This window comes from Parasteatoda tepidariorum, chromosome 1 (genome assembly GCF_982258835.1).
Source record: "Parasteatoda tepidariorum strain Cologne lab strain chromosome 1, Ptep-v5.0, whole genome shotgun sequence".
Lineage (NCBI taxonomy): Eukaryota > Metazoa > Arthropoda > Arachnida > Araneae > Theridiidae > Parasteatoda > Parasteatoda tepidariorum.
Genome location: NC_141755.1, coordinates 103,790,052 through 104,078,409, shown reverse-complemented (window position 1 = coordinate 104,078,409; position 288,358 = coordinate 103,790,052). Strand labels below are relative to the sequence as shown.

The 288,358-nt window shown below is 29.4% G+C and overlaps 7 protein-coding genes across 28 annotated transcripts; 2 read left to right on the top strand and 5 right to left on the bottom strand.

The window, feature by feature from the left end:
- Positions 1-26,688: 26,688 nt before the first annotated feature.
- On the bottom strand, positions 26,689-75,393 carry LOC147816663 (coronin-2A-like). 10 transcript variants are annotated; one of them, XM_087149937.1, is made up of 7 exons: positions 69,495-74,464; positions 68,329-68,441; positions 59,399-59,519; positions 53,586-53,795; positions 51,683-51,792; positions 36,656-36,780; positions 26,870-30,238 (listed from the first exon to the last, which is right to left on the bottom strand). In XM_087149937.1, exons 5-7 carry the CDS (start codon positions 51,715-51,717, stop codon positions 30,108-30,110), a joined length of 291 nt encoding a protein of 96 aa, XP_087006063.1. In that variant the 5' UTR covers positions 51,718-51,792; positions 53,586-53,795; positions 59,399-59,519; positions 68,329-68,441; positions 69,495-74,464; the 3' UTR covers positions 26,870-30,107. The 10 variants fall into 10 exon arrangements, 6 of the variants coding, with proteins under 6 accessions (XP_087006076.1, XP_087006086.1, XP_087006063.1 ...); XM_087149938.1 differs by having other exon boundaries at positions 70,522-70,540; XR_015428662.1 differs by lacking the exon at positions 26,870-30,238 and adding an exon at positions 26,689-26,854 and having other exon boundaries at positions 51,675-51,792; positions 68,329-74,464.
- Positions 75,394-75,576: 183 nt separating this feature from the next.
- On the top strand, positions 75,577-76,209 carry MagR (Iron-sulfur cluster assembly 1 homolog MagR). Its single transcript, XM_087149932.1, has one exon. The coding sequence runs from the start codon at positions 75,737-75,739 to the stop codon at positions 76,124-76,126; it is 390 nt and encodes a 129-aa protein (XP_087006058.1). The 5' UTR covers positions 75,577-75,736; the 3' UTR covers positions 76,127-76,209.
- Positions 76,210-85,179: 8,970 nt separating this feature from the next.
- On the bottom strand, positions 85,180-117,722 carry LOC107450367 (DDB1- and CUL4-associated factor 11). Of its 2 annotated transcripts, XM_087149920.1 has the most exons (17): positions 117,420-117,722; positions 112,785-112,879; positions 110,816-110,847; positions 110,552-110,653; positions 109,598-109,662; positions 108,245-108,345; positions 104,554-104,656; positions 103,640-103,683; positions 97,648-97,771; positions 96,535-96,592; positions 94,669-94,761; positions 92,722-92,814; positions 91,806-91,895; positions 90,912-90,975; positions 88,153-88,308; positions 86,722-86,828; positions 85,180-85,437 (listed from the first exon to the last, which is right to left on the bottom strand). In XM_087149920.1, the coding sequence occupies exons 1-17, from the start codon at positions 117,542-117,544 to the stop codon at positions 85,255-85,257; spliced, it is 1,635 nt and encodes a 544-aa protein (XP_087006046.1). In that variant the 5' UTR covers positions 117,545-117,722; the 3' UTR covers positions 85,180-85,254. The 2 variants fall into 2 exon arrangements, with proteins under 2 accessions (XP_087006046.1, XP_087006051.1); XM_087149925.1 differs by lacking the exon at positions 88,153-88,308 and having other exon boundaries at positions 117,420-117,692.
- Positions 117,723-117,865: 143 nt separating this feature from the next.
- On the top strand, positions 117,866-127,168 carry LOC107450368 (large ribosomal subunit protein eL22). The gene is made up of 4 exons (XM_016066132.3): positions 117,866-117,950; positions 122,066-122,194; positions 122,866-122,987; positions 126,995-127,168. The coding sequence occupies exons 1-4, from the start codon at positions 117,942-117,944 to the stop codon at positions 127,140-127,142; spliced, it is 408 nt and encodes a 135-aa protein (XP_015921618.1). The 5' UTR covers positions 117,866-117,941; the 3' UTR covers positions 127,143-127,168.
- Positions 127,169-150,554: 23,386 nt separating this feature from the next.
- Positions 150,555-160,747, bottom strand: LOC107450371 (bifunctional FAD diphosphatase/FAD synthase). 4 transcript variants are annotated; one of them, XM_016066141.4, is made up of 4 exons: positions 160,607-160,747; positions 158,056-159,101; positions 156,114-156,377; positions 150,555-153,224 (listed from the first exon to the last, which is right to left on the bottom strand). In XM_016066141.4, the coding sequence occupies exons 2-4, from the start codon at positions 159,084-159,086 to the stop codon at positions 153,068-153,070; spliced, it is 1,452 nt and encodes a 483-aa protein (XP_015921627.3). In that variant the 5' UTR covers positions 159,087-159,101; positions 160,607-160,747; the 3' UTR covers positions 150,555-153,067. The 4 variants fall into 4 exon arrangements, with proteins under 4 accessions (XP_015921627.3, XP_015921630.3, XP_015921628.3 ...); XM_016066144.4 differs by having other exon boundaries at positions 160,612-160,745; XM_016066142.4 differs by having other exon boundaries at positions 160,562-160,648.
- Positions 160,748-166,369: 5,622 nt separating this feature from the next.
- LOC107450369 (condensin-2 complex subunit G2) lies at positions 166,370-237,670 on the bottom strand. 7 transcript variants are annotated; one of them, XM_016066136.5, is made up of 29 exons: positions 237,553-237,670; positions 225,176-225,257; positions 223,857-224,009; positions 223,096-223,210; positions 219,539-219,699; positions 215,324-215,395; positions 210,724-210,861; positions 209,864-209,958; positions 208,099-208,180; positions 207,930-208,013; positions 206,821-206,913; positions 206,608-206,733; positions 204,032-204,127; positions 202,211-202,294; positions 196,337-196,489; positions 193,813-194,032; positions 193,406-193,632; positions 190,616-190,693; positions 185,607-185,852; positions 184,472-184,639; positions 184,285-184,392; positions 182,055-182,216; positions 181,186-181,282; positions 177,601-177,776; positions 174,619-174,774; positions 172,041-172,126; positions 171,176-171,279; positions 169,714-169,858; positions 166,370-166,716 (listed from the first exon to the last, which is right to left on the bottom strand). In XM_016066136.5, exons 2-29 carry the CDS (start codon positions 225,254-225,256, stop codon positions 166,653-166,655), a joined length of 3,570 nt encoding a protein of 1,189 aa, XP_015921622.3. In that variant the 5' UTR covers position 225,257; positions 237,553-237,670; the 3' UTR covers positions 166,370-166,652. The 7 variants fall into 7 exon arrangements, with proteins under 7 accessions (XP_015921622.3, XP_015921621.3, XP_015921620.3 ...); XM_016066135.5 differs by having other exon boundaries at positions 237,351-237,585; XM_016066134.5 differs by having other exon boundaries at positions 237,355-237,571.
- A 9,178-nt stretch (positions 237,671-246,848) lies between these two features.
- LOC107450370 (condensin-2 complex subunit G2) lies at positions 246,849-287,795 on the bottom strand. 3 transcript variants are annotated; one of them, XM_071179385.1, is made up of 24 exons: positions 287,552-287,795; positions 285,375-285,459; positions 280,993-281,139; positions 279,610-279,724; positions 276,741-276,901; positions 275,732-275,872; positions 272,844-272,938; positions 270,083-270,164; positions 269,923-270,006; positions 269,740-269,832; positions 269,528-269,653; positions 268,651-268,746; positions 268,486-268,569; positions 266,164-266,316; positions 261,776-261,995; positions 258,621-258,952; positions 256,039-256,116; positions 254,534-254,782; positions 252,876-253,019; positions 252,687-252,794; positions 251,150-251,311; positions 250,304-250,397; positions 248,515-248,693; positions 246,849-247,749 (listed from the first exon to the last, which is right to left on the bottom strand). In XM_071179385.1, the coding sequence occupies exons 2-24, from the start codon at positions 285,456-285,458 to the stop codon at positions 247,342-247,344; spliced, it is 3,435 nt and encodes a 1,144-aa protein (XP_071035486.1). In that variant the 5' UTR covers position 285,459; positions 287,552-287,795; the 3' UTR covers positions 246,849-247,341. The 3 variants fall into 3 exon arrangements, with proteins under 3 accessions (XP_071035486.1, XP_015921624.1, XP_087006014.1); XM_016066138.3 differs by having other exon boundaries at positions 287,012-287,754; XM_087149888.1 differs by having other exon boundaries at positions 286,988-287,739.
- Positions 287,796-288,358: the final 563 nt, after the last annotated feature.

The following is a 288,358-nucleotide window of genomic DNA, read 5'->3' as shown; positions in this document are numbered from 1 at the left end:
TTAAATTGGGAAAACTTCAAATAATGGGTGAAAACTGGAAAAATACTGGAAAAATTGGTTTTTTCCATTGTTTTAAATTATTTTTATAATAAACTTGAAAGTTTATCCTGCGAAAGGTGTTCTATGATTAAAATCCTGAATCTTTCTTTGTTAAACAACACATAATAGAATAATAACTAAAAAAGTAAAAAATGAAATAAAAAGATGGGGTGCGGTTCGAATTCCGAAGCCGTGTAACTCCTTTTAATATTAAGATATAATTTTCAAACTCTAACCCTAAGTAGGGGTCCATCGTCCAAACAATACTCTAGGAGGAAATTTTTATAGGTGAATTAGGGGGAGCAGGGGGTGTCCCCAAAGGACAATTTCATAGCTGACCGTGAGAGGGCTTTTGAAATGAAATTGTGGCCGGCTTCCCGTGTTGAAGTTTTCTGGTGGTCAAGACACCGGAAAAGTAACTCACGGCTGGGATGAGAGGTCGCAGGTTCGAAACCCTGCTGCGGCAACTTTTTAAAAGTTTTCTTTTTTTTTTCTTTTGCTTATTTTGCATTATATTATTTTTTCATTGTGTTTTTCAGTTCTTTAGGGGGTCCTATATGAAAGAAATAATATTTTTTAATTGGGAAAACTTCAAATAATGGGTGAAATTTGGAAAAATACTGGAAAAATCGGTGTTTTCCAATGTTTTAAATTATTTTTATAATATACTTAAAAGTTTATCCTGCGTAAGGTGTTCTATGATTAAAATCCTGCATCTTTCTATGTTAAACAACACATAATGGAATAATAACTAAAGAAGTAAAAAAAGAAATAAAAAGATGGGGTGCGGTTCGAATTCCGAAGCCGTGTAACTCCTTCTAATATTAAGTTATAATTTTCAAACTCTAACCCTAAGTAGGGGTCCATCGTCCAAACAATACTCTAGAAGGAAATTTTTATAGGTGAATTAGGGGGAGCAGGGGGTTCCTTAAAGGGCAATTTCATAGCTGACCGTGAGAGGGCTTTAGAAGTGAAATTGTGGCCGGCTTCCCGTGTTCAAGTGGTCTGGTGGTCAAGACACCGGAATAGTAACTCACGGCTGGGGTGAGAGGTCGCAGGTTCGAATCCCTGCTGCGGCAACTTTAAAAAATTTTCTTTTTTTTTCTTTTGCTTATTTTGCATTATATTATTTTTTTATTGTGTTTTTCAATTCTTTAGGGGGTCCTATATGTAAGAAATAATTTTTTTAAATTGGGAAAACTTCAAATAATGGGTGAAATTTGAAAAATACTTTGAAAATTGGTGTTTTCCAATGTTTTAAATTATTTTTACAATATACTTAAAAGTTTATCCTGCGTAAGGTGTTCTATGATTAAAATCCTGCATCTTTCTATGTTAAACAGCACATAATGGAATAATAACTAAAAAAGTAAAAAATGAAAAAAAAGATGGGGTGCGGTTCGAATTCCGAAGCCGTGTAACTCCTTTTAATATTAAGTTATAATTTTCAAACTCTAACCCTAAGTAGGGGGTCCATGGTCCAAGCAATACTCTAGGAGGAAATTATTATAGGTGAATTAAGGGGAGCAGGGGGGTCCCCAAAGGGCAATTTCATAGCTGACCGTGAGAGGGCTTTTGAAGTGAAATTGTGGCCAGCTTCCCGTGTTCAAGTGGTCTGGTGGTCAAGACACCGGAATAGTAACTCACGGCAGGGTCGAGAGGTCGCAGGTTCGAATCCCTGCTGCGGCAACTTTTCAAAAATTTTCTTTTTTTTTTCTTTTGCTTATTTTGCATTATATTATTTTTTTACTGTGTTTTTCAGTTTTTTAGGGGGTCCTATATGTAAGAAATAATTTTTTTAAATTGGGAAAACTTCAAATAATGGGTGAAGTTTGGAAAAATACTGGAAAAATCGGTGTTTTCCAATGTTTTAAATTATTTTTATAATATACTTAAAAGTTTATCCTGCGTAAGGTGTTCTATGATTAAAATCCTGCATCTTTCTATGTTAAACAACACATAATGGAATAATTACTAAAAAAGTAAAAAATGAAATAAAAAGATGGGGAGCGGTTCGAATTCCGAAGCCGTTTAACTCCTTTGAATATTAGGTTATAATTTTCAAACTCTAACCCTAAGTAGGGGTCCATGGTCCAAGCAATACTCTAGGAGGAAATTTTTATGGGTGAATTAGGGGGAGCAGGGGGGTCCCCAAAGGGCAATTTCATAGCTGACCGAGAGAGGGCTTTTGAAGTGAAATTGTGGCCGGCTTCCCGTGTTCAAGTGGTCTGGTGGACAAGACACCGGAAAAGTAACTCACGGCCGGGATGAGAGCTCGCAGGTTCGAAACCCTGCTGCGGCAACTTTTCAAAAATTTTCTTTTTTTTTTCTTTTGCTTATTTTGCATTATATTATTTTTTTACTGTGTTTTTCAGTTTTTTAGGGGGTCCTATATGTAAGAAATAATTTTTTTAAATTGGGAAAACTTCAAATAATGGGTGAAATTTGGAAAAATACTGGAAAAATAGGTGTTTTCCAATGTTGTAAATTGTTTTTATAATATACTTAAAAGTTTATCCTGCGTAAGGTGTTCTATGATTAAAATCCTGCATCTTTCTATGTTAAACAACACATAATGGAATAATAACTAAAAAAGTAAAAAATGAAATAAAAATATGGGGTGCAGTTCGAATTCCGAAGCCGTGTAACTCCTTTTAATATTAAGTTATAATTTTCAAACTCTATCCCTAAGTAGGGGTCCATCGTCCAAACAATACTCTAGGAGGAAATTTTTATGGGTGAATTAAGGGGAGCAGGGGGGTCCCCAAAGGGCAATTTCATAGCTGACCGTGAGAGGGCTTTTGAAGTGAAATTGTGGCCGGCTTCCCGTGTTCAAGTGGTCTGGTGGACAAGACACCGGAAAAGTAACTCACGGCCGGGATGAGAGCTCGCAGGTTCGAAACCCTGCTGCGGCAACTTTTCAAAAATTTTCTTTTTTTTTTCTTTTGCTTATTTTGCATTATATTATTTTTTTACTGTGTTTTTCAGTTTTTTAGGGGGTCCTATATGTAAGAAATAATTTTTTTAAATTGGGAAAACTTCAAATAATGGGTGAAATTTGAAAAATACTTTGAAAATTGGTGTTTTCCAATGTTTTAAATTATTTTTACAATATACTTAAAAGTTTATCCTGCGTAAGGTGTTCTATGATTAAAATCCTGCATCTTTCTATGTTAAACAGCACATAATGGAATAATAACTAAAAAAGTAAAAAATGAAAAAAAAGATGGGGTGCGGTTCGAATTCCGAAGCCGTGTAACTCCTTTTAATATTAAGTTATAATTTTCAAACTCTAACCCTAAGTAGGGGGTCCATGGTCCAAGCAATACTCTAGGAGGAAATTATTATGGGTGAATTAAGGGGAGCAGGGGGGTCCCCAAAGGGCAATTTCATAGCTGACCGTGAGAGGGCTTTTGAAGTGAAATTGTGGCCGGCTTCCCGTGTTCAAGTGGTCTGGTGGTCAAGACACCGGAATAGTAACTCACGGCAGGGTCGAGAGGTCGCAGGTTCGAATCCCTGCTGCGGCAACTTTTCAAAAATTTTCTTTTTTTTTTCTTTTGCTTATTTTGCATTATATTATTTTTTTACTGTGTTTTTCAGTTTCTTAGGGGGTCCTATATGTAAGAAATAATTTTTTTAGATTGGGAAAACTTCAAATAATGGGTGAAGTTTGGAAAAATACTGGAAAAATCGGTGTTTTCCAATGTTTTAAATTATTTTTATAATATACTTAAAAGTTTATCCTGCGTAAGGTGTTCTATGATTAAAATCCTGCATCTTTCTATGTTAAACAACACATAATGGAATAATTACTAAAAAAGTAAAAAATGAAATAAAAAGATGGGGAGCGGTTCGAATTCCGAAGCCGTGTAACTCCTTTGAATATTAGGTTATAATTTTCAAACTCTAACCCTAAGTAGGGGTCCATGGTCCAAGCAATACTCTAGGAGGAAATTTTTATGGGTGAATTAGGGGGAGCAGGGGGGTCCCCAAAGGGCAATTTCATAGCTGACCGAGAGAGGGCTTTTGAAGTGAAATTGTGGCCGGCTTCCCGTGTTCAAGTGGTCTGGTGGACAAGACACCGGAAAAGTAACTCACGGCCGGGATGAGAGCTCGCAGGTTCGAAACCCTGCTGCGGCAACTTTTCAAAAATTTTCTTTTTTTTTTCTTTTGCTTATTTTGCATTATATTATTTTTTTACTGTGTTTTTCAGTTTTTTAGGGGGTCCTATATGTAAGAAATAATTTTTTTAAATTGGGAAAACTTCAAATAATGGGTGAAATTTGGAAAAATACTGGAAAAATAGGTGTTTTCCAATGTTGTAAATTGTTTTTATAATATACTTAAAAGTTTATCCTGCGTAAGGTGTTCTATGATTAAAATCCTGCATCTTTCTATGTTAAACAACACATAATGGAATAATAACTAAAAAAGTAAAAAATGAAATAAAAATATGGGGTGCAGTTCGAATTCCGAAGCCGTGTAACTCCTTTTAATATTAAGTTATAATTTTCAAACTCTATCCCTAAGTAGGGGTCCATCGTCCAAACAATACTCTAGGAGGAAATTTTTATGGGTGAATTAAGGGGAGCAGGGGGGTCCCCAAAGGGCAATTTCATAGCTGACCGTGAGAGGGCTTTTGAAGTGAAATTGTGGCCGGCTTCCCGTGTTCAAGTGGTGTGGTGGACAAGACACCGGAAAAGTAACTCACGGCCGGGATGAGAGCTCGCAGGTTCGAAACCCTGCTGCGGCAACTTTTCAAAAATTTTCTTTTTTTTTTCTTTTGCTTATTTTGCATTATATTATTTTTTTACTGTGTTTTTCAGTTTTTTAGGGGGTCCTATATGTAAGAAATAATTTTTTTAAATTGGGAAAACTTCAAATAATGGGTGAAATTTGGAAAAATACTGGAAAAATAGGTGTTTTCCAATGTTGTAAATTGTTTTTATAATATACTTAAAAGTTTATCCTGCGTAAGGTGTTCTATGATTAAAATCCTGCATCTTTCTATGTTAAACAACACATAATGGAATAATAACTAAAAAAGTAAAAAATGAAATAAAAATATGGGGTGCAGTTCGAATTCCGAAGCCGTGTAACTCCTTTTAATATTAAGTTATAATTTTCAAACTCTATCCCTAAGTAGGGGTCCATCGTCCAAACAATACTCTAGGAGGAAATTTTTATGGGTGAATTAAGGGGAGCAGGGGGGTCCCCAAAGGGCAATTTCATAGCTGACCGTGAGAGGGCTTTTGAAGTGAAATTGTGGCCGGCTTCCCGTGTTCAAGTGGTCTGGTGGACAAGACACCGGAAAAGTAACTCACGGCCGGGATGAGAGCTCGCAGGTTCGAAACCCTGCTGCGGGAACTTTTCAAAAATTTTCTTTTTTTTTTTCTTTTGCTTATTTTGCATTATATTATTTTTTTACTGTGTTTTTCAGTTTTTTAGGGGGTCCTATATGTAAGAAATAATTTTTTTAAATTGGGAAAACTTCAAATAATGGGTGAAATTTGGAAAAATACTGGGAAAATAGGTGTTTTCCAATGTTGTAAATTGTTTTTATAATATACTTAAAAGTTTATCCTGCGTAAGGTGTTCTATGATTAAAATCCTGCATCTTTCTATGTTAAACAACACATAATGGAATAATAACTAAAAAAGTAAAAAATGAAATAAAAATATGGGGTGCAGTTCGAATTCCGAAGCCGTGTAACTCCTTTTAATATTAAGTTATAATTTTCAAACTCTATCCCTAAGTAGGGGTCCATCGTCCAAACAATACTCTAGGAGGAAATTTTTATAGGTGAATTAGGGGGAGCAGGGGGGTCCCCAAAGGGCAATTTCATAGCTGACCGTGAGAGGGCTTTTGAAGTGAAATTGTGGCCGGCTTTCCGTGTTCAAGTTGTCTGGTGGTCAAGACACCGGAATAGTAACTCACGGCAGGGGTGAGAGGTCGCAGGTTCGAATCCCTGCTGCGGCAACTTTTAAAAATTTTCTTTTTTTTTTTCTCTTGCTTATTTTTCATTATATTATTTTTTTATTGTGTTTTTCAGTTTTTTAGGGGGTCCTATATGTAAGAAATAATTTTTTTAAATTGGGAAAACTTCAAATAATGGGTGAAATTTGGAAAAATATTGGAAAAATTGGTGTTTTCCAATGTTTTAAATTATTTTTACAATAAACTTAAAAGTTTATCCTGCGTAAGGTGTTCTATGATTAAAATCCTTCATCTTTCTTTGTTAAACAACACATAATGGAATAATAAGTAAAAAAATAAAAAATGAAATAAAAACATGGGGAGCGGTTCGAATTCCGAAGCCGTTTAACTCCTTTGAATATTAGGTTATAATTTTCAAACTCTAACCCTAAGTAGGGGTCCATGGTCCAAACAATACTCTAGGAGGAAATTTTTATAGGTGAATTAGGGAGAGCAGGGGGGGTCCCCAAAGGGCAATTTCATAGCTGACCGTGAGAGGGCTTTTGAAGTGAAATTGTGGCCGGCTTCCCGTGTTCAAGTGGTCTGGAGGACAAGACACCGGAATAGTAACTCACCGCTGAGATGAGAGGTCGCAGGTTCGAAACCCTGCTGCGGCAACTTTTAAAAAGTTTTCTTTTTTTTTTCTTTTGATAATTTTGCATTATATTATTTTTTCATTGTGTTTTTCAGTTCCTTAGGGGGTCCTATATGAAAGAAATAATATTTTTTAATTGGGAAAACTTCAAATATTGGGTGAAAACTTGAAAAATACTGGAAAAATTGGTTTTTTCCATAGTTTTAAATTATTTTTATATTATACTTGAAAGTTTATCCTGCGAAAGGTGTTCTATGATTAAAATCCTGAATCTTTCTTTGTTAAACAACACATAATGGAATAATAAGTAAAAAAATAAAAAATGAAATAAAAACATGGGGAGTGGTTCGAATTCCGAAGCCGTTTAACTCCTTTGAATATTAGGTTATACTTTTCAAACTCTAACCCTAAGTAGGGGTCCATGGTCCAAGCAATACTCTAGGAGGAAATTTTTATAGGTGAACTAGGGGGAGCAGGGGGGTCTCCCAAGGGCAATTTCATAGCTGACCGTGAGAGGGCTTTTGAAGTGAAATTGTGGCCGGCTTCCCGTGTTCAAGTGGTCTGGTGGTCAAGACACCGGAATAGTAACTCACGGCAGGGGTGAGAGGTCGCAGGTTCGAATCCCTGCTGCGGCAACTTTTCAAAAATTTTCTTTTTTTTTCTTTTGCTTATTTTGCATTATATTATTTTTTTACTGTGTTTTTCAGTTTTTTAAGGGGTCCTATATGTAAGAAATAATTTTTTTAAATTGGGAAAACTTCGAATAATGGGTGAAATTTGGAAAAATACTGGAAAAATCGGTGTTTTCCAATGTTTTAAATTATTTTTATAATATACTTAAAAGTTTATCCTGCGTAAGGTGTTCTATGATTAAAATCTTGCATCTTTCTATGTTAAACAACACATAATGGAATAATAACTAAAAATGTAAAAAAAGAAATAAAAAGATGGGGTGCGGTTCGAATTCCGAAGCCGTGTAACTCCTTTTAAAATTAAGTTATAATTTTCATACTCTAACCCTAAGTAGGAGTCCATCGTCCAAACAATACTCTAGGAGGAAATTTTTATAGGTGAATTAGGGGGAGCAGGGGGTTCCTTAAAGGGCAATTTCATAGCTGACCGTGAGAGGGCTTTAGAAGTGAAATTGTGGCCGGCTTCCCGTGTTCAAGTGGTCTGGTGGTCAAGAAACCGGAATAGTAACTCACGGCTGGGATGAGAGGTCGCAGGTTCGAATCCCTGCTGCGGCAACTTTAAAAAATTTTCTTTTTTTTTTCTTTTGCTTATTTTGCATTATATTATTTTTTTATTGTGTTTTTCAGTTCTTTAGGGGGTCCTATATGTAAGAAATAATTTTTTTAAATTGGGAAAACCTCAAATAATGGGTGAAATTTGAAAAATACTGGGAAAATTGGTGTTTTCCAATGTTTTAAATTATTTTTACAATATACTTAAAAGTTTATCCTGCGTAAGGTGTTCTATGATTAAAATCCTGCATCTTTCTATGTTTAACAACACATAATGGAATAATAACTAAAAAAGTAAAAAATGAAATAAAAAGATGGGGTGCGGTTCGAATTCCGAAGCCGTGTAACTCCTTTGAATATTAGGTTATAATTTTCAAACTCTAACCCTAAGTAGGGGTCCATGGTCCAAGCAATACTCTAGGAGGAAATTTTTATGGGTGAATTAGGGGGAGCAGGGGGGTCCCCAAAGGGCAATTTCATAGCTGACCGTGAGAGGGCTTTTGAAGTGAAATTGTGGCCGGCTTCCCGTGTTCAAGTGGTCTGGTGGACAAGTCACCGGAAAAGTAACTCACGGCCGGGATGAGAGCTCGCAGGTTCGAAACACTGCTGCGGCAACTTTTCAAAAATTTTCTTTTTTTTTTCTTTTGCTTATTTTGCATTATATTATTTTTTTACTGTGTTTTTCAGTTTTTTAGGGGGTCCTATATGTAAGAAATAATTTTTTTAAATTGGGAAAACTTCAAATAATGGGTGAAATTTGGAAAAATACTGGAAAAATAGGTGTTTTCCAATGTTGTAAATTGTTTTTATAATATACTTAAAAGTTTATCCTGCGTAAGGTGTTCTATGATTAAAATCCTGCATCTTTCTATGTTAAACAACACATAATGGAATAATAACTAAAAAAGTAAAAAATGAAATAAAAATATGGGGTGCAGTTCCAATTCCGAAGCCGTGTAACTCCTTTTAATATTAAGTTATAATTTTCAAACTCTATCCCTAAGTAGGGGTCCATCGTCCAAACAATACTCTAGGAGGAAATTTTTATATGTGAATTAGGGGGAGCAGGGGGGGTCCCCAAAGGGCAATTTCATAGCTGACCGTGAGAGGGCTTTTGAAGTGAAATTGTGGCCGGCTTTCCGTGTTCAAGTGGTCTGGTGGTCAAGACACCGGAATAGTAACTCACGGCAGGGGTGAGAGGTCGCAGGTTCGAATCCCTACTGCGGCAACTTTTCAAAAATTTTCTTTTTTTTTCTTTTGCTTATTTTGCATTATATTATTTTTTCATTGTGTTTTTCAGTTTTTTAGGGGGTTCTATAAGTAAGAAATAATTTATTTAAATTGGGAAAACTTCAAATAATGGGTGAAATTTGGAAAAATACTGGAAAAATTGGTGTTTTCCAATGTTCTAAATTATTTTTGCAATATACTTAAAAGTTTATCCCGCGTAAGGCGTTCTATGATTACAATCCTGCATCTTTCTATGTTAAACAACACATAATGGAATAATAACTAAAATTAAAAAATGAAATAAAAAGATGGGGTGCGGTTCGAATTCCGAAGCCGTGTAACTCCTTTTAATATTAAGTTATAATTTTCAAACTCTAACCCTAAGTAGGGGTCCATCGTCCAAACAATACTCTAGGAGGAAATTTTTATACGTGAATTAGGGGGAGCAGGCGGGGTCCCCAAAAGGCAATTCCATAGCTGACCGTCAGAGGGCTTTTGAAGTGAAATTGTGGCCGGCTTCCCGTGTTCAAGTGGTCTGGTGGTCAAGACACCGGAATAGTAACTCACGGCTGGGGTGAGAGGTCGCAGGTTCGAATCCCTGCTGCGGCAACTTTTAAAAATTTTCTTTTTTTTTTCTCTTGCTTATTTTTCATTATATTATTTTTTTATTGCGTTTTTCAGTTTTTTAGGGGGTCCTATATGTAAGAAATAATTTTTTTAAATTGGGAAAGCTTCAAATAATGGGTGAAATTTGGAAAAATACTGGAAAAATTGGTGTTTTCCAATGTTTTAAATTATTTTTACAATATACTTAAAAGTTTATCCTGCGTAAGGTGTTCTATGATTAAAATCCTTCATCTTTCTTTGTTAAACAACACATAATGGAATAATAAGTAAAAAAATAAAAAATGAAATAAAAACATGGGGAGCGGTTCGAATTCCGAAGCCGTGTAACTCCTTTTAATATTAAGTTATAATTTTCAAACTCTAACCCTAAGTAGGGGGTCCATGGTCAAGCAATACTCTAGGAGGAAATTTTCATAGGTGAATTAGGGAGAGCAGGGGGGGTCCCCAAAGGGCAATTTCATAGCTGACCGTGAGAGGACTTTTGAAGTGAAATTGTGGCCGGCTTCCCGTGTTCAAGTGGTCTGGTGTTCAAGACACCGGAATAGTAACTCACGGCTGGGATGAGAGGTCGCAGGTTCGAATCCCTGCTGCGGCAACTTTAAAAAATTTTCTTTTTTTTTTCTTTTGCTTATTTTGCATTATATTATTTTTTTATTGTGTTTTTCAGTTCTTTAGGGGGTCCTATATGTAAGAAATAATTTTTTTAAATTGGGAAAACTTCAAATAATCTGTGAAATTTGAAAAATACTGGGAAAATTGGTGTTTTCCAATGTTTTAAATTATTTTTACAATATACTTAAAAGTTTATCCTGCGTAAGGTGTTCTATGATTAAAATCCTGCATCTTTCTATGTTTAACAACACATAATGGAATAATAACTAAAAAAGTAAAAAATGAAATAAAAAGATGGGGTGCGGTTCGAATTCCGAAGCCGTGTAACTCCTTTTAATATTAAGTTATAATTTTCAAACTCTAACCCTAAGTAGGGGGTCCATGGTCCAAGCAATACTCTAGGAGGAAATTTTCATAGGTGAATTAGGGAGAGCAGGGGGGGTCCCCAAAGGGCAATTTCATAGCTGACCGTGAGAGGGCTTTTGAAGTGAAATTGTGGCCGGCTTCCCGTGTTCAAGTGGTCTGGTGTTCAAGACACCGGAATAGTAACACACGGCTGTGGTGAGAGGTCGCAGGTTCGAATCCCTGCTGTGACAACTTTTAAAAATTTTCTTTTTTTTTCTTTTGCTTATTTTGCATTATATTATTTTTTTATTGTGTTTTTCAGTTTTTTAGGGGGTCCTATATGTAAGAAATAATTTTTTTAAATTGGGAAAACTTCAAATAATGGGTGAAATTTGGAAAAATACTGGAAAAATTGGTGTTTTCCAATGTTTTAAATTATTTTTACAATATACTTAAAAGTTTATCCTGCGTAAGGTGTTCTATGATTAAAATCCTTCATCTTTCTTTGTTAAACAACACATAATGGAATAATAAGTAAAAAAATAAAAAATGAAATAAAAACATGGGGAGCGGTTCGAATTCCGAAGCCGTTTAACTCCTTTGAATATTAGGTTATAATTTTCAAACTCTAACCCTAAGTAGGGGTCCATGGTCCAAGCAATACTCTAGGAGGAAATTTTTATGGGTGAATTAGGGGGAGCAGGGGGGTCCCCAAAGGGCAATTTCATAGCTGACCGTGAGAGGGCTTTTGAAGTGAAATTGTGGCCGGCTTCCCGTGTTCAAGTGGTCTGGTGGACAAGTCACCGGAAAAGTAACTCACGGCCGGGATGAGAGCTCGCAGGTTCGAAACACTGCTGCGGCAACTTTTCAAAAATTTTCTTTTTTTTTTCTTTTGCTTATTTTGCATTATATTATTTTTTTACTGTGTTTTTCAGTTTTTTAGGGGGTCCTATATGTAAGAAATAATTTTTTTAAATTGGGAAAACTTCAAATAATGGGTGAAATTTGGAAAAATACTGGAAAAATAGGTGTTTTCCAATGTTGTAAATTGTTTTTATAATATACTTAAAAGTTTATCCTGCGTAAGGTGTTCTATGATTAAAATCCTGCATCTTTCTATGTTAAACAACACATAATGGAATAATAACTAAAAAAGTAAAAAATGAAATAAAAATATGGGGTGCAGTTCCAATTCCGAAGCCGTGTAACTCCTTTTAATATTAAGTTATAATTTTCAAACTCTATCCCTAAGTAGGGGTCCATCGTCCAAACAATACTCTAGGAGGAAATTTTTATATGTGAATTAGGGGGAGCAGGGGGGGTCCCCAAAGGGCAATTTCATAGCTGACCGTGAGAGGGCTTTTGAAGTGAAATTGTGGCCGGCTTTCCGTGTTCAAGTGGTCTGGTGGTCAAGACACCGGAATAGTAACTCACGGCAGGGGTGAGAGGTCGCAGGTTCGAATCCCTGCTGCGGCAACTTTTAAAAATTTTCTTTTTTTTTTCTCTTGCTTATTTTTCATTATATTATTTTTTTATTGCGTTTTTCAGTTTTTTAGGGGGTCCTATATGTAAGAAATAATTTTTTTAAATTGGGAAAGCTTCAAATAATGGGTGAAATTTGGAAAAATACTGGAAAAATTGGTGTTTTCCAATGTTTTAAATTATTTTTACAATATACTTAAAAGTTTATCCTGCGTAAGGTGTTCTATGATTAAAATCCTGCATCTTTCTATGTTTAACAACACATAATGGAATAATAACTAAAAAAGTAAAAAATGAAATAAAAAGATGGGGTGCGGTTCGAATTCCGAAGCCGTGTAACTCCTTTTAATATTAAGTTATAATTTTCAAACTCTAACCCTAAGTAGGTGGTCCATGGTCCAAGCAATACTCTAGGAGGAAATTTTCATAGGTGAATTAGGGAGAGCAGGGGGGGTCCCCAAAGGGCAATTTCATAGCTGACCGTGAGAGGGCTTTTGAAGTGAAATTGTGGCCGGCTTCCCGTGTTCAAGTGGTCTGGTGTTCAAGACACCGGAATAGTAACTCACGGCTGTGGTGAGAGGTCGCAGGTTCGAATCCCTGCTGTGACAACTTTTAAAAATTTTCTTTTTTTTTCTTTTGCTTATTTTGCATTATATTATTTTTTTATTGTGTTTTTCAGTTTTTTAGGGGGTCCTATATGTAAGAAATAATTTTTTTAAATTGGGAAAACTTCAAATAATGGGTGAAATTTGGAAAAATACTGGAAAAATTGGTGTTTTCCAATGTTTTAAATTATTTTTACAATATACTTAAAAGTTTATCCTGCGTAAGGTGTTCTATGATTAAAATCCTTCATCTTTCTTTGTTAAACAACACATAATGGAATAATAAGTAAAAAAATAAAAAATGAAATAAAAACATGGGGAGCGGTTCGAATTCCGAAGCCGATTAACTCCTTTGAATATTAGGTTATAATTTTCAAACTCTAACCCTAAGTAGGGGTCCATGGTCCAAGCAATACTCTAGGAGGAAATTTTTATGGGTGAATTAGGGGGAGCAGGGGGGTCCCCAAAGGGCAATTTCATAGCTGACCGTGAGAGGGCTTTTGAAGTGAAATTGTGGCCGGCTTCCCGTGTTCAAGTGGTCTGGTGGACAAGTCACCGGAAAAGTAACTCACGGCCGGGATGAGAGCTCGCAGGTTCGAAACACTGCTGCGGCAACTTTTCAAAAATTTTCTTTTTTTTTTCTTTTGCTTATTTTGCATTATATTATTTTTTTACTGTGTTTTTCAGTTTTTTAGGGGGTCCTATATGTAAGAAATAATTTTTTTAAATTGGGAAAACTTCAAATAATGGGTGAAATTTGGAAAAATACTGGAAAAATAGGTGTTTTCCAATGTTGTAAATTGTTTTTATAATATACTTAAAAGTTTATCCTGCGTAAGGTGTTCTATGATTAAAATCCTGCATCTTTCTATGTTAAACAACACATAATGGAATAATAACTAAAAAAGTAAAAAATGAAATAAAAATATGGGGTGCAGTTCCAATTCCGAAGCCGTGTAACTCCTTTTAATATTAAGTTATAATTTTCAAACTCTATCCCTAAGTAGGGGTCCATCGTCCAAACAATACTCTAGGAGGAAATTTTTATATGTGAATTAGGGGGAGCAGGGGGGGTCCCCAAAGGGCAATTTCATAGCTGACCGTGAGAGGGCTTTTGAAGTGAAATTGTGGCCGGCTTTCCGTGTTCAAGTGGTCTGGTGGTCAAGACACCGGAATAGTAACTCACGGCAGGGGTGAGAGGTCGCAGGTTCGAATCCCTACTGCGGCAACTTTTCAAAAATTTTCTTTTTTTTTCTTTTGCTTTTTTTGCATTATATTATTTCTTCATTGTGTTTTTCAGTTTTTTAGGGGGTTCTATAAGTAAGAAATAATTTATTTAAATTGGGAAAACTTCAAATAATGGGTGAAATTTGGAAAAATACTGGAAAAATTGGTGTTTTCCAATGTTCTAAATTATTTTTGCAATATACTTAAAAGTTTATCCCGCGTAAGGCGTTCTATGATTACAATCCTGCATCTTTCTATGTTAAACAACACATAATGGAATAATAACTAAAAAAGTAAAAAATGAAATAAAAAGATGGGGTGCGGTTCGAATTCCGAAGCCGTGTAACTCCTTTTAATATTAAGTTATAATTTTCAAACTCTAACCCTAAGTAGGGGTCTATGGTCCAAGCAATACTCTAGGAGGAAATTTTTATAGGTGAATTAGGGGGAGCAGGGGGGTCCCCAAAGGGCAATTTCATAGCTGACCGTGAGAGGGCTTTTGAAGTGAAATTGTGGCCGGCTTCCCGTGTTCAAGTGGTCTGGTGGTCAAGACACCTTAAAAGTAACTCACGGCTGGGATGAGAGCTCGCAGGTTCGAAACCCTGCTGCGGCAACTTTTCAAAAATTTTCTTTTTTTTTTCTTTTGCTTATTTTGCATTATATTATTTTTTTACTGTGTTTTTCAGTTTTTTAGGGGGTCCTATATGTAAGAAATAATTTTTTTAAATTGGGAAAGCTTCAAATAATGGGTGAAATTTGGAAAAATACTGGAAAAATTGGTGTTTTCCAATGTTTTAAATTATTTTTACAATATACTTAAAAGTTTATCCTGCGTAAGGTGTTCTATAATTAAAATCCTTCATCTTTCTATGTTAAACAACACATAATGGAATAATAAGTAAAAAAATAAAAAATGAAATAAAAACATGGGGAGCGGTTCGAATTCCGAAGCCGTGTAACTCCTTTTAATATTAAGTTATAATTTTCAAACTCTAACCCTAAGTAGGGGGTCCATCGTCCAAACAATACTCTAGGAGGAAATTTTTATATGTGAATTAGGGGGAGCAGGGGGGGTCCCCAAAGGGCAATTTCATAGCTGACCGTGAGAGGGCTTTTGAAGTGAAATTGTGGCCGGCTTTCCGTGTTCAAGTGGTCTGGTGGTCAAGACACCGGAATAGTAACTCACGGCAGGGGTGAGAGGTCGCAGGTTCGAATCCCTACTGCGGCAACTTTTCAAAAATTTTCTTTTTTTTTCTTTTGCTTTTTTTGCATTATATTATTTCTTCATTGTGTTTTTCAGTTTTTTAGGGGGTTCTATAAGTAAGAAATAATTTATTTAAATTGGGAAAACTTCAAATAATGGGTGAAATTTGGAAAAATACTGGAAAAATTGGTGTTTTCCAATGTTCTAAATTATTTTTGCAATATACTTAAAAGTTTATCCCGCGTAAGGCGTTCTATGATTACAATCCTGCATCTTTCTATGTTAAACAACACATAATGGAATAATAACTAAAAAAGTAAAAAATGAAATAAAAAGATGGGGTGCGGTTCGAATTCCGAAGCCGTGTAACTCCTTTTAATATTAAGTTATAATTTTCAAACTCTAACCCTAAGTAGGGGTCTATGGTCCAAGCAATACTCTAGGAGGAAATTTTTATAGGTGAATTAGGGGGAGCAGGGGGGTCCCCAAAGGGCAATTTCATAGCTGACCGTGAGAGGGCTTTTGAAGTGAAATTGTGGCCGGCTTCCCGTGTTCAAGTGGTCTGGTGGTCAAGACACCTTAAAAGTAACTCACGGCTGGGATGAGAGCTCGCAGGTTCGAAACCCTGCTGCGGCAACTTTTCAAAAATTTTCTTTTTTTTTTCTTTTGCTTATTTTGCATTATATTATTTTTTTACTGTGTTTTTCAGTTTTTTAGGGGGTCCTATATGTAAGAAATAATTTTTTTAAATTGGGAAAGCTTCAAATAATGGGTGAAATTTGGAAAAATACTGGAAAAATTGGTGTTTTCCAATGTTTTAAATTATTTTTACAATATACTTAAAAGTTTATCCTGCGTAAGGTGTTCTATAATTAAAATCCTTCATCTTTCTATGTTAAACAACACATAATGGAATAATAAGTAAAAAAATAAAAAATGAAATAAAAACATGGGGAGCGGTTCGAATTCCGAAGCCGTGTAACTCCTTTTAATATTAAGTTATAATTTTCAAACTCTAACCCTAAGTAGGGGGTCCATGGTCCAAGCAATACTCTAGGAGGAAATTTTCATAGGTGAATTAGGGAGAGCAGGGGGGGTCCCCAAAGGGCAATTTCATAGCTGACCGTGAGAGGGCTTTTGAAGTGAAATTGTGGCCGGCTTCCCGTGTTCAAGTGGTCTGGTGGACAAGACACCGGAATAGTAACTCACGGCTGGGATGAGAGGTCGCAGGTTCGAATCCCTGCTGCGGCAACTTTAAAAAATTTTCTTTTTTTTTTCTTTTGCTTATTTTGCATTATATTATTTTTTTATTGTGTTTTTCAGTTCTTTAGGGGGTCCTATATGTAAGAAATAATTTTTTTAAATTGGGAAAACTTCAAATAATCTGTGAAATTTGAAAAATACTGGGAAAATAGGTGTTTTCCAATGTTTTAAATTATTTTTACAATATACTTAAAAGTTTATCCTGCGTAAGGTGTTCTATGATTAAAATCCTGCATCTTTCTATGTTTAACAACACATAATGGAATAATAACTAAAAAAGTAAAAAATGAAATAAAAAGATGGGGTGCGGTTCGAATTCCGAAGCCGTGTAACTCCTTTTAATATTAAGTGATAATTTTCAAACTCTAACCCTAAGTAGGGGGTCCATGGTCCAAGCAATACTCTAGGAGGAAATTTTCATAGGTGAATTAGGGAGAGCAGGGGGGGTCCCCAAAGGGCAATTTCATAGCTGACCGTGAGAGGGCTTTTGAAGTGAAATTGTGGCCGGCTTCCCGTGTTCAAGTGGTCTGGTGTTCAAGACACCGGAATAGTAACTCACGGCTGTGGTGAGAGGTCGCAGGTTCGAATCCCTGCTGTGACAACTTTTAAAAATTTTCTTTTTTTTTCTTTTGCTTATTTTGCATTATATTATTTTTTTATTGTGTTTTTCAGTTTTTTAGGGGGTCCTATATGTAAGAAATAATTTTTTTAAATTGGGAAAACTTCAAATAATGGGTGAAATTTGGAAAAATACTGGAAAAATTGGTGTTTTCCAATGTTTTAAATTATTTTTACAATATACTTAAAAGTTTATCCTGCGTAAGGTGTTCTATGATTAAAATCCTTCATCTTTCTTTGTTAAACAACACATAATGGAATAATAAGTAAAAAAATAAAAAATGAAATAAAAACATGGGGAGCGGTTCGAATTCCGAAGCCGTTTAACTCCTTTGAATATTAGGTTATAATTTTCAAACTCTAACCCTAAGTAGGGGTCCATGGTCCAAGCAATACTCTAGGAGGAAATTTTTATGGGTGAATTAGGGGGAGCAGGGGGGTCCCCAAAGGGCAATTTCATAGCTGACCGTGAGAGGGCTTTTGAAGTGAAATTGTGGCCGGCTTCCCGTGTTCAAGTGGTCTGGTGGACAAGTCACCGGAAAAGTAACTCACGGCCGGGATGAGAGCTCGCAGGTTCGAAACACTGCTGCGGCAACTTTTCAAAAATTTTCTTTTTTTTTTCTTTTGCTTATTTTGCATTATATTATTTTTTTACTGTGTTTTTCAGTTTTTTAGGGGGTCCTATATGTAAGAAATAATTTTTTTAAATTGGGAAAACTTCAAATAATGGGTGAAATTTGGAAAAATACTGGAAAAATAGGTGTTTTCCAATGTTGTAAATTGTTTTTATAATATACTTAAAAGTTTATCCTGCGTAAGGTGTTCTATGATTAAAATCCTGCATCTTTCTATGTTAAACAACACATAATGGAATAATAACTAAAAAAGTAAAAAATGAAATAAAAATATGGGGTGCAGTTCCAATTCCGAAGCCGTGTAACTCCTTTTAATATTAAGTTATAATTTTCAAACTCTATCCCTAAGTAGGGGTCCATCGTCCAAACAATACTCTAGGAGGAAATTTTTATATGTGAATTAGGGGGAGCAGGGGGGGTCCCCAAAGGGCAATTTCATAGCTGACCGTGAGAGGGCTTTTGAAGTGAAATTGTGGCCGGCTTTCCGTGTTCAAGTGGTCTGGTGGTCAAGACACCTTAAAAGTAACTCACGGCTGGGATGAGAGCTCGCAGGTTCGAAACCCTGCTGCGGCAACTTTTCAAAAATTTTCTTTTTTTTTTCTTTTGCTTATTTTGCATTATATTATTTTTTTACTGTGTTTTTCAGTTTTTTAGGGGGTCCTATATGTAAGAAATAATTTTTTTAAATTGGGAAAACTTCAAATAATGGGTGAAAACTGGAAAAATACTGGAAAAATTGGTTTTTTTCCATTGTTTTAAATTATTCTTATAATATACTTGAAAGTTTATCCTGCGAAAGGTGTTCAATGATTAATATCCTGCTTCTTTCTTTGTTAAACAACACATAATATAATAATAACTAAAAAAATAAAAAATGAAATATAAAGATGGGGTGCGGTTCGAATTCCGAAGCCGTTTAACTCCTTTTAATATTAAGTTATAATTTTCAAACTCTAAACCTAAGTAGGGGTCCATGGTCCAAGCAATACTCTAGGCGGAAATTTTTATAGGTGAATTAGGGGGAGCAGGGGGGGGGTCCCCAAAGGGCAATTTCATAGCTGACCGTGAGAGGGCTTTTGAAGTGAAATTGTATCCGGCTTCCCGTGTTCAAGTGGTCTGGTGGTCTAGACACCGGAAAAGTAACTCACGGCCGGGATGAGAGCTCGCAGGTTTGAAACCCTGCTGCGGCAACTTTTCAAAAATTTTCTTTTTTTTTTCTTTTGCTTATTTTGCATTATATTATTTTTTTACTGTGTTTTTCAGTTTTTTAGGGGGTCCTATATGTAAGAAATAATTTTTTTAAATTGGGAAAACTTCAAATAATGGGTGAAATTTGGAAAAATACTGGAAAAATAGGTGTTTTCCAATGTTGTAAATTGTTTTTATAATATACTTAAAAGTTTATCCTGCGTAAGGTGTTCTATGATTAAAATCCTGCATCTTTCTATGTTAAACAACACATAATGGAATAATAACTAAAAAAGTAAAAAATGAAATAAAAATATGGGGTGCAGTTCGAATTCCGAAGCCGTGTAACTCCTTTTAATATTAAGTTATAATTTTCAAACTCTATCCCTAAGTAGGGGTCCATCGTCCAAACAATACTCTAGGAGGAAATTTTTATAGGTGAATTAGGGGGAGCAGGGGGGGTCCCCAAAGGGCAATTTCATAGCTGACCAAGAGAGGGCTTTTGAAGTGAAATTGCGGCCGGCTTCCCGTGTTCAAGTGGTCTGGTGGTCAACCCACCGGAATAGTAACTCACGGCTGGGGTGAGAGGTCACAGGTTCGAATCCCTGCTGCGGCAACTTTTCAAAAATTTTCTTTTTTTTTCTTTTGCTTATTTTGCATTATATTATTTTTTCATTGTGTTTTTCAGTTTTTTAGGGGGTTCTATAAGTAAGAAATATTTTTTTTAAATTGGGAAAACTTCAAATAATGGGTGAAATTTGGAAAAATACTGGAAAAATTGGTGTTTTCCAATGTTTTAAATTATTTTTACAATATACTTAAAAGTTTATCCTGCGTAAGGTGTTCTATGATTAAAATCCTTCATCTTTCTTTGTTAAACAACACATAATGGAATAATAAGTAAAAAAATAAAAAATGAAATAAAAACATGGGGAGCGGTTCGAATTCCGAAGCCGTTTAACTCCTTTGAATATTAGGTTATAATTTTCAAACTCTAACCCTAAGTAGGGGTCCATGGTCCAAGCAATGCTCTAGGAGGAAATTTTTATAGGTGAATTAGGGGGAGCAGGGGGGGTCCCCAAAGGGCAATTTCATAGCTGACCGTGAGAGGGCTTTTGAAGTGAAATTGTGGCCGGCTTCCCGTGTTCAAGTGGTCTGGTGGTCAAGACTCCGGAAAAGTAACTCACGGCTGGTATGAGAGGTCGCAGGTTCGAAACCCTGCTGCGGCAACTTTTCAAAAAATTTCTTTTTTTTTTCTTCTGCTTATTTTGCATTATATTATTTTTTTATTGTGTTTTTCAGTTCCTTTATGTAAGAAATAATTTTTTTAAATTGGGAAAACTTCAAATAATGACTGAAAACTGGAAAAATACTGGAAAAATTGGTTTTTTTCCATTGTTTTAAATTATTCTTATAATATACTTGAAAGTTTATCCTGCGAAAGGTGTTCAATGATTAATATCCTGCTTCTTTCTTTGTTAAACAACACATAATATAATAATAACTAAAAAAATAAAAAATGAAATATAAAGATGGGGTGCGGTTCGAATTCCGAAGCCGTTTAACTCCTTTTAATATTGAGTTATAATTTTCAAACTCTAAACCTAAGTAGGGGTCCATGGTCCAAACAATACTCTAGGAGGAAATTTTTATAGGTGAATTAGAGGGAGCAGGGGGGGTTCCCAAAGGGCAATTCCATAGCTGACCGTCAGAGGTCTTTAGAAGTGAAATTTCGGCCGGCTTCCCGTGTTCAAGTAGTCTGGTGGTCAAGACACCGGAAAAGTAACTCACGGCTGGGGAGAGAGGTCGCTGGTTCGAATCCCTGCTGCGGCAACTTTTCAAAAATTTTCTTTCGTTTTTTTCTTTTGCTTATTTTGCATTACATTATTTTTTATTGTGTTTTTTCAGTTCTTTAGGGGGTCCTATATGTAAGAAATAGTTTTTTTAAATTGAGAAAACTTCAAATAATGGAGGAAAACTGGAAAAATCCTGGAAAAATTGGTTTTTTCCACTGTTTTAAATTATTTTTATAATATACTTGAAAGTTTATCCCGCGTAAGGTGTTCTATGATTAAAATCCTGCATCTTTCTTTGTTAAACATCACATATCACATAATGGAATAATAATAAAAAAATAAAAAATGAAATAAAAACATGGGGAGCGGTTCGATTTCCGAAGCCGTTTAACTCCTTTGAATATTAGGTTATAATTTTCAAACTCTAACCCTAAGTAGGGGTCCATGGTCCAAACAAGTTTTATAGATGAATTAGGGGGAGCAGGTGGGGCAATTTCATAGCAGACCGTGAGAGGGCTTTTGAAGTGAAATTGTGGCGGGCTTCCCGTGTTCAAGTGGTCTGGTGGTCAAGACACCGGAATAGTAACTCACGGCTGGGGTGAGAGGTCGCAGGTTCGAATCCCTGCTGCCGCAACTTTTCAAAAATTTTCGTTTTTTTTTTTCTTTTGCTTATTTTGCATTATATTATTCTTTAACTGTGTTTTTCAGTTCTTTAGGGGGTCCTTTAAGTAAGAAATAATTTTTTTAAATTGGGAAAACTTCAAATAATTGTGTAAATTCGGAAAAATACTGGGAAAATTGGTTTTTTCCACTGTTTTAAATTATTTTTATAATATACTTGAAAGTTTATCCTGTGAAAGGTGTTCAATGATTAATATCCTGCTTCTTTCTTTGTTAAACAACACATAATATAATAATAACTAAAAAAATAAAAAATGAAATAAAAAGATGGGGTGCTGTTCGAATTCCGAAGCCGTTTAACTCCTTTTAATATTAAGTTATAATTTTCAAACTCTAACCCTAAATAGGGGTCCATGGTCCAAACAATACTCTAGGAAGAAATTTTTATAGGTGAATTAGAGGGAGCAGGGGGGGTCCCAAAGAGCAATTCCATAGCTGACCGTCAGAGGGCTTTTGAAGTGAAATTTCGGCCGGCTTCCCGTGTTCAAGTAGTCTGGTGGTCAAGACACCGGAAAAGTAACTCACGGCTGGGGAGAGAGGTCGCTTGTTCGAATCCCTGCTGCGGTAACTTTTCAAAAATTTTCTTTCGTTTTTTTCTTTTGCTTATTTTGCATTACATTATTTTTTATTGTGTTTTTTCAGTTCTTTAGGGGGTCCTATATGTAAGAAATAGTTTTTTTAAATTGAGAAAACTTCAAATAATGGAGGAAAACTGGAAAAATCCTGGAAAAATTGGTTTTTTCCACTGTTTTAAATTATTTTTATAATATACTTGAAAGTTTATCCCGCGTAAGGTGTTCTATGATTAAAATCCTGCATCTTTCTTTGTTAAACATCACATATCACATAATGGAATAATAATAAAAAAATAAAAAATGAAATAAAAACATGGGGAGCGGTTCGATTTCCGAAGCCGTTTAACTCCTTTGAATATTAGGTTATAATTTTCAAACTCTAACCCTAAGTAGGGGTCCATGGTCCAAACAAGTTTTATAGATGAATTAGGGGGAGCAGGTGGGGCAATTTCATAGCAGACCGTGAGAGGGCTTTTGAAGTGAAATTGTGGCGGGCTTCCCGTGTTCAAGTGGTCTGGTGGTCAAGACACCGGAATAGTAACTCACGGCTGGGGTGAGAGGTCGCAGGTTCGAATCCCTGCTGCCGCAACTTTTCAAAAATTTTCGTTTTTTTTTTTTCTTTTGCTTATTTTGCATTATATTATTCTTTAACTGTGTTTTTCAGTTCTTTAGGGGGTCCTATAAGTAAGAAATAATTTTTTTAAATTGGGAAAACTTCAAATAATTGTGTAAATTCGGAAAAATACTGGGAAAATTGGTTTTTTCCACTGTTTTAAATTATTTTTATAATATACTTGAAAGTTTATCCTGTGAAAGGTGTTCAATGATTAATATCCTGCTTCTTTCTTTGTTAAACAACACATAATATAATAATAACTAAAAAAATAAAAAATGAAATAAAAAGATGGGGTGCTGTTCGAATTCCGAAGCCGTTTAACTCCTTTTAATATTAAGTTATAATTTTCAAACTCTAACCCTAAATAGGGGTCCACGGTCCAAACAATACTCTAGGAAGAAATTTTTATAGGTGAATTAGAGGGAGCAGGGGGGGTCCCAAAGAGCAATTCCATAGCTGACCGTCAGAGGGCTTTTGAAGTGAAATTGTGGCCGGCTTCCCGTGTTCAAGTGGTCTGGTGGTCAAGACACCGGAATAGTAACTCACGGCTGGGGTGAGAGGTCGCAGGTTCGAATCCCTGCTGCGGCAACTTTTCAAAAATTTCCTTTTTTTTTTCTTTTGCTTATTTTGCATTATATTATTTTTTTATTGTGTTTTTCAGTTGTTTAGGGGGTCCTATATCTAAGAAATAATTTTTTTAAGTTGGGAAAACTTCAAATAATGGATGAAAACTGGAAAAATTGGTTTTTTCCATTGTTTTAAATTATTTTTATAATATACTTGAAAGTTTATCCTGCGTAAGGTGTTCTATGATTAAAATCCTGCATCTTTCTTTGTTAAACAACACATAATGGACTAATAATAAAAAAATAAAAAAAGAAATAAAAAGATGGGGTGCGGTTCGAATTCCGAAGCAGTTTAACTCCTTTTAATATTAAGTTATAATTTTCAAACTCTAACTCTAAGTAGGGGTTCATGGTCCTAACAATACTCTAGGAGGAAATTTGTATAGGTGAATTAGGGGGAGCAGGGGGGGGGTCCCCAAAGGTCAATTGCACAGCTGACCGTGAGAGGGCTTTTGAAGCCAAATTGTGGCAGGTTTCACGTGTTTGGGTGCTGTGGTGGTCAAGACACCGGACCAGTAACTCACGGCTGGGGTGAGAGGTCGCAGGTTCAAATCCCTGCTGCGGCAACTTCTCAGAAGAAGAAAATTTTTCTTTCGCTTATTTTGCATTATATTATTTTTTTATTGTATTTTTCTGTATTTTAGGGGGTCCTACATGTAGGAAATAATTTTTTTAAATTGGAAAAATTTCAAATAATCGGTAAAAACTGGAAAAATCCAAGAAAATTGGGTTTTTTCCATTGTTTTTAATTATTTTTACAATATATTTGAAAGTTTGTCATGCGTAATGTGTTTTCTGTGTGTGAAATCTAGCAAAGAAAGCGTAATGGAATAATAAAAAAAAAAAAGAATAAAAAAATAGAATGTCTCGTGAAAGGCTCAAATTTCAAGACCCCCTAGCTCCCTTTAATATCAACGTATATTTTTCAATCTCGCACCCTAAGTAAGGGACTATATTCCAAACAAGGCTGCTGAAAAGAATTTTTATAGGCCAATTAGGGGGGTCACAGTGGGCCCCTAAAGGTACATTGCGAAGAAGAGAGGAGAGAGCTTTTGAAGGGAAGCTGTGGTAGGCTTCACGTATCACCGTGGACTGGAAGGTAGGCCACCAGACAAGCAAGTTCGCTGGTGGAGGGAGGGGTCCTGGGTTCAAATCCCAGGGACGGGAAAGTTTTCAAAAAAATTTCTTTCTTTTTTTTTGTTTATTTTAAATTATATTATTTTTATATGTGTTTTTCGATTTTCTTGAGGGTCATGCATGTAGGAAATAATTTTTTTTATTGGGAAAATGGGAAAAAACTGGAAAAATCCTGGAAAATCTGCTTATTTGCTCTTTTTCGACTTCTTTTGTAACATTTTGTATATTCTAGCATGCATGGGGTGTTTTCTGTGTGTGAAAACCAGCAAAGAAAGCGTAATGGAATAATAAAAAAAAGAATAAAAAAATAAAATGGCTCGAGAAAGGTTCAAATTTCAAGACCCCTTAATATCAAGATATAATTTTAAAACTCGGACTCTAAGTAGTCCAAATAAGGCTGCCGAAGAGAATCTTTATATGCCAGTTAGGGGGGTCACAGTGGGCCCCTAAATGTGTATTGCGAAGATGAGAGGAGAGAGCTTTTGAAGCGAAACTGTGGTAGGCTTCACGTATCACCGTGGACTGGAAGGTAGGTCACCAGACAAGCAAGTTCGCTGCTGGAGGGAGGGGTCCTGGGTTCGAATCCCAAGGACCGACAAATTTTCAACAAAAAAAAATTTTTTTTTAATTTTAAATTATATTATTTTTTTATGTGTTTTTCGATATTCTGGAGGGTCCTGTAAGTAGGAAATGATTTTTTTTACTGGGAAAAACTGGAAAAATCCAGGAAAATCAGTTTATTTGCTCTTTTTCGACTCCTTTTGCAGCATTTTGGATATTCTAGCATGTGTGAGATGCTCTGTGTGTGAAATCCAGCAAAGAAAGCGTAATGGAATAATAAAAAAAAGAATAAAAAAAAGAATAAAATGGCACGAGTAAGATTCAAATTTCGAGACCCCCTGACTCCCTTTACTATCAAGGTATAATTTTCTAAGTTGGACCCTAAGTAGTTCACTATTACCCGGTAATGTAATACGTGTTCCAATTAAAATATTATGGGTCAATATTAAGTTTGATATCGGGCCTTGTGTTAATATTGAAAAATGACTTCGAATTTTTAAAGCTCTTTACAAGACGAATTTCCTCATTTTAAAGCTTTTCAGAAGACTATTTTAGATATACATACATAGTAAACTACAGGGCCACATTGTGTACCTGATACAAAGTCTATTATTATTTCCTCTGGTGGGGTACACTATTACCCGGTAATATAATATGTGGTCCAATTTGAATATAATAGGTTAATATTAGAGGGAGGTATAGGACCATATTTTTATACAGATTAAATGTAGGCAACACATACTTTTTTTTACCTCGTCTCATATCATAAATGCAACATTATTTTAGTGACACCTGTTTCAACTACCTATTATTATATGGACAAAATATAAATGTTCAATAATTATTAAACATATGTATCTGTTTTTGAAAATTTTGGCACCGGTTCTTTGACTCGGAATTAATATCAAAGAAGTTCCCTTGTGAACCAAAAATTAATTAAAAATCATTAATGTATCTATCAAATGATCCCCTCAAATGCAGCAATTAATAAAAATTAGAAACAAAAGAGAACAATGCCAATAACCGAAATAGACTAAGTCGACATTAAATGAAGGGTACAGATTTTTTTTTAAACCCGCGTCATATCTTACTTGCATCATCATTGATTTTAGCAATACCAGTATCTAGGGTGAAATGGACAAAATAAGAAAATGTTTAATAAATATTTTTTATGTTTTTGAAAATTTTGACAGATATCCTTGGATTTGGTATTAATATCAATCTCTTTTGATCCAAAAATTATAAAGAAATTAGTGTTCGACCCCTCAAAGGCAGCTGTTAATAATAATTAGTTGTCGCACTAGAGCTTATCGTTAAGACACGGTTCCCAGTAGATCATCGGCATCACTGGCTTCAGTGTGCGGGAGGGTAACCATCTTGGCTCAGTCTGCGAAGGGTTGTGAGACAATAATAATTTGAAAATAAAGGAGCTTATAACTGAAATAATTTAGATATAAATAGATTAGATATGAATCCTCATTCGATATCTTAAGGACAAACCCGAACCCTCGATCCACTTAATAATGAGGGTGTCGAGCTTGATTAAAAGCAAATATGTATAACAACCTTATTCAGTGATTAGTTTGTATTAATTGCATATTAATTTTAACCACTTTAAGTTAGAAACAGTAGCTCTTTAGTTACATTGTTATTAATTAATTATTATTAAGTAAATAATATAACTTTTATCTGAGCTTTGATTTAATAAATGTGAAAGAAATAAAACTAGATTTAAAAAATATGTTTTTTTTTCCTTCAAATAATTTCTGACAACCTTGTTTTCGGAAGTAAAGGAGAAACACGCATTGAATTATATTTTTATTACATACAGAGCCATTAAAATATTTAGAAAATAAGTACAATATATTCTGCAATAGGTGAAAAAAAATAACATTAATATAATTATTTCTTGTATCTTTTCTCAGAAGACGTTTCAGACTTAGCTTCTTTACAGGACTCTCGATACATAAACTGCAATAAAAAATACCTTTTTATAACATAGATATAGAATGATAATGAAGTTTTACAGCCATAAAAGAAACTTTTATATACAGGGTATCTGCTACATTTCAGATTTTCAAATACATGACTTACCATGAATAATTTCAAGAAATTTTTATGAAGAAATTTTCACTTACTGAAGTTACCAATTTTTTTACAAATTTTTTTTTAAAAGTGTAAAATAAAAGTAATAAATAAATTAAAAAAAATTGAAATCACTGAAGTTTAAAAGATAATTCCCTCTAGAAATGATGTTCTTTCTTTCATTTTTTGAAAGAACATCATAATTTAATAAAGAACAGGGGGAAAAAAACATTTTATATTTTAATGAAATATGACTGTGAGTGGGGATTTTGTTACTAATTCAAATATTCTGAATTTTCAGTTTCAAAAAATAAGATTTTTTTTGGCGACCTAAATCCGTGACTTTCCATGATTTTCAGGTGCACAGATACCTCTTTTATAAATTGACATAGAACAAGTCTAGAATGACAGAACACAAGATATCAGGGCAGTACTATGAAAACTTTTAACTGAGTACAAATGCTTTAGGATCTCAGCTCAAGTTGTCCGTAACCAAAATTGTTCACAGTTAACCATTTGAAATAAATAAATAAATAAAATAAAAAAACGAATATTTTCTTGTACACCGATGGCTATTATGAATTAAGGTGAGATATTATAACTTTGTTTCTATTCACGATGTAAGTTATTTTAATTAATTAATATTATTTTATAACGTAATTATGGCTCATTCTTAATGATACAATTCATGGATTCAGTTAGCTGGATTTCAATGAAAATATCTTGAAATACATTAAAAATAGTTTGCGAATTTAACTATATATACGTGGATCACACTCTAGAACAATGGTTCCCAAATGACATTCCGTGGAACTCTACGGCTCTGTGGAAGAGTTAAAATAGCTCCAACAGTTGAAACTTTTTAAAACGCTTTTCTTTTAAAAAAACATTTTTTGAAATCTGTAATTATATTTAAAATAATATGTCAAAAAATGAGAAATGAAATTTTTTAAAAAAATATATAATTTTTCTAACAACAATTTAAAAAAAGTATGAAAAAAATATGCATTTATAAGAATTTGCAATAGTATTTTACATTGTGCTTTTCAAATCAAAATAAAATAACTGAATTTTTTAATAAAGAAAAATTTTTTCCTAATAATTATTTTCAATATTTAAAACAGTTTCTAATAGCAATATAAAAACAAATTTTCAACTAGACTAGATTCATCCCTAAGACAGTGTATTCAACTGTTGAACATAAAACCTAAATTAAAATTATTAAATACAAAAAAATGAAAATTTTCTATTTCTTTTTAAATATTAAAAGTTTAAAATAAAAATAAAATATTTTATTTTAATTACAGAGCTACATACTACCTTCCTTTAATCAGGATAAATATAAATACTAAAAGGTCTTTCATGCTCTATCCATTCTTTAAATAAAAATTAAAATGGATCATGAAAAAAAAAACTATGATTACCACATATATTAAAAATTTAAAACTAAGTTGTTTCTTTATGTTTCACTGCATTTTAAAAATATTTTTGCACTAAGTTTGACTTCCCAGCATTTTACATCTTTACCATTCAACAGTTTCATGGCCACTAGTAACTCAAATAACATTTATTCTTAGTAGCAGCTGATTTAGAATGAAAAAAGAATATTTGTATGGAAATATTTAGCAATCTTACTTAAGTATATTGAATAATAAAGTAAGTTGAACCATTTTTATTGCTGTCATTAACATCCTTACCCTTTATGAGTTGATTTTAATATTATTGTAAATTTTTGTTTTTTATTAGTTTATACTAGATAAGTCTTTGTACAAAATATATAAAAGTTTTTACAAAAGTAACAATATTTGGTTTCCGGCAGAATATACTAAATATTTTACAGATAGGGAATTTTAGGGATTTTTATTGTCCCCAAAATACGAAACCTTTATTACACTAATATACATAAATGGTCTGCAATATTTTTCATTTGTGATTGACATTATATGAATTCGAAACTTTCAGTTTCATGTTAACTCATAATTTTAAATAGCAGTAGAGAAGTAAATAATCATTGATAATTAAAAGATTTTATAATTTAAGAAGGGTGTTCTGAATAAAAAGAAACTGAAATTTTTAGAACAAAGAAAAAGAAAGATAGGAAAGCTTTAAACTGATTACTCTAAGTGAGACCCACTTCATTATGTATTCATAATACTTATCTAAATATTCAAGCGAGACATAAAATGTATAAAAATTCCATTCTAATATGGATTTTTTTTTTACTAGAAAACTCCCTCAATTATAGAGAATTTTCAAAAATGTACAAAAACGAGGAAAATTTTTATTACATCCAGAAAAAAATGTCAAAATCCAGTAGAGTTGGTAGCTATGGTGTAGGACAAATTCCATACATCTTAAACTATATCATTACCATACATCTTAAAATTTGTATAAAAATGGTAATGACAGTTTGAGAAATTTAATGACAGAAATCAAAATAGAATAATACAATGTAATTTTTATTTATTTTACAACCTTAATTTAAATTTAGTACATTGAATTGTATACATAATTTTACATGCTAAAATTTTGGCCATTTTTTGTATAATAATTTTGAATTTTAATATTTTATTTAATGTTAAATGGAAACTCATTAAAAATGCTGATAAGTATTTTTAATAATTTTGCATTTTGTTTGATTTCATTTTTTATCATTTAAAATCGCTACATTATTTTTTTTATTCATCTCAAAGAGTCATTGACCATAGGAATAAGTTATAGGATATTTTTTAAAGACTCGGTCATCAAATGAAATAAAGCTCCTTTTTTGTGTGAATAATAAGCTATTTTTATAACTGCTCTGTGTTTTCAACAACTGTTGGGTCGTCCTAGATGCCACTCAATTTCAGAAAAAAATTCCATGATTTTTCCAGGTATATCAGATAAATTTCAATGGAAATTCATATCATATTTAATTAATACCAATACCATGCAATTTTTTATCAGTAAACTTTGATTTCTTTTATTCGTTATGTCAAAAATTAGATTTTGTGATCAAAACCATATAATTGAATGAGAATGGATACATAGAAAAGTTTCACTTAAAAGTAGAATTTTATAAAATAATTGTAATAAACATTAGAATTACTTAACTTGAATCTCAATCACTGATTACTATTATTGAAAATTCTGGGAATGATTATTTTCTAGGTATGATGCAGGAATTTTCCAAGTATTTTATAAAAAACTGTTTTCCCTGTCCTCTATAACACATGAAAGCCCCACTCATGTTTGACCTTTCTTCAGCCAATATTATTATCCATGCTAATTCTGAAAACGAAGTAAAGCATCAATATGAAGAAAAGTCACTTTTGGGAAACTGGTTTTACATTTTAATACTTGAACAATTATTCCAATGCTACATTATCTGGGCTAAGAATAAGGCTTCGATTTAAATAATTTTTATTAAGAAAAATTTCTCTAAGTTGACAGTTTTAAAAAAGCTGAATAACTTTTAAAATATTTAAATATTTTGCTCATTGTATAGTCAGGATAATTCACTAAGGCAAGATAGTGTTGATGCCACAATGGACATTACATATTTTCTAGCTTTTAAAATTTCTTTAATTTCTTAAACTTGTTTTTTTACACATTCTTAATCAAATTATAATTAAATTAAATCAATTAGTTAATTTTTATAAATAGCGAATATAAAATATTTTATTCTTTTCTCATTGATCAATGTAATGGCTAACTTTTTATTTCAATACTAATGCAGACTCATTAATTCACTGTTGCGCTTCATAGAATTTTTTTATTTTATTTATAACTCTTTATTCTTAAAATTCTTACCCCAAATATGTTTCAGTTACACGGTTATAGTAATTCTCACAGTCCTGCTGGCGATTTGTCATTGCCAAGGTATTTCTCAAACCTAATATTGATTATGGGGGACTGGCTTTATTTTCGGCTATGTTATTTTTCGATAAATCACTAACCTTGGATCTCTTCTCATGATTCTAACTGTCTGTGGGGAAAAATTCAATTACTTTTTAATTTAGCTTTTGATTAAGTAGGTCGTGGGAGATTTAACTCCTATGGCCTGTCCTTATTAACATTATTATGCAAAATTTATTTAGCTTAAAGTCTTAATGATAAAATGTGATTTTTGTATCTTGAGCTCTACAAATACTACTAAATAAAAGTTTTATTATAATTTATGATTTAGTTTTCATCTTCAACTTTCATTTTTCATTATCCTGTTTTTCATCACTATCTTCAATTAGTCAATTATACCATGCAACTTCCAACCACACCTGAATTTCGTCTTCACAAGTGCATATAATTGTAAATTATATGCACTTAGAGTGTAATGCTGTGGTCAACTTTATAATCTTCTTTGTGAAAGAGCTTTAAAAAACACTGTTAATGTAACAAAACTAAATTCCTTGCCTTGGACTAACAAAAAAAAAGCATGTCAAGAGGTATTTTAACTGTTACACATGTTTTTATTTTACAAAGCATTACTTGATCAAATTCAAAATGAAAGAAAATAAAACAATTAAAATTTTCATTCATAAAATTTGCAAATAAAAAAAACATTACTGATTAATAAAGTTAACAAGAGCAATGACTTTTAGATCCAAGAAGAATGATTCAGTGCCAAATTACTTAAGAGAGTTACTTTATCATATACTTCCATGGAAAAAAAATTTTATATATATATATATATATATATATATATATATATTTGTAAGAAAGATCATAAAAAATTTACATTGACCCACGAAAAAAGAGATTATAAAATGCAAAGTAAGGGGGGGGAAGGAATACCTAGCAGATTGGGTAAAAACTTCACATAGGAAATTAATTTTTAATGGTTTGCTCTGTGCATCATAGACAACAACAACAATACCGAGCAAATACTTTCAAGTTTTTTAAGCAAAATGTATCAGTAAAAGATTTGTAAAAAAACATGCACATTTCAACATTAAACTTAAAACACATTCTGGCATTTTTTGTCCTTTATTCCTTAGTATATTTAAGATGTTAGATTTCAAATATGAATCCATCATTACAGTTTTTCCGCAATAATTATCATCCATGATACTAAATTGTTTGCTTTCAAACTATTTATGTTTGAATTTTTTATTTTAAGTTTTTTAAATGCCAAATTTTAACAGAATTTTATGAAATAAACATTATTTGGGCATTAAGACTTTCAAATACTAAGTAAAAATAAAATAATATGTATTCAAATCTGAAAAGTGATATAAATTCAGACTTTGTTTACATTTACAGGAAAAAAACTTACAACATTTTATTTTTTCTTGATACTTTTAGAGATTTTAAAACAACTCACAAAAACTGAATTTTTCGAATTTATTCATGATTTATGACAAAGAATGATAAGAACAGTTTTTAACAAATTTCTAAAATTAGACTTTGTTAGCCTTAAAACAAATGTAATCTTTTATGAGCATTTGTAGTTCCCCAAATATATATATCTTGCCTTTATAAGAAATGAAAAACTGTACCTGCAGTAAAAATTTAGGAATGAAAAATCACACATTAGAATATGTATGCTAGTTGTATAACCACTTTCGTACAAAGCGAATGAAAAGAAAATATTCAATGAATTAATACTGAATAAATTCGATATTTTTCGGAAATAAAAAAACTTTTTTTATTCTTTATTATTTTATGACACAGTTTCAGTTCATTTTTACATTAAAGATTTTAAGAAAGTTGCCTTAAGTATAGTGGACAAAATAAAAAAGAGCCACCCTGAATAGCTTTTGATTTAATGTGATCGGATTTTCACCTTCTAGGACTCAATCTTAATGGCTCGAGGGGGTGACCTCATTTATGCTGATTAATTAATGTAGACAATATTTTAAATCACGTACAGAAACATACTTTCTCTGAATAACTATCATGAGTATATCTCTGAATAACTACATTTTGACTATCATGAGTTATTTCCCGCACAAAAATCTTAATAAGAACACACTTGAAACATTTTTGCTTAATATAAATGAGTGATTTGAGTAAAATCAGCAGCTTATGGCATAGATAGTATATACCAGATGGAGACAAATATATAAAAAAATTATAAAATTATTTTTTACTTAAGTAATAGTAACAATATCATTAAAAATCTTATTAGTTTAGAATCGAGGGTGCTGAACCTAGCTCATTTTTAAAAAAATCACAAAGTCTGATAAAATCGCAAAGTCAATAAAAGCAAATTTTGGTCTCAGTTTATTCATAATTGAAAGAGGTTATTGCTCTGCATCACCTTGAAAGCAATATTAGTATTATGATTAGTAATCTTTTATGAATATTTGTAGTTCCCCAAATATATATATCTTGCCTTTATAAGAAATGAAAAACTGTACCTGCAGTAAAAATTTAGGAATGAAAAATCACACATTAGAATATGTATGCATTACACATATGTACACATTACAAAGAATAAAAAAAGCTTTTTTATTTCCGAAAAATATCGAATTTATTCAGTATTAATTCATTGAATATTTTCTTTTCATTCGCTTTGTATGAAAGTGGTTATACAACTAGCATACACATTACATATTCTAATGTGTGCATATGTCTGTGTCATACACATTAGTAATGTAAAATTATGATTATGATTATCACCTCATGATTAGTATTTTTTCACTTTTGTAAAAAAGCCGAACATTGAAACAGCGACTCTTAAATTTGTAAGAATTTATTTATTTATTTTTTAAAATTAAATAATTATAAATTACTGCTACTGACTGAACTTTATGCATAAATAAAGCTCTTCATCACAATGTTCGAAGGTTTCATGTTGAGTGAAGCAAGAAATAAGAAATTTTAAATTTATTAAATAAGTCTCATAATGTTCATTTTGAACGAAAAGTAAGAAAGACAATTTTAATAAATTTACTGGCATTTTGTATAATCAGGTAATCAAATCAAATAAACAACGAATGAAAATGCTTTCTTAAGAGTTTAAAAAATAAAAATAATTAATCAATGAGGTGAATTTTACATTTATTTATAGGTCTTTGAAGTTCCTTCTTAATTCTGAGAAAATATAAACTATCAGTCAAGTTTTTCGGTTATACAAATTAACAACATTATTACTTAAAACTTTTCTGTATTAGTAACTTTTAGCAAACAGATAATTAACTTACTTATACAGCAACAACAAAAAAAAGAAAAAGAAATAAAAATTAATTTTAAAAAAACCTGTAACTAAATGCTTTTGGTTTTAGTAGTCCAGAGCGAAACGTTTTATCAATATTAAAATCATGTTTTGTTTAAAAAAATACAGATTTAACATTGGAATTTTTTTTATTTCAATCAAATTTTTTTTAAAACTCCCTTCACGTTTTAAGATCAAAATTTTAATAAAATGTATAAATATTAACTATCATTTAAGAATAAAACTGCGACCAAAATTCTTAATACCAGTAATAATAAAAAAGTTAATATTATTTATTGAATTTATTGAATGCAGAGCCTAAATGAATCTGACTATTTTACTATTATATATAAATGTTAAAATTGATTAAAACTTCCAAAAAAAAAATAACTTTAATTTTAAATTAACAAAATTATTAGTTAAGGTCATTCTGTCAAAGTAGTTTTAGCAAACAAACAATTTACTAGCATTGCAAAAAACTATACCAGGCAATTTCGTGTTTAGGGTTGTGGTGGCCCGAGCGAAACATTCGAGAATTTCAGCAGGGTTCATCAAAATCATATTTGTTAAAAAGAGATATATATTAAATATTAAAAACTTTCTTTCAATCAGATTTTTTTTAAAAAGTTCTTTTCACATTTAAAGACCTAAACTCTAAAACATATAAATAATATTTAATATTACTTAACAATACTACAGTTAAAATTCTTAATACCACTAAAAAAACTAATTAATAAACAAATTAAATCAATTATTTTTTGTTATCAAACTCAAAATCTAGATGAATTATAAAGACGGAGTACCACTTTTATCAAATGAAAAGCAAATAATTTGGATCAGAAATCATTTTGAAAAACATGTTATGATTAATTATAAATTTGAAAAAAAAAGTTTATCCCTTGACAACATTCACAACACAGAAACATACATCAAACTTGCAAGTTTTCAGGCCAAGGCAGAATTTTTACAAAACTATTTTTAAAAAAATACATATGATAAAAAAAATTATTGTTCCAATTGTTTAGTCAGGGAAGCCTTGAAAAGTTGCAAAGGCTCATGTTTTATAACTCTTTTTACGAATTTTGCAAAAACTCAGGAATTTTTTTTTAAAATAAAGTTTCAGAGAATGTTCAGCTCCTTCACTTTATTTTAATTAACGCAAATATGTTGAATATGTACGTAAAATAATAAATGGACTACCTTGAATAACTTTTGATCTAATGATCGGATCTTCATGTTCTAAGATCTTAATGGTTCGTGCGGGTGACATAAAATATGTTAAGTAAATAAGGCAGACGATATTTTAAGTTAAGAAATTACAAACTTTCTCTGAATAAACATATCTTTGATTCGACGGATTCGGATTTCTGACACCTAAAATATAGGAGTAGCGGAAGTTTGGGAAATATTGTCTAAATAGTTTGGACCCTTTAATCTTAACTTTACTTTTAACATATTTTACCATATGTCAAGAAATTTTAAGCAGATTGAAGAATTTTACACACAATACACCCAATTGTTAACATAATTTAGCGAAAGATAATTTCATGCAAAAATTACTTTTAGTGAGAATTTATTGTTTATTATTTTAGTTAATAATAGTAAAAAAAAAAATTGAATTTTAAAGGATATAATTTTGATATCATTCTAAAAACTGTATTTTTGAATGGAAAAATAAAAAATTACAGCATACTCGGTTGAATAGTTCCTGAGAAATCAAATTTTGAAAATATTTCAAAATTCGATTTCTCAGAGACTATCCAACCCATTTTGCTCTAATTTTGTATTTTAAAAATTTAAAGTTGAATTCTTTAAAATGATCTAAAATATTATATACCTTAGAATCCAATACTTTTTTTGACTATTTTTAAATTAAATAATAAAAAATAATAGATATATACTAAAAGTTCTAGTTGGCATGTCTATCTTTAGATTAAAAAAATTTATAATTATATGCAAAAATTCAATTTGCTTAAAAAGTCCTACTTATGGTTAAATGAGTAAAAAGCAAAATTAACATTAGGAGGTTCAAACATTAGACCGCTCTCTTGACCAGCCTACTGGGACCATATTTTCCAGTATACAGCTATACTCTATATTCTGGGGGTAAGAAATTCGAGTACATCGAAATAAAGGTATGTTTATTAAGAGAAAGTACGTTTATGTATGTGACTTAAAATATCGTCTACATTAATTAATCAACATATTTGAGGTTAACCATCAAGATTGAGTCCTAGAATGTGAAGATCCGATCACATTAAATCAAAAGCTATTCAGGGTGGTTCTTTTTTTTTATTTTGTCCATTATACATAAGGCAACTTTGTTAAAATCTTTAATGTAAAAATTAACTGAAAATGTGTCATAAAACAATAAAGAATATAAAAAGTTTGTTACTTCAAAAAGAAAGTGCTTGCTTTTCCTCGCTATTAAAATTAATGATTAATATCTTATAGAATGCATGAATTAATCAATTAAAAACAATTTTTTTAAAAATTAGGATGAGAAAAGGCCTTTAGAATAAAATAAAACAGACAAATAAATAGCTTACTTCTGAGTCTGGCTGAAGCTGTGGATATAGAGGAAGAAGTTGACTTACAGGATGAACTGGTAGAAGACAGAAGAGAAGATGAAGGGTTGGGATTCAAATCCTGGAAGCGAATCAGTGCCGTTATCCTGCCGAGAAACATAAGATAATGAATGACAGATACATAAAAATACAAATTTAATCAAAAATATAAATATAACCTTCAGAAGTTAAAAAACTTTTTAATAAAATATATTTCTCAAGAATCCCACTACCTTATGTTTTTTTAATTTTATTACCAGCTTCTTCCATTCTTCTAGCCTTTATCCATCTTCTTTTATTTCCATTCTTCTAGCGTCTGGCAAGACTAATTTTTTATAAAAATTTTAACCATTTGCCGGCCTTTTATAAGCCACCAAAGCTTTATCCAATGATTCCCACAGCACTCAAACCGAGAAAGAACTGTTCACAGGCCTTGGAGATAAAATTTTATGTGAACTTTGTATTTAAAAAAATGTAGTGTTTTTTCTACCTTATGAAAAGAAACTTAACTAATATCAAGAAAGAAGAATAAAATTGGAATAGTTATCAAGTTGTAAAATAAAAAATAGATAAAATGCTACCATTAATGTTCATTGAATTTATCTGACATAGCAATTAAAAAAATAGTTAAATATTAATGTACTAGCAATAAACTTTCCTTTTTTTTTTAACAATTAGACCTATAAGCTAAAAACTATCACTACTGATGTCATCTTTAAAATATTTGAAAAATTTTATTAAATTTAAAACAATGGGTAATGCTTAACCAATCAGAAAATTCTATTTAATTTTTTTGCTCATTCTGCTTGAACAGTTTGCCATAGATTGCTTGAATAATGACAGTGACCTTCTTCATGCTCCTAATTCAGATGGCTGATTTATGAATCTTTAAAAGACACATAGACATTCATTTATATATAGAGAGAATTTCTTTTTCTAATGATATTAATTATAAGGATCAGACCATAGCTAATGAAATTTGAAATAACTTTTATGTTTGGAAAAATTAGTACTTACATAATATTAACTCGTTTAATCACAAAACTAGGGAACAAAGCTAGGGATCTAGGAACATTCTTTCAAAATAGAAGAACATGAAAATATTTAGAGGAAACCAGTTCATTGTTACAAAAGTCGTATTTTAAAGCAAAATGCAGATATTTTAAGTTTACAGAAGTCAGAGTGGTGCAAAACTTAAATTTTGCTATCTAGACAAAGGAGTTGTTGTTTCTGATGTATTCGTTCATGTTAAATTGAAAAAAAGAAATCAAATCCCAATCGATAGAACTAAAAGTTTAGAAGTTAATGTGATTTATTGAAAAAATAATGCAAATTTAGACTTATAAATATTTAAGCACCTGACATTGCTGCCTGAGCAAGTGAGGTATTATCTGGTATGTAACATTTATTCTAAATAGAACATGATCAAAAGAAAATAAATAATTAAAAGAATTGTTCTAAATCCAAACCAAGTTGCTAGAGTTAGACCAAAATTTGAAGATATTCAAAAAGTCAATGATGAAATTAAAAAAATAAAAAAATTCTCAAAAGAAATTTAAACAGTCCAAAATGTGTTCAGCAGAAGACAAGAGTTTTAAAAGCTTTATGTTTTAATTTACACTTTTTATTGCATAGCGGTCTAGGGAAGTGGTTTGGAAAAGCAAAAAAGACAATACCCAAAATATAGGTTTTATAATTTAGAATGAAAAACATAATTTCACCAATTTATGAGTTAAAAATCGCAATTTAAACACGTGAGATATAATATTCTGCATATTGTTTTATTCTGAATGTGATTTTAAAAAAAAGAGCCAAGAATACAAAACTAGAAGCTTTACCTGTAAAAACTCTTAAATTACTATTTAAATAAAAAAAAATTAATTAATATACATCAGGCATTGCTATCAAATATGCTGTTGAATTCTGAATGCTTCATAGTTTGGAAGTTAAAAGGGTTTTTATGTAGAAATAGGTTTAACTCATTATTTAAACCTTTTATGCATGATAACCCTTATAACTACTAAATTGTTTATCCTATTCATTTAGGTTTTGATTTAATTCGATTTGGCATAAAAAAGAAAAGCCATACTTAATTTGCTAGATAATGTTTAAGTTCCCTCCACACCTTCCAGCTTACATATTATGCAACTTTTTATGACTTATTAAGAAAATATTTCTTCATAATAATTTTTTTTTTAATTTTTTTTTTTTTATATGTTTGGTTTTTACTACATTTTTTTCAGCAATCCTTGCAGTACTATGATCATTTTAAGTACTCAAGGAGCTTTTCTTTTGTGTTCTTTCAAATGCAAAATTTTTCAAAATGATTATTATCATCATCATTACTTTTTCCCATATCTTGTACCACTGTCAAGATAGGAACACAAATCTCCAGTTGGCATTTTAAGTAATATAATCATGTAGTACATAGCTATTTTACAATACATAGGCAATCTAACAGCTGCAGACACCTTTAAATAGCTGCAGCTGTTTGAAAACTAAAGTTAAAAGAGTGCACAGGCACTTGAACTTTACTGAGAACCATGTATTTATACTGTATTAAGTTATTGCTTTTTATAGAAACTCCCCTGATTTTGATACACTTCAATTAAAAAAATAAACATATGTAAGATACATGAAAAAATAAAAATAACCTATCATTTAAATGGTTTTATAATATCTGGCATAAATCATTATGTAATAAAAAATATCCACTTAAGTTAGTGTTTGAATATGGATATTTAAGTTTAGAAGTCTGACAAAAAGTTTTTCTAATAAAAATAAAGGGTTAGTCAATGTTCAAAAAAACTTTAAGAGAGGGAAGAAAAAAAGAAGAAAACTCTGCTCACAAACTCCCATTATTGCACCACATTCTTTTCTTTTGAAGATTGATCTTTTTGCAAAATAAGCTTATTTAACGAGTAAAATACACAGTTATTATAATTTTATATTGGAACATTTTCTTAATATTTTACTTATAATGATATGAACGATTATCCTGACTTGAAAATAACACACTACACCCAAGAAAAAATAAATTTAAACAAAGGAAAACAGAATATGTGATACAATAAAGGCTTTGTAGTGGGTCAAGGTCAAATTAAAGAAAAAATAAGGAGATTTTCTGGAACAGCAGACATATGCCAGACTAATTTTAAAAGAGATATACCATAAACTAAAAAACGTATAATTTGCTCTACCAGGGTGACCACTCAAATCAGATTTCAAATTTCCCTGATTTTCCAGATAATAATCTTAAAATTTCTAGGTTTTAGTTTCTTTATTCTAATAAAGTGTAGGATGTGGGTACAAGAAAAGTGTTTATATTATAAAATATTTTATTTAAAATGTTATTTTTTTAACATATCTTGAAAAAAATAATTTATTTTGATAATTTGGCAAGATTTTTTATTCATTTTTTAATGTTTTGGTACAAAATTTTGAATCAAAAATCAATTATTGACTAACAAAAGAGTAAAATTAAATATTAGTATATAGTTAGTACTTTAAAAAAAGTTTTTTTTAAATTAAAATACGTTATAAAAGGTTAAAATGAAATAGAAAAAAGTAGCATTAATGCAACAATTGTAACAATTTGTCGATAAACATTGCTGTTAAAAAAAATGTGTGATTGGTTGGTTTGCTGAGAAAAAATAATTCACAGGTTTCTTTTAAAGGGAATACAAAAGCTTTCAGAAAAAGAGTGCAATATAAAATCTATTATTGTTATTAAATTATAACCAACTAATTTTTGGAGAATTTTATAAAGTTAAAAATACAAAAACATTTTGTCAATGAAGTAATTATTTGAATAGTGGCTGAAACCTGAGCAGAACATTGGGGGGAGGGGGGCAACCTAAAAGGTATAGTTAAAACAAATTGATTCCACATTTTCATAAATTTAAGTTTTAATCTTGTGTTTTTCCAAAGCAAATTACATAAGACTATTAAACAAAAGCTTACAAAATGTGATGATGCAAATTTTAATTAAATAAATGGTTTTCATGAATTAAATTTTTTTTTTATATGTATGATATACATTTTGTAGGATGGATAATAAGGAAAGAAAGTTATTTTGATATTTGAGGCATTACTTAGTTACTATATTAAAGTTAACTAATTTTATTTGTAATTAAGGCATTTCAATTCTTTTTCTTGTACCAAGAAATTTAGGATATCAAACTTGTACTATGTTAAAAGAAATTAAGCAGAATTTGAAATTAAGATTCTACTTAGTCCATTTTTCAAGTACCGAGAGAATATTACTTAAGATTTTAGGAGACAAATAAAATTTTAATTCCTTAGCTTTAATCACAATTTCTTCAATACAGATTTAAGCACGTTTCATTTAACCACTGTTCACATACTTCAAGAGGGACAGCTTTAGCTTCTCCATGAAGAGTGCGAAAGACATTGTGTCTGTGTTGCAAAGGAAGGGGCAAGATATCAGCTCCTAAGTTTTTCTTTTTGCTTTAAAAGATCCAAAAAAAATTGAGTTAAAGGAGTAGAATTCGAGTAATCGAGAATAATTAACATGAAATTGAAGATAAAAGGGTTGGGACCTCATAAAAAAATCGAGTTATAGTAATATTCGAGTTATCGTACTTCGAGTTATAGCGAATTGACTGTATATATATATATATATATATATATACACTGGTTATCATAAATTAAGGAAAAATCACAAAAATAGCGATAACTCTTTCAAAAGTAAGCCAAACCGTGCAAAATTTGCATATGTTGTCCACTAAGAGTAGCTGAGTAAAATTGCAATATACAAATTAGTGGCGCTGCACTCGGCTTACGTCATCTGCCTGGAGCATAAAAGTCCAAGTTTGAGAGAAAGCACACAAATTTTACTGTGATTGCGACATTGAAAATCTGAGATAGCCAATTCGTAATAATGACCTCTAGGCATCATTTGCCTGAAGAACTACGATGGAGAGCCATCGGGAGACTAGAGGCAGGGCAGAGTCAATCAGAAGTGGCCAGATGGCTAAATGTGAGTCCATCTGTGGTTCATAGACTTTGGAGGCAATTTCAAACCACAGATTCGGCATCTAGGAGGTTCAGTCAAGGACGGCCAACTGTTACGACCAGTGCCGATGACCGATATTTGACATTAAGTGCACGCAGGAATAGAACCGCTACTCCGACACATCTTAGATCCTCTCTTGCTGCAGCCACCGGAAGGTTGGTGTCAACGTCAACTGTGCGCAGAAGGCTCCACGAAGGTGGTCTGTATGCTAGACGACCAGCCATTTGCGTGCCGCTCACATCACGCCATAGGAGAGACCGTTTGCAGTGGGCCCGACAACATGTCCACTGGACGTCAGATCAATGGAGGCCTGTTCTCTTTACGGATGAGTCCAGGTTTAGTCTAGAAAGTGACAGTAGACGTTATTTGATATGGAGAGAACCTGGGACCCGTTATCATCCATCAAACATCCGTGAAAGAGATGCATACGGAAGAGGCAGTGTCTGTGTTTGGGGAGGCATATCCTTAGGAGGGCGCACATACCTCCATGTCTTTCCAAGGGGAACCGTGAATGCTCAGGTTTATCGAGACAACATCCTTGATGCTTATGTGCGCCCATATGCCGGGGCAATTGGTGATTGCTTCCTGTTACAGGACGATAATGCAAGACCACACAGAGCTCGCATTGTTGATGATTATCTTCAACAGGAAACAATTACTCGCATGGAGTGGCCAGCTCGATCCCCGGACTTGAATCCTATCGAGCACGTTTGGGATGCTCTAGGGAGGCGTGTATCTGCCATCAATCCGCCCCCTCAGACCCTTGCCACGCTTGCAACTGCTTTACAAGAGCAATGGCTCTCACTTCCTATTGAACTGATAGACCGCATAATTGAAAGCATCACACATCGCTGTTTGTGCTGTATTGCTTCTAGAGGCAATCATATTCCATATTAAAGGTACTTTTTCTATTGCAAACCGATACTTCCAATCTGTTTATTTTATACATGTGCTAATTTCTATACTACTATTAATGTCTGATAATTTCTTTTTATGTTGTTTAATACCTTACTATGTGTTGTATATTGTGGGTAAGTTTCATAAAATTCCATGTGTAATTTCTTGAGTTATCGCGATTTTTGTGAATTTTCCTTAATTTATGATAACCAGTGTATATATATAATGTGCATTAGAAGACTTTTTCTTTCTTAAAGTGGAAGATGATTTTGGCTGGTAATTTCTTACACACATTTATTTTATAAACATAAAGGTTAAGGCTATAGGAATTAAATAAGGTGAATTGATATTAATTTTTCACTTTTTTTGTATTGATAAAGCTTTTTTCACAATAATTGAATGCTAGACATTTTTAACTCCTTATAAATATATAATTCTTGTAATTTTAATATTACTATTTTGACGATGACTTAAAAATTGTCGTAATGGCAGATTTCTCTTTATGTGCCATACTCTTTAAAGCTTTTACTGTATTCATAATTCTATATTTAAAAAAAAAGAACCTTTGTTTCTGGAATTTACTTTCTGGAACTTTGTTATATGGAATTCACTCAAAAGTTTGAAAAATATCTGTTATAAAGCAAGATTTTATACAATTGAATATATACATCCCACTCTCATTATAAAAACTGAATTAATAATTTTTGTGATTCAAATAATTAGAGTACAAAATAAATTATTTCTGCATGAGATATGCCCATATTTCTCAAGTAACTTGATTAATTTTCTTCAGTATTTTATGAAATGGTCTAAAAAACTGCTTAAAAACTCTGTAATTTTTCATTTTTCTTAAAAATATATTCTTGAACCCTCATATAGTTTTTTGCAAATTCAAGAAGGCATTTTATTATAAGGATATATATATATATATTGTCTAATTTAAATATGTTTAGATTTTGGCTGTTTTATTTTTTAAGTATTTCTATTATGTCTTAATACATTTGGATAAATAATTTACTGCTACTATTTGCATAACTTTTTTTTTTGTTTTCTTTTATTATGTAGAACTTTTTTTTTAAATTTCTTACGGTTTGTGTAAATAAAAGCTTTCAATTTTAGTTTGAAAATTCATTTATTCTGCAGATGTTGAAAATTTTTATTTTATATTGTAAGTAAACTTATTTATTTGATTCTTGTACACTTCCATTGTTTTGCAATAATTCGTTTATAAAAAATCTTTCAATCAAGTAAAATATTTTTTGTTTCTAACTTGTTCCTAAAATTATTTACAAGAGTTAACTTAGAAGCTGGAATTACTGACATGTGTTTTGAATACTTTTATTTATCCTTAGCGTTTTGAAGTGATTAATTTAATATTTCTTAATTTAAATGTTAATATATTCTTCTTAATATGGGTTTTAAAAAATTATATAGTATTTGGAGGATTATCAAAGGAGAAAGTTCATATATTCTTCCTAATCTAGTTTTTAAAAAATGATATACTAATTAATATAGAACTGTAATTTTTTATATAAGTAATTTTATCAAGATTCTTAAAATAAGAACATTACGGAATCAATCTCTAATAATGTTTTTAGATTTGCTATTCATTTTTCTCTTCACTAAGAATGTTCTTTTTATATTGACAACACTTCAATATTTGATGTAAAAAAATTCCTATACAGCTGTAGTTTTACATTTATTTTAAGGGTCTTATTTTCTATGTTTACAGTAAATTTTACTTAAATTTTAAATAACTGATAGATTTTTAGACTGTTATTCAATGAAAAATTTAAAAAAGTTTTTTTTTATTATTTCTCTTAAATACATTTTAGAGAGGAATGGAATATTTTAGGAGATTTGTAATTAATAAGCATTAATTAAATAATCCGACAATATTTTGAAAGTCCAAAGCCGAAACTGACGGTAAGTCGAACTTCCGATATGTCGAAGTTTTTCGTCAGTCGCCGAGTTATCGCAAATTCACTGTATATATATATATATATATATATATATACATAAATAAATACAAGAAAACACTAAGAAAGTTAAGAAAAACAATAAGTTTCATTTATTGCGCTTAAGCTGCAAGTAAACAGAACTCATTAGATAAGTTCAAAATGAAGAATAAAACAAAGAAAAATTATAGACATATGAAAAAAAGGGGGTGGGAAATAATAAGTATTAAAAAGAAGAAAAAAAATGAAATGTTAATTAAAAAAGCCGGAAAAAAATATAATCTTTTCTTCAGCCCACACGATTATATCCGCAAAACAGAGTGCTTTCTGATATTGTATCAATAAAGCCAAAGCAAAATATATTAATACAATAGTGTGAGGAGCACTCAAAAAATTTTTTTAAAAAATAACTACATAAAAATAGATCATAAAAAGTACAAATAACATGTAGAAACAGATCATAAAATAAAATAAAAACATTAAAAAGGGGGGACTATAAAGCGAGTAGCAAAATCATAACAACTTACTTGGACGGATATTTTTCAAGAATGATTTAAAAATGTTTTCGCAGAAAGATTGCCAGATTACAAAATATGAAAACAAAAGCGCAAATAGAGTGTAACAAGAGGGTTTTAAAGTGTCGTTCTTACTGCACTGCTGAAGTGATTTGTTATTTTGAGTTTTGATTTGTTAGTTACCAAGGATGGGCCCAAAATGGATGTGCGCAAGGTAATATTATACTGGATAATTTTAAAAAATTGATCATAAATAGTTTTAGAAGATAGATGTTTATTTAAGAAAAAATATAAAATAGAAAAGAGAAACATAAATTGCCTGCTTTGCAAATAATTTTAGCCGCGGATTTGCACGATATGGATTAGCACATAGAAAAATTATTTAAATTATCAAAGAAAAAATTTTAATATAGGGGTGCACAACCTGCGGCCCGCGGGCCAAATGCGGCCCTTCGACTAATGAAGTGCGGCCCGCGAAAGCTTCTAAACACAATAAAAAAAATTTTAAAAATGGCAATTTTTAATCGCATTTTTAAATCATCACGTTTTGACACAATCAATTTTAACAGATTCTTTAGTAAATGTACGTTTAATGCGCTTTCTTTAAGCCGATTTTATCGTAAATATAAATGATTTTTTTTAAACAGTTATTTCCGCTTTTCTACGTGATTTCGAAAATCCCGAATTTTTATTACAACGCGAGTTTCAGATCGCATAATCACTTTTTGTGCACTTTATTTATGCCGATTTCATCTTAAATCTAAGTGATTTTTTATCTTTTTTTTTGCAATTCTTTCTTTTTTTTTCAACATTTTTTTCGGCAGTTATTGCTATGCGTTCCCACGTATTATAAAAATTCCAATTATTCTATTACGACATGCAAATTTTAAATCATGCATTTAACACGCTTTATTCGTGCTGAGTTCAGCATAAATATATTTTTTCCCAATTATTTCTATACTTTTCCACATGATTTGGACGATCCCGTTATTTAACTATGTAAGTATTACGACACGTGATTGTTAATCGCGCAATTAAATAATCACTTTTTGATACGTTATTTCGGTACAGTTTTATCATAAATCCTAGTTATTTTTCCTTCACTTTTATTTCCGCAACGAATATGATTTGGTCGAATGTGGTAATGAATTGTGATTTGATCAGAAACCAAGTATTCGGCAAAAAAAAGAAGAAAAAATCGACTGAACGCCGTACACTTGGGGCCAAATAGCAAAATCTTTTAGCAGCATAGCAACACTGAAACTAAAATTTCAATGCTCAGAATAATATTTCTTGGAAAAACGTATTCATAAATTAACTCTAAAAAATAAGGCCAATCAAGAACGTTTTTGAAAATGTCGAAAAGCGAAACAGAGAACATAAAAATCAATCTTAATTTTTGAAAAAATCTTTTAAAGCTGAACATCTCAGTTTTTCAATTACCAGAAAAAGCCAAGGAAAAAGAATTGAGTCAACAGAAATGCTATTAAAAATTACTATGTTATAATGAAAACATCTAAAAAAAGTTTTTTTTTTTTATTTAAAGAAAATAAAAAGATAGAAAAAAAGGTTCTTAATTTTTTAAATGAAAATCTTATGCCGAAAATCTCAATTTAAATTTTTCTCATTGCCATAATTTTAGAAGAAAAAAAACTGCTCTAAAATAAATTTTATTAGTAACTTTATTTTTAAAAAAAATGCTGAGTCTTAATAAAAATGCCTAAAAAAAGAAAAACAGAAAAAACAAATATTTCTTAGTTCCTGAAACAAAACTTTGATACTGAAAATCACACTTTTCTATGTTACTGGTTATTTATATTACAGTACAAGGAAAGAGTGATAATAAATTAATAGTATGAAACATTCTGTTAAAATGCTGGGTTATAATAAAAACAGCAAGAAATGGAAAAAAATCCTTCTCAATTCTCAAAGTATCGAAAAAATGACGAAATTGACTTTTCTGATTATAATTTTTTTTTAAAATAATATCTATAAAAATTCAGAAATAAAAAAAACTTAGAAAAATACATTTCTAAAAAATATTCTGCCGAATATTTGACTGATCATTCAACCAACTGAATTTTTCACAGAAGGGCCAAGTACTCGTTACATCCCTCCCTAATTTAAATGCAATGTTATTGCAACTTGAGAAATTCATAAAATGGCGGAAAACGTGAATTTTTAAACTGCTCACTGTTTGTAGTTTAGATTTATATTTTTTGTTGCTTAAGTGATCTTTCTCGATAAAAAAAAAGGAAAATGTTTACGATATAAAAAAATCTAATAATTAATAAAACAAAATAATAAAGTACATTACAAAATAAGCATTGAATTTTATTTTTAACTATCACAGTTTTGTTTTTATTTTAGGGTTTTGTTTAAAACCTATAAATTTTCTTCCATTAAAATATTTAATTTAAATTTATATTACTTAATTATGACTAAACTTTTTCCTACTTTCATTCTGTGGGGATTGCAGTTTTTTTTTTTATTTATTAGAATTTAATTCTAAAATAAATTTTTGTATTGCATATGATAGAAAAAAACATTTCTTTTCTTCAATGTTTATTTATTTTGATAAATCTATTGTTCATATGATAAAAATAGCAAGTTTTTTTTTTTTGTAAAAAAAAAGTTTAAGTTTTTTTATTTTTGAATGAATTCTAATAATGGAACACTACTAAGTTATTGATATGACTAAGTTTATTGAGAAAAAAAATGGAACGCTAATGTTTAAATAAACATTGCTACATTTGTCATTAACATCTCCAAATACATGTGCAGCCCTTCGTTAGCCAACCTGCTGTGCAAGTGGCCCTTCACTCAAAAAGGTTGTGCACCCCTATTTTAATAGATAATTTTAACACGGATTTGCCCGAAATGGATTTGCACATGGAAAGATTAACAAAGAAAAAAAATTTTAGTACATAATTTTAGCCACAGATTTGCCCGAAATGGATTTGCACATGAAAAATTGTATAAATTAATAAAGAAATTTTTAGCAAACAATTTTATCCACGGATTTGCCCGAAATGTATTTGCACATAAACTGTATAGATTAACAAAGGAAATTATTTAGTAAAGGAATTTTTGGTAAATAATTCTAACCACGGATTTGCCCGAAATGGATTTGCACATGGAAAAATTATATAAATTAACAAAGAAATTATTTAGTAAATAATTTTGGCAATGAATTTTGGCCTGAAATGGATTTGCACATGGGAAAATCATAAAAATTAACAAAAAAAATTTTTAGAAAATATATCCACCAAAATATACGATTAATTCAATGATTTTATATAAAATTTTATTACATTAGTTGGGTATCCATTGCTTTTTATCAGATTTTGAAAGAGTTTATCGATTTGTTTTTTGGATAAATAAATATTACTACATATTCTTTTAATTCTGTTCATTTCATTAAAAGTGGTATTTAAATAGATGCTCCTAGAAACATTAGAATTCCAAGTAACTAGTTTATTAATATTAAAATCATTTCTTTTATCGTATAAATCAACAAAGCAGATATTTTCAACTTTCATAATACCCAAATCCAAAAAATTGAAACTAATATTATCATCATGATTACGAAGTAAGATTAATTCCTCAGGGTATATATCACTCAATAAAACAGTAAAATCTTGGAAATTAAAGATAATTAAGTCATCAATATATCTAAAAACAAATTTAATACTCAGAGTATAATTTTTTTCATAATAATGCAAAAATAAGTTAGCTAAGAGAGATGAATAATTAGATCCCTGTGGTATTCCATTAATTTGAAGAAAGATATCCCTTCCATTGTAAAGATAATTACTAAAAAGACAAAAATTAATCAGAATTTCCCAATAATCAAAATCGCAACAAAGGATATTTTTAAAATCATGGTAATAATTCAAAAGGACATCTTTTAGTTTAGAAAGGGGAATGCTATTGAAAAGATCCTGGAAATCAAAAGTCGCAATAGAATTAATTTTATTATGTTTAATGAAATCTAAAATCGGTTGATTATTAGTGATTATCCAAGAGAAACCTTCTTTAGTAATATAGTTAACAATCTTATTTAAGTAGTTAGAGAAAATGGTGCCAGGTTTAGTTAAATAAGTATTAGACCCACATGTGATAGTTCTAAATTTTACTGGAATTTTATGAAATTTAGGACTGATAATTAAGTAAGGAAATTGTATATTGCTAATTTTAATTTTTAATCTCTTGTAAAAAGCTAAAATTTTTTTAATGGCAATATTATTATTGAAATTACTAAGTTCAAAATTTTTACTATTTTTTAATTCCGTATTTAAAAGTTCAGCATAGAATTTTTTACAGAATATAGCATAATTATTGTTAGCTTTGTCTATGGGAGTAATTACAAAATTTTTTTGAAGTTGCTTAATTGATTGAACAATCCAGGTTATAAACTACTGGTTAATTGGTTCTGGCTCCAGCCCCAGTCTATAATATTTCAAAACATAAAACACAATTCAATTTAAAAACAAAACAATAATATTTCAAAACATAATACACAATTCAATTTAAAAACAAAACAATAATATTTCAAAACATAAAACACAATTCAATTTAAAAACAAAACAATAATATTTCAAAACATAAAACACAATTCAATTTAAAAACAAAACAATAATATTTCAAAACATAAAACACAATTCAATTTAAAAACAAAACAAAATTATTTCTAAGTTCTTCATTTACATGCTACGGTTAGAATTATTGAAATGAAAACTAAGAATGAAAAAAGAGACAATGATTAACTTAAAAATTAAACTTAACAAATTTATTGAAGAAAGAAAATAAGCATAACAGCGACATCAATAGCACAGAGTTGTCTATATGCAGCGTTGCAGATCAAAGACTGACTGAAATAGATAGTTCTACAGAAGAAATAGACAGTTAATAAAGAATTTTCAGACTTTTCCCTTAATATGTTAGATATCAAAAATGTACGCTTACATGTTTTACCCTTATCACAGCCCCCACCCCAATTTGCATCGCTGTCAGAGAATCAAACGTATTTCAAGTTCAACTTTGGAAGTTCTCTCATGAACTACTTTTCATTGTTTACTGTGATTGCAGCAGCGCCAATAATTTTCTTCATGTATATAGTTTATTTATTTTATTAATTTTTATTTAATAAAAGTATAATAAAAACGAAACAGTCTGATTCATATTATATGCAACACACATAATTTTTAACTTAATTTGCTAACAGGAATGAAATGGAGATTATCGGCTAGAAAGTAAAATTGGAAGGTTTGGTACCATTAAAGCTCACTTAGTATCAGAAACTCTAGGACAACTGGTTTGAAGGCAATTCAAACAATCACACAATTAACTTATTATTTTAACTGTGTCAACATTGGAATGGATAAAACAAAACTGAATGAGTTTCTTATATACATAACTTTTTTTTATAATTTTCATTAATTTAAAAATTTATTTCTTTTTTAGAACATATTTTATTATGTTTAATCAATTTTTTCATTAATAAATATTTTTGATAAAAATATTTTTTTTTTAAAAAATAGTAAAAAATAGTAACTTTTTAAATAATGTATAAATTTTCACACTTAAAATAATACAAAATGCAGCAAGAATATTTCTTTACACATGCTTTTAATCCATAATTAATAAAAAGAGAGAAATCAACATGCTATTTACATGGATGTGTTTTTTTTAAAGTTAATTAATTGTATTCCAGAAAAGTTCATTAGTTTTCTTTTTTTAATTATATTATCATTGAAAAAGGGACTGAGTACTTTGAAACATTTCGAAAATGCATTTTTGAAATTACAAAACATTTACAATTATGAATTTAGATATTTTTTTTTGCCAATAGTGATATCTCTAAATATCTTCAATGATATTGAAGATATATAGAGATTATGATATATAGATTTGTTTAAAAATGTTTCTCGTGTTTTGAAAAGTCAATTTATACTTTTTCACACAAAATACCTATATATAAGTATAATTTAAGGAGTTTATTTCTGCAGGTTTTATCACTTTTTTTACAAAATTGAAAGAAAAAAAATATTTTTCATAGGGCACAATAAATGAAATAAAAGGAAACATTTTGGAGTAACTAGGAGCTTTTCCTTGTTATTTCAAAGTAAACCAAAAATGAGTTTAAAATTCAGACAACATTAAAATTCTAACAGCTTTAAGATTTTATATACACTACATACATGCAGACAATTTTCTCCTTGATAGAAGAAACAAAAAATTTGCTCAGTCTAATAAAGAGGTATTTTAAATCTGTTGCTTCAAAAATATATCTGAATGCTTGATAAAATAAAAATCACATTTAAAACATTTACTAAAACTCAACTGAATGAAAATGTTACATAGAATTTGAAGTAATATTTAAAATTAAAAAAAATTCAAACATTTTTTGATATTGTTAAAAAAAATAATTCAAAAGTTTGTAATACTTGAACATTTTCTATGAGCATAAAAGATTTCCCCAAAGGTTAGGAATCTTCCAATGTTTTCATAAAAGCTGGCAGCTATGCAGTTTAATTTTTTTTTTTTTTTACCTAGAGTTATTACGAAACATACAATGACTATTACAATACCTACATACATGGATATCAGAATAGGATTTCTGTTTTTTTCCATTCAGCCATTCTTTAGCTGTAAGTGATGGAGTAGGTGCAGCAGTGTCAGGAACAAATCTTCTTGAAATTGATCAGACTTATTAAAAATAAGTTTTGTATATAATTTATAAGTAAATATATAAAACCAGTTACAAAACCAGTTTTCATACTTAATGAATAAAATCAAGAAATACCATCAAGACAAGCGACAATTACTATAAGACATCATGACATGAATACATTGCCAGGCAAAAGGTAAAACAGTAACTAAAATCAAAAAAGGAATTCTCTGTTCTAAAGTAGAACTTAAGAGAATTTCCAAGGGTAGTTACGAAGTTAGTTATAAATATGTTGATGACAATATCTTTTATTCTTTTGTGTTTATCATTTCCCACATGAACGAAAAAGGTAAAAATATTTTTTTTCATATGAAAAAAAAAAGGAAGTACTGTCAAACCTCATTAATGCAAATCACTAAGGGTGAAACATCGCTTTTCATGAAATATATGTTTGGTCCCGGGAGTCAGCAATAAATTATTATTGTGTTTTACATAATATTTAACATGAAAATTTCTTGCTGATTATCGCTTTACATGAAAGGTCACAACACAGATAAGAAGCATGTTCATAATGTGCCACTTATTCATTTTGAGGAATGCTATTTCTATTATCCACGTTTGTTAGGAGTAGCAGATGGGTAAATAAATAAAATAGTTAAATAAAGTTATTAAAATTTTTAAGCTTACTTTAATTTGCTTGGTACACAAGCATAGTATATGATATGTATTAACAGTACGTAATAAATTGTGTTCATAATATATCTAATAAGATGAAATCTGGTTAACATAAATAATTATGATAGTCCCGCAAATGTCGTGTTAACGAGGTTTGAAAGGAAATTTCGAGGAAGGAAATTCAAATTCAGAGGAGGAAAGTTTTTTCGATACCAGTTTTTAAAATTATTAAATGTTTTCTTTTAAGAAACAAAAGCATCCTTAGTAATTAATGTGATATTTTACTAAAGGTATTTCAGCACTTCTAACGTCTAAGCACTACAGCCTGTTGTACATCAATCCTTCATTTTCTTCACCTGACATTAATTGAACACTAAGAATCTCCATCTGTTTTAAATCTGGCTATCCTGTGGGTAACCTTTGTTTCTTTTCACTGTTTTCCTTGCTAAGTAGTTGGGGAAATTTGTTTTAGTAAAGTGATCGACCTTGTGCTAAACCCCCAAAGTTATCTTTGTACAGTATCTTCCCTCTGACCTGGGTTACTCTGCCTAAGCTACCCTAAGATAACGTCTCAGTAACCCCCAAACATTTCATAGTGAAATTAAGGCCGAGAGACATGCAAAATTTCATTGATTTTATAATATGCGATAAATTAGACATCATATGCATATTTTTTAGTACAAATCTATTTTTAGATTTATGAATATTCTTTTCTGAAAAGTGTAATAAAATGCCCTTTCGTTAAAATCTGTAAATAAATTTTTCTATTTATTTTCATTTACATATTTTTAGCCCAAATCATATTATGTACTAGTTAGAGAGATAAAAATAAAATATAAAGTAATAGATAGGAACATATCAATATATCAGCCCTTCCCAATTAACATCCTGGCTACTCAAAAATTCGTATAAACATCTGTAGAACTATTCTTTTCAGGTAGAAAGTTTTTCAATATATTCAAGAAAGTTTAATTTCCAGATAGTTAAGTTCTCAATAATAACTCAATAGTTATAAAGCAGACTATCCATAAAAGTTATTAGATTTTCAAGCTTCTTATAATTTTGAAATTTATATACTTTTATATGAATTTTATAAGGATATTGTATCATAAATAAAAATAAATAATTTACTTAATATGACTTATTAACAACTTACTTTTCTCGGCACAATCATATAAATCGTTTCACAGAGTGGTTTGACAGCATGCAGTTTGTAGAAACAAAATATTTCACATCGCAAAACATCCAGACCTTTTTCGGGCATGATTCAGAGGCCCCGCAGCGGGAAGCCTGTCAAAACTTTATATAAATAATGACACCAGGGTGGTTCGTTAACTATTTCGTAGTAACGTATGTTTCTGTCACCCTAAAATAATTAAAAAGAAAGACTTTGTTACGCAATTGAAAAACAATCAATTTAAAAGTTATTTGTAACAAATTTATGTAAACAGATAAAATTCCATTTCATGCATAAAAATAATTAATGTATTGCTGAACTTATGCGAAATCAAATTTATACAACGCGCTTTCTTCTCATACATAATGTGTTATGAATATTCGTTTTAGATTTAATTTAAATTAATAGCTTCATAGTGCATTATTGTTATTACAGAAAACCAAACTTTTCTTCTTTTTTAAAATAAATGTTAAATGCCTTTATTTTCCTTTTTTTTTCTCCTTCAAGAAATGAGCTATTTTTTAAATACTTAAAATAAAAATAATTTAAATATTGTGTCAATATTTGTGGCATTCAATATTCTTCTAATTTACTTATAAAATGTAATTTTCAGTAATCTAAAGTTAGCTCGTAAGAAGTAAATAAATAAAAAAAAAATTTAAAAAAATAGCAAATAAAATTTTCTGTTTTTTAACTAAGAAATTTTAAAATAAAAAGGGAATTATTAATAGAAAATTTGAGAAATTTTACAATAAAAAGGAAATTTTAGAATTTTTTTTTCCAATTCTTTAACAATTGCAGCAGGCTTTAAAGTTTATCAAAATATTATGAACAAAACAGTAATTTAAGCACAGTTGCTAGAGAAAATAATTTTAACAAAATAATTTTACAAATCATAAATGAATTCGTATTTCTAAAATATACTTAAAGACATAGTTAATTATATTATTTTAACTAAACACTTTTCATAAATTAAATATTTTTAATTTATAATTGATAATTAATGAAGCTTTTTTAATGGTTCAATATACCATATGACAAATATTAGGCACAGTCATTAAATGCAGCAACAGCTAGATTATCCACTGTCGTAAAGGCATTATAAATTTCAATGGTATATGGTCCATTTTTGGCCCATAACATATTATAGCTAAAATAAAGATTTTGATGGCATTTGCATTTTTGGATACTTATGCAATATTAGAGAAAGTCTTTTGATTAATGGAGCAGATTATTAGTTTTTGGGATGCAATTTTCTTTTTAGAGCAAATGTATATAGATATAATCTTTAAGTTTAGGGTTCTTTTTTTCTTCTTTAATTTTTGAAAGTACTACTCTCACTTTTACACCTTCCACAGAATTTAACTCCAGTAGACTATTCCAGTTATAAATAACTTCAAAGAGCTTAAGTTAATTTACAGCTGATACAAAAGTACAGTCTATTTAAATAAAAATCTAAGCCCTCTAAATCTAGCCTTTTGTGGAAGTTGATTTATGAACTATGTTTGACGTTGCACACGTATCAAAACAAGTTTTCTTTCTTTAATCTTTTGTTATTTCAGATCTGCATATTAATTTCAAAGTTTAATGCAAATTACATCGAATTTTTTCAATTGTTTAAATACAATTGTATGTTATATGAAATTTCAGGAAAGAATACATGTCTCAGATTAAAATTTTTATTTAATTACAAAGGATTTATTAATTTTTTTATTTCATTTTAAGAGCATTTAAGGTTTGCTTTTCATGAGCATTTTTTATTAGAGAATTACTTCTAGAAATAACAGAAATAATTTGGTCGTTTTTCAGAACATTTAAAGGAAGTATGACACTGGATCGAAAAAAAAAAATATTTGAAACAAATCATGCTAGTATCAAACCATGAAATGAGTCAAAATCAAGCTAAGAAAAATTCAAGAAATTTTCTTTAACAAAATCATAACTCTTTACATCCTAAGTTCAGATCTTAACAATTTTCTGTTAATCAGAAATTCTGTTATCATTATAATAAAAAATTATTATTTATAAACTGCTTATATACATTCCATACTTTCCCCCAAAAAAATGTTTACTATCTCAAGCGAAAAGGGAGTGGGAGTGAAAGACTATGCGAGGACTTACAATAACTGAGAAATATATACCAGAATCAAAGTCATATCCAAACAAGGGCTAGGGGTAGGGCGATTTCATAACGTTAAAAACTTTGAGTGAGGACAGCAAAATAAAAAGGAGGGAAATATTGATGAAGATATTGAAGATTTTTTTCACCTCCCTGTTTGACATGTTTCAAAGGTTACATTTTCTACAAAATTTTGAAACATTCCTTGTGGATGATTATAACCAAATGCGACAATTTAGTGTGATTGCCACAGATCTCTTATATCATACAATAAATTATAAATTTTATTAAACTACGAATTAATACCATTATTGTTAACATTTTTAAATGATTTTACACGTTTAAAAATTTACACATTTTTTAATGTTTTAGAATGAATGATTTTAAAAATTACATGTGATTAAAAATGTATGCAAAGTTTCAAAAACCATTTTCCTGGCATGTCACTAGTGATCTTTTCAATAATTGCTGATTTTCAATACTGCATACATGTCTGTCTGATTTTTTATTTCTTAACTGCAAAAGATCTTTCTGAACATGGAATGATTGCCAAAATAATTTTTAAAAATAAGTTTTTCAGACAATTATTTGTCTACCAATAAAAAACTCTTGCCCTGCAAGATTAAGAGTGTTTTTGGAAACTCTTTTACAAAGAAAAAGAAGAAGAAAAGCTATAGCCTGGGTGCCTCAAACATGAAAGTTAAAATTTTAAATACCATAAAATTTAAAAATCCATAGAAAAATTACCTAATCTGCATTGCGCAAATCAATCAACAAAGCACCCTGAATAATATTTGATCTAATGATCGGATTTTCACGTTCTAGGACTCAATCTTAATGGTTTGGGTGGGTGACCTCAAATATGGTAATTAATTTGTGCAGATGATATTTTGAGTTAAGAAATCAGACACAAAAACGTACTTTCTCTGAACAAACCCCACCCTTTTCCTGATGAATTTGAATTACTGACCGCCAATATGATGGGGAAATATGATGATAAAAGCTTGGATCCTTGGAAAATTTTGGTAAATGTTAATTTTACTTTTTGCATATTTCTCCATATGACCAGAAATTTTTGTGCAAATTAAAGAAATTCTTCGACCCAATTATAAAATCGGCTTAGACACAGATAATTCCATGCAAAAAATAAATTTTAGTGAGTATTTATTATTTTTTATTGTTTTACTTAATAGTAAAAAAACTCTTGTGTAAGGTATATAGTTATTTACATTATTTTAAAGAATGTAATCTTAAAGGGCAAAGTACAAAAATTGAGTGATATCAGTCCAATGGTTTCGGAGAAATCATCTTTTGAAAAATTTGTATATTTAAAATTCGATTTCTCAGGAGCCATTGGACCAATTTCGCTCAAATGTTGTAATTTGTAATGCAAAAATGCATTCTTAAAAACGATGTAAAAAATTATATGTCTTATTGTTAAAAAATTTTTCGTTTATCATTAAATTAAATAATAAAAACTAATAAATACTCACTAAGTATTATTATTTAAATGGACTTATCTATTGCTAAAATCGTGAACTAACAGTTGTTCCGTCCATGTGATAGCCAAAGAAAAGAATTCAGAACATTTATTTTGTAAAGTATTCATATACCAGACTATTTTTAAAAAGAAATTTTTTTTTCTTTATTTAAGTACATTAAAAGTGAATTTTATCGCAAAAGAATTACAAAATATACTATTTTTAGTTTTAAAACTTTGCTTAGTCAGATAGTTTTAACAGTATCCAGATTCTGTAATTCAGAGGTAACTTCAGAGTGATTTCCAGAACTTACAAAAACAAGTGCTGCCTAGTTCTATAGACTGAAAGATTTGTATCTTATTACCATTTAATTTTTATAAAATAAAGTTTCAGGGATTGTTAGGCTACTTCATTTTATTTAATAATTACAAAAATGATGAATATATACAGTGCATAAAAAATAAATGGACCACCTTGAATAATTTTTGATTTAATAATCAGTTCCTGAACTAAACTTAATGGTTTGAGTGGGTGACATCAAATATTGCTAATTAATTAGTGTCAATGACATTTTAAGTTACGAAATCAGATATAAAAACAAACTTTCTCTAAATAAACTTTTGGAAAGATTTAAAATTCTGACACTTAAAATATAGGAGTAGCAGCAGTCTGGGAAATATGGCCTCAAAAGTTTGAACCCTTTAATGTTAATTTTACTTTTAGCGTATTTCGCCATATCTCGAAAAATGTTTAAGCGAATTGAAGAATTTTACTTATAATTATTAACTTAGTTTAGCCAAAAATAATTCCATGCAACAAATTTTTTTGTGAGTACTTACTATTTCTTATTATTTTATTTAGTAGTAAAAAAATGAATTGTATGGTATACAATTTTAACATTATTTTAAAGATTGTATTTTTGCCTGGAAAATTAAACAATTTGAGCAAAATTGATCAAATTATTTCTAGAGAAATTAAATTTTAAAAATAAATCTACCTCAAAATTTGATTTTTTAGAAACTATTCGAATGATTTTGCTAAAATTTACATTTAGAAATTTACAACTGCATTCTGTAAAATGATCTAAAAACTTATATATCTTACAATCCAATAGTTTGTTGATTATCACTATTAAATAAATAAAATAATATATGCAAACTAAAAGTTATATTTTGCATGGAATCTTCATAAAAAAAATTTATAATTATAAGCAAAAACTTTTCAATTCGCTTAAAAGGTTCTCAGACTGAAGGTGAAATACAGAAAAGGTAAAAATAACATTAAGGGGTTCAAAATTTGGACGTGTCTCTTGACCAGACTATTGGGACTATATTTTCCAGAATGCCGCTAGATCCTATATTCTAGGGTTCTGAAATTCAAAATCCTAAAAAAAAAGTATGTTTATTCAGAGAAAATACATTTACGTGTGTGACTTAAAATATCGTCTGCACTAATTAATCCGCATATTTGAGGTCACCCTCTTGAACCATTAAGATTGAGTGCTAAAAGGTGAAGATCCGATCATATTAAATCAAAGGCTACTCAGGGTTGTCCTTTTATTTTGCGCACTATACATAAAGAAATTTAGTTAAAATCTTTCATGTAAAAATTAACTAAAATGAGTCATAAAATAAGGAAGAACATAAAAAGTTTGCTACTACTTCAAAAAGAAAGAGTTTGCTTTTCATCTCTACAAAAGTTAATGATTAATATCTTATAAAATGTATAAATTAATTTAGTGTAAATAATTTAGCTGAAGTCTGAATAGATAATTGTTGGCTGACCACCAAAAATTCAAGAAATTAATTGTTTAAGCTCACTCAGTGGCACAACAGCCCATAGAGGGCCAAGGCCAACTGTTCCCATCTCAGTTTTCTTGACCTTGGGTCTGGGGTGCAGGAGTAGATGTTCCGGTCAGGTGGTCAGCCGAACGCGGAACCCCCAGTGTTTAGTTCCCAAGCATGTTTGGTACTCATTTATCAACACACTGAAGGATCGAGCCCAGGACCTGTGGCGTGGGAGCGCAAAGCGCTACCACTCAGTCACCGGGCATCGTTACAATAAAATAAAAAAATCCTAATTAAAATTTAAATTACAATAAAAAAATACTATGAAAACTATTTTTTTCTAAATTGGAATGAGAAAAAGTCTTTAGAATTAAATTTAAAAAAATAGACAAATAAATAACTTACTTCTGACTCTGGCTGGAGTTATGGATACAGAAGAAGACGTTGACCTACAAGAGGAACTGGTAGAAGAAGGAGGGCTGGGATTCAAATGCTGATCCGTTAGAAGAGAATCAGTGTAGCTCACCTGTTGAGAAACATAAAATGCTTTCAAGCAATAAATGTCAGATGCATAAAAATACAATTTGAACAAAAATATAATCTTCAGAACAAGAATACTTTTAAATAAAAAGCATTTTTGGAGAATCACACTATCTTATATTCTTTGGATTTTATTATTAGTCAGTCAAAGATTTATAAATGTAACTTTTCCTGTGTCTTACAAGAGAAATTAATTATGAAATTTGCCACCCTTATATCAGCCACCAAAGCTTCATCCAATGCTTGCCACAGCACATATACTCATAAAGAACAGTTATTTATAGACTTCAGAGATAAAATTTAACATGAAATTAATTTTTAAATGTAATATAGTGTTTTTCTTTCTTTAAAAAAAGAATAACTTCATAAAACAAGAAAAAAACTGAAATAATTATCAGGTTGTAAAATAAATAAAATACTACCATAACAATTAAAAAAATAATTCAATGTACTAGCAGTAAGCTTCTTTCTTTTTTCTTTTACAAATAGATCTCTAAGCTAACAAATATCACTACTGATGTCGTAACGTCATATTAAAAATATTTGAAAAATTGAATTGTCAAAAGTTAAATTCAAAACAATGGGTAATGCTTAACTAGTCAAAAATTCTATTTTGCTGTTTGCTTATCCCGCTTGAACAGTTCATAATAGAATGCTATAACAGTTGACTTTCTTGGTGTTTGAATTATAAATATGACAAATTTCATTGCTGTTGGTACGCAGACTTAACACAAAGACATTCATTCATTATATATATACACAGAGCTCATTCTAGGCACGGTAAACAGGGCGCAGCACCCTGCTGCCCTTTTAGTCAAAAGAATCCATCCTGTTGTCCCTGACGTAATAGTACCCTTTTTGCCCTTTCTTTCCTTAACCCTTCTTTATTTTCAACTCTTTTTATTTAGTTTGTCATTGCTGTCAATACATAGATTTATATGGGAAAGGAAAAATAGCCATCACACCCCCTTGTTGCATTTGTCTTTGAAAGTTTGCAGTTTACTTCACTATCATTAAATCATAATTATTATTAATAATTTTAATTACTAAATCATAACTACAGATGCTTAAAAACATACATTTATTATTTTATTAATATATGCATGCATTTTAAATAAATTACTAAGCTAATTAGCTCATTAACTCGATATATATATACAAATATATATATAAATATATATATAAATATATATATAAATATATATATAAATATATATATAAATATATATATAAATATATATATAAATATATATATAAATATATATATAAATATATATATAAATATATATACATGTTAATTTATTAAAAAAAATTGGTAATTAATATGATTGTTTTGGTACTATTAGTAAAGTTAAAAAAAATGACAATGTTTTTTAATAGAACATGTAAAGCCCATAGAAAGAAATTATTGCCCTTTTAGAACAATAATGCCCGTTTTTTTAAACTTTTGCACCTTGCCCTCTTTTCTGTCTAGAATGAGCTCTGATATACATATATCTTTAATTACAAATATGTAATCACAATGCTAAGGAGCTAGTAAAACTAGGAGCCTTTATTACTTAGAATTAGAAAAAAAAAATTCTAGAAGCATTCTATTAAAATAAGTGAACATGAAAATATTTAGAGTAAAGCTGTTAATTGTTTCAAAAGTTATAGTTAATAAAGTTATAGAAAAATGTAGATATTTTAAGCTCAATGTGAGCTTTTGCAGCTATCTTGAATTTACAGAAGAGGTCAGAGTGGTACAAAACTTAAACTATGCTATCTAGACAGGGAGGTGTTGCTTCTGATGAATTTGTTCATGTCAATAGAACCAAAAGTTTAATACTTAATGTGATTTAATGGAAGAAAAAAAAACAATACAAATTTAGACCAATAAATATTTAAGCATCTGACACTACTGCTTGGGCAAGAGAGGTAATGTTTTGTAAGTTTCCTTTATTCTAAATTGAATACGACCAAAAGAAAATAAATAACTAAAAATGTTGTTTTTAAATCTGAACCAAGTTGTTGGCGCCAAAACAGAATTTGAAGACATTCAGATAGTCAATGATGAAATAATAATTTCTCTCAAAAGACAAGAATTTTAAAAGCTTTATATTTTTATTTACACTTTTCAACCCATAGCTGTCAAGCAAAGTTATGTATTTTTTCATCTGCTTTTCTTTTAAGTAATATCAAAAAAGGCAAAACCCAAAAAGCTAGATTTTAAAATTTAGAAGTAATTAGAAAATAAGAGAGACAAGAAATAAGAGTGTAAAAAAATACAATTTTAAGCATTTGTGTGTTTAAAATTGCTATTAAATAGGTCCTGCATATTGTTTTGTTCTGAATATGATTTTAAAAAAGCCAAGAATATAAAATTGAAAGTTTTCGTATAAAAACTTTTAAATTACTATTTATTTACAAAAAATTAATTAATATGCATCAGATATAAAAACAAGTAAAGGTATTGAAGTTTGAACGTTTCATAGTTTGGAAGTTATAAGGGTTTTTATATGCAAATAGGTTTAACTGAACATATTTACTTTTAATGCTCAAGTTTGGATTCAGAAATTTTTATTGTACTATGATCAATTTAAGTACTCAACGAACTTTTCCAGGGTGTGTAGCCAAAATAAGTGAAAAAAGTACTTTTTAAGTACTCCAGAAATATTTCTAAGCACTTTATACATTTACAAAATGTGAAATAATTTTCAAAAACCCTACATGATCCTGATAAAATAACTAGTTTCTAACAAAGAACTCAAAATTTCAAAATTATTATCATCATCATTACTTTTCCCCATATCTGATAAGGATAGATCCCACATCTTGTCAAGATAGGAACACAAATCCCCAACTTTCTTCCAGTAGGCATTCTAAGTAATATAATCATACAGTACCTAGCTATTTTACAATACCTAGACGCTTTAATAGCTGCAGACATTTTAAAATAGCTGCAGCTGTTTGGAAGTTAATAGGGTGCATAGATACTTTGACTTCACTGAGCACTATGCATACATACTTTATTAGTTTATTTCTTTATAGAGAAGCTCCCCTGATTTTGATGTACTTTAATTTAGGACAAAATAAACATATGCCAAACATTTAAATGGTTTAACTAAATAAAAGTTATCCATTTTAAATTATACATTTAGTTAGTATTTGAATACGGACTTATAAGTTTAGAAGTCTAACAAAAAGTTTTTATAATAAAAATTTAGGGTTAGTCAATTTTCAAATAAACTTTTCTTTTGAAGGTCGATAGTTTTTGCAAAATAAGCTTATTTTACTAGTAAAATACATGGTTATTATAATTTTATGTTGGAATATTCTCTTACTATTTTATTTATAATGATATGAACGATTATATTGACTTGAAAAATAATAAACTGCACTTGAAAAAAAATAAATTAAAACATAAGAAAACAGAATATGTCATACAATACAGGTTTTATAGTGAGCTAAGGAAAAATTAAAGAAAAAATAAGGACATTTTTTAGAACAGCAGACATATGCCAGACTACTTTCAAAAAAGACAAAGGGCAAACTAAAAAAACATATAATTTGTTCTACTGAAATATATAAAAAAATAATTTATTGATTTGTTAAACAATTAATTTAATTTTCTGTGTTTTATGCTTGCTTCAAAATAGAAAGTTTTTCCTGATATTTCAAAATCAATAAAACTCAGAGTTAATGCCTCATATCAAACAGGTAAAATTCAAACATATATAGCTAACAATTCAGATTATTCTCATCAAGAACCATATAACAGTATCAGTAGAATAAATAGAAATAATCATTTAAATGGTAACAAAAAACCAAACACAAATTTTTAAAAAAACTGAAAGGCAAAGTTAAAAAAAATCAATTCAGCATCTTCAATCTCATGTTTTTCCCAAACAAAACTATTTAAAACAATAAAACAAAAGCTTACAAGAAAGCAATGATGCTAATCAAGTTTGTTACGGGGATTGATGGACTGAAAGAAAATATTAGTCAGGAAACTATGTTTTGTGCCTCTTATGGAAATCAAGGCATTTGAGTTTGGATAAGCATTTATACAACAGTATCGGAAAAGTGCATGAAGCTAGCGCGTATGGAATTGCATGAGAACAAATTAAGATGATCTTATTTTCCAACTAGTCTCACATCATACATTAAAATATTTTAAGATCTTTCTTAACACAAAATTCAAAATTACAATACCACCGTAGTCAGTTATTACCTATTTCCCAGATCTTACCCAAATTTATGGATATTAAAGAAAACACTAAACGAAGTTGCTCTAATAAAAAAAGTTGAGCTAGTGAAAAGCAATAGGAGCAGGGTTCGTCTAGTGGGCCCACTTTGAAAAAACTTGCCGGGGTTTTATTGGGTGGGCCCACCTTGAAAAAACCCACTTGGTGGGTTTTTTCACAAATTGTTTTTTTAAAATTTGGTTGAAAAAGAATTATCTCCTGACACTATCATTGGACACAGCTTGGAAGTTAACAAATATTTTAGAAATGTGCATCAAGCACATGGATGGGCAAATGAAAAAAACTGCTTGATGCTCCTTTTACCAAATGATACTAGGTGGGGTTCATATTGTGACTGCGTAAAAACTTTTCCTTAAAAAATTTTATGGAAAATTTAGATAATAGACTTGATTTAGAAAAGATTTACATTGGTAGTCTTAAAACTCTTTTTCCATATGGATTAAACAGTAAATTTAATGGGGAAGGTAATGTTAATACTGAAGATTATTGTATTTATGATAAATTAAAAGTTTTTAATTTTCCTGTTTTTTTTTATTTAAAATATAGAAATAAAAGAGGAGGTGGAAAAGGTAAAGGTATTGAGTTTGATGAATTTTCGAATTTTTGTAACTTACCTGTTAATTTGAATAATATTTTCATTATTAGGAAATATATTTTTGGTTTTAAAAATAAAGTTCTTAAAAATTTCTTTATCAATTTTGGTTCTAAAATTAAATTTGATACTGAACTTATTAAATTTATTGTTTTGGATTTAATTAAATCAAAAATTGGTGTTGATAAAACTGATATGCTCTTTAATAAGGTTTCTAAAGTTGAAAGGGTTTTTTGTACGATTAATTTTCATGATAAGAAATTTGAATTTGCTAAGTTACCACAGATTATTCATGGTCTTTCTAATTTTTTTCCTTTAGAGCAAATTAGGGTTTCTGCTGCTTTTAAATATTCTTCTACGCTTAGAAAAAAGGTGTGTAATTATAATTTTTTAAGTCGAAATCTTAATTGTATTTCTAAATTCGATTGTTATTGCAATGAGAAGATTTTTCAAAATTTATTGATAATGATTATGGACATGTTATTACGGAAATTTGGAGATTGTGGGTGATCAAGATTTAATCAGTATTTTAAGTAAAGGTTCAAAATTTAGGACCAGAGTTAAAATGAAAAAAGAAGATTTTATTTTATCTATTAAAAAGGATCTTGATTTTTTTATTGCAAACATTTCCAGAAAATATCATTGGCCCACTGAGGGTTTTTCAGAGTGGAAAGCTAAAATTATTGAAAGGGTTAAATTTAATTTATTTAATAACAGTTTTAGTTCATTTCCTAGCGGTACTTATATAGTTTATGATTTATCTAGGAAAATTAAAAACCTTAAGGATAAATTTATTGTTACTGTTGTGGATAAAGCTTCAAATAATTTTTTTATTATGTGTAAATATTTTCTTTAAAAATTGATTATTGGAGAATATAATGCAAATAATACTTATTTAAAATTAAAAGAAGATAAAAAAGGTATTGAAAAACGAATTATTGCATTTAGTAAAAAATTAAAATTTAGGTTAAATAGGATTACATTTCCATACTTATTTCCAATTGTCAAATTTCATAAAAATCCGATTAAATTTAGATTTATAGCGTGTGGTACTGATAGTTATAATTCTGATATTAGTAAAAGGTTTCTTAGTTTTCTAAAAATTATTTTGCTTAAAATTAAAAATGAGAAAAATATTGTTATAAATAGTAATGTTGAAGTTTTGGATTTTATTAATAATAATGATATTTCCAGCATTAATACTTTTGATTTCGAAAATTTGTATACAAGTATACCACATGGAAGGATTATTGAGATTTGTGACGGCATTTATGATAGGTATTTATTTAATGAGAAAATTGATAAATCTAATTGGTTGGATTTATGTAAGTTTAATCTTTTTGAGAATGTTCTTTTTAATGGTTTAGATTTTTATAAACAAATTATTGGAATTCCACAAGGTAATTCCTTTTTTGGGGCTTTTTCCAATATTTTTTTGCATTTTTTTAATCTAAATTTCTTGAGCATAATGAATTTAAAGCTTTTAAATATATTGATGATTTGACTTTGCTTAATTGTGATAATTATAATTTTATTTATAGTATTTAACCTGGAGATTTGGTCTTGAAGAAAACTAATGAGAATTGTTTTAATGTTGAATATTTAGATTTTAAAATTGATATTGTTAACAGTTTTATTAAAATTGGTGTCTTTGATAAAAGAAAAGCTTTTAAATTTAAAGTTATTCCTCTCTGCAACTTTAAAACTAATTCGTGTAATAAAATATTTAAAAATTTAGTTTTTTCACAATTGGCTAGGATCAAAAATATTTGCAATAAAGTTGAAAGTTTTCGGGAAGCTGTGAATATTTTTTTAAATAATTTGAGTAATAATGATTTTCCTTTTAATTTTTGTAATGTTAATTTTTTAATTAAGAAAATGATTGTAGAATTCTAGGTTTTTATATTTTTTTCTTTTAACAGGGCGCAATTCAAGTCTTAACTGAGCAGCCCCAGTTAAGCATTCTATTAATTTGTTACGTATTTCTTTCTCTTGACTTCTTTCATTTTATTCTCCATCTGCGCATTGTAGTAGAGGGCATTGTTTTCTTCCGTTTTTAGTGCTTCCTTTTCATTCGGCTTGCTTGTGAAATCGATGTTTGACCTGGTTAAGTGAGTTTTTATTTTTCTGATGATTTTGTTTGAGTTTCTTTTCTAAATTTATTATTTGTATTTCATGTTTTTTCCTGGACTTCTATACGAAACCATCGGGGTACTGAGGGAGTTAATTTAGGCATTTGCTTCTCCCTCAATTAGAAATAGTTTTGTTTTATGGCTACCGGGGCTGGTACCCCCTGAAGACGTCGGCTTTGGTAGTCATATTTTTATTTCCTTCGTTTTCTTTATTGCTACTTTTTTTGAAATTTCTGCTGCCTTTTAGCGCGTTTTTTTCAAAGAAGTTTTATCTTTTTAGAATTAAAAATATTTGTGTTTTCTTTTAGTAATGTAAAAATAAAATTAAAATTATTTAAAATTATATAATTTTTTTTTACATAAGAAATCTATTACACAATAATACTCAAAAATAAAATAAAAACAAATATAAAATTTTTGTATCGAAATAAATTTCATTCTATGACTTTATAATTGAAATAGTTATTTGATTCAAAATAAAATTTTTACCAATACACAAATTTTATTTCAATTTGTTTTATCAATTTGCCTTATTATTATTATTTTAAAGAATATGTAAAACATTTAGTACATAAAATTTTAGTCGCCAAAGTAGATTATTAGATTTGTTCAAGATAATTGTTGTTTTAATAAATAACAGTTGGTTTAATAATTTTTAAATTGTACAGCTGAGCATTCATTTTTTCACAGTTAAAATATATTAAAAATCCCTTAAGAACAACAATGCAGCACGGAAGACTATATATGTACTAGTTGTGTATAGAAGTTGATTTATTGCGACAAATTAACTTCCAAGATACTATCAAAGACTTTGCGACAAAAAATAGTAGGAAAAACTATTTAGACATACATAGTGTAAACCAAAATAAATATTTTACCTGACACTTTTACAATTTTTAACGAAATATTTTTTCTAACGTTAGATAATGCCATGCATAATCTCGATATTGTTTCATTAGATCTTTTTCAAATAAGTATTAGTATTAATTTATGACTTCAAAACATATTTCCCCACTTTATTTTATACAAAGAATTTCGGAATATATATCAATAGTTAGCTATTATAGAACACACTGTGTAAATCTAAATAGTTTTAAGTGCCAGTGAAACTTAAATAAAAAAAAATTTGCTTATTTTTTAAAAATTTTCTTAATTTCATTTCAAATGGAAAATGCTTTCACAAAACTTGTAATTAGCAATTATGAATAATTTTTTTACATTATTTTAAATTTTTTTGTTTTAATTTAAATAAATATTTCCTTTTATAAAATCTTGTTTTTATATTTTGAATTAACTTGCAATTTAATAGTGGTCATATTTTTAATTGCAAGATGGGGGCACCAAATTATTTTTAGTGCTTAGGGCCTCAAGAGGTCTTAATCGGGCCCTGAAAATAAGCAAAGCTGAATTCTCAATGAAGTATAAAATTCAAAATAGTACCTATAATTAAAATAAAATGTAACAAGAAGAAGAAAAAACATTTTGGAAGTTATACTAAGATGGAATTTTCAGTCAAGTCAAAAAACATAATTTATCCATTATGTTCAAATTGAACAATTAATTATGAATTTAAGAAATTATGAACCTAAAAGAGATTTATGAATGAACAATCAGTCTCAATTATAAGTGAATTAAAGTTAAAGCAATAAGTTCCAACTTAACTGAATGAATCAATTCAATTTGATGCATTTTGCAGTAATTGTCAATATTTAATATGCTTACAAAAACCGAAAAAATACTAATTACAATAAACACATTAATGAAAAAAGTAACATTCAGCAAAAGTAAACATTTATTATTAATTCCATTTATTTTTCAGCTTACCTCTAATAGTAAAGGATATCCTCCAACCTTTATATTATATCCAAATTCAACAAAGAAGACATCAATGTGGCCAGTGAGATTTTTTTATCATTAGCAGTACTTGGATTAGAGACCTGAAAGTCAAAAATTATTTAATTAAAAATAAGACATGAAATAAAATGAAGAGAACAAGACTGACACAAATGCCAAAAAAACAATTTCTTAAATGTTACAAAACACCAAATACACATGCATGATTCAAATTGATTAAAGAAGCAAAACCTATAGATTAAATTTTTAAAAATATCTAAAATATTATAAAAATGTGCATTTTTAAAAAGAATCAATAAAAATAATAAATTAAATATATAAGAAAATATATTTTTTATCACTTATTTTTATGCAAATATTCAATAGAAATGAGGTTACGAAAAATACTAGCTTAATTCTTTCGCTTAAACAATGAATGTTTCAATACAGAATTCATTGAAAATCTAAATTTTCAAAATTTACTCAATTTCAAAATTTACCACCCTCAAATTCACTCCCATTCAATTTTCAAAATAAATAAAAAAAATAATAATCCTGTTAGGATTTTTTAATGACTTTGAAGGACCTACTCAGTAACAGTCAGTATGCTGAAATACATGTCAACAAGATTTTATAACATTGAAGCATATATTAATTGTATCAATTTCACATTGTTTAATAGTTCTAGCAATTTTTTAATTTCTGTTGTTCACATCTACCAACACAAATGATTTGACAGTTGCATTGTGGTTTAATTAAGTTTGAAGATTAGCAAAAATTCTCTAATTGACATTAGCATACACGCAAACTTTTAAAGACTGGAACCAGTAGGACTTTTCATTAAAAATTTATGAAGCATATTAGAATTTGAAAACTAATATTAAGCATGTCTGTTTTAATTTTAAAAACACAATACCTCAGAATATCAGTAAAGTATTTTGGACATAATAAATTTCTTTGTAGTACAATATTTTGACAGATAACAACTTAAGATTTACAAAACTATAGTTTCCTTATAATAGATAAATTTCAAAACGTGATTGCTTAAATTTTTACAGTACAATAATTCACTATGCCTGGTTTCTTAAAACAGGCATATATAAATTGTGATATGTTGCCTGTAAATAAAATGACATGAAACATAAAGCAAGTCTTACAGATCACGTAAATTATGTACAACATATGATTTGCAAATTAAAATGCAACGTATGTTCCGTAAATTGAAGCATACAGGGTGCATTCTGAAAGTAATGCGCATTTTCTGGGAAAAATAGATTTATTGATCCTATGGGTACAAATGGTTAAAATTCTTCAAAATAGTTCCCTTGTGCATCAATACACTCGCGGAGACGATTCTGCCACGTCTGGAAGGCACCCTCAAACTCATCGACAGAAATGCCTCTCAGGAACCTTGTAACATGAGCTTGGATGTTCTCCACCGACTCCCAGTGTTTTCCCTTCAGTCGGGGGAGCAAAAAAAAAAGCCACACAGCGCCAAGTAGGGAGGCTGGGGCACCAACTCAATTCCAGCAATTCTCGAACTGCGCAAAACTCGAACTTCTTTTTGCTCCTCCGTCAACACCTTTGGCACAAGCTACGCACAGACCTTTTGCATTTGCAAATCCTCCATCACAATCCCATGTACCACACATTTTGACTAGTTCAGGGCGTTAGCGATTGCCTGAATGCTTAACCGACTATCTGACTTCAAAACTTCACGCACACAATGGACGTTTTCATTAGGTCAGGCTGATGTTGAACGTCCAGAACAAGGCTCGTCGGTGACATTCTCCAGACCTCCTTCCACACTGAGATCTCGAAATGCATTCCTCCTTAAAGTTGTCTTGAAGCATGTGATGAGTTTCCATTGCATTCTTCCCAAGTCGCACACAAAACTTTATCGCGTACCGCTGTTCCAGCGAACACTCCATCACGCTGTGACACGATCGAAAAAAAGACTTTGCGCGAAGACACATCCTACCTCTCCTACTGCTTGGAGTGACCTGAGACCAGGCTTGTTTGGAAGGACAAATCCCCCACCACAATATTGGCTCTGTTTTTTCGTTGATTAAATGTTAAACATTAACAGATATTTGTCTTTTAAAACATTTCATTCTATAATAAGATAATTATTCTACAATTGTAATTATCTAAAACTAATTGCTAATTGATATAAAGCTTTACTGTGTTCCATTGATACGTTTGTGGCGGCACTAACTTTGAACTTTTGTTATCTGGCAACTAAACAAAAAGATTCAGTTTAGTTTTCTGTCACAAAGAGATCGAGTTTGGCTTTTGTGTTCTACTGAAAATAACGTCAGCGATCTTTGTCTATAGTTGTGTTCTAATATTTTCACGAATGTTATTTTACTTGTTAAATGTTATATTAAAGTTGTTAAGTTTTTACTGTTCTTATTTCATTTACTGAAAGCATTAGTTTCAATTACATAGACTTATATATCTGCTAAACTGGTGACCCGGACGTGATGGATGGCGAAAATGGAAACAGTTCTAAAACGGAGCCAGCAATGCCAGAACTTTCGCGTGTAGCTGTTAAAATTCCCCAATTTTGGAAAGAAAATCCTGCAATATGGTTTTCACAGGTGGAATCTCAGTTTATCACTGCAGGAATTACTCAAGATAGCACAAAATATCATACGATCGTCGCTTCAATCGAGACGGACATTTTATCGCAGGTCAGTGACATTATCACTTCACCTCCAAGTACAAACATGTATGATACTTTAAGGCAAAGATTAATTGAAATATTCAGTATTTCTGAAGAACGTCGTTTAAAAAAACTCTTGCAAGATATCGCATTAGGTGATAGGCGACCGTCAGCATTGCTGCGACAAATACAAGATTTGGCTGGTGATCGTGTTGGCGACGCATTGCTAAAATCATTATGGCTTCAAAGACTTCCCACTCAAATGCAAGCTATTTTAAGTACTTCATCAGATCCTCTTAATAAATTAGCTGTAATGGCGGATAAGATTGCTGATGTTACCTTTTCAAATGAAATATTCTCTGCTAGTTCAGAAACGAAACAAAAAGTGCCAAACGATGGCGATAATTCAAATACTATCGAATCGCTGCACGCTCAAGTGTGTGAATTAAATAAAAAACTTGATAAAGTGTTGCGTTTCCGAGGTCGAAGCCCTGGTAAAAATATAAATAAATACCGTAATCGATCCACAAGCAAAAATAGATTTTGCTGGTACCATTACCGTTTTCGTGAAAGAGCTAACAAATGTATCCAACCATGCAGTTTCAAGCAGGAAAACTAGACGGCCATGCGTTACTGGCGGCGAACGCCAACGGCCATGCAAATTGTCGCCTTATAGTTATTGATAGGACATTAGGTCTTAAATTATTAGTAGACACTGGCGCTGATATTTCTGTTTTGCCACCGTCTCAGAATGAACGCAATAAGACTCCGTCCATCTTGAAACTCGTTGCTGCTAATGGTTCTCAAATTCCGGTTTACGGAACACGAAAATTGGATCTTGATATTGGACTGCGTCGCATCTTTCCCTGGACGTTTACAATTGCTGATGTATCACGACCCATTCTTGGAGCTGATTTTTTATCACATTATGACATTTTAGTGGATCTAAAATCCAAGTCGTTAATTGATAAGCTAACTAATGTTACATTTCGCGGAAAAATTTCTTATGAATCAACGCCTAAAATAACTGTGTTGAAAACGTCTGCGGAATTTCATTCTTTAATTAGTGAATACCAAGACATTTTCGAGGAGAGAAAACCAGAAAAAAAGACTATACCTCACAATGTCAGTCATGTCATCGAAACAAAGGGTCGACCAGTGGTTTCAAAAGCGAGAAGACTATCTGTTGATAAAATGGAAGCGGCAAAAGCAGAATTTAATTACTTAGTACACCAAGGAATATGTAGCCCATCCAAAAGTTGCTGGTCAAGCCCATTGCACATGGTTAAAAAATCGGATGGTTCTTGGCGACCATGTGGAGACTACCGTGCGTTAAACGCCAATACACTTCCTGACAAGTATCCCATTCGTCATTTACACGATTTTTCTACCAATTTACATGGAAAAACTGTCTTCACAACGCTTGATCTTCGCCGAGCTTATCATCAAGTGCCCATGCGCAAGGAAGACATCAACAAAACTGCCATCATCACCCCATTTGGACTTTTTGAATTTAATTTCATGACTTTTGGGTTGAGAAATGCTGCACAAATGATGCAGCGTTTTGTTGACCAGGTTCTGCAAGGGTTAAACTTCTGTTATGTCTACATTGACGATATTTTGATTGCCTCGTCTACAATCCAAGAACATCTCCTTCATGTTAAGGAAGTTTTCAAACGTTTGAAACAATATGGACTCATCGTTAACCTTTCAAAATGCACCTTTGCTGCTGAAAAGGTCAAATTCTTAGGTCATATAGTTGATGAACATGGTATTATGCCATTACCAGACAAAGTTGAAGCGATTTCCACTTATCCTAAGCCAACAACAGTAAGCGAACTCAGACGATTTTTAGGAATTCTAAACTTCTATCGTAAATTCTTGCCACATGCTGCTCAAAAGCAATTACCATTACATCAAATGCTTGGACGTTGCAAGAAAAATGACAAAACTCCTCTCTCTTGGACAACTGAAGCTGAAGACTCATTCCAATCTTGCAGAGCAGAATTAAAAGAAATCTCTTACTTGGCTCATCCAAATTCATCTGCAGTACTGGCTTTGATGACAGATGCTTCAGATACTGCTGTTGGTGCATGTGTACATCAGAAAAGTCATCAAGATTCAGAGTGGCAGCCTTTAGGTTTCTTTTCTCGTAAATTGAGTGCTGCGGAGAAAAAGTATAGTGCCTATGATCGTGAACTCCTTGCAATTTTTACATCCATTAAATACTTTCGTTACATGTTGGAAGGAACTAATTTTATAGTGTCACTGATCATAAACCTTTAACGCATGCATTAACCCAAAAATATGACAAGCTTTCACCACGACAAATTCATCAACTAAATTTCATCAGCGAATTCACCAATGACATCCGGCACATCAGCGGCTTAAACAACACAGTTGCTGATGCCTTTTCCAGAATTCAACAGATTGCAGTTCCAAGAAACTTAAATTATGCTGATATTGCTCAAGAACAAATAAATGATCCAGAATTAGAAGCCTTACTTAACAGTGAAACTGGTCTGCAGTTGAAAAAGATTAGCATTTCTGATCCGAATACTTTCCTATATTGTGATACCTCTACTGGGATGATCCGGCCATATATTCCAAAATCACATCGCACTGCAGTTTTCCATTGCTTGCACGACCTGGCTCACCCTGGAATAAAAGCAACCGTCAAACTTATAAGTGAGAGATTCATTTGGCCAAACATTAAAGAAGATGTCTCCCTCTTGACAAAGAGTTGTGTATCATGCCAACGTTCCAAGATCACGAGACATGTGCATTCTCCTCTTTCTAGATTTACGGTTCCCAACAAGCGATTCAATCATGTAAACATTGATTTGGTAGGTCCTCTGCCGTCTTCGCAAGGATTTACATATTGTTTAACTTGCATAGACAGATTTACTCGTTGGCCTGAAGCAATACCATTAACAGATATAAAAGCTGAAACTGTTGCTCAGGGATTTTACAGTGGATGGATCGCACGTTTTGGAGTACCTCAAAGAGTGACAACCGATAGAGGAACCCAATTTACTAGTGAACTTTTTAAATGCTTTGCAAATACATTTGGCATACATCTGTCACGGACTACATCATATCATCCACAGGCTAATGGCCTGATTGAAAGATGGCACCGTGTTCTTAAAGCATCAATTATGTGTCACACATCAGTAAATTGGACTCTTGCCCTACCTTTAGTTCTACTGGGACTGAGAACTGTTTTTCGAGAAGACCTACAATCTTCCACGGCGGAAATGGTCTATGGAGAAAATCTTCATCTTCCAGGTCAATTTTTTTCTGATGAAGAGTTGGATGTGACAGAACCTGATTTTATCAAGAAATTAAAGAAACACGTTCAACAGTTAAAACCAAAGCAAACAGCTTACCATTCTTCTCCATGTACATTCGTTTTCCGAGACCTAGATACATGCTCTCATGTCTTTTTACGTGTTGATGCTATGAGACCTTCATTAGCAACGCCTTATACAGGTCCTTATAAAGTAATTTCTCGAAATGACAAAAATTTCACAATTCTCTTAAACAATAAAGGGAGTACTGTAAGCATCGACAGACTTAAACCTGCTCATCTACTACCTGATCAAGATACTTACAATCCTCTATCAACACAACCAGAACCTACACCTAAAGAAACATCTCAGCCACAAAAGCAAATTGTAAAAGAAACTCCTCCAGATCAGAACATTCCAATTTGGACTCGCTCTGGAAGACGAGTTCACTTCCCTGCCAAATATGCACAGTTTTCTACATAAAATTTTGTCTAAAATTTTTTTGCAGGAAGGGGGATGGTGTGGCGGCACTAACTTTGAACTTTTGTTATCTGGCAACTAAACAAAAAGATTCAGTTTAGTTTTCTGTCACAAAGAGATCGAGTTTGGCTTTTGTGTTCTACTGAAAATAACGTCAGCGATCTTTGTCTATAGTTGTGTTCTAATATTTTCACGAATGTTATTTTACTTGTTAAATGTTATATTAAAGTTGTTAAGTTTTTACTGTTCTTATTTCATTTACTGAAAGCATTAGTTTCAATTACATAGACTTATATATCTGCTAAACGTTGAATGCTCGTTTTGGCTGGATGCCCAGGACAGTTGCTCTTTCACATCCTAGCCACTATACACCATAATGAGCAGAGCTTAGTACTTTAAACCCGTATGGCATTTATTCTCTCTAATATTTAATAGATCCCTTAATAAATCCTTAAAAATATAAGCCAAAAAATTTACATTAATAATCACAATTTTTTTTCTTGCACTAAAATTTAGCAAATGCATTTAAAATAATTAAAAAGAAAGCAAAAATACTGAAGAAATATTTTTATTTCATATAAACATCTAAAGACATTTAACCTCTCTGAAATTTAATATCTTACAGTATATCATAAGCTTACAGCTTACTTTGTTAATAAATTTTTATGTTTATGTGTACAATAAGCTTACAGCTTACTTTGTTGAAGCAGAAGGTGTGGTGTTGCCAAAAGCTTTTTATTTCTTTCTCTCGGGAATCTACTTCCCAGCCCTTTCGAATGCTTTGCAAAAGCAAGGCCCTATAACGGGCAGAAGTAAGCACTAATAATCAAAACAAACAGTTAATGCTAAATTCGTAGTTTCGTCGACCATTGTAAAAATGTTCTCTCTTGAAGAACTGATTTTTTCCTAAAATTGAAATTTTCTGGTGAATGTGATTATTTATTATACGTTATCTATCAAAATGTCTCGAATAGCTGGTGCCGCTACTGTGCGAATGGTTGAGAGAACTCGTCGGATGCCTACAAAACAAGCTCTGATTTTAACCTCTTCGGCTGTCAATCGCATTAAATGTCTGTTAAAGAAAGAACCTAACGCACTGGGTTTGAAAATAAGTGTAGCTCAACGAGGATGCAATGGATACAGCTATACACTTAACTATGCTGAGGAAAAAGGAAAATTCGACGAAGAGGTGCAGCAAGATGGAGTACGAATTTTTGTAGATCGAAAAGCTCAGTTAACTTTGCTGGGAACTGAAATGGATTACCAAGAGAATGCTTTGGCCAGTGAATTCGTCTTTAACAATCCTAACATAAAAGGAACTTGTGGCTGTGGTGAAAGCTTTAGTATTTAGTAGATGATGACTGACTTAATTTAAAAATTAATATATTCATTCACTGTTACTTGTACTTTATGTGATTAAAATATTTAAAATTACTTGATAGTGATAATTCTTTTTAGCATAGTTTAAAATATAGAATAAAAGGTACTTTTTGATTAGATGGTTGCTAGCGAAAGTTGCTAAATAATTTAAACCCTGTTCGAATATTACATAAATAAACAACTGCCATTTATTAAACATGTATATATTACATAAATATATATATATATTATATATGCATGAAGGATATTTTAATTTATGCATTTGGGGAGCAATCCCTTAAAAACTTTGTTTCTTATTTCTAGTTTTCGCAAAGTCAAGGCCTTAGGTAAACTCTAATAAAATAAGCATTTGTACTTAACATCTCTTTATCATAAATAAACTGCTTAAAGTTTCTAAGACAACATATTTACCAAGTTAAGTTTTAATGATTTTCTTTTAGAAGAAGGTAATAATAGTAAATACGAATAAAACAGTGCAAAGATTGTATGTAAACAACAACTATATTACATCAAAAAAGAAAGAAAAACATATCTTTTAATAGTTTTAGAGAAGTTATAATTATTCTTTGGTATTTTAAAGATTGAATATTAATTTATGTACAATTTTAAAATAAATATGTTCTCGAACTTTACTGTATCATGTCAAATCAACCAAATAAATAAGGATTTGACATCCATAATCTCAGATTTTGATGAAATTCGGCCAATTTGTTCCTTTTACTCAACTAAATAAAAATACAAAATTTTTTGGATTTATCTCAAATAGATTTGATTTTACAGGTTGTTTGTTTGGAATTTAATTTAATTGTACCAATGAAATGCAATTTGTCTCTTTGTGGAAAATAAATTACAACTTTTTCGTTTACCAAATCAATTTTCATGATTTTTTGAAATATAATTTAATATGTAAAAAATCGATGAAATATATATTTAAACCGATAAGTATTTACTGAATCAAAAACTTCATTTAGTAGTAGATGGATCGTGACCCATTGCCATCAGGCTAACCATGGAAGCTTTCGTGGTTTTTCTCTGTGTGTAACGCAAATGTTTACTCCATCAAAAGTCCTCCGTGAAGGCCAATTTCTCTGAATACTTGATCCAAGAAGTTCCCTTGCCCTCTAGATTGGGTTCCAAATTACGAGACTACGGAGTTGTACATTGGTAGTCGGAAACTCAAAATTGGGTCGACTGTACAATGAGTTATAGAAAAAATTTTTAAGTATTTTATTATTGTTATTGCATATTTATATTTTCTACTTCAAAAAATATTTTAAGACACGCCTTTATTCAGTACTACACTCTCGGAATAACTGGCAGTATTGTTCATTAAGTCAACTATTATAAAAAGTGTACTTTTGTTGTTCAATTACATAGTTAATGATTTGCAAGATTTTTATTGAGATCTACGGATTTTGGTTGAAATTCGAAAATACTAGTCTATTTAAAATGTTTTAAGACTTTTGAATAGGTGTCAAACCAAATTTTTCTTTAATAAAACATAAATAAACTCCCATTTGCACATTGAGTGTGCCACGTATAACAATCATTTAAAAATATTTCTGTTTTAACCCTCAACACAAGGGGATCAGATGAGCACACGAACATTAATCATTTTATTTTAATCAACATATCTATACAAACTAGTTTGATAATATTAAAACAAGTTATTTTGCTACTTGACCTAGTTAATGACAATTATAAACTCTTTATGCTTGAGCGCAACAATGACCCGGAGGGCTATGCCGGAGGTAGCTTGCTACTGGTAGGGTCTCCCAAGCCAGACAGGCCGAAGGGTAGGTGCCAGACTAAAAAGAACACCACCAGGAGCCAAGACAGTCTTCTACCTCACGGTGCTTCGGTCTTTGGACAACAGAAGCTACATACCCCCTCCCATGAATCAGTTGACTGGGACGATATTCATTCCTCTCCCATTCTGGTTTCGGATTTTCTCAATATCAACGGATTCATTGATCTGGTCTGACCCCATCAGACCAGATGGGAATTAGCAACAACAATGAACTCTTTATGCATTAGACTAATAGGTTCTTAAAAATATTCAAATATTTTCCTGCATTAAGTCTTAAGTAAAGTAGAGCTGGATAATTTTAAAATAGATTATAGTTATTTTAATTGTCTTAAACAAATTAAAAACTAGGAGGAACGGAAAATGTTACAAATCTTTGTGATCTATAACTTTGACATGGGACTATCCATTAAAAAGATCAATTTTTAAAATTTAAAAATTTAGTGACGTATTAAATAAGTTTTAAAAGAACTTCTTTCATAATAAAAGATTCAAATAATTTAACTATTGAACTTTCATAGATAATACAATGTTAAATTATTATTACATATGTTACCGTGAATGACCGAAATCAAGAGAACATCGACTCTCACGGGTAAATGTCTACGATGACATAGTCGCTTTGGTGAATGTCCGAAATAATTGATTTGATATTAATTTATTCATTGATATTATTATAATTATTTGATATTTTAATATCTGCTGAGGATAGATTAGGAGAAACATCAGTGTTCAGAGTACCGGTTAAATGCATATTGAGCAGTGGTACTGTACCTTAAAAGAAAAAAAAAACAGTAATGTAGGACAAACCGGGCACTTAACAGGACCTAGTATATATTTCGGACATTTACCAAAGCGACTATGCGACCAGTGGAAATCAACAACCACCCATTCCGGTCATACATGAATTATTGCATTTGGCAGTTTAAGAAGAAAAATATTATATATTTTATATATATATATATTTTTTATTTATATATAAATAAAATATATATATATATATAAAATATATTTATATATAATTTATTTATAATTATAATTATTATTTATAATTATTAAAATTATAAATAAATATATTTATTATAAATATATATATTTATTTATAATTATATTATTTATTTATATATAAATAAAATATATATATATATATAAAATATATTTATATATAATTTATTTATAATTATAATTATTATTTATAATTATTAAAATTATAAATAAATATATTTATTATAAATATATATATTTATTTATAATTATATTATTTATTAATAATTTATTTATATATAATATATATAAATATATATTATATATATATTTTGTATTATCTATATATATTTATATATATTATATTTTATATACATATATATATATTATATATATATATATATATATATATATATATATATATATATATATATATATATATATATATATATATATATATATATATATATATATATATATATATATATATATATATATATCTTAACTCACCAAAAATGGGACTAGATGGCTCAAGGGTAAGAATTTTTTTAGTGATGAACTCAAACAAAACTCTTCAGACAAAAAAGTTATTTCGTCCTCCTCGTGTTTACATTTGAAGTCAAAATTGAGATCTTCCGTGGTTTCTTATTATCAATTCTTAAGAAAAAATAAAACCAGAAAATTTTCACGGGAAGAAATAAGAAGTTTGCTCTTGAAAGGCAGACAAAAGATCATCTACGCCAAAAGTAGAAACAACCAATTGTGTTATGTGGAGAAGAGAAGCAACGAAATAATTAGAAGAACAATACTTTCAGAACTCATCAAATCACCTCAGTGAAAGATGAGTAAAGAGAGATCATTTGGTGAACAGTTTCTACAAAGGGAACGTGCTTCTATGAAATAGAGATTTCTTTTCCAAGAATTGAAGGAGCATTTTGTTCTGATATGAACAACAGGTAAGGTGGTTGCTACTAGGAACGCTGTGACCTTCGACCTCTTTGCTCTCCCCTTGTGGCTAGACCTTAGAGGAGAGTCAGATGGAACAATAAGGGAAAAAATACTATTTTCCTCAGAGAAAGGTAAGCGATGTGAAAAAGGTAACTGATAAAATAAAATTTTATTCCAAACTTATTCATTTTTAATTTTTTTTTTTTCCTAAATAAGCTAGAATTCAAAGTAAAATTAAAATAAATTTCTTCTTTTTAATTTATTTCAATAGTAAGTGATCAGGTTGAAGGGTGCCTTTTGAGAGGGCGCACCGAGATAGGTCCCGGTTTGCCAATATATCCCTCTCAATATTATTCTAACACAGGGGTTTCCAACTTACGTGAGGCCGAGGGCCACAACTAAATACACAAATCAAATGGCGGGCCGCAACTTTATCAAACTTTTATGTAGGACTCTTTTTATGTTTGAAGGAACATTAAATATTACTGTCAGATTTTTTTCCCAAGTTCTACAAAACAAAACTATTGAATTACAAATTAAAATAAGAAGTTGATTTTTAAAAATATTTAATTGTATATTATATATATATTTTTAAATAAGTAATAAAAATTCGGGTTACTTCAATGTGCACCTATGTATTAAACAATTAATGTGCAACAGATATCTAATTGTTAAGATATAAAACTTTTAAAAGTTTGGTATTAAAACTTACATAGTAGCACACAAAATGTTCAATGAGAAAATTGAGGTTTGTCTGCGGCAGCCACCAGAGAATAGATATTTACATTTAAAATTTACAAATGTGTGTGTAAATATTTTAGTCCAAAATGAGTGGTTTCAAAAAGTTAAATCGGAGAATTTCTTCGAGAAAATTTCTGATACACACATGCTAATTTATATTCACAAATTACAAAAAAAAATGAAATAAAAAAGAGCAACATACACGATTATTTTTGTATTTGTGTAAATATTTTCTTGGATGCAAAACCTGAGAAATACATTTTTTTGCACTGTTGGTACGTTCAATTTCACAGAAACGAAGAAATTAGGTGTTTATTAACGAGAAAAGTATTTTAAACCCATATAGATTTTTTACGAAAATTGTCCGCGGGCCGCTAGTTGGAAACCCCTGTAAATCGTCATCGCAACACTTAAATTGGCGATCGAAATGAGCTACAGGTGGCTTAGAGCAGAACTCTCTACCTATGGCAACACTTCGCCTGCTTTCACCATTAGCGTGTAGAAAGTTCTGTTATCTGCCGCATGTAGTCCATTTCGATCGCTAATTACTCTAAGCCCATTTTTTCGATTTGAAAAAAAAAAACATTTATGTATGCACCCATATTTTCCGTAAATGTGGTCTATAACCAAACTGAATCTGACCAGCTATCATTGCTTGCCATTTAAGTACCATACAGAATCATCCTGGCTCCTCAAAGCATTGCAAGAATTCTTATGCAATTTTAATTCTGAATTAAACCCCAACTCCTCTGGAAGTTTGTCGCAACATTTGTGCCACCTCCTGTTATGCATAACGTTTTTAAACTTGTACATTTTGACAAAAAATAGACCAAAATTTTATTTTAAAAAAAAAATCTAGCTTTTGAAGCAAAACTAATTCATCACCATAAAAATTTGATAATACAAAATTTATAACTATTGAGTTTCTTTTCTTCGCAGAATGACTGAGTTTCTGAAAAGGTTTATACAATAAATCTTATAGATAAGGTGATCCGTCTAAATCTTGTTTATAATTATAATTTCTAGATGGTCCCTCTTAAATTTAACCAAATAACATGAAAATGGATAAATAAACTACTTAAATATCGTATTTGAAATGTAAAATTAAAAAAAATTGAAAGAAAATTTTTTTAATATGTTTTTAACCATGTTCCTTTTTTTAAAAAAATGGATGTCATTTTTTTTAGCATTGGCGAGCTTTTTCTACTGATGGTGGTTATGATCACTTCCATTGTGGTGTAGGACATGTTTTCGATCGAAATTGGAAAATATCATTTTTGAAAATACTATAATAGTTTTAACTTTTTGTAAGGCCAAAAATTAATCGTACATTGACTAGAAATTCTCCAAAAATAATTTATTAAATATTTCAGTGGGAGAACAATTCACGTGTTCAAGATACTTTTTGGAAAATTGCAAAATTGTTTCTGGTTTTTAAATTCTGTTGGCTGATCAAATTTTGCTCTCTTCTGTAACTGTTCACTTTTTCATTTTTTAATTGCCCTTGATTCTGGGATTTGATTTTCCCCTAACATTACTTTTTAAAACAGTATCCACTATTCTTCAAGCATAGAAGGAAACAGTAGGCTCTACATTAGCGGCTCTCAATTTTTTTTCGACTATAAAAGTACTTTTATAGTCGATACACGTGTAAATGATCTAATCTTTCAACAGAACCCCGACTTAAAGAAGATAATTGCAGACGTATAAACCAATAAATTACTATTTTATTTTGGAAATATTTGAGGAATAATTTTTTTTATTGTTTTATCATTAATTATTTTAAATTAGATTTTATATCCTGAAGATCAGTCTATAGTTGTCTAAAATAAGAACTCCCAGAGACATTCGTCTGGACCTGTGGCGGTGACTATGGTAACGAGGTATGACTATTTTAAGTAGGGGTGCAGGGTCGGGTCGGCGAGAGAAAGGGGATCTCTTTCTTCGGTCTATTGTGTTAGTCCTAGAGTGAAGCTACCCTCCCTAAAATGCGTCTTTCTTGTTTCCATAGCACAAGACGGCCTCAGACTTTGTGACGGGAGGAGTTCTTAGTTTAGACAAACTATAGTCCAGTAATTAATTTGTTTTCGGCGTGTATACATAAACTGAAAACGAATTAAATAAGCGGAATTACGGTTTTCTTTGAAAAGAAAACTAAAAAGAACTGCTACAAACGTTATTAGGGTCAGGAAACATATTCCTTTATTAACGAATTTAATTAATTTATTTTGACTTGAAAAGCTGGATGAGAAATACTAATGACATTTTTTTTTATAAGTACATGTCCTTTTAATAATTAATTTCATATATTGTTATCAGTAAAGTATATTACAAGAACGACCGTCGCCAATAGCCCATTGTGCAGCTCTTGTGCGACGTAAATTAGCAACAACAACAACAACATTTTACTTTTATTAATTTCATAAAGACGACCGAAATATTAAGTAGATGATAGACTAGATTTAAATGTTCGCGATCGCAACGCCATCTGGGGAGAAGACGGGTTTCATGTCTTCAGCCTCCCTTTTTTCATTACGTTATTTTTCACTTTCTTAATATTTTTCGTATTCAATTATCATACATATTTTTTAAAATTTCCACGAAGCTTCCTTTTACAACTATATTCAATGTAGTTTTCTGTTCCAGCTAGTTTCCCAACCTCAGAGTTTTTAATCTATTTGAAAATCAAAACAGAAACTAAGGTACTTCCTTTCTCTACGACTCTTCACGCGCTAATACTGAAAGCAGGGGCCCCCATCAGGGGGGAAGGTGGGGGCACGATGCGCCCACTTAAAGCTTGGGGGGGATTTTTACACTAAATAAAACGAATAGTTTGGGGGGGAATTTAGACAAGATATTTTTTTTTAAGTACATAAATAAAAGAAGCAAACGTAGCACTATATAGAACAAGCTGACATGGAAGGGGGAAGTTAGCAAAAAAAAAAAAAAAAATTGGGCGGGGGGGGATGAATGCGCCCAAGAGCTTGGGGGGGGCATATTTATAGAGTACGCCACCTGCAGCCCATTACGATCGCCAATAATTAAAAATTTCAAAACAAGTACTGTCTAAGAAAAGAACTCCGAAATGTCGAACCGCAGAGCTCTAGAATTCAGTGGAACCATTGCTCTAAATTATTTTCATCTATGTTTTCTTCAACAATTAAGTCTCCTGATTTCTCAGGTTCTAATTGAGCTCTGAGTGAGATTCCACTGCTTCTTGTATACATCGCCTAGAGATAGTAATAAGCGAATGAGACAAATAAAACGCGATTTTCTTATATACTCATTCAGTATAAAACTCAGAAATAACATAAAAATCATTGAAAAACTTCAACAAAAATCATTGAAACCTTTTTAATGTTCATTTCATCATTGCCAAACAAACATTATCCAGTTTATCAGAAAGTATTTATTTTTCGTAAAAAAAAAATACTGAGTATGAGTGAATTATTATATTATTAGCCACCTGGTAATTCATGTTATTTCCTTATATATTCATTGTCAGAAGAAAATGAATCCCAGCACAACTATAACCCTTCTCATATTCGATCATCATTATTTATCTTGAATATAAGTGTCATTCTACCAATTGAATGAAATGTAGGCAACATAACTCAATGAGTCACTTAAAAGCTTGTAAGTATTGCAGCCAAATTATAAAAATTGGATTTCTGGTAAATTATATTACAAGAGAAAAATGTACAAATTGTATAAAATTTCCGAATGTCATAAAAAAATTTTTTATTTTAACAGAACCTAACTAAATGGAAAAAAAACTTTATGTAATTTAAATGGAGGAAAATTATTATTTTGATTAAATAAATAATCCCAAGAAAATAAAGTGGTACGCTATTACTAGATTATAAGAATTCACACAATACTCAACCATTACCAAGCACCTAGTTCCGTTTTTAAGGCTTTATCCTTTAATGTCCATGTTAAGAATGCCACATAATTTGACCCTGGGCAGACGACGTGGACAAGATATGTCACTGCCTTTGCTAAATAATAAATGCATGACCCCTGAATTCCTGACAATGAAAATTCAAAAATGGAAAACTATTTGAGTATCTTTATCATAAAATGACTGTATTCACAAAAAAGGTCGAAACAATGAATCCTGTGGGTTCCTATGTGCCTGAACTAGGCACAAAGGAATAATGTACTGTGCATCTACTAATTATAATTAGTAGATGATCTTCAAATTAGAACTATCAAATTTTGTGTTTTCTACCAGTATTATTATTTTTTAAAAATGTTGGATCAAAAATCAAAATCTTGTGATTTTTCAAATCTACATTTTTAAAAACCGTATTTGTATTCCTATAAAATATTTTGAAATACAAATATCCTCCTATATTTGTATTTCAAAATTATTAGCACTCTTAATTCAATATATCATTACATACAACACTCTTAACTAATAATTAGCACTCTTAAAGGAAAGAAAATAGTTGTTTTTTTCCGAAATTTATAGTGAAGCACCTTGTTTTTTCAATTGCACAACAAGTTATAATGTAGCAATATTGATACTCAAATAAAAATTCACAGATAAAAGCAAATTTTATTGACTTTTATTTATACATAACACCTTCTTTAAAAAAATATATGTTTATTAATTACAATACAGTAGGTGAGAAAAGCCTGGTTTCCCTTTCCTGTCTCCTTCGCTGATCTGCTAAACGCTGAGATCTCCGCAAACCATCCACTTCACTGCTTCTACTTTGGCCAGGCATTATATCTTCGGAGTCCGAATCAATTTCTGTCTTATTAAAAGTCCATTTCACAACTGTTCCATCCCACTGCAAAAAACCATTATTTTATTCTTTCACAATTGTTTCGAAATAAATTTTTTGGGTTCCTCAATATTAACAAACTTTAATAAGTAACATTAAACAAATTTTAGGGTTGCAAAAACCTAAGGTTTTCCACTCTAATCTGGAAAAAATTTCCTGTACATATTATACACAACATATTAAGACAAACACATAATCAGTGAACTATATTGGGCTAACTATTATAAAGTAATTTTAATTGTTGGAAAAACTTAGAGAAAAAGGTAGAGCTGAACATACTTAAAAACAAATAATGCTATAGTAAATGAAATAGTTTAGAAAACTGAAATATGATCCATAAATATCCCATAGATTGTGTTTTGAGTGGTCACCATTTTTTAAAAGATGAAAATAAGAAACAAAATTCATTGTATTTTTCCAGTTTGTAATGAAAAACTTAAAATTTCCTGCATTTCCCTGTTATTTTAGGTGATTTTTAAATTCCCTGTATTTTCCAGGTTTTTCCTGTTCTCCCCGTGGAGTGGCAACCCTGCAACCATATTTTTTAATGAAAAATACAAATGAAAGAAACTAATTTTTTAATGCTAATATTTTAACTTTAATAGATTGATAAATGAATTAACAATTCAAGTAAAAATGGGCAAGTCTGAGATTTTATTTTACATTTTTAATCTTATAAAAACATAAACAAATGCGTCGATAATAATGCTTCAATTACTTTTGTATTTTGTAAATTTTTAAAAAAAAAAAATACATATGTAAACTTCGAAAATAAAATTTACAGAGCTGTCAAACTAGTTTAAAGTAATCAGACATTTAATTACATAAACAAACCATCTTTGCAAACATTCAATCGCAAGTAATATTAATCTCGGAATAAATTTCTGATGAACATAGAAAAGAAACCCCTGAATCATTCTTCAGCTTTTCAATATTAAAGTCCAATGAAAGAGTTAAAGCATAACCTATTATAGTTTGTCTAAAGTAAGAACTCCCCCAGCCATTCATCTGAACCTGTGGCAGTGACTATGGTAATGAGGTATAACTACTTCAAGTAGGGGTTTGGGGTCATTTTTTAGGACAGGTTTTGGCTCAGGAAGGCGAGAGAAAGGGAATCTTTTTCTTCGGTCTACTGTGTTAGCCAGCCCAAGAGTAAAGAGAAGCTACCCTCCCTGAAATGCGCTATTCTTGTTTCTATAGCAGCAGATGGCTTCAGTCTTTGCAGCGGAGGGAGTTCTTACTATAGACATACGATACTTATGATGTGAGAAACAAACAGAGAATACTCACTGAACTACTCATTATTTCATTTCTGTAAGGATGCCATGCCACATCTCGCACACAACCTTTGTGACCCCTCAGTATTGCCTTGATTTTACCCGTCAAAATATCATAAACTGTAAATCAAAATTATGATGCAGTAAACAAACCACATAAAAACAAAACAAAACTTCGAATAATAAAACATTTATTAAGAGACTGTGCATGTATGTCAAATTATTCCCTCCCTCAAAAATAATATTTTGATTGATGTAACCGAAATTGAGTTGAATAACACCAATGGAAATAAAAACATGCTTTAACAAAAAGTATTCACTAGATTTTTGGCATAACAAAAACTCTGAGCAATATTAAAGTGAACTGCTTTAACAGCAAATGTCACAACCATCAACCTCATGACAGTACAAAAATTTTAAATCTTTTTTAAAGTAATTGGCATCATTCCTCACCAATTTGTTACTTTGTGCAGTTGATCATGACTCTTTATGAATATTCCTTACATTAAATTCAGTTTTTTAATAAAATATTTTTTCGAGCAAAGTTGTCAAGATATAAGATATGCAGTACAATTTGGGTAAATGGAAGCAACCTAATTTTTGATAAAAAATAGATACTTCATAGTACTGCAGTGTATCTACCACTACAAAAATATAATTCCAATTCCTTTGTATATAAGACATATTAACTTGATTCTATAGCAGGGTACCTTTTCATAGACGAAGGTTGACATTGTAGTTAACTGCCATCCCCATACTTCATTTTTTTTGTCAGTAATATTAGATTTCTATCAAAACCTGTCTTATTTAGAATTAAATACAGCCACCAAAAACATAGTAAAGTTGTTCCACTTTATAGTTTGTGTCGAAAAAAGCATTTTTAATACAATAGGTATTTCATACTTTGTTATACAGTTGAACCTCACTTGCATGAAAAAGCTTAACGTGAAATATCACTTTACATGAAGCAAATATAGGGTCCCGTGAGTCAGCGATAAATTTTTGTTGTATTTTACATGTTTAAAATGAAATTTTTAAGCTCATTATTGCTTACCATGAAAGGAAACAGGACACAACACAGATAATGAGCATGTGAATAAAATTTCAATCATTCATTTTCAGGAATGCTATTTCTATTTTCCTTCTTTGTTAGAAGTAGCAGAAGGGCAAATGAATAAAATATTTAAAATAAAATAGTTTAATAAAGTATCTAAAACTTTTAAGATTATTTCAATTTGTTTGGTTCATAATAGTACTGTTTGCATACATTAATGTAGTATATAACATGTATTAAAAAAATTTTTCATGTGTATCAGATAAGACGAAATTCGGCAAACGTGAAATATATATGATAGTTTCACCGATTTCGCGTTAATGAGGTTCGACGAGCATTAATTTTCTTTTTAGAGAATAAAAAATGTATCTACAATTGAAAAATTCTCACCCACAACTCTTCCCTGTGCACATCCTGTGTAGATGTAGCACTGTCCAGTGGTGGCTTCAGGTGAAAAGTGGCAGCGAATCAGAGTTTGGAGAACACTGTGACCCCTGTAGGTCATGAGGGACGTATCCCAATTCACTTTACGCCTGTGCTTGTTCACTGTTAGAATACATACATCAAATGGATATGAAAACTATTTAAAGTATTGATCAACAAACAATTTTATGATGCCCAGAAATAAGTAATGACCGAATTGTAACTTCCAATGCACAGATGAAATTAAATCTGCCTTTAATAACCATTATTTAATCTTCACAAATATATTGACGTTTGCTATTTACTCTACAGGACAGTATTATTTTTTAGCCCAACAGAACTTGCAGAGCCTTGGCCATCTTTAACATTTGGGACCATTCTTTTCTGGTCCAAAATCTTAAATAATTTTTATAATTGACAATTTTACGTATTTAATGTAAGTAATTTAAATAAATTTTAATTAATAACATAAGTAGTTTAATATAAGTAATTTAATTTTAAGTAATTTAATATAATTGATAATTTTAAATATTTTCAGGTCTTCTCCAAATTGTTGATTTCATCCAGTTCTACAAATTTCCGTCTACATTTTGACCCTCCACTCTAATAATATTATGATATTTCCTTCTGACTGCATTCTTAGGACATGTTAAAACCATTGGATTCTTTTCATTCTTATAGCTGTTACCTCGTTGCAGAATCAAGATGACACGGCGACATTGTCGAAGAACGTTACAGAGTCAGGGTTGCCACTCAAATCTGGAGAAGAAAAAAAATTCCCTGTGTTTTCCCTGCGCATACTATGCATAATATATTAAGAGGAAACAACAATTACTGCGCACGTGTGTGAGATATATTGGGCTAACTATATTTATTAGTTTTAATTGCTGGAAAAACAGCTGAACATATTGTAATAGTAAATGAAATAGTTTAGTATAGCTGAAATATTATGGTTAAATATCCCATAGATTACGCTTTGGTGGTGACCATATTTTAAAAGACAAAAATAAAAAACAAAATTCCCTGTATTTTCCAGGTTTTCCCTGTGGAGTGGCAACCCTGAGAGTTCTTGCAGAAAGATTTTTCTTTTAACAAGTAAAAAAAAAAAATTTCTTTTCAACAGAAATTTATACATAATATTTGAATCACTAATTTAGAAAATCACTTTTTCACAAGCTCAATTTACAGCCGATTGCATCGTAAATCGATGTAATGTTTCCATTGTATTTTCAGCAGTTATCGATATTGACTTTCAGGTCATTTTTAAAAATCACGATATGTGTCAAACAATATGGAAAATTTGAATCTTGCATTTGAGTATTTACTTTAAGGCAATAATTCCATCAAATTTTTGGCAGTTATAGCTATTGATTTCTGCATAGTTTTTAAATTCAATCATTTTTATACGATATTATTTATTACATCAACCTGATATCAAAACGAAACATGGATTTCAGAAGTCAGATTAACGTGATTTCGTCGTCAATCTTTTTTTCGGCAATTTTCTACGAATTTCATGATTTTTTAAAAAAAAATTTTTATCGTGATGATTATATATAAAATGCGAGGAAAAAAATTATTTGTGCATTCCTCCTTTCAACAAAATGGGAGAATTTCACCCATAATATTAGAATAAAAAAAATATTACATGTTTAATTTTAAAATAATTATATAGTTTTTTTTTTGTAAACACAGAGCTTTGCAATTTTAAATTAGTAACATGTATGTTTGTTATTATTAAAAGCATCTTGAAGATATATATTAGTGCCAGAGAGTTTTGTAGTAGGCAGCTCGAAAAAATTCTGCCACAAGGGCTGTTACTGCCATTGACCATCAATCTACTGATTCTTCAGAAAATGCACCAAAAATCTTCCATATAATTTTTTCCTTTCCTACATTCTTAAAAGATCAGAATCTCCTTTAATGCAAGCCTCAAATCCATAGAACACAATTGGTTGGATTATCACTTTATAGAGAGGGATTTTAAATTTAATGCTTGCATAGCTAGATCTTCATAATTTTTGCAAACTTGTTTCTAGCAGTCATCCAAGCTCTAATTTCTAGCTTAATCTCATTATTTGGGGAATATAATTTGAAATGTGTAAAGTATACAAGGCTGTTGCCAAATGAGAATCAGAGTTGTATAATTTTATAGTTAGAATTAGAATGTTTTTTTCAAAACAAAATTACATTGGTAAAATTTTGGAATAAGCATTTTTAGAAAAATAGGTTAGTTAGATACCTTTGCTTGTTTTTAAATTTTTGAAAAGTTACAGCATAAGAAAGAATTTTTCAGCTTTATCCAAATTGGTTTTAATCAATATAAATAAAATGCTTTGAAACAACACAGATAAATTTACGGTATTGAATTAACTAGCCAAGCATAATTTTATATAAATAATTTATGAGAAAAATATGTTTCTAAAGTTATTAAGTATCTTTATTTCTCAACTATTTTTAAAAAATATTGTGCTGCCTCATCAATAGTTTTGGTGGAAACAAAATACATTGGTAAAATGAAAATAAAAGTATTTAAAAAAATTTTTCATTTAAACTTAAAACAGATACAAGTTTGTGCAGTAAACGAAAAAATGTGTTCAAGCTTGGACTCCCTAATCTATCTTTTTAGTTCCACTGATTTTTCAAATGAACATCAAATCAGTTTTAATACATATAAATTCTCACTGAAACTTTTTCAGGAAAATTAAAAAAGTAAAGTAACTTACAACTTGTTGGAACCCTTTGCCATCTATAATCCCAATTATGTGATTTAACAGCTTTATAAGCACCCTGAAAATCAATAAATATAAAGCTAAGAAATGCAAAAAATATTAATACATCATTTATGCAGAAATGCAGAAATGACAACACACATATATGTCAAACACTCTACAATCCTCACAACTTCTTTTAAAAAAGTATTGTAATATGGTTCATGTAATGGGCACTTTATTTATTTATTACACTTATCTTTTTTGATTTATTGAAACCATTGCAATTCAAAACATTTAGTTACTCAAGATATTATTTTTAATTACATTATCAGTGTATTATTTCCCCAATACTCAGTTTAGAGGTTTCACCCAGTCAGAATAAATGGTACATTTCATTTATAATTTCCTTAATACTCAGTTTTGAGGGTAACAACATTACTCTAGAATTATAAAACACTACTAAAACATGAAAAAAACATTTATCATGCTTCAGAAACTTAAAATTTTTAATGGAGTTATTCAAAAAAATAAATAAATAAATAAATAAATCAAAGAAATATTTGATTAAAATTATAGCTAAAATTTTAAAAATTTTGAAGGAGAATTGGAAACTAAAAATTCAAAGCTAAATTTAGCTAAACATTCAAAGCTAAAATTTAGATAAAAATTCAAAAACTGTAAAGTTGGATTTCACAATAAGGTCTCCCACATTTGATATTTTAATTTGCTGACTTTCCATTGAATAAACATTTAGGAACATAACTAAATATTTTTTAATATTTCATCATATAATCGCTATGAAAATGGAGAAAGTAAAAGTATTAAGAAATGAACAAAATAGATAGTAACTTATATCAAGATAGTAATTTTTAATGTATAGTGACAGAATAAATAAATAATTTTTACCTCTACACTAGATGAAGGGGAAAAAGCTCTCATGTCCCAAAGTTTGATTGTTTGATCTTTGCTGTTAGTAATTAAGTGCCTTCCATCACCCTTTCAATAAATAAATCAAAAACATTACAAATTAAATATAAGAAAATGTTACAAAAAAGTAAAAAATATAGATTTTTTTAAAGGAAAAAACATTAAACAACTTAGATTTTTAGAAACAATACAGGGGGGGGGGGAGCAAGCTATGTCCCCGTCAAAAACATTGAATATTTCTTTTATAATTTTAGGACATTCTTCAAAACTCTTTTTGCTAAAAGAAAAAAAGCCACAGTTTGAGAGTGCATAAAATGGCAATAAATCTCAAGTTTTAATAATGGTTAATAATGGCAATAAAGCTTAAATTTTATACTCTCTATGCTATCCAATGAATAAATGCTGTCTAAAATTTTAAACAGACAAATAGCTTCGAACATGTAAGAAGTCATTAGACTTCTTTTTTTAAAAAAATTCTAATTTGATGAGATATTTCTACCTAGATGAAAATATTTGAAATGAATAATTGGTTATTTTTACACACTTTTCTGAATCCAAACAATGCACCAATGAAACATTTTATTAGATAATGAAAAAATAGACCACAAACACTTTTCATTTAGTTGAATCATTTAGTTGAATCATTTAGCAAAATTTTTAAGAATAGCATAAAGGGTGTTAGTGAAACAGGCACAAAACACAACTTAACTGCCATGAATAATTGTTACAAAATTGCAATAATTATAAAAATAGCATATTATTTGCTAAGAAGTGTCACTTTATATAGTGTATGATATGACAATTATTTTATAGGAATCTTATTTTATTTTAGATTCTAAGAGATAGATTTAAAAAATAAGAAAAGGGTAAAAATACACATATATTTTTTTTTTACTTTTGAATCAACATATGTCAAACCATCCTCATGACCAGCTAAAACTCCAACAGGCTTTGGATGTGATTCACACAGTGTTCTACGATCCCAGACCTAAAAACATTAAACACCTTATTTAATATTCTATATTAAATACAAATAATGATTGTAGTGTATATCTATCACTACAAAAATACAATTCCAATTCCCTAGCATATAAGACATGTTAACTTTCTATGTTAGGGGTACCTTTTCATAGATGAAGGTTGACATTGTCGATAACTTCTATTCCCACATTGATGACCTTCAAATGTGATGTGAACATGCCTACCTAGACAGAAACTTCCACCTTGAAATGAACACACCTATCTTAACTGTAACACTCTCTTCCATTTGAACATGCCTACTCCGATGGATGGTCCACATTGACCAGTTGACTCACTACTTGATACTGTGACATTGTCCTCTTCACGATGTTGTTTCTCAGTCTCTATCACACACAACATACACACTCGACTGCTAAAGGCAACACAGGAGCGACCATGAATTTAATACAACTCTCACAATCAGCACTCAAAAAGTACAGCATATACACTCGACTGCAACATAGGAGCAACCACGACCGTGAACTTAATACAGCTCTAACGATCACTACTCAAGAAGTACGGTGATCTTAATAGAGCTCTCTCTCGGCTTCTCATAAAACAGCAATGAATCAACTAGTGGTATCCCATTCAATGAATTCTATCACAGATAAAATTCTGGTGGGGGGGGGAGAACTGTAGTGTATCTACCACTACAAAAATACAATCCAATTCCCTAGTATATAAGACATGTTAACTTGATTCTATGTTAAGGTACCTTTTCGTAGATGAAGGTTGACATTGTCGATAACAACACTTCCCACATTTTAAAAACCTGCACAATCTTTAATTTCTTGTAAATTTTAAATTTTTTTCTTTTAAGAAAATGAATTATTCTTTAGACTTTGAAGAAATATTTACCCAACAAAACTTTTTTCTCATTAGTTTTATAACAGGTTTGGTGTAATGTGAGCTATTGATTTTTGCAATTAATCTAGATTGTTGGTGAGTTTAACATTAAAGCTCACTGCAGAGGAGAAAGATGACAGGAAGTATAGGATACCCAGAACTTTAACATTACACCTCTTTTAAAAGACTGTTGTTTCTCCCAAATTTTTAGTGAAAGTAATAAAAGTGGCCAATATTTATTTCTTACATTAAATAAAAGTTAACCACAATTTTATTTAATAATAAAATAAATATTCGGGAACCTGATAAAAAAAATCATCACCCAAAAACTTATTGCTTTTAAAAATTAGAACAACTTGGTAATTTTATAAAAATTTTTTAGAAGAGCAGTCATTCCCGTTAACGTTAATACTAAAAGTTATAACTAAATCTTATCCCAGAATTGAGGAAGCAATTTTGGTCGGCTCAATTTCAACTGTGCAGATTATTCTGCTCTATCAGCAATCCAATAACTTCTATAGATAAATGTAAATACAAAGAAAATTTGAGTCATTGGTTCTATTACGCATTCATATACATTTTCACAGGTCTGTTTATATCTCTCTACTAGAATTTTTTTTAAAAGTTAATAAAGTTAATTTAAATGAACAATCCTGAGACAGAGAGTGAATAATGTTAGCAATTATGATAAAATAAGCTATTTGTGAAAATAAACACAAACCAAATCATGGAACCAAAAACCAAAACACCATACCATCCATTGATTTTTTGTCTCTAAAATTGATCATTTATTTCATAGTCAAATTTTAATGGTCCTGACCACCTCTAATTTTGAATCCTTGAAAAAGCAGGGGTATAATAAAATTCACTATATCAGTTAAGAACCAAAATTCAATTAATTGTACTGAAGTAAAATCAATCGAAGATTATCAAAACAATTCAAATGCCAAATCAGTTATTACTTCCAACAACTTACTTTGCATATTCCATCATCGCCTCCGCTGAAAAGTATCTGAGAAGTATTGTCAGCGAACGCAACAGTATTTACATCATCTTCATGAGAGTATATCTATAGTATAATCAAGAATTTAATGATAAATTGCAGAATTGAGTCATATTTTATTTATTATATAATCAATACATTTTGAAATTTTTATTATTACCACTCATAAAAGTAATTTATTTGAGCTTGTGAGTTCAGGTCAGAGGTGATTGTGAGTCCAACTCAAAAATCCTGAAAATGTCTTGAGTAAAATCATTAATGACGCATTTCAAAAAATTTATGCCTTTCTAAATTTAAATCATTGATATTTTCAGAACATTAAATTCTAAATAAATTATATACTGTATAATTTAAATGAATAATTATGTATAAGTTTACTTTTATCTCTAATCACATTTATTATTCTACCAGAAAAATATTTACAAATGAAAAATATACAAAGTATATATTCTAGTTCTAATATTTTTAAATAAAATATACAAGAATTTTTATACATAAATGTGATCGATGATTTCTTGAAACCTCTAGACCTAAGATTTCAGGAAACTTCCGGAGCGCGGTTAGGGGAAAATCCAGATTTTTTCGGAAACACAATCACCTCTGTTAGGTAAAATTAAAAGCTTCTAGTTTTCAATAGTAATATAAATTTTAAAATTTATGTGATTAAAAAAATTGCATTACACTGGAATTTGATTTTCTCTGAAAAGCACAATAGTAGGTGCAAACTGATTTGCATTCCAAATAAAGGTCATATAATATTTAAATACATAAAACAATTAAAAGAATAATAAAAAATCTAACTAATTTATTCTACACCTTTTCCTATACTATCCAAAACTATTGTACAATCAATATAATTCTTTGACTGGAAACTTTTCCCTTTCTACCAAATTCAAAATTATTAGCAATGGTTGCCCTTCTTGAAAGAAATCAGTTTATTATTCCGAGAATTATGATTCTTTTAGTGAACCCATCCCTGCACTGTACTTTTAAATATTTATAATCATTATTTATTATAAACGATTTTTATGAATCTCATACTTATAATAATAAGAAATCTGATCATTATTTACAAAAATTGCTATATTTTTGTTTTTCAAAATAATTTAATGCTAATAAAAAAAAAAGTACGAATTCTTTTCTTTAGGTGGAGTTTTAACATGATCACAAAAACTCAGAAAAATTCCCTGATTTTTGCAGACTGTATTTATCAAATTTCCCCATTTTTGTATCCAGAACTAAAATTCTATAATTAATTTTTCCTGCATGCCTTGTTCTTAAATGCAGAATATACTATGATACACTTATATCAGAGAGCCATTAGAGGTGAAAATAAAAAATCTGCTTAAAAAAATTATTGCAATTCAAATTTCTTTAGTAAAAATATCAGACTTTTAGGTACCTTTAACATAAATTTATGCATGTTCCCTGACTTTTTAGGTATTTTAATTAAATTCCCTGATTTTTCAGATTGATAAAATTCCCTGACTTCTGTTCTGTGGGGCCACCCTGGGTATTAACAATTAAATCAACTTCTTCAAAAGTATTTTTATTATGTATTACTCAACACAACAAATAATGTCTAGTTTTCACTAATTAGAATTATAGTAATTTAAAATACAAATGAACAAATTTAAATTTCTTATTATTTTTTAAAAATACATCTGTATTAACTTACATTTTTCCCAATGAAGAAATTATATTAATTTAAGTTCAAATGGTTGTTTAGAATTGTTTTCATATCCACTTTATCAAAAAAAGAAAGAAAAAAAAACTTATAGAACACAACCAAAGTAAAAATGAGGAATACTTGACTGACATTTTTAAGTTTATACTCACCCTTAAAGTCCGTTTGTTTGCCTCCCGATTGTACACATACAAATACTGGTCATTAGCCCTGTCAATAAAAAAAAAGAAAGTTGTAATCTTGACACATTGCAATTAGATGTTAATCTTAAATAACCAGTTCTTCCAGTATTCTTAATATATCCATATTATAATTATGACTGGTACTGAACAGCAGTCCCAATTGAGTTTACAACTATCAATGCTCAACTCCATAGCATTATAATTTTGAACTCAACCCAGAAGAGAAGGGGGCTTCTGGATCAGGTATTGGAATAAACTACCTTTCCTGGAGAACTTTTTTGATGGAACTAACTGGCATTTACGTTACATGAGGAAGAAAAAAGATAGATTATTATTTTCCAGGTTTGCTGTAAGAAATTTTTGGATCTTAACCAAATATTGCAATGTTTGCAACGCAAAATATATTTTATTCTCAAGAAACAGAGTCCCAGACCCCTATCTTGAAATAAATTCTAATAGATTTGATACAGTAAGGAGTTTCACTTACTTAGGATCAATTATTACTTTTGACAACAGAATGACTCCTGAAATAAAAAACCGACTCTATCTGGCAAATATCTATGGGCTGAGAAGATTTATTAAATCTAGGGTTTTTTCTAGAAAAACAAAATTCTTAATCTACAAAACTCTTGGCAGGCCAGTCTTGACATACGCTTCTGAGGCTTGGACAATGACAAAACTGGAGGAAAATTGTATCGCAATAGTTGCGAGAAAAATTTTGCGGAGTATACTTGGTGGTGTAAATGAAAACAATAACTGGAGAAGGAGATTTAACTTTGAACTTTACAAGATTTATAAGCAACCTGATATTATTAATTTCATAAATAGAATGAAGTGGACGGCCCACGTGATTCGAATACAATAAAAAATATGGTGATTTTTAGACCCATTGGAACAAAAAAGCGGGGAAGGCCGCGGTTGAGATGGGCTGACTCGGTGGAGTCTGATTTTCTTGCAATTAATGAAAGATAAATCGGAAGTCATTATGGAGAAATCTTCAGAGGAAGGCACATTGGGCTGTCTGGCCAACTATGATTATGATAATAAAATAAACTGGAGAAAAAAAACACTGCAAGCACTCACCCTCCCAGAATTTCTTTTCCATCTTGTGAGAATCGAAGAGAAAAAACACAGAATCTTCTTTCATCTGGATAGAGTGGAAGAGCTTCATGTATATCTTGGTCACCAGATATTGTGCACATGTGTACTAAAATGAAAAACATTTCGCATTCTATAATATGGTCAAATAATTCCAGGGTTTGTTTTCATTTGAAAAAAAACTTTAATCTGGAACACAATTTCAGGTTTTTTTAGAATTTTTTTTTTCACTGATGTGTAAAGTATGCATTAAAAATGAATAATACAGTAGATATCAAATTCATATAAAGATGCTCTAAAACGAAAAATATATAAGTACATTTAGGCTTTAAAGTGACAGTGCAAATAAAGCATTTTAGGTGTTTTCTCTGAAAAGAAACCCAATTTTTTTTCTTAAGAAATTTTTCTAAAAATATTTTTATGAATAGATTTTTAATAAAAAGGTATATAGATTATAAATAAAATAAAAGCAGTGTCTCTTTAAGTTTTTTTGGTGTTTCTTTAGGAAAAAAAAAACTTCAACAGGTTATTTTTTTAAAACAAAGTGGGGTGGGGGTTGCTAACCTTAAATATTGCCCTCTGTTATGTTCAAACATTTTCAGCAACACATTTTAAAACATTTTTTTTGTAGTAACTTTAAGAAAGATTAAGTGGATGGAGTAGGTCTATTTTTAATATATGTTATATAATAAATTCATTCATGAAGAGTAAAAATATAGATAGGTCAATCTATATATATAAAAGAAAGTCGTGTTAGTTACTTCACTTATAACTCAAGAACGGCTGAACCGATTTAGCTGAAAATTGGCAGGGAGGTAGTTTAGAGCCAGGAGAAGGACATAGGATACTTTTTATCCCGTGCGATAAACCGTTCCAGCGATATCAGTGAAAGTCGAAATGGAATTTTCTGATTGGTTAAAAGCTAGCCATTGTTTTAAATTTTGCTATAAACGATTCAATTTTCAAATATCTTGAAGATAACAACAGTGATATTTTCTATCTTATAACTCTATTCATTTAGAAAAGTAAATTAAAGTAAATTGCATATACTTTAATTTTTAATTCGCGCTTTTCTTTATGTCAGGTGAGCACAAGCAAGTAAAATCAACGAGAATAGATTTCTTAATTGTTGGTCGTATCACGGATTCAGTACTGTGAAAACTGTTTAATAAATATAAAGACAAAAGCAAATTTCATTCAAATTGCACGTTTTCAGAAATATTTATATTTAGTACGTAATTTTAGGTTAGCAAAATTAAATATACTTTTCGAAGATTTCAGTGCTGTGACAGTTGTCATTTGAAAACTATTAGTTTGTTTGTTTATTTATGCAAAGTTTTCGAATTCATCCATTTTATTTCTTTCATTTATAAAATTGATTTTTGTTTTAAATCTTATAATTTTCATATTTCTTATTCATCTCATTTTTATTGCTCTTTTTATTATTTAAAATATGTATGTGATATTTCGATTTAGCAAATTTGCGACCACTGCCAACTTTTACATTTCTTTTTCGTTGTCAGAAAGAATATTTGCAAAAATATGCCGCCTAAGCAAATCGCTCTTAGTCGGTCGACATCTCAAGCGCGCAAAAAGAGAACTACACGAGTTTCAGAAACATCGGAGCAACGGGAAAAAGACTTGATACTAATCGAGAACAGAATGCTTTTGCCCGTTCCTTAGAAACGTCTGAGCAACAGGAAAGAAGACTGTCAACAAATCAACTACGAACTACACAAGCCCGTTCGTCGGAAACATCAGAGCAACGGGAAGCAAGAATGAAAACCGACCGAGAACGCATTTCGCTATTCAGACGCTGCCAATACTCTGATTTGAATTTCAGTGCATTTCACTATGATCCGACAACAAACTATAGTCTTCCCCCAAGTGTCATCATCGGAGAAATATATCAATTATGTATGTTTTGTAATGCTCTCAAATTTAAAAATGAAACAGCTGAAATTTGCTGTTCTAGAAGCATACAGAAACTACAAGATTTTACGTCGCCTGCCGAGACATTATCAACCTTCGTATCAGGTCAAACAAACCAATCGAAACATTTTTTGGCGCATTTACGCCGGTACAATTCGTGTTTCTAAATGACTTTATTCGGTGCTACACGTATCCTGAACGAGAATTACATCCCAACATTCAAAGTGCAAGGCCAAATTTATCATCGTGCAAGGATCACTTCTTTCAATGCCTAACGCAGATCATAAATTTCTACAAATTTATTTCATGGATAACACAAATGATCAAGTCAATCAACGTTGTCAGGTAAACAATGGCACTAAACGAAAAATTGTTACCGTATTACAAAAATTTTTCGATCAACATAATCAGTTAATTAGGCTGTTCACAATTGCCCTAGACTAAATGTCATCCGATATTTACAAAGTTGTTATTAGAGCTGAAAAAACACCTGTAGGCCACCACAAAGAAAAATACAATGCGCCAACATTGGATGAAGTGGCTATTGTTATAGTTGGCGAAGAATTTACCTCCCGCGATACAGTTCTTCATCGCAGAAATCGTGACGTTCAAAGAGTTCTCAGAAACGTATCGATCATATGATGCATTGCAATATCCTATTTTATTTTGGTGAGGAGAGGAGGGATATTATTTTAACATAAAATTAAGAAGTCCGCAAACAGGCGAGAAAACCAATAAGAAAGCAAGTGCAATAAGTTTTTATGCATATAGATTAATGATTGCCAAAACGCTGATAATCATACTTTAAAATGTCGACAATTAGTTCATCAATACATTGTCGATATGTATGCGAAAATTGAAACTGAATGCCTACTGTATATTAAATTAAATCAAACCAAATTACGTTCAGAAGAATGCATTCATTTACGGGATGCAATAATTAATGATGGTAACGTTAACCCTAATGATGTGGGGAAAATGATTATATTGCCGACTACATTTGCAGGGAGAAAAACTTGGACTCCCTGCAAATGTAGTATTCATACATGTCTGAGTATTCATACATGTGCCTTGGACTCCAAGGCACATGTATGAATACTCACAGGATGCAATGACATATGTTCTCGCATATGGGCTCCTAGATTTATTTATTACATTTACGTGCAATTCTGCTTGGGTTGAAATTAGAGATACTTTGTTACCAGGACAATCATCATCGGATCGTCATGATATTACAGCACGTGTGTTCAAACAAAAATGATAATCTTTACTTGATTTCATTGTGAAGCGTCATGTTTTTAGAGAGACACGGTGTTGGGTGTACTCTATTGAATGGCAAAAACGAGGATTGCCTCAGGCACACATTCTAATTTGGCTTATTGAAAAAAAACCACCTTCTAAAACTGATCAGATATCAGCAGAAATTCTTGATGTCACCATAGATCCAGTCTTATTTCAGATCATTGTCCAAAATATGTTTCATGCTCCGTGTGCATCACCATACATGTCTGTTTGAAAATGCACTAATGATATCCTAGAGAATTAACTGCTTTTTTTCACCATTAAATAAAATTTGCATTTCAAATCATAATCGCAAATGTCATTTACACACTTAAATACAAAATTCAAATTCAAATTGAAAGCGTTGCAACGCACACAGGGTACAGCTAGTAATTTAATAAAAAGCAATGATATTCTTAAAAAAAAAAACATCCGAATCTTTTATCGAATTACAATGAAACAAATAACCAAACAATTATATAGAATTTCTTAAATTCAATTAAAAAATAATAAAAGAAATCAAAGTAGTAGTAAAGCCTTGAAAAATATTTGTCACGTTTCAACAGGTGGCAACATTTGAGCCCAAAGACTTTTTATAGTAAAAGTAATGAGCAGAGTAAAAAATTAAAGTTGATATTTCTTTTTATGGACTCATTATGGATATAAGTCAACCTCTTTCCAGTGTTGCCCGAATCCAGTTGCCAGAATCCAGTCCATCCTGTCGTAAAACCGATGAAAAAGGATAAGACGTGATGCATGAGTTTATTGCAAAGAGTGCTATATGGGCTTGTGTGCAGTACTGTGTTTTGGGATATATCATACTGTAAAAATTTACAAAATTTATGAATTGAAAATCATATTGCGTGTTTTTATATTATATTATATTTAGCTTCGAAATTTTGTTTAATTTGCTCTAATTGAATAAGATGTGTGCGTAATCCATTACTTTTTTATGTGTAACTAAAAATTATAAATACAGTAGTTATTGTATTTTAAATTTTATTTTTATAATTAAAAACCATTTTCTAACTTTTATTTTTATATATTTTCTAACTTTTATATATGTCACTGTTAAAGGGTTAAAGATAATAACCTTAATATTGATTCAGAAAACATCTAATTAAAAAAAAAAAAAAAATACAAGTTTTGGTATAGCTTTCTCACAAAGATTATGTGCTACACTTAGAGCAATAACATATAAGTTTTTGTATATATACATATATATATTGTTATTATTATAAGCTATTGTTTGCAATTTTGAAAAAATATACACATAGTTGCACAACAGTTATGACTCTTTTAAATAGTATATAAAGGACTAAGTCTGCAATGAAATTAATCACTGCTTTGAAAGGAGAGAATGATTAAATATATTTTTATAGCTTATGTAATGCAAATAAAAAGCAACAGTACACTAAACATATACTTTCATCTACTTCAAAAAAAAAAATCGACAACCAAAATAATGATTTAATAAAAAATTTACAGATTAAAAAAAAAAAAAAAAAAAAAACTTTAACTAGTATTTGAAACAAAAGTAGTAATAAAATTAAAATAAACACTACTTGAAATTAATTAATCAATTTTTGATAAAATTGAAATATAAAGAAAGTTGATTTTAGTTATTCAGTTTAAATAGTTAACTTTAAACCTAATGGAAAGCTACAGGAAGGATTGGAACTTAATTATGACTCAACTAATGTTTTCTAACATGTATTCGATGGTTCTCAATTTCAATGGTTTGAAGGCCTGATCTTAAACATGCTAATTAATAAGAGCAAACAGATTTTAAGTTAAGAAATCAGCCACAAAAACATACTTTCCCAAAACAATTAAGCATTTTTTTTATTTTATAGATTTTGATTTTTGACTTTCAAAAATAGGAGGCAGTTACAATCTTGAATATAGTTTGGTCAGGAGAAGTTGAAAGTTAGAAAATTTTACTGTCATTTTAACATTTTGCTTATTTCCAAATATTTCAAGTTAATCAAAAACAATTTGCACACAATGTATAAAATTTATTTATCTAAAAAATTAATTTCTCCATTCGAATAATAATTTTTAATATTTATTTGTCATTTTTTATTATTTTATTCAATAATATAATATTCAAAAAACTTTTGAATTGAAAGGTAAACAAAATAAAATCCATCAAATAGTTATTGAGATATAAAATTTTAAAAATATGACTTTCTTAAAATTTGATAATTCAGAAATTACGTAAACAATTTTACACAAATTTTGTATTTTGAAATTTAAAATTACATTTCTTGAAATAAAATGAAAATTAGTATACCTCACTATGGAATTTTTTACTACTATTATTAAATGAAATAATAAATAATTATTAAAAATTATTTTGTGCATGGAATTATATTTAGAGAAAGAATTTTATAACTGTGTGCAAAATTTTTTGACGTGCCTAAAAATTTGTAAAAAGTAAAATTAATATTAAAAAATCCAAACTTTTAATCATTCTCTAGCCAAAACTATTGTAACCATATTTTCTAGATCACGTCTACCCATAGTTTAGAATCAAAAATCTTAATCCCTTAAAACATATGCATGTTTATTCAGAGGAAATACAATATTGCACCTGATTTTGTAACTTAAAATATCGTCTGTTCTAACTAAAGAGCATATTTGAGTTTTGATCCTCGAACCATTGAGTCTCAACAAGTGAAAATCTGGTCATAAGGATTAAAAGTTATTCTACTTTATATGACAATATTATTTGCGCAGCTTTGAAAGAGAAAATACTTACTACATTCTGACCAACTGCAGTATATAAAGTTACATCCATCAGGACTGAAAATAGAGAGAAAAAGTAGAAATATATAGACAGTAGAACAAATAAAAAAAATCATATACGGATATAAGATAACATAAGACTCAATCAAGACATATTATATAATCTCCCATTTTTTAAAAATAAAATTAGGAAAACTCTACTCTTACAAAAAATTGTTGATCTTCAGTCATAAATAACTACGAAATGATTCTCAACACTTCAAAATTATAATCTTGTTTTGAGCAAAACACATCATTCAATATTTTTTTAAATATACACAACACACTAGACTTAAATTGGAGATTGTAATATCGGGTCATTGAATTACATGTTGAAATTTTTACCCTTTTTATATGCTTTCTCAATATAAAGCCTAAATTCATTTGAAATAAAATTTGTAAAATATGTGATAATCTATTATAACCCTTAAGTGAACAGGGAGGTAGAACAGATTTTGAACTGCATTTTTCTCTGGATTAAAAAACCAAATTTTCAGGAGAACTAAATACAGTAATGGTGTATAAGCATGATAGTTCAAATTTTCACACTTTAAATGTTCATATTTGCAAGGAATTGCAAATTTTCTCATTTGAGCGGCTGTCAGAGAGGTTAACTACGATATTCCATAAGGGGGGGGGGGGAATTATAAATTTACGAGACAAAAATTAAAGGGAGATATTAGGCTTGGAATGAAACTATTTAAAATAATTTTTTTTTAAAAATGAACTAAACTAAGTAAATAATCATCTCTTAATTAACAACTGAAATCCTACATTACTGATTTAATATGTTTTCGGTCAATTATTTCAATTCGGTCAAGATTTAAAACCTACTCAAGTTTTTAGTTTCATAAACTGTTTAAAAGTATTCAGGAGAACAAGTAATACCTGACAGCAGTGTCGAGAATACTCCAACCAACATCTCTGGCTTCAACTGTTCTTTTCAGATTGAAAAGTCCTTTGCTTGTGTCGTATAAGCGAATGATATAGTCTGTATAAACAAAAATTAGATTAAACTTCAAACCGACTTCATAAACAATTTTCTTATTCATTAGAAAACTTATTTTAATGATGGAAATTAGATAAAAGTGAGTATATATTTAGTAACTTTCAAAGATGAATTAAAAAGGAACACATTTAGATAGGCGTACAAATCCCCATTTACAATACAATACAAGAAATAAAATGCCTAGCAAAGATCTTTAACAGAACAATAATAAAAGGTTCTTTGCCTATGTTAATGCTATTTGCTCAAGTTTTTTAATTTAATTTTTTTTTAGCTAGCAAGCAGTTAAAGCGTAAAGAACAAAATGATATTTAATAAATATGAGGAATTGAAAAGACTAAGCCAGAACATGATATTATATTACAAACAGTGCTGAAATATGCGCAACATACTACCTAACATTTGAAAACCAAATTATTTTCTTATTTAATTATTTTTAAATAAATAAAAATTCTTTATTTTTGAAATTATGTGAAGCTTCAAAGTAAAGATAAAAAAAATCTTAAGTTTTAATATAAATATACATCATCAAATTACAAATTTGGAAAAAAGGGGCACACAGGGTGTAACAGCAAACTACTTTCCATTAGACACTTGAAAATAATATGTAGTTTAGTTTACATGCATATTCCAAGCTAGAATCAAAGTTAATTTGTTAGAGATAATTAAAAAAAGAGTTAGTTTGAAAGTTATACTCCAAAAAGTATTAAAAGAACATATTTTTTAAAAATTGAAAGTCTTAATATGATACCTTTAGTTATTTTTCTAATTTTTATACAATCCATTTTTTAACACCTAAAATATCGTTTTTTTTGTTTGTTTTTTTTTTAAAAAAAGATATAAAGATCTAATCAAACGATTTCTGCTCAGTAATGCCTCACCCACAAAACATAATTTTTCCTTAGAATAGCATTACAGAAACTTGTTAAGCAAAAAATGCTCATTTTTAGTAACCAAGATTAATTTATAAAGGAGCTCTCTATTTCATATTTGACAGCACCTTTTATTAATTATTGGAAATTATTAATAATTAAGACCTTTTATTAATAATTAAGATTTAATAAGTAGTGATTATTGTTCACAAATAAAAACAAAATAAGGAAGTTTGATGGTGAATAAGCATTTTTCATAATCAAAAACATCATAGTATTTATAAAAGAGGTGAAATTTGTGAGCTTTAATTATTAATTATTGGAATAGTTGAGTACATAGTGGAAAATGCTAAGCAAGCATAATGAAAAAGTCATCTTTGAACTTACAGCATATATTTAACATCCAATCAAAAACATTTGCATAATGAGGATGAAAGAAAACGCAACAAATACACTTACAACAAATACATAAATTTATCTTTAAATTATTTTTAAATGTTTGAAACAAACTTGAAAATAAAGAAAGAAAAATTCCAAGAAAAAAAAAAACATTTGCATAATGAGGATGAAAGAAAATGCAACAAATGCACTTACAATAAATACATAAATTTATCTTTAAATTATTTTTAAATGCTTGAAACAAACTTGAAAATAAAGAAATAAAAATTCCTAGGAAAAAAAACATTTGCATAATGAGGATGAAAGAAAACACAACAAATGCACTTACAATAGATACATAAATTTATCTTTAAATTATTTTTAAAGGTTTGAAACAAACTTGAAAATAAAGAAATAAAAAATCCAGGGAAAAAAACCACCCTTTCTTTAGAGCTTAAAAACTTAAACTTCTCCTTCTGAGTCAATTAAGTCTTTCTTCCTCTTTCAGTGGTTTTTTGAACTTGTGATTTTCGACTAGCCGTTCTTTTTATTCGAACCTAGTTCCTTAACACTAAAAATACCATAACCGGTCAAATGACCGTTTAAGAACTTATGCATCGAAAATGTGCTTATCATCTTACCGTTTTTTCACATTTGACTTCATGACATTTTCTTACAATTATATACAGTTAATATGCCATTATTATTTTTTCTTCATATTTTATTTGTTTCCAATAATACTTGTCGTATACCTATTTCTACTACAACCAGGAGAACAATTTATTGCTCTATCGGATCAGAAATGACAATGTAATGCGTGTTCAACATATTGCATTCAATGAGTTGCACATTTCTGCAAAGACTGTTGCATAGTTAGTTCAATCTGAATAACTGTGAATTCAAATTTCAAGAAAGTGCCTAAAATTTCAGATTGGCATTTTTGTGTAAGAAGAAGTGACAAAAACCAAATGTTTTGGTACGTAGCTTATATTTTATTTTGATAGCTTTACTTCATTTCTAACTAACTGTTAGTTTTTACCCAGAAAAATATCAAAACAATCAAGACAGCACAAGCTCTTAGAAGAAATAATATTAATTATAAGAATTGTAGCGTATCTACCACTACAAAATTACAACTACAATTCACTAGTATATAAGACATGTTAACTCGACTCTATGTCGGGGTACCTTTTCATAGATGACGGTTGACATGGTCTGTAACTACTGATCCCTACATTGGTGGCCTTCGGACGTGATGTGAACACGCCTACCTTGGCAAAAACGCCCACTTTGATCTGGATACGCCTACATCGGCAGTAACGCCTACTTCGTTGGATGGTCCACGTTGAACAGTTGACTTGCTACTTGTGACTGCATCATTATCCACCTCCTCACGCAGTTGCTACTCAGTCTCATCTCGATCACACACAACGTTGGCTTGCATACACTCGACTGCTAACGGCAACACAGGAGCGACTACAACCGTGAAGTTAATACACCTCTCACTCAAAAAAATACGGTGATCTTAATACAGCTCTCCCGGCTTCGCACAAAAACAGCAATGAATCAACTAGTGGCATCCATTCATCGAATTCTATCATAGCTATAATTCTGGTGGGGGAGTACTGTAGCGTATCTACCACTACAAAATTACAACTACAATTCACTAGTATATAAGACATGTTAACTCGACTCTATGTCGGGGTACCTTTTCATAGATGACGGTTGACATGGTCTATAACTACTCTCCCCACAGAATTATAGAAATAATAATAACTAGAAGAAATATGTTAGCGGAAAATGTACAATGGAAACACCCTTTATATGTAAAAAATGTGTTGAGCAATGAATTAAAAATTCTTATTCTTCGTATTTGAAACACATAAAAATTGGCAATTTACAACTTTGTTTAATTATAATAAAGTTCTTTTTAGTTTTTTTTTTAGTTTATTTCCATCCTAACATCCATATTTCATACATTCAATCAAGAAATATAGAGTCCGGTCATTTGATCGATATTGATAGAAAAAGGTATATATGATGTGTTGGTATGTTTAGTGTTAAATTCTTAGTCTGGTAGTAATAATAATTGCTAACAAATATAAACAGCAAAAAAAGGTAGTTTGATGGTGAATAAGCATTCTTCATAAACAAAAACATCCTAGCATTTATAAAAAAGGTGAAATTAATGAGATATAATTCGTAGTGATAATTGTTGACAAATAAAAACAGCAAAAGAAGGAAATTTGATGGTGAATAAGAATTTCTTGAAAACAAAAACATCCTGCTATTTTTTAAAAAATAAAATACCAATAAGATTTACCTTGAGCAGCCGATATAAATATATCTCCCTGTCGAGCAAATGTACCGCAAAATACTTTTCCTTCATAACGATCTAAAACATTCATTTTGTTAGGCAGGACTCTATAAAAATAAAGTTCAAAGTCAATTCAGGTTACATCTTTTTTTTTTTTTTAAGAATATATATATACTAATAAAATTTAAAAACCAATATAAAACAAGAAGCTCAATTTAAATTTGAAGAAAGTATGACCTTGGTTAGATTATATTATTATATCACTTAATTATAGTACTGTTATCTTTTTAATTATCTATTTGATATAAAATTGATATTTTTAAAATAAATAAGAAAAAAAGAGAAAAGAAAAATTTTTGGTCTCAATGAAAAACGACTTCCAATGATTTATGTCATTTTCCGATCGTTTTTCATCCATTTCAGCATATTTTTTTCCAATCTCCATGCAATTACAACACACAGATTTTGAATTTAGAGTAATCTTTTCTGACACTTTGAGTCCACAAAGATTCTATCGCATATCCTCGCTGCTCTTTGATCATTTGTTCACTGGTTATTTATTAATTTTCTGCCAATATCACAAGATTTTTTTTCTAATTCCGACATTTTTAATAAGATCTCAATATGATAAAATAATTTCAAATTTAAGTTAACACTTTTTAGCATGCTCTAATTATTCTATCATGCATATTATTCTATTGCTCATTCACTCCGTTATTATAATTTTTTTTTGTAGTTATCAGTTATTTTTTCAGTTTAGTTATTATTTTTTACAGTTGCGTTTGTAGTTTATAATAATTTTTTTGGTCTTTTTAATGTTGATGCTTTTAATTTTAGAATAGAAGTTTTAGAATATTGAAGTATCACTTTCAACCATTTGGTTCGTAATAGTTCCTTCATAAATCTATGTCGGTTTCTGATCGTTATTCTTTTGTTATTTTTAGTCTTTTTTACCACTTCCACGTTATTTTTCGAATTTTGATATTATTAATATGATATTATTAGAAGACGCATTGAATTTCAGTTATTACTTCTTAAAGCGCTTGAAAAAAAATTGTGACTTTGTTTAAGATATTATGACACTTTTGACTTTCACAATTTTTGTGGTGAGTATATGCCCTAGTGTATATATAGGAAGCCGCAGGATTTCACATCAGGCATTTGAATATGCATGTTTAATCACAGTATAAATTACACAAATCAACTTATATCAAAACTTCTATTAGTTTAAGTAATATACCCGAATTCTGGAAATTTTGGAAATCCAGACCTTCCAAACCCCTGAGCAGTCTGTATATATATAATATGTCACACTGCATAGATAATATGCCGTACTGTATATATATAATATGCAATTACCTCTGGTATATTTGACACTGATCACCACGAGAAAACTGTTGCCTTCCATTCATACCAGTTTCTCTCTAAAAAAAAATAGAAATGGTTGAATAAATGTCTAATAAACACCTTGTTAAACATAAATTCATTTCTATTAAGAATATCAATTAGAGTAATTTATTCATGATTGAAATAACACTTTCTAAAAACAAATTTTTATGTTTACAAATATTTATTAATAACAAAAGGAAAAAAAGTCTCTCTATTTAAATATAAAATGACATAGAATAACAGCAGCTACTTCTTATTTCATAAAAATTAAAAAACAAAAAAAAATTCCTCGAATTCTGGGTATATATAGGCAATGTACATTAAAAAAATATTTTTATCAAATTTAATTATAATTTTAAATCATTGATTGATTTTTAAATATCTTCATATCTATCTGTCTCACCTATTAGAAAAAAACTTATGAAACATTTAAAGAAAAAAAGTTTGAGATATGGGCATCATTGGCAGGGGTGATGGGGGTTCATGTCTCCCTTAATAATTAGAAAACTCTATAAGCCCCCTCAATATTTCAGATAAAGAAAATGTTCAAGAATCATCATTGATTTAAAATCGTAAGAATTTTTTTTAAAAAAAAGATAAAAAAATACTTTTTACAGATATTTAGCAGACATCAGAAATTTTTTTTCTCATGCAACTTCAATGACCTAGAGTGATTGTTTTAATTTCGTTTACCTCAAAAATCAAACCACTGCAATGACAAATGTTTGAGAGGCTCTGATGATAACCAGCACATTGAAATTTATATTGTTGCAGTTGTGATTGGACTTTTTTGAAGCATTTCTTTTTTTTAAATTTATTTTCCATTACTTTTTTAAAGCATGCAAAAATTAGTAGAAAAGCGAGAAAAGAAAACAGTATACCATAATTAATTAAGAAGCAGAAAAAACATAAAATTGTACTTACTAATTTCAACATGGACGGCACAGAATTCATGCCCATTGTGGAAGATTCCCGGTCATTCAAAGCTCCAGAGTTTAACAGAATCGTTTGCCTTATGTCACTTCCCTGTGGAAAAAAATATTATTATAAAATAGCAATAAAAGAGGGTAAATAAAAGTAATTCGCCTTATGTCACTTCCCTGTGGAAAAAAATATTATTATAAAATAGCAATAAAAGAGGGTAAATAAAAGTAATTCTAGTTAATAATCATATAAAGTGTTCACTACCTTGAGGCATGAAGTATCTGGATGATTGTCAACTGTAAAAAAAGAAAGGCAAAGAGACATTAGCATAGCATTTTCACTCAAAAGAACAAAAATAGGGAACAAGTTTGTTCTACAGATTATCCTATCTGTAGAATATGATAACTTTCTCTCTTAGCAAGAGTATTTTACACATAACAAATCATACTGTAATAAAATTAAAAAAAAACTCACATTAGCTTGAGGTTGAAAACAACAGATGAAGTGCTCCAAAAAAATTTTTTAATATAAAGAAAATAAATACTTATGTAATTGACACAAAATTAAACTCTAGTAACTTCTGCAGATGATTTAAAGATTTTATGAATAATTACACAACATTAACATTTGCAGACTTTTATGCTGTAAGTAATACACAATGCATTAAAATTGAATTCGCTTTCCCAACTTTTAGATTTTCAAATGAGTTTATCAATTTATCAGCTTTAATATATATATGTAGTAGTGAGGTGAGCTTGTGTGGACATTTTTTTACAAATTTGTCAAAAAACCTCACTAAATATAATTTTTAACTCATGGAGTTTTACTACATTTCTGTTTATAGTTGGACTTAAAATGTTTAGTTTTTCCTCTTTTTTTTAAAAAAAAAAGATTTTTATCCACACACTAACCGACACAGAGGATAAGCTATAGGGCTAGTCAAAAATGTTCTTATAATGGAAATAACTTTTAGCGCAGATACTGTTAAATGCATGTTTTTATAGATTTTTAAATTTAGATAAAATTTTTAAGACCAAAATTCTACAATAGCAAAATTTTTTTTGAATATATGGGGAAAAACATATAGAAACTTATCAGTCAATAACAATTTTTATTTGAAGTGAAAATTTTTGAGAATATTTTCCTACTTTACTATATTTTTGTGTTAATTTTTTAATATAATTTTTAAATTTCACAAATTATGTCTAAATTTTCACAAAATAAATACCTCTCAAAAAAACCTAGACAGACTCCTGCTTATATTTGTTTTACTCTCACAATCTGTTGGAATTTAAAAATTACAAAAAAAAACTCCTATGAATGGTAAAATTACATGCAAATTTAAACACATATCACAATAATAAATCTTCTTAGAATATTAAGCCTGTTCATGCATTACCTCGTAAGGATAAAATAAAAGGATGGAAGTTTTCTAAATTTCTTCCAGTTTTAGGAATTTTGTTATTGTTTACATTCAGTCAACCATCCATATAGAGTGACAAAGTGACAGGAGGGTAAGGTGAAGTGTAACACTTAATGATAAAGGGGAAGAGAAGGATCAAAAATATATTAAAAGTTTGATATCTTTAATGAGCGGTACTTATGATTTATAAATTATAGTATTTGATAACTTAGGAAAAACATTAGTTAATTGTTAAAAAGCAACAAAATATTAATGTACAATAATAACACCATTTCATTTTCTATTTAAATAAACATACCTACTATTTGTGTACAAATATCTATGTATATTTCAGTTGAACTGCAGTTTAACACAACTCTTAATGACAATGTTCTATTTTAAATAAAATTTCAATTTATAATTATTTTCTTAAAATTATCTATTAATTTCTTAATTAACAAGAAGCAAAATATTATTCATTCATATCAGCAAATCAGATAAGAAAAAATTTCCTTCCTAATTAAAATATTATTCATTCATTTTGTTTAGTTGTTTCGATTTGCAAAAATTTTCATATAAATATTTTTTTCTTTATCTAATTCAAAATATGAATCATTTATTTTGTTCAGTTATTTCGATTTGGAACATTAAATTTCTTTCGGGGAGAGCCTGCTAAAATGTGCCAAATTGGCAGCTTCCAAAATAGTACCAAGGGTTAGGTTAAACAGCATTTTTACCGATATTTCAAGCAAGCAATAAAATTTCTGGGTGATGATATATTTTTAAAATTGCGAAGCAATTTTTCAATAAACTTTGTGAAAGCGAACCTACTTTTTGGAGGAGCCCGAGGTGAAGTGTAATACTCATCATCTGAACCATCATTATATAATTGAGGAGAAGCAGCTGCTATTATGCGTACCTGTCCACTAAAATGCAAAACATTTTTAATTAGATGTCATTTGGTTAATTATAAGAAAATGAATACTAAAGATAAATAAAAGTAAATGTGATTTTACCATCATAAATCTGGTAATAATAAATAAATATAGTTAGGTAGGTACTTTATTTAATTCACACTAGAGATGCAAAATTGGCTATTGGCAGTAGTCTGGGAAACATCCCTAAGGATGATCCGAAGACACGCCATCACAATTTTGATCCTCTGCAGAGGGGATGGTTCCCCTGCTTTAGTAGCCCGACTGAAACCGCGTACCCTCAGCCCCTACACAGACTGATCAAAGTGGTCACCCACTTACTTACTGACTGCAGGTAGTGACGCTTGACATTGGTGTTCTATTAAGAACCGTGTCTTTACGATCAGTTCACTGCGGGACAAAGTAAATAAATATGGAATGAAAAATTAAGTGTTTAAAACCTTTCTTTACTTCTTTATTGACAATATTAAAAAGGAAATTTGATAGAAACATTATGCCATAAAATAGCAAACAAAGCTATTTGCTCCTTATTTAAATAAAGTCTAACTTATTTATTAAAAGTTCTTATTTAATGAGAATGAAGGAATATTGTGGCATAGCTTGCTTTTAATGAACATTCCCCAGTTTTAGCAAGCAATATTTTCGTGATTCATAAAATTATACTGCTCCAACTCCCTTTTTGATGATTTTGGGGTTGATGAATTTAAATGACATTTTTCTGGTAATCAGATAGTTAAAAACAAATTAACTAATTTCTTTTGTACTGTAAAGAAAGAAAAAACAAACTAAGTAGGCATAATATTCATAATTTAGGAAGTGTGTATGAACTTTCATAATTTTTTTCACTAGCAAACGTTGCAGCTTTATAAGTGAGCTTGACTATACTATACTTTCTGGTGTAAAAGTATCACCTTATATTTTTCTTTTTACCACAAAATTATGTTTCCTTTATTTTCCTAATTACACTTATAAGAGAAATATATTTTTGTTTGTATGAAGAGAAAAACAAATAGAAAAAACAATGTAAATAAAAACAAGTTATATTTAATGTTATTTCTGAAACTGAACAAATGTGCTTTCATTTTTCTAGAGATAGTTGATTCACCCATACAAAAGGTAACTTAGTTTGATTCTCATTAAAAAAAAATTAGCATATAAAAATCATTAAAATGTATGCTAAGTACTGATGTCTATTAACTTAGACAATCATTAATATAAATATGGACTTAAAATGGAGCTTGTTAACTCATGTTCAAAAATAGGATACTTATTTGGTCAAAAGAAAGAGCACCTGTAATAGCTAATACCGTCTTACAAGAATCTACAACAGGAGTAAAAAGAACTTTTTTTTTCTTTGCAAAGGACTCATGGATAATCCAAAGTTAAGATAATAATGTTTTTTTACTGTGATGATTTTTTACAAAATGCAAAGAAGAAAATAAATTGTGCATTCCCCTCATCAAAATGTGAGAGTATCACCCATAATATTAGAAGAAAAAAAAATACATGCTCAACTAAGAAAATTATTGGTTTTTTTTTTCATAAACACAGCGCTTTTGTATCTTAAATGAGTAACATATACGTTTGTCGCAGATAAAGCTCGAAAAAATTCTGCTGCAGGGCTGGTAATTTATAGGTTTAATGCATAAATCACCAGAAGGAGAAAGTGAAAACTGCTACCAAAATCGTCCAGCTTGCGCTGCTCTTCAGGATTGAAGGAAGATTTGTTTAAAAAAGCGTAACTATCCCTTCCTCTAGTGATATCCAAACAAGTATAGCAACTGGCTACAATAAATAGTATTTCATCCAACCTTTTTTATTAGATTGCTAAGGAAAGACAAAACTACTGTGGAAACAAATAAGGACAAATGCGCTACCAGTTAAAATAAAGGAGGCCAAATAGAAAATCTGAATAGGTTTGAAAAGATACATGTCCTTGAAAAATATTCTTACCTCTCTTGATCATGCAATATTAACAGGGATATTATTTCTATAAAATATTACCAGGGGTCTTTCCAGGGCAGATTTTCTACCCTTTAGCAGTACCTTCACAATTTCAAATTTTAGAAAAACAGTTTCACAAAATGCGTTTAAAAAAGCAAGTTCTAAGATTCTCCCCCCCCCCTCCCTACTGAAAATTTTGTTTTAGTATCCTCATAAGAAACGATTAGTCCCAGGTTAATTAAGCATATACAAAATGGCAGCACGTGCTTGGTCAGATAGTGTGGTGTGGTAAGCCTAACCGGTCACTTACGCCATATTATAGCGAGCTTTTTTATGGAGAGATTTTTTTTTTTAAATTAAAAAACGAGGCTCTCCGTCGTAAACTTTACAGGAAGTTGAAATTTGAACATTATTCGAACATTGTTCTAAATTTACTCTAACAGATATTTATTTTTCTTATAAAACATTTTTTTCTCTGTGAAACTTTTTTCTACATGACCCTGTCGGAAATGTTTTCATAATGAAAATAACTTTTAGTGCAAGTACTGTTAAATGCATGTTTTCTTTTTTTTTTTAATTCAAGTTAAAATTTAACAATGGACAATGATTTTCATGGATCTTTAAATTTGGATACAATTTTAGGCCCAAAAATATACTATAGCAAAATTATATTTGAATATACCTATGGATAAAAACATATAAAAATTTACCAGTCATAAATTATATTTATTTGTAGTGACAATTTTTGAAACTACCTTTTTACTTTACTAAATTTTTGTATTGATTTTTTAATGTAATTTTTAATTTTCACAAATTATATCTAATTTTTCACAAATAGGTAACTCTTATAAAAGCCTAGACCAGTGATTCTCAACCACTGTGCCGCGGCCCTTTTGTGTGCCGCCAAATTCTTAAAATGTGCCGCCAAATATTAGAAATGATACAATAAAAATTATAATGCTTTTTTTATGATGAGTAAAGTTTAAATTAAAGAAAAATTTATATATATATATATATATACATATATACTTCTTGTAATTTTTCCACGCTTTAACCACGTGAACATCTTTGTCTTGTCTCTGACAATAATAAAATAAGATGGAAGTGTTTAAATTATATATGACACACAATTTTAAAAAATGTCATAAGAGCTAATCACTAAAGTAAGCTGTGCAATTAATAAACAGATTAACAAAGGATAACTTACAAAAATTAAGCTAACAATTAATAATTAGCAGAAGAACTAGTTAACAAGAAATCACAAAAAAATAGCAGTTAATACAAAAAAAACTAACAGTTAATTACTATAGAAAGCAAGCTAACAATTAATAACTAGCAAAAAATAAATAACTGTTACTAACTAATAAAAAATTGGTTGAAAGAAATAATTAATTCCTTAATAAATTTGCTTTTGTAGTACATATTATTTCAGTTCACATTCAAAATTATTATCACAAACTATTTAACACAGTATAAAATAGGTAATTAAACAACTTTTAATCTATTTTTTTTCATTGTGTGCCGTCAAATTTCGAAATCGTTAAAAGTGTGCCGCAACAAAAAAAAGGTTGAGAATCACTGGCCTAGACAGAACCCTGATTAAAATTTTCTTTTGCTACCATTGACATAAAAATGACCCCAAGACTCAATAAACTAAAATATCAGCTGGACTAATGAAAATTCCTTTGTTCCTAATTAAAAACCAATTGCCAAAATTTATTCACTTTTTATTTCTATCTTTCCCTCAAACTTAATATTGCAGTTACAAATACATTAGGAACAGTAATTGGTCTTTGCAAAATATGTCTCATAAAATACTCCAGAGCTATTTCTTCTCAACAATTATCTCAAACTTTAAGAAATTTAACATATCACATTTGTTCAATGTAGTATCGGAAGTTAAGAAACTGTGAGTTTCGTCTGCTTTTTTTGTTAAGTTTTTAATAAGTCATTTTTATTACATTTTTAGCTGGTAATTTTTTATTTTGTTGTTCGTATTAAGTATTCTTCATTGAGTTATATTTGTTGATTTGGTATGGTTTTACCAACCATGTCTTCATGTTAGCCAAAAAATATCTTTCTTTATCAATTAAAGAGATGAATTAAGCTAAAAATTAGACATTAACACTTCAGTATCTAAGCTATGTTTCTTTTTACTCTTAATATGCTTGTTTAATTTAGAATATGTGTCTTTTTTCTCCTACGTAGGATGTAAATGCATAACAAATCCGTTTCAAATAAATAAAACAGTTAACCGAGGTCTACATTTCGCTCGAGCCCTATAAGTACCTGTATTCGTTAGCGAGGAGGACACTAAGAACAGTAAGGGACCACATAAACAAGAAGAAAAAAAACTTTAAAATGCATTGATAAAAATAGGATTTTTATCATAACTAATAAAAGCTATAAAGCGTCTAATAAATAACAAAACTTTATAATAATTGAAAAAAAAAAAAAAAACAGGGGCTCCCAACTCCAATATTACATGTGAATATATATTACAAAAAATCAAATTTTATGTAAATTCATGTACACTACACATCCCCAATCTTTTAATTTTAATATCAAAAGCTAAAGTAAAAGTAACCTTCGAATTAAAAAGCGCAATATCGTTGCAATATCTCGATCACGATCATTACTGTCAGTATCTGAGGCAAAATCACTATCAGTTCTGTCAGTCATTGTCCTTGCATGAAATAAACTAGATCCCATAAATTTTACATTTTTTGATCACTTTATAATTCCTTTGACAAAAAAACGCCGTGGGAGAAAATACTTTTAAGAAAATGATCCCTTATGAAACAAAATATATATTGAATATTATGTAAATTCTAGAGATTGATAACTACAACAACACAACAGTTTAATAAGCATTAACCTTAGCAGAACTAACTTTAATCCAAAATTGGCACATGTGATCCAGAAAGAGATGATGCGGTGGCCTAGTGATTTGGCAAAACACTTAAAGGATTTTTGACTCTTTTTGAGTTCAAACGAAGTGAAGTGAATACTGATATTTTCAGATTTCCCGATTCCCGAAAACGTGTAAGCCTTCCGTACAAAAGTAAATTGTTCATATAAAACTTGAGCAAATTTCTATTTATTTGAAATGGCTGTTGTAAGTAAATAACTCAAATATTTATTTATTTTCTTTGCATCGATTTTATTTTGTTTTTCATTATTAAACTATTTTGATGTCTTAATATTCTTTTTAAATTGGTATCGTGTGATCAATGTATTTTAGTAATGACTGTATGATAATTATCTAGGTAATAAATATTATCGATTGAAAATAAGTTTTTTTTTTAAGTAACGTAGAAAAATACTGAACTTTTTTTCGTGTCTTATTTTTTGTTAAGATTGAAATACTATTCCACAAAACACCATGCATTGCTTCTTATACAGTGTGGTAATGCAGCTAACTGTAAAAGATAGTGATTTCAGGCACGTGCAAGGAAGTGTATCTTTAGAATATAATGATTATTTCATACATTTAAAATTAGATCTAGTTACTTCAAGTGTGATTTCTATTCAATTATAGATTGCTACATAATTAGGCTTAGTTACAATAATAAAACATAATTAAAAATACTTTGACTATAGTGAGTGGAGATTTTAGAGCTCGCATACAGGTGTTTTGACGTTACAGGGGACACTTCGGAATTTATAACCGTTGTTGAACAGCCGACCCAATTTCATGGGTTTACAACTACTTACGTTCAACTCCGTAGCCTTGTAATTCTGAACCAATCCAGAAGACAAGGAAACTCCTGGATCAGTACCCCCAGAGGTATTGATTTGTTGTGGGAACATGGAGGACTTTGAGACTCGACAGATTTAACGTGCATCAGTCACCATTTACTACACGGGGAGTCTTCGGCCGACGAGGATCGAACCCACGACCTCTTGGATATGGGCCCAGCGTCCTACCGACCAGGCTATCCCGGCCCGTACTGCCTGGAAGTTGACAAGGCTTTGCGATTAAGGGAGTTTTTAGGTTCCTGATCTGTGATAGAATTATTGCCAAGTCTTGGCATCTTCCGGGTAGCAGCCGTGAGAAACCAAAAGAACATCACAGAAGAGAATCAACTCAAAATGTGTAACTCGTACCACAACAGATCGCGATAGAAAAATATCCCTTGCTATTAGTTATAGATTTCATACAGGAAACTTGAAATAGCTTCATAAAAACTGACCAACTTGTAGCCATCGTTAGACAAACTTGTTCTTTTTTTCTTCTTTTTTTTTAATTGCAAGTTTCGAATTTACTTTGGCCCTTAACAGTTGTAGTTGATGTGAAAGATCCGCTACACTGGTGCAATGTTAAGGATTTTGGTACAAATTTATTGTATTACTTTCCAATATTTGTACACATTGTGATGCTTTGTCACATAAATTATTTATACGTTTATATTTCAGTTGTGTGATTTTTAAGTGCTGATTAAGCAATTATATTCTCTTATGATAAACTCAGTCCTCTGTTACCATTCTAAACGAAAGTTTTTTTCCTTAGAAAAAACCATTAAATAACACTTATAATATTATATGTAACAAGTAAAAGGAGGGGAACAATAATTAGAATTACTCCAAGATAATTAATGCATGAGCAAATTTTTATTAAAATGTTTCCAACCTGTTAAAGGTGCTAATTGAAGTTTATCAATGAAAATGTTCTAATCAGGGTTGGCAAGGTTTAGGACAAACTGGATTAATCCACATTTAAACTGTCCTGTCCAAAACCCTTTTACTCAAATTATGTTACAATTTTATTTGAACAACATTTAAAAGGTAAAATAAGCATAGAACTAATAACATATTGATAATTAAATCTACTAGAGAATATTTGTTTTTATTAAAAGCATAATGTTTCATTAATATTGTTTGACTCTTCAACTTAAACATTAAACAAAGGATTATTAACCAGTAATCATGTTCAATTGGTCCTCTCATTCAATAGTACATAACTGAAGCTTGACCTTGCCATACAAGTTAAGCTATTAGGGGGTTAGTCATAAACAGGTTTATTTATCTATAGTACTATTCAAGAATACTTTTATTTCATTCATGTTCTATTCTTTGAGCATAGTGGTGATACATCACCAATGTCAGTAATTGAAACTGATGTTATGCCCTTCAAAACTGTTAACACATTTTTCAGTTATTTTGTATTTCCAATTTAAACTAATATATTTTTATTTAAAAATATTTTTTTTAAATAAAAACATAAACATATATTTTATTAACATATATTTAAACATACATTAAACATATATTTTATTTTTTTTAAAAATAGATGTCTTTTTTATCATCCTGTGATGCAGAAGTTTTACAAAAAATATAGTGAAAAATAAAAGGTTAATTTTTAAACAAATTTAGTACTTTTTTTAAAAAATTATTATTTTTTTAATATTGCATTATTTATCCTTATGCAAAAACATTATTTATCAGTATTAAAAGCATATTTATATTTAAAGGATTAGGTATTCACTTTTGTTGGTCAATGAACTGTGGAGCTTCAAAAATTATAAACCTTTTCCTATTATATTATATAATTTTCCTTTAATAAGTTAAAGTGAATTGTATGAAAAATATCAAATATTTATTGATGCATACAATTATTATGTATACAATGGTCACACCTATAGAATTTTTACCTTTTACCAAAGTTCAAGGTTTTGGACACTTTAAGGCAGTTTTATCCAGTTTAGGACAGTAAAACCCATGTGTCCTGTCCAAAACCCCAACCCCGATTCTAATCAAGAAACAGCAAAACGAGGCAGTCTGTGCTAAAAAAATTGAGATTAGAAATAAAGATAAAGAGCTCTTAAGAAATCTTGAGTCAACATTTGAAAACAACTTCTTCCCTCCCCCTGAAACAAGTTTTATTCTGTGGTTACTCATTTTCTTTTAGAAAGCTGCATTTAGAGAATAGAATATTGTAAAATTAACAAGTTAACATTCCATAAAGTATACAGAATCGGTAAGATTTGGCAGTCTGTCATAGAAGGTCTTCCAAATGTGTTGCCCTACGTAATATTTGCAGATTTTGTTGATAAGGTTACAAGTGATTGAAATTTTTATGCAAGTAACATGTCAGAAAAATCAAACTACTGTGTGTGGTTTTAAAATGTGATGATATTAGTTTTAATCTACAAGCTATAGGTTTATTTAAAAGCATGTGTAAAGAGGGTCTTGTAAAAGTTGTTTAATTCTGACTTGACAAGAGCACAGCGGAAAGAAAGCTGACTGCGAATTAATGAGAGACACTCCATGGTTTAACTTTTTTATATATTTTTTTTTTTCTGTATTAACTATATGGAGCCTTTGTTACTATACTTTTCTTGTCTGTTTTTTTACTGTAAAATAAGACAGATAGCTGGCAAAGTGTTAAAAAATCTGTGATTTCTAAGTTTTTTTTTTCAGAAGTTAAGTTTTATTTAAATTGTGTTATTCAAAACTCTTTTTAAATTAATTTTTCAAAATCTTTTAAAAGAGTATCTAATGAACATTATTCAAGTTTTTTTTTCTCCTTCTGTTTTTGAATAGCTGAATGTTTCTAGTTATAACTTACCCTTTACTCCATACTAACAATGCAGTTTATTGTTTTGGTTATTTAATGTTTTTTTTTTATGTTGCTATTTAGCCTCAGAATAGTTGATATTCGGCCAAATTGCTCTTTGTTACATTTCTAGTTCTTATGATATGAGAAATATGCTCTTGGCAATTCAACTTTAATGTGCCTATTCGAGCTGTTTTTAGAGCCCTGATGTTTCGTGCATTATGAGAATTTCGAGCCTCTCTCTTGGTGCAGCTATTCTTTCCTACATAAATTTTTAATTCTAATGTTTTTAAATTTTAATGTAATATATATAACAACCGGATCTCGAAACACATGGTTTTGTCGTCCCCTACGCCCGACAGTTACAGTAAATTACTGCTTGAGAAAATCGCATTGTTTGCGCATTATAGACTCCTGTCACAAGTCTTACCATGAATATAAATTATCTAAAAATGCAAAGAAAGCAGTCAACTTACTAAGTTTTATGAGGTATTTATTGTTGTAGGGTAGTGACTCAATCACTTTGAACATTTACATGCTTATATTCTTATTAAAGTTATATTATTGTATGCATATATTTATTTTATATCTTATAATATTAAAAATAGTCATGAGTTTAAAAAGATTTTACTTGGATAAAGATATCATACAATTATGGTATATCTGCATTTTAGATCCATAAAAAGAAGTTACCAAAGCCTGGTCTGAAAGGGAAAGGCAAAAAAAAGAAATTGCAGCCCAAAAAGTTCACAATTGATACCAGTCATCCTGTGGAAGATGGTATTATGGTCGCCACCGATTTCGTAAGTTTTAAATTTTGTTATCTTTTGTAAATAGAATTATTATTGTAATATTTCACCTCTTTTTGTGAAAGTTTTTAAATTAGTGTGTTAATGAAAAGACATACCACAACAATTTTGGAGGTAAAAGAAGAGAGAAGAAAACGTGTTTCTAAAATCACTACACAGGAAGGTCTTTTATCCAAAATCGGCGGGACTTTTGCGGATTTTGTTGTATGATGGGTCTTCTGCCGTGTAAACAAAGCTCGAAACAAATCTTATTTGATGAAAAATGATCAAGAAACATATTTTTTTGATTTTATTATTAGAATATTTGGTCAGCAATGTTTGAAACGCTAAATAAATGATACCTCATTTTATTTTTGAAAAAGAAAAATTTGCAAGTTTGGATATAATTATTGCAAGTAAATAATAAAATTCCATATAAAAATAATATTTTTCAGAAAAGTGTTCACAGAAAATTTCATTACACACCATGTGTATATATAAATATTTACTACAGCTTCTTTTTTTTTTTTGCTTTTTTTTTACACCTTCTATCAGTAGCCACCCTAAAAATGTGTGCTTGTGTCTAAATATAATAGGGTAGTAGTATTTGATTGTGACTATGTTGCTAATTCGTTTTTATCAGTTTTAAATATTTTATTCACTTCTTTCCGTTTTATATTTTTAAGGAAAAATTCTTGCACGAGAGAATAAAAGTCAATGGCAAGACCAACAATTTGGGTAATGCAGTTCAAATTGAAAGAAGCAAGTCGAAAATAGCAGTAACAGCAGACTGCAGATTTTCTAAAAGGTATGTTACATTTTTCTGCTGTCGATTATCCATTTTATTCACTATATTTTAAAGTACATGCAAGTTTTGTTAGTCGCTACTGAAATAAGTCATCCTTGAAATGCTTTGTTCAAAATTCTTTAAGAAAATATCATTAAAACAAAACTTTTAAAAACCACCTTAATCCATAGTAAAAATTAATATTAAACTCTTGACTTATCAAGGAGTAAAAATAAAAAATAAAAACTTGTTTGTTAAAACTACATAGGTCTCCCTATGAATATATATAGAGAGAAAAGGGTACTTCCTTGTAGAAAAAGGCAATTAACACCATAAAAATGTATGCAAATGTGTAATAACTAAATTTGATCATTAACAATTTTTCATTCATTATCTAAATACGAGAAAAAAATTTAGTTTATGAATAATTCAAGGCAGTCTAAAAGAGAATCTCTATGCGTACGATTTTAGAAAATTATTAGAAAATAAACATTTAATGGGGTATTTTTTTCTAAAAGTATTTATTTAAAATCACTTAGAAATTTTATTAATACACCCCCTTGGAAAAACAAGGAAAATTATAAAAGTTAAACCAATTGAGAATAATACTTATAATATACGAAAGTAAATGTTTGTTGTAGTAGGAATTAAACCTATAAACATAGATAATTTTTGTGTGCAATTGTTATTGTAACAAACAGTTAATGAATTTTTCTTAGAAGTAGAATATATATAAAAGGGCAGTGTTTAAGGATAGTGGCTTATTTTTACAAATAGCGCAAAGAAACGTTTCTAAAAACATTTAGGGAGAATGCTTAAAAGTATGTGGATTCTTAGTTGGATCTTTACTATTAAATTTTAACTTAATGGTACATTGCTCAGAATCAAATATTTTAAATGGGTAATACTAAAGTGCATTTCTTTACATTTCAATGGTGTTATAAAATCTGATTGAAAGCAATGGTATTTTTTAAACTTTGAAAATTTGTAAATTAACTACCAAAAATAACAAACAGCTCAGCATACAAATTGATTTGGATCAAGTGATTGTTCAAATGGAAATTCTTCTTTCATAATAGCCTAGTATTTAATGATAGGATTTTTAATCAAAACTTTCAGGACCGAAATCAGTAACACTAATGCTGTAAAACAAGGAAGAACTGTTAAATGCGATCGGACCAACAGAAACTTAAGTGCACTTTTTCCACTTTGGTTAGTAAATTTATGTTGTGATTTGGGATGCAACGTACATCAGCAAAGTGTTATTTGGAAAGTATTTTACTACAAAGTTTTTTTGGGGGAGGATTTGAATAGATTTAATAAAGAATAATTTAAAATCATATTTTTTACTAAATACTTCAAATATCGCAATACTATTTTTAGAAATTATTTTTACACATATTTGTCAAGTTCTAAAAATTTTAATTTATATTCAGAAAGAAAAACTTGAAATTTGGAAAATTGAAATTAGATTACTTTATACCAAATCACAAGTAATGTAATGCTGATTATTTTAAAAATTATATTCAAGCAAGTCAGTTTCGTTTTTTCACTGCTTTGTCTTAAAATTTATACTTTTATTCATTTTCGGTTATTTTTCTGTATTAATTACAACACAGTGTTTCTAATAGACTTTATTCTTTTATAGTGGCTTTTTTACTTGTATGGTTCATATTTCTGTTTTTATCAGTCTTTTTATTATGCCATCATTTTAAGTTAGTATCTAATGAATGTTATTCTTTTATGGTCACTATTTTCTAAAAATACAGCAGTGTGGAAAAATTAAAATTTAGAACGATTTTTGTTTTGCTTTCTATCTAACCTTTTTTTTTTCACTAAACTTTTGTTTATGATAGCTCTGTATCTCTAAAAGTATTTTGGTTATCTGTTTAACATTTTAAGGATTGTTTTTTTTCCCTCAAAATATAATATTACTTTTAGCTTTAAGGTTTTATTTTATAATTGACTTTTTTTTCTTCCAATTTCTCTTTTATTTGACTTAACAACTTTATTTTATTTTTTCCTTTTACCCCATATCAATATTACTTCTAAGTAATGGGTCTTTTAGCTTTTTGATGATTTTTTTTTAAACCTCTAATTTTTTATTTGTTTCAGTAAATAGTGTATTTTCTGCCCTACAAAACCATATAAACAGCATTTCCGTCTCATTTATGTTTTGTTTGGCAAAAAAAACTAATGAAATAATAATCTTTTCTTCACAATTTAACTAGCCTTAAGTTAAGAATCAAAGATGCTATTATATCAAACCAAATATTTTCTAACAAAACTCTTAATGAATTTAAATAAACTATTTTATTAAAGTTGTCCCTTTAGGTTTAACAGGAAAGGTCACGTGAGTTCCGTTCCATCTTACATTGGAACCTCCCACAACGGTTCCATTGGAACCGTTGTGGGCGATAACGGTAGAATAACCCTGTCTGATACGGAAGATCTATAGAATGCAATTCTTTATGAGCGAAGCTAGTATTCTCGATGTAAATAATGAAGTGTTTATAATTAAGTAGGAACTTTTTAACTTTATTTTCGAATTTCAAAAGCTAAACAAACCATTGCTTGTTATTTCTTATGCTGCAACAACAAAAAAAATTCTGTAAATAATAAACACCAAAGTGCACATTGTGTTTTTAATTTGTAACTAAAAATTATTTTCTAAAAACTGTTTCAAGTTAATTTTAGCATGTTTAGTTGGTAAGTTTAAAGATAAGTTGAATGATCTAATATAAACACGAATTTCATATAAAGCAATAGCCCCAAGTTTCAAGATTTGCTTCTATTAAAGAATTTCTGCTGTATCTAATTGTTTGTAGAATAAGCATAAAATATCTGGTTAAGTTAGAAACGCTAGTAAGGTTAGAGTTATGTTAGTGGAAGTTATTGGTCGTTAAATCTGAATTTCTTGTCTAGATATGAAAATCGTTTACAGTTATTTAGCATTTAGAAATAGCTGAGAATTCTTTAATTAAAATAAGGGAAATAATGATTCTCCTGGACTAACAACAGTTATGGCCCAGTTTTTAAGTTTAGAAAAGAGCCTAATATTTTTGTCTCTTTGTGGAATGTTTTTATTCCCATAAATGCTAACATCTATACAAAGTTAGTAGGAGGGTAAAGTTTAAATTTTGCCACTGTTATTAAAAACTTGAGCAGTGATATAGCTGTCAGTAAGGCCCCGATTTTGATGCCTTATGCAGTTAAGTTTTGAGTGTTTTCTTTATTGCTTTTTTCTCTTTTGCTTTGTGTAATTTTTATTACATTAAATGCGCGGCAAAAAGGTTTTCTTTGTTGTTTTACCCTATACGTGGCTGCCAACTCTACTGGATTTTCCAGTAGACTGCTGAATTTTTTTCTCCTGGTCTGCTGATTTAGAAAATTCTCTAAAATTGAGTAAGTTTCCTAAAAAAAATCCCTATTGAAATAAAAATTTTGTATTGATTATTGCTTACTTGCTAGAATATTTAATTAAATATTATACATAATGAAGCAAAACTCGTTTATAGAAATTAGTTCAGAACATTTTTTTGTTCTGAAATGTTCAGTTTTATTCAGCACTCTTTTTAAATTAATTTTAAAAAAAGTCTTGTAACTATCTTTGAATTAAATACCTATAACTATTTTAAATTATGAGGGAACATAATCCATATCATTTCAGGTATGTTTAATTTCAATCATAATTGGAAAGTATTAGTTTTTCTATTTTGATGACTATAAAAATCCCTAATATTCCCTATGGGTAAAATTTTAGTACATTATGCAACAGTTAATCATGAACTTTATATTTCATAAAATCAACTGGATTTTTTCATGTCCATGTTTTTCATATCTATGCCTATTTAAAACTTTAATGAATGTAAAATGTGTAGTACATTATTTTATCCTATTTTAAATATTTGCTCAAATAGCTGAGGAATTTTTTTTATGAGCATTTTTAGGTCATCTAAATCCAGTCTCTAGTTATTAGAAATGTTTTTTTTTATAATATATATATCTATATTAAAATTGTATTTTAGGTACATTAAATATCTGACTAAGAAATATTTGAAGAAACACAATCTGAGAGACTGGTTGAGAGTTGTTGCCAATGGAAAGGAATCATATGAACTTCGCTATTTCCAGATCAATAATGACGAAGAAGAAGATGAGGAAGAAAATGAATAAAAATAAAATATTACTTTGAAATATAAGCATTTTTTACTTATTTGGCCTCTATATTTTCTCTCACTTTTAACTTGCCCCATTTGAATGCTTTTTTATGACTTGATTTATCTGAACAACTTCTTCTCAAAAGCAAATATAAAACTATTTTGAATTTAACTGCTAATGTAAACACAAATTATTTAAAAAGGACATCATAGTAGCTGGTTTCATTTGATTTGTACTCATTGAAGAAACTCCAAAATAATTTTATGCCAACCTTGCTTGCTGTCGGTCAGAGCAAGGCTAACTGCCTTTAGTTCAAGTTATCTTCAATTTAACGAAAGTAAGACAAATTCTATACTACAAGCATATTAATGTGGGTTTTAAATGTTAACATGCCGTTGCATTGTTCCTCCTAAAATATCTTTTAAACGTGAATCTGGTCCTCTAAGAAGAGTCATAATACAGGGGTGATTGCATTCCAGGTATTAACCCAGTAATCCTGGTTTCTCGTGTCATTTTTCAAGGATTAAAAGCGGGACATGCTTAAAAAAAAGTACTTCATTTCACCTTTTCAAGGATGAGATTCTTTCTTTGCCTGTTGTGCTTAGGCTGAGCTCGATTCGGTTGGAAGGATTCTACCTTCTGGAGAACGCGACCTCTATCAATTCAGAGATTTCTTGCTCCAACACTTCGTTGACAGTGTGCGAGATCCAGGGTCGTTGATGTAGGATCTTTTCTCAACTTTGCATACAAGATTCTGGCAGTTTTACGGAAAGACCGCCACTCTATCATCACAGCAGCTAGGTCCGAACTTTGACTATAAGAAAATGGTGGAAAGTATCCTGCAAGAAATCCACAGTTCGAGAAAAGGCAGAGAGAACAGAAATGGTGGAACAAAATGATAAAGTTGCAGTCTGGGTAGCAGGGTTTGTTGATTTGTATCAATTTTAAAATCAATATATATATTGATTTTTAAAAGTTAAAAAAAATTATTGATACTTTTATTATTTTCTTTTCTTAGTTTTAAAATTTATTTCAAATAAATTGCTGTGTTAATTAATTTTAGTTACCGAAATTACTTTCTTTCTTGGTGTGTGTTAAATTCCAACACATTTGAAATTACATTTTTAGAAATTTTTGATTCTTGAGATTGAAAGTACAGATTAAAGTACACATTTAATGCTGTCTTATTATAGACTTGCGTAGCTGTAGAAAGTAATTAATAGACATGAATTTTGAAAGAAAAAAAATGCAAATAATCTTAATTAAAATTCTACCTTTTGATTGAATCAGCATGGAATTAAAATCTACATTATATTCCATTGGTATTAACTGGTATTTTTTTCTCATAATATTTTTACAGTATCTTTGACATTATCAGATTTTCTATTAAGACATTTTGTGAAAAAAATTCCAATGAGTGCATAGATCTTTTTTTTAGCTGATCTATTTTGATATAGAATTAAAATGAATATTTTAATATAAAAATATATAGATTAAATATTTATTTTTTGATGAATGACTACATTTATAAACACAATCTGTTACGTTTATTTTGTCATATTAAAAATCAAGAGAAAAAAACACAATTTTAAATTAAAATTATGGTTTGCCAATTGAAACTTTAATAGATAAAGAGTCTGTCCAAGCCAAATTTGCTACTGCTTAGGGTACCTTCACAAATTCAACAGAGGAAAAACAATAGTTTCACAAAATACTTTTTTTTTTTTAATTTATTTTTGTGTTTCGTAAGAAACGAATAAATCCATATTTTTGTGTTGATTTTTTTTTTAATTTTCACAAATTATGTCTAAATTTTCACAAAATAAATACCTCAGAAAAACCTAGACAGACCACTCATTACATACTCTATTTCATCTAGTCTTCAAATTTCAATTATGCATTTGTTTCAAAATGGTTGCTCTGTTTTGTAATGAAAAATTATATTAGTAAGTTAGAGCTTCTAAAATATTATATTGTTTTAATATTCATTTAATTTTAATACTTTTGTTCGTATAAAAATCTGATTTAAATCAAAAAAATCACGAACCCTGCTGCGTAGGCATGCAGGTAAAAACTGTCCGAAACGTGAGGATAGTGAAGATCTTCACCGTAACAAGAAAACAAATGGGTGGCCAGAAATCCTAAATCAATCTCTTGTTTACCTGTATTTGCTAACATTAAAATATGGCAAAAATACTTATTCCTCGACAGTGCTATATCCAGCACTCTGGTATGCTGAGTGTTAATAGTTTTAAGTAATTATAAATAATGGTTTGAAAATATTTTTTAGATTAAGACATATTTCATACTCGGCTGAATGTAAGTGCTTATATTTTTTTCTTTTTTTTTTACTTGCATGATTATGTATCGAAACTTTACTCATAGTCTAAAAAATATCGCTACGGATTCTCACACACAATTTTCACTTGTCCAGGGATGAGATTTTTTAGCGGATTTTCGCCTTTTTTGCTTATGTCTCTTGAATTTCAGCCTTTTTATCAAAAACTCCAATTATCGAAAAGTTTTTTTTTTTTTTTCATATAAATATTCCGCATTTTCTGAAAATTCAGCCGTTAAAATGAAATAATTATATTTCTTTTCGATTTCCAAAGATAAACAGAAAATTCAAACTACGTAGCTGCCAACCTTTCCGCATTTTTACCAGATATCTCATATTTTCGTAAGTCAGGCGTCACTGCATTTTAATATCAAATCTTATTCACCTGATTTCGATTCTTATTCATGCAATTTCAATATTTACGAGGTTCAAAATCCAATATCGCTATTTGTATTTGCGCTTTTTAAATTCCTATGCAGTGATTCGTATTCACGTGAGTTTAAAATCCAATGTCGTGATTCCTTTATGCGGTTGTAATATCAAACAACAATTTTCGTATTTACAAGTGATTTAAAAATTAGGCTTTGGGTGCGTATTCAGTTAATTAGAAATTATGCATCGTGATTCGTATTTACGCGATCTAAAAATTAGGCATGATATATATATATATATAGGCATTACAACATCAGCCGAACTGGATGAGAATATGTTGCTGATTATTTTTGCTATAAATCACGTATTAGTAATTTTTAATTAAAAAAAAATGGAATGTTAATGTATGTTCTCAATAGATTAGTGTGCTAAACTAGGCAGTAATAATTTACTCCTTTGTGACTCAAGAAAAATATAATTTCCAGCTTTATTTTTTCAATTTGTAATTTTACAAAGTCTTAAGGATCGATATAATTATACCTATATAAATAAATTAGTACATAATAATTATCTTGAAGCGTCTGAAATTTATTATTAAACGATTGATTTACTCCCGTGAAAATTCAGCTTTTTTGGCCAATTTCATCCCTGCTTATCTGATAATACATTGTTTTAATAAGCCACAAAGTAGCAAATCACAATGCTAAATTTTTATACCTTTGCATATAGAAGTACATCCAGAGAAAGTACGTTTTTGTGTCTGGTTTCGTAACTTGAAATATCATCTCTACTAATTAATTAGCGTATTTGAGGTCATCCTTTCGAACCATTAAGATTTAGTCCTGGATCATGAAGAGCAGATCAAAAGTTATTCAGTGTGCTTCGTTGGCTCATTATATCGATTCATATTATTTTATGGAGCAGCAAAGTGGTGAATCTACGCACGATTTCTGCTGATCCGAACAATATTATAACTTAAAATATTGATAACTTGGATATAGAGAGAGCAATGACGCCGAATGTTCAACCTTAGTTATGTACTGGCTAGCATGAAATATAAAAATAGAAGTTTTGGGAAGACAATTACATTTTTCAATGAGTAAAATTTAGAAGTTTGTTGTTACGAATATTCTAAGTTATTTTTTTACGATTAAGAAGTGTCACCCGTAACTCAATTTCGGAAAAGTAATCTTGAAAAAAAAAAACCTTGAATTGTCACAACGCTGTAAAGAAATGCTTTTTATTTTAAATTACAATATTTATATCAGAAAATTATAAAATCTACATCAAGAATCCTAAATGTTGATTTGGGAAACGTGACTAAGTATTAAAATTGCAATTAATGTTTCAAAGAGAAAACCGTTAGTTTAAGATCACCTCAAGTATTCTAGAATTAATACTCATTATAGGTATTTAATAACTTTAAGGAGTATTATCTTTTATATAACATTAAAATCCTTTTTTTTTTTTTGTGCTTTAGCAGTCGCAAACAGTTTTATAGACTCTTCAAATCGCAACGCATAACTTTTATACTAGGTGTATACGAAAAATCGATGTTTAAGATTAAAATCGCAATATTAATAGATTCCAGCACAATGCCAAATATTCAAAATGGCGAAAATTCTCCAAACCAGAAGATTCAAAATGGCGGATAAATCATATGCATGTAAACGTCTCATTAACAGGATTTAGAAAAAGTTTCAAAATTTCGTTTGATTATAAGTTTTCGTTACATGCAGTTCGCGATTCAATGGCGGAATTCTGCGATAGTCGCGGAAAAATCGCATGCCCGATTTCCTGTTTTTAAACCCTCTCTCTGGGTTGAAAAAAGAAGTTTGAACGAAAAATCGACATTTTGACCTCCAAATTGTATTTGAAACAAGGCTAAATAATCGGAATAAATGCGATTTAATCGAAACAGTTATCAGCTATGAATTGGTATCTTTTCATTTTTACTTTATTCACTCACTGTACCTGAAATTGTTCATGATGACAGTCAGGCCCGTCCAGAGCCGTTTTTAAGGATGGGCCCAGTGGGCCCTGGCCCAGGGCCCCGAGTTCGAATGGGGCCCCCGAAAAGTCTAAAATCTCATTGCATTATTTTTTTTTTTTTAATTCCAACTCATTTATTATTTATAACTTAAGAGGGCCCCAACTTACATTGTCGGATACTTTTCAAAATCTAATTGAAGTGTTTACAAATATAAAATAATTGTTACTCTTCACTTTTCTAACTAAAACAGCAATAAAACGCTCGTTCCACTAATGAAAATATCCCCACCTTCATAGCTACCACCCACAGACAGAGTTGTCAAATAGCCTTCTCACTTTACACTATGAGAAAATGTTTTTAGCTTCTTTATATTGCCTTGGGGCTCTTTTTTCCTAACTTCGGAAATATCAGATATCCACAGAAACACCCTTTTGTCTAATTTCAGCTCATAAATTTCTAGGAAGAAAAAGTTTCTAGGGCTGTAAATAGGGGTAGGGTCTTATTAGAATTCCTTTGGGTCACTCTGTCTTGAGATTTCCATAGTGCCTGTTAAATTGGGACTCCTTCAATTCTAAATTTTCTTTCTTAGAAAATGTAGATATTTTTTTCTAATTTATTGCAAAAGCTTTTTTTTTCATTGAATCGTCCTAAATGTTTCAACTAGCCTAATTGTTTAATTTACTTAATTTTTGTAGTTGATTTTATTTTGTTATTTTTCAAATTAATCGTAAGAGAATCCGTGAATTGGAATTTTTATATCAAATTTTCGTAGGATATTAAGAAGACATAAATCTTTCACGTTGGAGGTAAGCAAATGTTTTTATTATATCAATTTTGGTTGTGGTTAGAGAAAACGTGAAAGTTTTGCTCAGTTTTTTATATATACATTGTGAATTTTTTTGTTTATTTATTTAAATGGCGGGCCACTATTCAATTCCCTCTTCAACTGGCCTGTCTGCCAAAACTCTTCATTTGGTCAGTTCTGGATGAAATTGAGATAAAAAATTTAATTTTATTTAAATTTTACTTACTGCTAATAGACAGAAACAACATAGATTTTGTTTAATAGAGCATTGAAATCAAATGATCATCAGCTAAACAAATGTTTGAACACAAGAAAAAAATTGTTTATAACTCCTGCATGACCAAATTTTCCATGTTTCCCTTAAATATGAAATATGTTTAACTTGTATTATTATATTTCGTGCACTAAATTAACTTATTTAGTTAGCTTTTGATTTTATTGTTTATTGATCATATTTGTTCCTATTTTTAACTCCTTGATTTTTGTTGTTATTATGTGTTTAAAGTTAATAAGGCTTCTCAATTTTTGAATTAATAAGGCTTTTAAATTTTAAAGTCAAAGTCGAAACAATTTCTTGAAATTGCAAATCGAAGCTATATATGAAATTTTGACAGCTTTGTTTTTATTTTAAACATGTGCATTTAATTTAATAAAGTAAAAAAAATGAAAAAAAAATATATAAATAGATGACTGAATAAAATAAAAAACTTCCTTGTCATATCATCTTTTAAACAATTTGAGTATTAATTATTTTATTTAAAAATAAGCAATTTAGTTTTAAATGTAAAAAAAAAAAATATTTGTTTAAAAGGTAATTATGCTCCTTCATTCGATCATGAGACTATTTAATATCTGTTCCTAAGGATCAGAATTCTCTTTTATTTTACTTTATTGTGTGATATATTTAATACTTTCATGTGATATGCTGCAGTTTTAAATGTCTGAAAGATGACAGAAATCGCCAATTCAAAAAAACAAAACAATTAATACTTTTGAACATGAATTTAAATAACTCCATACGTTTTGTTTGGCTATCTCATTTTACATTATCACAGTATTTAGAGCAGACAATTGCCTGTCGGTGAGGATGATATAAGTAAAAGAAGCATACAAAGAATAATAATAATAATAATAATATTTCAGTTAATGCCCTCAATATTATATTTTTAAACTTCTCGCAAAAATGTATTAAAAAAATAATTGTCGCAAACAAATTAATATTAAGTAAGAACGAAGCAAAAATTATACCAAAATGTGCTGAATCACTAGTGAGACAGGTGGGATGAAAGACATCGAAACCAATTTGATTGAATAGTAAAACTAGGCAGGGCTAAGGAGAATAGAAGGGCTGGTTCATTCCTTTGAAGTATCTCTCGCCGCTCCGATCCTCCGACGTCACTCTAGTGACGTCACTTTGGCGCAAAGCTCGCACTTTTACTTCAAGAGCGGAGCGTTTGGCCTTACTAGCTCTAACTAATATTGGATCATTTCTTTTTGCGAGATATTCTAAGACATTTGTTATTTCATATAACGACTTTCCTCGGTTTTTGCAGTGAATTTACAAGAATTTAAAACTATTATCGAAATGCCAGTTTGCGCGATTGCAACTTGCAAAAATTCTGATATAAAAACAAAAGGAAAAAGTATAATTTTTCGCGTGTTCCCTAAAGTAAATGAACAACTATGTAAAGAATGGATTCCAAAATGACACAGTTAATATAAAACAGCAATACGTTTATTCTGTCGTAAAGAACTTTTATAAAAATTCAGTATCTGAATAGAAGCCGCCTCGTTACTTCATAAAGAAAGGCAGGTGAAAAGAATTAAAAAATAGATAAAGTCAAAGAAAATTAAAATGTAAGTAAAAAGTATAAATAAAATATATAGTATATTGTTGAAATTCTCCTAATTTCATAACATATTTTTTAATGTAGTTATTCTAAATATTTATGATTTTTTTTAAAAATTATATTCTCTTCAATTTAAATATCTATAAATTATATCATCGTAAATTTAAATGTCTATAAACAATTGTAAAATTTCTAATGTCATCATGAACCTAAATTATTATTTTGTTTCAGTAATTAGCGTTTAAGGTTGATGTTTCCTAATGATTAAGTATGAACAAATTGCTATTAACGACATATTTTAAAATCAGGGATTCTAAATTTAACTTAACTTATCTTTATAAAAGAATATGTAGATAAAAAAAGTGTCGATATGTGCCTTCATTTTTCGTAATAGTTAAAGTTAAAACTGAACTTTTTAAAATAAAGTATTTATCGTGACATTTTCACCAACTAGCAAAACATTTTTATAAGTTTAAAATGGTATTTTTTTAATATAATAACCAAGAAAGTTTTTTTTAAACTATGTTTATGAACGGAAATAATGTGTTAATTACGTAAAGTTTGAAGGCTAATAACCAGAAAAAGTCTAACTTATTTTTACAAAGAGAAAGATGCAAAGTTATCATATCTTTGCTTGGGATCTCCGAGATCTGTGGACACAGTGACGTCATGAGGAGGGAAATCGTAGCTTCAGCTCTAAGAGCGGAGTGAACTAGCCCTTGTATTCTCTTTAGCCCTGAAAACTAGGTGCTTCTAAAATCCAGAAATCAATCAGGTTTGAATTAAAAAAAAAATTTGACACAAAATTTATCAGGGGCTATTCGTTGAATTTCAATACAGGTTCTTTGATTAAATACAGGTTCTTTGATTAAATATTAAACATTAACAAATATTTGTCTTTTAAAATGTTTCATTCTATAATAAAAATAATTAATTTATAATTGAATTCTAAGACTAATTGCTAATTGATATAAAGCTTTAATGTGTTCCATTGATATATTAAATGTCATCTATCGGCGGAACCCCGACAGTTCGATTAAAGTTTATTAAGGTAATTACGAACATTATAACCTAAACGCAGACTATTTTTAAAATATTTAATTAGAGGAATGTAGATTTTTCATCGTTTTATCATTATCAATCTTAAATAAAGTTTTAAATCCGACATTTAAATTTGAAGTTCTTGTGTTATATCCAGTCTAGTTTTGAATTTATTTTTGGTGTATGTACCTAAGATGAAAATGAATAAGATAGCCGAATTATGGTTTACTTCTAAATGAACTGAAGATACTTGTTATAAACGTTAAAAATGGTAATTTGGAAAGCATTTTTCTAGAATGTCAAGTATCCAAATGACTTAATTTATTAAATTTAAAAAAAATAATTAAAAAAATATCCGCAGGGCAGGTGTGCATATTTGGGGGCTGATAATTATGAAATCTGACACAAAACTGTGAGGTCGTGGGCTCTATTCCAGCTGATGACAGTCTTTAATTATTATTTATTAATACTGAAAAATGTTTTTTCTTATTTTCTTTTTAAGTATGCGTGTTAAAAACTAATAATTAAACAATTATTTAAAAAAACTAGAAGACTCCGCTCCCTGTTCATTTTCCTTACTAACCCTCGTGGTTGCTTCTGCATTCATTGCAGATTAAGAGGAAAAACGGTTTATTTCCATTTTTTTTTCTACAAAAATTACGATTGAATTACTCAATGAAGATAGACTCATGGGATAGAGCATTCTCCTCTGAATGAGGTGCACCGAGTTCGAATCCCAGTCATGGCTGGTCGATATGAATTTCACACCCAGCTTTTACCGACCACAGTGCTGACGTGAAATATCCTCAGTGGTAAGTGGATTATAAGTTAGAGTCCCTTTGCCATCAAGCTAACCGTGGGAAGTACTCGTGTTCTTCCTCTCTATGTAACGCAAATGAGGGTTAGTTCCATCAAGACGTCCTCCAAGAAGGCAAAAATTTATTTCAATACTTGATCCTGGAGTTCTCTTGTATGATGGATTGGGTTCAAAATTACAAGGATACGGAGTTGAACATTAGTAGTCCTAAATTTGAAATTGGGTGGGCTGTTCAATGACTGTTATAAAATAAACTAATAACTTGGTTACGATAGCTTGGTTGGTAGGGCTATGGACTCATACTCACGAGAATGGGAGTTCGAATTCAGCAGGCCGAATAATACCCATGTATTAAACGGTGACTGGTGCATATTAAATCTGTCGGGGTCATAAACTCCTCCTAGTTCTCATAACAATTTAATACGTCTGGGAACTGATCCAGGAGTTTCTTTGTCTTCTGGATTGGTTTAAAAACTTCAAGGCTACGTAGTTAAACATTGGCTCAAAATTGAGCCAGTTTTTCAACGATTATTAAAAAAATTAATAATCAAATTGTATTTTCTTGTATTCTTTCTAACTCCTTGCATATTTTCTACACACCTTCATAGTTTGATGTTTCTAAGTCTTACAGATTTTGAGCTGCAAAGCAAACTGTATGTCTTACAGGAAATTGATTTTGATGACGTGATAGAAGATTCGCTTCTCAAAAAGCGCGAAAAGGATCGTTACCTTAAATTTTCGATAAAAATAATGTATATAAGCTTTTATAATTAATTTATATGATTTTTACTCTTAAAATAAAGTAATTTTTAAAAATTATTCAAAATTAAATTTTATTCTCTAAATTTATACTCATAAAGGGCCCCAGATAATGACAGGCCCAGGGCCCCTATAAACATAAAAACGGCTCTGGGCCCGTCGATAACCGATTCGAGAGGGGGGGAGGAGGGGTAAAGTTTATTTTGCCGACTGATATATATACGTCGGACTTCTATTTAACGAACTTACATTTTGCAAATTTTTCGAAGGAACTAAGAACATTTTGGAAATTTCTTCGTAAAATAACTTCCAAATAGCGAAGTGAATTTTCCCTTAAACGAACTTTTCTTTGAGATCCACGTTCCGTATTTCCTGAAATATTTCAGAACATTTCAAACTTGTTAACTCATTTTATGAGAGAAATGACCTTGAATTGATTATCGAATCCCGTTTCCTTTTTGTTTGCATTTCAAAAAAAACGACTGAATTGACGAATATTATCTGTAAGAATTAAACTTAAGAACGCATGTGGCAATGTTTGTTTAAAATTAAAATTACCGGTATAATAAATGCAACAATAATTTGATACATAAATTTTGCTTTATTTGGTTGAAAATGTATTTAGCATGATAGTGTAACACTGGATGACGTTTTTCTCTATTCTTGCTTTCCATGCAGATTTCTTTTATATGGTTACGATTTATAAAATAAATAGCAGATACTAGTTTACAAGATAAAGGTGTATCAATTGCTATTTTAATTATGTTTAGTGTTTATGAATTTGAAACCTGTTTTGTGTCGTTTAAGTATTTCAAAAGGTGATTTTCTGTTTAACGAATTTCCCATATAACGAACTTATTATCGGGATTTAGCTACTTCGTTAAATAGAGGTCCGACTGTATATATATATATATATACAGTCAGACCTTGATATAAAGTCATCCGCATATAAGGTCACTTTTCCAAAGTCCCGGCTCACTGAATAGGAATTCTTTGTTACAGATAATCGGTTATCGCTTATAAGGCCATTTTTATCTGAGGCGAGGGAAGCTCTTTTCTAATACAATCCTATTTAACTTCCTTACAAGCAATTGCACCTCTCGAGTTCTAGGAAAATGTTGCAGCCAATGAACAAGCTACAATTTCTGAAATTGTTTCACAAGTTGTGAACAGGGATTACAATAACAGTCATCCTGAGACTGTGTAGCTGTAACCCAAGTGGAAGCCTTCAATGCAATAAATGTCATACGAAATATTTTTGCAAACCATGAAGAAGCTGAGGAACATTTTGAGAAGTTACAAAATCTATGAAACATCGTTCGAAAAATGAAACCAAAAACGAGACAAATCTGCATAAACGATTATTTTAAATAAGGTAAGATGTATGTATGTACACTTTGAGGAAATTTGCAAACAGCCTTATTTTAAATTAAAAATTTTCTAAAAATCTAACTTTCTTTAATTCTTTACTAATTCTGTTAAAATTTATTGACTTAAATATTTAATTTATATCAGATCGTTTTCGTTTGTATTACCATTTTTAAAAAGTGAAGTGTGTTCTATTTACGTGTTTAGTTACGAACTGCTAATGAATCGGTTAAAAGGTCACCCCGCTTATAAGGTCACTTTTGCAATGTTCCTTAGGGTGACCTTATATCGAGGTCTGACTGTATATATATATATATATATATATATATATATATATATATAATTTAAATGTTTTTTAATGCAACTTTTAAATACCTTTACTTTATATTTAAATAATTTTCAAAAAATAACTTAGTTATTAAAATGTATCGTTTGTTTCATCTAAAAGTTGTTACCATAAGGTAATTAAAGCATTTTAACTCAAATAATAATCCAATCATCATAGAATTTTAAAAATTATGAATTGAAGGGTAGTTAACGAATTAAATGTTTTTTAAAAAAATATTTAAAATCATTTGGAGTTGGTAAAATAATTCATAGTGGAAAAATAGCTTTTATATCAATTGAAAATATAAGTTATATAATAATTTGTGTTATTTAAACAGAATTTAACAATTTAAATAAGACATTTTGAATAATACAGTATCCTATTTAATAGGTATTCTTATTTATAGTTTTTTCCCCAATATTTTGGAAAGTAAAAGGGGGAAAAATAGGTTGCATCACCGGCACGATCATTTCATTTAAAATTTTTAATTCTTTAAAAAAGACTCATGTAAGTTCACCACTTCTTTTAAAAAATGACTTAAACCTCTAATTAAGAGTTAATATAATTCAGAGAATTATTATCTGAATTTTATGATACTTTATTAGCTAACTAAAGACTAAGGTCACTAAAATTTTTTAAATTTAAGAATGTGTCAAGGAAATAATACAAGAGAAATGATTTTCGAGATTTTGGTTTGTATTATCAGTCATCTTGCTTCGAATTATCATAAATGCTTACTCTTGGAGGGGGGGGGGAAACTAAATTTGAAAACACATTTTACAGCACGATTTGCCGAGTCGGGTCTGGGACAAAATCTCAAAAACTCAGATAACATTGAATTCCGTTTAAATCTCATCACCGATGATTGTTATAATTCTTTAACGTCGCACTAGAGCTGCACAATGGGCTATTGGCGACGGTATGGGAAACATCCCTGAGGATGATCCGAAGACATGCCTCTGCAGAGGGGATGGCACCCCCGCTTCGGTAGCCCGCGATGACCTGCACTAGATAGACATCGAGCACTTTACAGTAGAACAGTTTAACGAGGACCCATACCGCACACCCTCGGTCTCTGCGCAGACTGATCCAAGTGGTCACCCACCCGCACACTGACAGCAGCCACTGATGCTTGACTTCGGTGATCTGCTCTGAAACGTGTCTTAACGATCAGTCCACAGCGGGTCAAAAAACCGTTGCAAAATTAATAATATTAATGAAGTTAAATATTTTTATATTTACTATTTGAATTTTAAAAAAAAATGAAGAGCAATTAAGAAACTATATTTGAGCTTATGTCATATGAACAAGAAACCAAGTACTTACTGAATCCTAAATATGAAAATACAACGCTTGTCAAGAAATTACTTCGCAAAAATTTAAAAACGGTTTAAATTTATTCATCGTAATGGAAACTTTTAACAGCAACCAGACTATGCCCTTAACCAATAGAGGCTTAATTGTTCCCGTTTTATATCTGTCCTCACAGAAAAATCAGGTACTTTTATGGAACACTGTTTATTGAAGGCTCTGGAAATATATAAATTTCTAAATATTTTACACATCATGCATAATAGTTTCCTTCTTTAAAGCAAAAATGTGATTTTCTTCATTAACCTGCATAAGTTCCTTATTCAAAAACAAGTTACGGACAACTATGTTTAAACTTCATAAGACCCTAAAGACATTAACATATTATAACTGAATAAGCTACGATTTGAACGAGAATTCTATATTTCATTGCGGGGTTTATAGCAGGAGGGCCACGTAAATCTCTATTCTCCCAAACTTTTAATGAAAACAGTTATGTTTAGTGCAAAAATATGTGCCTTCAAATAAATTTATTTTATTATACAACTGGCATTAAACAGCAGACCCATTTCTGAACTTATCATCATTATTGCTCAGCTCCATAACCTTGCACATTTGAACCCAAACCAGAAGACAAGGGGACTCAAACTAGCCTTCATAGAGGACTTTTGATGCAACAAACCAGCATTTGTGTTGCATGGCGTGGATAACCATGAAAACTTCTCACGGTTAAGACGACAGTATTTTATTTTATAATCGCCGTTGAACAGCCGGCCCAATTGTTGGGTTTACGACTACTAATGTTCAACCCAATCCAGAAGACAAAGGAACTCCTAGTTCAAATTTGCCTTCGTGGAGAACTTTAGATGACACTAACCGGCATTTGCGTTACATGAAGAGGAGGATCACGAGAACCTCCCAGGGTTAGTCTGACGGAAAAGGGACTCTGAACCATGATTCATCTACCACAGAGAATATTTCACATCAGCTCTGTGGTCGGTGCAAGCCGGATGCTGAATTCGTATCGACCAGCCATTGCTGGGATTCGAACCGGGTTCACCTCATTGTAAAGCGAACGCTCTATCCCCTGAGCTCTATAACTCTCATATACCTTCTCTATTTTCTTTTTAATTGTTCAGTTCTAAATTGCATTCGCTTAGGACGCATCACCGCGGGAGAAAATTTTCGACGCTAATGAAGAGAGAGATCACGAGAACCTCCCACGGTTAGCCTGACACCAAGGGAATCTCTACCCCGTAATACCCCTGAGGATATTTTTCGTCAGCACAGTGGTTGGTACAAGACGGTTGCGGAATTCGTATTATCCAGCCATCTCTGGGATTCAAACCCGGTTCACCATATTGGAAGACGAACGCTCTATCCCTGAGCCACGATGGCTCAGGCCGACAGCATGGGGATTTTAACCCACGATCCGTCTACCACTCAGAATATTTTACGCCAGTCTGTTCGTGTACCAGGATTTGTATACACCCGCCAATTCTGGGAATTCAAACTTGAACCACCTCATTCGGAGAAAAATTCCGTATCCCTTAAGCAACCACGGATCAGTCATCTTCCATTTGACGAAAAGTGCAGAATAACTACAAGCTCCTTCAATTTAATTTTAATCTCGCCAACACATAAATCTGGAAGATGCCAATCTTTAATCTTTGCTAATTAGATTTTTTGTTTAAATGAGCCGACCGGCCTGTGTAGGGGTTAGGGAACTGTCCTTGCATCAGAAAGGTTCTGGGTTCGAATCCCGGGCAAGGCATGGATGTTCTTTCCTTCTTTGTACTATCTGTCCTTACTATGGGAGCAACGTTGGCCCACCTAATATGGTGCCCCTGAAGGAGTGGCCAACAAATCTGTCCTTCAGGTGCCTGTATGACCTAGGTCATTATCCAGGTGGGCATTAGAAAAAAAAAAGTTTAAATGAAAAGTACTTGGAAGAACAAGGAAGTGAAAAGTTTATCTTCTCGCCTACTCTAGAAGTAATTGAACATTTCTTTGTTTGAAAAACAGTCACTATTCTAAAACAGTTCCGTTCTTCAACGCTCTTCTGAGGCTTTATCCAAAAATTAATCTTGTGCAGTTTTTTAACTTGCAGAAATTTCATCATCAGCTGATTTGATCAACATTTGAGCCTATCTTTTAAATACTTTTCTAACGTATACTCTTACGTACAGTACTTGAACTCACCATCTTTTTATTAGGAATTTAATCCGCTGCCATTTAATAATACTCGAACTTAGGATTGGTTTCATTCCTCTCTTTGAACAGAAGTTATGACTTTCCCTCCTCTTGACGTCACGCTGTACATAAATCTCGCAAGCATAGGATATTATGAAAACTTCGCATCATACTCTCTGTAAAAATAAGTTTTGACTTTTTCTTGATATTAGCTTTGAAACTTTACACAACTAACACATTATTTACGTTCAAAATAATTTTCTTGTCCATAATATTAAAAAAAAAAAATACCATTTTACACTAATAAAATATTTTACTAGCTGTCATAAAGGACATTAAAAATATTATAAAAAGTTCAGTTATAACTTTCATTTTTAGAAAATAATTAAAGCAAATATCGACACTTTTTTAGCTATATATTGTTTGATAACAATAAGTTGGAATAAATTTAGAATCCTGATTTCAAAATATGTTGGTAATAGCAATTTGTTCATACTTAATAATTAGAAAACATCAACCTTTAAACACTAATTACTGAAACAAAATAATAATTTAGGTTCATAATAATATTAAAAATTTTACAATTGCATATACATATTTACATTTTATTGAATAATATTAAAATAAATCATAAATATTTCGAATAAGAATCAGGGATGAGAGTACTCAGAAAGTAAAAAAGAGGAAATCCAAGAATATATATATAAATCGCACTTTTTTTGTAAAATTTTTGTTTAAACTTGTAATCCATGTGATTATAAATCCCGACATGAGGCTTTTAAATCACGTGAATATGAAACTCTACATCGAATTTAAAAAATGCGAAAATACAAATCATGATGCGTAATTTTAAAATCGCGCGATATTACAACCGCAAAAACGAATCACGACATTGGTTTTTAAGCTCGCGTAACTACATAGGGTTTTAAAAGCTCGTAAATACAAATCGCGATATTGGTTTTTTAAATCTCGTAAATAAGAGTCATAATGTACGATATTTAAAAAGCGTAAATAAGAATCGCAATGCGCAACTTTTAAATCGGGTAAATACGAAAATCGACGATTGATATTAAAATCGCGTGAATAAAAATCGAGATATTTGCAGAGTCTGGACTTGGGATTTCTAAAAGGCTTGTTTGAATTGTTTTGTGTTTACACATTACAATTCAATTTACTGAATTTACAACATTAATTGAATGAGCAAATAAATATTTTCACCACAAATCCACCTCTATTTTTTTTTTCTCTCTTTTTTTGTTTGCTTTCTCTCGAGAATACAAGAGGCAGCGACGTCTAAATTACGAAAATACGAGCTAATCCGCCGACGGAAAAAAAGTACGGAAAATCTTATTTTCTGTGTGTAAAATCGGAGAAAATAGCTAATATAAGTAAACATGCGGAAGGATTAGCAGCTAGGACGTAATTTGAATTTTCTGTTTTTCTTTGAAAATCGTAAATAAATATAATAATTTGACTTCAACGACTGAATTTTTTTAAAAAAAACCCGGATATTTATAAATAAATAAAAAGAAAACGAAACTTTTAGAGAACCTGAGTTTTTGATAAAAAAGGCTGAAATTCGAGAGACAAAAGCGAAAAAAATCTCATCCCTGTATAAAGGTCAACCAGTTTTATCCTAAGGAAATGATTTTTAGAGAAACTTCAGAGGGAAGAATGAGGACCTCAATAATTTCGCTCCGCGGAAAATTAAATTCCTCATAAAATATTTTAACTTGTGCAAAATAAAATTTTAGCGGGAAAAATCTGAAAAAAAAGCGGGAATCCGCGGAAGAATGTCATCCCTGAATTTGAGAATATACGGTCATAAAATACAAGAATTTGAGAATATATAGCCGTAAAATTCAGGAGACTTGGTAGGTATGCATTATGGAAGAATATTAATTTTTTTTTATGAAGTTAGGATAGTTTTAATTATTTATACTATTCCTTTAATTTTCTTTGACTTAATGCATTTTTTTTTGGGGGGGGGGCTGCCTTTCTTTTTGAGGTAACGAGTCGGTTTCTTATAAAAGTTCTTAAACGGCAGAATAAAAGTTGTTTTATACACACACAAGAAAAGCTCGACACAAAGCAACCGAATTACCACCATTTTTCACGACGACCAGGACTGTATTTATTAAAAATAGGAGCAAAAATGTATTTTAACAGCACCATCAGTAACAAGGCAAGGCGCTAACAAACGTATTGCAGATTTATATTAACTGGGTTATTTCGAAAGATTTATATTTCGTGATGACAGACTCTTGGATCATATCTGATTCGGATAAGAAAGAATCAGAATTGTTTAATGTTATATCCCCTCAGACTTGATGGTGAGGGAAGTTCTAGCCGTAGACAAACTATATTTCTCCCAGAGTCTGCTATTAGCAAATATTTTTAGGAAGAAAATAGTCTTACTTCAGTTTCCCGGAAAATCTTTAAATAAATAACGAAGTATGTAAAATGTTGTCCCACCTGGTTTAGATGAAACATTTAAATTATATTATGAGACGAAATAGAAGTATATTCAACATGAAATATTAAGATTTATATCAGTAAATTTACATTATGTTAAGAAGAAAATTTTCGTCGTTAACTCCTGTTTCTGCTCCATTACTAATTTAAGAGGAAAAAAAGGTAAGTTCAGGCAAACCAAGAGTAAATCATGAAGTTTATACTGAAAAAAATATTTAAATTTATTAAAATGCAAACAAATTATTAGAAGAAAATTTCTCCATTGCATCATCCTAAGTTATCATCTCGTAATTTATTTTCATCTGTATACTTAAAAATTTTCTTTTCAGTATTTGAAACTTCCATGGCTTTCTCTAGGTTTGTCTGAACTCACTTTTTCTTTCTTCTAAATTTTAATTTAGTAACAAAGCAGAATAAGTGATTAAAATTTTCTTTTGCTGCAAGGCGTCCTCTTATGAGTATGTTTGACACAGAGGCTCGATTGACACAAATTTGAGCTCATGGTCATTCTCCAAGCTCACTCCTTCCCCTGTTTTTCTCTAGCGAGAATATTGGCTTGTTTGTTAGATGGCTACTTCCTGAGCCATAAAGCTCTACAGAAAAGCGGTTTATCTGCTCCACTTCCCATCTTTAGTAAAAACTTTTAATTCGAGTACGTAAACCATAAAAAATTAACCTTAGAATAGACAATTAATAAAAAAATAATTTATAAATATAATTTTAAAGCAAACAATATTTAAAAAAATGGAGGAAATAAATAATTTACAGAACACTAAAACTGGGTTTTGCTCAGCGCCCTCCTTACCTGGAGCTACAGGCAATCGCCATCCCTGGGTGTTAATGCACCTCTTTATTTGCACTCGGCCTTTCTTAAAAGGTAAATAACTAAATAAAAGGAGACCATTAGATATAATTTGTCAAAATAATACAAGATAAATTTTCATGAGCGTAGAATATTGTTGGACGGAATCTTACAAGCGCAAATTATTATTGATCTGAATCTTAAACATATAAAATATGGGTCTGGTTCATTTCATCGACAATCACTTCGTCGGCAGGCCATTTCTTCGAAAGTCATTTCGTCGACAGGGTCATTTCGTTGATAGTGTCATGCGTAATTCTGAAACTATTTTAGAGATTTAATCTAAATATTTCTATTATCAATTAGAAAAATGCAATTATTTAATTTTTATACTAAAGTAAAATTCTTTATGGCTGTGTATTGTTCCAATTGGACTAAAAGAAGTTCGCTTTTTAAATTAATTAATAGGTTAGTTGAGAAGTGTTTAAACGGTTGATGTATCGAAATCTACTTTTCCATATCTAAATCGTAATAGCTCGACACTTATTTTCGGGATAGGTAAGGATTGTCTTCAGAAAATTACCAAGCATTATATCCGGACCGTGGTCAACAGTTAATATAGTGTGACGTTAGCAATCAAATTGTTTTTAATATCAAATCAAATTAATAAAATATATTTTTGGAATTAAAAGTAATAAAAATATATTACAATGAAAATTTAGACACTATTTCAAGGAGGGGAAAGCTAAATTTATTGCTGTAAAAATTTTAAACATTTTTGCATAAATTTTAACAAAAACATAGACTTCAGTCGAATTCTCACAGAAATGAAAATAATCATAGACCTAATTATTACATCTGCATATGTAGGAAAAAAAAATTCTAGGTTTCTTATGATGGAAAAGTAATTTCTTAATGTTCACTTTAATTGCACTCAATTCACTTCAATTGCTTAATTAAACTTTCTGTTCAGCAACCTTAACAAGGACAGGAATATGCTTATTCGAACTGAGTCTTAGTTTCGCTACTACTATTAGAGATTTCGAAGAACAATAGGAATGCAAACTTGATGTTTAGGTATTTACCGAGGCGATTGTAGATTCCTACAATATTTAAAGTGCTACTCACCTTACCAAAAAGAAGCACATGCGTAACGTTGCAAGCGTGTTAGTGTTTGCTCTTCACAAAATGTGTTTTTTCTATGAATAGTGAATTTAATGATAGTATTAATTATTAAATTCTAATCTAATACTATCAAATTATACTATTATTATAATTAAATAATAATAGTATAATTTAATAAGAATAATAATAGTAGTTAATAAATGATGAATTAATTCATTTTTTATTCGCAGGATTTAAATTAGACACATTTTGTTTAAAAGAAAATTAACAAAAAGTCAAACTTGAAATTTAAACGTAAGAATAAATAACTCTTACTCTACAAAAAAGAAAAGAAAAATATTGCAATTAAAATTTGACCAATTTTTTACTAGTATAATTGCTGAAATTTTTGACTGATTTTCTGTACACGATGAAAACACAATTTTCAAACGCTTACTGACCACTATTAGCACGATTTATTGCCAATCAAAATTTTGATTATTTTCGGCCTGAACAAGCCAGGAGGCCCAAAACTAAAATGCAGAAAAAATGAAATAAAAAATTCATATATATTTAAAATATCAAGTTTGTTCAGTAGACTACAAATGAGAAAAAAATTTTCATGCATAGCAAAAAGCACAAGGGCAAAAGTTCACAAAAAATTCTATCAACATTCAAAATTCCACGTTCGTTTCGTTTTGGTAACAAAAATTCACATTTCTTTTTCAGAACACATATCAAACATGATATTTAAAAACATTTCCATTTCCGATTACACTTTTTAAAGGACTTTCCTTAGTGCTCGCCTTTAAAATACATACTCTCACTGCAAATTTTATTTATTTAAATAAATTTTTATTCTCTGGCAAATCTAAAAGAAAAACATTTTAATATTTGAGTAAAAAAACAAGTTTGCTAAACTTGTTTTAATAAAACATTAATGAGAATAAAATCAGATGCATATGGATAACTCTCCTCAATTATAAACACAAAAGTCAATTTATTTGTTATATCGTAATAAATTACGATTTCCCCCCCAAATGTTTTAGATCATAAAAACCAATTAGACAGGTTTCCTCCCATCCTCTGCTTTGGAACCATTTTTTATATTTCGATTGCATCGCTTAACGAGGATGTGGAGTCATTGTGAGTTTTTTCTTTTTTTTTACATTAACGAAGTTTATTTTATAAAATAAAAGAACTTATAAATGTTTAGGGAACATATAGGATAAAATATATATTAAACACCAAAACATTATAAATAATTAATTAAATAAGAAATAAAATAAACTGGAAATGCGAGAACAAGACTTTCGTTTCAAACAATATTTCATTTAAATTTCACAAGAACTGTCAGAAACTTCCCTCTTCAGCAGCATAGCTGACAAAGACATGAGGAAGAGAGTTAGAACAAAATTTTTTATCATCAATTTTTCCCCACATGCATTTTCCCACCAACATTTTTATAATACTAGGAAGTTTCGTCCCTTGCACACTTCGCTCACCAACCTTCGTAATAGCCACTCATGCAACTTAGATTGTTTTTCCCTGTATCGATACTTTTTCAAAGAGAAAATATATAAATATTGAAATTTTATGTAAGAAAATTTTATTAATATGTCAATAGTAACAAAATTAACGATTACTTGCATGTGAAAAAAAAATCAATTGAGCTTGAAAAAAATAAATATCTAAGCATCGGGAATATATAAATTTCTGATAAAACAAGAAGTAATTTTACTATCTAAAAAATTTGTGTTTTTCGGATTAAATTCTTCGTAAACCATAGTTATCATTGTAAAAGTTTGTACCTTTTCTTTCTCTTTTTTTTTGACAAGATTTTAAACTGTATAAATGCGTTTTACTCATTGTGGGGGAATATTATATAAGTATTCTTTTTATCGACAGAAAATTTTTGCAGCTGAAATAGCCTGTTAACGAAAAGACCTTGTCATTGAAATTACCTATCGACCACATGGTTTCATTATCTCACAGATTCATTATATACCGTCTTTTTTTCCTTCCTAATTTCACCCGTCATTCACTCCCTACATCAAGAATCATTTACAATAGTTTTGCAATTTCTTTTGCGATGCTAATCTACAATAATATACATTAAAAATTAATCTTTGAAATAAATGTGTTAAATATGACTAGAAAAAAAATTGTGTAATATACAACTTAAATGTGTAAAATACAATTTAATGTTTCGTTTTTGCAACGTGATGTGAATAGAGGAGTAGGCAATTTTCAAATGAAATGCTTTTTTTCTGGCAACTTCAACATACTATTAAGATTTTGCATCAAGCTAGGTTTAAAAAATTTCCTCATAAATATACTAAATTAGAAAGAAGTGCAAGGGGCATAACGTCTAATGTAAAAAATCATAAAACTAGTTTCAAAATTACGCATGACTTTGCCTACAAAATAATCTTTTCTTAATATTGTCGACGAAATGACCTTGTCGACGAAATAACCCTGTAGACAAAATGACCATGTCGATGAAATCACCCTGTCGATGAAACGACCTTGTCGACGAAATGACCCTGTCGACGAAATGACTTGTCGACAAATGAACCTGTCGACGAAATGACCCTGTCGCCGAAATGACCTGTCGACGAAATGACCTAGTCGATGAAATGGTCTGTCGACGAAATGACCTAGACGATGAAGTGGTGTCGTGGAAATGGCCTGTCGCTGAAGTGATTGTCGATGAAATGAATGCGACCCATAAAATATTGTTGGACAGAATATAACTTGGATAACAAAAGTTTCTTTCTTCAAAGCAAAATTTATTTATTGCTGCACTTAGCTCATATTATGCAGCACTGTTTTATTGTCAGCCAGACAGAGAGTAATTCATCCATGGTTAATCGATAGTGCACTGTATTTGGATTTAAATTGAGATTTGTTTCCTATATACAGTTGGACCTCTATTTAACGAAATCACTAAATTCCGATAATAAGTTCGTTATATGGAAAATTCGTTAAATAAAAAATCACCTTTTAAAATACTCGAGCAACACAAAACAGGTTTGTAATTTATAAACACTATACATAATTAAAATAGCAATTGATGCACCTTTAACGTGTAAACTAGTATCTACTATTTATTTTATAAATCTTAACCATAAAAGAAATCTGCATGGAAAGCAAAAATAGAGCAAAACATTATCTAGTGTTACACTATCATGCTATATACATTTTCAACTAAAAAAAAGACTAAATTTATGTATAAAATTATAGTTGCATTTATTATAAAAGTAATTTTAAACATACATTACCACCTGCGTTCTTAAGTTAAATTGTTACAGATAAAATCCGTAAATTAGAGCTGAGTTTCTCGTTTGAAATGCTAACAGAAAGAGAATTTACTGCGTTCTCTAAGATAATTTTTAGTGAAAACAGCAATACATTTCATAAAGCAGTGGCTTCAAAAATTAATTCTAGGCCATTTCCCTCATAAAATGCGTTAACAAGTTTGAAATGTTAAGAAATATTTTGGAAAAGTGGGTCTAAATGAAAATTTCGTTAAATAGAAAATTCACTTCGCAATTTGGAAGTTATTTTACAAAGAAATTTCCAAAATGTTCTTGGTTCTTCGAAAAAAATTTGTTAAATGGAAGTTCGTTAAATAGAAGTCCGACTGTACTATAAAACAAAAATATAAAATACATATTCGCTTCACTTTAGAATCGTTTGGACCAGAAAAGTAAGAGAACAATAATCAAATGGCCTAAATTATTTGTTATTGATATAAACACTACAGCACTTACAGTATCAATGCTGTACAGTTCAATATTTAAAATAACAAATTATATAAGCAAAAATAAAAGAAAATCTCTTTCTAAGAAATTAATAAAAACTTAAAAAGTTTCTGATTATTTTTTAATATTTCAGGACAACAAAAATACATTTTTAATAGTACAAAACCTTTCATAGAATTTTTACTATAATAATAAAACAATACATTTTTATGCAACATCACCTGAATAAGGCTTGCACAGTCCACCATTTTTTAGAATTCTCTAATTATTCTGCAAACATTGGAAGAAGCTTTATATGAACAGCCATAATTTATCCAGAGACAAAAATTTTTATATAAAACTGTTCCTTATTATCCAGAGGTGTTTATCAAAAACTATTAAGGAAAATATATATATTATTGTAGCCTCATAATCTTAAGTCTGAGAAGGATATCTGTATTATTTAATAGCTTAAAACTTTGGATATATAATTCTTGAACTGCAACTTTTTCAAATGAAAAAAAAAAAAACTCTTTTGAAAGATACTTCATTTTGGTTCTATAAACAGAAGTAATACTTTGATTTTCAGAGAGTAGTAAATTGTTCAGTGACTCAGGGCTACCTTAATCAATTCAAATTTACTGTCCCGCATGAAGAAGGCAGTCTTTACAACCAAAAATGTCTCTCAGAAAATATCCAGTCAGTTAAAGTAAAAAAATTTAATTAGCATGGAGTTTTCCCAAAACTAGTACTGGAGCCGTGGTGGCTTCCAATAAGGTGAACCAGGTTCAAATCCCAGCAATGGCTGGTCAATACGAACTCCATACCCCGCTTCCATTGACCACAGTGCTGACGTAAAATATCCTCATGTGTTAGATTTCCCTTGCCGTCAGGCTAACCATGTGAGGTCTTTGTGGTTTTCCTTTGCATATAACGCAAATTTCTCCCAATACTTGATCCATGAGTTCCCTAGTCTTCTAGATTCGGTTCAAAATTACAAGACTACGGAGTTGAACATTAGTAGTCGTAAACCTAAAACTTAGGTGGGCAGTTCAATGACAATTATAAAATTAGTACTGAATTAAAAAAATGCAGTGAAAATGTTTTTATAAGGTTTCCGAAACTCTTAAACATACCCGTGCTTATAAGTATAAATTTCTATTACTGAAAAAATGTAATTCTCTAAAGTACTTTGAAGGTAACAGAATAATTTTGGTAGGTACATTCGTGAAAACTTCACAACAAATGTTTTTCAGAACATTACAAAGCTAACCCTGAACATGAAAAAACAAACTCTTTCTGTGAAATCAGTAGACTGAGGTAAGATTTAAACACTAGAAAATCAATGTATTAGAGTTACCACTCAAATCTGAAAGAAAAAACAAACACCCTGTGTTTTCTCTATACATATTATACACAATATACTAAGAGGAAACAACAATTACTGTGCTCTTGTGTGAGCTCTATTCAGCTAACTATATTTATTAGTTATAATAGCTGGAAAAATTTGGAGAAAAAAAAAAGAACAGCTGAACAAACTTAAATAATGCTATAGTAAATAAAATTCAGTATAGCTGAAATATCCCATAGACTTTGATTTGAGTGGTCACTATTTTTTAAAAGACAAAAATAAACTATCAAAAACAAAATATAAAAAACAAAATTCCTTTTATTTCACAGGTTTTCCCTGTGTATGCAAGTGTATCGAAAAAGAACTACAGTCTGCTCTTGATATAACATCACTTGTGGATTAAACTAAAACATATGTTATATTTTAAAGCCACAAAATAAGAGCAAATATTTGCTTTCAATTCTGGATTTACCTTGAGAAAAATATGCCATATAATATAATTATGAAGCCAATAGAATAATTGACATTAATGTAGTTTTATGTCGATAAAGTGCAAGTATTAATATAATACATAAAAGGGTAAAGATACATTTGATTTTTCTCAAATGATATCTTTTATTATGCATAATTTTTATAAAGTCATTCAGCACTTTTTCTTAGTTTTGAAATTTTCTTTCATGAGAATTGATGGCGTGTGATTGGTGCCAATTCCCCTTTCTCTATAATAAAACCATGAATTTAATTTTAAGATTCAGAATATTTTAAGCAATTTTTGGTATTGATGTAATCTTTCGATTGACTTCCTTCAAAATTTTAAATCTCTGTTCTAAGCATATAGCTTAGGCATACAGCCAATTTTGACAAAATTCATCTTATGCCCAGAGAACTGTTAAATCTAAGTAAATATAAAATAAAAAGAATGTGATTTCAATACCATTCGTCTTAACTGCAAAATAAACTACCTCTTATAACACATCACTAAAGAGAAAGAAATTGATTAATGAACCCTTTGAAAAGAAATTTACGAAGAATCCATACACGAAACTCCAAGCTGGTTCTGCAACGAGGATGCTTCAAATTATCAATAATGGAAAGTAACTGATATCAATCTTTTTGATCATTGAATATGCAATATATGCTTCAAATTGCAATACTGTTTCAAATAGATTAGTTTAAGTTGCTACATTTTTAAAAAAAAAATTCAAGTTTCAGTTGCATTTAAACAATTAGCAACCATAAATTTCAATTGCTATAATAGAGATTCAAGTACTATAGTAAATAATTGTATTATTGGGTTAGTGTTTTCTTCGAGCTTCGACCTTTTCTTTCCTGTTGAGGGTCTTTCAGCATGTAAGCAGGCATATAATAGGATGTTCCACTCTTTGTCACACTTAACAGTTCTTCATTGGGAAGTGTGTTGTGCTGGCAGCCCAAAGAAGTGTATCTAGGTAATAAAAGTAACATTAACACTTAACGTATGCAAAACATATACAAAAACGTTTCGGAGGAATATTTCTACTTTTTAGAAAAGTTATTAACTTAAAACATTTGTGAAAAAAAGAAGGAAAAAAACGGGCCAACCTGAATAACTTTTGATCTAATCATCGGATCTTCATGTTCAAGGACTTAATTTTTATGATTCGAGAGAGTGACCTCAAATATGCTTATTAATTAGTGCAGACGATATTTTAAGTTACGAAAAAAGGCACAAAAACATACTTTCTCTGAATAAACATACCTTTTTTAACATACAGATTTCTGACCACCAAAATACAGGGGTAGCCACAATCTGGGGAATATGGTTGTCAGGAGAGTGATGCAAAGTTTTAACCCGTTAATTTTACTTTTTGTGTATTTAGCCATATCTCCAGAAGTTTTAAAGCAAAAATTTTTGCATGCTATTATATAATTTATTTATGCTAAGATAATTCCCTGCAAAAAAATTAATTTAATTATTTTATTGAAGAATGATCAAAAAAAATTTTGAATTGCAAGGTACAAAATTTTTTTACATCATTTTAAAGACTGTAATTTTATAGAGCGAAACATAAAATTTGAGCAAGATCAGTATAACATATGCATAGATAAACGAATTTTTTAATTGTGAGCAAATTTTTTTTTAACTCTCTTTAATATTTCTCGAAATATGGCGAAATACACAAAAAGTAAAACAAACATTAAGGGGTCCAAACCTTGGAAAACTCACCTGACCAAACTATGGCAACCATATTCCCCAGGTTGCGGCTACTCCTTATATTTCGGGGATCAGAAATCCGAATTCATCGGGAAAAAAGGTTTATTTATTCTGCGAAAGTATGTTTTTGTGTCTGGTTTTGTAACTTAAAATAGCGCCTGCACAAATTAATTAGCATATTTGAGGTCATCCTCTCGAACCATTAAGAATGAGTCCTAGGACGTGAAGATCCAATCATTAGATAAATTTTTTTTTTTGCACACTGTACATATGACAACAATGTTGTCAAAGTATGTATTTCATGACTTTCCATGACTAATTCCAAGAACTTTTCATGACTTAACGAAGTTACTATTTTCTCCCAACAAAAACAGAACAATAAATTTAAAAAGCTATTTTTATTAATTAATAATACTCTGGATTTTTTTGTTCTCATTTCGAAATAAAAAGAATTCAACAATGACTGTCTTGCTTCTGCTACAATTGATGAAATGAAAAAATTGTGAAATCACAGAAGTTTAAAAGATAATTCGCTCTAGAAATGATGTTTTTTCTTACACATATGACTTTCCAGGGGGGCAGATACCCTGTAACTAGCAATTTCCAGAATCCCAATTCATTTATTACGATATTATGACTCGTGAGTTATCAATCATGCATTTAATTTACCACTTTTTAGCGTGCTTTATTTGTGATAATTTCATTATAAGTCTAAATAAAAAAAATTTTAAAGCCAGTTATTGATAAGCTTTTCCTTCTTTTTTCTTGTTATTGTTTTTACTACAATATTATTATGACAAGCAGGTTTAAACTCGCACATTTAAACAATCCCTTTTTTACATGCTTTGTTTCTGCCGATTTAACCTTTAACCCAAGTTATTATTCAATAATTTTTAGGGCAGTTTTTCTTTGCATTCCCAAGTCGCTTTAAAAATTCTCATTTATATAACAACTTACGAATTTTAAATCACACATTTAAATAATTACTTATTGACGTGCTTTATTCTTTCTGATTTTATGGTAAATTTGAGCCATTTATCTATATATTTGCAATTTTGCGATGTTTAATGTTTCGTCATTCGTATTTTGGCTACCCCGTTATTTTAACTATGATGTTACTATAACACGCGATTTTCCAATCATGCATTCAAATAATCACTTTTTCATACAATTCACTTATGTATATTTCATTCTAAATATAAATTATTTTTCAGTCGTTTTTTGTCGACAAGTTAACGTCATGCATTTGTACATCTTAATAAAATGTTATTGCAAACTGAAAAATTCAAAAACTGGAGGAAAACATGAATTTTTAAACTGCTCATTGTTTTAAATGTTTTGTAACTTTGGTGATTTTTCAAAAAAGAAATGTTTTTTATTTAAAATTTATAGGACCAAAAAATTCAAGAAACAGAAATAATGTCTCTGAAGTATAATCTAAAAATATATATCACATCTTATTTTGTACAATAATGGTTTTGTTTTAATTTTTGCTCAAACCCTATAAATTTTGTTCAATTAAAATATTTACATTGTTAGTAATTATTATTTATATTACTCATTAAAAATTTATGTATTCTTTTTAGACCTTCATTCTGTGAGCATTATTTTTTTTATTTTATTTTATTAAAATTTATATTTTCTTCCCACTATTTTTGCATACATATATTTTTGATAAAAACAATTATTGATAAAAAGAGAAAAATTTTGTTACAAAAAATATCACTTTTTATATTTTTGAATAATTAAAAGTATTTAATTTTCTGCTAATTTTTTCGATTAAAAAAAAAATCTACCGCTTAGTTCACTAATATTTACACAAGAATTATCACAAATGCTGAAAACAGGCTCTTCATTAATCAACTTGCTGTGTAAGTGGCTCTTCGCTCACAAAAGTTGTGCACCTCAATAAGCTAATGATTAGTCATAGAAAAATAAGTTATAGCGCCTCATAAGTAAAATATAAAGCACACTATAAGATAAACTGCATGTAATTATTATTAATTGCTGAAACCCCAAGAATTTACAAACTATGAATTTCCCTGATAATTCCTAGTTTTTCAAGTGGTATTTTGAAATTCCCTGTTTTCAAAGAGCGTGGCCACTCGTGAATGACTTAACAAGAAATAGAAAACTCACCCTCTGTCATAGAGGCTGCAATAAGGGACCTGAAGTTCTTTTAAGAATTCCCACACTTCAGAGTAAGACCAGTGGGATAGAGGATTAACACGCATAAACTGTGGCCAGTCATCATCTGTTTTCTGAAAGGGAAGAAGTTGAGAACAGTGAGGATCTGTCAGACGGGAACCCATCAATATAGCTTCTATTTCAGGGTGATCTTTCTTTAGGTTGGAGAGGGCTTCTTTTATGGGATGTTCGTAAGTCATGACTTCAAGGTGATACCTTAAATGGAGAGAAATCAATTAGAAGAATTTTATCAATAATATCTGCTTCACAAGGGGGAAAACCAAGGGCGCCAGCAGAATAATATAAAAGGGGGTGCAACCCTTCAACAAACTAACTCCCCCCCCCAAAAAAAAAAAATAAATTTTTTTTTTAAATATTCTGTTATTACATTTTGTTTTGTTATTACATATGCTTTCATATGTTAATTTTTTTTCATCTGTTTCAATAGAGAAAATTCTTATGAATCCCTTGAATAAATTGATTTAGTTATTCAGGCCACACCATTTTATCCAGCTGTAACGGAGGCAATTAAAATTGGCCTAACTCTTCCAGCTACTAGGTGCATTATGGAACGCTTTTTCAGTACAATGCAAAGCATCAAAACATAGAATCGGTCTACAATGTCTCACGAGAGATTGAGTAGTTTGTGCATGCTCATTGCAAAAGAAAAGAATCAAAGATGACTCAGAATTCATTGAAAAAGTCATAAACAGATTTGGACAGCTAACAAGACGATTACAATTCTTGTTTGATTAAACAATTATTTAATTGTTATGTATCAATAATTACTTAATTATTTGTTTTTGAATAAAAATATTTTTAATAAAAAAATTATATAACAAAATTGTTTTTCTGTACCTCTTTAATTGTTAAAAAAAAAAAAGCCAGGGAGGTGCAAGTGCACCCTCTAGCAACCCGCTGCCCTTGGGGAAAGCTTTGAAACGTTACTTATAGCCAGCCCTGTAATATGTTATAATTTTGAAACAAATAAAGTACAATTAGGGATTTTAAAAAAAAAATTAAGAATTATTTCTTTATAAAAAGAGACCTGATGACAACAGTTATGCATGCTTTCCACAGTTGAATTCCCATCATTTCAGAAAATACTTTTTCTAGAGGTGGCAAAAGTAATGTATTAATCAGTGTTCTCCGCAGGTGTTTTTTGAAGGGCAGCCCACATGCCCCTTCATCCATATAAATTTGTCCTTTTCGTTAAAATAAGCCATCATCCCTTAAAAACACTGCCTTTTTATTCATATTCCATTTTTAAGAAAATTAATACACCATTTAAATAATAATTACACACTGGTAAAATTTTCTGTGGTTATAGGTTTAATTCTGATTACTATTACAAATATATATTTTGCTAGGATTATTAACTCGTTAAATTTTTATAAGTATCTCTTTCTTTAGAGGGGGGAATATTAATAAACTTTTTATTGGATTTAATTTTTTAAATAAGTAGCTCTTATTTTTAAAAAATGCAACATTAAATGAATACATGAGGCTCTGGAACAATTAGTTAATATTTTATTTTAGGAAATCATTTACTGTTTTTCATGCACCTGATTTTTATTTAAATGTCACTAATGATATTTATTACATATAAGACTACAAAGCAGTCAAGGAATTAGATAAAAGTTCGATTTATTTTTACCTTACGTAGAACAAGGCAGGAATCGATTGCAATAAAATTTTGATTAAAAAGTTTGGGAACTTAAATAGCCATAGCTCAACAAATCACATTTTGCTACATTTAATAGAAATATTTGTTTCTGTTTTAAGTAAAATAACCTTAATCCCCTTTATTTTAATAAAAGAATTGATTAAAGAAATAATTTATAAAGCATTGGTAGAGTTTAAAATTAACAATCCTCAAGTAAGAGCCTCTTACCTATCAACACATAACTCTATAAAGTTTTCAATTTCTTGAAATGATTGCCCGCTTTTTACAAGGAATACTTTTAATTTCTTATGACCAGAGAGGAGACCTTTCTTCTGGAGAAATAAAAAGGTGAGATGCAAAAGAACTGTGCAGTCTTTACCACCATTAAAACTTAAACAAGTATTTTCAACTGAATATGTTTCAAAGCACTTTTCAAGTATTTCCAAACTTTTTTTTAGTGGCAATATTTTGCTTGCAAAGAGTGTGGAGAGAGCTTCTTCGGAGTCGGGCGGATTGGGTCCCACGACAGAGTTCTGGGGAAGATGACTTCTCAGAAAAGCTTCCGCTTCCACGAGAGCTTCTTTCGAATCTGCCTCCAGAACTAATTTGACCTGATAGTAATCGTTCTCGATGTCGGGGTAAGAGCCGAACCTCACTTGTGAAGAGTCAAACTCTTTGACGGTTGCATTCAGGCAAGAAGTAATGTTAAATTCATTGCTGTTCACAAACAAGCAAACATTGTAAAAAGGTTTCGACGTTTTTTTAAAAATCGCTTTTAAATTGCTGAAAGCTAATTCCAAGTAGGACGGTATACCGGGAAAAATAAATACATTCTGTACAGAAACAATGGGAATAAAAGAATGGTCACTGTGATGGATCTCGGCAGACACTGGGACGTGAGACATTTTGAGTGTAGCGGATTCATCTAAATCGAGTCTGAGACACAACCGTGAAAAGATATTTTGAAGCTCCTTGTTTAAAATTAAATTTTCATCAAAAGCTTTGGCAACTCCTTCGTAAGTGACATCGTCGTGAGTTGGGCCGATACCACCAGCCGTCAGCACGTAATCGAATAATTTAGAATTAGAACGCACTTCTTTGGCAACAGTGTCAACATCATCACGGAGGACAGTAATGCGAGAAACGTAAACCCCGCACTTATACAGCTCTCTGCAAAGAAAGTGGGAGTTTGTATCTCTTGTTTGCCCTTTAAGAATCTCATCACCAATAATTATGATGGATGCAGTTGATCTAGCCATTTCACAGCAAATATCCTAGAGAAAAGAAAACAAAGAGTTAAAGTAACTCTAATAATAACATATATCAGCAGTTCCCAAAAGGTGCTCTGTGGAACCCTAGGGTTCCATGGAAAGGACCTTTATTGACCAGTAATGATTTTTTTTAAAACCTGTAATAGGTTTGTATCCAATCACTAATCCATTATTTACCTCAGATTAAAGTTATTTTTTTAAAATTTATTTATGTAAAGTATTATACACATTGAATAAATTGCTAAATACAAATTGTTGCTCAATTCTAATATTTTGTAATAATTGCTAAATACAAATTGCATTTACAAATTGTTGTATCAGTATTCAAAATTATAATTCAGCTTATTTTATTCTATTTTAACTAAAACAACAAAAACTACTAGACTCAACTTCCTATAGCAAAACTGGAGCCTTTGCAGACTTGTGAATTCAACTGCATATCATAAAACCTAATTTTAAGAGTTATTGAGGTCTAGGGTATTTACATGATTTGAATGTTTCACTCATAATAGTAGAATAAAAAATATATTGCAGACTTAACTTAAAAACAAACTACAACACTTTAGATACTTAAAATTAGTAGCATGTACATTTATTATTATTGCTAGAGAGGTTTGTCGCAAAAAGCTAAAAAAACAATTTTTAAATTTTTTTTTGGTTATAAATCTAAATAAGATCTATGATGAGAGAAAAATTAAGGAAAGGAATTATTTCAAGAAAATTATAAAAATTGTCTTTTTCAGAAATCAATTAGCTCTGCATATTATTCTTGCCCCTTTAACCTTGTTTGATCCCAATTCAAAATTAAAATATTTTGATACAGCATAATCAAAGCTTTAAGAAATAATATTCATTTTAAGGCAAAATTTGTGTTTATTCTTTCCTTTTTATAAGTTGCATTAATATGAACCCTTTTATTAAGAAAATACTACATCAAGTTTGCTTATTCACTTGCGAATATAAGAAAATTACCAGACAATAAAACAAACTAGAAACCTTTTACAAAAAAACTTCTGATAAACTAAAATTATAGAATTACAATAAGATTTATTGAAACGTTTTTAGATGATGGTTTAAACAGGGCCATTAATACATAATTTCTATTTCACACCTTCCAATACATTAAAATGAAATTGTAAAATTTGAAAAAAAAATACTAAGTTGTTCTGTTAGGAAGAATGAAATCTGAAACTATAAAAAATCGGTGTACATTTTAATTATAAATGGGGAGATGACTAACAATAAAATAACTAACAACATAGCACTAAAGATGAGTAACAATTTGATAAAATTTATTACTAAGATATATTATTATTTTTTCCACTGATATTAACTAAACTATACTAGACATAATTCCATACAAAGATGACAAACTCTAGCTTAAAAAAAATTATAAATAAGTGCTTTCTCAAATTCGTTTGAATAGTTTTAAAGAATCCGATGAGGGATTAATTAATATATACAGAATAAACTTAGAAGTTGTTGAAATTAGCAGCTGTATCACTTGCCTTACTTTTCAGATTGCAATCAATTGTTTGTTTTGAAATTCGTTCACTTGTCGGTGACCTACTTCTGCCCGGGTATTGGAAAGTTTAAAGAAACTTATTTCTGTCTTTAAAGAGCCAGCAGCTTAGCTTGTCATTTTTTATAGAAACTATTCTCACTATATATGATTCACGCATCTGTGACAGCCGATAAAGGAGATTTGTTGTTGTTGTTGTAGTTCATTTACGTCGCACTAGAGCTCCACAATGGGCTATTGACGACGGTCTGGGAAACATCCCTGAGGATGATCCGAAGACATGCCATCACAATTTTGATCCTCTGCAGAGGGGATGGCACCCCCGCCTCGGTAGCCCAACGACCTGCGCGCGAAGTCGAGCACTTTACGGTAGCACAGTTTATCGAGGACCTATACCGCACACCCTTGGTCCCTACGCAGACTGATCTAAGTGGGTCACCCACCCGCACACTGACCGCAGCCAGTGATGCTTGACTTCGGTGATCTGCTGGGAACCGTGTCTTAATGATCAGTCCACTGCGGGACCCGATAAAGGAGAAGAGAGCCAGAGTAAAAGATTATTCTCTCTGTTTGCAATCTTTACGCATGGAAACAAAATCACATTCGAATGAGAACCAGAGCGGTGTAAAATAATTTTCTCCGAAAAACTCGCCCATCAAATTTTTGGTCAAATGCGGAGGAATTTTTTTTTTTATCTGAAAGAGTCGACGTCAAATTTTGATTGTTGTTCATTTACGTCGCACAATGGGCTATTAGCGACGGTCTGGGAAGCATCCCTGAGGATGATCCGAAGACATGCCATCACAATTTTGATCCTCTGAAGAGGGGATAGCACCCCGCTTCGGTAGCCCGACGACCTGCACGTGCAGTCGAGCACTTTACGGTAGAACAGGCTAACGAGGGCCAATTCCGCACACCCTCGGTCCCTACGCAGACTGCTCCAAGTGATCACCCACCCGCACACTGACCGCAGCCAGTGATGCTTGACTTCGGTGATCTGCTGGGAACCATGTCGTAACGATATGTCCACTGCGGGACGTCAAATTTTGACTAAGCAATATATATATTGATATTCGCGATTGTAGTACTCAATTCATCGGGCAAACGACCAGTTCGCGGTTCCATGTCTTGACCCTCCCATCTCCTCCTCTTCTCAGTTGTATGGGAATGAATTACATTTTTTCTGATTTAATTGACAAAAATATTTTCTAAAATTTCCCTGTTTTCTTTAAAAACTAGATTTAATGCAGTTATGAGTTCTATATAGTTTCCTAACTTATAGTTTCCTTCCTTCTTCCATGACTATTCACACGCTAATGGTCAAAGCAAGCGAAGTGTTGCTATAGATAGAGAGTTCTGTTTGGAGCCACCTGTAGTCCATTTTGATCGCTAATTATTATTGCACGAATTTCGAATTGGGGTTATTTTTTTGACAAATTCAATTCGCGGCAACTCCATCATAAACCAATCTCGTTTAAAGATCGGTTTTAGCAAAGAAAGAACATAGAGATAAGAGATAACAGAAATTTTAATATGTAATGTCAATTGACAAAACAGCAAGTGAAATAAATATATAGTTAAACAAACAGTTTACTATATCTATTAGACTGAAAGGTATGGAGAAGAAAAGCAATTTTCTTTATTTTCGGTTAATTAAAATCACAAGTTCAGTATTAGTTTCAATATCATTAAACATTTTATCAGTCAAACGTATAGTCGATGATAACCAATCAAAAGGAACTTTATTATTAGTTAGTGTCAGGGGTGATTGTGAGCCCAACTCAAAAATCCTGAAAATTTCTTTTGAAAAAATTACTATCTTTATAAATTTAAATCATTGGAAGTTTCAAAACATGATATTCTAAATGAATTAAATGCAGCATAATTTAAATGAATAATTATGCGTAAGTTTACTCTTATCTCTAATCACATTTATTATTCTACCAGAAAAAATATTTACAAATGAAAGAGATGCCAAGTATAAATTCTAGTTCTAATATTTTTAAATAAAATATACAAGAATAATTTATATATAAATGTGAACGACGATTTCTTGAAACTTCTGTACTTTAGAATTCCGGAAACTTTTGGATGGCGGTTAGCAAAAAATCCAGAATTTTTCCGTGAAAATAAGACAAAAGGAATTTACGGGATAGAATTAAAAAATAATAACAACAAGAATAACAATAATAAAATCTATAAATAATCTGGGTATAGTTAAAGTTAAATCAAGATGTCTGGAAGTTAAATTGCTATAAACATTTAAAATCCAATATATCATCCATTTAAAAAATTAATTATGGGAAAGGTAAGCATTAATAAGATTGCAAAACTTAATCAAGCAATACTAATTTAATTAATAAATAAAATTAAAACCAAGGATCAAACCATTCTAAAAAGAAACTTAGAAATATATAAACAATTCATATTTAATTAAAATTAATATATAGCTATATCATATAGAATAAATAATCAAAAAATAATGCTTTCTGATAGAAACTGTTGCTTAATTGTTCATAACAGGCAAGCAAAATAAAATAAAATTATGATAAAAATGTAATATTGATAATCCAAAGCTTTAAATTATCCTAAAACAAAACAAAGCTGAAAGAAAATGAAAAATAAAAGTAGAACTTAATCAATAAAAAAAAAGAACAACTTTTCAACAACAAAGGCAATAAAAAAGTAAATCAATAAAGATATTACACAAATAATCTGCATCTATTTGAAAAGAAATCATATTCAATCAACTGATAATTCTTTGAAAGAAAGTTTATAAGAATAAAGAAGAAAAAAAAACTATAAAAATGCAATTCATGAAAATCTTATATTTAAAAAGAAATTTAACCATAAATAAGATAAATAGATAGAAAATGTAAATTATGATGGTGAAATCACGAAATCAATAAATAAAACTTATTTTAAAGATTAATACCAAACAAACACAGAAAGAAACAAACAAATATCTAAGTTAGTTGATGTTATTCATATAATTGAGGCTAAGTCAAATTATAATAAACTAAATATTTATTAAAATCACTAAATTAACTAACATAAAACAAGATTAAGGATTACAAGCAATAATATTCCATACCTAATTATAAGAAAAAAAGAAAGTAAAATACAAAGAAAACTTATTAATCAAAATAAGTAAAACACTTAAAAATTACCAAACAAGAATGATAGTTAAAAGCTAATATAAAAACTAAAATCCCGGACAAGGCAGGATATAAGGAGATCAACTGAATTAAAAAAAATAAATTTATCCTTAAACTAATGAATAAGAACTGATTGATTGAGAATAAAATTTATTGAGAATGGAAAAAAAAAAGGAATTTAAAACGTAGTGGTTTTAGAAATGTATCACTTGCAAAAAGAGGAAGCAGCTATCTGCGTCATGAAATATCCTTCTCTCTTTAGTAATAAATAATTGTATGTTTAGGCAAAAACTATGTTTTGTTTTTACTTCTTTTACCAAACAAAAAATATAATAAAAGTAGACCATTTTTAACCAAAGGTTATGTGATTCTACCTCTGGCAAAACTTCTTGCAGATGTGACTTGATATGGCATCCATGAGGATTCAGAATTCATTCAATTAAAAATATTGTATCTTTATTATATATCAAATAAATATAGCAGATGATAAAAACACATTTTGTTTACATAAATAATACATTATTTAAAGTGAAAAAGCAATAAATTATAACCAAAATTGAAAAACAAAAGTGGAATAAAAAAAATAAAAACCTAACAAGTCATTAAACTAACTCTAACATCCAATTGACAACACTTAATAAGGATCAGTCTGTAAAAAAAAAAAGTTTTTTTTTTTTTATCCTCTATCAGGGTGCATTGCCTAATTTTACAATAAAAAATAAGGCTGACCCATTCATATATCCACAGATCGCAATTTAGACCAGAACTTGAGAATGATCAATCTCCGCTCCAGTACTCCCAGAGGTATAATTTGTTATAGGAACATAGAGGACTTTGTGTTCGACAGATTTAACATGCACAAGCCGCCATTTACTACATGGGGAGTCTTCGGCAGGCTGGATTCGAACTCCTGTCCTCACGGCTGTGAGTCAAGTGCCCTGTCAACCAGGCTATCCCAGCCTGAAAGTTCTTCATGCATATATATAATCAAAAAACAAAATAATTTTCAAAGACTTTACATGATCCTGACAAAGCACTTTCTTTCATTATATTAGCCACCATAAAGACAATTTATACAAAATTTTAAAGATATATTCAATGACTCATTCTTTTTTCTAAATTCTTAATTACTTTACTTAATTATGCAAAAAAAATTTAATTCAAAATTATAATTAATTTAACTATTATTTAAACAGGTAATTGGGTGTATATTTTATATTTAAATAAAAGTTATTTATAAAAGCATATTCAACGAAACATTAACAAGATTAATATTACTGATCACACAGAATTTATCAACATGTGTGAAGAATTAAGCAAACTGAAAATAGTTAGTAAACTCATATTGCAAATGTAAATTCTTGAATGGCCCCTAATAAATTTTTATTACTTGGTTCAGTATTTCTTTAATGAAATGATTAAAAAAAATTCACATTTTGAAATGTTAATACAATGAGTATTGAAAAACAGTAAATTATTATATGGTCCCTATACTCATTATATTTAACAAATCCAAGACAATTGAATTTTTTTAGTTCAATTTTTTTAAAACAAGAGATGAATTAAAGTTTTTCTCGAATGACATATCTGAATAACACAAGAATTTTTACTGCATTTAAAATAGTGAAAGCCCCTCACGTCATACTTTTTTAAAATCTTGCCTCTACATTTTATTCCGTTTTCACAAACCAACTAAAGAGTACTGAAAATTTTAAAAGTAATAATACAATAACAAAAAGTAATAAGTAAAAAAAATAATAAAGTACAATAAAAGTTTGAAATGTGTTTTCTTTTTTTTTTTGCAATCAGTGGATGGTCTCTCGAGTAAAAAATCTTAGGAATAAAAATGTCACTTAATTTTTTTTTTTAATAAATAAAATGAATAATATGGGTTTGGAAACTTTGTGATTCTTTATTGCTCTGGGGACCCACATGATAAAACGTTATTAGTGAATGATCCCCAAGTTCAAGGATTATGGCTTGGATATAGGCCATTAGCTTGCCAGTGACAAAAACAATGGCGCTTTACCAATGCACCCTGTCTATTGTGCAAGCACAAATTGTAAATAGAAAAGTGAAATCCCAAAATTCAATAAGAGGTCTAATTCCATGACGATTCCCGATTTTGGGGTAAAGTTACGTTTTTCCCTGCAAACTACTGGTTTCCCCCCGATATTCCTCCTGCTTACAAAGCCTGGCATTAGAAATTTTAAGACGTGACCTACAATTTTATCATAAATCTAAATTTTTTTTTCTATTCTTTCCATATTTTAAATATGTTATGACAAACAAAATCCTTGTAGTAATCACTTAGTATAAACTAAGCTAGCTGAAAACAGGCTGCTGAAACAAAATAAAAAATATTGAAGATCTTTATCTTCCCTAAAACAGATGACAGAATAAATAAAAAAAGCAGTAAAGAAGCAAGAATGTCTCAAATTTTTTGCCCAATTCACTTCCGAACTAAAATTTTAAAAAAAAATATATTATATCTTACTGGCTACATATATTGGTCCACTTATTATATAACACCACATAGTATAGCTAATTTATTTAAAAACTATTTAAATAATAAAAATAACACAATAAACTTGTAATAAATAAACCATTTATTTTAAAATTTTAAATATAGAAACATATTGATTTGAAGATCACATATTTCTTAATCATTTGAAATATTTACAATAAATTTCGAATCAACAATATATAATAAAAACCATGCCAGATGGAAGAGTTATATATACAAAGAGGAACTATTAATATAAAATGTAACAGATGAGTATAACTTTCAATGGAATAATAATTTAACACCAATAGAAACATACAGCGATAAAAATGAAGCATAAAAATAGGTACATATCACAATACTTTTCACTACATCTTCTCATGTAAAAGATTTTTCAGTCTTCTTAATTCCAGGTGGCAGTGAATATTAAAACTAAAAAGTTGAAAAGAACAAACTATTATAACTGAAAATTAATTCATAAGCATAATCAGAAATAAAATTATAATTATTGCATGCACATTGTATTGCATCATGTAAGTGATAAATGTGACTTGAGTATTCAATTTTGTAAGTCATAAATCAAATGTAATTTGTATTTCAATTAAAAACTTGTATTTCCACTTCAATTTTTTAACTTTATTATATTTACATAAAGTAGAGAAATGTATTTTTTTCCTAATTATTACCCTCCCACTTTCTGTTTACTGATAAGCACATGTAATGCACTACCCTCTAGAAATCAAAAAGAAAACAAAATCAGCGTGCTGCCATTCTACGTTTGATTGGCGGCAGCTTATTGAAAGCCACCAATTTTTTCCCATGCACGGGAGAAAATACAGAATTTGTCCTGTAATCTATTAAAAAAAATGCCTTTTTAAAAGGAAAGAATTACCGAATTTTTGATAATTAAAGATTTTGATAATTTAAATATAACCAGTTTTTCTCAAATTAAGGCTGTTAAAATTTTATTCTACGAATATAAGCCTAAATATATGCATATTTATTTTATCTTTTCAAACTAAATTATATTCTAGAATATTAAAAATCGCTCATGAAAACAAGTAACTGCTTTGCACATAAATCATTAAAAATCTTCCTTTATAGAAGAGTTAGAATCAAATTAATACAACCACAAAATTTTGTGATTTATGCCTCTACAAACATACTAAAAACAATGATTGAACGAAAAAACAAAAATGAGGAAAGCATAATCTTTAGCGCTCATTTATTAAAAATCACTAAAGTTTTTTCATTAAGCTCTTCAGATATGTATCACTTGTAAAAAGAGAAAGCTGCAAACTGCTTCATAAAATAATGGTTTGCTTTTAGTAATAAATAATTGTATGCTTAAGTATAAACTATCTTCTGCTTTTATTTACTGGGGTCTGTCCAGACATTTTGTGAAAGGTCCGTTTTTGTAAAATAGTGAAAAAATTACTCTTAATTTGCGAATATAAAATAAATGTTAAGTAACATTCTTTCAACCAGGGTTCCTGCGTTTGTGAATTTGTGCAGATAGGGTTTTGTTATTGCAAAAAACTCTTTCAAGGAATTTTTAAATTGTAAAGAGATACAAGATTATGCTCAACACTGTAAAATTATAATTAAAAAAAATTACATTTTAAAAGATAAATAGCAATTGTTGCTACTAAATTAGAGATGCAACATACAAAAATTTGGTATTTAGCCTATACTGCTGAAAGCAGAATATTCATTTAGGACGAATAAAGCAAGAAGCGTCTGCCAAAGACAAAACTTAGTTCATTTACATCTGTATTTTTTCTCCCCCCTTCCTGGGAAGGTTTATTTGATAAACAAAACAATAATGAAGATAAACAAATTTGTGAAGGGTTCGTTTTTAAGTTAAAATATTTTGTGAAGGGTACGTTTTTATGAAAAGATATTTTGTGAAGGGTTCGTTAACAGACCCAAATTTCTTCTAAACAGACCCGTGATTTATAACAGCTGATAATTTTTAATGAAAGCAGATCTGACTTCACATCCAGCAAAACTTGTAAACACCCCTGGGGAATTAGAATTAATTCAATTGAAAAATATAGTTTCTTTATTAGATTTAAAATAAATAAAAACACAGCAGTCGATAAAAAACAAACGTCTTGTCCTTAATAATTAATGCATGATCCGAAATTATAAAACAATAATTTGTCATGATAAATCAAAGATAAAAAAAAGTTGAAAAACAAAAGTGGATTAAAAAACAAACAAACATGTCCATTCTCTCAAAAGGCAGAAGTTTCAAGTTCCTAATTCGGACATCTAATTGACAACACTACAGAAATGATTACGAATAAAAGAATCTTGGGAATACACTTAAATGGTCAGTTCGACAAAAAAAAATATCTGAATTTTTAAAATTCACTACTGAGCAAGTGCAAATTACGGTTGAAAACTGAAGAGTGAAATTCAGCTATTTGATAGGGTGTCGAATTCCTTGACAATTCCCTCTTTTCAGGTAAAATGTTTTCCCCAGACAATTCCCAGACTTTTTTTTGATTCTGGTTTTCCCTGATAATTCCCAATACTCCAGGTGCAAACGAACCCTGTTACTCGCAATCAATGTTTTAGTTTTTGGTTAAATTAGATTTAGCCTTTTTATCATCATGCATTTGAATCATTAAACATTTTTGTTTAGAGCACTTTTCTATTTTTTAGTGTTCTTTTGTTTCTCTACAAGCAGAGAAGAAACAAGTTTCAGAATAGGTTGTTGGATGAGGGAAAGAAGAGATTTTGTTTGCTATTTTTAATTTCTCATCATCATAGTTGGCCAGACAGCCCAATGTGGGCTGGGCCAATGCCTTCCTCTTAAGATTTCTCCATAATGATTCCCGATTTATCTTTGATCTCCAATTCTTTTCATTAATTGTAAGAAAATCAGACTCCGACGAGTCAGCCCATCTTAACCGCGGCCTTGCCAGCTTTCTCGTTCCAGTGGGTTTAAAAAGCAGCATCTTTTTTATCATATTGTCATCACTCATTCGAATCACAAGGGACATCTAATTCCTTCTATTTATTTTTATGCATTTAATACTATATTTTTATGTATTTAATAACGTTCCAGCTTCCAATTCTCATATCCAAATTTTGTCAGTGGACTAGCCCTCCAGGTTGGGGTTTTTCCATCCTATAAAAACTTCTTGTTACGAAATCCTCAGAAGAAAAATCCCTGATGAGCAAGAAAGGCATCTTTTGAATATAATTCTAAAGAAAAGAAAAATCTTAGAAAAATTTTTGCAGAAAAGAAAAGCAAAATTATTTACTTCCCAAAGGAAAAATATTTCTGCAAGAAATCGGTATCGTTCTGCGACAATGTCACCGTGTCGCCACGATTCTGCCAGTAGGGCAATAATTAGGGATAAAATATAATATTTGGCACCTGACCAACATGTAGTTCCAAAAACGCATCAATACCTTTGTTTTGGACGTTCATCATCATGCAATGGCATTTCTGCAACAGAGATGAGTTGTTCTGGATGGAGTGGATAGAGTTCATGGAGATTCTTTTCTAACCTACTACACAAACAATTAACTTCTTTCTTCAAGTTTTTAGATGCATCTAAAAAAAGAACAACAGATATATATAGTTTGGGTTAAAATAAATTAAAGGATGAATTCTTAAGACTTTTGAGTCACACTCTTTTGAGTAGGTACTGTTATGTAAATTCAAAATACATACAAGAGGGCCACACTCGTATCTTTAATTAATGAAATGAATCAAAGTGAGATGAAAATTTTGAGGTGATTAAGCTCTCTGATTGCTAACTGCTCTGAACTCACATGGCAATCTGTAATTAGTGAAAGATCCCTTAGTCAAGGATTGTGGTAATCTAGAAAAAGAATAGTGCAAGAATGCTATCAGCTTGCTAGTGATGATGACAATGGCGCCTTATTAGCGAAATAATTAACAAGAAAGAGAAAGAAAAAAGTTTTCTCGCTAACATTGAAAAATTTGGCAATATTTAGTCATTGGTCCTACTAAACAGAAAAATTCTAAAAAAATCTTTGGTTTGATTTCAGACGGCAGAAGATGAAGACTCAAATTGAGAGTCTGTCACAAAACATAGCAAAGTTGCATGAGTAAGTGCAGGAATCCTTTCTACTGAATCCAGCTCAGTGTAAGCGCATGAGGTCATTCATGCAACATGTGAAATGATTGGCGCCCTTCATACATTGAAATAAATTGCAGAAGAACTTGTGAAAACATTGTACCAAACATACCACGCTTTTTGAAGAATTCATAGCAAAGAAAAAAAATCGCATTTTGGAAAAGAGAAAATTAAGCACTTTTTGCAGACAGTCAATGAAAAAGTATCTTTAAGGGCTTTTAAAAAGCGAAAATCAAAATTCATAACCTGTAAGTACTTTTTAAAAATATTTTAGTCCTTTTTCACTTATATTTAATTATTACCTTAAGTAAAACTACATTTTGTAAGTAAACATATAATTTAAACCCAAAATTGCGTCTTGTTTATAAAAAAAAGTTTTTATGTAGGGAAACAATTATTTCAAAAAGGGGAAGAAATGACAATTAACTGGAAAAACATCTTTTTTTTTGTTAAATAGAATGTTGGTTTTCATTTGCAAGCAATTAGGAAAGTCATCCATACATCAGCAAACACGACGCATAAAAAAATTTTAAAAATGCTCAAAAACGGCCATGTGCACAATGAGTAAGGAATTGTCGAGAACCAGCAGTATAGATGGAATTCAAAAGCTGGTTGGATACGATACGACGAGTGCTCTCATTTGAATGAAATGCAAAATAGATCAATGTATAAATAAAATTAATTAAAAATAATTGATTTTATAAATAATTAATAACATTAATTAATAATAATTTCATTTTAATGGATAATTAGAGTCCATGCCTTACTTTTAATTTCTGTGGTTTGAAGAATAATAATGTAAGATGAAAGCCACATCTCAGAATCTTTTTCACATTTAGAAAGGTGTTTATCCAGATGATGGAAGAAACATCTAAAAAGAAAACAATATTCACATGTAACAAACAAACTATATACACTATAAATGAAAGTAATTTGAAAAATGGTACTTTTTAACATAAATGAGTGTCCAACAATTGCCCAGGATTGTCAGTTTATAGCATCCTCAGAGTAATGCAGATAATTTAATAGGGAACATTTAAGTATTTACTTGATAGGGGAATTAAGTATGCAATTTAAAATCCTTTCACATTTAAAATATTTCAGTTCAGAAAATATTGTATTCATTTTAATGTGCCTCAAATTATGCTTTGAAATAATTGTCAACATGGAGAAGATGATAAGTAAGTTGTTGCACAAGTGAGAAATAACAATGGTAGCATTAAAATAATTATTTTGTTGTTGTTGCACTTTTTCCATTTTAAAAAGTGTTTAAATATAGAAGTTCTACAATGATGTAATATTTAACCACATTAAACAATAAGTGATAAAGTAATATTGTAAACCCCAAATTAATTAAAAAATAAAAAATATTTCATAAAAACACTTTTAAATAATTTTTACTTTTCAATAAGGAATTCAAAAAATTTCACTTTAGCTCCATAAATATAAAAAAATAGTAATATTAATAATAAAATAATGAATTGGGAGGATGGCATGGTCATCTTAAGGAACATAAGACTGTATAAAAAATTGAATAAAATTAAGAAAATAAAATAATAATAAAACAAAAATTTCACACTAAGAGCATTGTTACATAAAAAAAAGTAAATATAGTAAACTTATGTGACTTACACCAAGATTTTCTGTTTATAAAACATAGTAGTTAAAAGGAAAGCACTTGATTTGGAAATTTGTATTTTCGAAAATGGCTCACAACTCTATAAGAAAACATAAAAATATAAATTGATTTTGAAAAATGACAACTTTTGAAAAGCTCAATTTTAATAAAGACTACAAAAGATTATGTTTTTATCAATTCATCGTAAAACTATATTCTCAATATAAATAGCAGTACAAAAATTAATATTTACAGTAATCTTCTGTAGATAGGCTGTGGCTTATCTGTGTTTAAAGGTTCGATTGTCACGATGTGTAGCCTATATACCAATGCAGCCTACACGAAGAATTCATTTCCTCCAAGCCACCCATGATAATTTTGCATTCACAGTCAATTTATTTAAAAACAGATTTTGACAGAAATTTTTTGAAAATTATGAACCCATTTCGTAATGTTTGCTCTGAAAGCGTTTTTTAAATTATTTCTTAGTTTCTTATTAAAATATGGGGTGATAAAAGAGTTTGACGAAAAACCGTATGACACCATCTACAAAAGGGGTTAAAAATTCTGATTTGTAAATTACAAATAAACTAGTTCATTATATTTTTTACTCTCTTCTCATCTATAATTTCTTCATAAATATTTTCTTTTCTAATTGTCACAAAAATAGAAAATAAAATCTTTTTATCCCATGCATCGATTAAATTTCTGCAAATACTTTTAGTCTAAATTCTGTCTTATTTATTTTTCAACGCTGATTAAAAATTTCTGTCCCTTTTGCTAACCATTGTATACAACATACAAGAAATAAAAAATTACCTACTGCCGATTAACTGATGTAAGAACTGTCAGAGTGCAGCAGAAAAAAAAGATTAAATTTTAAAGAAAGAAAATAAAATTTAAAAATAGGAAAAAAAAATGAGGTTCTGCAAAACAAATCCCCCAAATGAGTTAATAGAAAATATCACAGATGAAATAGAGCAAGATTTCAAATTGTTATTATATTTTAATCGGGACATAAGCTTCAATCTCAGAAATTAAACTCATTTATCTGTCAATGAAATTTATATTTCATTTTAAAAGTACGTTATATTTAATATTTTGGATCGCCTTTTCTTCGAATCGATTTCAGCAATATTGTTTTCCGTGGTGTTTACTTCAGCATTTCCTTTATCACCTAAAAAAACTGTTTAAATATTTTACTATTTTTAATCATCTGTAAAGTTATTTATCACTGATATACATGTTTCATAATAATTAATTGAAGCGTAAAATTCTAGAACGAAAGATTTTGTCGTATCAGAAATGTTTCCTTTTTAAATCAACTGCTATCGTAGTTTCTTTATTTTTTTTCAACGAGTTATGATACGATGATATTTGAAATTTTAAGTGATATTTTTTGCAGGTGCAGCATGTACGGCGTATCTACTGAATATTACTATAGTTGTACGAGATATGACAAAAGTTAGTGATTTTATTAAATAAAACTTCTTGCAATTCTCAAAAGTTTTCTGCAAATCTCTAGAGGGAACAACACAGAAATTTTGAAAAAACTGATATTATAATTACTAGGAATTTGCACTGTTTTCATATGGAAGCAGATTTATTTCAAGTAAAAAAATATTTGACAGAAGTATAGAATAGAACCTGTCATCACAAGAACCTGTTTCCTAACTAGATTTGCCCAACTATCTATGAAAGAAGCTCTGTAGCAGCTTGTATGATTGCCAGAGTATCTACTAGATTGCAAAACAGTGACAGTGAAACCACTAAAGTAACAACCACTTCTTATTTAAAACGATTTTTTAGGACGGCATAGAATTTTTTTCCATTGTCATTTTGTTGAGAAGAAATCATTAAGACCTTTCAGAGTGACCATGCAAAAAAGTTACACTAGGATGCACAAATAATCAAAGTAAAAGGAAAACAGAATATGTTAATAGAAATGATCCCTAAGAACAACCAACCTGAATTAACGACTGTGGAATAAATACCCAAAAGTTTAAAAAAAACTCCTCTAACAATTTGTTTAGATTGTTTCTGTTTTACAAATTTTGATAGATTATGCCTAGCAAATTTGGTTGAATTAAGAGTAAATGAAATTTCCTCTATTACAAACTACCTATTTACAAAGAATTATTATTATCATATATTATTTGCAATTTCAAGCAAAACATTGAGTAGAAGCTGAAGTCCTTTTCTCCCCATCATACTGCCTACTATTTTTTGATTCAAAAAAATTTGTAACAAATAAAAGATTGCAGGAACAATTGTCAATTTTTGCCATTTTATTGTCGTTAAAGTAAGCTTGTACGAAAGTAGACAAAGATGAACAAAACTTAACTGCTGACACTGTTTTACCAGCAATGAGAATTTACAGTTAAATACACTAAAAATTTGCAGAAAAAATAGTCATTTGACTGGTCTTAGCATTTTTTATTGCTAAAATTTTTTGCAATTATAAAATGAGAAAAAATGGCAATAAATAAAGGAAGTAAAATGTGAGTAAATAAAACTTTTTGGGAAAAGAAAACTTCCACAAGTCTAATACATTCTAGCTTTTAATTTAATATAAATATTTACACAACAAACCTCAAAAATAGCATCTTGACTCTCAACTACTGTTTTCCTAATGCTAGATAAAATATTTTTTACAAAACAAATCATGACATCAACTTTTTTCAATGCACCGTATAAGAACATCGTGATGAGGGAGTTTGATAAATTGCTCTGAAGTTCTCGAACACCCTAGGAAAAAAAAAATAATAGAACATAATTTCAACCAGAATAAATAAATTCTAGCATTTTCAAATGTGAAACTTTTAATAATGAATTTTAAAAAAAATGATAGATTAAAAAAAAAAAAAGATTTATTAATGATTATTAAAAACGATTAATATATTAATGAATATTGAAATGAAAATCTTAATGATTTATTTTTTTAAAAAAATCAAGTGATTTAAATCAGACTAATCCTGCTGTTTACCAAAGCAGATTTTTGCACGCACTTCGCTTTTTATTTTTTAATTATTCTGGGTTTTTTTTCTCGTTTTTTTTTCAATATTAAAAAAAAATCTCTCGCTGAAGAATAGGGAGAATAGGAAATTTATGTATTTATTAGGGTTTAACAAGTAATTATTAAAAGGTTTTTTTAAATTATTTACTGAAGACTGTATTTTTGGTATAAGTAGTTCTGATTTTACTTGGTTTTTTTCTTTATAAACAATAATAGATATTTTATATACACTGGTTATCATAAATTAAGGAAAATTCACAAAAATCGCGATAACTCAAGAAATTACACATGGAATTTTATGAAACTTACCCACAATATACAACACATAGTAAGGTATTAAACAACATAAAAAGAAATTATCAGACATTAATAGTAGTATAGAAATTAGCACATGTATAAAATAAACAAATTGGAAGTATCGGTTTGCAATAGAAAAAGTACCTTTAATATGGAATATGATTGCCTCTAGAAGCAATACAGCACAAACAGCGATGTGTGATGCTTTCAATTATGCGGTCTATCAGTTCAATAGGAAGTGAGAGCCATTGCTCTTGTAAAGCAGTTGCAAGCGTGGCAAGGGTCTGAGGGGGCGGATTGATGGCAGATACACGCCTCCCTAGAGCATCCCAAACGTGCTCGATAGGATTCAAGTCCGGGGATCGAGCTGGCCACTCCATGCGAGTAATTGTTTCCTGTTGAAGATAATCATCAACAATGCGAGCTCTGTGTGGTCTTGCATTATCGTCCTGTAACAGGAAGCAATCACCAATTGCCCCGGCATATGGGCGCACATAAGCATCAAGGATGTTGTCTCGATAAACCTGAGCATTCACGGTTCCCCTTGGAAAGACATGGAGGTATGTGCGCCCTCCTAAGGATATGCCTCCCCAAACACAGACACTGCCTCTTCCGTATGCATCTCTTTCACGGATGTTTGATGGATGATAACGGGTCCCAGGTTCTCTCCATATCAAATAACGTCTACTGTCACTTTCTAGACTAAACCTGGACTCATCCGTAAAGAGAACAGGCCTCCATTGATCTGACGTCCAGTGGACATGTTGTCGGGCCCACTGCAAACGGTCTCTCCTATGGCGTGATGTGAGCGGCACGCAAATGGCTGGTCGTCTCGCATACAGACCACCTTCGTGGAGCCTTCTGCGCACAGTTGACGTTGACACCAACCTTCCGGTGGCTGCAGCAAGAGAGGATCTAAGATGTGTCGGAGTAGCGGTTCTATTCCTGCGTGCACTTAATGTCAAATATCGGTCATCGGCACTGGTCGTAACAGTTGGCCGCCCTTGACTGAACCTCCTAGATGCCGAATCTGTGGTTTGAAATTGCCTCCAAAGTCTATGAACCACAGATGGACTCACATTTAGCCATCTGGCCACTTCTGATTGACTCTGCCCTGCCTCTAGTCTCCCGATGGCTCTCCATCGTAGTTCTTCAGGCAAATGATGCCTAGAGGTCATTATTACGAATTGGCTATCTCAGATTTTCAATGTCGCAATCACAGTAAAATTTGTGTGCTTTCTCTCAAACTTGGACTTTTATGCTCCAGGCAGATGACGTAAGCCGAGTGCAGCGCCACTAATTTGCATATTGCAATTTTACTCAGCTACTCTTAGTGGACAACATATGCAAATTTTGCACGGTTTGGCTTACTTTTGAAAGAGTTATCGCTATTTTTGTGATTTTTCCTTAATTTATGATAACCAGTGTATATACTAGTGGGCTGCGCCCCCTGCTCGCTAAAGCTCGCCAAGCCCCGAAAACTGCCATGCAATCTTATATTGTTTGCTTCGCAAACCAAGCTCGCCTCGCTCGCTACTAACTTAAGTACATTGCAAATCCATATAAAAACTTGTTTTTTAAAAAATTACATCTTTTTAGTAAATACTAAGTCATTAAAATAAATTTGAATTCAAATAAATGACATGTAATTCGTTAAACCTATTAGAAATGTGCTATAGTATAATTCGTGATATAAATAAAAAATGGTCAAATAAATTCATAATATATAAATTCGGGAAAAAAAGCGCTCGAGACAAAATGCTAAAATAGAGATCTATCGACAAAGACTACTCATTTCTGCCTAGCTTAATAGTATGAGATTGGCGCAGCTGGTGCTCTCTGGTTATTTCAGTTTCCGTTTTTAAAAGAGCTATATGTTGAGCCACCTCAGCTAGATTTGGCATGTGACATTTTTAGGGGCAATCATTCGTCGATTCGCCGTGTAAGAGAAAAAGTAACGTAAACAAAACAAAGCAAACGTTGCCACCGGCGAAAAAGAAATACAGCCAAAATTTGGGAGCCACGTAAGAGAATTATATAGATAAAATGTTGAGAGAGATATATGTTGAGAATCACTGATCTAAGTAACGTGTAAGAGAAATAGATCACAATGAAATACAAAATGTCCTAAGTATTAAAAAAGTCCTAAGTATTAGTTTCCTCACAGGATTAAACAAAAGTTAAAAATACTTGATACAAAATACTTCAATAGTCTCGCAATTAAATAAAATAGAATAGAGAAGTTAGAGAACATTACTTACATGAGTGGATAAGGCATTTACAAAATCATCACTAAGGCAACAGATAAATTTTCTAAAACAATCAGATACTAAGGTGATAACTTTATCATCTTTCTCAACAGAAAACGCATAAATTCCCATAGTGATATATTTAGTCAACAGGTTGGACACGTGTGCAATCATGGAAGGTCCATCTTCTGTTTAAAAATTAAACATAAACTTTAAATATCATCAATTCGATTAGATATCAAAATAGTTATCTAAATAAATACACTTAATGAGAATTAATTGAAATCCCTGTGGCAAAATTTTTTCGAGCTATCTATGACACAAAACTCTCTGGCACTAATATCTTTCTGCAAGATATTTTTAATAATAAGAAACTTATATGTTACTAATTTAAAAACTTTAAATTTTTTTTAAATTGAACTTGTAATAATTTTTTATTCTAATATTATGGGTGATATTCTCTCATTTTGTGGGGGGAGAACACACAAATTATTTCGTTCCTGTGCCGCAAATAATTATTACAATAAAAAATAATTAAAAATCATGAAATCCGTAGTAGTAATTGCCGAAAAAAAGAGAGACGAAATCTCGTGATTCAGACTCTTCAAATGCGTATTTCGTTTCGAGATTACACTGTTGTAATAAGCATTATCGGATAAAGAACATCAGATTTAAAAACTATGGTGAAATCAATAGCAATAACTACCATAAATTCATGAGAATTAATGCCTTAAAAAGTAAATACTCAAATGCATGATTCAAATTTTCGATATTGTCTGAAATATATTGGAATATTTAAAATCCACATGAAAATCAATATCAATAACTGTGGAAAATACAATCGAAACATTACATTGATTTACGATACTATCGGCGCAAATTGAGCTCATCAAAAAGTGATTAAAATGCAATTTTCGATCGAATTTAACATTTACCTCATAGAATTAAAGTCTGGAATATGTAACCATAACTCTGAATAAATTGCAACTGCAGCAAAAGCTTGACTATTCAGTACACAAGAGAAATCATAGAATTTTGCATATTTGAAAATGATGGATATTGAAGTGCTGAAAATCTTAATTTTAATACAGTACAGAACCTTTTATCCGGTATCCAAAAAACCGTGAAAATTTTTTCTCGTCATTTTGAACTAAAGAGGATTGAGGAAAAGTTTGGAAATTCCAGTCATCCTTGAGGTTGAGTAGTGGAAGACATAGTTTTTTTTAATTTCTTTATTCTTGTGTGTCAAGAGTATATCTCTTTCTTAAATTTGAAGATCTTTTGAAATGGGCAGGGAAGGGACAACAGAAGGTGAAAGAATAATGAAAAATATATAAATCACGATGTCTTATAAACATAATGAAGTAAAAGAAGTGAAGTGGAAATGTAAACTTTCAACAGGTGCATAGCAAAAATTTTCAACAAAAAATAAGCACCTTTTAAACACTTTTCAAGCACTCAAAAATAGCACTTTAAAAATATCATAATTAGGCAGAGTTGACAAGTTTTTGACAATTGACGGTTTCATCCGTCATGTCAAAAATCACCTTTTGACATAGTTTTGACAATTGTCAAAATCCCAAAATTTTGGCATAAGGATAATTATTATCTATTAAAAATACGAAGTATTTTTAAAATATTAATTCAAAACTAATTGAATCATGAAACTGAGAATCTCTTCCAAAATGTAACAGAATTGAACATGAGAGGGCAAAAACCCTTTCCCACTGAATCCAGCTCAGCATATGCACACATGGACCCACAAGTGTTTCATCAAACATGTAAAACGAATGGTATTTTCATATGCTACAGACGGATGGCACGCCGAAATATATTGGGTTTGAATTAATTGTGAAAATATTGGATAGAACAATAGCATTTTGCATAATTCGTGGCGAAAATGAATATGGTAAGGAAAAAATATCTCATTTTGGAAAATGGGAATAAAGTACTTTTTAAAAATACCCTATGTAAAAAACACCCTTAAGGGCTTTTAAAAAATGAAAATCGAAAATAAGCACTTTTTAAAAACGCTATGCACCCAATTGGAACATGAAAATGGCAAAAATATTGCTATTTTTTATTCAATAATAAAGTAGGATCATAGTTGTGTTTTTTTTCTTCTCGTTTTCCTGCCATTTTGAACTAGAATGACTGAGTCATCCTTGAAGCTGATTCTTGAGTTTTTTTAAGTTATCCTTGAAGCTAATTATTTTTTCTCCTTGTTCAATCAAAGGTTAAGCAAGGGCAGACTTAGATAAAATGAAGAGAACCCAAAATCTTAAATAAAAAAATGTTCTGCTAGGAAATAATTGATTCTTGTAAGTTTGTTTCAACACTCTCGTCGCTACCTAATTCAAACAAAATTTGTTCAACAATCACTAAATTTATCAAAAGTGTTTTAATTTTTATTTTAAAAATCCTTCTTAGAAAAAAACTGAACTTTGGATAAGACATGTTCTCACTAAGCCATGATTTAGCAGGCCGCACCAAAGGCTTATGCTTAAAAATCTAAGTGTTTTTTTTTTTAAATTTTTCTGCCAGGTATTGCTAAACATTTTTTAAAGAAACAGCAAAAATATTGCTTTTAATAACTAGGCCGAGCTTAAATGAAAACTAAAATAATTAATGACAAATTGCATTTCTGGTAGAAAGATCAAGGCTAAAATTCCGTAATATAATGTTATTCAATAAACAAAACAAAAGAAATATCTATTTCCGATATACTTTTTACCATAGAAATAGATATTTCTAGCTCAAAAAGACAAGTTTTTTTTTTTTAAGTGATATTGTTTTTTAAACATCTAGGATATTTTTTTATAGAATTCTTCAAGGGACACATTTTTTTCCTTTACATTCAAAAATATGCATTAACCTTGAATTACATTACTTATATGGTATCTTAAACTAACTTACATTAATCAATACTGCATAGTAATCTACATACTACATAGAGACAGTGGCGTAGTTTTAATGCATGTTCAGGGTGGGTTATCGGTTACCTCCTTCTAATATATATATTCTAAATATTGAAATAGGCTGGGACAGCCTGGTTGGCAGGAAGCTGGACATACATTTGTGAGAAAGGGAGATCGAATCCTGCTGGCCGAAGACTCCTCGTGTAGTAAATGATGACTGGTGCTCTATAAATCTGTCGGGTCACTAAGTCCTCCATGTCCCCATAATAAATCAATACCTGGGGGGGGGGGGGTTACTGAATTAGAGATTGATCATTCTCTGGTTTAGGTCAAAATTACGATCTGTGGATGAATGAATGAGTCCACCCTATAAATGGGTGTAATGTATGAGTGCGGAAGAAGTCGAATTCTTAGCCATAGATCGCTCCCCCTCTGGCTTAATGGTGGACAACAACAACAATAAATGCTCAAATTCCATAAAATGAATAATGCAAAATTGTTTTATCTATATCTGTTCAATAGTTCACTACTTACAGTACAATAGTTTATTAATCAAATAATATAAATAATTTCGGAGGGGGTTTTGTCCCCAAAACTACGCCACTGCATAGAAATACACAGAGTAAATTACTGGAAAGTATATTTTAATAAATATAAAGAGCTACAATTAAAACATTACCAGTTTCTATAAGCGTTATAGCAAACCTCAAGTATTTGCAGGAGTATAAACAATGAAATCCTAAGATCACTAATTCACCAATAATTGAGCATAAAACCTAAAAATAAAAATAAAAAATTCAAAAATGAAAACAAAACTTCAATTGCAAACACAAAATCAAAACACATTTTTAGTGACTCTACATAATTAGCCCTCCATAACTTTTCAACCATTGCCCGAATTTCCATTCGGTAAAGTGTTATGATGACGAGGAATCTTCAAAATTATGCAGAACAGTTAGCATAGCAAAACATTCTTATGCAGAAACACATCTTTATCAAAGAAGAAATTTTTTTGAAAATATTTGATTTATCCCACTCCCCTCTTAATAAAGAAACTAATCCATATAAAACTGGCTTTTATAATTTAACCACTAGAGTTTTTAAGATTTAAAGCGTCACATTTCATTTCATATATCTAGGAAGATTCAACAAATTTTTAAAAAAATCCCAAAAAGTTATAAATTCTTCTCCAACAGAATTTTTTTTATTCTCCTCAGCATTTGGTTCATAAATATCACTTTAAAACTCTTTTATTGCCAAACTTCATCAACACTCATAAATGCATTTAACTTTCTCGGATTCCTGTTTTCTGAAAGTAGATTAGGCGTAACTGATAAGAGGTTTGTTTTATTGCAAAATTTTTATTAATTCATTCAAATTTTGGCATTAAACCAATGAGTTACACTGGCTTTTGTTAACAATAATTTCATTTACACAATTTTTAAGAAATTTCAAACAGAATTACAAAGTATTTGGGGGTCGATGAACAAAAAAATGTTTGGTGTTTCTTGGTTAAAGAGAAAGAAAGAAGGAAAAAAAATTGCTCACCTTGCATAGGGATACAGATAACTTTTGAAATGAATAGGAAGCTTGATTTTGTTTCTTACTTGACCTGGGAAGATTATTATTTGACCAGGCTAAGCTGCAAAGAGTGTTCTGCATCCATGTGACAACAGTATCCAAAAATACAATGCTTTTGCAATCAAAGTTCTAAATAATAAAAAAAGAATCAGAAATGAAAGAAAAGAACACTGGAATATAAATTATTTTTTTCATTAAGAAAATAATAAGTCGTGTTTTGCATCCATGTGACAACAATAATTAAGAATACTATGTTTTTACATTCAAAATAATAAATAATAATTAGTAATTGATTAAAGGAATAAATCAATATCAATCTTTGATCTTTAAGAAAATAATATGTTGTGTATTTTACAATAAGTTTTAGTTCTATTCTTTTAGAAATGACATTTTTTTTCCTCAAAAAAAAGTTTTATCCGTATATAGATATAATTTTTTTTTTTTGTTTAAAACTTTCTCAACTATTTCTAGATAATTTTTTCTTAAATGCAAGACAGTTTTCCTCCATAGAGATTATTCTTCGTTGTTACATAATACTGCAAATAAATTTTTCATTTAAAATTGTAAAACTTTTAAATACACTTTAAAAACTCAAAAACATAAAAAAACAGTTAACACATTTAGTTACAGAAAAAGGTTTAAAATTGAAGTCGAAGTTTTTGGTATTGTTTACTTAATTTTAAAAAAAAATGACACAATTTTCAGTTGGGCTTCAATATTCTAAGGGTCTATTTGCTGGATAAGAGGCTGTAATTCTCAAAAGAAGGAGAACAGCAATTTCGAGCTATAAGATTCTAGTTTTAAAAATCAGATATATGTTACAAAAAATTTTATATTTATTGTGTGACCACAAACAGAAAGAAGGGAAATTAACTTTTACCACATATCATTGTGACTCTGGTAAAGACTGAAGTGGATCGGATCTTTCAGAAAAGGGTTGTTAATTAGAACCATGTTAAATAAAAATAAAGCATGTTAATTAGAACCATACTATGACAAGTCATGTTGGTACAAATCACTGATTCAGATCATAAGTTCGAATCAAATGATTCAGATCTCATTTCAAATTTTGCCATTTGGATCAGTGATTCGAATAACATGACTGATTCAAATGACATGACGAGAACATTTTTCTGGTTTTTGACTGAAAGCATAAATGAGAGGTTTTTGATGTGTAGATAATATAAACTCTACCCTCAAGCATACGTCTGAACTTCTTAATTGCCAAATATATAGTCAATTCTTGTTCATATGTAGACAAATTTTTCTGACTCTTACTGAGCTTAATTGATACAAAAGCAATAGGTTCCCATCTATTATTTTGCAATTGTCTTAAAGATCTACCTACTGCTACACCTGATGAAATGTTAAAAATGCTAAAATCAAGGCTGAAAACTAAAAAAAAAAATATGTAGAACAAAGCACTTTTTTTCTAAAAGAAAAAATAGGGAATATAGGACAACTGCAAGGCCAGCCGCAGTGCCGATGAAAAATAACCTCATTGATAAACAGATCGTGGGTTAAACCCCTTGCAGTTGGGCTAACCATGGGAGTTTTCCGTCCCCATATAAAGCAAATGCTAGTTAGTTCCATCAAAAAGTCCTTCACGATAGCTAATTCGTCCCAATGCTTGATTCAAAGCCGTAGTGGCTCAGGGAATAGAGAGTTTGCCTTTCAATGAGGTGACCCAGGTTCCAATCCCGGCGGCAGCTGTTTGATATGAATTCTGCTCCCAGCTCACAGTACTTACATAAAATATCCTCAGTGATAGATGGATTATGGGTTAGAATCTCCCTACCTTCTGGCTAACTGTGGGAGGTTTTGGTGATTTTATCTCAATGTAATGCAAATGCAGGTAAGTTACATCAAAAAGTCCTCCGTGAAGGTTAGTTTGTTCTGATGCTTGATCCAGGAGTTCCCTTGTCTTATGGGTTTGGTTCAAAAATTGAACTATTGAGGCTATGTAATTGAACACTGATAGTCGTAAACTTAGAGTTGGGTTGGCTGTTTAACGCTGGTTATAAAATGTTAATGATTAATCTAGGAGTTCTTTTGTGTTCTGGGTCGGGTTCAAAATAACAAGGCTACGGAGGTGAACATTAATAGGCGTTAACACAGAAATGTGTCACACCACTTATAAAATAAAACTTTTGAGCTGTTTCAGTACTTAAGTGATTTGAGTCTTAAAAGAAATTACCTCCTGATTCATGAGGGAAACTATCTTCAGTAGAATGTGAAACAAATCTTTCATAAACTCTAATTCAACTTCTGGAATATATTTCAGTTGATAGACTTCAATTCTTTTCTATTAAATGAGATGGAAATGTCATAACAAAAATATTAATAAATAAAAAAATATTATATACAAAATATTTCATACTTACTTTTAGAGGATCAAATAAACCAAGAAAACTACTAAGCTCGTTCATTGAATGCAAGAGAAGGATTCTTTGACACAAAGAATCATTTAAAAGAAATAAAAGGATTTTGGCTCCTAGCTTATGCCTTGATGCGGCAGCTTCATTTTTTGACTGTCCTTTCCTTTTCTTTGTCTAAATAAAGAACATGATTTGTGAAAATTAATAATGAAATTAGAAACAGTGACTTATTACAAAAATATTTCAACATCAACAAATAAATAAAATAAATCTGTAAACTAACATTATATAAATCTTAATATTAATATTTTACAATCTGGCAACTTATGTTACGGAAATATTCTTAAATGATTCTTGCAAATGACTGTAAGAGCATGACATCTTTCTATATTCTTCCTTTATATTTTCATTTTCTTGTTTTATTTTGAATTTTTGAGCCGTTTCTTAGTTTCTGTCTCACATGTATCATAAGTAACATGCATGTAATAAATATTATACTGATGAGGAATGTAATATGTTTGAGGCGTTGTAAGACAATTTTAAGTCTTGTAGAGGTGATAAAAAAAGTTAGGGACCCCTGTTATAATCCAGAGTTGAAACTCAGATCTGGAAAAAAAATTCCCCGCGATTTCCCTGTATGTATTATACACAATGCATTAAAAGGAAAGAATTACTGTTCTCTTGAATGAGCTATATTTGGCTAATTATACTAGTTCTAAAAGCTGGAAAAACTGGAGTAAAAAAAGAAAACAGCTGAACATATTTAAATGCTATAGTAAATTAAATAGTTTAGTACAGCTGAAATATCATGGTTAAATATCCCATAGATTACGCTTCACCATTTTTTAAAAGATGAAAATAAGAAACAAAATTTCCTGTGTTTTCCCAGTTTGTAAAGAAAATCTCAAAATTCCCTGTATTTTCCTAGTTAATTTTGGTGATTTTTAAATTCCCTGTATTTTGCAGATTTTCCCTGTGGAGTGGCAACCCACAGACTTTTATGGACTCCTAAGACTTCTATGGTTGGTTCTGACACATTAAGAGGATTTAAGGTTCCACATATTTAAAAGAAATCAATCGAAGAGAAATTAAATAAATTTTCGAAAATTCAGTAAATCAACAATGTTATAAAATAACATACTCTTTTGCTAGGAAAAGCGGGCTGAAAAAAAGCGTCTCTTATCCACTCCTTCAAAAGAGAAAGAAGTTCGCGTTCATGATACTGATTGCACAAACAGCGAATGACATCTGTGTACTCTTCTAGATCTGTTGTTTCCTCATCCATCTCATTCTGAAGGAGGTTGAAGCAAAAGCTGCCCAGACAAGGAAGGTTTTCATATGGCATATGACTACCGAGGTAAGCAACGCTGGGAAAGATTTTAGATCCCTGAAAAGTAATCATGGAATTAATACTAAAAACATACCATAACCCGTCAAATGACCGCATAAGAACTGTTGCATCGAAAACGCGCCTCTCAGCTTATCGTTTTTGCACATCTGACTTCATGACTTTTTCTTATCAATTCCATACAGTTAATATTATATTACAATTTTTTTTGTATTTTTCTTTTTTCGCAAAATACTTGCCCTATATCTATTTCTACCACAACCGGTCATTTAACCGGGAGAACAATTTCTTGCTTTATAAGGTGATCGGTTAACGATGTAATGCGTGTTCAACATATGGCATTCGATGAGCAGCACAATTCTGCAAAGACTGTTGCGTAGTTAGTTCAATCAGAATAACTGTGCATTCAAATTTCAAGAAAGGACTTAAAATTTTAGATTGGCATTTTTATGTCAGAAAAAGTGACAAAAACTAAATGTTTTGGTAAGTAGCTTATATTTTATTTTGATAGCTTTACTTCATTTCTAACTAACTGTTAGTGTTTACCCATAAAAATGTCGAAAAAAATCAAGACAACACAAGTTCTTGGAAGAAATACTATTAATTATCTAAATAATTATAAGAATTATAGAAATAATAACAATTGGAAGAAATATGTTTGCGGAAAATGCACAATGGAAACACGCTGTATGTGTTAAAAATGCATTGAGCAATGCATTAAAAATTCTTATTCCTTGTGTATGTAATACATAAGAATTGGTAATACACAATTTTGTTTAATTACAATAAAGTATTTTTAGTTTATTTCCTTCCTAACATCCATATTTCATACATTCAATCAAGAAACATAGAGTCTGGTCATTGGACCGGCTTTGGTAGAAATAGGTATAGATTAATTGTTTGCATGTTTAGTGTTAAGTAAATGTGTGATTCTAACAAAATATTCTTTAAAGAATCTCATCTAATCAAAACTGTATCTTCATTTCCCAAATATTTAATCAAAAATCTAGCATTATCAGCCATTTACTTCCAATGTTCTAAAAGCAAAATGAATTTTAGCATTACTGGAGTCTACAAATTCAATATAATACAATTTTTACACCTCCACGAATTCTCTTACTAACCATCTATAAAATTTTCCATATAAAAAATTTTTATATTTTGGATACAGCTTAAAATGTGTGATTAAGAAAATGAACACAGGGAAAATTGCGCTATTTAGATATTCAATTCAAATTTAATAACTAGAGGAATTATGTTACATTGTTCATTTCTTCAATCTGAATTCGTTCATTTGTCTTGCATATAAAAATTTCATGATATTAAAAAATCAATAAAGAATTCTAATTACTACATAAAAAAACCAGTATTAATTTTATTAAAACTATTATATAGGCAGATTTGATTTAAAATTTTTTTTTTGATAAATAAAAAATAAAAATAACAAAATTATTCATTTAAATCAGTTATAAAAATAGAATTATAATAAAGATAAATGACAAAAAATACTGTGGCAAAAGATTTTACAATTTAATGATTAGTTAAAAACAAAATAATTGTTTTATTACCCAATAAATATATTAAACACACTTAGAATTAATTGTCACTGTCAACAGTCAATACTCCAAGAATTTCTAAAGTAGATAATCAATTCCAGGTTTTTTCTCGAGCTCCAGAGAGAGTGGCCTCCTTGCATAACTGCCTTGCTTTTTTATAGACTTTTAAAATGTAAAGATTTCATAAAAAATTGTGTAAAACATAGTAAAGTCTTGCTACTGAACATTTTTTATTATCATCAATTAAAGACAATACTCATTAAGATGTGATAGGATTCAAACAATTCAATTCGATTCAGTATTGGATTACTGATTGATTTTTTTAAAAATTATTTCAATAAAACTTACAGCAGATTCTTTTTATAACTCTTAGATTTGAAGAAAACTTTTTTGGAATATTGCTAGTTTTGAGAATTTCCAAAACATTTTTTTGACTAATAGAAAGGCAGAAAAATGCAGTTATACTACTTTTTCACTTCTCCCCAAGGTAACAAAATCTTAAGATTTTTCAGAATTGAATCTTCAAACATTCAACGTAATGCAACTGATTGAAACAGCCTTAGTCTGTAACAGGCTGTAATATAATACAGTAGAGAACCATTTATCCGGTATTCAGATAACCGGGAAGAATTTTGCTTGGTTTTCGCGCTATTTTAAAGTACTATAAGGATTATTAAAAAAAAAAAACAGAAATTTGACTCATCCTTAAAGTTGAGTAGAGGGAAAGGGGGGAATTCTTCTCTTCACTTGCCCAGAGGAACTTCAATTCTTCCCCTGACCTTGAAGATCATTAGATCCAGAGGGGGTAGGGAAGGGACAAATGTTTTATTTTCTCCTGTGTTTATTTTCTTTTTCTGATAAGTTGCCATCAATCAAACTTAAAGGAGCGGCAAGCTGATTTTGTTTTCTCTTTGATTTACGAGGGGGTGGGGAAAATGCATTGTACAGGCATAGCAATGAATGTTTGAGTTAAGGAACTTGAACATATGGCTAAGAGTATTGATTTTAAAGGTGAAATGTGAGATTTAATTTAAATCATCCACTTTAGTTACTTAGTTTTGTTATTTATTATGGTGAATTGTTTTATTATTTCCGATAATGCATCATTTAAGCACCAGTTACATTCATCTATTTGACATCAATTAACAAAACAATATTTTTCTGTTGAATAAATTCTGATTTCTTAGAAATGTGATATCATTAGCAAGTTTTTCTTGATGTGCAATCAAATCTGTTTTCGTTAAAAATAGTCTTTTAATAAAAAAATAAAATAAAAGGAGAAGATTGTTTATTAATTTAAGCATATAATTATTTGTTAATAAAAGCAGGCGATTATTTTATAAAGATAGTAGTTTTCTTTTTTAAATTTTGATTCTGTTTTTCTGATTCCACTGCGTTTTTTTCTTCTTCTTCTTTTAGGATAAATTTCGTACTCAATAAACTAATTCTTTTTATTCATAAATTTTATCATTAAGTTTTTTTTTTTTTAATTCCATTTATATGATATCCTGTCTCTTCCAGGTTTTAATACTTATGTTAGTGCCTTTTTTAAATATCGTTTCCGTTCCATAATTTTTAAGTGTTGTTTTAATTTAGCTTAATAAGTTTTCTTTTCATCCCCCCCCCCCAAGTATAATTAGGTATGAAATATATTGCGTTTTTTAATTATTGGTTTTGTTTTATATTAGTCAATTTGGGGATTTCAATTATTATCAAAAAATAAATATGCAAATTTTGTATTTTTAAAACTTGTTTTTCTTGTCTAAATTTGCAAATGTTTTTATCCTCTTAAATGTTATTTTTCTACCATTTTTTTTTTATTTAGGACATCGTTTCGTTTTTTCCCTATTTTTAAATATGTTTAACTTTTTCCTGGTAATTTGGGTTTGATAAAACATCGATTAATGGCACTTTTGGCCGATCCAGAAAACCGGAAATTCAGACATCCGGGATAGTGATGGTCCCGGTTAATTGGTTCTCCACTGTATAATAGTGTTTCTCTGGATTTTCCTTTTTATTTTAATCTTTGAAGTATTGTGCTTTTATTCTCATTTTGTCTTCCATTATGCGGCCTTGGGAACAATCAGTTTTTGGTTGAAGCACTGACTACAGAAGGGTTCCAGCATGTTAGCAGTACAGTGCATCCCTCGAAGAAGTACTGTTTTCGATGACAAGCTTATTCTTTAAATTACAATTGTTTTTGTTTTTACAAGTTTTACTATGCTTATTTAAACTGTGTACTAAAGACAATTTTGGTTTTATGCTGCTTTTAGCACTTTTTCAGTTTGACTCATGATATTTAAATTTTTGTTTAATTCTATGTTTTATACTTTTATTAGGTTATCAGGGTGTGTAGCCAAATCTTTCAACAAAAAATAAGTTGCAAAAAATAAGTACTTTTTAAGCCCTCAAAAATGCTTTTAAGCACTATATACATTAAGAAAATTCAAAATAATTTTCAGAGACTTTAAATGATCATGATAAAACAACTAGTGTCTGACAAAGAATTCTTTTCTTCATTATATTAGCCAACATAAAAAAATCAAGAGATATTTTGGTTTGATATCAGAGGGTGAAAAATGAAGCCTGAAATTAAGAATATCTTGCAAAATGCAGCAGAGTTGCAATTGAGAGTGCAATAATCTCACCGAACTTAGTTCAGTAGACGCACATGCAGACTTGCAAGTATTTCATCAAACATGTTAAATGATGGGCTTTTTCATACACTATGGATGGATGGTAGACCGAAATGGATTGTGGTTGAATGAATTGTAAAAACCTTGCATAGAACAATGTGAAAAGCATGCTTTTGCATAATACTTTTCGAAAATTGACATGGTAAAGAAAAAATTCTGTTTCGAAAAAGAGAAAATTAAGCACTTTCTAAAAACAGCTAATAAAAAACCACCTTTGAGGGCTTTTAAAAATTGAATTGAAGCACGTTTAAGCACTTTTTAAAAACGCTACACACCATGGCTATTATATGGTTAATTTAAGAGTTCATGTAAAATGTCATTTTGTTTCAGTTATCTCAGGGTGGGTCTTTTTAAGTAATCGCAATATTGACAAAATTTCTGTAAATTATTATCAGAAATTAGCATCTTATAAAGAATAAAGTTATGCAAGTCATATCTAGAGAAAAACAGTTAAAAAGTGATTAACTTCAAAACACTATCAAAACAAAAGTTAACATTGCTAAAAGCTAAAAATATAAAGTTAGTGTAATGATGCAACTTTATAGGTTACCTTATAGTAAAACAAAAGATCTTTAAGGCATTTGCATATTTCCCCAACTGCTTGTTTCAGCAACTTCTTATTTTCTTCCTGAAAACGAAAAATAATATAAATTAAGGAAGTCAAACATTACAACAAAATTATGAAAATTCTGGTTCAAAATTATGAGAATTCTGAAAATACATGACCCAAAATCGAACGGCAAAATAGGAGATCATTAAAAATTTCTCACTATGTCTCTGCATTGTATAAAATGCCAAATGACATGTGATAATTTCGTATTTTTAACAAGTATGATTACAATTTAGAAGTATTAATTGAAAGTTATTTCTTGATGAAATTAAAAGTTTCATATTTTGTTTTCTTTAAGAAGAAAAGCATACATTTTTAGTAATAGGTACTCCTTACATTTTTTTTTTTTGAACATAGGACTGCTGCCTAGTATACATTTTCCTGGCATTTCCAATAGTTTATAATACATAGTGTGGCGTTCTTTACAATAATTATTTTCCTAATTGGATATTATTAATAGTAAGCAAATAATTAAATTTAAACTAATATTTGTGTTTCATGAAAAAATTGATTAATTGAATAAAGAAAATGAATTTTTATAAGGTCATCAACTCGGCATCGATATTTATTTTAATAAAAGAAAACAAAGGAAAAAAATTATGTGATGTTTTTTCACACTGATGCTTATATTTTATACTTTGCCTCGAGAGCAAGTCATTACACACAATGCCTAAGTTAAATAAATAACAATTATCATATTTTATACAATAACAGCATAAAAATATAACAGTATAATAAATAACGGTATAAAAGAACTACTTAAATTACTCATATCTTGCGCAGTATAAAACTAATTTTCTTCAAATTTTTAAGCAAAAATTTTAACATAATTTTAAATTGTTCTAAAAATTTTGTTTAATTTTATTACATATTTTTAAAATTATAGCAAAAAAACGTAAGACATAATTCTTCTTTATTTTTTTTTAAATAAAATTGTTTATATTTCCATAAATATTTCAGCTAAGCTTACAATATTTTGTGTAAATATTGCATACAATAACCAAATAGAGGTACACCAGAATATGATCCGATATCATTTAAATCAAAACAAGTACAGTCAGACCTCGATATAAGGTCACTTTTTCAAAGTCCCGTCTCACTGAATAGGAATTCTTTGTTACAGATTATCAGATATATGGTCAAGTTTTAAAAATCGTTATCGCTTATAAGGTCATTTTTATCTGAGGCGAGGGAAGCTCTTTTCTAACAAAAGCCTCTTTAACTTCCTTACAAGGCAATTACCCCTCTCGAGTTCTAAGAAAATTTTGCAGCCAACGAACAAGCTACAATTTCTGAAATTATTTCACAAGTTCTGGACAGTGATTATAATGACAGCGATCCTGTGACTGTAGCTGTAACCCAAGTGGAAGCCTTTAATGCAATAAATGTCATACGAATTTTTTTTACAAAACCATGAGGGAGCTGAGGAACAATTTGAGAAGTTACAAAAACCAGAAAACATTGTTCGAAAATGAAACCAAAAACAAGACAGACCTGCATAAATGATTATTTTAAATAAGGTAAGATGTAATGTATGTATGTTCACTTAGAGGAAATTTGTGAACAGCTTTATTTTAAATTAAAAAGTTTTTTAAAAATCTAACTTTCCTTAATTCTTTACTAATTCTGTTAAAATCTATTGACTTAAATATTTAATTGATGGCCTATCGTTTTAGTTTGTATTACCATTTTTAAAAAATCATAGTGTGTACTATATTTACGTGCTTAGTTATGAACTGCTAATGAATTGGTTAAAAGGTCACCCCGCTTATAAGGTCACTTTTGCGATATCCCTTAGGGTGACCTTATATCGAGGTCTGACTGCATAATTGTGTGGATTGATAATGTAGATATTTTGTTAGATAGTTGATTATGCAAGATAAAAAATAGAAAATTTGAATAAGATTCTCTTAAGCTATTGTCAATCAGAATGTAGTTGGTAGGAAACAACGCATTCTAACTTATCGCATTTTAAAAAGATTAAATTTTAACTGGATTCTCACCTGCAGCTTCAAATTACGATATTCTGAAATACAATAACAGAATGAGCACGGATGACCTTTTTTCGGACAATTATTTACTTCGTATCCTTCACCCTTTCAAGGAACTAATATTTATTTCGTATCATTCACACTTAAGCTGCTGCCTTAACCCTCAACACATTAAGGTCATAACACCCTCCGACTGACAGACAAATGCTAATTGTTTTACAACAGAATCCAATTCATACACATTTTATGAGAACTTTATATTGATATAAATTATTAGATTTTTTTTAGAATGGTTGTCAAGCAATTATGAATATTAATGCCTCACACAGATTAGCATTTAAATATATTGTGCGTTATTAAGTAATAAATTCACAAACAAAAACAAAGTACTATGTACTACTCACTTTTTAATATTTAATAAAAAGTTCGCTTATTATTGCTAAATTTCATGAAACTGTAACAGAGAAGAGGTATAATTATGCAATTATGAAGTCAAATTATCAATAATTGACTGGGCTTCCAAATTATTTGGTATATGGGGATAGAGAGAGCACTATCGACAATGTCAACCTTCACCTATGAAAAGGTACCCCGTCGTAGAATCGAGTTAACATGTCTTATATACTAGTGAATTGGAATTGTATTTTTGTAATGGTAGACACACTACAGGTATATTCAATGGCTAAATCACAATATTTAATCAAATTGAAGTGTATATAAAAAAAAGAAGAGATTTTACTTTTTTTAATTCATTTAGAGAGGCCAGCCACATTATCACAATAGCTTCCATGAAACCACCCACAACCACTTCATCGTCAAATCCGCAAGCAAATCCCAATTTATAAATGTCTTCCAGATCATCAAATGATTCTTTCCTGGCCCTCTTCTTTGCTGCACATTCCTTTAATTTGACATCCTTCATTACAAACAAGTGAATGGAGTACATGGTTTTACATATAAATTTTACTGAAAAACAAATAAATAAAAAAACAATTATAAGGAGTGATGCAGCAGATTGTAACATAGAACTATCCTGTTTTTTCAAAATAAATTCTAATACTGAAACACTTGTAATATTTTATTTCTCTTTTTAAAAAAGAATCATCCATTAAAAAAAAAAAAGGAAATTTGATTTAAATGACTCACCTATAGCTTGAAGTCCATGGAATTGTGGTATGTAGAGAAAGAAGACCCTGGATGCGGCCGGACTGTGTTTAATGATGTTGGCACTTCTCAGAAGTAATGATCCGATGTTGGCATCTCGGGGGAAATAGCTGTTGTAGATTAAATTCACAATGATTTTCTGTGTTACTGGATCTTCTTCCAATCTAGCAAGAAGCTCCTCCAAGGGGACAACATCAAAATACTGAAATGTTTCACAACAGTATTTCAATATGTTTATAAATCCCTGCTTAGATCAAAAATTTTTAAAATTTTTTTATTTCCTATGAGCTGCACAATCAGTCTTCCTGATGAGCAGACCTAGTGCATTCTCCAGAAGTGGTATCCACTCTTTCAGGACCACCACAATGGGTGAGATACCGTTGGCCATGTTAATTTGGACGTCTAGTGTCTGTCACACTAGATGGCAGCACCGAGACTCTATTTGGATGCTAAAGTGCACTAGGAATTTAATTTTGCCGGAAATGTCAAGAGCCAATAAGGCACTCCAGGGATCTTTTACATGCCGCATAATCATAAGACATGGCCGCTGAGAATTTTCTGCATCCCGAGAATCCGGTGTCTGGGCCCGGGATCGAACCCGCAGACTTGGGCTCAGAAGGCTGCGCCACTCAGCCAACTGCGCCACTCAGCCACGCTTAGATCAACATAAAGAGTCTCTTTTGGCACTGATGTATGACTCTAAAAATAGTCACTTCAAATAATAAAATTGTCTCCTAAATAGTTTCAAGCATAAAATTGTTGCAAGAATAATCTTCTTCCTTAAGTTATAAGGTCAGAAATACAATTCTAGCATAAAACAACAAAAGTTTAAGATATGTGTATTTTTGTTGTTTTATGCTAGAATTGTATTTCTGACTTTAAGCGCTTTTCTATTTTGATTTATCATTTTAAATGTTACTTACTTAATTTGTCTTCTTTTGAATTTGAAAATTAATTTCATTCTTTGATTGGACTTCCCTCCTTCAGTTTATTTTAACACTATTTATGCTTTAATAATAATAATAAAAAAATCTAAATAATGTTAACTTTTTTGTGATACTTACACTGTATATATAACTTTTTTACAGAAAGTTTTGTGGAGAAAACCCTAAGAAGCTCATAATAAGAGCATCATTTGTTTTTTAAGCGTGTAATTATTAATGAAAAAAAAATTTCTTTAAAAGAAAAGATTTAAGTAATTATTTTTACAATTGTTTAAAGTCAGGTAGGGTAAGAATTTGGTTGGTAAGAAACTATGTCATCTGTTTTTTTATTTTTTTTTTTTTTTTTTCCCCACGATGGATTTTTATTCTTGGGAGAGAAAAAAAGCACTAATGACAAATTTGTATTATTTAATATAATTAAATAGGCAGAAACATAGCTTTTTTATTATTCTTTTCAATTTTTAAATAAATAAATTTGATTTTGAATAAATAAATTCAACATTCAGTTACTGAATGTTGTGCATAGACAGAAAAGGATAAAGAATCCAGTAATTAATATTTGTTACTACAACAGAGGAGAGGCAATTATTGAGTTGATATTCAGTGAAAATCTTAATATTGCAAAAAACTAAATGAAGCTGAATTTTGCACATCCACAGAAAAGAAGGCAATGTATGAAAATCATGACATATCGTCAGCAGGAATGCACAATATTTTTATTGGCATAACATATGATTTGGTTTACTTTAATAACACAAAAAGTTAGGTTTGAAATAAAATCAGAAATCTTAAATCTATCTTAAATAAAAATAAACACAATTTTTTTTAATTTTTTTAAACTGAAATATAGAGAAACTAATAGCCAAATTATATAAAATAAATAAACTTAAGCTTTGTCTAATTTTTTAGAAAACGAAAACAGCTTAAAATTTATTGGTTTATAAATAGTAAAAAAAATACTTAAAAAAAGTAATTAAAAAATATTAAAAAAAAGTATTTAAAATAAATACGGTCAAACCTGTTATTGTGTTATTTTTTAATTGTGTGATTGTTTTATGCAGTACATGAAGATTTCAATCAAACTGTAACACCGTCAACGAAATTATCAACAACAAAAATTAGTAGATTTTAGCGGCCACTTCATTTTTTTTACGTGCAATTCATTACTTTACATAAGTATTGTATCAGCCAATTAGATTAGATATGCATTGAATTGAAATTAAAATCAATAAAACTCTGTAGAAGTTTATTTAAACACAAATTACTGCGATTAAATTATACAGCTTAAAATTAAAATAAAAAATTTTAATAAAAATTAACCAAATCAAAAATTTTCTAGAGATGTAATTCTTCTCATAAATAAATTGTGCTCAAAACTGGGTGACGCACGGTGATCACGAGTGTTTACTAACCCCACTAAAAATAATCTACAATAAACAAAATAAGGCGTAATAAAAATTAAAAAGTAAGGAACTAAATAAGAAACATATCATCCTGGTTAATTACTAAGTAGTAAATATTACTTTAAAATGCTTTGGGAAAAAAAAGCTTTAGTAGCTTACCTTTATAGCTGAAATTTTTTTGATTTTTAGGAGAACTTGAGAAAAAGCTATTCTTGCAGAATCAGATATATCATGGAAGAGGTGTTTTAACTTAGGGAGCACAATTTGCATTGTTGGTATAGTAAGGACGTTTTCTAAAAGCGCTCGAGCACCCTAAAAAAAAGGAACATATATAAATTTTAAATAATCACAAATAAAAAAACAAATTAGACAGTAGAGTTTTAATTAAATAATGAAAGAATCTATATACAGTAGGGAACCGATTATCCGGAACGATCGGGACCATCGGTATTCCGGATAACTGATTTTTCCGGTTTTCTGAATCGCTACAAAAAGCCGTTTTTTTTTATTGTTAAACCCAACTAAAAAAAAAAAAAATTGGAAATAATCTTAAAAAGAAGAAAAAACGATGAAGTAATACACTAATAATTATTTCCAAAATGATGGTAAGGTAAATATCTTTAAAAAAGACAGAAAAATCCTAAAATCTTATGAGAAATTTTTTTTTTTTTTTTTTTAAATGGCGGGAAACCTTATCGAATTTCGTTCCGGTTTTTTGGTTTTCCGGTTTTCTGATTTCCGGATAACGGGTTCTGTACTGTATTACATAAAACACTAATCTAACCCAAGAAAAAAGGCAGAATTATTTTCTTCCTGTTGCCAACGGCTATGCCTAAATTACATTAAGAAACAAAATATAAATAATTCATAAAATGTTGAGTAGTATGCAATACGCAATGGCCCAAAGAATGAAGTTCAAAGATCAGGTCAAGAGCGACGATATTATTCAGTTTTCTTTGCCTTTTTGGATAAAAATTAAGATATTTGAATTTTTCTTTCTTTCAAGATTAAACGTGGGTAGAATTGTAATCCTTTACTTTCATTTAAACACCAGTAAAATTGCAGAAGACTAAAGCATGGACAATTAATAATTGATAATTAAGGAAAGAAAAAAGCGTGTTCCTAAGATGTGCGAAATTCCTTTTAAAACTTATAACAAGAAAATATAAATGAAACAACTTATTCAAAAGGAGAAATTATCTGTAAATTCAGCACTTTAATATTTACAAAAGCTAAAAAATAAATAAATAAAAAAGCCAGTGAGAGTATGTAGGAAGTGTTTATTTTCTATGCAAAATTTTGACATTTTATTAATTAATTTGACAAAACAAATGTAAAGGAATCTGGTTAACATATTGACCTAAATTTTTAATTTTAGAAGCTCATACCATATGGCAGTATGATATTATTTAAAATTGAGATAACTTTTCACGATCTAAATTTAAATTTTATAAGAAAACTAGTACAATTATTTTCTTTTTACTCTTGGTAAGTTCAATACTTTATTTCTTTATATAATATAAGAAGAGAGTGAAATATAACAAATAGCCAATCACAGAAGACTTGCGGTTAGTAACACACAAAACAGTCAATTAAAATTGAGAACGCATGTGTGTGAAGAAGTATTAGTTTTTAATAATGCTGCTCGCTAAAATGCTACGACTAAACTTACCAGCTAAAGCTGACTGGTGATTTTTATTTTATTTTGAGTATGTCTAATAATGGTGACGCAGTTTTCCATTGTTGTCCGTGCATTTCTATTGGCCTAAAAATCATGAGGTAGGATCCAGTTTTTCCTCATTCATTTCAAGATTGCTTTGGTTGTCATCAGCATACAATTATTCCTTTTAGTATATATATGTTAAGGGAATAGTTTAAACTTTAGTAGAAAAACTGTTTTCTGCTAAGAAAAGACAATTATTGCAAAGCAATCAATGGGGTTGGTGAGTGGCAGCGAACAGGGGGCTTAGCTCCCTAGTATTTTATATATATAGTATATATATATATAAAGTATATATATATATACAGTAGGGAACCAATTATCCGGAACGATCGCCATTCCGGATAACTGATTTTTCCGATTTTCTGAAGTCGTTTTTTTATTGTTAAACCCAACTAAAAAATCAAAAAAAAAATCGGAAATAATGTTAAAAAGAAGAAAAAACGATGAAGTAATACACTAATGATTATTTCCAAAATTATGGTAAGGTAAACATCTTTCAAAAAAGAAAGGAAAATCCTAAAATCTTATGAGGAGAAAATGTTTCCCCCCTTTTTTTTAAAAAAGGGGGGAAACTTTATCGAATTCCGTTCCAGTTTTTTGGTTTACCGGTTTTCTGAATTCCGGATAAAGGGTTCTGTACTGTAGTATATATATATATAGCACAGAAGTATCGAAATTAATTATATTTCTCTCAATAATTTTGATACATAAGCATGTTGCATGAGTGTATTGTAATGCCAGACAGTTTTGGTCAGTGTAAGAGATTTGAAGATAACAGATCGAAGAAGGGAGCCTGTACATGATAAAAGTGAGATTTGGAACAGAGTAAAATTGGACATCGTGAGAAAAAAAAAAGTAGATTTCTGGTGATCAAAGGTGGAATTTGTTTTATTGCATAGGTTTCCTTCAAGTGCATACTTCAAGGTTTTCTTAATGTCTCAATTTTCCTTTGTCTCAATAAAGTTATATATTTTCTCCATACTAAGTGGATTTGCCTGCATTTTCGAGAAGGAAATATTTCTTCCAGGTTTGTAAAAGAATTAAATTAACATTAAGGGGTAGTCCAAATTTTGGAGCCCTCTCCTGACCAAACTGTTGGGACCAGATTTCCCAGATTGCGGCTACCCCCAATGTTTTGGAGGTCAGAAATTTGAATCCGTCGAAAAAAAACATGCTTATTCAGAGAAAGTATGTTTTTGTGCCTGATTTCATAACTTTAAATATCGCCTACACATACTGATTAGCATATTTGAGATCGCTTCCTCGAACCTTTAAGATTGAGTCCTAGAACATGAAGATACGATCATTAGATCGAAAGATATTAAGGGTGGTTCGTTTATTTATTTTGCTCCCTGTACTTACATATGTTCATTGAACTTACATATGTGTGCATACATAAAATAGGAAAAAACAGAAGCTGTACATATAGATATATATGCATGAACATAAAATGTTCATAGATATATGTATGTATGTATATACATGAACTGAACATACATATAGTATATATTGTACAAATGTACATTAAGCATAGCACATTATACATTGGACATATATGTATTTTATCAATGTATGTGCATAAAATAAAAAATGGGCCACCATCAGGGCCGGATTAACCTATAGGCACACTAGGCACGTGCCTAGGGCCTACGAAATTCAGGGGCCTACGAAAAACTTGGGAGAAAAAAATTTGTTGACAAAAATAATTTAGCTTTAAAAACAACAAGTGTATTTTGCACAAAGTTATGAAGATACAAATAAAAATATAATATTTTTCGGTAATAAATTATTTTGCAGAATCTTATGATCTAATATATTACTTTTTTTGCGATTTTTGGATTCAACGAAATCTTGTATTATGCTGTCGAATTCCAAACTACGCAAAATGTCGTATTCAATAGACATAAGTGCGAGCGATGCCAAACGATCTTGATTCATTGTTGAACGCAAATAATTTTTTATCAATTTTAATCTGGAGAAAGATCTTTCTGCATTTGATCCAAGAATCGACAAATATGTTCTTAATGCAATGTGTGAACGTTAGGAAAAGTATTCACTAGTTTATCTTTAACATAGTTATCGATCGAACTAATCATAATGGTATTATCGATATCAACTGCAATATCGGCAGTATGTCGGTATTGCAGATAAAGTTCGATAAACAAATTTGCAAATTAAAATCCATATTAATAAAAATGTAAAAAAAAATATGCAAGGAAATTTCAGCATATATTTTGAAAAGAGGGGAGGAGTGGGGGAAGGAGGGGAGGGCCCAAAAGCGGCTATGCCTAGGGCCCACGAAAGGTATAATCCGGCTCTGTGCCTAGGGCCTACGAAAGGTATAATCCGGCTCTGGCCACCATGAATAACTTTGGATCTTATGATCGGATCTTTACGTTCTAGAACTCAATCTTAATGGTTTGAATGGGTGACCTCAAACATGTTAATTAACTGGTGCAGACGATATTTAAAGTTACAAAATAAAACACAAAAACGTTCTTTCTCTGAATAAACATGCCTTTTTTTCAATATATTTGGATTTCAGACCCCAAAAATATAGGAGGTAGCTGCAATCTAAGAAATACGCTCTTCATAGTTTGATCAGGAAAGTGATCCAAACTTTGGATCCCTTAATGCTCATTTTACTTCTTGCATATTTCGCCATATCTAGAGACATTTCTATCGAATTGAAAATTTTTGTACAAAATTATAAAATTTTTTTATCCAAAGAAAATTTTACGAAAAAAAAAATTTAATACTAACTCGTTTCTAACCAACAATAAGGAGAGACAAGTACTACTATCGAAAGTTTAAAAGTATTTTGGAGTAGACAGTCAAAAGAATATTTGTTAGATTTGAAAAGCTATCACGAAGTGAGGAACACAAAATAGTTATTTAAGATAAAAAGAGGGAGAGGTAGTACTTCTCCTGGAAGAGCTTTTTCCTCACCAATTGAGGAGTAAAGCCCTTGTTCTCTAACTAATACCTGGGTGAGATGGAGTCGTGAGAACTGTCCATTCAGAGTGCGGAGGTCCTCTGCAACTGGTCATTTTCTAGGAGATAGATCAGAGTGGGGAAGATATTGAGAACCATGAACCTAGTAGGTTCGCATAAACATGCACGGGCTGTTCTTTATTTAAAGGGGGGGGGGATTTTATTCTCTTCCGCCATAATTTATGTTTAATAAATACTTGTCTTGCATCCTCCATATTTCAGTCTAATAACCAATTTCAACCTTAATACACTGTAAGATCTAAATGATTGTACTTAACTTTATCTATTGAAGCTTGAAATGCAGTTAAGCCCTTTGAAGTTTTCAGAGTTGTTTGAAATGCTATCTATTTCTTTTTATGCTTCAAAATAAAATAGGATATTACAAACACAGCAGCTTTCCAAACTAATGTCTTATAATTACAATCAGAATTTATGAAAATTCATTTTCTCAGCTTTATTTATCTCTCTATTCTTTTATTCTTCTAGTTTTTTTTAATTAACTTTTTTTTTGCTCTTTAAGCCTTCTTCTCTAGGGATTTTTTAAACTTATTAGAGAAACATTTTGGAAAAAACCGACTCTAAAAGTTAAAGCCATAAACTTAACAGTGCTAAACAAATGGCTTGCGAAATGCGTGTAAACTAAAATGCTAAAAAAAACAGGTTTTGCTGGTTTTTTTATAATTAATATTGTTATTTTTTCCTAAATATCAAACGTGCATATTTTTTAAATGTATTCATTTATAGATTTTTAATTTACTTTCATTATTTAATAATTTTCTTTCATTCTTTTGACTTGAATATGCTATCTAAGTTATATGTAATTACAGATATGCTAATAAAATTGGCATATACATACTTCCAATGGATCATGCAGCTATGCAGGTTAGACTTTAGAAACTACAGAACTATTACTTTTTGTGCCAAATGTAAGTTGTAACCACTAGAATTTTATTTTAATTTTATTTTTGGCTCTATATAGTACTTCAGAGAAGCCAACTTGCTCCGGACAGCAAATATGTATTTTAAAGTGGAAATTTATCAATTGAGATTTTTGGTTTAATAAATTCAATTTAGTAGATTTTTATTTACCACTATTTCTAAATAATTTGTAGGGTTATACAATTCACCACTTTATAGTACTTATGTCATGCTATACCTTTTAAAAAGCAAGAAAAAATAATCAAATATTTGCAAAATTTACTTTGCAGTTATTTACCGTTTTTTTTTAATTATTTTGGCGCATCCGGAGCAGTTGGCATCTCTGGTACTTCAAGATTCTTGAAGTTCAAAATAATTAATTGCCAAAAGAGACTTACCTTTGCAACAGCAGTTCTCACTTCAGCTGATGAAGAATCGTAGCTGAGCTCATTGGTGATAATTTTGAAATATGTTTTCAGTGTCTACGAATAAAATAGAATCAGATTTTTTTATGCAAAAAATTGTCATTCTTATTTAAATACAGTCTTTAAAAAATTACATAGAAGAAATTTAAACAATTAACTTAAAATTTGTGTAACAATTATACTTTCCTTTATTAAAAAGAGAAAAAAACAGCTAAATATTTGATTCATAAACATACAGAAAAATGTTACGCCTTAAATTTCGCTTTTTATATGATTCCATATAATTTGTGATAAGATGCAAAGCACCCAAGAACTGGTACCCACCCATACCTTAAAAATCTCTCTCCGTATGTTTAATAAAAATGTCGACTTAATGTATTTTTTGTCTTTCTTAAATTTATCATAAGGATTGCCTTACAGAATAGTTTTTAAATGATTAGAACTATCTTATATAAGTTGTAACAAATCCCACTTTTTTCTTCAGAAAACATATTGCTTTAAAATTAAAGATGTAAAAAACTGACAAATTTGATTAGCTAGAGAGGAAATGGCTTTTGAATCACAGATCACAAATAAATGCTATTGCAATAAAGCTGTAATACCCTGTAATCAGGTGAACATGAAAATCGATGCTTAAATGTTAAAATTGCGTAAGTAGGAATCAATAAACGGATGAATGAAATAAACGAATTCGGGGCTGTTCCAAACATTCAAAATGGCGACAACCCGCAACCCATAAGAACCGAAAATTTCAAAATATAAATTTTAGATTTCGAATTATGAAAAAATCACATGTCTTGCTCCTATTTTTCAGACCAGGAAGACGAAATGAAAAATACGGAATTCCGGGATACACTCGAAATACAATGACCCCTAATAACAGTACCATCTTTACGCATGAACACACCCGGGCAGTGTCCAAGAGCCCCAAGCAGGTAGCCCTTCAGAATCTTCCTTTTTATAAATTGTATTAAAAAAGCTAAGAAGAAACAAACAACATTGTCTTATATATTTTTTAAAATAAATATATTCTATTGTATAAAGTGTGCATTTTTTCTCTACAAATACTGATTGATTTAATGCAAACACCAATAATTTGAATAGTTTATCACCCAGAAAACTTACAAAGGCAAACAAAATGTAGTTTTCTGTGTTCCAATGAAACTTTTAGGTACTCGGGCATTGAAAGATGCTTTAATAACTGTTTAGTTTACCAAAATAATTCATACCTTGTGAATTTTTTAAAATTTAATTATGTTTATTTAATTTAATTATTTCAATTAACTTCCATGGTTTTGAAAATTATTTTATTATTTTATTATTTAAGGATCACAACTGGCTAGCATCTAATTTATTTATTTTTTTTAAATTATGCATAGTGAAAAAATGCTTTGAGTTTTTGGGATAGTCAAAGTGTGTTTAATTTGTTAAAATTATTGCATCATATTTTAAATATGATTTATAATATGCATGTGAAGTTTTTTTTAAGTTCGTTTTTATGCCTGGTGGCCCTACATGCCATTAAGATAGCCCTGCCTAATACAATAATAAAACAAACTGGCTACTATCACCTACATAGCAAAACAGTACATTTATCTCTCCACCAAGTTGCAGTACAAACAAATTTAACACTTATTGACTAAATTAATTTGAAAGGCAAAGTTAACAAATGAGGTCAAAGTTTTATATTCATAGTAATGGTTGGTATCTTAAAACGATTAGATTGCACTGCTGAAACATATAGACTTAAAATGGTTTGATAGGTCTAATTTATTAAATTGTAGTAAAACATACATCTTCAGGAAAGAGTTCCCAGTTTGTACTCATAGTTATGCAGAGACCTTTCACAGTAGTAATACGTACAACTGGATATTCATCTACGAGAAGATCCTGAAAAACACAAGAGAAAGTAATTCTTAGACATAATTTGTTAATTTATTGAGATAAAATATCACTTAGATTGATTTAACTAATAATTTTATATAAATCTTCATTACTAAAATAATATTCCCATATAACAGCAGGTATCATAAATTTGGAAAAGAGGATCAATATAATAGAAGATTCTAAACCACGATTCTCCACATTAACTTTACCGGCGTTAACAATAAAAATGACAGTCAGAAAATTTTCAAAACTAAGCAAGAACTATTAATTTCTTACACTATTTGTATAATTATTTACTAAGAGAATACAATTTGAATATCCAAACACGCCAAAATTGATAAATGTTTTGTAATTATTTTGAATCTATAAAAAATTAGAAAAAGAAATTTGTTTTGGGTAAAATGAATACTTAAGTTCATATTTTTGTTAAAAATTTATTATAAAGAATTTTAAGATCTATCATTTTTAATTGTTTAAACATGTTCCAGACATATGTTGAAATGTCTAGTGGGTAAGGTCAAAGATATATGAAATGATCTATACAACACAAACCTCTCTAAAAGGCAAAGCCTCACATAACAAAGTTCACGTTTGAAAGATCTTTCTTCCATCACTAAATTCAACTACACGGAGAAGATCTGTCATTATTTAAATTTAATAAGATTAAATTTAAATCTGCCATTTTGCGGCATTAAAATGGCAACTTTATCCTTAGACTTTTTTTCTCTTTTATAATTATTTACTAAATTGTTAAATACTAGGTACATAAAAACTCTTTAAATATTTCTCCCCAAAGAAATTAGTTAGCAACAGTGCAAAAAGTTAAATAATCGATAGGTAAAAATTATAGCATTTCTTTGTAATTTTAACTAAATATTTTAATACTTTTAATTGCATACATTGACTGCATACAATTTTGCATAAAATAAATTAAAATTAATATAACTTACTGAAAATTAAATGCATGTTACTTACCATTTATTGATTGTAAAACATTAATTCAATATTTATTATAAAGTGTTAAATTATTAAGTAATACCACAGAATATCTATATGATAATGAATGAGCAAAAACACTTTGCTTTAAAAACTAATTTTGAATAAGATTGTCACTTTTAATTTGAATAGCAATTAACAAAAATAGTTTAAGTGACTATTAAAATAAATAGTATGATGTTAAAATAAATTGTAAAATATTTGAAAATAACTTTTGGTAACAGAAATTCCATAACAAAAATTTTTGCTTACAAATTCCAGCACATGTTGGGAGATGCATATTTCATTCAATTACATTAAATTATGTTAATTCTGTAAATGAATTTATTCCATTTATGTAATATCATATTATTATTCCATTTATTAACAATATTCCATAAATGAATCAGAATGAAAGAAATTCCTTCATAAAATAGCCCAGTATATTGTATAATCAGTTACATATTCAGAAAAATCGAAGCAATAACTTGAAAATTTTGCTTTCCTTAGAACTTCAGAACGTGTAAGTTTCTTTCCTAAAATAAATATTGCTGAATATTCGCATTTTCTATTAATTCCTTCGAGCCGCGATGGCAGTGGTTAAGGCACAGTACGGTCATTGTGAAGAAATGGGGTTTAATTCTCAGTGGTGACTTGAAGACTAACCAGCATCAGATCGCTGTGTACCAGCTTGTCTGGGAAATAAAGACAGCCTGACCACATTGCCACAACCATGCGGTTGGTCACAAAATTGTGGAGCCTTAACCTCCATGAGCCCCCTGGTCACAGCAGGCTGTGGCAAGAATGCTTTTTATTAATTCATTCATTATAATTACAGGAGCGAGAATTCTCCTCAGATACATTGACATAGATTATCATCAATGTGCTTTTTTTTGTTACCTTTCTGTGAGTACAAAATAAGTGTAGTTTGCTCACCAGGAGTTGGCACTTGGCTACAACTCCTCTGCCGCAGAGTTAATTTCATCGAGGGAGTAAGAGGAGAAACATCTCTGAGCTTGAAATTAAGACAACCCTTAATGCACGCCAAACACAAACAGTGAATTCAGTCACTTACTTTGCTTTATCATCTGCTATTATAACTTTCGCTACTCTAGCTTATTAAATACATTTTAAATTAAAAAACTGCAGTTTTCCCGGCAAAATGACTCAAAAAGGACAAACTATTCAGTCAAAAGAGAGAAATATCATCAAATTTATGAAATATTTAATGTTAAAAAAAATGCACATATAGATTGTGAAAGAATTTTTTTTGTCATAGGATCACCAAATAGCAATCTTGTTTAAGATTGTTCACATCCTTCACCCAAAAATAGCGAAATAGTATCATCGGATATCATGATGAAGGAGGAGATAAGTGTCAACTCCTGGTGAACGAACTATAAGTGTATTTATAAACAAAGCAGTCTTTTTTGTTATTTTGCAATAACTTTTATCATACTTGGATGTATTCCCTCAAACAACCCCAAATATATATAAGGTGAATCAACCTGGATCATCAGAAACTGCTCATTAAGTTCCTGATCAGAGGTAACTATTTTGTTCTCCGGATCTTCAAGAGGGAAAACATCAAAAAACAGTGCTGCAGCATGTGCTCTGTACAACCCATCTGGATGCTGGAAAACAATTAAGAACAAGCATTAACTTTTAGTTTGAACAAGCAAATATTAAATTTTAGTTTAAAAACTCAGACAAATCCTTACTTTTAAGTACATCCACAAAACAGGCTGAAATAAATGGTAGAGCATTTTGGACACATAAGTTTCTTTCTTGTGGGCATGAATAACAGCTAACAACTGGAGAAAAAAAAGAGATTAAGAATGAAGCAACCACAGCATAAACTCACTGAATAACAATTAAAAGAAAATTTCAGACAAAATATGGCAAAGATATGTATCCAAACCCCAGGGCAGAATCACTGCAACATTGTCACAGAATGTTACAGAGTTCCTGAAGAAAGATTTTTTATTTGAGAAAAAAAGAATTTTAGTTTTCTTCTCAGCAGATTTTTTTAGAAATTTTTTTTTTCTGAAAAATTATCTTTAAAAGCTTGTCTTTTTTTGCATACTGGAAGAGGAAGAAATGTTATGAGTTTTCACTTGGTTCAGTGTGAACCATAAGTTCATTCCACTAGTGAATGTAAATAACTATTGAATGTATTTATAAAAAGAAACTCTGAGTGACTTAGCAATTTGAAGAAATTGGAGACAACTTTGAATTATTTAATTCTTCTGGTTAGTCCCTCCATGTGTATAAACCATTATAAAGCTAACCAATTGATCATAACAAAATAATCGCAAAATCGAAACACTTTAACACACCTCCAAATCTCAAAGACACCCAAAACTTTCTTTAAAAAATCCACATAAGGATTGTCACTAAATTAATAATAAAATCTTTTCTTGAAAAAATTGGACTGGTATAACATAAACTTAACTTTTTGTAATAATTTTCCAAAACATTATATTTGAGGGAAAATTTGCAAAAATCTGCAATAATACTGTTTATTTTTTTCTAAACTGTAATGTATTTTGCAAATATTGGTATCATTCATTACAGGTATAACATAAATTTTATTCCTTACCATTTCAAATGTTTATTTTTCATAGTAATGAAATTTAATATATTTCATCGTTTACTTTAAAAGTAAAAAATAAAAATTTAAGAATATTTATTTTAAAGAATCGCTGATCCAGTAGTTATCTAATTTATTAAGGAATAGATGATCTTGTAGTTATTGATGTAGTGCCAATAATATTGAAATTATATTTGCAAGCATATGAAATATAAGTATGCAGAATTGGTTAAATACCTTTCTTAAAACAAATACTGTATGTTTTGGTTTGCTTAATATGGCCATAGTAACAAAATCTTGAATGCAGGAAATCTCAAGCTCCTAATAAAGAGAAAGTATAGTTTGATCTCATTCAAGGCATTAATAAAAAACATGTGTGTTAAAAATAAATAAATGTGTACATTACATTTGTCATTGCTTCATTATTGGTTTTAATGGAATCTACCCAAGCATCATAATATACCTTCCCATAATGCTCAGATTGTAATCTAAAACAAATATATATGAGCATAATACAAACAACATAAAGATTACTAATTTAAAAGAGAATTAGATTATAAGCAAGAATGAAGCATACTTAAGAAAATAAATAAGCTAAATAATATTTTGAAAGGAATTCTCACATTTTAAAATGAGCTGTTTAAATTTATATTACTTATATAGAAGGGAACACAGGTAATAGGATTGATAAATAATAAATTGAAATGAATACAGCAGACCCTCATTTCTTCATGCTCCCCAAGGGTGCATAACCACAAAATAACAACAATATTGCAATGAATTCATTAATAACAGGGTTGCCTAGTTATAGATAGGCCGAAAATAGCTGGTTAGTTTCGCTAAATTAAAAAAAAAAACACATTTTAAAATTGTGCAAAACTGTTCAGAACAATATGTTGTTAATTTTTATTTTATATCCATCGTTGAATACCCCACCCAATTTTGCGAGTTTACGACTACTAATGTTCAATTCTGTAGCCTTGTAATTTTGAACCAATCCAGAAGACAAGAAAACTTTTCGATCAGTACCCCCGGAGGTATGACTTGATATGGGAACATGGAGGACTTTGTGACTCGACAGATTTAGTGTGCATCAGTCACCATTTCCTACAAGGGGAGTCTTCGGATGGCAGGGATCGAACCCACGAACTTTTGAACATGGGCCTAGTGCCCTACCAACCACGCTATCCTAGCATATATGTTATTATTATTCTTTTTTAATTTTAGAATTGCTGTTGAACAGACGACCCAATTTTCGGGTTTACAACTTCTAATGTTCATCGCTCGGCATTATCATTTTGAACCCAATCCAGATGACAAGGGAACTCCTGGATTGGCAGAAATTTTGCCTAAGGGAAGGACTTTTTCATGAAACTAACCCGCATTTGCGTTACATGGAGAGGAAGATCACGAGAACCTTTCAAGATTAGCCTGACGGCAAAGGGACTCTAACCCGTGATCCATCTACCACTGAGGATATTTCACGTCAGCACTGTGGTCGGTGCAAGCTGGATGCGGATTCGTATCGACCAGCCATTGGTGGGATTCGAACCGGGTTCACCTCATCGGAAGGCGAAGGCTCTATCCCCTGAGCCATCACAGCTCATATGTTATTAACTATAGTAATCAAGTTAAATCCTTAGAACCATACTTAGATAAAATGAAAAAACTCTCCGCGAACACAAATCTTAACAAAAAGAAAACTTATGTAAAGTATTGACTCTTATAACTAGTTTTAACCCTTTTGTCTCCACCTATTTTTGGTGAAATAAGTGCTTTAATTTTTTTATAAAATCTAACACGACAAACGAAAGTACAAAAGAGAAATTTTAAGGCTGACAAACAGAGCAAACACGGAACAAACAAAAAAAACTTCAAGTTTTCCTAAATTTGATTCTTCACATATTTTATTTTGAAACATAAGAAAAAGGTACAATAGGAAGCAGGATTATTTTATTAACTTTTTACATCTTTATACATTTTAGCAAAACTTTATACATCTTTTAATTATTCTTAAGCTTAATAATGTTTTAAAATTCCCCACAGTCTAATTTTAAATAAGATTTTTTTTCTCACAGTGTAATTTAGAATAAATATTTTTAACTTATGAAAACAAATAAAGCACACAAAAAGATAAACAAAAACACTCATATAGAAATAAATTTACTTACTTAGAACATAAAGGAATTTTTTTCTTTATAGCATTGTGGATATCTGCCACATGATCTGGGTCCAGTGTAAGAATCATAGTCATAATCTTTTGGCCCTTTAATATAAAAAAATAATAAATAAGCAACTTTTTACGTAAAGATAAACAAACCCTTTCTGTGCAATCATAAAAAGTAACATTTTATCAGGGTAGACAAATATCATAATCTGTTTTTTTAATAAAGACTTAACAAATCAAGATTTTTTTCAACATATACATTTTAAACTTTTCATAAAATATATTAATAATGATTAACAATAGAAAAATTAATGTCATTACTAAAGTACTTAATTTGCCTAACTAAAATTATTAAAATAATTTCATAATTATTGCAAACTGGCTACTGAAAAAAAATAAAATCACAGTTGTTTCACAGTGCATTATAATAAAAGAAACAAAACAGAAAAAAAAAGTTTTAAAAGATAAATGTATGCAAAAGAAGGAAAGCATAAGATAAAATCTGTGCTGTAACTCACGAGTAATAAGTTTAGCAAAGATGAGCAAAATTTGGGAGCTTTATTCCCAAAAATGACTCTAGCGTTCTAACCAATAGCTAGAGGTAAGCATATGTTCAATCTAAAATTTGCCATTCAGAAATGAAATTTCTTTTTTTTAAAGGGAAAATATGGAAGGAGAAATATGAAAAAACAATTTTATCTTAAAAAATACAAAGCTATGCAAAAAATTAATGAATTAAAATTTTTTTAGTTGTAACAGATTTAATAATTAAATATTCGTTTGAGACTTACAAATTCCTACAATATATCTCATTAGGTTTAGATAGATATCTTAATATATTATATTGAGCTACAACAGAATTACCTTCGGCGTAGAGCTATACAAAGTGGAAGCAGTAATTTTCTTAAGCAACTCCCAGATGTCACTTTTATTAATATTTTCCATAGTCAGGATCTTGGGTATCAAAGAGCGCAAGGCATAGATACGACTTAAATCTGCTTTCTAAAAATAAAAAAAAGGAAATAATTTTACTGGCTCCTGCCACTTACATGAAACTGCATGCATACAAATTACTGTATACATGAAATACATTAAAAACATTTACTACTAAAAACATTATTAGAATAATTTTATAGTGAATTAAGCAGAATAGAAATATAAATAAAGCAATTAGGAACATTTTAACCTTCTTTAAGGTTATTAATAACAATTGTTTATGGGAATTCACTAGTTCAATAACATTTATATAATGTTAAGAAAATAGAATTTAAAAAAAATTACACTTTGAAAATCACAATAATTTATAATTTTTTCAATTCACCTATTGTTTGATAACAAATACCTTTCGTTGTCCTATTTGGAAACACCTCATAATTCCAACAACAGTCTTCAGCTCAACATGTTCAATACATTAATCTAATGTATTCAATATGCTACAAGTTGAAAAATTCAAATAGAGGAAGCGTAATTTAAATAATATACTTACACCAAAAAATAATAATAATAATTTAATCAGGAACAATTATTATTTTTTTACCATTCTTTCAATTTTCCAGTATCGTCTTTCAATATATGTAAATAAAATATTTTGGACGAATGTCAGTAGTGCTTCTTTACAAGAAACGAATGAAATAAAAATAAAAATATGACCACCGAAGCCGACGTCTTCAGGGGGTACCGGCCTCGGTAGCCATTAAAAACAAAACCATTTCTATTTGAGGGAGAAGCAAATGCTTAAAATATCTCCCTCAGTACCCTGATGGTTTTGTATAGAGGTCCAGGAAAAACAAGATACATTCAAAATAATTAACAAATTAAGAAAAGAAACTCAATCAAAATCATCAGAAAAATAAAAACTCACTAAGTCACAGGTCACGCATCATAGTCGTCTTGACCTGTGACTTAGTGAGTTTTTATTTTTCTGATGATTTTGATTGAGTTTCTTTTCTTAATTTGTTAATTATTTTGAATGTATCTTGTTTTTCCTGGACCTCTATACAAAACCATCAGGGTACTGAGGGAGATATTTTAAGCATTTGCTTCTCCCTCAAATAGAAATGGTTTTGTTTTTAATGGCTACCGAGGCCGGTACCCCTTGAAGACGTCGGCTTCGGTAGTCATATTTTTATTTCATTCGTTTCTTGTATTGATACTTTTTTCTGAAATTTCTGCTGCTTCTTAGTGCGTATTTTTCAAAGAAGTTTTATCCTTTTCGAATTTAATTATTTGTGTTTTCTTACAGTAGTGCTTCTTTAATCATTTTTGTCTTCAAAAAAATAAAAATAAATAAATAATTGTTAAGTATTGCTTTTGTCCTAAAAATAATTAAACACTTTGTTTTATAAGTGCACAACTGCTTTAGTTTGCCTTTTAACCATCCTTTTAATTTTTAAAAAATATCTTTCAAAACATGCAAGTAAAATATTTTCCTAGAATTCAATATTTGCAGTGGCCAGAGAAAAAATCAAGACAAAATTTTCCAAAAAAAATTAGAACATTTTTCAGAACAGAATATATCGATGAACTAATGACGGACAAACTTCATGCACAAAGGACCACTTGCACAGCAGGTTGACCAAAGAATTGGTTGCATGCTTATATAGACATGTGGACATTCTCATTCTTTTCCTCTAAAAAAAACTATTTAAGCTACAAGAAATTAGAAACTGAAGTGCAAGCAATGAATAGTTACAAATTCATGTATTATTCCACTTATAGAATTTTGCAACGTGGAATTTACGATGAAATCGGCACAAATCCCATTAAAAAAAGATGTGCAGGTAGAAATTGCACATCGTGGCAACATCGTAGTTTGAACACCTGGATTTAAAAAATCTCAAGAAAATTTTTTTTATTCTTATTTCATATTTCTTAAAATAAATAAATAAAAGATTAATAATAACAATTTTTTATTGTGTTCAAACACTTTCACAGAATGCACATCAACCGCTGGCGGGCCACAGATTGTTCACTCTTAACTGACATATACGATACTACTTTTAAAAAAGGCAAAATAAAAAGTTTAATTTGCTCTATTTAGTTGTAATAAAAGTATATTTTATTCCAAAAGAATAATAAAACAGAGTACTTTCAATATCAGAATTACTTTGCTATGAACAGAAAGTTTTATCAATTTCCAGTATGATTTTATTAATACCTGAGACTCCAACTATAACAAATTCTCTACAGTGCCAGAAATTATCTTTCTTAGTAGTAGGTATCTATGACTAAATACAGGTACAAATAAGGTCACGGAGACGAATGCTTCAGTTAGAATAAACTGTTTTAATAAATCCATTTTTTAAAAAAGTCTGCTTTAGTTTACCACAAAAAAAAAAAAAAAAAAAAAAAAGGTTCGCAACAGCCTCTGCAATACTGAACAACTTATAATAGTTAATATTAATGTTGCATTTAAAAAATAACCATAATTAATCAGCTAATATTCCCTAGTACAAATATATATCATTAAAAATTGTAATAGAGTTCAAAAATTTAAAAAAAAAATTTTTTAAAGTAGCATTCCAGTAATCTCGAAATGAAAATACATTGATCTGCTGTTTAACATTTTTCTATAAAAATAATTTTATTGACAATCCCTCAATTCACTATTTAAAAATTCTATCTTATAATTACTGTACTGTTGATTGGAATCGATGTTGTTTACAAATTTTTAACAATCCTATGAGAGACAAATCAGTAATTGTGAAACTACAAAACTCAATCTAACAAGATTTTTTACTACATTTGCTGAAAATTATAAACAATTGACCCCTGAATCCACCATCATAAAAATTTGTTAATCAAGTTTCTTCGTCATAGACTGTCAGAATTTCAAAAAAGATTGAAAAAATTAATCCTACGGATAAGACTACATGCCAGACTGAACCATATAGATATTCAGTAGAAGATACCTAAATTCGAACTATTGAATTTAGCAATTTCTATAAAAATTATTAGTTAAAACTATGAGATGTTGGATCAAATATCTTCATCTCTATTATATAAAAATCTGCATTTATAATCTCAGAAACTGGGAAGTTCAGAACGCACACAAAAATCTGGAATATCAGAATAAAAAGGTAAAAACCAGGGCAACTATAAACTCTGCAGAATTTTGTTATTATTTTTTAACTAATAAATCTTCAGTGGATTTTATTTTCAAAAAATTAAAATAAGATTACGTTTATTTTTAGAATTCAATTTTTAGTATTAAAAAAAAAAAAAATTCTTTTTAATTTAAGATTTCTGATTGTGAGATTTCGACTCAAAGCTGACTTTCTGTTACCTCTTGTTCTGTTTAAAATAAACGAATTTCCGAACCTATGTTATTTTACAATGCATAGATGTATCATGCTGTCTAACTTAATATGTATCATGATATAAAATGTCATTCATTCCCCAGTCTTAGTCAACAGAAAAAAGGCCTTACAACATAACCTTGCAACCTTCTGTAACATAATAAATAATGCAGGACCACAAAACACATGACTAACCCAAGGAAATTTTGAGTTAGCTTACATTTTATTCAACAAATCAGACCATTTTTTTTTTAATCCTTACTTATCATAGAAAATGTCTTAATTCTGACTTAAAAGTGTCAGGCATCATCTAGTCAGCTTGCCAATCCCAAAAAATAATGAATTATAGCAATTATAACAATATACCTATTTATTTTTACCCATCATTCTTGTCCATGTACACTTCAAGATTAATAGAAAAATAAAATGGATTACTTACTTAATGTTGCATAATACAGAACTATACTCAAATCCATTAAAAAAAAAATTTGCTTAAAACTAGACAAAAATATGAATTTACTAAAGATATTTTGTTTTGTTGTCTACTACAAAACTGCTGTCTACTACTTGTCAACTACAAACAAAACTTTTGTTCTGTTTGTAGTGGAATAGCTGGAACAAGCCATAAAATATTAAAATTAAACATTAGGCACTCGAACAGGCATCCTATGACACTTTTTTAGAGTTATCTTTAAGACTAATGAAACACATTCATCTTAATGTATATATCTTTTATTCAAATTGTCAACCCCCTTTTTAATTCACAAAACCATAATAGAGGTCAAAAGCATTATGAAACAAATCTACAAAATTAAAAATAAAATAGCAAAACATAAAATCTATTATCATCATTTAAAATATTTAAGTAAATCTCCAATTAAAACAGGAGAAATTGGAATGCATCCATAACAAAATGAAAAATATAGATAGATTTTCTAACAATAAAAATAAAAAGTATAAAAAAAATAATCACAACATGCTCTGATTATTAGTTTCAGGATATGCCAACAATAATGAATCTTTTACTTACAAATCTCTCATTAATATAGCAAATTTAGTATTAACTTCCTGAATAATCAAAATGACTCCTCCTCAAATTGAAAGTAAGACACAATATCACAAAAAAAAAAAAAAAAAAAAAATGAAAATATAATCAAAATGCGTACCTTTGAACAAAAAAGAACTCCATGCTTGGTAGACTGTATCGGTTGAAACATTAAGTGCTTGTTGAGATTTTTCTAATTTAATTTCAAAAAATTTAAAAATAACTTTTAATGTTTTGTAACAGAATTTCTTCAATAAAAATGTGTAATTCAGACACATTAAAAAATATATTTTATTTTACATATAAAATTTACTACAATTAATTTATGGTGTTAATTATAAAGTGCCTGCAATGTTAAATAAATACCACAAAAATTTAGTTTCATATTATAATGGAAAGTTTTCTTTTTTTTTTCAGTAGTCATTTGAAATAAGAAAGTTATTCTAAATAGAATAAAGTAAGCTTTAAATAGGAAACTGTGTGGAAAGAAGAAGATACCGAAAAAAAGAAAGATAAACAATCAACAAAAATGTAAGAAGTAGCAACTAAATTTATTAAAAGAAACAGAAAAGTAATTAAAATACAAATACCATTTTACATATTAAAGTCGAGATCAGAAATACTTTAATTGAACTGTAACAAAACAATATTAAAAACGAAATTCGTTTAACGAATTTCGAATTAAATAAAGTAAAAATTTAAGTAAACTAGAACTGGAAATTAATTATATAAAGCTTATCCAAAAATTAAGTACCATTTGGGTATTAAAAAGATAAGCAATTTTGTTTTCGTTTCTATTTCAGCACAGAAAAATCTAAATGCCTGTACTTTTCGAAACATATAACATGCAAATTAAGACATGCCTAATATCTTGGAACTAGTTACTACATACCTGCTTCATAGAGCCGTGATGGTTCAGGGGATAGAGCGTTCACCTTCCAATGAGGTGAACCGGGATCGAATCCCAGCGATGTCTAGTCGATACGAATTCTGCATCCGGCTTGCATTGACCAGTGATGACATGAAATATTCTCAATGATCATGGGTTAAAGTTCCCTTGCAGTCAGGCTAACCATGGAAGGTCTTTGTGGTCTTCCTCTCCATGTAACGCAAATGCAGGTTAGTTCCATAAAAAAAAGTCCTCCATGAAGGCAAATTTCTCGCAATACTTGATCAAGGAGTTCCCTTGTTGTCTGGATTGGGTTCAAAATTGCAAGGCTACAGAGTTGAACATCAGTAGTCGTAAACCGAAAATTGGGCCGGCTGTTCAACGACGGTTATAAAATAAACAAAAAAAAATACCTGCTTCATAGAACTTCGCTGCTTGCCAACTGAACCAGTTCTAGATGATTACCTTGATCTCATCATCACTCGTAAAATTTTTGCCAGCAATAAATTTCTTGAGATCAGAAAACAGATTAAAGTTGAATAGAGATAGGCGCGAACTATGGGTGACAAAACTGTTCCTGACAAAGCAATCGAAGCAGTTAACTCGCGACATTTGCCCAAACACAATATTGGAAGTCTGAATGCAGAATTGGTTTCTCCAGTTCGCCAACAGAATTCCTTACCTATTTTAAAACACTTTTTCTTCCTAAAAAATACAGATTCAAATGTCTCAGAGCAAATCCATTGCATAAAACCATTTTCATTTGCTGCAAAAATTCACCAATATTTCTTCATTGTTTAATATTTGTATTTATCACATTGGGTACTATGTTTACAGTTGTAGTGTCTTTGCACATAATTTTTAGCAGTGCAAATGTTCAGTAATAATTTTGTATAGTTTTTCCAGACAAATGGAAATGACACTGACAAATTAGAAATTAGAAATCGCTTGAAAATGCACAACAAACGGCGGCATCCACTGCGTTACTTCTACAGCAGGTATTGCAGATTATTACTGTGTCAGCATATTATCAAGGTGTTCTAATTAAAAAACAAAAAAAAAAAGGAGAAAAATTGCTCAGATAACTTTTTTTAAAAAAAAAATATCTCTAAACTTGTTTCTGTTAAAATTTAAAAGCTGAACTGATAGAAAAAAATACAGTTAAAATTAAAGAATTTTTTTCCCCATATTACTTCATTACAGGTTTAACTTTAGAGGCATTTATTCCATTTTAGTATCGTTGTACAAAATTCAACTTAAATTTAAACATGAAAATCTTACGTTCACAAATTTTGCTGTATGTGTGTTAGATTAAGTTGGATTTTATACAATAATAATTAACTCTGACTAGCTGGGTTGAGGTCGGGTTAATGAAGATAGTGCTGCAGATTCACAACCTAATTTCTGTAACCTGAATTTTCTAACCTGAATTCTAAACATCCTAACCTATTTGCCTGCAGAAAGGTTGAATGTTTAAAACTGGCTCACTTTGCCTAATTGATTATTTAAAACCTGATTACTGAAAAACAAATGACTGCTATGGTTTGCAGAATTAAACAAAATAGGTAGCCTTGCTTGATGAGAGAAAGTAACTATATCTGATATCAGATGCACGAGAGGATATGTGCAAATGGTACTTACTTTCTGGATCAGCTTAGAACAAGCATAAATACAAAATGCTGAATATAGGTCTTAACATACAAACACAGCAATACATAAACAAATAAACGAAATAGTAAAATAAAACTAATAAATTTTTAAAACTAAACAAAGAATTATTAATTACATAGATAGTTTATAGTTAACATTTGTAGGCATTTTAAATAATAAAAATAATGAACACAACTTAATATTCATTGTACCAAAATTAAAGCCAGTATTTTAAAACAGAAAACAACAGCCATAAGAAATTTTTTTTTAAATGATAATAGTGTGTTAAAATAGGAAGGTTTCATACTCTTACGTTAAGATTCTGTAACACAGATGCAATTGCGAATTGTTTGAAGCAATAGTGTTTATGCTCTTAAAGTGTGCATGCATCAATTCGGGAAAAATACGCATGCGCCTTTAAAAAAATATCAAGCTTCAAAAATGAAAATAAGAGATTTTGCAAAAAATAGAAAGTTAACATTGCTAAAGTAGAGCATTATCTTCTATCACAAAATCAAAACAAACATTTACAAGGATGTTTATAGAAGTTAAATTTCTTCCAACTAAATTGTATAATTAAAGTAAATTCATTCAACAATTTTAAATAACGAAGAAAAAATTTTTTAGTTTCGTATGGACTTATTACAATTAGAAAACCATAAGCAACAAAAAAACTAAAAAATTAATTTTTAATTAAATCAACTGGGTGACTCTTTGCATGAAATAAAAAAATGTAGAAAAACAGAAAAAAGTTAGGTTAACAATACAGAAGGCAAGTTGTATTTTTTTAAAGACTTTATTAGATGTTTTGATGTAATATTTCAACAGCACAGTAATTAAAAGCTCTAATACATTTCACTTAAAACAGGAACTTTTAAATGTATGAATTTTATAATTGTAAAATATTAAAGTAAAATGGGAAATACTGGGGGAAAAAATGATAACCGAGAGAAAGTTAATGCCATGAGGCCTCAGACAATAGGAAGTTTAAGTGACCAAATATGTGATATAGTAACTACCAAATATATGATATAGTGAAAACAATTGATCTTCCAGTATCTTGTGACAGCAAAGGAGATTTGTTTTTCCCGAACAACTTTTTATTAGAGTTATTGCTCTACATTTGCTTATAACTAAAAATATTATTCTCTCAGTTGAATAAAAAATTTACTAATTTTAGTATTTCTTAATATTATTAAACGTGGCTGCTTATTTTATTTATTATTAAGTACCTTCCTAAGCACTTCCCCAAAAAATTAAACATTTCTGACACAATTTTTTTTTTCACTTGTCACTTCCTGAAAAAATCATTTCTAGGGAATCATCCAGCCAATTGTTCTAACATCACACATTTTAACACTTTGTAATAATGAATCTCACAGCTTAATTTTGTGCTGGCGTTCTTCTTAATCCATCTGTAATGTGTCTATATTCTTAATTCGAAGGTAGAACTTAAACAAAAAAACAACATTTAACAGCTGCGAAAAGCGTACTTGTAGCTTTGTAAAACCACATTTTAGAAAAAAGGAAAGCAGAAACGTGAACATGTTCAGCTGTTTCACATCTTACGCATGGGAGCATACGGAACTCAACATAGAGTTGTAAAATCTTCCTAATGACACAATGTAAAAAGTAAAACAAAAAAGAAACAATAATACATAAGTAACGACTAATTAACTCTCACAGTATATAACAATTAACAATTTAAACAAATAAACAATTGTTTAAGGTTATTTTAACATTTATGGATTCAAGAAAGGAACATTTTTTATCAAATAAAATAAGGACAATACTTACAGTAGCTTTAGTTCTTAATGTCCTCTTCAACAAATATATTAATGTATTGAAAGTAAAATACTGGTTTTGATTTACATAATTTCTGTGAAACATCTTTTCGCAGAGTTGGGCAACTCTATTTTGCAAACTTTCAAGTATAGCAGGAAAGTCAAGCAGAATACCTGAAAATATTCATTCAAGGACATCAAATTAGAAAAGTAAATTGAAGAAGAAAAAAAAAATACACAAGAGAAGCTTTAAAAGCACAGAAAATTTAAATTATTAAAAAGAAAATCAATTTGTCAAACAGCTTAAAATAATCCAGCTTGAATACTTACTTCTTTTTTATTACTATTTTGTTATCTTACATTGTATTATGATCTTAACACTCTAAGTATCAACTCTCACCCTCTCCCAAAAAATTTCATTTCTTGCATGAATTCTTATAATAGTATCAATTCTCTTGCAGTTAAAAATAGTACAATTAAAAATCTCCGTTTTTTTAAAATTTTTTATTAAGACTAAGAGTCTACTGCTTGTTGCTTGCTTCTGCTCGCCAATTCTCAGAACAACTTAAGCAGTTCCTCATGGAAGCTTGCACATAAACTGAAACCATCGAATGTTTTGACAACAAACTTAGATGACCTAAGTTATTATTAAACTGATGCATAAAATATTTGTTGTTGTTGTGTCCAATCCTTCAAGGATCTAGCGACAGCTAGATCAAATCCAAGAGACCGTGGACCCTAGCAAAATCAAGTACCTGAAGTGGGCTATCACGGATGTCCGCAAGAGCGAGCCCCAAGCAGTCGAGGATATGATCGGGGGAGGCCGGCATCAGATGGCACTTGGTGCACGTTGGAAAGACTTTGCGGCCGCATTCAAAGGTCATGCTTTTGAGGTGCCCACTGATAAATCTTGAGGCGGCCGTTTGAGCCTGTCTGTCAGCCTCAAGATCCAATGCACATCCTGGTCTTTTCCTACAGAACCAGGGATGGGCAGGAGGGGAGAGCCAGACCTGCCGGTCTCTATTTTTCGTCACTGAGAAAATCTCTTGAAAAGTGAGGTCATAGTCGGTAGTTGCCATCTCAGAGCAGCCTCTTTTAGCCAGGATATCCGCAACTTCGTTACCAGGGACGTTGACGTGAGAGGGGATCCACTGAAAGTGGACCTCCCTAGGATTTGCAAGAATTTTGAGCATATTGATTATATAAAATATTTAAAATCTTAAATCAAGCATTGAAATTTCTCTTTTTCTTTTTTATATAAAACTATACCTAATTTATAAAATAAAAAGAATGCAACTCTTTTCATTTTTTTTAAACTACTTAACTTAGATCAAGAAACTTTATTTCAATTATAAATAATGTCACACTGGTGTTTACAAAGTACAATTAACGCATTTTAGGTAACAGAGATTAAAATTCAACATAATATTAAACATGTCCAATAACAGTGTCAAAAATAAAAATAAAAAAAGGAATTCTACCAGGAAGCATAAAATACTGTCTCCCAAGTTCTTTTGGTTTATCATATTGCAAGCATCACCAAATGGAAATTTAAGTCATCAAACTTGAAATTGCTTGTTAGATTATAGAGCTTATTTTTCTATCCCAAATGGTGTTTTAATAAAAATAATAAAAATTTGAAGAAAAAAAAACAAAATGTTTAAGTTATGACACTATTGTTGGAAAGGTGCAGTACGTCAAACAAATGCTTTAACATTTGTTTGCTAATTAATACATAAGAATTAAATATTTGACATTGAGGATTGGCATTTACAATTTACGTTCACACACTTTTTCTCACATAAACATCAAACATTCAATTTGCAGAAAATTTTATAATTTGAATTGGTAAGTTAAATCATTTTCCTTGACCTTAAATTTTTTATTTATTTTAATTCAAATATCCAAAATATAAGACCCATGAATTTACATTTTTAAAAAAGCAAATCCATATAAATGCAAAATTCTGTTAAAAATGAATTTTTTATAAGTAAAATTATCAAACTTTTTCCTACCACTTTATCCAAAACCACTTTATTTTGATAAAATAATACAAACTCTCCAGAATGTGCATCAATTTTTACTAATTATAATTTATGTTTTCTAATGATCTGATTTTGATAAATTCATTCAATTTGTATAATTCCAAAAAAAAGTTCCGCAAAAGCTTTCCAGTTTCTGAAAAACTGATGTTTTGTTACAAATCATTCTGGATGCATGAAAAAATAATGTTGCAAATATAATAACAAAATCTTTTTAGAAATGCGTAATTTTTTAATTCTTTAGATGGTACCAAAAGTAATATTTTAATACTCAGGAAAGAAAGATGAAACTGAATCCTACAGTAGAATTGAATCCTTATGATATATAAAAATAATTTATTATTGTTTCATAAAAGTTTTTGTTTTACTTTAATAGTGCTCCTTTTATTATGACAGGTATTTATCAAAAAATTAATTAAATTTCGTATGATAAGAATCAGATTTTGAAAAAAAAATCTTATTGTCCAAAGGTGTTACTGGTGTGCATGTAGACGACTGAATTATTGCAATAATTTAGGGGTTCGAAAAGTTAACAAACACCAGAAAATACAATAACAGAAAATGCACATTTGTAGCCATAAACTTAATGCAAAATAAATAAATTTAAAATGGGAGATGATCAAACACAGATTACATAATTTTTTAAAATAAATTATTATAATAACATTTCAAATGTATTTATAATAATTTAAACTTGAAAACATATTATTGAAAAAAGTTTAAATTTTAGTATGAACTTTGCTTAATTTTTTTACAGGGTGCGTAGTCAAATCTTTCAACAAAAAATAAGCACATTTAAAGTACTTTTTAAGCACTCAAAAAAGCTATTTTTAAGCACTATTTGCAAAATAGTTTTCAAAGACTTCACATGATCATGATAAAATAACTAGTTTTTGACGAAAAACTCTTTTCTTGATTATATTAGCCACAATAAAAAGATCGATATTTTTTGGTTCAATTTCAGAGGGTGGAAAATGAAGTATGAAATTGACAATATCTTGCAAAATGTTGCTCAGTTGCACATGAGAGTGCAAGAATCTCACCGAACCCAGCTCAATGGACGCACATGCGGTCTCGCAAGTATTTCATCAAACATGTAAAATGATTGGTGCTTTCATGCGCTATGGACCGACAGTATGCCGAAATGGATTGAGGTTGAATGAATTATGAAAATGTTGAATTGAACAATGAGAAAAGCATGCTTTTGCATAACACTTGGTGAAAATCGACATGGTAAAGAAAAAAATCTCATTTTGGAAAAGGGGAAATTAAGCACTTTTTAAAAACACCCAATGAAAAAGCACTTTCAAGGGCTTTTAAAAAATGAAAATCGAAAATAAGCACCTTTAAGCACTTATTAAAAACACTACGCACCATGTTTAAGAACAATAAAATAAAGAGAAAAAAAATACCATTAAGTTAAACAATTATGTTTTTTCAACTATTAGTACAATAAAATAAGTTCAAAACCAATAAGATAAACTATCATGTTTTTATGACTACCAGAATAATAAAATAAATAACATACCATTAAGATATACAATCATGTGTAAAAAGGCTACTGAAATTGGTAAATTTTCATCTAATATCACTTGAGCAATATCTATCACAGCTAGGAGTATTCGGCTGGACTCAGAAATTATCTAAAAGTGGTATGCAATATTTGAGTACTTAAAGTTTACAACTAACAGAAAATTCAGAGCATTTCAGAACCCTATTTTTATTGAATTAGAGAACATTTTTATTTTTTAGAAAGGCAGCTTATTTTTACAAAAAGGGCGCACTTATTGCAATCAAAGGGCAAGCAGGGCAGGTCGCCCTTCAAAAAACACTGTTTTTTTTTTTTTTGTAACTGGAAATTAGACGTCCGAATTATATTCAACTGAGAAATTTGCAGTAATTTCTTATGCCGTTGTTTTTTACCTAACAAAAACAATGTATCTGACCATATAGATCAAATCAAATACGTCTTTTTGAAAGTGATTCTTTCTCATTTTAAGTAGTAAACTTACAAGGGAAGGCCACAAATTAGGATTATAACTTTGGAATGAAACTTGGGGCAAGTAGTACCTACACATTAAAATAGTTATTTATTACTTAAAAAAAAAAACTAAATGAAAAAAAATATTAAGAATTAATTTATAAAATTACATATAAAATAAATGTGCAATTCCATGCATTTATACAAATAAATATCAAATCCAATTTAAAAACAATTAATAATATTTCACTTTATATTTCAATTAAAACGAACAACATATTTCAAGAAGTGTAAAGAAGAGAAGTTACCTTCGTTTGTTTAAAACTATCATTCTTATGAATGAACATGATTTCACAATGTTTGATAATCATCAATTTAAGCTGTTCACACATTTCATCTATCTTATCAGTGCTAAGACATTTGACAACATCTTTAAAGGAAAACTTATCTTTCTTTGATCTCTAAAGAAGAAAAAGAAAATCATTAACTAACTAAACAAACATCTATTATTATTAATTAATTAATAAAAATTCTTTTTGTAAATTATTATCATGATTTCTAGACAATGTTCGTGTACATATAAGTATTAAAAGCAAATATTGAGAATAAGAAAAAAAATATGTCACATACATTTAATTTTGCATTTTCTTTCATTATATCTTCCTTGCATAGAAAGAATTTTTTTAGAAATGTTGTTAAAGTACATTTAAAAAAAAAACTAAGAATAAGAGAAGTTAAGATAATTTATTGAAGACTATTTCAAAATCTATAACGCAATTAAAATTTTTAAAACATATCAAAAGGCTACAACATTAAAAATTACAGATTACCCATCAATGTGAGATTCAGTAACGTTACATGCATCCTTATTGAAGGCAAATATATTAGAAAAATGTGTTAGAAAAATTAGAAAATATATTAGAAATATCTAGAAGAAAAGTGTGAAATATTTTTAGCTTAAAAAACTTCTGTGGACTTAATAGCTTATTATTTTTTTTCCTTTAAAAATTTTTACATTTGTCTTTTTTTATTGGTCAATTAATAACCTGACATACCAGTAATTCACTATTTCATAATCAAAAATAAAGGGTCGACCTATACACGGCGATGTACAGTAATTATAATATAACAAATAATATTGATTTTCCCGTATTACGATGTTTTTAGAAAAACTAGTTAATGGTTTCAATAATTTTGGCTACATTTTTTAAACATGTATATTACATAAATCATAATTATAGTTATAACAATAATGTAAATATTGTGCATGATTTAAATTGTAATAAAATGCCCCCAATGACAAAAGAGTACCTTGTCTCGAGTTTTGACATTTTTCAACAGGTTTATTTGACATGTCATGTCGAAAAACCTGTTTTTGCTCCATCTAGTTGGAATTTTTTTGAGAACAAAACAATTATTAATAATAATTAATCAATAATTTTATTGACTATTTGGCAATAAAATGAAAAGTTCAGCTTGTACAGATCAGAAATTATTTGAAATTTACATTGTCAACAAGCACAGAGATCAGAAAGATCTGAGTGCTCCAACTAGTTGGAAAAAGTGAATAATTTCAACTTTTAGATGCCACTTGACAGGAAAGATAAGAACATAGTACTAAACTCACATTTTGAAGTGCGAACTGAAGTAGTTTTTTTTCATCCATACTTCTGACTGCTTGAGTAAGTGCTTTTCCCATCTCATGCATTCTAAATTTCAAAAGAACATTTTAAACACAAAATAAAAAATACCCAAATGCATAATCTTAAATAAATATACCCATTATTGTTATCATGCAAATACATTCTAGAATTGGGTCCTGATTCGAATCACTGAATTGATTCAGTGCTTCATATCACCAACTTGCAACTGATTAGAATCATTTGTTTTTATCAAAATAAATTTAAAGTATAAGGAATAATTGTTTCTTAAATTTCTGTCAGTTTTGTTTCACAGTGATTGCTGTCATACAGTTTAAAATTTCTTGTAAAACCTAAGAGATTCCAACGCATTCATTATAAATGACTTAAGATTTTCCAATTAAAGAATTCAATGAATTTATATAAAAAATAAATAAAATAAAATTATTTCTTTCGTAGTTTCTAAAAATTTACCACAGTGAAAAGTCCTTACAACAATTAGCAACATATATCAGTATAATTATACAAAAGATATAATAAGTATATCTATTTAATTAAAAGAATTCATTTATGAGAAAGAATAATAATTTTTTTCTCTCGACATTAGTTAAAAAAAAATAGTGATAGTTAAGTGAACTTTTTTCCAATTTAAAATTTTTTTGAAGCATTTGATTCGAATCACGTGATTCACAATTAGTCTTTTATGAGAATTCATTTATGAGAAAGAATAAGAATTTTTTTTCTCTCGACATTAGTTAAAAAAAAATAATAGTGATAGTTAAGTAAACTTTTTTCCAATTTAAAATTTTTTTTAAGCATTTGATACGCATCATGTGATTCACAATTAAGTCGTTTAAGCCATGTTATTTGAATTAGCGATCCAAATTACTAGATTCGAAATGAGATCTGAATCGAATTATTCAAATTGGTGATTTGAATCATTGATCAGAATAACTTAATTCGAATAGCGATCTAAATCACGTGATTCGAATCAGCGATATGAATCACTTCATAAGAATCAGTTAGTCAAATAATTTGATTTGAATCACTTAATTCAAATCATTGAACCAAATGTCATAATTTGAATCACTGATCCGAATTATCAATCAGAATCACTTTTTTCGAATATTTATCCAAATCCCAAGATTCGAATCATTGATCAAAATCCTTTCAAAAGAATTAGTTATTTGAATAATTTAATAAGAATTAGTTATATGAGTAACTTAATTCGAATTATTGATCCAAATAGCGTGAATCGAATCACTGATCTGAATCGCAGGGTTTGAATCATTGATCTGAAGCACTTGATTTGAATAGTGATACAAATTGCATGCTTCGAATCAGTGATCCGAATCATATGATTCGAATCAGTGATCCGAATCACATGATACGAGCCAGTGATTTGAATCACGTCACTGATCAAAATAATCACTTGATTCGAATGATGATTGAAATCGCGTGAATCGAATAACTGATATGAATCACTTGATTCAGATATTTATCCAAATTATGATTCAAATCATTGATGCGAATCGCATGATTTGTATATCTTGATTTGAATAACTGATCTAAACTACTTGATTTGAATTGTGATCCAAATCGCATGATTCGAATCAGTAATTGGAATCACAATTCGAATGACGTGATTTAGATCGATATTCGAATCGATAGATTCATATCACTGACTCGAATTAAGTGATTCCGATTACTGATTCAAATCAAGTGGTTCATATCAGTGATTCAAATCAAGTGGTTCATATCAGTGATTCAAATCAAGTTATTCAAATCATGCAATTCTAATAAATGATTTGAATTATGTAATTTGGAACGATATTCGAATCAAGTAATTCAAATCATGCGATTTGGATCTATTGTTCAAATCAAGTTATTCAAATCACTGGTTCGAATCATGCGATTCGGATAAATAATTCGGATCAGGCTATTTGAATTACTGATTCTTACAAAGTGACTCGTATCACTGATTCGAATCATGCGATTTTGGGCCAGTATTCGAATTGAGTGATTCATATCATTGATTCAAATTAAGTGATTCAGATCAATGGCTCAAATCAAGTTACTCAAATCACTTATTCGAATTATGTGATTCAGATCAGTGATTCGAATCATGCCATTTGGATCAATGATTCCAATTAAGTGATGCAGATCGCTAATTCAAATCAAACGATTCGAATAACTGATTCTTATGAAGTGATTCACATCACTGATTCGAATCATGCCACTCGGAGACACAATTAATCATTATGATTTAAATCTATTTCGATAAAAACAACTGATTCGAATCAATAAGTGATTCAAATCACCAAAGAATTTTTATTTTTCAAAAAAAATAATAATAAAATAGTAATTGTTGTAATTTTAGTCCATTTACGTCGCACTAGAGCTGCACGATGGGCTATTGGCGACGGTCTGGGAAACACCCCTGAGGATGATCCGAAGACATGCCATCACAATTTTGATCCTCTGCAGAAGGGATGGCACCCCCGCTTCGGTAGCCCGACGACCTGCGCGCGAAGTCAAGCACAGTTTAACGAGGACCAATACCGTACACCCTCGGTCCCTACGCAGACTGATCCAAGTGGTCACCCACCCGCACACTGACCGCAGCCAGTGATGCTTATCACTGGGAACCAAGTCTTAACGATCATTCCACTGCGGGACAATAAAATGGTATGCAGAGATTTAAATCCTCCGCTTTTTCGCTTCTTTATGATTTTTATCTGACTTCCGATTTTTGTTCGCTTTTAATCCTAGTTCCACTATAATCTGAAGAGAAAAAAAATTGAAATCACGTAAGCGAAATTCGGCATGTCACTGCAGTGCGAAAAAAATTGCGTTTTTTTTTTTTTTCCTTTCTCCCCTCACATCTCGCATAGAAGGATTATTACGGCTTCAAATCACGCACTCAATTTCAGAGTGAGCAAAAACTTGACATTTTGAAAAAAATTGCGGATTCGAAATGAGATTGTCACGACTAAAGCGGGTTATTAAATTAGTATTCAAAAACATGATTACGAAATCGAGGATTATTATAATAAACTAAATATTATATTAAAAATGAAGTCAAAATTTTAAAAACTATGTGGAAATTCCAAACAGTTGAAAATGCTATCGACAAAATTAGGTGGAGAATAAAATCGTCACAAATCGAAAAGTAATTCTACAAATGCATGAGTAGAAATTTCTGGGGTCTGTTCAGACATTTTGTGAAAAGTCCGGTTTTTGTGAAAAAATTACTCACATTCTTTCAATCAGGGTCCTGTTTTTATGAACTTGTACAAATAGGGTCCGGTTATTGCAAAAAAAAATTTCAAGGAGTTTTTAAATTGTAAATAATGCAAGATTATGCTCAGCACTGTAAAGTTTTAATTAAAAAAATTAAAATTTCAAAAATAAACAGCAATTACTGCTTCTAAATTAGAGATGCAACATACAAATATTTGCCTATACACTGCTGAACGCAGAATATTCATTTCCGACGAATAATGGAAGAATCGTCTGCCGATGACAAAACTTAATTCGTTTACATCCATCTTTCTTGTTTTCTGCCGTGGGAAGGGCTTATTCAATTAACAAAACAATAATGAAGATAAACAAATTTGTGAAGGGTCCGATTAAAAGAAAAATCATTTTGTGAAGGGTCCGTTAATGGACCCAAATTTGTTCTAAACAGACCCCTGAATTTCCCATATATGTATCATTAAAAAAATATGAAAATTGGTAGAAATAATTGACAAAATGGGGTCGTAGATCCACGTGGAATTGCGTTTGAATCGTCCATAATTGAGTACAAAATGCATAATTCGAAATTTGCCTACCAAAATAATATTGTATTAAAACATAGAAATTTTAAAAACCAAGTGAAAATCCGTTTTAATAACTACCGAAAAACAACCAGGAGGAAAAATAAAAAGAGGAAAGAAAAAATCGTGATTTTTCTATTCGCATTTGGGATTTAAAAAAAAGTCTGTAATGACTGGCTTCAGCTAGAATTTCAAATAATATAAAATAAAAAATTTAGAAATCACGAAAGTTAAAAAGATAGTTCGCTCTAGAAATGATGTTCTTTCTTTCCCTGTTTTTCTTTCAAGAACCACATGTTTTACACACACTTATTGGAGTATATCTTTTTTGAAGAGTCCTATTCGCGTGATTTCGTCGTCGATTTTTATTTTCGAGTTGCTGCACGGATTTTTACAATTTTTTAATTTATGCAAGAATTATAATTTACTATCGTTTAATTTATTTACGAATTTTAATTTGTGTAATGATTTACAAAATTCGAAAGAGGAAATAATTAGTGCATTTTTCCGCCAACAAAATGCGAGAAAGCGCCTATAATATTAGAATTAAAAAATATTACTTTAACAATTAAAATTTTTTATTCCATGCTTTCTTCTGTAAACACAAAATTTTTTGTTACTTTAAATTAGTAATTGTTATAATTAAAAGTATATCTTAAAGAAGAATATTAATGCTTGGAAAAATTGTCGCAGAAAGCCAGAAAAAATTCTGCTATAGGGATCATGGCTAATCGAGTAGATCAAGAAATAATTATTAACTGAAATGAATACAAAACAAATGAAATAAAATAAAAATATGACCACCGAAGCCGACGTCTTCAGGGGGTACCGTATCCTAGTTCCGTATCCTAGTTCCACTATAATCTGAAGAGAAAAAAAATTGAAATCACGTAAGCGAAATTCGGCATTTCACTGCAGTGCGAAAAAAATTGCGTTTTTTTTTTTTTCCTTTCTCCCCTCACATCTCGCATAGAAGGATTATTACGGCTTCAAATCACGCACTCAATTTAAGAGTGAGCAAAAACTTGACATTTTGAAAAAAATTGCGGATTCGAAATGAGATTGTCACGACTAAAGCGGGTTATTAAATTAGTATTCAAAAACATGATTACGAAATCGAGGATTATTATAATAAACTAAATATTATATTAAAAATGAAGTCAAAATTTTAAAAACTATGTGGAAATTCCAAACAGTTGAAAATGCTATCGACAAAATTAGGTGGAGAATAAAATCGTCACAAATCGAAAAGTAATTCTACAAATGCATGAGTAGAAATTTCTGGGGTCTGTTCTGACATTTTGTGAAAAGTCCGGTTTTTGTGAAAAAATTACTCACATTCTTTCAATCAGGGTCCTGTTTTTATGAACTTGTACCAATAGGGTCCGGTTATTGCAAAAAAAAATTTCAAGGAGTTTTTAAATTGTAAATAATGCAAGATTATGCTCAGCACTGTAAAGTTTTAATTAAAAAAATTAAAATTTCAAAAATAAACAGCAATTACTGCTTCTAAATTAGAGATGCAACATACAAATATTTGCCTATACACTGCTGAACGCAGAATATTCATTTCCGACGAATAATGGAAGAATCGTCTGCCGATGACAAAACTTAATTCGTTTACATCCATCTTTCTTGTTTTCTGCCGTGGGAAGGGCTTATTTAATTAACAAAACAATAATGAAGATAAACAAATTTGTGAAGGGTCCGATTAAAAGAAAAAGCATTTTGTGAAGGGTCCGTTAACGGACCCAAATTTGTTCTAAACAGACCCCTGAATTTCCCATATATGTATCATTAAAAAAATATGAAAATTGGTAGAAATAATTGACAAAATGGGGTCGCAAATCCACGTGGAATTGCGTTTGAATCGTCCATAATTGAGTGCAAAATGCATAATTCGAAATTTGCCTACCAAAATAATATTGTATTAAAACATAGAAATTTTAAAAACCAAGTGAAAATCCGTTTTAATAACTACCGAAAAACAACCAGGAGGAAAAATAAAAAGAGGAAAGAAAAAATCGTGATTTTTCTATTCTCATTTGGGATTTAAAAAAGATCTGTAATGACTGGCTTCAACAAGAATTTCAAATAATATAAAATAAAAAATTTAGAAATAAGATAGTTAAAAAGATAGTTCGCTCTAGAAATGATGTTCTTTCTTTCCCTGTTTTTCTTTCAAGAACCACATGTTTTACACACACTTATTGGAGTATATCTTTTTTGAAGAGTCCTATTCGCGTAATTTCGTCGTCGATTTTTATTTTGGAGTTGCTGCACGGATTTTACAATTTTTTAATTTATGCACGAATTATAATTTACTATCGTTTAATTTATTTACGAATTTTAATTTGTGTAATGATTTACAAAATTCGAAAGAGGAAATAATTAGTGCATTTTTCCGCCAACAAAATGCGAGAAAGCGCCTATAATATTAGAATTAAAAAATATTACTTTAACAATTAAAATTTTTTATTCCATGCTTTCTTCTGTAAACACAACATTTTTCTGTTACTTTAAATTAGTAATTGTTATAATTAAAAGTATATCTTAAAGAAGAATATTAATGCTTGGAAAGTTTGTCGCAGAAAGCCAGAAAAAATTCTGCCATAGGGATCATGGCTAATCGAGTAGATCAAGAAATAATTATTAACTGAAATGAAATAATTATTTCAGAATTTGCAATATGTTATAATTAAAATATCGAGATTTTAAAAACCATGTGGAAATCTGCAACAAAAGTTGCAAAAATCGCGCAAACCATGTTGATTTATTTGTTGTTCATAGAGTTAATGTCAATTATCGTCTTTTCGTTATTTTCTATTGAATAAGGATGTTTTGATGTTTACCTTCAAGACCTATTATCCGGAAAAATCTATTTTCCGGACGTGCCGAAGTCCGGACGATTGCGGATATGGGACTTTTCCCTATATAGATATGTTTTGCAAGAACACAATAATACCTTAATATTTTAAAATTACAATTCATATTTAATCAGGGTGCATATCCAAGTCTTTCAACAAAAAATAAGCACCTTTTAAGTACTTTTTAAGCACTCAAAAAATATTTTTAAGCGCTTTATACATTAACAAAATGCAAAATAATTTTCAAAGACTTGACATGATCATGATAAAATAACTAGTTTCTGACAAAGAATTCTTTTCTTGATTGTATTAGAAATTGTAAAATGATCAAGAGATTTTTCGATTCGATATCAGAGGGTGGAAAATGAAGTCTGAAATTGAGAATATCTCGCAAAATAAAGCTATGTGGAATTGCACAGGAGCGTGCAATTATCTCACCGAACCCAGCTCAGTTGACGCACATGCGGACTCGCAAGCATTTCATCAGACATGCAAAATGATTGGCGCTTTCATACGCTATGGACAGACAGTAAGCCAAAATGGATTGTGGTTGAATGAATTGTGAACAAAATGAATAGAACAATGTGAAAAGCATTCTTTTGCATAATATGCTGGGTTTGAAAAAACCCGGGGGAAATTGGGTTTTTTCATTTAGTGCTCATGAACTTGAAGTTTTACTGTGTAAATATTTTTTTTATTAAGAACTGTGGTATAAGCTTAAAAATATAAATAAATCCAAAAAGTTGTTTTAATTTTGTCATATGTATTTTATATTAAGTTTAAATAACGCATTAATATTAATACATATTTGAATCTTCTTTATTGCCAAGTACATAACCTTTCAGAGTTTTTAACTCAAGCATTATAAAATATAAATGCAGCAATATAAAAAGAAAAGGTTTATTAATCTTTTTATTTTCACACACATTTATTTACTATATTTATTAAACGTATATATATATATATATATATATATATATATATATATATATATATATATATATATATATATATATATATATATATATATATATATATATATATATATATATATATATATATATATATTAATTACAAAATTATAATCTGTAAATATTTATAATTAGTAAAAACTAAAATTTCATCTGACTTTTGACTTTAATAAAAACTGAAATAAATATTTAATGGTCTTCCATGTTTATAATATGAATAATAGAAAGTGAAATTAAAATTACACATATAATTATAAAGAGAAGAGTATCAGTTACTTGTCCCATTTTTTTCAAATAATTAACCCTAGGAAAATGGTTTCATTTTTAGATAAATAATTTTAAAAAGTTCTCTAATAAACAGTTTTAGCTCATTTTTTTAAAGCCAGAAAATAAAACTGTTTAAATTTGTCAATGTATCACTTAGTAAAAAAAATATTTTTAAAATTTTTTTAAACTAATGAATTAATAATAACCTGCTTATTAATGTATAAAGCATGCAACTATATTTGAAAAATTGATATTTTCAGACTATATTATTTAAATTTCTCTCTATAAAACCCACTTAAAGTTTTCAATTGTACTATAAAATTATAGATTCGAGTTTCTTTTACTTTACAAATATTAAAAAACTTAATCATATAAATCTTGCTACTCCATTAGACAAATTTATGCTGCACAATAAATTAGACAAAAGTAAATGTGCATCACTAAGTTTTAATAAAAAAAAATAAAAAAAAAATTTGTTGAAAAAACCCACTTATCCTTCCAAGTGGATTTATTCAAAGTAGGCCCACTTGGCGTATTATCAGGGGATAATATGTGGCAAAAATCGACAGGGTAAAAAAAAAAGTCACACTTTCGAAAAGGGAAAATAAAGCACTTTTGAAAAACGCCCAATGAAAAAAGCAAATTTAAGGGCTTTTAAAAAACGAAAATAAGCACCTTTAAGCACTTTCTAAAAACGCTAAGCACCATGTTAGTTAACAATCTACACAAATTCAAGAGTAGCAATTGAAAATAATTTTTAAAAATACTGAATTTTGAAAAATTTATTAAAATTTTCTTTGTCCAAAAAGAAATAGTGCCATTCTTATCGCTTTTACAAACATTTTTTGTCATTTGCACTTTTCCCTCTCCTAATATAATAATTTCTTAATCCATCTCTTCATGTAATATTTTTAGAGAAATAGGTGGAATATATTGTTATGAAAATGTTATTTGAAATTATTTTCACCAATTCAGTTAAGAAAAATTATTAGCAATAGCACTATCAATAATTTTGCAAGACATTCTGAAATACAAATCCTAAGAACCCAAGATTTCCAAATTTCATGATTTTTTTATATATTATTATTAAGAGCGGGTACCAATTAAAAATAACATAAATTATTTATAACTTTTTAAATTTTCAAAAAATTTTATGAAATTAAAAAAAACTGCACTTTAAATAATGTTTCAAAAACTTTTTTTTTTACGAAATAAGTTAGGTTTTATTCTGCCTACATAACATTGGTTTTAATCTGCTGTCATACTGTCCATTTTTTGTGCTGAAGAGTTACACATCCCGGTGGAAGCATCAAAACTCTTTTTTGGGTCCCCTCTTTAACCTCTAATATTAACTCTATTATTCTGAAATACAAATCCTAAGAACCCAAGATTTCCAAATTTCATGATTTTTTTATATATTATTATTAAGAGCGGGTACCAATTAAAAATAACATAAATTATTTATAACTTTTTAAATTTTCAAAAAATTTTATGAAATTAAAAAAAACTGCACTTTAAATAATGTTTCAAAAACTTTTTTTTTTACGAAATAAGTTAGGTTTTATTCTGCCTACATAACATTGGTTTTAATCTGCTGTCATACTGTCCATTTTTTGTGCTGAAGAGTTACACATCCCGGTGGAAGCATCAAAACTCTTTTTTGGGTCCCCTCTTTAACCTCTAATATTAACTCTACAGCACAATAAAGATTTCCGTATTGCTATTCCTCGAGGCAGAATTTTTTTTGGCTTTCTGCGACAAAACTCTCTAGCACTAATACCTTTCTGCAAGATACTTTGAATAATAACAAACATATAGGTTACTAATTTAAAATAACAAAAGTGCTGTGCTTATAAAAAAAAATTATATAATTTTCTTTAATTGAACATGTAATATTTTTTTATTCTAATATCATAGGCAGAGCTCATTCTAGACAGGGTAAACAGGGCGCAGCACCCTGCTGCCCTTTCAGTCAAAAGAATCCACCCTGTTGCCCCTGAAGTAAATTAGTGCCCTGATGTAATAACACTCCATACCCTTTTTGCCATTTCTGTCCTTAACCCTTCTTTATTTTTTCCCCAAAGTCTACAATGGATTTCTTAAACTTTTGTTGTTCTTAACTCTTTTTATTTAGTTTGTCATTGCTGTCAATACACAGATTTATATGGGAAAGGAAAAATAGCCATCACACCCCCTTGTTGCACTTGTCTTTAAAAGTTTGCAGTTACTTCCACTATCATTAAATCATAACTACAGACGCTCAAAAACATACATTTATTATTTTATTAATATATGCATGCATTTTAAATAAATTAAGCCAATTAGCTCATTAACTCGATATATATGTTAATTTATTAATAAAAATTAGTAATTAATATGATTGCTTTGCTACTTTCAGTAAAGTTTAAAAAAAAAATTATTTTTCTAATTAACAATGTTATTTAATAGAACATGTAAAGCCCATAAAAAGAAATTATTGTCTTTTTAGAATAATAATGCCCTTTTTTTAAACTTTTGCACTCTGTCCTTTTTTCTGCCTAGAATGAGCTCTGTCATAGGATATTCTCTCATTTTGTTGAGGGCACAAATTATTTCCTTCTTTGCATTTTGTAAATAATCATTACATTAAAAAAAAAAAATTAAAAATCGTGAAATCTGCAGTAGTAATCGCCCAAAAGAAGATCGACAATGAAATCACACGAATCAAACTTCCTGAAATGGAGTTATTCAAATGTGACATGTAAATTTATGCAGAAAAGAAAACTTTTCAAAAGAGTTCTCCAAGAACTCCATAAAGTTCAGCGACAATGTCACCGTATAGTGATTCTGGCACGGCTTTTCTCTATCACTAATATCTTTCTACAAGATACTTTCAATGATAACAAAGATGCATGTTACTAATTTAAGGTAACAAAAACGCTGTGTTTACAAAACATAGAAAAACAATGTAATTTTTTTCAATTGAATATGGAATATTTTTTTTATTCTAATATTATGGACAATATTATCGCATTTTGTTGGGGGAGGGCAACGCACTTTACGAAATAATATAAATTTCATGATAACTGTTGCTTAATTTACTATTTATTTTGCACGTAAGAAATTAATAGGATTTTTATAGTCATCAAAATACAAAAACTGCAATATTCTCCAGTTATGATAGAGATGAAATAAACTTGAAATGTTATGTATTATGTTTACTCATAACTTTGCACAGTAATAGGCATTTAATTCATCAAAGATAGTTGAAATTTTTTTTTAACTAACATAAGAGAATTCTGAATAAAAATAAACTAAACATTTCAGAACATAAAAAAGTTTTTAACTGATTTCCATTAATGAGGCTTGATTCATCATTATTATTAGCAATACTTATTTATAGATTCAAGCAAGCAATAATACTAGAAAATCCAGTGTAGAGTTGCCAGCTATGCAGTAGAATTATGATTTTTGAAATTTTCATGCCTTGAAAAACCATGCATCAATAGATGACTCTTTAATAATTTTCCAGGAATTTTTACCTCAGCAATAGTTTAGGGTGATCATGCATATACTTTTAATTAAATTATACTAGTGACTCTTTAAAAAAAAAAATTATTTTGTTGTGTGTTTTGAAAACATTAATTTGTCTATACTAAGAGTATTCGAATTTAAAACTGTTATTGAAAACAGTGTCAGTTTTATTGTAACTAATGAATAATTCATGAAGTTTGAAAAAAAATGAATAACTCAACTTAAATGATATTAATCAGAAGAAAAATTTTAAAGGATTGCGTTTCTAGATTAGTGCACGGATCACATTTACATTCTAGAATATTCTGCTATTATCAGTGAGGAAAAGAAGAAAGAACAGAATTTTGATTTGTCTGACACTGCCCAGAAGATACCAATATTTAGCTATCATTTTTATTCGGACACTAGAAGGGGATAAACATTGTATGTTAAAATGCAATTTTTTTTAATAAGTTTTTAACTATTCTTAGCAACCATTAAACTTTAATGTATGAAAATACTTAATTCAGCAGGATAATAGAAATTATATGTATGCACAGTATCAACTCTAAAGTAACTCACAAGTAACTATTTCTATAAACACAATTTTACAAAAAAAAATAATAATAATCCTAACTAAAAGATATTCCGTTAAGGCAGAAATCTTATTACTATAACGGAATCTTATTGAAATAGATTATCTCAGTGAGCTAAATATCAAAAATATTAAATAAAATTACGTACATACTTCATTTACGAAACAGAATTACTATACATGAATACACGGTAAAATGCAAAATGATCAAATGGAGTTAAAATTCATAAGTATTAATCGAAGTAAATATGTTTTAATTTCATTGAACTATTTTAAATCACTTTTAAATCTCATTTCTAAAAAGATATACACACGAGCCAACATGCAGAACTTAGGTTAACCAGAACTTACTCGGTGCATGCCAGTCAACGGAGTCAGTATAAACAAAAACAAGTTCAACAAAAACAGTTCCAGTTTCAGTTTACGATTACGATATGCATGCTTGACCGTGTCTGTTAAGTAATGGATCTAGTTCAGCCTTGGCAGCGCAAAGCTAAAGATAGATATCTAAGGGCATAAGGGGTCCTGAGCTAAGCACAGATAGCGCGAAAGTTAGGCATTGGTGTAATTTCGGCATTATTGTCGACATTGGATTTAAAGGCAAAATTTCTACAATATGCAGCAATTGATGATTTTTCGAATTCTAGTATATCTATGATGTTCTTTAAATCTAAATATTAAAATGCGTCTACTTTGTGGATCAATAATTCAAATAAAATTATTCAGATCAGTGATTCGAATCAAGTGATTCAAATCATGTGGTTTGGATCACTTTTCGAATCAAGTGATTCATATCAGTGATTCGAATCCTGCCATTTGGATCAATGATTCGAATTAACTGATTCAAATCACTAATTGAAAATCGAATAACTAATTCTTATTAGGTGATTCCCATCACTGATTCGGATCACTATTCGAATGAAGTGAATCTGATCAATGATTCAAATCACTGATTCGTGAAGGAATGTGGTAAATACCCCAGCTATAATCAAAACTAATAGAATCCTTAAGAAACTTTAATTTTGTTAACAAGCCTATATGTTTATCAGATATTGCGGAAAAGCTTTTTAATTTTCTCCATTTCTAATTGAATTTTTAAAACTACGGTTGCAAAAACTTTAGTACTCTTTAATTGAAACTGAAGATATTATCTCCCCTGTCGAGTCCTGCATTCAGCAAACCCAAAAAAACAAAAATTCATTAATTTAATATTTTTCTCATTAAAGTTCAAATTCATTTAAAAATTTTAATTAATTTTTTTAGAATTATTCTTTTAAAACTGAGGTTGCAAAAGTTTGACTACTCTTTAATTGAAATTGAAGATATTATCTCCATTGTGGATTCCTATATTCAGCAAACTGAAATATATTAAAATTCATTCAATCTTTTTCATATAATATTACCCTTAGAGATAAACTATAGTGGAAGATTAATTATTGAGACTTATTGTGGTGAGAGGCTAGTAGTTTTAAACTTTGTTATAAATATGTACAAAAATGTGTCGGAATAGCGGATTTATTGTAATATGAGGTACATGTTATATCGAGCTCTTCTGTATGTTTTCATGCGATATCATAATTTATCTATCGCCTGCAGTGTATAATTAGCTTAATTTAAAGTTTGCTTCTTGAATAATTAAGATAGCATCGAAGTGTGTAAAAATTTCTTCTTTAGATCAAAAAATATTCGGAATATTCTGTTTTTAATTTTGTTTGAAAAATATATTGTTCGAAACTTTACTGGTCTCATATCGTAGAAAGCCTTAGTTTCTGCGATGAAGAGCCCTTAGTATCTGTTGTAAAAGTCTTCAATTTACGTATGTGGCTACTAATATTTAGTAATTTTTTTTAATTTAGAAAATACCACTGCAAAAATGGAAATTACTTTTGTAGACAATGCAAGAGTTATGTCATAGTCAATAGATATGTTTCATCTAAACCGAGAGAAATTCACTACGAGTTGGGTTTGCGACGAATTGTCGCAACACATGAAATGTATAATAACTATAATGTTATCAATAGATAGAGAAATATCAGAGCACATTGTAAATTCTCTAATTATTTCATTTCTCTGACCAAATTTCAAAATTATAGGTTAATATTTAGGGGAGGCATGCCGCAAATTATCTAACAGTATATGAGCAACAATTTTTTCACTTTAACTTTTTCACTATATAGCGCACTTGGGAAAAAAAATTACAATATATCTTATTTTAATTTCCCACGCTTTTTCAGCACAGCCATATTGTGCCACATTCTAAGGCCCATAATTTGTCTATGATTACTTCATTTGGTAAAACGCACGGTAGAGTATATTTTAATAAGAGATATAACCAATTTTATACATTATAAGTTTATATTAAGGGGAGATATGGGGCCATTTATATATACAATGAAAACTGCGACAATATAGACCTTTTAACGCTATTTATTATACGCATTTAGAAAAATATACTTCCATACTTGAAAATTATGCCACATTGTGGCCCACCTGAAATGTTTCTATAATTATTTCCTCTCATATGGAGATATAGTACAGGGATGGCGAACCTTTATACACCAACGTGCCATTTTCTCTAAAAAATTGCTTAATGAGGTCCTAGACGTGCCGTCAAATAATTTTGACATTGTGATTATTGGGAAAATAATAATACTAAATATACTATTAACTCAAAACTCTTTATTTATAGTGAGAAAAAATACATTTTGAAATATGTCAGTTATATGCGTAATTCAACTTTCAAGTAACATTAGTGTGACTTCTGTAGTTGCAGATTAGATGACCAATAACTTATATTAGGTTGTAAGATGTTCGTTTAAGCAGGACTGTTAATTTTTTTTGCTAGTTATTTATTGTTAGCTTGTTTTTTATGGTTATTAATTGCTTTTTTAGCATTATTTTGTAATTTTTTTATTAATATTGTTTATTATTTTGTTTATTTTTTGTGAATTTTAATTTAATTGTTACATATGCTTCATAGTTAAACAATAATTGTGATCGGTGGAGTGCCCAAAATATTGTGTAGAGTGCCATATATGGCACGCGTGCCATTGGTTCGCCATCCCTGATATAGTATATTTTAATATAATATCTGACCGAGTTTGAAAATTATAGGTAAATATGCAGGGAAGATATGGGGCCATTTATATATTCAGTAGTGATCAACAATTTCCGACTTTTACCAACTGTTATACGCACTTAGATATATAATATATGCATACTTACATATTATGCGGTCACCTAATTTTTCTATATTTGTTTTCTTTGGTAAATTACAATATAATATGTGACCGAGTTTAAGTTATCGGGTCTTTAAATATATTATAGGTTAATATATATATAAAAGACATACAGAGCCATTTATATATTCAGTAAAGCGAGCAACAATTTCAGACTTTTAACACTATTATACGCACTTTGAAATATATACATACTTACATACATATTGGGCCACATTGAGGGCCCTATAATAATTTTCTTTCGTATGTTATGTAATAATATAATAATGACCGAGTTTTAATTTGATTTTTGAACGCAATCCAGACCACAATGGAACTCCTAGATCAACTAAGAGAAATTTGCCTTCGTGGCGCACTTTTTCATGGAACTAACCCGTATTCGCGTTACCTGGAGAGGAAGACCACGAGTACCTTCCACGGTTAGCCTGGAGGACTCTAACCCCGTCTACCACCGAGGATATTTCGCGTCAGTACTGTGGTCGGTGCAAGCCGGATGCGGAATTCGTATCGACGAACCATGGCTGAGATTCGAACCCAGTTCACTACATTGGAAGGTGAACGTTCTATTCCCTGAGCCATCTCGGCTCATCGCGATAATAAGTTAATGTCGAGCAAAATCAATAATAATCGATAAGTTAATCGAGCAAAAATTTCTGCCTTTTAACGCTATAATACGAGTTTAGAAATATATAATTACTTAATACATATTATGTCATTTATAATCATTACTTTTTTGGTATGGCATATTATATAATATCTGATCGAGTTTTAAAATTATAGGTTAATACTCTGGAAAATAAGTACAAAATTATTTTTTAAAAAAAAAGAAAAAAACTTTTTCCAACTATAGATTTAGTTCATGACCACATTATTTTCAAAATATAGATATAAATTAGAACATTTCATGTAACAATTAAAATCTAGTTTTGAGATCAGTGCAATGGTTTCAGAGGAATAGAGCTACACTGGAAAATAAGAACAAAATTGTTTTTATATGAAAAAGCTTTTCTAACTATGGACTTAGGTCATGATCGCATTATTTTCAAAAAATAGATATAAATTAGAGAATATCATGTAACAGCTAAAATCTAATTTCAGTAGAGTATGGTTTCAGAGGAATAGAGCTACACTGAAAACAAAATTTTTTTCATTTAAAAAAAAGCTTTTCCCAGCTATGGACTTAGGTCAGGCCACATTTTTTTCAAAACATAAACCAAATAGCGAACTACAAGTAATGATTAATTTAGAATGTAAAATAGGGGTGTACAACCTTTTCGAGTGAAGGGCCACATGCACAGAAGAATGACCAATGAAGGGCCGCATGACAAAGTATTCATTCAGACATATTGACAGCGATTTTTATATAAGCATCATTGTTCTAGGCACTAAATTCTTTTTTTCTTTCAGTTCACCTTGTAATATCTTTGCATAAAATTAAATACTTTTACATGTTTAAAATTAGAAACTGCAAAACTGATTATTTAGGAAAAAAACAGAATCAGAAACGATTTGCTAGAAAAAAATTAGATAAATTGAAATAAACTTCAGGAAAATTCATGGTTCTTTTTTTATCATATTACAGTCCATTTAAACATAAATTTTAACATTAAAAAAAATTGTTCATAGAATCAAATTTGAGAAAAATAAATATTCTAGTAATTAAAATAAATGCAAGTTAAAAACTTTGATTCAAAGAAAATTTATAGGGTTAAAAATTATTAGAATTAAAAATTATTAAAAAAAAAAGCGATTGAAGAACTACATTGAGATTGGGTGCGTTAAAAACTATTTATATATATAATTTCAAACTTCCGAATTTTTTTAATTTAAAAAAAAAAAAAAAAACTTTTTTTTGTGGATTTTGTTTAGATTGCTGTCTTGGGCAGCACATCGAGGGTCGGCGGGCCCTATGTGGCTCGAGGGCCGCAGATTGGGCATCCCTAATGTAAAAACTTATTTGTAAAAACTTTCGGATTGTTCATTGGTCGCCAGTTTTGATCGACTTATAGATAACACCCCAAAAGAAAATAAACAGCAGAGGTTCTCTTCAATAAAAATGATTGGTTTCAGTAGAAAACTTGCTGAAGAAAAAAATTCTTAATACTTCTCTATATGGAGAATATTTTAAAGGCTATTAAAAATTCTGATTAAAAATTTTGTTAAAAGAAGACATTTACTGCAGGAAGACTTCGTTGTAAAATCTTAGAATATTTATCGATTATTATGAATCTTAGAACATTTGTTAGTGTATTTAATTTCTTAAAACATATTTAATGTCTAAAAAGAGCATGATATATAGACATTGTGGAAGTTTCTTGTTGATGGAATCAAAATTATAGTAAGTCCATTTCTGTACCCTTATTTAATAGACTCTCGCTTTAATTATACTTTGTACACAGATTTTATTCCTCAGTTTGATAATAAAAATACAGATGAAAGGAAAAAAAAAGTACTTGGCTATGAATCAAAATATATTAATTAAGGGGACTGAAACATTAGAAGCCTGTAAAAAAAAAGATGGGATTTTTCAATGGATCTCACAACGATTGGGATTAACTTAACACATTTTTATCTTATTGTACATATTTTATTCTTTATTTTACAATGTTACAAATATAAAAAATTAGCACTTACATAATACAATATGTTTATAACTTTTTAAAATTATTGCTGAATTCATAAGACGAAAAAAAAAAAAAAATCCAAACCCGATTCGGTTTTGAATTTTTTTTAAAACTACATTAATATAGTATTCGTTGCATGTAGGATTTTTGAACATTTTGTTTTCACAAAATGGCAGTGTTTTGAAAAAAAAGAAAAAAAAAAGACATAAAATAAGTTACGTTTTCATGGATCACTCAAAACCAAATAATAATAATAATAAAAAATAATAAAAATCCCTACGCGAAACAAAAACTATATTTATTGTGAACATTATGTCAGAATTTTAGGTAAATCAGTAGAAAATTGTACAAGTTGGAGAAAAAATATTTCGGGTAAATTGCATTTAAAATTCTGTGATCAATGATTCATATAAATATAAAAATTTTTTGTAATTAACTATAATCCATAAGATACTTCCTCTCCATCATAAGCGTGCTATTAATAATTAAAAAATATTTATACATAAAATACTTATAAGATATCAACACATCTGTCCCACACCGGATATTAATTTGCTACCAAAAAAGGAAAGAAACTAATAAACAGGTGATGTTACTGCAAGGATGCCCAGTCTTTTGCATTTAACTTTCCAATTTTTTCAGAAGAGTTGAACTGTATCATATAACTTGAACATTATACAAATAAAAATACGTGACTGATTTTCTTTATTAACTATATTTTTATTGTAATATAACTAGCTGATTATTTCCAGTCGCAAGTTAGTTTGAGGTGTGGTGTTAGTCTTTATTTTAATGATTTGTAATACTATTATTCAGAAGTTTAGCTGACCACTTAACCGGAACATCTGCTCTTGAACCCCAGAGCCTAAGGTCAAGAAAACTGAGATAGGCACAGTAGGCCCTGGCCATCAATGGGCTGTCGCGCCACTGAGTTTAATTGTACTATCATTCACAATGAGTTTTTTAAAAATACTTTTATCCTTTGTATTGACACAGCTCAGAATGTGATTGAGCAGATAACTACAAATTTTTTTATAGTTGAAAATTTCTTTTTATGCATAGCCCTTTTATTTATTTTATTCTATTAAGTCCGTTTTTTTTTTTTAAATGAAGTTTGATTTGGTGAGCTCATTTTTCAGTTTCAATGACACCTTACATTTTATGTACAAAATAAAAAGGAAAATAAATAAATAGCATTCTTTTTAAATGAATGAAAGAAATACATAGATTTCAAATTATATATGTTACTTATAAATACAAAAAGTTATAGCATTATAATAACACCATCTATAACTTTTTCAGGCTAAGTATAAAACATGAATAAATAAGTAAAAAAATAATAAAATAGCTAATCTTATACATAAAACTTTTAAAATAACATATGATACAGAATAAGTACATAAAATTTATGAATTTGAGGTAAAAAATATTACAAGAAAAAATTTTCCCTTGTAGAGACAACAATAAAATATTAAGATGCAAACAAGTTGAACATATTTTCAATACTTTTTTATTAAAATATAACATACTTCAAATTATTTACAATTTTTTTGTTACTCAGTAGAAAATCTCAATAAATTATGGTTTATACACAAGAAATTTAATTTTTACCTTTATTTCATGATTAAAAAAGTATAATAAAACCTTGATCTTAAAGAAGAAATTTTATTGACTATAATTTTATAAAAATGGAAACCAATATTAAGAAAACAATGTAAACTAATTTAAAATTAGTTATTTCCTAGTTATTACTATATTTATTATAGTAACATAATAATTTTACTGAAAGCAAAATTTGCTTCAACTTGTTATCCACTTATGTCACAGCAACAAAGCTGTGATTAAGTTTTTCATTGCTGTAAACAATCATGAATCGAATTACGTACAATTTAATAGGAAACACTTAAAACACATTTAATTATATTAAAATTATTATCCAAAACGGGATTAATCAATATTGATTAAAATCGTTATTAAAAAACTTTTGCAAAATATTATTTGATAAACAAATTTTTTATTGCTGCACTCACAAGATGTAAAATATGAATAAAAATTTAAACGAAATTAAGCTTAAATTAAATAGCATGTTAAAAAACATTGTGAAGGGTAAAATTTAGCCCTAATTTCTGCTCCTGAAATAGAATATAAATTAAAGTTTTCGTCCATTTACATTGGAATTAACCAAACTTTCCATTTCCTGTGTATTTATTTTCAAGTAATTCCTTCTTTCCATTTTTTTTTAACAAGTAGGGTAAACCAACCAGTGAAGGAACATTTCATATATATTGATTAAAAATAAGAATTTGAAAGTTTTTCTTTAGATTGATTGGTAACAATAACTTACTATCAAACAATAGGAAGTCATTTAGCAATGTTTTGGATTACCTGGTTAAATAGACTAAGTGTTCCTTCACTGGCTAGTTTACCCTAAAACAATATCCTTTTTTTTTTTTTTTTACATTTTCATAATTAAATTTTAAAAAAAATTAAATTGTTCATTACAAAGTAAATAAATATGTATTCTTTTTAATTTTTTAAAATTTAAATTTTTAAAAAATCTATCTAAATTAAAAAATAATAATTATAAATTGAATAATACATATTAAATATTTATCAACTTTTTTAGAAAAGAAAATTAGAGATAAAATTCAAACATCCCAGCTGGGATTCAAATATTTCACCTCTCTGGTAGTAGGCGGACAGTCTAACAGTTGCACCACGAATATACAAGAGCTGGAAAGTTTTGTTATTTTAAAAGTAAAGGAACTGAAATTTTAATGGAGCACACTTAACCCCTATAGCAGAAAATTTTTACCCTATCCAAAGTTTTTACCAGGTTCTTTAATTTAAACTTACATTTCTTTTAATAGGAATTTTACAAATGCACATTTCCCTAGTAAGGGTTGCGAGAATTTAACAAACTTTAAATTTATCACTTGGCATAACTACAATGTAATATTTTAAATGAAATGGTTTTTATTGGTAAAATTAACACAAATAATTCATAAAAAGCTAGAAGACATTCAATATTGATTAAAACATCCTACTGTTTTAAAATTTTATCTACAAATTCCGTCTTAAATAAATATTTTTACTTGGAACAAAAAATCAACTAACTATAATTATATACAGCGACACCCACCACACACTGTATCTTTTACACTTCTGCCAAGTTGATTCGATTTGCTTTTATATTTCCAATCTTTGGGTTTTGGTCTTGGTTGTCTGAACTAGTGAGATAAATTTTTTAGTTGAAGTTTGGATAAGTTTTTGTGATCTTTTGTACATAGTTAGCCTTTGATGTGCGACTATAACAAGCAAGATCCTGCTAATTCGTTACGTGATACTTTCGCAGATTACATATTTTAGTAAACAATTATAATAGTTTAGATGTTCAAGAAATAAGATGAATCTTACAAATAACTTTTGTTTTCATGACAAATTTTAACTTTTAAATATCTGGATGCTTTTAATTACTTTAATCTGTTTTTAAGGTCTTCAAATTCCAGTAAATAACAATTACCATCATGTGTAATTCCAACCATGTACAATTTCTATCTGTATAAATTAAAATATTAAATCATCTTATTTACTAACTCCCTAAACATATGAAAACGAGGGGTTCAGTTAAGCCACAACATTCCGGAAATTTTTTGGTAACTATAACCAAAAATCTGAATTAAATGTTGGGAAATAACTAGAGCAGATCATAATTGGAGAACCTAGTACATGCTAAGCAAGTATGAAAATCAGGTTTAGAATATATAGAAACACCAAAAAGCCATTTTCTTTTCTTAAGAAAATCATCTCATTCAACCTTCATAAGGTACTATGAAGGTTGAATTTCAGAATATTCATGTTGTTTGAGTTCGATCAGGAAAGATCCTGAATATTTTTTGAAGGTTTATTGGCAATATAAACCTCACAAGCTTTTATAAATGAATGAGTTTAAATCTAGAAGTTTCAGTGATCTGAAAATTCTACTTAACATTTTTTTAACCACTTAACTAAGATTGTCACATTGCGAACTGTTACGCTGTCGGACTTTGCATTCTGATATAAAATGTTTAGCACTGCACCTGTCTGATAGTTTAGAAGTAATAGAAATAAATAATTCCTTCATTAACCATATTTAAAAAAAAAAAAAAACAGTAAGTGCATCTTTAAGGCTTGAAGTGAATGTAGAAAAGTATGAGACAAATACTGATTCACATTTATATAAAAATGATTTAAATTTTGCTATGTTCAAGTTAAAATCATTATAAACAGCAATCAGTTTATGAAGGTATAAAAGGTTCACAGTTTTCATCTTGCTCTTTATCTGAAGACTGTTCAGAGTTTGAATTCAATAAAGGCACGGCAGAATTTATTTGCATATAATTTCCGTTGCTCGAAGACGCGTCAGGTTCTGCAGCTGATAAAGGCACGGCAAAACTCAGGCGTTTAGATTTTCTTGTATAGGTCGATTTCCTGTCTTTAGATTTCCCAGAACTAACATCCAATAAAGGCACAGAAATATTATGTGGATTATTTAGTACATTATTTTCTGTGGGTTCATTCTTCATAGGTTTTTCGGATTCTACTTTTAATGAAGGCACAGCAAAACTGAGACGTGAATAAGAACGGTTGCACTTTTTTAAAAGTTTAATGGATTCATTCATATTCAGCTGTATTTCTTTCAAAGCCTAATAAATATAAAAAAAGTATTCTGAAAGTGATGATTGAAATATATATAACATTAAAACATTTTTTTTCAAAATATATGACACCAGTTACACACACTCACAAACATAAATTTCTTCAAAAAATAACTGTTTATTTATTTAAAAGAACGAAGTTAAAATTTGGATAGCATTTTGGGGACAGTTTTTTCCAGTTCCCAATGATGAAGTCTTAAGGGAAGATAAATTTCAATATTTGTACTTGTCTGTTAAGCCAAATACAAAAGCACGAGATATCATTGAGAGCTATTCTCCCAGCAAAGAAAATTATTTAAAAGTAATACTTGATGTCTTGTTTCAGGAGGACAGGTTTGTTAATTGAAGTTCATATTAGAGATTTTTTGGCCTTAGTTCTAAATCACCAAAGTACCCTTTTACCTGAACTTAATTAGAAATTGGTTCAATTCTAAGGTACCTTGAAATGCTTTGAGTTTTTAGTTTGTTAATTATAAGTATAAGATAATGCTTGAATAAAAAAAAAAATTGTTTTGAAATAACTTTATTGTTAAAATTCCATTTTGCTTTTGAACTTTAATTACCTTCAGAATAAATTATTAAAAATCAAATCAAGACATAAAATTAAGTGTTAAAATTTTATTTTTGACACATTTGTTCATGAAAGATTCTATTTTTGGCAATTTTAAATGCAAAATAATAGCCATAAAACAATAGGGCAAAATTGCTGAGTGTATCTATGAAATTAAATTATAAAAATAACGATGCACTTACTGAGTTGGGTATTCTTGAAATGATCTCTTGGCTGGAACTAAACTCATTGATTTTATTGATGCAATCTGGGGTAATTTGGAGTGCTGTTTCTTTTTTTTCTGTGCAATAAAGGTAAACTCCAGACCATACATGCCTCAGAAACATTTTACTAAGGGGAAGTAGAATGGAAGCTCCCAAATCTAGGATTTAAAAAACAAAAATCATACTTTTTTTAAAAAAGTCAATTCTACGAACTCAATTGAATTTAAAAGACAGTTCAGTTATTTAAATGTCGAATATTTATTTGGTAATGGGAAAACTTTCGGTAATGTGGATAGGAACAGTTTATTTCGAAGCAGTAAAATAATTATAAGGTAAAGCAAAAAATGCGAGATAATCACTTTCAAATGTAAATATACAGAAAGTGCTCAGAAGTTTTTTTTACCCGGAAAATTTGGGCCTTATTTGGCATTATTCATAACTACTGATCGTTGCCAACGACTATTTTTTCAAAAGATGCATGCTGAAAAAAACATGCATCTTTTGGTTTAAAAGAAAATAATAATAAATTATTATTATTATTTTCTTTTTGAAATTGAGTGTGAGCTTTATCCTTAAAATTATTTTGAAATGGATCCTATTATCTGGTGGAAAAGAATTGAAATATTCATTAACACACCAGCTGAATTTTGTGAATGCATAGTTAACCTTTTGGCGCTTGCACGTTTGTTGTAATAACAACAACACATAAAGAATATTAGAAAAAACAAATGGAAATTGCCAAAATTTTGCTAATTTACATAGGAATTGTGGCAAGTCGAATTGTTCAAAAAATGACAACTTGGCTTCAAAATTTGTACATTTGCAGAAAGAGCTTAAAAATGATAAACAGCTGGAAAATAATAATTCAACGACGTGATTTCATGAAGAAATCAATATGAATCAAACACAACAAAAAGTGGCAACATAAATTTAAACATCGTAATAACATCATACAAATTGAAATTTAAAAAACTACTTGAAAGAATTATCAGAAATTATATACAATGCCTGATAAATTGAAATGAATATTGAAATTATAAGCAATGTCTATTAAACTATAATCAAACAATATCAAATTATGGTAGAATCGTCATGAATCGAAAGCTTCAAAAAGTGATAGCGTAACTTTGAATTTCCCATGTCGTAATAATGTCTTAAATGCTTAAGTCCTTGAAAAATTGAAGAGAAGGCCAAAAAACTATCAGAACCTTACTACAGCTACTTGTGAGAAGAAAAGAGAAAACTTGTCTGCATCATTCTAAAAGAAGTGCCATGCGTGAACTAGAGCAATCAGCGAATCCTTGTTTTAAAAGTTTTCTCTGTCTTAATAAGATTTCTGAGAAATTTGCTGATTTCCCCCTAGAATTTCCAGAATCATTAAATTCCCGTTATTCCTTATCGCTGCTCTCCCCGCAACTACCAACAGCTTTGAATTTAATATTAATAGAGAGCTTAATTTTTAAAAGTAGGCGCTTAAAAATATAAAAAATAGAATAACTGGAATTGTTGACAAAGAACATTTTTCAAATTATTGGTTAAAATTTAATTTGATACATTATTCAAACAGATTAAAGAAAAGGACAAATGGATATTTAAACAGTTACAATTCTTTGGGTATAATATGAATGAACTGTTTACTGATAATGGTGATTTTTATAACACACACAGAGGAGAAAAAACTACTCAGAGAGTTACGATTATGTAGCTGAAACTATAATTCACCAGAAAATTCACAAACTGACATACAATAATACTGTTCATACCATACCTAAATTTAGAAGTTGAACTCCAAACTTTATAAATCTACACTTTTCATTAAAATACCCTAGGTATATGACATCTGCCAAAATGAGGATTATTTCCTGAAAGTAATGTTTAAAGAAAGTTAATGCTTTTATACAATCAATATTTTTCAAACAAGATTAAGAAACAAAATGCCAGGGTTGCCACTCAAATCTGGAAGAAAAAAAATTCTCTGTTTTCCCTGTACTACATATTATACACAATATTTTAAGCGGAAACACAATTATTGTGCTCTTGTATGTGCCACATTAGGCTGACTATACTAGTTTTAATTGCTGGAAAAACTTAAGAGAAAAAAAGGAACAGCTGCACAAACTTAAATAATGCTTTAAAAAATGAAATAGTTTAGTATAGCTGGAATATTCATCCTTAAATATCCCATGGATTAGGCATTAAGTGGTTGCCATTTTATAAAAGACGAAAATAATAAACAAAATTACTTGTATTCTCCCAGTTAGTAAAGAAAAAAAAATTTCCTATTATTATAGGGGATTTTTAAATTCCCTGTATTTTCCAGGTTTTCCCCATGGAATGGCAACCATGAATGAATATAAATTCAAGGGTCTGTCTGTTTTTTTTCTTAGAGGTACCTATTTTGTGAAAATTTAGACATAATTTGTGACAATTAAAAATTAAATTAGAAAATGAAGAAAAATTAAATTAGATTAAGAAAAAAATTTCAATTGAAATAAAAATAATTTATGACAGGTAAATTTCTGTATATTTTTCCCTATATAAAAAAAGATAATTTTGCTAATTGCATCCAAATTTGAAATTCCATAAAAATCAGGGGGAAAAAATCTATACTTACTCTGCTTATGTTTGCAACAAGCTTCTTAACTTGGGAAGAACACACAACCTTTTTAACCATGCTGCTTCTCCTGGAATTATCAGTCTGTGGCCACACTTGTTTACACAGCTTATTCTGAACCCAGATTACAATATCCTCCATGAATTTGACACCATTGAAATTCTTTAAATAACAAGTATTGAATTAATTAATAAGATGTACAATGCAGAACTCAAACTATTTGTAAATTATTTCATTAATAATTAAGCATGTAAGAAAGATACACTATTCTAAAAAAGGTGCAGAAAAGTAATTCTTTCAACAAACATTAATTTCTGTGAACAAAAATAGATTCAAACAAGCTATGAGAAGGCCTTAATATGTTTTAAAATTTATCAGTATGCTACTAAATCAAATAATTAAATCAGAGACTAAGAAGAAAATATCTTTTTTAGTAATTCTGTTCTTTTCAGTAACAGGGGTCTGTCTAGGTTTTTTTTAAAGATATTTTATGAAAATTTAGACATAATTTGAGAAAATTAAAAAATCAACACAAAAATATGGTGAAGTAAGAAAATATTTTCAAAAATTGCCACTACAAATGAAATCTTTTATGACTGGTAAATTTCTATATATTTTCCCCCATACATTCAAAAACAATTTTGCTATTGTAAAACTTTGAGCTAAAAATTGCATGTAAATTTCAAAATCCATATAAAAACATTGTCCATAGTTAATTTTCAACTTGAATTTAATAAAACATGCATTTAACAGTACTAGTACAAAAAGTTATTTATGAGAACATTTTCAACAAGGTCATACAGAAAAAAGTTTCACGGAGAAAAAAATGGTTCATAAGAAATAAAGGTCTGTTAGAATAAATTTACAATAGTGTTTAAGATAATGTTCAAATTTAAACTTCTTGTAAAGTTCATAGAGGGAGAGCCTCGTCGTTTAATAATAATAATAATACAGAAAAAAAAAAAGTTTGCTTTCATATGGTGTGAGTAAGTGCCCGATTAGGGGCTTACCACGTTGCACTATCTGACCAAACACAATCTACATTTTCGCAAAAGACAGCTGGCAGAAAATATCTCCTTTTCCATAGATTGCAATGAGATCGGGGTTTGCATGAGAACTTGCCTTTTCATTATGAAACTACCGCCAAACAGTAATACCCTGGGCATACTCCTGAGTAACACTGATAAGTCTGTCTGAATCTCATTTCCAAATCTGTTTTATTAAAGATGAGGGCAATTTTTATGAAAGATTTGAATAACTTAACAATAATTATTATGTGTTTAAAAAATTGTACTTAAAATTTTGAAATTAAAAACATATATTTTTATTAAAGTTTAAGCTTACAACTATAGTTAAGGATATTACATAATTATATTTTAAATATTTAATTATGAAACCAATATATTCTGTTTAAATTCAAAATTATTTTTTAAAGAATTATCAAATATTAAATTTCTATCATATTTTTGATAGAATTTGCCTAATATCAATAGAAACAAAAAAGTTAGATATGTTTGATAAGACAAGCAATTCCTACCTCGCTTTGTAGAAGCATAGAAATTTTGGACAAAGCTAAAAGTAAACTAAGGACGAAATCTGCTTCTTGCTCACTTATTTCTGCAGTTAACAAAGCCTCTATTTTTACCTGAAAAAATAAGCATCATATTTAACAAAATAGTTGTTTCATGTTTAGCATAAATAATAAAAAATAAAAAACAAGACTTACTTTCAAATGATTGAATAATTCTAAGAATGACTTTAATTCTTCACTATGCTGAGCCAAAATAATTTTCTGACAGGCTCTAGTGTTCAATATTTCGTTGACCAATTCAAGTCCAAGTATGGATGAAGTATTATTTGATTTTTTCCTCTGCAAAGAAAAGGCATGATTCATATATTATTGTTTTCATTTTATTTGAGAGAGCTTTCTTAAAGTAATTACAAAATATAATACAATCATTAATTTTGTTTCTAAATTACTGATTTTGTTACTGTAAGCCAAATCTTTCAAAAAAAAAATAAGCACCTTTTAAATACTTTTTAAGCACTTAAAAATATTTTTAAGCACCATATACATTAACAAAATGCAAATTTTTTTTTTCAAAGACTTTACACAATCATGATAAAATAACTAGCTTTTGACTACGAACTCTTTCATTGATTATATTAGCCATTAAAAAATGATCGAAAATTTTTTTAGTTCAATTTCAGAGGGTGGAAAATGAAGCATGAAATGGTGAATGACTTGCAAAATGCAGTCGAGTTGCAAACGAGAGTGCAATAATCTCACCAAGCCCAGCTCAGTAGACACGCACGCAGACTCGCAAGCATTTCATTAAACATGTAAAATGATTGGCGCTATCATATGTTACGAACTGACAGCGTGGCAAAACGGATTGTGGTTGAATGAATTGTGAATGAGGTTGAATAGAACAATGTGAAAACCACGCTTTTGCATAATACGCAGTAAAAACAGACATGATAAAGAAATAAAATCTCTTTTTCGAAAAGGAAAAATTAAGCACTTTTAAAAAATACCCAATGAAAAAAGCACCCTTAAGGGCTTTTAAAAAATAAATATCGAAAATAAGCACCTTTAAGCACTTATCAAAAACGTTAAGCACCATGTGTAATTTGAAATTCTTTTTTGTAACTTTAAATCACCATTTTCTTAAGAATAAAAGCAAATGATAACAAATAATTGTTAGAATTTACATACATTAGAACATACATTACAGCATAGTAAGGCTTAATAATCATCATTTTAAATTAGTTTTAAACCAATCATTTTAAATTAAAACAGTCGTTAACTTTAACCTCAATATCTTCTGATAGTTTGTTACTAACAGTTTTAGTCTTTAGTCACTTTGACAGTTTTATTAAACCACTCAAACTTGAATTTATCTTTTTTAATATCGTACGCACTTTGTGTTCGTCTACCCGATTGACTTCCATCGTTAAAATACACAGTGCATACAATCTTACAATGCACCACATGAAAAAGACACAAGTAAACAAAATACAAATATGTGCACGAGCAAACACAGGAAAGCACAAAAATAAGAATTAGCAGTGTCGAGAGAACTATAATGTACAGATGTACAAATTCAACACACGTAGCACAGAGGAGGAAAACCCTGCATCAAATATCAGCAGCCGAAATAAAACTACTTCGAACTCAACAACCAAGAACCTCAAAATTTTCACTCTACTGCGAAAGCAGGAAAACAAATTAGTTCCAAGCATGGATTAAATTTGGTCGGCATGGGTTTTGGCAGCTATGAGGTGTGGGGGTTGTGTAATAATTGGACTGGTAATTTTGTAAACTGTTTTGGGTCCGAAGTCATAAAAACCTGGGAATTTTACATTTTTAAAAAAACTTACTCGTTTAGGAGTGGGTGCTTGAATGATAGTCTTTTGAAACTCAACTTCAATCAATTCCTTTAATGTAGCTAAAAGGGTGCCACCTTCTCTTTGGTTACACAAGCACTGCAAAAGCGTAAAATAATCTTCCTCTAACCCATTAGAGCTGGCTGCTCTCAGCTGTTCATGACAAAATTCCACAAGGCTGGGAACATTTTCAGGAGGCATGAGGCTGGCCAAATAAAAGACAGATGAACAAACAGGAGTGTCCTAAAAATAAGCAATGATATTAACTTAACGTAAGCTTATTACCTTTGTTATACAGGCACATACCTACCACCATTGCAGAAATAAAATAGCGGAAATTTTACTAGCAACATTTTTTAGGCTATGAGTAAAGTTCGGATACATTATGCATAATCATGTAAGTCACCCAAAGTGAGGTTCGCGTACCTCCAGGGGTACGGGAACAGTTTAGCGGGGATGCACGTTCTTATGCGAAATATCTTGCAACAAATGAAAATTTCAAAAACTTTTATTTAAAAACAAAGCTAGCCATGAAAATTTATGATGTCGTATTTTTCTATTGGCTATTTTTTGCAGAGTTAACAGCCAGTTAGGATTTTTTACTTTTGTATAATTTTTTTGTTATCACAACAAAAACAATATCATCTTTCTTACTGATGCAAATAAACTTATTAATAAAACTTTGTACCAAAAAAGAAAAATAAACATATTTTTTAAAAAACTCATTCATTTTTTTATTTTTATTACAGGTACACAGTATTGCGAAAAATTTAGAAAGGGTACACAAATGATAAGTTAGGGAAACACTGATGTAAGTCGAAAAGAGGAATTCAAATTGGATATAATATAAGCACTTAAATTAAGCAAAGTAAAAAATATGTATATAAATCTTAATCTAATGAAGATTTTTTAAACCACTATTTATAATTACTTAAACTATTTTATTTAATAACTATAGTTGAATTGCCAACCCAATTTTAGGTTTACGACTATTTGGGTTACGATTTTTCAAACAAATATCTATCAAGACTTGATCAATATTAAAATATTTTTCCTTGTGTTTTTGAAGTGGACAAAAAGGAAGAAAATAATTCTTACTTTTGTCACAACTAAAAAAAAAACAAATAGGAAACATATTTTGTTTAGGAGTGGAGGAGTTTGGAAAATTTTAAAGAAAGTGGTGTGTCTTATCTTTTTTTTTTTAGGTGTAATAAAGTAAGCATAAATATATTTGATCAAAAATAAATTGGAATTTTGGAATATTTATTATATTTTAATTTTAAAGGTCATATGCTGTTTTATATTTTTTAGCCAGATGATAAAAGTTATTTTGAAAATTCATTTGTCACTCATTTTATTTAATTTACCTGTTAAGGTATCAATTAAATATACTTAATGCAAAATTTATCTGCTAGTAAATATTTACACACGATCAAGGTACAAGTCTTCCGTTCTGAAGAAATAAAAAAGAAAAGAGTATTAAAATGTAATTTTCTTACCTTATAATGAATCACAAGATCTTCCATCCATTTAGCAAGGTTCCCAACTACCATCTTCAGTTGATTTTTATTCTCTGGCTATTAATTAAAAAAAAGTTAAGCATCATATGAAGAAAAAAATATTGCACAAATTTTTCATATTTAAAGTGAAACAGTGAATTGAGGAGGAAAGGAACAGTGAATTGAGGAGGAAAGGAAAGTGCTGATTCATGAGAAATTTTAAATTTAGTAAAACAAGGTGGAGGAACAAGCAATTGGCAGTTAATATAGAACTCTTTTTACCTTATTGAAATTAACATGAATACCTTGGGCCTAAAGAGGTTAAATCACACATATTTGTAATTCAACAAGTACATACTGACTTATGACAAGGAAATGTGCAAAATGACAAAAATTAAAACGATTCTGCAAAAGGGTTTATATTTCGTTGTTAGGCACGCATCACATATTCAGTTGTGGGCAAATCATGCTAAATATTAAGTTATGCCAAACAGTTAGTCTCTCTAAAATGCTCTACCCTCAATGCATGGTCTCATTCTAGGAGATAAAAGAATGACTTTTTTAAAAAATATTTCTGTAAGACTGAAAAAATTGTTCCTGTCAGGTAATAGTGATGCAGAAAAATTAAGGACTTTTAAAAACCTTGTACCAAAATTAAGTTAAGTTTAATTTTCCAAAATAAAAATTAAGCAGTTTTTAAGTACTTTTAAGGATTGTGGGAATCCTGATATACAGGGTTGTCACTCAAATCTTGAAAAAAAATTCCCTGTGCATATTATACACAATATGTTGAGAGGAAACATAATTACTGTCCTCTTGTGTGAGCTATATTAGCTAACTATACTAGTTTTAATTGCTGGAAAAACTTAGAGAAAAAAAAGAAAGAAAAGGGAACAGCTGAACATACTTCAGGGTGCGTAGCCAAATCTTTAAATCAAAAATAAGCACTTTTTAAAAACTTTTCAAGCACTTCACAAAAATTTTCAAGCACTCAAAAAATTCATATTCAATCAATGATATTATTGAAAAACAAAAACTTTTTATAAACAGTTTTAGCGTTAAAAAAAACCCAAAAAGAAACGGTTGTAAATCGAAACTATCAGTACTTTCCCACATCACCGAGTGAATTCAACTTGATCATGAACTCAGAACAAAAGTACCCTTACCCCCTACGTCAAAAAAGTGTTAGAAGTAAAATAAAATAAGCAAGAATAAAATTAAAAAGAAAAAGATTTCATAAGGATCTAATATTCTCTATCCGAATTGGAGCACTCGGGTTTCGGTTTCAAGTGTGCGCGCATGCGCAAGTCATAACGTGGGTACTACACGAAGTCCGCGTGAATAATTACGTAGCAAACACCCCATTTTTCGTAAAATGCATGGGATCTACCAGATATCACTGAAGGAAAAAAAAATTTATTCGTGAAAAAAAGCACTTTTTAAAAACGCCAGCTGAAAAAAGCACCTTTAAAAGCTTTTAAAAACGAAATCCCCAAAAAAGCACCTTTAAGTACTTTTTACAAACGCTACGCACCCTGTCCTTATTATGCTACAGTAAATGAAATAGTTTAGTATAGTTAGAATATCATCCTTAAATATCCGATAGATTACGCATTGAGTGGTAACCATTTTTTAAAAGAAGAAAATAAGAAACAAAATTTCCAGTTTGTAAAGGAAAAAAAAAAAAATTAAATTCCCTATTATTTTAGGTGATTTTTAAATTCCCTGTATTTTCCAGGCTTTCCCTATTCTCCCAGTCAAGTGGCAACCCTGATATACAGACATATAGACAAATGCTCTTTTTTAATAAATTAAAAAAAAAAAATTTGTTTCTCAAAAAATTATGCTTTAGTTCACTACCACTGAAAATAATTCAAAACAGCCTCAAACATTTAAAATATCTGAGTTTACAAGATTTTTTTTCTCTTCTTCACGAAAATGTTTTTCCATCAGAAAAATTCCGGAGCCCCTCATAAACTAAAAATATAATTATTTTTCTTTATTTAAGTTGAATAATACATTTTTTCATTACCAAAATGTTTTTTTCTTCAGAAATATATCCTATCGATAAAATTTTCTTTGTTGATTAATTATACTTAAAAACTTATTTGTTTCAATTTCAGGGAAAACAATAATGAATATGAAGGGTGATAATTTTATAATCATCGATGAACATCCAAACCCAATTTCCTGTTTACGACTAACAATGTTCAACTCCGTAGCCTTGTGGTTTTGAACCCAATACAGAAGACAAGGGAACTTCTAGATCATGTATTGGGAGAAATCGTGCCTTCGTGGTGGACAATTTGATGAAACTAACAGGCGTTTGCATTACACGGAGAGGAAAAACTACGAAAATCTTCCCCGATTAGTCCAACAGCAAGGGGATTTGTAACCCATGGTCCACCTACCACTGAGGATATTTTACGTCAGCACTATAGTCAGAACAAGCTGGGTGCAGGATTCGGATCGACCAGTCAATGCGGAGATTCAAATCCAGTTCACTTCAATGGAGGGCGATAGGAGTGAACAGGGAGCAAAGGGTTTATTAAAAAAATAAATATTCAAAGCATATAACGAACCTTAGCCAGATTACAAGAAAGCCATAAGACGGAGACAGCATCTAAAAGACCGCTCACAATATTTGGATCTTGAAAACCAATTGCAGACTCCAAAGCTTCTGCATCACCAGATTCATTCAAATATGAAGAGTTATTTCTTTTCCGTGATGCTGATTTCTTTTGTGATTGAGTCTTTTTTTGCACTGATTTCTTTTGAGAGGCAGTTTTTCTTTGTGCCGAATTTTGAGAGGCACTTTTTCGTTGGGCTGAAGTTTGGGAGGCATTCATCACAGATGACGTCTTTGATTTGGCATAAAAATGAATAGCTTTGACGACTTGTACCATAAATTTAGCTGAAAAAAAAACAATGTATTAATGATAGTATAAAAACGAAGGGTATCTGCTACATTTTAGATTTTCAAAGACTTTCCATGACTAATTCCAAGAATTTTTCATGACTTGACAAAGTTACTATTTCCTCCAAAAAAAAAAAAAAAAAAAAAACAGAACAATAAATTTAAAAAAGCATTATAATAACATTAATTGAAATGAAGGGTGTAACTAAAACTGTTGTACTCTGCATCTTCATATTTATAGATTTTAAATTTAAAAAACAGAGTAAAGGAAGAGTTAAAGTAATAAAATAGCTGAAAAAATACAAAAGCAATTAATTTTTTTTCCTGCAGAATTATATTCTAAAGATACTTTTCTTGTTCTTCGGAAAGGAAAGAAATACTGCTGATTTTTCTGCTCTCATTTCGGAATTAAAAAAAAAAAAAAAAAAAAAAAACAATGACTGGCTTGCTTTAACTACAATTTTAAATTGATAAAATAAAAATATATAATAGCAAAAATTCTGAAATCACTGATGTTTCGCTCTAGAAATGATGTTTTTTCTTTCATTTTTTGAAAAAACACCATAATTTTTAAAGAACATGATAAAAACATTTTATATTTTAATGAAATATGACTGGTGAGTGGGGATTTTGTTACAAATTCAGATATTCAAACATCATGAAATTGGGGTCCCTTTTAAAAATTAGATATTTCGGTGACCTAAATCCATGACTTTCCATGATTTTTTTAAAAAAAATAGTTAAAATGATAACATATCATGACAAATTTTAGTTCAATATTGAAATTCATGACTTTCCAGGAGCACAGATACCCTGAGTGTATCAGTTCTAACAAAACATAAGTTTTTAGCCTTACACAGCCAAAAGAATTTTAATAGCTAGATTTGGTTGAGTCACAAATGATTTCTGATAGCCACAAACATCCTCAGAAAACGTAAATAACATAAGAACAAGGCAAAGGAAAAAACCAGACCATTTTTTGCATCGCAAATTACTTAAAATTTTTTTAAAAAACTATATTTATTTGTAATCATGTTAGAGATTGGCTTCCATAAAATAATTTTAACTTTTTGCATGCTAAATTACTTGTACCAAATGTGAGAAAAAGGTTTAAGTAGGGTTTTAATAAACTTAAAACATATGAATATGCGGCTTAACAGTTTCGTACAAAAGTAGTAAAGTGGACAATCCTTCAATTCCCCAGATTAAAATTATATGATATAATTATTGTATTATTGATTAGAATGTATCATTCTTAAAATCATATCAGAGACCCAAAGCATACCCAAATTATTCAACAAAAATAAGCACCTTTTAAGCACTAAAAAGTATTTTTAAGCATTTTATCATAATTAGGCAGGGATGGAAAGTTTTTGAAAATTTACAATCTTATCTTCTTTTAACCATCATGTCAAACAAAAAAAAACCTTTTGGCATTGTTTTTGACAATTGTCAAAAATCACGAAATTTTGAATCGTGTAAAACGAATGTTGTTTTCATACGAATGTTGTTTTCTTTTAAAAAATGAAAATCTAAAATAAGCACCTTTAAGCACTTTTTAAAAATGCTACGCACTCTGAAAGAGACAAATCAATAATATTTCTAACTACATCTGCTGAAATTAATAAATAAGCACACGACCTCTCAATTTATCACCTAAAAATTTGTTCATGTAAAATTGCTAATTGAATTTCATGTTCATAAAATGACTGAATTTTCATAATGTTAGAAAAAAATTGATCCTGTGTGTAAGACTACATGCCCATATATCAAGTGGATGGTCCCGAAGTTAGAATTATCCAATTTTTACTACAATTATTAATTATACCAAAAATACAAAAATTTTGACTATTTTAAAATCCACAAATCAATGATATTAAAATCTACATTTGTATTTGCTGAAATCAGGGTTTTCAGAGCACAATTAGGAAAATCAAGACAAAAAGCTAATAATTAACAAGGACAAAAACAATTTTTTTTTATCAAAAAAATCAGGACAAACTGTGAGAACAAGATAATGAAAACATCTGAGTTAGCTGATGATTTCAGCCTTTCCAAAGCAGGAGACATTTTCTAAAACTACAGCATAGAGTTATAAAGGAAAATTTTAAAAAATAAATAAAAATATGTCAATACAAATTTAATTTTCATTATTGCTTCTTAAAATAACACATATTCTTGGAATTTTTAATTCTTAATATAGATATAAATAATGCTAATAACAAGACACAAATCTTAAGAATGCAATTAAATGGAGTTAAATTAATAAATTTTTTTTTAGTCCTTAAAAGAATTTTAAGTGTAAAATTTTACTTTTCCTAAAAATATATCACTCAAGTTTTGCTCAAAACAAGGAACCATGGTTCTTGTTTTTTGGTTTAACCGTCAATAAACTCTTTAAATTGCCACCTTTTTTTGTTCCCTTTTGATTAATTTTTTTGATAGTTGAGTGAGGAATATTTTTTCTTGCTCATTTTTTTAAAGAATATTTTTAAAACTTGTTTTAAAACGTTGACTGAGGGTTCTAATGTTTTCCTTTAATGATATTTTATAAAAAGCAATGAACTCCAATGGGATTATTTTGTTAAAGAAAAAAAGAATCTGGAGATTTTTGAGTTAAATTCGGACGTAACTAAAATAATAAGAAGTCTAGAAATTCCGGCTTAAACCTGATACTTTAGCGCGTCTGGAGAAGTGTTTCGATTTTAAAAAAAATAATATTATTACATTTAGATCGAAAAATAAAAGCAACTTCTGTTAAAAACAAGTTGATTTCTTAAAGAAATTAAGTTCAGTATGGAATAAGAAAGAAATATTTACCTCCGGCATCAACACCGATGTAACGAGGAATATGGCGAAAAAATTCTCTGGACGATTCCCGATTTGATTTAATCATCTCAGCACATCTACACATCCAGACATTAGGATGCTCATTTTTAGGAAAATAGCTGTTGTGAATTAAATTTACGATGAGCTTAGAGACGGCCGGGTCTTCTTCCATACGGGCCAAGAGGTGACTCAAAGGCACTATGTCATAGTACTGGAATGGATTAAAATAATACTTGATTATGAAAACACTTTTTTTTAGTAAAAAAGTAACTATTATTGTTCTTGGAATTTCAGCATAATAAATTACTAGTTTCATACCAGATAATAAAATGGAGACAAAAAATTATGAGGGATATAAAATGGTGACCACAGTTGCCAACAATTACATTCATCATTTTTGGAGAAGATTTTTAAACAGCTGATTCACAGTAAATCTTCTAGATATGTGAGGATATTCAACATTTTTGTTATTGTTACATATTACAAAAAGCTTTTTCGGGCTGCCAATTTTCCCTTGAAAAATCCCGAAAAAAGTTTTTAGGAAGAAAATTATTATCCTGATAGGTTGAAAAATTCCGAAAAAAGTTTTTAGGAAGAAAATTATTATCGCAATCACTTCTAGAATCTTGGAAAAGGTTCTAAGTGGTTTTGAGTAATATTCGTCATTTTTAGAAATGAAATTTTACTTAATTAAAAAAAATTAAATTTGAAACAAATTAAAAGAATTTGAATTTGCCGTAGATTAGCTTAGTTATTAGCTTAAGCCAGTAAATATTTAAGTTAAATTTTAATAAGTACAGCTCAAATTGTGCACGATAACAAGACATTCGTGATTTATTTATAGAAATAACTTAAGACTACCCGTATAAAATATTTCATTGTTTAAAACGTTTATTCTTGCATTGTGAAAAGCTTCTTAAGGTACACGACTGCCTTGGATACAATTTTAATTTTATTTTTGATGAGCAGGGATCCTAAAATATAAATTTAAAAATTTTTTAATAAACTTTTTTTTGAAATAAGGACAAACTTGAGTTTAAAAACTGCAATTTTCTCAAGTCATGCTACAGCTCTACAACAATTTGTAATAAATATCGAAATAATTTTTTTCAAGATCAATAAAGTGGTTACATATGTTTTGAATTAAAATTTTAAAAAAAATTCAATTATACAATGAAATAGAGCCAAATATATTGCTGAATATTAGTTTTTTTTTTAAATCTATATAAAAAGCTTCAAAGAATTCTACACAAAACTTTTTTTGTAATGTATGCTAGCATAAAGAAGTTTCCCAAAATCAACATTTTTCAGAAAATGCAAAAAAAAAAAAAAAAAAACTAAGACAATAAAAATATTAATTATTCAAAACCTAATTTCTGAAAATGCATTATATTTGTTTTAAAAATGATAATTTTATAAAAAAAATAAATATTCAAAGAATACCAAAAAACACTATAGTTTTGTTTTAGGGAGTTTACTTCCGGTTTCAGTTTCGTCTGTCAGTGTATGAAAAAAGAGCTGTAACTTGATTTCTAAAAATTAGGGTTCCCACTCTTTCCATGAAGCAAAAATTAAGTACTTTTTTGAAAAATTAAGGACTTTAAAAATAACATGATTGTTTATCATCGAATATATATATGCCACCAGTGACAATGTAAATTATTTACCTTCCTAAAAAAATTTGAATAAAAAAAATAATAATAAACAATTTTATTATAATGCGAGCACTGATATAAAGAATTACTTGCCAAAGAATTACCAGGCAATTTTTGCAAACCCGGGTCAATTAAAAAAAAAAACATTTTAAAATTGTTAAAAGTTAATATCAGTCAGATTGGAAAAGTTAAAATATATAACTTTAATCTGCATTTCACTTTTAATGATTTCATTGAAATTGAATTGTAAAATTCAGTGCAGAAATGAAGATTTGAAATTTTTTTCCATCTATATTAAAAAAAAAAAAGATTAAATAAAGAAATTTGTCAAAAACACTGAGAAAATTATTTCAACTTGTTTTAATATTTCACTACAAGACCAGCAAATTTGTTATATTTACTTTTATGATGAACTTGAACAAAATCATTTCCAGGCAAACCTGTTATTAGGAATTAACTTTACATAATGTAACTAAACATTTTAGCAAAAAACATGACTAATTTTCAAGCAACCAAACATTGAACAAAAATTAAAAACAGTATATTAAGTTGCAATGTTAACTGAATAAAATAACTATTAAAATCTAAGGATCTTTTAGTTGAGTAGATTTAAAGCTTGATGCAGCAATCTGTTTATCCTTAAGAAATAATATTAATAGCGTAACAATCTAAAATTTAAAAAAAAAAAAAATTACATTGCAACAAAATAAATTAAAAATAGTTACCAAATATTTAACTTTCCTGTTAGAAGCAAATCATACTATCTTATTTAGTACTCAGGGAAAAAAAATTACATCAAAACCCCAGGTTTTCGATAAAAAATCTAGGTGGGGTGGGATCTTTCAAACCCTGTTCCTTACAAATCTGTTTAATTTTTAGTATAATCATGAATTTTAAAAAAATTTTATGCCTTCTATAAATTTACAGTTACTTATTACACATTGAAATATCATACAAATTTATTTAATTCTTCGAGATTTTAGAAAATAGCTTTTGTTATGGATTCTAGTTAAAAAAAAAAAAAAAATTCTGATATTTCCTTTCTCAGCATTTTGCTTAATTCCTATAAGCCCCGTGGCAGAATCGCAGCGACAGGGCAACATTGTCGCAGAATATTACAGTTTTTGCAGAATAATTTTTCTTTTGAAAAGCAATAAAAAAAATTTTTCTACAGAAATTTACACGTAATATTTGAATCATGCATTTAGATAATCACTTTTTGACGCGTTCAATTTATCGTAAATTGAACACGTGAATTGAATTGTGTATTCAATAGTATCGTAAATGGATATAATGATTCGATTTAATTTTCGGTAGTTACTGATATTAATTTTCACATGGGTATTAAATATCCAGATATATTTCAAACAATATTCCAATCATGCATTTAATTTTTAAGGTAATGATTCTATCGAATTTTTGGCAGTTATTGCTATTGATTTCTCCAGAGTTAGTTTTTAAATCCGGTATATTTTATACAATATTATTTATTACTACAACCTAATATTGAAACGAAACACGCACTTGAATTATCCCTTTTTGAGCAGTTCAATTCGCGTGATTTCGTCGTTGACCTTTTTTTCGACAACGGATTTCATGATTTGTATTTTTTATTATCCTCAAAGGGTATCATTCTAGGCAAAGGGCAGAATATATTAACTAAAGAACCAATATATTAATGATAGGACATGCTTTCTTCCCCTTGCCTGTAGCTCCCCCCACACACATTAATTTTTGTCTCACAAAAATGCTTTAATCCTCGATGCACGGTCTAGTTATAAGTGATAGAAGAACGACATTTTGTTTAAAAAAATTTAACTGAAAAATTATTCCTATCAACCATAGTGATGCTAAAACCTTGAACGAAAATTAAGTACTTTAAAGGGCCCTTATTTTCCAAAATAAAAATTAAGCAGTTTTTAAGGACTTTTAAGATCGAGGGAGCCCTGAATCAGAACTAAAATAACATAAATTTGAGAGGGGGGGGGAATGAATTAAAATTTAATGAATTTAAATAAATTCATTCCCTCATGAATTTAAATTTAAAAACAGATAATAATAAATAAAAAAAAATACAAAATTTTCATTGAAAGTGCCAATTTTTACTTAGTTGAATACCTAAAATGGGTTTTTCGGTGCTAGTCAATTTTGATTAAAAACTTATTTAAAAAAAAAAAAAAAAAAAAAAAAAAAAAAAAAAAAAAAAGAGAGAGAGAGAGAGAGAGATTGCAGCCATGTTTAAAACATTGTGATTAGAAATATGCTAAAATAAATTTATCCCTTTTAATTTCATCACATTTTTAATCTTTGAACATTGTGATTAGCTTGGTAAGTGACTTAATGACTATTTTTTGGGGGGAATAAAAACTTACATTGTAAGAGAGATAAGAAAAACAGGATTTAGTTAATTCAAATTTTGGATAATTTGATTGTTTTTACTGTTCTCCTTACGAAAAAGAACCAGCTATATTAACACCTATTACATAGATTCTGAGATAGTTTTGATCTTACAATACTACTCAATTCTAGAATATTTTCAGTAACACAAAGCAGTTTATCCTGATTATCCAGTGAGTACTATGGATCGTTCACAATGCTCATTACCATATTAGGAAGTGAGAGGAATCATGAGACTGTAAGTATTGATCATTCAATTTAAATACAGGTGCTTTAACAAGAGCCCAGAGTACACACAGACAAATATACATATATAAAGACGCTTACTCTAATGCCCCAAATTCTTTTCACACATAGCAGCAATTGACAGAAAGCCACTCTAACAAGGCTAGATATATCATCAAACAGGTTTTTCAACTTTGGTAAGATGTTCTGCAAAGTAGGCACAGTCAAAGGATTCTCAAGCAGCCCTTTAAAACCCTGAAAATTTCACACAAGTGTTAAAAAAATTTCAAACAATGAACATAATAACAAAAGTTGTAATCCTTTACACGTAATAAAACCTAAATCCTTGTCAAAACTAATTGAACTCTGTAAAAATACAGACAAATCATATGCTTGCAATATTCCATAGGAAATTTTGATAGTTAAGGTTAAAAAATAAATAAAAATGCTGGCGGCAAATTTGTGTGACAGGTCATAAATTTTTATCATTTTTTGCTTTAATTCAAAAACTTTCCAACAGATGGCATTGCAAGTTGTAAACAGGTAAATAAAAGAAAAATAATTGGAAATAACAGCACAAATTCTTGAAATATTTAAATGAATGAAAATATTATAATATTTTCAAAATATTGTCAGCTGCTTTTTTTTAATCTAATGATAGAAACATCAGTTACAACAAATTGTGGCAAGAATATTTTTCTCCTCTGTATTAACACATTTCAATTTTGTGATTATGTGAATAGATAACTTTCTGTTCCGCATCAAGGTCAGTGGAGTAGAACAAATAGGTACACAATCAGAGGGAGTTAGAAAGCAATTTCGCGCTTCAATGAAAGAACTGAAGGACTCTTTTATAATTTCCCCCGACCAGTGAATGAATTCCCCAATTTCCCAGAAATAGAAAACTTATTTTCCCTGTTGCTCACCACCATGGAAGTAAAAAAGCTTTAAAATAGCGAAAGGTTGGAACATTTTGGCATAAAAACGCTTTTTAGAACAAGGTTAAAATAATACGACTAATAGAAACAGTTGGTAGTTGTGCGAACCAAATCAAAGAAACTCTTCATGATATGTAATTTTCCTAATATTTTATTTTTTATAACCATCGTTGATCAGCCGACCCAATTTTTTTCTGGGTTTATTACTACTATTCAACTCCGAAGCCTTGCAATTTTGAACCCAATCCAGAAGACAAGGAAACTCCTGGGTCAAGTATTGGGAGAAATTTTGCCTTCATGTAGGACTTTTTGGAACTATCCCTTATTTGAATTAAGTGGGAAGCAAAACCACGAAAACCTCCCACGGTTACCCTGAAAGCTAAGGGACTCTAACCCATGATCCATCTACCACGGAGGATATTTCACATCAGCACTATGGTTGGCGCAAGTCAGATGCAGATTTGAATTTTCTTTATAGACAGTGCTCAATACTGGGTAATGCACAGCGATTGCGAAGCTACAGTAGTCCCACTAAAAATAATCTGCAAGAAACAAAATGCTAAGCAGTAATTAAAAAAAAAAGAAGAAAAAAAAGATGAACAACTAAACAAGAAACATTGTGTTCTACATCCTGGCACCAATCCAAGCACTTGTAGACTCACACAGTATTAAATTTTTCTTAAGTAAAAGTATTCAAGATAATTAAAGGCCATTTACAGGGTTGTCACTCAAATCTGGAAAAAAAATTCCCTGTACATATTATACACAATATATTAAGAGGAAACACAATCATTGTGTTCTTGAGTGACCTATATTAGTCCAGCTATGCAGTTGGAAAAGAAACAGCTGGATATACTTAAAATAAATAATGCTATAGTAAATGAAATAGCTTAGTATACTTGAAATATCATCCAAAAATATCCTATAGATTGCACCTTGAGTAGTCACCACTTTTGAAAGACAAAAAAACGAATTAAAATTTCCAGTTTGCAAGGAAAAACTCAAAATTCCCTGTTATGTTAGGTGATTTTGAAATTCCCTGTATTTTTCAGGTTTCCCTTATTCTCCCTGTGGAGAAGCAACCCTGATTTAACCTATAACAAAGTGAACATAGTCTTCAGAAAAAACTGGTGACAGTGGTAGCATAGGATCCCCGAAAGTTAATTACATTGCACACATCTTTCAATGTAGGTCACTTAATATAGGCAGCCTTGCATTACAAAAATATTCAGTCAGAACTCGAAATGCAATTTTTAACGAAATGCAATTTGTCATTTTTAAATCCTTTTTAATGATAAATGTTTAGTTTTTATTTTGTTCCCTCTCACTCAGTTGCAAACTTTCTTTAAAAAAAAATCAAAACACTGGAATTTCTTGGTAGGAAATAATAAAAAAAGTGTTTGGAGATCTGATACAGTAAAGATTACATATATCACGAAACAAGCATTTTTATTAATGAAAATTTTATAAAAATAGTTCTTAATACCTTCGCAACGGCACAACGAACGTCAGAAGATGAGGAATCACAACTTAGATCTTGAACAAGTATTTTGAAATACGTTTTAAGCATCTAAAAAAAATCACAAAAAAATATAATTTTTTGGAAAATGAAGTTCTTTTTGTTGTTGAATTTCTATGAAAGTTTACATACTTCTTCAGGAAACAGCTCCCAATGGACACTCATTGCAAGGCAAAGTCCAACAATGGCGCTGCATCGAACAATTGGATAGTCATCAACAAGTAATTCCTGAAGAAAAAAAAACAATATATTCACCTGCATACAAAAAAAAAAAAAAAAAAAACAATAACAGAGTGCATAGTCAAATCTTTAACAGAAAATAAGCACCTTTTAAGCACTATATACATTAACAAAATTCAAAATAATTTTCAAAGACTTTACATGACTATGATAAAATAGCTAGTTTCTGACAAAGAACGTTTTTTTTTTATTACATTAGCCATTATAAATGATCAAGAGATTTTTCGGTTCAATTTCATAGGGAAAATGAAGCCTGAAATTGAGAATATCTTGCAAAATGTTTGTTTGGTGAAATGTTTGAGTTGCACATGATTGTGCAAAAATCTCAAAGAACCCAGCTCAGTAGACACACATGCGAACTTCCAAGTATTTATTCAAAATATATATTCATTCAATCAAGATACATTTCACCAAAATAGATTATGATGGAGTGAATTGTGAAAACGTTGAACAGAAAAGTGAAAAGCACGCTTTTACGTAATACGAGGCGAAAATCGTCATGGTGAAGAAAAAGAAATCCCATTTTCGAAAAGGGAAAATAACATTTAAAGGCTTTTAAAAAATGAAAATAAGAACTTTTTTAAAAACGCTACGCACCACGTTGAAAAACATTTTCTTTCTTTTAATTTTTGAATTCTAATCAATAAAACCCCCTTCCCCTGTCTATGTTGATCTAGATATTCTGGTAATTTTGACTAGGATTATGAACCTTTTAATACGAGCAAAAAATAAAACTATTTATTTAAAGCAGTGTAATATATGAGCTAACTTTTATCATCAACATTTGATCATTTAATTCCTGGTCAGAAGAGACAAGATCCAAGTCAGGATTCTCCAACGGGAAGACTGCCAGAAAAAGTTGAGCTGCATTAGCACGAATAAGACCATCCGGATTCTATAAAAATAATAATTCATTTCCATAAATATCATTTTTTGAAACTTTCTTACATTCTATTATAACTAATAATACTTGGATTATACCTTTAAGTGAAGCCAGAGTATTGGATGATACAGAGAATAGAGCATCTTTAATACATCAATGTCTTTCTTCTTACAATGAAACTGTGCCAAAACCTTTGAGGAACAAAAAATTAAATAAATAAATAAAAAGATAAATAATTATAATTATTTTCTATTCAAAGTAAAAGATAAAAAAGAATTTACTTTTTGTGTAGATAAAACAATGGATTTTCTTCTATCAGTTACAGCTAATAGAACCAAATCTTGTATGCATGTTATTTCAATTGCCTGAAAAAAAATGGTTTTTTTTAAGAAAATGTGACATACAATAAAACGTAAAATTGAAAAAAGTAAGAATAGTTACATTTTTCAAGTCTAGAGACTCAGTTTTAACAGCGTGAGACCAGGCTTCATAATATACTTTTCCAAAAAATGCGGCATGAGCTCTATTACAAAAAGGAAATGTCATTTATATGTATGTTTATATATATTTATATAAATAGTATTTAAGTCAAATAAAGAAGATACAAATAAAGGGTGCCTAGTCAAATCTTTCAACAAAAAATAAGCTCCTTTTAAGTACTTTTTAAGAACTCAAAAAATATTTTTAAGCACCATATACATTAACAAAATGTAAAATAACTTTTAGGACTTTACATGATATGATAAAATAACTAGTTACTTTTTCTAGATTATATTATCCACCATAAAAAGATCAAAATTTTTTGGTTCGATATCAGAGGGTGGAAAATAAAGCCTGAAATTAAGAATATCATGCAAAATGCATCATACTTGGAATTTTCAGAGCATTAAATTAATTACTTAACATTGTCTACATTATTCAGTTTTAGTCTAGTGAAATTAGACTTTTTCTTCAAAAAAATTAATACCAAAAATTTGTTTCCTTAAATAACTTTGTATTTTTTATGTATTCTTTTACACTGAATTAAATAAGAATACACAAAGGTCAATAGAACAAATAATTCAAAAATTTTAAATGTTTTTATGTATAAAAAGTACTTCTTTTGACACATACTTATGTACACATTTTACATTTCTATCCTGGCACTATCATAACAAGTAACATAAAATTTCTAAAGAAATGTTTTATGCTGAATCAAATTAAAGAATACAGAAATCCACGAGATAAATAGTAAAGAAATTATAAGAATTTTGTGTACAAAAAGCACAATTTTATACTTGCACTTATTTATGCATCTTACATAGCTACACGGCAGGGTTGGCAGGTTTTTGACATGTGACAGTTTTTGACAGTTTAAACCATGGTTTAAACCGTCACGTCAAAAACCTCACTGTCAAAAATGTCGAAAATGTCAAAAACCTATATTCATAAGTGAAATTTAATTAATACATAAAATTTATATATTTTTTATAAAGGATAGTGTTTCTAAATATGTTCTAGAAAAAATAAATTTAAAATTTTAAAGAAACACTTATAGTTTGAATAGTAACCAAAATCTTGTACTTTTGAAAGCTCACATCTTTTGTAATATTATGTATTCATTTTCATGTGTTATTGAAAATCTGCAGTGATATTATTAAGAAATTTATTTATAACCAAATTTAGTGTATAGTATAGATTATACTAAAAATTAGACATTTTTAAAGATAAACATTAGCAGTTTTGTACATTAGACATCTTTTAAAGAAAAATCTTTTTAATATTCTTTTAAATCTTCTTAATAATCTTTTTAACTTAAGACAATACAAATTTAAGTGCTTTCTGTTAAATACACAGAGTAGTTAGTGTTGATTTACAGTATATTCAGCCTATTCATTTACTATGCTGAAAATTTAGTTTATCCAAATACTTGTGAATTTCATTTTGCTGAATACTATATACATAGTTTTGTTGAATATCTAAATATTCAGCTGTTGAATAATTACTTTTTGCTTTCAAGATATGCATTATTTGTATTCTTAATACAAGTGGGGGAAAAAAATTAAGAGGTAAAAATTGTTTTAAAATGATAAGTGTAATAATTATAAATAAATATAATAAACAATATGAATTATATTTATCATTATTCCCAAATATAACTACTTTTAAATTCAAATTAACATACTGGATAATAAAGATATTCGGTATAACATTAAATTTTTTTTTCATACACTTGTATCAAGTTTGTATTTATACAACATAACTTGTAAGTTCCTTATAAATATTAGTTATATGTTCCTTATATGTCAAAAATGCATAGTAATAAACTTTTAATTTTCTTAAGCATCAAAAAAAAAATTTTTTTTTTCAAAATATAAATATTTAAAAAAATTTTGTGCAAAATTTTTCTGCACATGCATTTGAATATAAATTTCTGAGATTTTAAATGTGTTATTTTACCTTAATTTTAATTAAAAAATATTTTAAAACCTGCTGATTACCTATAGTATAATTAAATTTCAATGTAATGCATGGCAACTGTTGGTAGTTTTGTAGCTTATATATTTTTTTTTGGCAAACTTTAGTTTTTGACATTTTTGACGGGTTTTTGACGGTTTAAACCAGTATTATACCCTTGTCATGTCAAAAACCACTTTTTGACGTCAAAAACCCAACCCTGCTACACGGACAAGAAAGGAAATATTTACTAAGTATTTTTTTCTGCTTAGTCGAGTAGAATGCGATTTAAAAAAAAATGATTTTTGGTATAAAAAGTATAATTTTTAAATTTTAAGTATTATGAAGACTCTAATTCTATCAACTAAAAAAATAAAAACCAAGTTTATGTATCAGTATATCTGCTAGCTTATAAAGAAAATATAAGAAGTGAGGTAATGCACTCAGAGAAATCAGGGTACTCGTTATACCTCTGTTTAATAAAATAATAAAAAATAAAAGCTATAAGAAATAAATTAGAAAACGCTAAAAAAAACAGTTCACTTTTTCATTTCATTGAACTTTTTTTTCTTCTGATTCTGTTAGAAAAATATTAAAATTCAAACTTTATCAAATCAAAAAGTATGCAAAAATGAATAAAGCACTTTTAAGATGCCTTAAAAACAGTTCTGTAAATAAAAAAAAATATTAACAAAATTGATTTATGTACATGCACATTATTTTTTTAAAAGAAATCAATAATAGCATGTTAAATAGCTATACTTACAGTGAGCAGGAAGACAGCCTTTTCTTTATTGCATTATGAATGTCTGCTATGTGATCAACATCAAGAGTTAGAGCTAAAGAAAGGATCTTTTGTCCCTATAAAATATACAATTTCATACTCATTACTTAAAAGCAGAAATTTTTTACAGACAACAATTTTAATTTTGCTCTCTTCCAAAATTGGATACCTAAAGTACCTATGCAATGATTTTAGAAAACTATAATGGTGAATAACAAAAAATGAATTTTAAAAGTAGGTAACCAGGAAGGAAACAAAGAATTTAAACTTTATTAGGGTGCTTAGCCAGATTTTTCAACAAAAAATAAGCTCCTTTTAAGCCTTCAAAAAATATTTTTAATCACTTTCCAATAAAATAAAAAAAATCATAATTAAAATATGTGCAGCAATAAAAATTTTGTCCTTCTATAGTTAATGTTCTTAATTTATAAACATAAAAATCAACAAAATGCAAAAACATTTTTAGAGACTTAACATAATCATGATAAAATAACTAGTTTCTGATTAATAGTGCAAAGAAAATACTGAAAATCATGCTTTGTTTCAAAGTTATGATGACAATCGATGTGGCAAAGAAAAAAAATTTCAGCTTGAAAGATAGAAAATGAAGCACTTTTTAGAAACCTCCAATAAAAAAGTACCTTTAAGTGCTTTTAGAAAACGTAAATTAAAAATAAGCACCTTCGAACACTTTTTAAAAACACTATGCACCCTGTTTATTTTCTCATTTACTTTCAATTGAAACTTTACAGAAGCTATTGGCTGATTCTACACAGAAAAAAAATTCTGCCAACTAAATTTCTCTATGTAATATTTCAGTGTTATCTTGCAAAAATTACAGACTTAACATATGTCATGATCTGGTAGATCCTTTAAATTCAAATAAGGTGACATATAAGATGTAATAGTAAAATAAACAAACCAAACTTAAAAAAAAAGGGAAAAAAAAGAAGAAATGTAGTGCAAACTATCAATTTCTATGGTCTGGTTCTAGATGAAAATCTCATTCTGGAAATTTTTAGTAGGTTATCCAGAAATTTTTAGTACTTGAAGTAAATTTAAATTGATAAATTTAGAAAATGGCCTGGAGAGTGTGGTTACCCCACCCCTACAACCTTCCCAACAAACAATGAAAAAGGGGAGTATCTTGAGTGTGTTAGAAAAGTTAAGGAACCCATGTACTGGCTATTAACCGATTAAATTAAACGACAAGGCCCTTTTTCTCAGCCTTACGCATTCAAATGTTTTGGTGGAAAAAAAGTGTAAGAAATAATAACGAATTTTAATGAAATCAAAACATCAGCAACCATATAACGGTTTTCAAATTCTATTCTTACGTGTTTGGCAGATTTAGAGGGAATCCCTAAAAATAGATTTTATTCTGCACTCAATTCAAGGTTGTGGTATAAAAATATTAAATAAAAATACTGGAAAATAAAATATAATATAAAAACATTGGAATATAAAAAATCATGCAAAAAGGGCCACAAAAATGATAAATAATTTCTGAAAAAACTATATTAAGCGACATGAATTTACAATAGAATCATCATGATTCATGAACCGAACATATTAGAAAGTAATAACTTGAATTCAAAATTCACATGTCGTAATAACATCATCTAAAAAGGTAGGAAGCAAAGAAAAAAAATTGGAAAAACACATGCATATTTACAAAAAATCTAAATAAAAAATCTATTGTCAAGTTTTGCAACAAAAAATAAGCACCTTTTAAGCACTTAAAAAATATTTTTAAGCACTTTAAAAAAATATTATAATTAGGATATGTGCACTAATAATTTTTTTCCCTTTACAATGTTGTCTTCACATATATATGTTAAGAAAATGCAAAATAGTTACATGATCATAATAAAATAACTAGTTTCTGGCAAAGAATTCTTTTCGTGATTATATTAGCCACCATAAAAACAATTTATGCACAATTTTAAATACATTCAATATTGAGTGAATCATTCAATTTTTTAAATTTATAATTACTTTACACAATTATGTAAAAAATTTTTTATTCAAAATTATAAATAATTAATTTAACTATTATTTAAAAAGATTATCTCTCTTGCAAAATGCATGAATCCTCCCCACCAAATCCAGCTCAGTATTCGAATTCGCAAGTATTTGATAAAACGATTGGCACTTTCAGACGCTACAGACCGATGGTATGTCGAAATAGATTGTGGTTGAATGATTTATAAAAACATTGAATAGAACATTGCGAAAACCATGCTTTTTGCATAATTAGAGTCAAAAATTGATGGGGTAAAGAAAAAAATTTCACTTTGGAAAAGGAAAATTAAGCACTTTTAAAAAACAACCAATGAAAAAGGTACCTTTAAGGGCTTTTAAAAAACGAAAGTCGAAAATAAGCACCTTTAAGCACTTTTTAAAAACGCTACACACCCTGTACTGATTGATAAAACTGAATGTTTCTCATTAAGAAATTTCCACAAAAAATATCTCTATTTTTCACAAAAATATATTTTTTAAAACAAAAATTGGCCTTAAAAAATTAAATCTGGATCAACCTTTGTTTACATAACTTTTCTTTTGCGTTTTTAAGTGCAGTGGCAACATTATTGATGTACTGAAAATCGCATTCAAAAAACTGAAAAGAAAAAATATTTGATTGCAGATTGCTTCATTTCCATATTTGATCTAAAAAATATATTATAATAGATCATATGAGTAGAAAAAGAAATATCTGAGCAATAAATATAAACCTGAGAAATAGAAATATAAATCTGAGAAAATTATAAGATAGTTTGCAGTCAGTAGTAAAAAAAAAATTATTAAAATAGATAAGTCTTATAAAAACAGGTAATTAAAAAAAAAAAAATAGAATAAATTATTACTTCATGGGCGGATGATGGATATAGTTGAGATGAAGCACATTTCTTGAGCAGTTCCCAAACTTCATTTGAATCAACAGTTTCCATGGAGAGAATCTTTGGAATAAGTGAACGCAGAGGATAGATTCTTTTAACATCCTTTTTCTAAACATTGCAAAATAAAGATTTTCAAAAATATATAATGCTCTTACAGAGAGTAAATATAAATGAAACAAAAACAACCCGTAGCAGAATCGTAGCAACATGGCGGCATTGTCGCAGAACGGTATGGAGTTCTTGCAAAAAGATTTTTCTTTTAAAAATAACAAATATTTATTTTCTACAGAAATTTACATATAATATTTGAGTCATGCATTTAGGTAATCACTCTTTGACACGCTCAATTTATGATGAAAGAATAGCAAATCGATGCAATGTTTCGATTGTATTTTCAGCAAATATTTATTTTCACGCGAATTTTAAATATCCCAGTATATTTAAAACAGTATGGAAAATTCGAATCGTCCATTTCAGCATTTACTAATATCGAATTTTTGGTGGATATTGCTATTGATTTCTCCATAGTTCTTAAATCCGATATTTCTTATGCTATATTACTATTTATTAAAGCAACATAATCTCAAAAGGAAACATGCATTTGAGGAGCCCGATTCGTGTAATTTTGTTACCGATCTTTTTTTCAGCAATTACTACTACGTCTTTCATGATATTTTTTATTGGCATTATTATTTACAAAATGCGAAGAAAATAATTTGTGTGCCTCCCCCTACGAAATAGAGAATATCACCCATAATATTAGAATAAAAAATTATTACATGTTTTATTAAAAAAATCATGTAGTTTTTTTTTGTAAGCACATTGCTTTTGTTATTTTAAATATGTAACATATATGTAACATTATTCAAAGTATCTTGCAGAAAGATATTAGTGATAGAGATTTTTGTCGCAGATAGCTCAAAAAAATTCTGCCACAGGAGTATGTAGAATATATGCAAAAAACAAACAAACATACTGCTGCTTTAGGACTTGTAGATCGCCTGAGCAAATATATGAGTGAGTTTGAAACAAGAATCTCACTCTTGTCGATGTAGTTCATAGAATACATTCTTTCACAGAGATAGGATATATTATTTTTCAAGCTTTCCAGGTGACTGGGAATGCTCAGTAGGATTCCTGAAATAACATAACATTCATTCATTCACTGAAGTAGTTTTAACAACATAATAGCAATATTAAAAGAAAATGAAATTAGTTCATTCTGAAGTGCAATAAACTCGAGAGAATCAACTGTTGAATTACCTGTTTTATGAATTGATTTTCATGTTCAGGGGTCTGTCCAGACACTTTGTGAAAGGTCCGTTTTTGCAAAATTGTGAAAAAATTACTCGTAATTTGTGAATAGAAAAAAAACTTTAAATCACATTCTTTCAACCAGGGTCCTGGAAAGGGCTTTTGTGAATTTTTGCAAATAGGGTCCGTTATTGTAAATAAAACTTTTTCAACGAGTTTTTAAATTGTAAAGACATACAAGATTATGCTCAACACTGTAAAATTATAATTAAAAAAATTAAATTTTAAAAAATAAACAGCAATTGCAGCTACTAAATTAGAGATGCAACACATAAATACAGTATAGAACCCGTTATCCGGAAATCAGAAAACCGGAAAACCAAAAAACCGGAACGAAATTCGGTAAATTTTCCCGCCATTTTTAAAAAAAAAATTTTTTTTCCTCATAAGATTTTAGAATTTTTCCTTCTTTTTTGAACGATGTTTACCTTACCATCATTTTGGAAATAATCATTAGTGTATTACTTCATCGCTTTTTCTTCGCTTTAAGATTATATTCAAATATTTTTTTCTTTAGTTGGGTTAGCAATAAAAAAAAACGGCTTTTTGCAGCTATTCAGAAAACCGGAAAAATCAGTTATCCGGAATAGCGATGGTCCCGATCGTTCCGGATAATCGGTTTCCTACTGTATTTGGTATTTAGCCTATACTGCTGAACACAGAATATTCATTTCGGACAAATAAAGGAAGAACCGTCTGCAGAAGACAAAATTTAGTCCATTTACATCTGTCTTCCCCCCCCTTCCTGGGAAGGGTTTATTCGATTAACAAAACAATAATGAAGATAAACAAATTCGTGAAGGGTCTGATTAAAAGATAAATAATTTTGTGAAGGGTCCGGTTTTAAGCTAAAATATTTTGTGAAGGGTTCGTTAACGGACCCAAATTTCTTCTAAACAGACCCCTGATGTTGTTTTTGTACTTCAACACAGGATTAAAAAGAGTTTACAGTTGTCAAATAAACGACATAATTTTTGTAAATAGGAAATATACTGTGTGAAAATCTGTTAAGTGATTATGTAAATAACTGTAGTCAAATAGTAACGATTTTTTTTAAAAATTACTTGAATAAACATCTGACTATTATTTCAAACTTGTTTAACTTTTTTAAAAAATTACTTTTGCACACTAATTTAGGAACAAAGAGCATTTTGAACTTTGTGCTTTTGGGTGGAACTAGACATTAAAATACTTGAGAGCAGTGGTCAATATAAATTCTTCCCTTTTTTCCAAAAAAATGAATGCTCTATTAAAAAAGGTGGCAAAATAAAGTAAAGAAACATCAACATAATTTTCAGAACTTATTATTATTACTGAAAATATTAAAATTTATTTTTCCACAGCTACTTCTACTAATTGTTTGTTTTATTTATTTAGTTAGGAATTTTGGGAAAAGTCCTTTTTTGAGGACTGCATTTTTGTAAAGAGTTTCTAAACATATCTTACTGTTTTATAAATTGACACCAGGAGGATAAATTTGATATATATTACTAATACAAAAAATAAACAAATACTCTTACATCACAAAAATTTCATGTAAAAGTGTAATAAACATTTTAAGATCTGTATTCCTTCGGGAAAGAAAATGCATTAATAATTAGCTACACATCTAGTTTTTTACACTTAAAATAATGCAAAATATAATGTTTAAAATTAGTGGAAATAGTAAACAAAATAAAAACTTTTGAAAAGAGTATCTGCTTCAGTTTAGATTTTCAAATTCATTGACTTTCCATGATTAATTCCAAGAATTTTTCATGATTTAACGAAGTTACTATTTTCTCTGACAAAAACACAACAAAAGTAAAAAAAGCATTATAACAACATTAATTGAAATGATAGGTAGAACCAAAATTATTATAACCTGCATCTTCATATTTATAGATTTTAAATCCAAAAAATTAAGTAAAGAAAAGGTTGAAGCAATAAAAAAATAGTTGAAAAAAAAATACAAAAGCGAATAGCTTTTTTTCTTTTCTTTGCAGAATTATATTATAAAGATACTTTTCCTCTTCATCGGAAAGAAAAGAAATACTCCTGAATTTTCTGTTTTCATTTCGGAATTACAAAAAAATTTGCCAATGACTGGCTTGCTTCAGCTAGAGTTATAAATAGATAAAAAAAAAAGTTTAAATCAAAGAAGTTTAAAAGATATTTCGCTCTAGAAATATTCTTTCGTTTATTTTTTGAAAAAACACCATAATTTCTAAAGAACACAATAAAAGCATTTTATATTTTAATAAAATATGATTGTGAGTGGGGATTTTGTTGCAAATTCAGATATTTGGAGCAAGAAATTTGGGGGGGGGGTGAAATTTGGTGACCTAAATCCATGACTTTCCATTATTTTTTTTAAACAATAGTTAAAATCATGACAAATTTTGTTCAGTATCGAAATCCATGACTTTCCAGGTACCCTGTAAAAACTTTTTTGAAGTATTGTGCTTCTTGTGAGTATATAAACTTTTGAAAATTTGCTACATATAACATAGTACATATTTTAAATTAAAGATTATTTTTTAAATAAATACCATTCAAAAATACAACTAAATGAAGAAATTCCTTTGGTATAGGTATATTTTCTGCCAGCATTACATGAGCAGTATCTATAACAGCTTGAATAACTTGGCTGATCTCTTGATATAACTAGCAAAAGAAAAAAAAAATGTAGGTGACATAATAACAATGAGTACTGTGACATAACAAACTGTACAAAATACATGTAAGCATAGTTTTATTTTAAAAAAATAATAGATAGTTTTCTAAAAATAAAATTCTAAATTCATAGGGGTTAATTAATGTTTTTAGGTAACTCATGATGAAATTTTTTCATCCCTTTTTTTTTCTTTCAATTTTGTGGAGAAGATGTTTTATAGCTCCGTATTTGTATTTATTCTCAATTTTCAAAAAAAAAAAAAAAAAAAAAAAAAAAAAAACTGTAAATAATACAGAAAAAAAGAGAGCATTATTTCATTATAAATGAGCATGAGCATTAATGATGCATTCTTTCATTTCTTTTTTTTTAAACTGAGAAAAACCGATGAGGTGCAATATGTATTTTTAAGTAATAAGCAATTTTAAAGCTTACAAAAACAAAATACTTTACAGGAAAACAATACCTTTATGTTAATTTTATGCTGATGACGTTTAAAAAAATATGTAAAATAATTGCAGACAAACTGGATCCTACTACGTAATTTTCTGGGAAGAAAAATGTACCGACATTAAGAGAAAACTGTGACACCATTATTAGATTTTTATACATAGTTAGAATAATCTTTTTTATTTTAGCTATAACTGTTTGACTCTTACAACAGAATTGCCCAGATATATAAGAGAAAAAGATGTATATGTTACCGGCAAAGTATGAAACGCTGCATTCTATAGAATGTCTAGGCATTGTGTATAATGCCGCCTGTTTTAAGGAAAGGCATGAAATATGAGAAGTATTACATACTTTCCCAAGGCATTGTATATAATACTTAAGCATTTTATAGACAAATGCTATTTAGACAAAGAATGAAAAAAAAAATTGTCCCGATGAGGTTAGTATGTAAATGATGTGCATTTCTCAAAAATAGAAACGTTATTCAAAATGTGCAGAGAAAAATGAAAGTTGTAAAAACATAACTTATATCTTTCTTATTAAGGGAAACAAAATTTTCATATAAAAAATAAGAAATTAACCTACTGCATCAAGTTTTAGGCATTATATACAATGCCTAGACATTCTATAGAATGCCGGATTTCAAACTTTACCGGTAACATATACATAATAAAATATGAAAATACATAAATATTATTTAAAAATATTTTAGACTTATATCAATGACTATTTTTTGAAAAATAAAACAATTAGAATGCTTTTTTTTAAAAATCAAGAGACGTAAATCCAGCAAAAAGCATATTGTTACCTTCTTAGGAGATTCGTTGTCATTCTTCAAAATACTTTCATATTGTTTCATAATTATTTGACAGAACTGCTCCCACATTTTATCAACTTCTTCATCACTTAATTGCATCAACATATCTTTGAAGGTGAAGGGAGATTTCTTTGATTTCTACAATAAGAGAAGACATCTCTATGAAAGAAGGGTTTATATAATATACAGGGTATCTGCTACATTTTAGATTTTCAAATCCATGACTTTCCATGAATAATTCAAAAAACTTTTCACAACTTACCAAAGTTACTATTATCTCCAGAAAAACACAACAATAAATTTAAAAAAGCATTATAATAACATTAATTGAAATGATAAGTATAACCAAAACTCTGCATCTTCATATTTATTTACTTAAAACAGAACAACGAAAGAGTTGAAGCAATAAAATAGCTGGGAAAAAAATATGAAAGCAAATAACTAAATACTGTCAGATATATGTAGTTATTTAAAGCTGCTTTATTTCTTCTTTAAAGTAAGTGTAATATAAAAAGCCTAGACTAGAATTTTAAATTTATATATATAAAAAAAAAATAATAATAAAAAAATAAAAAAAATTCTGAAATCACAGAAGATTAAAAGTTAATTTGTCCCAAAAATGTTCTTTTTTTCATTTTTTGAAAGAACACCATAATTTTTAAAGAACAGGATAAAAACATTTTATATTTCAATAGAATGTGGCTATGAGTGGGGATTTTGATACAAATTTAGATATTTGGAGCCTCGGAACACTGTAAAATTGGGAAGGGGGAAAAATTCCATTTTAAAAATTAGATTTTTTGGCAACCTAAGCGCATGACATTTCATGATTTTTTTTAAAAAAAAAATAGTAAAAATCATGACATTTCATGACAAATTTTGTTCAATAACAAAATCCATGACTTTTCAGGCACGCAGATACCCTGCCTATAACAACAGAAGGAATTTCTCCATTTTTAATGGGGTTTAAATCAATGTTGCCAGATTAAAGTTAGTAAAAAAAAGTTGGTCATATTTTTTTTGGTAACCACTATAAAAAAAAAAGATTAAATAAGAAAAGATAAATAAATCGAGGTTGTTTGCAGACCTAACCAATGGTTATATATAATTCTTTTTAGCTTTTTCCAAGTGTTTTCTTCTTTTCTTAAGAAAAATAAATAAATAAATAAAATATTGAGATATTTTTGATACGATGTGCTAAAATTATCAAATTTGAGTCATCACTTTCTGACAAGCGCAGTTTCTAACAACTCCATCGTACATTCACATTGTTTATCATTTTTTGGCCATTTTCACAGAGCTTTCAAATGTTGATGTTTTTAATACGATGTTATTACAACATGTGAATTTGAATTCCGGGGTATTACTTTTAACTACTCAGTTTGTTAAGATTCCATCATAAATTTACATTCTGTTCAGATTGCTTTTTTTTCTTCGCAGTTATTTTTCGGTTTTTGGCCATTTTCATATTCAAATATTATTAATGTAATGCTATTACGGCACACAGCAATATTATCAAGACATTTTTGGCAGCGCTTGAAAAGAAAAAATGAGTTCCTTCGTTTGAAAAGTCCTGACGTTTTCAGAACTTTCGCAACCTTTTTTTCAAATCTGTGATTTTCTTGATCAGTAGACAACCTGAATTTCTTTTTTGCAGTAAAAGATGTTTGTAAATAAAAACTAAAATTATTTACAACATTCTTGCAAAGCCAAGGTTTTATTTTAAGAAATTAAAACTTCTGCAATTTAAAGACATGAAAACGTCTTTTAAATCAAAGTCCTGCAATATAACTTGCAGTAGGTAGTGATTGTTTTCGACACATTAACTCAGTGATTCTCAACCTTTTTTTTGTTGCGGCACACTTTTAACGATTTCAAAATTTGACGGCACACAATGAAAAAAATTAGATTAAAAGTTGGTTAATTACCCATTTTACACTGTGTTAAGTAGTTTGTGATAATAATTTTGAATGTGAAATAAAATAATATGTACTACAAAAGCACATTTATTAAGGGATTAATTATTTCTTTCGACTAATTTTTTATTAGTTAGTAACAGTTACTTAGTTTTTTGCTAGTTATTAATTGTTAGCTTGTTTTCTATAGTTATTAACTGTTAGTTTTTTTTTACATTAACTGTTATTTTTTTGTGATTTCTTGTTAACTAGTTTTTTTGCTAATTATTAATTGTTAGCTTAATTTTTGTTAGTTATCCTTTGTTAATTTGCTTTTTATATATTTGTTTTTTAGTTATCCTTTGTTAATTTGTTTATTAATTGCATAACTTTTTTATTTTATTACTAATGGCAAGGCAAAAGGTACAAATAGAAAGATGAAATAAATAACGAGAAACAAATGTACGTAGGATAACAAAGAAAGAAGACCGAAGTCATTGCCTTAAAAGTTTCCTTGCTACCCAATATCTTGAGGACTCAGTGTGTCCATGAAGGGCCCCACATAGTTAATTGCATAACTTACTTTAATGATTAGCTCTTACACTATTTTTTAAAATTGTGTGTCATATACAATTTATATACTTCCATCTTATTTTAAAATTGTCAGAGACAAGACAATCGCCGACAAAGATGTTCACGTGGTTAAAGCGTGAAAAAATTATAAAAAAGTATATATATACACTTTTCTTTAATTTAAACTTTACTCATAATAAAAAAAGCATTATAATTTTTATTGTATCATTTCTAATAGTTGGCGGCATACAAAAGTGCCGCGGCACAGTGGTTGAGAATCACTGCATTAACTACTATAAAATATTTTTGCAATATTGGACATGTGATACATTGTAATAATGTAACAAATTTTAACTACATTTTTAATAGAATAACAATAAATAAATTGAATTTAAATACATCTGTTAATTAAGAATTAAAATATATATAAACAAAAGTAAATTATGCATTTAAATTATACTAGATTTATTAAAAAAGAGTTTATAGAGTATAGCTTGATTTTCAAGCTATAGTAGTATAGCTTGATATAAGTAATTCCTAGGAAAAATTAATAAACAGACTATCTTTCTCTACAATAAATAATAGATCATAACCATCAGTTTAATATAAAAGAACGTAAATTTATGACATAAAGGAGCTCAAAATTTAATGTTAAAATGTATTAGACTACTTAAACTGTAACCGTAATGTAAAATATAAACATGCAAACTTTGAGAATGATACATGATAAAAAATGTCAAGTTAAGTTTTATGAAAGATATATTGCAACAGTTCACAAGAATCAGAATTACATAACAGTTAACAGTTATGTATTTAATCCTTGTGACAGTATCGTGGTAACACAGTGACATTGTCGCAGAACGTTCTTGCAGAAAGATTTTATCATCACTTCAGAATTATATTCAAAAGATGCCTTTCTCGCACATACAAGTGGAAAAAATGCTTTTTCTATTCTCATTTGAGAACAATGAGAAATAAAGATTAATGAAGTAAAAAATTTGGTCTTCTTTTCTGCAGAAAATTTCATGTTATAATTTTTTTTAAATGCAGTTAATTACTATTGATTTCAACATAGTTTAAAATCAGATATTTTTAATATGATATTATTTATTACAACAACTGAATCTCGAAATGAAAACGCGCATCTAGTAACCCTTTTTTGAAGAGTCCAATTTACTGCTACGGATTTCATGATTTAAAAAAAAATATATATATTTTCTTTTTAATGAGATGATGATTTACAAAATGTGAAAAAGGAAATAATTTGTGTGTTTTCCCCCTACAAAATGGGAGAATATAGCCTATAATATTAGAATAAAAAAATATTACATACTTAATTAAAAAATTATTTTATTTGATCTGAGAAGTTGATGCTTTTGTTACTTTAATTTAGTAACATGTATATTTGTTATTTTTACAAGTATCTTGCAGAAAGATATTAGAATTAGAGGTAGGTCGCAGAAAGCCCAAAAAAATTCTGCCACAGAATTATCTGAATGATGTGTAACATCATCAAACAATCGAAAAGAAAAATTTATAAGAAGTTACTCATACAGAAAAACTAAAAAATAGAATTTAGTCCATACAACTGATTACCCAGCTGAATAAAAAATTGTATCCTCTCCCTATGAATAATATAATCTCCCTATGAATATGAGTAAACATACCCCATTTAGATTTTTTATTTCAAAATTTATATTTTATACAAGTTAAAAACAAGCCCACAATAATATTAAAATTAGAGTTTAGTTTTTGTTATTATTATTATATGTGCCAGAAACAAAGATACAATTCATGATTGTGCAAGCGTGTTTTGGTAAATTTTTCTTACGTATCAAATGAAATCTCATAACAGATAATCAGGAGTATGCTTTTCATACAGAAACTACAAAGAAACAAGCTTACGTTTTTAAACGCCAATTCAACAATCTTCTGTTCATTTATGTTTTCCACATCAACTTTGGATTCCTCTACAGTTTTAACAGGCATTCTAAAAAAGAATTATATAATATAAAAAAACAATAATGAAAACCTTTCTTTTTAAACAAAGTCTTGAAAATAAATCAGTGCAAAGTGCCTACAAAGAAGCCATGGAATTTTTTAGAAAAGAGAATTTTAATAGAATTAAGAATGACAAATTTCATCTAACACTATGTTGTGAGCAGCAACTATTAAAAAATGCACATTTTTAAAGAAACTCATTCAGGGCTCGTGTCAAGCTTGCTTAAGCCCCCTTGCCAAATGCGATAAAATCGTAAGTAGTTTGGCACATCAAATTGAGTTTTCTTGAAAGTATAGGCAAACGATTTTTTCAATCAAAAAGAAAAATATAACCTCGATCCTGAAAATACATGAACGTGAATTTTTCCGAACAAACCTTGTCTTTTTTATTCGATTACAGAAATTCGCGTAAAATACATTGACAGACTAATCATTCCGTGAAATACATCACAAGGGGTGGTTAGATGTATATTACAATTACTTTCGCAGAAATTATGCTTTCTCATAAAAATAACATATCGTTTATTAAAATAATCTCATTGTAAAATATAAAAATTAAAATGGGTAATAAAATAAGAAATTTTAACTTTGACTTTATCTTTGTCGATAACTACTTTTCAACGAGACTTCCATGCGGCTAGCAAAGAATGTGCTAAGATTCCCGGTCAAAATTTCCATAAAAAAAATATTCGTGATTAGTATAAAAACCAACAAAACAGAATTAAATTACTCAAATAACTTATCTTCTAACCACCATCTTTTTTCTACCGAATGATTACAATCGTGACAGTATAACTTCTTTGATTAAAAAAATAAAAGACTTAAAAGAAATGTTTTATTTAAAATGAAATATATTAAAAAGAAAGTCAAAATCTAAAAATAATATCAAAAGTTGTTTCAGGTTTATAATTTTATTACTGCTCAGTTGTAAGACTTTATCAAAAATCAACCCAATCCTATTTTTATTTCTTTTCCTCAAAGACAATAAAACATTAAATTTTCCATCCTTTTTCCCTATTGATTACTCGGTTACTCTTCCCCTACTATAAAATGACTCTTGATTTGGATTTGCATTTCATAGATTACTACAAAATAAAGTAAATTTGTATTTTGATTTGCAGATTTCCATGGGGAAAAAATTAATCAAAAATAATTAAGATTTGCTTAGGGATAAGACTTTCGAAATCTGGCTAACTTAGTGGCTGCTAATTTGAAGTCCTTAATGTGAGCCCTGCTCGTAATTCTGTACAAATTTTACTTACAACTGCAAAAGAACTTTGTGATGACATATTATTTTTCTATGGAATTATAATTTGATTTGCAAGTAAAAAAACACAAGTGGCGTTTTGACGATTGCAATCAACACAAACATAGAAATACTCTAAAACTTAAATCACTAAGGGGAAAATAGTTTATTTGTAAATTGTTTGAAGACATCATTTATAAATAAGTGATCCTTCGAAATTTTAAATTACCATGAACATTAACTATACATAAAAGGTAATTAATATGTTTACCTATTTAAAATTATGGGTACTTACTGTTTATTCAAGGCCTCAATCATTACAAATTAAAAATGCTAAGTACTTTAATTCAATGGATATGAAATTTGGCTTAGATTGCTTAATAATCAGTTTAAAACTTCACGCCTCCAAACGCTGTAAGATTTATAAACTAAGCATGTATTAAAAATCAAGAAGTTTCTATCTGTAATAAATGAATAAAGTTGAATCAATTGTTGGTTTCGCGTATTGCAGGGAGCAATGAACTTTTACATCACTCAAAATTGTTCAATTATCACTTAAAATTGTAAGACTAATAGGTCAGCGACATGATAATAGTAAATTATTCAGCTTTATAAAAGATCATAATATAACAAATTTCTTATTAAATGTACATTGTATATAGGTCAGAATTCATTAAGAGACGTCATTGGCCTCTAACGATTTAAATCATATAAAAGATCACAATTATCATTGATGCGACAGAGAGACCGGATAAACAATTGTAATAGGAAAAAGTAAAGTAACAGAATAAATATAATTTTGATAGTTAATCATTTTTTCAGAAATGATCATTACTTGACTTCTTTTAAACCTTCAAAAATAAAAAAATCAGCTAGGTCTTCCAGAAACTTAAAAGATTTTTCAAAATAAAATTAAATATCATATAATAAATAATAAAGGTTCTTCATTATAAAAGGAATTTTTTTTTATAAACAATTACAAGAAATCGCGCGCGAAATTCCTTTTTTAAACAACGAAAATATAAATACAAATAGAACGAAAATTGTTGCCACCAATTTAAATGTATATAGAAAGTTATACGTGGGCATTGATGTATTTTAAAGACCCCGTTCTCACTGCATGCAATTCACGCTCCTTTGATCGCGGTCGGCAGAAAACAGGATGTGTGCCAAATGCATTATTCAGATACAGGAGCAGTGTTGCCAGATTAGGGGTTCCCCCCCTAAATTTAGGGAGATTTTTTTTAATCTTCAATGGGTATTTTAGGGGAATTTGTTTTTAGGGGTTTGTTTTAGGGTTATTTGTGAATTTTACTAGTTTCATTTTGGTTACGCTCAAATATCAAGTTTTAAAACTGAATGTGTGAGATGGTAATATGAAAATCAATATGTTAAACCAAAACAAAAAGATTAAGATTTAATTTTAGAACTTAACCCCTTTGTTGAATGTAGTAAGTTATTACCTAGCTCAATCATACTGTACGTTTGGAGAATTTGAATTCATATTATATAAAATTTTTGATGTGCATGGTTTAAAAACAATGCCAAAGGATAAAGAAAAAAAGAAGTATGTACAAAACTACAAGAAAGATTGGGAACACGAAAAGCAGTTTAAAGGTAAATTAATGGTGCAATTGTTCAT

Coding starts and splice junctions, on each gene's coding strand:
- LOC107450367 (XM_087149920.1), bottom strand. CDS start 117,544: ATGGGATCTAGTTTATTTCATGCAAGGACAATGACTGACAGAACTGAT. Junction 112,880..117,419: donor TTGCGCTTTTTAATTCGAAG/GTTACTTTTACT, acceptor TTTGCATTTTAG/TGGACAGGTACGCATAATAG. Junction 96,593..97,647: donor GGAAAAGAAATTCTGGGAGG/GTGAGTGCTTGC, acceptor TTTTATTGACAG/GGCTAATGACCAGTATTTGT.
- LOC147816663 (XM_087149940.1), bottom strand. CDS start 51,717: ATGGAAAAAAACAGAAATCCTATTCTGATATCCAT. Junction 36,781..51,682: donor AATCCTATTCTGATATCCAT/GTATGTAGGTAT, acceptor GTTTCTCGGCAG/GATAACGGCACTGATTCGCT. Junction 30,239..36,655: donor AGCTTCAGCCAGACTCAGAA/GTAAGCTATTTA, acceptor CTTCGTTTTCAG/AATTAGCATGGATAATAATA.
- LOC107450370 (XM_016066138.3), bottom strand. CDS start 287,034: ATGATTGAGGCCTTGAATAAACA. Junction 285,460..287,011: donor ATTGAGGCCTTGAATAAACA/GTAAGTACCCAT, acceptor ATTCTTTTTTAG/AATGCCTGTTAAAACTGTAG. Junction 247,750..248,514: donor TTTCAAGAATACCCAACTCA/GTAAGTGCATCG, acceptor TATATTTATTAG/GCTTTGAAAGAAATACAGCT.
- MagR (XM_087149932.1), top strand. CDS start 75,737: ATGTCTCGAATAGCTGGTGCCGCTACTGTGCGAATGGTTGAGAGAACT.
- LOC107450371 (XM_016066141.4), bottom strand. CDS start 159,086: ATGGCTAGATCAACTGCATCCATCATAATTATTGGTGATGAGATTCTT. Junction 156,378..158,055: donor ATAGAGTTATGTGTTGATAG/GTAAGAGGCTCT, acceptor TCTCCATTTAAG/GTATCACCTTGAAGTCATGA. Junction 153,225..156,113: donor TGCAGCCTCTATGACAGAGG/GTGAGTTTTCTA, acceptor TTTATTACCTAG/ATACACTTCTTTGGGCTGCC.
- LOC107450369 (XM_016066134.5), bottom strand. Junction 204,128..206,607: donor AGCAGTTTCTGATGATCCAG/GTTGATTCACCT, acceptor TGTGTTTTTCAG/GATCTTCTCGTAGATGAATA. Junction 181,283..182,054: donor TATCTGTATCCCTATGCAAG/GTGAGCAATTTT, acceptor TTTTATTTTTAG/GTTTTATGCTCAATTATTGG.
- LOC107450368 (XM_016066132.3), top strand. Junction 122,195..122,865: donor TTATGGTCGCCACCGATTTC/GTAAGTTTTAAA, acceptor TATATTTTTAAG/GAAAAATTCTTGCACGAGAG. Junction 122,988..126,994: donor GACTGCAGATTTTCTAAAAG/GTATGTTACATT, acceptor ATTGTATTTTAG/GTACATTAAATATCTGACTA.